General features: G+C 41.9%; 1 protein-coding gene and 1 long non-coding RNA gene across 4 annotated transcripts; one reads left to right on the top strand and one right to left on the bottom strand.

Moving 5' to 3' along the window:
• Positions 1–2,247: 2,247 nt before the first annotated feature.
• On the bottom strand, positions 2,248–89,152 carry LOC126175572 (fatty acid synthase). Of its 2 annotated transcripts, none has more exons than XM_049922429.1 (36): positions 89,039–89,152; positions 32,266–32,507; positions 32,000–32,152; positions 31,680–31,853; positions 31,270–31,470; positions 30,926–31,164; positions 29,967–30,197; positions 29,674–29,865; positions 29,440–29,568; positions 29,102–29,332; positions 27,673–27,862; positions 27,011–27,240; positions 25,856–26,160; positions 25,596–25,740; positions 25,373–25,489; positions 25,182–25,290; positions 24,713–24,973; positions 21,465–21,635; positions 20,862–21,025; positions 20,458–20,640; positions 20,050–20,358; positions 19,298–19,494; positions 18,736–18,990; positions 18,005–18,128; positions 17,743–17,919; positions 17,110–17,289; positions 16,605–16,803; positions 16,344–16,524; positions 16,087–16,232; positions 11,144–11,391; positions 7,598–8,084; positions 6,992–7,221; positions 4,772–5,002; positions 4,379–4,636; positions 3,562–3,801; positions 2,248–3,458 (listed from the first exon to the last, which is right to left on the bottom strand). In XM_049922429.1, the coding sequence occupies exons 2-36, from the start codon at positions 32,492–32,494 to the stop codon at positions 3,345–3,347; spliced, it is 7,230 nt and encodes a 2,409-aa protein (XP_049778386.1). In that variant the 5' UTR covers positions 32,495–32,507; positions 89,039–89,152; the 3' UTR covers positions 2,248–3,344. The 2 variants fall into 2 exon arrangements, with proteins under 2 accessions (XP_049778386.1, XP_049778385.1); XM_049922428.1 differs by having other exon boundaries at positions 21,459–21,635.
• A 264-nt stretch (positions 89,153–89,416) lies between these two features.
• On the top strand, positions 89,417–150,273 carry LOC126176886 (uncharacterized). Of its 2 annotated transcripts, none has more exons than XR_007535685.1 (3): positions 89,417–89,719; positions 149,656–149,753; positions 150,133–150,273. It is a non-coding gene; the product is annotated as an uncharacterized LOC126176886 (long non-coding RNA). The 2 variants fall into 2 exon arrangements; XR_007535686.1 differs by lacking the exon at positions 89,417–89,719 and adding an exon at positions 149,321–149,563.
• Positions 150,274–288,358: the final 138,085 nt, after the last annotated feature.

A 288,358-nucleotide genomic window follows, 5' to 3' on the forward strand; every position in this document is an offset into this window, starting at 1 on the left:
AGTATATGCCTCTATCAGCAGCAGTGCAAGAAGCGGTATACCTTCAAGGATTGCTTCGTGAATTGTGTGTTATGCACAGTGAAAAACCTGTAATTGTATGCTGTGATAATAGAGGTGCCATTGCAATGAGTTACAATGGTGTGCATCACGCTCGAGCAAAACACATTGATGTGAGGCACCTCTATACTCGTGATTTAATTAAAACAGGAAAATTCAGTCTGAAACCTGTAAGTACCGATAAGCAGCAAGCTGATTTTTTGACAAAGGCACTGCCTAAAGGTAAACATCAGTGGCGCTGTCAAGCTGTGGGACTTTCAGAGTTCACGAATTGACATCGAGAACTTGTGGGGGTATTGGGAACATTCATATTTTACTTTTTGATGTGTTATATGTGTGGTAGTTTATGTTTTCTCCTTGATCTTCGTTATGTACATCGTTGAATAAATGGTCTCTAAAAATGTGTGTTCCTGGCAATATGGTGTATTGCGTATTTAATTAAAAGGTCAACTTTATAATCTCACAGAGGACTAATTAGTCAATATCTAATAGAAACTACTGGCTCTATGCATAGGCCGTGGATTCCTGCCATACAGTCGCAACCTGGACACAATGGTACTGATAGACTATAATTGAAAGACATTATAGGAAGCATGACACCACCAAATACATGTTGGGCTAGATCTACAAAATTTTGCTTTTGCTTCTTTTTGCTCATTACTGCAGAAGACTAATATATGTACTGCAGTAAAGGAGGAAGTGACTGTGTCACTGATATTATTCTTAGGGATCAGACTTGCGTTAGTAATGTGTGAAGAAGCATATGTATACAATGGAGGTTTAGAAAGCAATTGATGGAGATGCTTTCTTAGTTAACAAGTCCTAATTTTGTAATGCTGTACATAGTTCGATAGTTTCATTGGGTATCATTAGTTTGCTATTCATTGCAGCAGTGAACATTCTTAACAAATATGTCAGTACATAGATAAGTTTTTGTTTAGACAACATGAAATATATATGCAATTTCTATCTGTGTGTGTTCCTTCAATTTTCGTAAGCACCCTTGCTGTGAGTCACAGGTATGGTACAGGGTGTTTCAAAAATGACCGGTATATTTGAAACGGCAATAAAAACTAAACGAGCAGCGATAGAAATACACCGTTTGTTGCAATATGCTTGGGACAACAGTACATTTTCAGGCGGACAAACTTTCGAAATTACAGTAGTTACAATTTTCAACAACAGATGGCGCTGCGGTCTGGGAAACTGTTCTAAAATTCCTTACATGAAAAGTAAGGACTAAGTATCATTGCCTGTTTTACACTAACAGTATGTCATACAGACGGTCCATTCACTGCTAGACTGTAGTCCTATCACACCACACCGTACAGATAGATCCATCAAGCTTAAGTTCCACTGGGAAAAAAATCTATGAACTCTCTGAAGTGGCACATTGGTACATAATCTGGTGGTGCCAATCTATTCCCCTTAACACTGTGCAGATATGAAGTGTGGGAAAGGAAGTCGACCTTACATTAAGACTAACAATAACTTAAGTTAATGGGAACTTAGGGCGTTAAACAGACCTCTCATCAAAAAGCAGAAGTCTCGAGTCGTCAACAGGCACACACAACCCACATCGTCTGCAGCATGCGCTATTCCACACTGGCTTCAATACCTACGCACCGCGTGTCTAGTCCATGCAGCTGCCACCCCACCCTCCAGCATTCATAGCCAGCAAGCTGCTAACGACCCACCCCCCTAACACCTCTTCCTGCCTCCCATCTGTCTCTCTCTCTCTCTCTCTCTCTCTCTCTCTCTCTCTCTCTTTCAGCCACATTACCCGACAAACCCCAACCCAACCTAATCCACCTGCTGAACTGCAGCACTAGCATTGGGCATACAGCTGGTGTCATTTAGGGGCATATGCAAGTCTATATGGGGATGTGTTTTCTGCGTGTATACCTACTATAGCTCGAGAAAGAGTTACTCTGAAAGATAGTAAGTTTTCTTTCCTTTTTGTGTGTGCTTGTCAGTGACTGAACGCTTCTGCTTTTTGGTAAGTGGTGTCCTCCATTACTCCCTAAGTATTTATATTCTGTCAGAGCTTTCCTACTGCAAGTTGATCAACGTATAGCATAGGACTCTTCGTATCAACAAACAAGAAACATTAAGTTCTCAAACACTACACCTGCTCATATTAATTCCATCAAAATTCACTGAGACTTTGGGAAGGTATAAAATATGGAATACTGATGTTGTTCTATTTTATTTAACTAAGATTATTTGTACACCAACAGTCATACAAACATTAAATCACATAAAAAAGAACAAATAATCTTTTATACAATCTCTTTAAATGCAGCGTGGGAGAAACTCAATCAGTTCTGGGTCAACTGAATGGGGGAAGTAAGGTCTAATAGACAACATTTTATTTACAATACATAATAAATTATCTGTTTTCAGTGTATACACACAAAAGGAACTTTACACATTTACTACTCTTACAAAGAAATATACTGTACAAATATAGGATTATCACATTTCAGAAATATGAAGATGCAAGCTAATTTTTAGGCTGCTCTATGCAGTCTACATATGATTAAATTTAAAAATGAACTACAAATTCTTATCTCTCATAGTTCTTGGCAATATTTTATTCTTTAGTAGAAAAAAAAAATCACATCAATTTTATATACAGATATCTGTTCACTACGAGAAATGCAAGAACAGGTGAAGTACTTGTGCAGTGGTTTATCAAAATTTGAATATTGTGCAAACATACAATTTACTTTTTATGTTCTATGTGCAGAACACTGTTTAAATGAATGACATGTAAATATGAAAGACTTAAGGGCAAGTCAGCTATTATAAAATGAAAGTTCTTTGTAGTTAAATTATTATTAAATAGATTATATTCACACTTAATTTCCACATTCTTCTCTTAAATGAAAAATATGATCCACATTATAAAAATAAATAAGGCAATACACAACATTTTTGAACACAGCAATTATCACAAACAAGCTATACAACAGACCTACAGAATAAACAGATTTTAAATCCTATTAGAGAGCACTTGTGAATATTCATTTCTTGTGGTGGAAGTACCAGTGTAAGCACAAGAAGAATGATCAGAAACCTCCTTTCTGACTACAAGTGTTCTAAAATGGATGGCAAATGTAGTACATCATCCTTCAGATCACGAAGAATGAAGTTTCTGTATCACTTTGTGATACATGTTCCACTGCCTTACATATGAATATTTACCAACTTGGTATTTATTCATATTCTTAGACAAAAGTTAATCATTTACAGGAAAACACTGTACTTTCCTATCAAACTGTCTACTGTGACGCACTTGAACATAAAATGTCAGCAACTTTCTTCGCTGAATCTCCAAACAAGATTTCTCGGTGATTTCCTTTAAGCGAATGGATCTTCACTGGTTTCTTACACACCTGAAAATATTTCACAATTAAAAAAAAAAGAAACAGTACCACAACTGACAGACATGGAGTAACAGAGATATGCTCTTTAGAACAAAACAGAAGTGCAGCATACCTTTGACAAGCCGTAGTCGTCGCCAAGCGATACATAATTGTCCTTCGCACGTACCAATGTGACACTTCCTGCATACTGAGCTGAGGGCTGATATTTATCAGCTGCCATCAGTTTATGATAAAATGATTCTGCAGCCTTTGCAAGCTGTTCTGCTGGATACCTAACATTACCTGCAAGGAGCTCTGTGCTCCTTTGCAGTCTTGCCTCCCATGTGGGCAGTGCCATTAGCTCCTGTCTCGTCTGCAACAAAACATTTTCTCCTTACGTTCTTAACATCTACAGAAATCGCTTTCACATTTTTCCAATGTTTCACAAATTGTAATAAATTGTATGTGTTAGTTACCAACTACATCTCAAATGCTTAAAGTTAATGACCATTGTTAAACAGCATTCGTACAGTTACCTTCTAGTGCAAAACTGAAATGTTACAATTTCACTTTCAAGCTCATTTCTTCCATATGTGCTATATGTATGTCTAGTGATACTGGTCACTGATTAGTTAGTTCATTTGTTGTCTACCATCTGTTATAGCATTCAGTCACTTCCTTTTCCTTTCATATCTCTCCCACTTCTACATAAAGATAGCTTAGTTCCCATAGCTCAACTTTTCTATATTGTCGCTGTTACTATACCTCTGTCTTTTTTGTTTAATTACCATGCAATGATTCAATAAGATCATAATATTGAGAAACAGCCAAATGAAGACTGCTTTTAGGACAAAAGAACACTATTTCTCTCGTAATGTATACTACACACTATTTTTATAACATACTATGAAATTATTGTAATTCTTGTTACTGTGAAATTCTGCACCTACCTTTTGGAAGTCAACATCAGCAAAACGTTGGACAAAGTACGTAAGTGCATCACATTCCTCTCCCTTTCGATCGAGTGATTTGCGTGCGCGGTAGTTGCCAGTATGTGCTGCTACATACGATGGTGAGCCATCAAGAAGGAATAGCGACACTGCTTCGCCAGCATTTTCCAGCTGAAGTGCCATCTCAAATGCAACACACGCACCAAAAGAATACCCACAAAGTGTGTATGGACCCTTTGACTGAATTTTCTTCACATGCTACAGAAACAAGAAGAGAAAAAGGAAAATGCTGAAATTAATATACCAATGTATTTTTCAGACCACAAAGAAAGTGCTGACTAACATAAGAAAATTAAAATCAATAAACCACTGAAAACATTTAACTTGTCATACCTCTAAGTAAAATTTGGCCAGTTCATGGATTGAGTCCAGTGGTGCTTCTGAAGTGCACTGGAGGCCCCAGACAGGTTGTGAAACCTCGGATGCTAGTTCACGAAGTGCAGTCACAACTCCTTCTATTGGATGAACAATAAATATAGCATTTTTCTTGCCATGTGTTCCTTTGGAAGGCATCTGAACCAGAACATCCTTTGGCATTAATTCCTCTAGATTTTCGAACTGTACCTGTGGAGAAACCATAAAGGTAAAATGTCAAATGATGGAAAATCCATGATAGAATAACAACAATATTATGAAAAGGATAGATTGCTACTCACCATGTAGAGGAGATTAAGAGTCGCAGACAGGCACAACAAAAGTGTTTTTTTTTTTTTGTTTTTTTGTTTTTTTTTTTTTTTTTTTGGGTGGGGGGTGGGGTAGAGGGCTGCTAGGAGGAATCGGGAGGTTTGAGGCAGGTTGGGGAAAACGGGCTCAGAAAAGAGAGAAGGGGGAAATACTGAGTGTGCATTGGTGGAATAAAAGGCTGTGTAGTGTAGAGTGGGGGCAGGCCCTGCTTGCACTCCAGCCCTACACTGCCTTCTATTCCACCAATGTACCCATTAGTCTTTTCCCCCTCCATTTCTCTCCTTTCATGGCCCCCCCCCCCCCTTTCAAACCACCCGACAGCACGTAGTACACCTACCCTGTCCCCACAACAACCCTTCATGCTCCGACAAGCAGCACTCACCCTCCCCCTCCCCACCCCGACCTCAACCCGCTACACACAGAATGCTTCTCTCATCAGGTGCAGTTCCTGTATGCAGTCTGATATCAGTGGTCAGAGACAGTGGTCATGTGTGCGAATTGTGCTTATGTGAATATGTGTGTTTTCTACTTTAGAACATGGCCTTCTAGCCGAAAGCTCAAATGTGTAGCAGTATTTTTGTTGTGCCTGTCTGCGACACAACATTTACTCTATATGGTGAGTAGCAATTCTATAACTTTCATAATATTTTTGTAAATGTAAACTATAACTGACATGCAATACAGTAACTAGATTTATTATACCAAATATCAAAACAAAAACTAAAATTTACATCAAGAAATAGTAAAATATAAATGTCCCAATAAGGAATAATCATTATTTGTTACCAAAGTATTATGTAACATGGATGATAATTTTGGAGACATGACAAACATTTCAGATTCAGTTCAATATGGCATCTGTCTACAGCTACATTAGTGAGTGACAAGTAATGTTTAACGCACTAAAGTAATTTAATTACTTGTGGATGTCCAGCCAAAACTAGTTGTCATGGAATGATAAGCCATTTACTTAAAATTGTCCAAAAGTCAAAAGCATATGTCAATTTTAAACTCACTTTTTCCAATTTGAGGTATTTAGTTTTGAACTGCAATAATAAGATTTTTTTTGAGAATATTACACAGACACCTTACTTGCAGGCCTGCCAACTGATGGCTATTTAGGATAATTGATACATAGCAGGAATTACTGTCCTTTCGTTGAAGATACAGGTAGACAAAGATGCTCCTGATGATAGACAAGCTACAACAAAGGTAGTGGGATACTCTGAAAGTTTCAATTTCTATGTAACACTGTTAACTTATTGCCTCAGTTTAATATGACTCAGATGATATTTGACCGCAATCTTTGCAAGAACATCATTGGAAATGACAATTAAAAAGGCTTGTGTGAAAATCAAAAGAGGCAATGTGAAAGTGTCAGAAAATAAGTAACAGCAAAATGTCTAGTTGGTCAGAACTAAAGTTAGATAGAGAATCGAAGGTTCTTGACTTACTTCCACCTACCTGTGTGTGTACGTCATTACTGAGGAAGACAAATGTGCAAGGACCTATCAGAAAAGGTTGCAAAGAGAATGGGGGTATGAAGGTCAGAGAGCATGCAATGGAAAGTAAGCAAAACACAGCTTTTTAGCTCTCTGCAATTATTATTCTCTCTCTCTCTCTCTCTGTCTCTCTCTCTCTCTCTACTCTTATTCTTTCCTAGAATTTAGTTTTACCTTCATCCTCTATAAATTGTGAAAGAGTGATTTTATGACTCCATTTGTCAGGTGTACATCATCAGTGTTAATAATAAGTACTACACTTAGAATGCACTGAAAGAGATGACCGTGCACCAAAAAAAGTAATAGATTATAGAAAACCTACCCATCTGCCTTATCATTTAAGAATGCCTGAATTTACAGAACATACCTGTGCCGAATCTACAGATGCTGCCCCATTTGCATCGGAAACACTGCCTTGTACACCGGAATTACTCAATTCAGAGAGTCTTTGGAATGTAAGGTTTCGAATATCTTGTGCACTTAATACTAAGTCGTAATTTCGTTCTAACGTTTGTTTGATCTCTGCACCCATCAAAGAATCCATTCCAAGATCTGCTAGTGATGTCTGTGCACTTACTGTAGTTACATCTTTGATGCCTGAAAAAGAAAAAACAAAAACAGGTTAACTTAATTGTTTCTGAAAGTAATATATTGACTATCTTGTATTGTTTTTATGCACTTAATTTCTTTGCTACACTAGAACAGTGAAATGAAATCTATTAATGTGAAACAGAAGTATTTAAGCTCAACTAGAGACAATAATGCATGTCATTTCGTATTTACGTATTTGTATATTATTTAACGAACTTCAGTAAAATAAAAAAGGTTTTAGTTAAAAAGTGTGTGACAGAAAATAAGTATATTTTTATCAATATATCACCACACACACACACACACACACACACACACACACACACACACACACACACAAAATTTCTGCTTTCGGACCACACATTATGATATCCCAACTCACCCAAAATGTTGGCAACAGCATCCAAAAGTGCGACAGTTGATCCTGCATCTGTTGAACGTCCTTTCTTCTCTGCCAATACCATTGATGCCAGAACTGGGTATGGCTGTTGCAAGAAGGTATCCATGGTTGCCAGACAAGATGACATACGTTGTGGCAGAGTTCCACCAACAACAGTGTCGTTATCACCCATTGTCTCCAATATTAGACCCACATCTCCAATTGCACCCCACTGTATGGCCAAACCAGGCAGTCCTGCAGCCTGACGAGTTTCACAAAGTCTCTCCATTGCTGAGTTGGCCAAACCATAATTAGCTTGACCAGCATTGCCTCGTCCACAAGATACACTTGAAAATGTCACAAAATAATCAAGCTCTGGGCATAGTTGCCGTGAAACTTTGTCTAGGTTCTTAGTTCCAGTTACTTTTGGCATACACACTGCTTCAAAATTTTCTGCGGATTGGTTTTCCATGAATGCATCTCTAAGTACCTGGGGGGGCGGAAAAAGCATAGTTTTATCTAAATGTCTGTTAATGATTTCAAGTAAGGTTTCTTAACTATTATCTGCTTACAAAAGACTCCTACTTAATGCATAATTTTGTATTATTTAACCATAGCAATACTGTGTATGTGTGTGTTTTATACTTTTACATTATACCTGTTTGTTGATGTTTTCGTTTAGTTTGATGTGGCTCCCCACACTACTCTATTCTGCGGAAGCATCTTGATCTCCAAATTACTGCACTCCACACCCATTTGAATATGCTTACAATACTACTCTTTTGGTCTCCCTCTGCAATTTTAACCTCCCCAAACCCTCTCCAATATTGTTCCAATACCAAACTGACAATTCCTTGATGTCTCAGAATATGCCCTATCAACCAGTCCCTTCTTCTAGTCATCTTACGCCACAATTTTGTTTTCTACCTCAATTCTATCCAGTGTCTACTCATTAGCTTTACGGTCTATCCACCCAATCTTTGGCATTCTTCTGTTATACCGCATGTCAAAAGCTTCTATTCTTTTCTTGTCTAAACTCTGTCATCCACTTCCATACAGGGCTAAAGTAAATGCAAATACTTTCAGAAAAGATTTCCTCACTTAAGTTTATATTCGATGATAGCTAATTTCTCTTTTTCAGAAACACTTTTCTTCCAATTACCATTCTACATTTTGTGCCCTTTCTACTTTGGCCAAATAGCAAAACTCATCTACTACTTTGAGTGTCACATTTCCTAATGTAACTCCCTACGCATAACCTGATTTAATTCAACTACATTCCATTATCCTTATGCTTTTATTGGTGTTCATTTTATATCTTCCTTTCAAGATGCTGTCCATTCCATTTAACTGCTCTTCAAAGTCCTTTGCTCTCTCTGACAGACTTACAATGTTGTTGGCAAACTGCAATTTTCTTATTTCTTCGCCCTGAACTTTAATTCCCTTTCCAAATTTCTTCTTGGTTTCCTTCACAACTTGCTCAGTGTACAGACTGAATAACATTGTAGATGGGCTACCCCTGTGCCTCACCCCTTCTAAACCACTGCTTCCCTTCCATGCCCTTTGTCTGTCTTTGATTCTGTACAAGTTGTATATAATATTTTGGTCCCTGGCACATTCAGAAATTTAAAGAGTGTATTCCAGTCAACATTGTCAAAAGCTTTCTGCAAATTTACAAATGCAATAAATGCAGGTTTCCTTTCCTTAATCAAACAGCTAAGATGAATGGTAGGATCAGTACTGTCTCATGTGTTTCAGTGTTTCTCTACAACCCAAAATTATCTTCCCTAGGTCAGAATGTACCAATTTTTGTGTTCTTCTGTAATTATTTGTGTCAATGTTTAGCAACAACGATTTATTAAGCTGATAGGTAGGTCATATTTACATCTGTTAGCACCTGCTTTCTTAGGGATCTGAATTATTACATTCTTCCTGAAGTCAGAGGGTATTTCTCCTGTCTCATACATCTTGCACACTAGGTGGAATAGTTTTGTCATGGCTGGCTCTCCCAAGGACATCAGCAATTCTGATGGAATGTCATCTACTCCAAGAGCCTTGTTTCCTTAGACCTTTCAGTGCTCTGCCAGATTCTTCTTGCAGTATCATATCTCCCATCTCACCATCATGTACTTCCTCTTCCCTTTCTGTAATATTGCCTTTAAGTTCATTTCTCTTCTATTGCTTCTCTATATATTCATTCTACCTTTCAGCTTTCCTTTCTTTGCTTGGTTCTGGTTTTCCATCTGAGCTCTTGATATTCATACACCTGTCTCTCTTTTCTCCAAAGACCTCTTTAATTTTCCTGTAGGTGTTATCTATCTTTCCCCTTGTTAAATATGCATCGATACAGTTACACTTGTCCTCTAGCCACTCCTGCGTAACCCTATTGCACTTCCTGTCAGTCTCAGTTTTTAGACATTTATATACCTCTTTGCCAACTTCATATGTTGCATTTTTATATTTTCTCCTTTCACCAATAAAATTCAATATCTCCTACGATATCCAGTGATTTTTTGTATCTTTTTTTACTTAACTGATCATCTTTTGCCTTCATTATTTCATTTCTTAAAGCTGCCCATTTCCCTTCTACTGTATTCCTTTCCCCTGTTTCAGTCAATCACTGCCTAATGCTCCCTCTGAAAGTCCCAAGAACCAGTTTTAATGTTAAGCTCACAACCAATAAATTATGGTCAGAATACACATCTCATCCTGGAAAAGCCTTCCAAATTTAGAATCTGGTACCAAAAATCTGTCTTACCTTTATGTGATCTGTCAAACATTCAAGTGCTTCCAAACCTCTTCCACATATACAGCTTTCATTCATGATTGTTATATTGAGGGTTTGTGATGATTAAATTATGTTCTGTGCAGAATTCGATCAGGCAGCCTCCTCTTTCATCCCCCCCCCCCCCCCCTTCCTCCCCAACCACCACAGTCGACTTCACTAAGCTTCTCATACAAGCCTTTTGTAAACATTTTAATCTAGTCATGTATAACATATTTTATAATTTTTAAAAAACATGTTTCTATTGAACTCTAGCAGATTCTGTAATAGTTTTAAATTTTTTCTTTCATTTTAATTTAATTAAAAAATTTAAGTAGTAGTAGATTGACTTTTCACAAAGAATGACTTACTCAATATTTCAAGTTTCTGGACCCTATTTACACATCAGTACCTCTTTAGAAAGTATGTTGTTAACAAAAGCAACAACAGTTAATAAACTATGTATTTTTTTCTTTTGTGAGGACAGTTAGAAGGTACGCCCCCCCCCCCTCCCCTGTTGAACATATACTGGTATTACTATGAGTTAAAATCATATGAGCATAGCATCACTTACAATAGAGATTATGTTCTGCAGTCCAAGGTATTGTTTACTATTACTTTTGGTTTTATTTCAGATTAATTACTAAATACCAATTTGTATCAAGAAGGAAATATAAACTGAAAGATACACAGTAATACTTTACTTTAAAAATCAGAACACTGCTGTTCAAAAACACCTAAAACAATTTTTATGACTTATTTGAAAACCATCTCTTAATACTTACTGCTGCAAGATTGAAGATTCCTCCAACGGGGCCAAGTTTTGTGGCTTCCTTGATGAGCTGTTCAGCACCTTTCTCCTTGCTGAAATCTGCTGTTGATATATGCACGACAATACCAGCTTCCCTCCAGCGTCTAATGCACAGTGACTGGTACCCTGTGCGAATGCCACTGCGTGACGTCAGGACTATATTAGTAGCACCACGACTGATCAGCCAATTTGTAAGCTCCAGTCCAAATCCTCCCAGACCACCTGTAGAAAAATAAAAAGTCATTTATAGCCTTACTCTGAAGTCTATATACACAGAAGACAACTAACAGACCTTCTAAGTTGCTTTTTTGGCAATAAAACAATGTAAGTTTAACATAGAGATTTACTGAAAGAGCCAACATCAGATTTATCAAGAAACACAAAATGAAGGACCCTGCACTCTCAGCTATGCAATGTGGCACAGGGCTAAGATACTGGACTAAAATTTGGGAGGACAGCAATTCACATCCCCATCTGGCAATCCAGGTTTACGAGGTGCATTCAAGTTCTAAGGCCTCCGATTTTTTTTCTAATTAACTACCAACACGAAATCGATGCAACTGGCGTTACTTCTCAATGTAATTGCCTGCAAACGTACACATTTTTCACAACGCTGAAGCCACGATTCCATGGCAGCAGCGAAGGCTTCTTTAGGAGTCTGTTTTGACCACTGGAAAATAGCTGAGGCAACAGCAGCACGGCTGGTGAATGTGCGGCCACGGAGAGTGTCTTTCACTGTTGGAAAAAGCCAAAAGTCACTAGGAACCAGGTCAGGTGAGTAGGGAGCATGAGGAATCACTTCAAAGTTGTTATCACGAAGAAACTGTTGTGTAACGTTAGCTCGATGTGTGAGTGCGTTGTCTTGGTGAAACAGCACACCGCAGCCCTTCCCGGACGTTTTTGTTGCAGTGCAGGAAGGAATTTGTTCTTCAAAACATTTTCGTAGGATGCACCTGTTACCGTAGTGCCCTTTGGAACGCAATGGGTAAGGATTACGTCCTCGCTGTCCCAGAACATGGACACCATCATTTTTTCAGCACTGGCGGTTACCCGAACTTTGTTTGGTGGCGGTGAATCTGTGTGCTTCCATTCAGCTGACTGGCGCTTTGTTTCTGGATTGAAAAATGGCATCCACGTCTCATCCATTGTCACAACCGACAAAAAGAAAGTCCCATTCATGCTGTCGTTGTGCGTCAACATTGATTGGCAACATGCCACACGGGCAGCCATGTGGTCGTCCGTCAGCATTCGTGGCACCCACCTGGATGACACTTTTCGCATTTTCAGGTCGTCATGCAGGATTGTGTGCACAGAACCCACAAAAATACCAACTCTGGAGGCGATCTGTTCAACAGTCATTCGGCGATCCCCCAAAACAATTCTCTCCACTTTCTCGATCATGTCATCAGATCGGCTTGTGCGAGCCCGAGGTTGTTTCGGTTTGTTGTCACACGATGTTCTGCCTTCAGTAAACTGTCGCACCCACAAACGCACTTTCGACACATTCATAACTCCATCACCACACGTCTCCTTCAACTGTCGATGAATTTCACACCACACAAATTCAGAAAACGAATGATTGCACGCTGTTCAAGTAAGGAAAACGTCGCCATTTTAAGTATTTAAAACAGTTGTCATTCTCGCCGCTGGCGGTAAAATTCCATCTGCCGTACGGTGCTGCCATCTCTGGGACGTATTGACAATGAACGCGGCCTCATTTTAAAACAATGCGCATGTTTCTATCTCTTTCCAGTCCGGAGAAAAAAAATCGGAGGCCTTAGAACTTGAATGCACCTCGTAGATTTCGTCACAAAAATGTATTAAAAAAATAACAAGACATTCTACATGACTTCTATCATGACTAACAACAACACCAAACCATTACAGCCCGCATCTCGTGGTCGTGCGGTTGCGATCTCGCTTCCCACGCCCGGGTTCGATTCCCGGCGGGGTCAGGGATTTTCTCTGCCTCGTGATGGCTGGGTGTTGTGTGCTGTCCTTAGGTTAGTTAGGTTTAAGTAGTTCTAAGTCCTAGGGGACTGATGACCATAGATGTTAAGTCCCATAGTGCTCAGAGCCATTTTTTGAAACCATTACAACAGGAAGTGCTGAAATAACTAACTCTTCTACTTTCCAAATTCTTTGAACTGCAAATCTACTCATCCTGAAGAAAAGCAGCTGAAGCAATCGTTGAAGAACACTTCTGCAGTGAAATGCAATTTATGGCTTAGGTGACCCTAACTAGAAGAACTCTTCCTGCATTTCACTGTATGGAAATTATTTCTCAAAAGGTTTACGTAGTGACTGGTAGTGACTATCAATCTGGTTCAAACAACAACAATAAAACATAGCTACCTTACCACCAATTTTTTAGACAGCAAATCATGTATTAAAATATTCATGCAGTAGTCTCTCTAAGGATTTATGCTTGATGGTTAAGACCTACATTTTATTAAGTTATCTTCACCTAATAACACTGTCAACTCTAAAATCTTTCACTGCATATTCTATTACATTCATTCTCCCTCACACATTTGGCTGTCAAGAGAGCAATGCATAATGTCTTCAGTGACTATCGTAGCAGAATATTGTCAAGTGGTTTTTCACAGAATGCAAAGAAATTTTGGTCACATGTAAAGGTTGTTGGTGGCACCGAAGTTAGTGTCCAATCCCTGGCAAAAGAGACAGGAACTGAAGTCGAGGGTAGCAAAGCAAATTTTCGAATGTTCCTTTACAAAGGAAAATCCAGGAGACCTGCCCAAATTTAATCCTCATACCACTGAAAAGAAGAATGAAAAATATTAGTTTCAGTGGTGTTGAGAAACAGCCTTTCTTTTTTTTTTTTTTTTTTTTTTTTTTTTTTTTTTTTTTTTTAAAAAAAAGAAAGGCTCCAGACCCCTATCAGATTCTATACTGAATTTGCAGTCGAGTTAGCCCATCTTCTAACTCTAATCCATTGAAGATCCCTCAAACAAAAAACGATGCCCAGTTCTTGGAAAAAAGCACAGGTCACACCCATCTACAAGAAGGGTAGTAGAAGTGATCCACAAAACTACTGACCAATATCCTTGATGTCAATTTGTTGTAGAATATTATAACATATTCTGATCTCAAACATAATGAGGTATTTTTAACAGAACAACCTCCTCAATGCCAACCAACATGGATTTCGGAAACATTGATGCTTTGAAACCCAACTCACACGTTTCTCACTTGACATACTGAAAGCTTTGGGTCAAGGTAATCAGGTAGATGCAGCATTTCTTGATTTTCAAAATGGATTTGACTCAGTGTCACACTCGTACTTATTGTTAAAAGTACAATCATATGGGGCATCAAGTGAAATTTGTGACTGGATTGAGGACTTTTTGGTAGGCAGGACATAGCATGTTATCTTGGATGGAGTGGGCCCCAGAGTGTGTGCGGGGGAAGTGTGTTGCATCCCTTGCTGTTCATGTCGGATATTAATGACCTTGCAGATAATATTAATAATAAAATCAGGCTTTTTGCATATGATGCCTTTATCTACTATGAGGTACTATCTGAAAGAAGCTGCATAAATATGGAGTAAGATCTAGAAGAAATTTCAACATGGTGCAGAGATTGGCAACTAGCTCCTAAGTTCAGAAATGTAAAACTATGCACTTCACAAAATAAAAAAATAAGTGTCCTATGACTATAATACCAATGAGTAACTGTTGGAATAAGCCAACTCATAAAAATACCGGGGTATAACACTTTGTAGGTCTATGAAATTGAATGATCACGTAGGTTCAGTCGCGGATAAAGCAGTTGGTAGACTTCGGTTTATTGGTAGAATACTGGGGAAGTGCAATCAGTCTACAAAGAACACTGCTTACAAATCACTCGGCGACGGGTTCTAGAATATTGCCGAAGTGTGAGGGACACATACCAGATAGGACTAACAGGGGATACTGAACAGATAGAGAAGAGCAACATGAATGGTCACAGGGATACTGTCACAGGGATACTGAAGGACCTGAACTGGAAGACTCTTGAGATAGACATAGAACTATCCCAAAAAATCTATTAACAAAGTTTCAAGAACTGGCTTTTTTACTCTAGGGAAATACTACAACCCCCTAAGTATCACTCACATAGGGATCATGAAGAAAAGATTAGAATAATTACTGTACGCACAGAGGCATACATACAAACAACCATTCTTCCCGCACTCCATATGTAAATGGAACAGGAAGAAAACCTAATAACTGGTACAATGAGACATACCTTCCGGCATGCACCTCACAGTTGTTGAAAAGTATGGATGTAGATGTAGATTTCAGATAGACTACAAATGGTTTCTTACGTTGTAAATGACAGCACTTGCTTTTCAGAGATTAAATGATGGGCAACTCCTCAGTTATTTCTGTTGATGCATAGGCAGTACAACTGTATGAATTCCTTGGCAACCATTCAACTAAGTCTCAGTAATTTTCGTACATTAGATTCCAATGTCACACACATTTCTGTACCCACTGTGTTGCCTCATGATTAAAAACTAATTACACTGACCTGATTTATATTTGTATTTATCATATATTCTAGTGACACCTATTTTATATACCTTTTCCTATACTGTGCAGACATACTGCACCTAGTTTAATCAGCTCATAGGGATGAGCAGACACGGTGAAGTAATATTATCAAGACTCAATATTTTTTAAAAAGAATGGCAGGTTCTCATTTTATCAATCAACAATCTTATTAAAAAATTTAGCCAATAAATTGCATTTTGATGAGGCTACACATTGCATTAGAATTGGTATTACCTCTACTTTTCTTCTAATAGTACAATTAACTGAACTTTTCTTACATAGGAACACAATCCTTATAATAGCAAAATGGATAAACAAATATTTCTGTAATGAAATACTCTGTAGTACATTTACTTACCAGCCAGAATGTATACTTTCTCAGGATTCATGTATGTGCGGGGGATGGCAGGCACCAACTTTGTAATAGGTTTGACATGCTTTTCTGCTTCTTCATTTCTGATTTTTAGAACAACTTTTCCAATATGTTTTCCAGAGCCAATAAATCTATAGAACATAAGAAATTAGTATGTTGCCTAACACAGTCGAGAAGATGAGAGTGACAGACAGCATCTGTACATCATTCTGATTTCCATAATAATTAACAACTGTTGATACCTGAATGCTTGCTCCACTTGATTTTCAGAGTACACAGTGGCAGGAAGAGGCCTCACAGCACCAGACTTAATACCCTCAGTGACTAGCCTAAAAACTTCTTTCTTTGCCACACTATCAGATTCAAAAAGAGCATCTAGGAGGATCCCATGGAATGTTGTATTCTTCAGGAAAAATGCCATTCCTGAAAATGGTCCAGTCTTTTAAATAGTGCAACATAGGTATTTAGAATGAAACCCATTATACACATTTCATAGTACATACCTAGAGGATTGTTGTTTGAGAGATCATACTTCCCAATTTCAAGGAATCTTCCATCTTTAGCTAGGCAACGAACAGATGCTTGGAGCTTCTCTTCAGCAAGAGAGTTTAGGACCAAATCAACACCTCTACCATCAGTTTCCTTAAGAACATGCTGTTCAAAACTTGTGTCTCGAGAATTTGCAATATTCTTGTCTGTTAGCTGCAAAGTATAAAAGAATTTCAAATTTGAAATAGTGGTAATAATGAACTCTTATACAAGAACTTACTTTTATTACTTCATTAATATAGATGCCAACAAATTGGTACAGCATACACATAACATCATTCCAAATTCCACATATTCGTTAAGTATTCTGTATTATATACATATCTACTTTGAAGGGTGTAAAATTCCAGTTTCTTTAATTTGTGAGTAATAATTCTCTTATCAGCTCGAGAATGCTTTTTGTTTTGAAACCTACTATTTTTTATATCGAACTGGGGAAAAAGTTTTTAAAATACTAACCTGAGGGAAACGCTGTTTGAGGAAAGCTCTCTTTTCTGCACTACCTACAGTAGTGAAAACAGTGCAACCCATATGCAGTACAATAGCAATAGCTGCTTGGCCAACTCCTCCGGTACCAGCATGAATCAGCACTGAATCACCAGGACGCATCTGACCTCTTACCACAAGGGCATAATAGCTCTGTAAACACCAACAATCCAATCTCATATTTATTCCACATTAAATATTTTCACATATATGGTTGAAAACAAGGTATTTTTGAAAGGAACAGAATAACAATAATAATTTATTTAAAAAATTGATGTGAAACACTGTTTTATAGGGTGACCTACAGGAAACTGATGGGTTTCAAATGAACAGTAAGATGTTCATTGTTAAGAAAGAAGGTAAAGCTTGTATTTATCCCAAATCAAAGGTTAACATCTTCTATTTGATTAAAGTCACAAAGTGACTGATGTATATACTGTCATCTCCTACTGCTGACAGTGGGGATCAGGCCAATCTAAAAATGTCTGCTTCCTGAAGATCACCCTGTAAATGGTGTGTTGTAAACACTGGGCTAAAAAAGTAAAGGTTATCATAAAGAAGTTAAATAACATGAAAATATGAATCCTTGTCAAAAACTCCACTAACCGTGGCATAGACGACAGGAACAGTGGCCGCTTCCTCCAGGGACCACTTATCGGGTACTTCCCACAAGAAACCAGGATCCGCCAGCACAGTTGTAGCCAGTCCCCTGGCTGCAACCATTCCCATCACTCTCTTGCCAGCAGAATTCCGACCAGAGAATTCCAATCCAAGAATGCAGTCCTGTGTGAGAGAAGGTAGTGACAACGAAGTGAAGTATGGACATTTGATATAATGAACTGAAGAAGGTAGCATATATTAAAGTTACCTGTCCTGCAAGATCACCAGGCAGAGCATCAGGAGGGAGTTTCCCTGTTGCCAACATAACGTCACGGAAATTCAAAGGTGCGTAATATACATGACACAGCTCCTTGCCTGGGAACCTTTCTGGCCTAGAAATGAAAAAAAAGCATAGGCTTATAAATGTTTAAGTAAACACAAATGTTGGCAGTAAACAATTAATTCTGGGCAAAATAATGTGATTGTTCTAAGTTCTAAATAAATTTGGAAATACAACAATGGGAATCCAGGATGGAATAACAACAATATGGAAAGGATAGGTTGCTACTCACAACACATGGATTTTGAGTTGCAGACAGGCACAATGATAAAGACTGCCAGAATATTTTAAGTTTTTGGACAAAGTCCTTGTTCTGAAGTAACACAAAGAGCCAATGTCTCGTTGCAGCTGGGCCTCAATGTCCAAAAACTTGAATATTTGGCAATCTTTATCACTGTGCCAGCTTGTAACTCAACACCTTCTCTAAGTGGTGAGTAGCAATATATTGTTTCCATATTGTTGTAAATTTAAAAATATATTCACAAAACAAAAATGGGTCTCTTAAAAACAAAACTGTTTCGTTATTTCATAATTCATATTTGTAATAAGGTAGAAAATCATGGTAATTCCTTCATGCATCTGGTGCACGGAAATTTCAGAACTGAAGAGCGATAAACAATTCAAATGAAATATTATTCAATACTTCTAATGTGGCTTACCTGTAATATGTAAGTGGTCCTTCAATCCACCGCAGACTAGCAAGATCTCCTCTTGTTAGTGCATTGATGTAAGCATGCTCAACTTGCAGAGCAGTGGCAGAGTCCTTGAGAACAGAATCAAGATGCATATGTCTGTAACTACCCCAAATACCATTCTTGAGGACATTCAACACCAGATTCTTTCTCAATTGTGCTGCATAGAATTCATGACTTTTTGAAAATGCTGGTGCCTTTTCATCTTGCACAAAAACACACCTGCAAGTTATTATCCATAAATAAATATTAAAATCATAACAACTATTCTTCTATCTATGACCCAGTATTTCTTTGATGCTGAATAATAAAATCACTTCTTGTTTGGTTTACATGTGTAAAAGTATGACAGTTATGTAGAGTAATACCAGGCTGTTTCTAAAATATGAGAAAAAAATTTTAGGGTTCTGTGGGGTTCCTATGAGAACTTAATGTTTGTAATCTTACAAAATATAGTGTCATCAAAACTTCTTTCATTATCTACAGAGTAAAACTTGCCAAAGAGGTGCAATGATTTAATGACACATACCGAACATTGTTACCACCAGGCTCCTGTTTGATGCAATTCATCATCCCAACTATTCCACATTGATTTTCTCCACAGCAGACAACAAGTATTTTAGTACCTTCAGTCTCACTTTGTTTCATTGCAGATTTCAGAGGTTCCACCCAATCAAAATTTTTCTCTGTAACTTGAATCTGAACTGCGTAATCTGAGACCACGGGCTGAAAAGTTAAGAATGTCTAATCACAAAAGTTACAGTTCACACACACTTTTTTTTTTACAACAAGGAACATAAAATGTACTGCAAATTTGGTATAATTTTAGATTTTCCCTGTTATTTTACCACACCATTTATAAGAAGTTTACGTCTACCACTAGAAAGATTAAAACATTTTTCTTCATGCTTTCCACACTTTTGCTAATGCATGATGACGTATTATTACTTGGACGCTATGAGCAACACAGTAAAGAAATTCAGTTTGTGTGCTGTAATATGCACCACAAGTTGCAATGCCAGTTACAATTTTTCACAAGTATACAATTTCATATTTTAGACTGAAGTTGGCTGGGGCACTAACATTTAACAACAAACTTGAAAAAAGTAAAAGGAAAGCACTGAGTACCATAAATACTGAAATTTACTGTTTTCTATATTATAATATTGGAAACTGATGTATTGTACCCTCCCACAAGCCTCACATGTATAAAAAACAATGGTGTGGACAGGTAATAGATACAACATATGCTAACCAAGTCCAATTTTCAGCATCACTCACCTTACGCAGGAGAACAAACGAATGTAAGCCTGTATCCTGTCTGGCAACAAGTTCCCAGTCATCTGGTAACCTACAGCTTTCAACAACTGATCGGCTTTCCTCCAGCAATATGAAACCACCTTCTTTTAGTGATGCAACCATGTTGCCCAGTACACCAGCAGGTCGCTGCAGTATTCCTGTTCCCACGACAATGTGGCAATTTTGATCCACTGGTTCAGAGCTTATATTTTTGGTAACCATTTTCACACCTAGTGGTTCAACTGTACTAGCAAACAAATCAGGATTTGCAGATGCCACAGTCATGTCAACCTGGTAAACAAAACATGTACTAACACTGTAGTGGAAACAACCCAAATGAAAAGTTACAAAATGAAGGAAGAAACAATAGTATATAAAAGTCAAACTTACAGTAAGGATTGGTTCAGATTCTAATATGTCAATTATCACAGGTGCAAGAAGAGTCTCTGGTTGCCTGTCATCTGCCACTTCAGCAACTTTCATTTTCAATGCTCCACCTGAGTTCTCCAGAGCAATCTGCAAGCACACAGTGAGTGCTTGTTGTCTTACTCTTGCACCATCTTCTATTGTGACCTGCAATTGAATCACCAATTACACAACTTTCTCAAATAATTATGAACATAATTCTGTAGGCTACAGACATATAGCACAATGATTTACTATTTATAATCTATAGCGACTGTAATCGAACAGTGTTGCAACGAAATACTGAGGAAAAAAGAAAACTTGTTATCAGTCTCATGAGATGATTTTATATTAAATGTATCAGTAGTGGCCTAAAGGCTGTCACTTACCTCCTTTTTGCTTACATTTGCATATGGTACAAAAGTATACTGCTCAAGCTTAGGAGGAGCCTGAGCTTGCTGTCGCCTTGGTGCTAAACTGGCTTTCAGACCTCTTAACTCAATTCCACCAGACTTCAGGATGTTAATATTGCGGTACATATGAACAGGAATTCCTGCATAGAACAAATATATATTCAGTGTAGAGTGAAGAAGTTATATTCACAGTACACTGATTTTGAATATAAAAATTAGTAAAACTAACTACGATAACCTCAGTTTGATAGATTAATATGACTTCAAATTAGACTCACATTACTGAATAGGAAACTGATAAAACAGAAATTTGCTTTCTTAGTATTATCCAAAAAAATCTAAATGATACCTGTGTTACAGAAAAAAAGTCACATGTTCAGGTAAGTACAGCAGATATAACACAATGAGTGAGAAAACTTTATGACATTAACAAAACCTGATAATGTGATATAAATCAATAATTTTAGCACTCCATGCTCTCCTTATTTTAAGAAAGGGAACACATGTGCTCATAATACAAACAAGAATTACAGAAATAAATAGTAACGACGTAATTCATTACGGTCAACTAACCATCACCTTCATTAAAGCTCTCCACTATTTGTTTATGCTTCTTAGGATTGATGACTGCTCTCTGTAGCCGAGTTGGTAAGTACAGTTCTCGAGTGTTTTGTCCCAGAATAGAGAACTGCAACATGGTGTCCATGAAACTAATCCAATTGTTAACCCAGTTCAACTTTCCATTCACACCTGTTAAGGTAAGAAAAATGGTTTTTAAATGGCATATTTGTACGATTTTCAAATTATTAAGCGAGATATTCAGTATGTATATCTATCAGATTCATATAGATAAATCTCAATTCTCTACAACTTAAGAAAAGTTAAATTACCAGGGTAGTTTGTAGTGTATATATATGTAACGTACTACAGTTACTACTTAATGTGGATTGTGAAAGAGAAACATATGAGATTTAACACCTCTAATAGACCATAAATGCCAATAAAGAGCTATTTCTAATTGTTCAGTTTCTCACAATGTGCTATGACAACTTCTGTAGGCAAGTAAGGAATGATGCTCTTGCAAATGGTACAAATAAGGGTGAAATCCGACTATAAGATGGGGGTAGGAACAGGAGATTAACAAGCAAATCCCAATCTATATTATTTAGGAGGTTATGAATAGACCATTACTTGATGACAATAAAGTATTTTATACTACATTATATTATATCCAGATATTTATAGTTAGTTCAGTCCTACACATTAACAGTGAAACAAATATTTTACAACGAAGGAATTGTTGGTTTTAATTGATCAACTGACAATGCTATACTTAAAGACTAATCTCAAGCTCAGATATAAACAACGTTGGGGCAAGAAATCAATCAGAAATAGAATTTTCAAAGGAACCATCCTTGCATTCACACTTAAGTGATTATGGAAACTCAAGTAGCTATATTCCTGAAAGTTTAAGCTGAATCACCATGATGAAGCAGAAAAAATGCACAAAAACAATGTCCAGAAACAACTAGAAATAGTCCAAGAAGGCCCACTACCTCTCTTGACTTCATACAACTGGGAAAATACACAGTTATTTTATTTTACTGGTATCTCTCCTTTGAAGCAGAAGTCATTATAGTAATAGTATGTGCCAACTGTGAAGCCATGGCTGCTGTAAGCAGACAGAGTTACCTTGTTGAGGAGCAATTAGCATCTTTTGAGTGTAAGCACCTCTGTTTGAATGGGAGAAACATGCTTTTGTTCTAGACAGCGTCAAAGAAGGGCAGTGTAGTGACACAAGAAAATGCTACAGGACAAGTGTGCCACTGTTGCAAGAGCAGGAATGGAACCTTACTACTGTTATGATATGAGCCAGGATGTCGTCACAATACATGCTAGGATTTGTTTTTAAGGAAATTCTTATTTGGACATGCTACAAATGTGCTTAATACCTCAGCCTGAATACAAGGGTATTACTGTTATGTGTTATTACAGCAGAATGGAGCTCCAGCATATTTTGCTATTTAAATGCACGAGTTCTTTGCTGAAAAATTTGAAGGTTGGACATGGTTAAGCAACTTATCCAGCCCCACAACACCCACACTTTACCACACCACAAACTCATTACCAGGAATAAATAAGTCATATGTGGCTCTATGTGTGTACAGGACTAATGAAGAATTGTGCAATAGCACTGAGGAAGCCTTTCGTAGAATAATGCCAGAGATGCTTCACGAGATATCATAAAGGTGAATACTCCTACAGACAATTTATTTTTTTCAAGAAGGGACACTGGATTTCTTGGACTAAATGTACATGACATAGCTTGAAAGGTATGAAGCCAGAAACATAGCTTTCATGTCACTTTGGGTTTGTCTTATGAGTGCTTCTAAACCACTGACAAACATGGTTTCAGACACCATGTGCCACAGCTAGTAATGATACAGCAAAATAATTCGTCACCTTCAGCACTGGTATGGATCAGGGAATTATATCCAGTGCCTTGCTATTTCATTTTCTGTTCTATTGTCCTTATTACTGCCCACCTCTGTAGCTGGTCGGTGTGTGTGTCTGGCTGCCATATGGAGGACCCAGAATATTTTCTTGGTGAGACAACTGGAATAAAGTGCACTCAAATGATGCCAACTGGGGTGCTAGTTGTATAAGAATTAGCAGCTTCAACATCTGGAAAGCTGACAGCAGAGCTTTGTGCTGACATCAGGCCCCTTCACACCTCATCCAATTGATGCCATATGGCAGAGGATGACACAACAGCCAGTTGGCATTGTGTGGTGCTCTGAGTCTGTTCATGGAGTTAGATACTTTTTATAATCAATATAACTTGCACAAATGAAGCACCTACTTTTCTCATGCTTAATACTAATAATTTTATGAAGACTTGTTTGGAAAATCTTTGGAAACTGGATTACACAGGTGTAGCGTTCATGAAATGTCTGTTGTCTGTAACCTCACCATTAATATTTTGCTGCCAACATTAGTCACCATCATGTACTAAATTATATATTCATTCCCAATGATGGGTCACAGATCAATTCTTATACCTCCAAACCTCACAAACCTGAGAAGTGCTGCTGCTGTTTATTTTATGTTACTTATTGTTAATAATGCTGTCTCTGAATCTAAGGCCAGCACTGAACTATCACCTCAGAATACAAAGTAACTTAATTATTTGTTCAACAGAACACATCAACTGTCCTGGTACACACCAACTCCCACACCATATAGTACCATAACACATCACTACAGAAGCCACAAAAAATTGCGTAGCCCGCTGATAAGAGAAGATGGGTTGCACTACTTTGTTTTGGCGTCTCCCGAGGCAAGCTGTGATCTAGTGATCTGGGGATTTCACTGTGTATCAAGAATGCTACAAAAAATAAATTACATAGTTATTTTTTGAAGGGATAATTACAACTTTATGCTACCCCACATGCATATGCTGATACCTGGGAGCACTGATAAAGTTTGCAATATTGTGTGGATTAACTTTTTTAAATACACAATAAACAAACCCTGTCTACAATGCTGTAATCTGAAACATAGTTTTATGGCATTTTGGAGAAAAGAATACTATTCTGTTGTGGCATTATGCCTCATGACACACTTCTGTAACTATACTAATGAAAGACTAACTGCATCCCTAAGGATGTACTTGCACACTCCGTATATTAGTTGCAATTGCGGACTTCCACTGCACTCTTAACTGAGCAAGATGACTTCAGCTACAAATTCTTTGTTATTATTACCATTTGTATCCAAAACTCTCCCTTTTGTACCTGAAATATTTTGTTAAATGTCATGCTTACCTCTATTATCAGATTCTGCAATTCCACGGAAGATGCCACCGTAATCGTAGCCTCTTAGTCTCAGTTCTTTGTAAACATCTGAAGTTGTTAATGGCAGCATTTCTTTGTTTTCTGACAACTTGGCAGGAGCAGGAAGATTTAGCATCTCATGGTCAGGGTCCTCTGGCACACATATTCGCCCAGAGACAACCACAGCTCCTCCTTCACATAGTTCAAAACTTCCTGAGCCATCAAAAATGTTCACCAAAAATTTTACAGAACCTGTAGAGATCAAAGTTTATTTACAGCAAAATTCTTCATCCACAGTAAAAGTTAATTTGTAGGTTGGATATTCTATGGTTCACTTTCATGCACTATTAACATTCTGTGCATACGTTTGGCTATAACCTTGTCAGAGTTGCACAAAATATATGCAGTTGATGATATATCTTCTTTCTTCTTATTAGAAGGGTTGTAAGAATTATCTTACCTTCTTTTGGCATTATGGTGGCTCGATGGAACTGTACATCTTCAAACACAACACTCAAGTCTTCAAAAGAAGTTCCCTGCAGTTTGGCGAATGTTTTCCATACAAGAGTCTACAACAAAAATTACACAAAAAATTTTAAACTGAAATAAAGGTAGAATTTAAGTAAAAAATATAAGAGACTGTTCACTTACCAGGTAGCCAGTTGCAGGGAAAAGTACTCTTCCATCAATCGCATGTCCTGATAGGAAACTGTCCTGCTCCTTACTAAGATCAATTTCAATAATGCATTCCCCAGAGCGAGATCCACCCTACGGACACAACATAGAGCTTGAAAACAAGCTAACACATGAACTGTTTCACAAACAAGATTAAAATAAGTAATGCAGGACAATAAAAAATAACATGTATCCTTGCCTTTCCACTAAAGCTAGCAACACTCCATTCTGAAGAGTGATCCCACTGGATCAATGGTGCAATCATTGGAGTGCCCCTTGCAACAGGATAGCTTATTTTGTTGTAGAACTGAGCTAATTTTGGCTGAAGTCCAGCATTGTACAACCTGGAACAAAAGAGCACATCAATGATCACCTTGTTCTCCTTTGCTCATCACTGCACAGTTACACTTAGAAAGTTTAAATTGGTATAAAATTAATAAAAATCATTTCAAAACTTACTTTCCAATATTTGAGAACAGGAATTCCTTATTATCTTTGTGGCCCCGTTTCATCAGTCCAACATTTGTGCATGTCGATGCAAGTGAACGCTTCAAGATAGCCTGGAGCAGACAATGTGGAGCTACCTCCACGACAATTGCATTTTCAGGAACAAATTTTAGCGCTTCATTGAAGAGGACAGGTGACAGCAAATTGTTAACATGATAGGCAGCTGATGACCACTGTGCAAGAGATGTCCCCCAAGCACTTTCCGGAATTGATGAGCTAATCCAGCGAGAGGTACGCTGTTTCGGATTTGGTATTATCTACAATTGGGAAACAAATATAATTATAATTGTGAAATGAGACAGCACAATTAAGTTAGTGACACTGTAAAATACTTCTGAAAACAGTCTCTTTCCAGAAATGGAAGAGAGAAGTGAAAGAGAATAAAACAGTAATGAAGATTACACAGAGTTTTGTATCACTGCCTCAGGTTATCGTGCATAAGAAACTAAAGACACCATAAATTTGCACTGTGTATGACCATTAACCCTTTCCCTCAGCAATGCAGATGCAGGGTGCCTCTATGTGCTCTTATTTAAATTGTCACTGTCTGGGCAACAAGCACACCACAGAGAACAGCGGAACTCTGTGTGGAAACAATGAATTATACATTAAAACAAAAAGTGTGTTTTCATTCAAGTATATTTACAGAAGCATTAAAATACAAAACTTCTCACTGTGAGAAATTTTTTGAAACTCTTCATGGTGAACTGTTTCCATAACCATTTCACTCTAACTGTTTACAAATGAATCACTGTCATTATCAAAATCATGCCACTCCTCTAAAAGCCCTACAATCTCTTCCTCAGAAGGGACTGTGCACGGAGAACTAACCATTTCACACATCATATCTTGAACATAATAATTAAAACTTCCCCCTTAAGGCAACTGCTACAGTTCAACACTGAGTTAACACAGGCTTACCTACATGGCAGCACTACGCAGCATTGATGCCTAGTATAGTCAGATTTGTGAATGGAGCAAGTAAGAACTATGAGTGCCACTCACAGTTGGGGTGGAAAGGGTTAAATGTACACCAATTAACACAAAAAGTATGCTCAAGACTATTAATTGTTATTGATAAGTATCTGAACTGTAAATAAAGCACACCTTTTCAAGGCATTTCCTCAGCTTTGGGCCAGCATCAGCAATGTAGCGACTGTGAAATGCCACACCAGAGCTATTGACTTCCTTTGCAAATATTCCCTCTGCCTGAAGGGTTTTCACAAACTTAGCAATGGCATCAGGAGGGCCAGAAACTGTCACACTATCAGCACTATTATGACAAGCAGGAACAAGTTCTGGTGGGCATCGAGCCTTAGCGTCCTCCCAAGTTAGACCTGTTCAATGAGAGAGAGAAAAAAAAGTTACTTTGATTAAGTTCAACTGCCTAAGAAATATAATCAAGGGTGGGTCTCTCTCTCTCTCTCTCTCTCTCTCTCTCTCTCTCTCTCTCTCACACACACACACACACACACACACACACACACACACAAAATGATTGATTCTAAAATCCGTTAAAGACATAAATACAAATACTCTTAAAACTTCTCATTCTTTAATCACTTCATTTCATAGTTCTTAAATGGAATGACAACATGATTTAGAGCAACAAGAATAGCATTAACACATGAATTCCAAAAAGATCTATTAAAATCACTCCCTTAAAGCCTACAAAAAATAAAGAATATTTAATCTACTGCTTCTAAGACATGCATCTAAAGCTATTCCCAAATGTGAGTTCTTAAAGCTAAATAGGCAAAATTGCTAACCAACAGCCGCCATGCTTCCACGAGGCAACTTAGACTCGAGAATACTGCGCCCTCGCCAGTATGCAGCAAGAACTGTCTGTTCTGCAGTGAATGTGCCATCAGCATATGCACATCCTAATTCCCCAACTGAATGTCCAACAATTCCATCAGGGTGTATGCCGAGTGAAGAGAGTACGTCCACCAATGCTACCTGAAATGTTTTGAAACACAAGTTCTGTTGTTACATAAATAAGCAAAAAGTATTAGCTAGTAGTAAATATGACAATTACAAAGCACAAGCCAGTACAAGGCTCTGTTTTTCTGAACTGTTTGTTTAATATCAGGAATAAATAGAGAGAAGAACAGAAACAGGATAAAGTGCACTTAAGGTGTTGGCAACTTTTCTAATGCTGGCAATTCGTTTCCATTTGTCGTGGCGCATCAGGTGATAGTGTACAGTTGCCAATGAGAATAGCTCCACCTAATGACTTATTTCAACAGAAGATACGAATTGATTTCTTTTGTTTTCAACGTGGATAGAGTGAGATTGACAATTACTGATATGGCTATATAAAGTTGGTAACTGCTTTCTGTATGTATTTCTTGTATTGTATATTTCTCAGAATATGACAGAATTTCTTGGGATATTGTTTCTTATTCCAACATTCGATGTGAGTTGGCGAAGTCAACAAATGTGAGTGCAAGAAAACTGGCTATGGTGATCCGTAGCTTAGCCAGAGGTCTATGTTAGGATACTCTGACTGAGTATTAGCAAATCCAATGAATGTTACTGGAGGAAAACTAGTTTTGGAGACAGACTGATTTGCAGTGCAGCCCACTGATCAACTGCAGTCACAAAGGAAACTAAGAGTATAGTTTAAATTTTACAGAATTTTTTGTTTTATATGACAACATTCCACACAATAAGTTGCATTTTAACTCCACATTATTTTATAGACTCCACATCACAACATTTATCGAACATTGCTTTCTCATTGGTTTCGTCATCTTGTCTAATCATCCTACTATATCTCTTCATGTTCCACTTACAATCATTCACTGTGTGAACTGTCACCAACTGTAGTTTGCAACAGAAAAGGTGCTTACACCATAAAGTGTACTTTTACCCAGAAATGTACACTTGAAGAGGGTACACATGTCACTGTCACTTGTAGCTGTAAGAAAAGAACTACAATCACAGTTTTGATTCCACTTGTGTCTATCATGCAAACTTTGAAAATCCCACAATACATCTTCACTGTTATTAAATATATTACATTTTGTTTATAACATTTTCCTTAGGTTCAGATAAAGGGACCCAGTTTTATGCATTTGAGATTTAGGCCTGCTCTCAATCATCCCACTTTTGATCACTGATGTCTACTCATGGTGAGGGATAATATTTTTCTCATGCAGCCAATATAAAGAATTTACACTTTAAAGTGCCCACCTGAATTGCTGCAACTGAAATGAAAGAATTCAGAACATTGTCAAATGTCGCTTCTGTTCCATTGACGATGGTGTCGTACAAGTTTACACCTTCTGGTTGTAGTGCTTCAGAACATTTTCTAATTGCCTTCTCAAAAACTTCAATCTGGAGAAGATCACTTCCCATTCCAGGCCATTGGGTGCCCATTCCAGAGAAGACAAACCATACAGGTCGCTTTTCTCCATCAAAATGCTGAAATAAGATTTCAGAGGGGAAAAAAATAAAAATTAGTTTTGTGTTTTAAGTATCCAACGAAAAACTGTAGCAATGAAGAAAGGCAGAAAGCAAACTTTACTTACAGAAATTTCTCTCAGAGTGGAACTTCCACCCAAGACCGTAAAGCCTCTGTAATTATGTCCTGTTATATTTGTAGCATGAATCTCATGAAGCAGGCTGATTAAGTCGTCATCTCTAGGAGAGTTTTCGATCTACAAAGTAAGATATGACAGTCATAATTAGGGATGTCAAGAGTAAAACAAGATAGCAAATATTCAATTCGGGACTACCATTTACAACATATAGCTCATACATACTTTTTCAAGAAATGCTGAAACTGCTTCATCTGTCCTTCCTGAAACTGTAACTAAACGGGGAACACCATCTTGAATTGCTGGTGTCTTTGGTTTTGGGTTTGAACGGAGAACAATATGTGCATTTGCTCCCCCAAAGCCAAAAGAATTTACAGCAGCTAGGCCACCATTCCATGGAATTGCTTTATCAACAACCTACCGAAACAAGAAAATATCAAGTACAAATTAAATACAACCAAGCACTAAGTGAGGAACTGTCAGAGACTGAAGTAAGATTTTCTGATTTCTTTTAGTACCTGAAGCCGGCCATCCAAGAGAGCAGGAATATCTGGATTTGGCTCTTTAAAGTGCAAATTTGCTGGCAAAAAGCCTGCTTCCATAGCTATAACAACTTTTGCTATGGAACATAGGCCAGATGCTGGCTCTGAGTGACCCATGTTGGACTTCACAGAACCTATCAACAACGGAGAGTTGCGATCCTTGCAGAATACGTCAGCAATAGCATTCACTTCCTGAGGGTCTCCCACCTGGCATTGAAAAAAAACCATTCAGTAATGGAGAACAGGATGGAAAACTGTAATATTGTTGAAAATATAAATCTACAATTCTATACTAGAACAATAACGAAAATCAATAATTAATTACTCCTTGAAACATGGCTACGTGCAGAGTCTCAGCTAGCTGACAAGGGCCATTCTCATGTTAGACCAACCTAGTCATTATGGGTCATCAGTCAACATAACAAGATGTGAAAATGTAGCAACTGAAGACAAAGACCATTACATTCCAAAACACTGTCATTATTTCTACAAACTGAAAGATAGTTCTAAGTACCTTATCTACTATCTAATCCACTGCGGTCAATTTGCCTTAGTCTGTGCAATAACCAAATAAAAAACATTTCTTTGAAAAAATGTACTGAGATGTCAGATTTCAGTTGGGCGTACAACACACTGAAACGCCAACTTTTATATTTCCATAACGACATACTGCCCCAGAACAGTGAGTCATGTAGATGTGGCTTGACAGAAAATTTTTTATTCTACAAGTCTAGTGAACATTTTACCAGTGTTTTGAAACATTAGGAAAGAACAAGTATAGGCCTACCCCATTTGACCTGGTATCTATGCTGTAGTTATTAATATGATATGAATAGTGTGATATACTGATGAACATGCATATTTACGATTTCTTATAACTGTCACTTCCAACCTTTTCAAATATATGCTTAGTAAATATTTTACAGCAAACTTACTTTAGTGCCTGTACCATGCGCCTCAACATAGGATACATCTGAAGGGTTGAGTCCCACTTCTGCGTAAACTTCTTTAACAAGTTTCTTCTGCATTTCTCCAGAAGGAAAAGTTATACCTTGAGTTTTATAACCATCAGTGTTGGTCTTTGCATTCACAATTGTTGCATAAACACGTTTGGCTTGTGAAGATTTCTGGAGATAAATTACAACTGCTGCTTCACTGCGTACATATCCATTGCCTATAGAGGAAAATATCAGATTAGTTTAGTGAGCATAATTAGCACACTCAGAGCCACAAAGAAATTAATTTCCAAAATTAGTAACTCAAATGTTATCAAACTTACCTGAGGCGTCAAATGCTTTACACATTCCCTGAGGACTGAGCATGCTTAACCGATGGAACTGAAGTGAACATGTGGGCTTTAACAACAGGTTAACACCACCTACTATAGCTGCATCACATTGTCCTGTGCGCATAGCATTCATAGCTTGCTGGAGAGCAAACATACTGGAGGAGCAAGCTGTATCAATGGCATAGCTGGGACCTAAAATAACATGAAAGGTAACATTCAGATTTCTTCCCAGTAGCAAGATGGCATAAATATTCATTATGATGTTTCATGCAAATACATGTCAAGTTACGGGATCAAATAAAATTCAGTGCCACACAATAATATTTGTAACAACAAAATTCGAACTCTGATTTTCGATCAGACACAGTTTCTTTAGCTCAGTAAAATACAGGCCTACATACCTGAGAAATCAAATGTGTACGAGATTCTGTTTGGGAACATTGCACGGCAGCAGCCTGTAAGACCATATCCATTGACTTTCTCTGGGTCAGCTGTCCAATACTCATCAGACTCGCTGTCAGATACTCCAATGAAAACTCCTGTTCTTGATCCTCTGACATCAACGGGGTTTACTCCTGAATTGCAACAACATATCACATATATACATACACACACGTTAGATCCGGCCAGAATGGATTCAAGAACGTTAAGAAAGTAAAACCGTGAATAAAAAACAAGCTGCATCATTATGAGCTAATTCATACATGTATATAAGACAAACCTGCATCAACTATAGCCTCATGGGTCAATTCAAGCAACATTCGCAACTGGGGATCCATAACATGGGCCTGCTTTGCATGTACTCCGAAGAATGTAGCATCAAAATGCGCCAGATCCTTCAGTTTTCCAGTTCGAGTGGGCAAGCCATACAGGCCTAGAAACACAGAAACAAAATGGTACTTTAACTAACCCACAATTTTTCACACTGAAGTAACAATTATTTAAACAATAATAATAACTCGCAACCAATACAGAATGAATGCTTACCAGATGGCCACCTTCTCTCATCATCTGTCACTAGATCAACACCTTCAAAGAGTTGTTGCTTAAATTCTTCTATGTTGGAACTTTCTGGTAACCTTCCTGAGATGCCAGTAATAACTATGTCATCATCCATGTTCCAGTGACCGTTGGGCACGGAATTTACTGTAGATGTGTCAACTGTTCTCACTCCTACCGGAGCATGCACTTCAACTTCTGGGAAACGGGCTGGCATGTTTTCTGTTTTCCTGCAAAATAAATAACATACCGCTGTTCACTTAATCACTTAATTACCAAGTGGACAACTCCTTAAACAAAAATCTGTTACGAAAGAAGTACACTTAAAACTTAATTAGCAGCTTAGTGAGAATAAAGGAATTGGTTTATTGACTTAGTTAAAGTTACAGCAAAGTGAACACTTACATCATAAAACATTTTTTTCTCAAATTAAGAACGGGTTCATGCCGATTTATTTTTCCAATGTTGTTATATGACATATACAGATAAACCTCGCCAAAAGAGCCTTTAAAACTTGTTGGCACTGTCACTTTTATTTTTATGCGTTTCTGGTTGTGTAGAAATACGGCACGCACAGGTACAACAATGGCATGATTGTTGTTTCAGCTAGGGTGTAAAGTGATATGACTCTCAAAATCTATTATACGACGGATTCCAACCATCTTAATTACAAACAACAACGTGTCGCAAAGATACCATAAACATGCCACAAAACAATGTTTTACTCTATGAATTTTTGGCACACACGCTACAGATTGTTCAGGATCTCTGACGACAAGTAAGGTTTACTGGTAGAATGTGAATGTTTGTATTTCCAGAACAAGTGCTGCGTGTAAACTGCCCCGATTCGACTGCCACCACTGGTAAGGCAGATCTGCAAATTCGATCACCCATATAGTTTTCAGACTGCGTCGATTGGCACTTCTTTCTTTACGAATAGCAGTAACATTCCGAGTAACTCATGAAATTGCCTTATGGGCAGACTTGGTTTTATGATATCCACCGCTGCCATTAAATTACTCCGTTCTTAACATTATGACTGGGTCTTTTAATACGAAAAATCCGAACAGAAACGGGGATGCTAATTTTCATTTTTCATTACGTCCAGATGTGCAGTGTATTGCCGCTGACGAGGTCCTACGAAACGATACAAATGAAAATATTAACAAGGTGAACGAATGATGTAAAGAAATCCTGTTTTGTTGAAATGGGTGGACTTTGTTAGAATATAAATGATAAGACTGCAGAGCTTTGCAAGGATTCTCGCGTAGTATTATTCTGATACGTTAACGAACAACTATACTTTTGTTACTTTTTTGTCCTGGTAAGGCTCTTTCAGATTTTTCTTTGGTGTAACTAATTATAAAATCACCATTTTCGTACGTAGAGCTGGAACATTTACTTGTTTTTCATATATTTTCAAGAGTGTACCCAAACGGACCATCAGGCCACACGGAAATAGCCTACATATCACAACGAAATTATTCTTTTAATTTTTGAATACATTGCAGATTTTACCAACTCTTTCCTCCGCTCGCGTTCTTAAAATCGTTTGTGCTGTTTGATTTAAAATTTGACAGATGTTCTCCATTATTGTGTGAGATTACATTTATTTGTTGCAAGGACTTCAACTAATCAACATAGGTTTTGTTCCAACGTTGCACGCATTTTAGGCGAGCCTTAAGATGGAAACAGTGGGTTTCGGGCTTCACATGCAACAACCTACGTGGATGGTGTTTTAACGCCAGCTTTATAATCACACAAACTGACCGCAGTAAAAGCAAATGATTTAAAGTATCTGAAATGAAAAAAAAGCATGCAAACTTAGTCTAGAGACGGGTAATAGTGTTTTTCCCAAGGTATGAGAGTTGAAAATTTATTAGAGGAGGAACGGTAACGATGAGAATTGTTTCGAGTAACTGATGATCCTATAATAATGATTATCTACTATTCGAGCACCAGAAAAACGTTTTCGGTTGCTCCAACACGCCGAGTGTCAACTTGCTTTACGCAAATGATACTGGTACCACTCATATACACGACTATTTATTCAGTACATCGACCAAATACCGTATCCGGTATTATTCGAGCACATAATGACACGATGAAAGAAAATATTTAACTCGTGACCTTCAAAGAAAGAAAACAATAAAACACTTAAAGAGGTCTATTTGCAGAGTGATTCTACTGACGTGTTTCTTTATTCTATTGATAAAATATTAGAGATGTAACTAATCATGTCAAAATTTTGGCATCCCACTCCATAATCGTTTCTGTAGGTAACGCTACGCGTATCACTTGTCAATACAATGGTACTGAAGCTTCATCGTTCATCGCCGAAAGCCTTCAGTTGCAACTGATACAGCGAATAAGTAGATCAAATGTTAAACACGGAAGATGACGACTAGCGGAGCACTAGCTCTGACAAGGATGGAGAAGGGAATCGGCTGTGTCCAATTCAGTGGCATTGGCCGGGAATTCAAATTAAAGATTTAGGGAAACAATAGAAAATCTACATTTGAACGTCCGAATGGGATTTTGAGCCCCGTTGCTTCCGGATACGAATGCAATGCCTCCAGCGCTGTCCAGCTTTCCCAATAGCCGGTAGTCACAGTAGAGTGAGTCTGTGCTACTCCACTTCCATACAGGGGATCGCTGGACTGTTACTAGGTTTCGTCCATATGTTCATAATGTAGATCTCTCTCAAGTCCTACCATGGTAGAACGATGTGCGGCCTGGTGGTCGCACGTTAGTTAAATTTGCAATCTCAGGAGACCTGCTTGCCAATGTAATATGTAATGCTACCGTATCCCTTACACACATTTATCCGACCAGCCGATCTTGTTGACAGCCTGTTAAATGAAGTGACATGCATGAATACGAGGAAAGAAACAAAAAGCACGTGATTAGAAAGAGGAAACTTCATTTTAGGTGAGATTGTGCAAAGATTCGCCGCTCGGAAGCAGACAGCGCAAGTTTATTATATCTGTACCAACATCCGTTAAAGAAGTCAAACTGCTTCAAGAAGTACTTCGTCTCATCTTGCCCTGAGCTCAAGAAACCTACGGCGTTATTGCACTGCGACTGTACTGGGCGTCAATGCCTTGCGGCTATAGCAAGATGTTACGAATTGTGGAGATTGATTATGTAAGTGGATAGTATTTTGAAATTTAGTATCAAACTTTTATGTCTACATTTGTCTGACGTGTAATATATTTTAATAGAGGGTGAGGTGTTCCGTTCGCCTCTAATACAAACACTTCGAATTGAGTCACACAGCACGTCGCTAGCGACGTCCGTACCTATTGGGCAGCGAAAATGGCATTCGCAAATAATTTTGTGCCGTTTATATGACTAAAACTGCCTTCCAATTTCAAGCTGCGAATTATATTGCAAAATAAGACTGATTAAAATGACAATACGGTAGATGGTACAGAACTGGAGAAACGTGCATAAGCTGACGACTCGAGTAGCTAACTCCGGCAAGTAGTTTAAGGGAAATGCTGAGCGATCAGGTTGAGAAAAGGTCAGACATTTAGACTAGTGTGGACGGTGTAACAAGGTCCTTCCTGTGTTGACAAGTACAAGTCGTGTGTGTGTGTGTGTGTGTGTGTGTGTGTGTGTGAGTGTGTGTGTGTGAGAGAGAGAGAGAGAGAGAGAGAGAGAGAGAGAGAGAGAGAGAGAGAGAGAGAATGAATTTTACCGCGCACACAAAATGCTCTCTCAAATTCAAGTTTTGCGTAATCCTTTCATGTAGTTGCCACCTTGTCTTGCTGTACTGGGTGTCCTCCGCCTGTGTTTTTTCCTACCCTGGAAAATCCAGTGTACGTTTTTCCCAAGTTATGATGCGATTGCTGTGCCAAAGCCGGTCCAGGAATGCAGGCTCCACCATTGCAGCCTAACGTTTAGTCCACAGCCGCATAACGCAACGTTGCTGTACAATGTTGGTCATTAGTCGACTCGCTAATCAAAACAATGACAAACTGTCCTGGCGATTTTCCCATCGCTCATTAATGAGGCATCTTGAGCATGTCATGGTGACGTTTGAGCTCCCACCGACCAGCTGATACCGAGTGACGTTATATCGAACGGAATAGTCCTGTTCAAACTTGTCAGGGGTTAGGACGAAAGTAGGCTCTATACTCTTTCTCTTCCTTCTAATGCAAAGCCTGTGGCTAATACAAACTTAAAGAAAAAGCATACTAATCTGTATGTTGGGAGATAGTTTTCATTCTTTTTTCTTAAAGTTTCTTTTGCAATGCCGTTAGCGAAATAAGAAGTTTAGAGTTATGAACGACATTGTGCTATCCACTCTTTGCTGTTCTCAATGTGTTTAGATAATCTCTGCTGCACACAAAAACGTTCGTCAGAAATTAATGCTTATCCGGAAGCTCGTGTCTTCAACAGTGCGTCGAAAACCGGACGTACTGTTCACTATCAGATAACAGCTGAACTGGTTTATAGAACACAGAACTATTTTTATTTTTGAATAATTGTTATTGTACATCATCATCAGTGTTCTGCCTAAAGGCAGGTTTTCACATGGTAGTTCTCCAGGCTGTCCGGTCTTCTGCCATCCTCTTCAGGTCTGCATAATTTCCTCTTTCCTTTATTTCGTCTATCATCTTGTATCTCCTTCTTCCTCTCAGTCTTCTCCCACAAACCAATTCTTCCAACGCATCTACTAGCAAGCACTCCCTTCTCAATGAATGTCCCAACCAGTACTTTTTACTTTCTCTTACAACCTTCAGCAGACATCTTCTCTCACCAGTCCTTTCCAATACTCTTTCATTACTCGCTCTTTCCATCCAGCGTATTCTCTCCATTCTCCTCCACATCCACAAGTGCTTCTAACCTTTTTTCATCCTTTCGTCTCAGTGTCCATGTTTCTGCCCCATATAGTACCACACTCCAGACAAAACATTTGCCAAGCCTTTTCCTTAGTCCTTTATCGAATTTGCCACATAAGAGTCTCCTCTTTCTGTTGAATGCCTCTTTCGCTATGGCAATTCGAATTTTCACGTCCTGGTGACATCTAAAGTCTTCAGTTATTGTGCTTCCGAGATATTTAAATTTACTTACTTGGCTAATGGTAGATTGTCCTATTTTAATATTGGACAGTCTACGTCTTGTACTGATGACCATACTCGGTGTTTTTGCTGTGTTTATTTGCATTCCATATTCCACTCAAGCTTCATTCAGATCTTTGAGCATGTTATTCACTGTCCGCTCACTTTCTGCCACTAATACCATGTCATCAGCAAATCTTATACATTCTATTCTCGTTCCATCAATACATATTACTCTTTTCACATCTAAATTTTTCGCAATAATCTCTTCAAGGTATATGTTAAACAACGGTGGGGAGATGCAACAACCTTGTCTAACACCTCGTCCAATGCTGCTTCCTTCTAACATTTCATTTCCAATCCTTATCCTTACTTTCTGGTGTAAATATAGATTCTGTATCAGTCGTCTTTCTTTCCAATCTACTCCTTTCCTCTTCAAGATATCCATCAACTTGTTCCACTGAACTCTGTCAAAAAGCCTTTTCTAAATCTATAAAAACAGCAAATATTTCTCTACCCTTTTCCATATATCTTTCCCCTGTGGTTCTTAGCAGGCCAATAGCGTCTCTTGTTCCTTTTCCTCTTCTAAATCCGAACTGCTCCTCTGCAATCCCTCTACCCAGCTTGCCATATAACCTTCTATTCAACACTCTCAGCAAGACTTTAGCTGCATGAGAAATTAGGCTGATGGTCCGGTGCTCTTCACATTTTTAGTGTTTCTCTTTTTCTCTGTTGGTATCATAACTGTTGCAGCGAAGTCCTCAGGCCATTCCCCTTTGTCATATATCTCGTTACAGAGGTAGACTATTTCTTTTCTTGCCTTGTTTCCCAGACTTTTCAACAGTTCTGCTAGCAAATCATCTATTCCACATGCCTTTCTATTCTTCATCTCCTTCATCGCCTTTTCTACTTCTGCTTCCAAGATGGTAAACCCCTTTCCATCTTTTGGCACATATTGCTCCTCTTCAACCTTAATCTCGCTTTGCATTTCATCCCCTTTATACAGACATTCAATATATTCTTGCCATCTGTTCAAAACCTCCTGTGGTTCTTCTGCTAGAGTACCATCCGCTCGTTCTATGATGATGATGATGATACTGTACAAATATATAAGACTGAGCGGTCCAGAGTCCGCAGCTCGTGGTCTCGCGGTAGCGTTCTCGCTTCCCGAGCACGGGGTCCCGGGTTCGATTCCCGGCGGGGTCAGGGATTTTCTCTACCTAGTGATGACTGGGACAGTGTGACGTCCTTAGGTTAGTTACGTTTAAGTAGTTCTAAGTTCTAGCGGACTGATGACCATAGATGTTAAGTCCCATAGTGCTCAGAGCCATTTGAACCATTTTTTGAGAGGCCCAGACAAAATAAAACGCCACAGGCAAAATTCCTTAGTTTCCACATTTATTACAGACCAAAGTAAAATATGACTGGTATGTAGATTATGGAGTTAGTTACTTCACACTTAATAGTGTCTTTTCACAGCTTTCTGCTGTCTCAACTGCAACGAAGCAAATCGTCGGCACCTAGAGGAGGAGAAATCTCACTTCAAAACAAATAGTCTTTTGACACTTTAGTACCTCCCGTCGTGATGAGGAAATAATTATGTGGCGTATGGTAGATAGAACCTCTGCGTCAATGGGCAGGAAATTTCTCGAACGGCACGTTGCTATAACTAGATACGCTGATTATTCAGCTGATGATGCCAATGTGATCGTCAGTCGAAATTATGTATTTATGGACACCGAAGAAGACGACTGACACTTTTAAAGGAAAAAAGGTTATATTTTTAATGTATTGTCAACAGCCGTCATCAGAGTTCATCCGAATAAGTGTGGTGAACGACGGCGGCCATAGTCATCTTGAAGAAAAGATTCTGGCATCCGCATTAGGAGTTTGGGAAACCGTGGAAACATAAAAGAGAATGGCGGTACGGGTATCTGAACTCTACTTTACATTACATCAATACCGCGTCGTAACAAATGCATCACACTTTTGAGATCTTATGGTGGACATCACCTACAAAAATTCGACAGCAGGGGAATGTTACGTCACGAAAAACCTTTCGGAGAAGACGCTACTGTAATTTGGTCATCTCATAAGAAAATTTATCGTGGAAATCATAGATTTTTGCCTGTGGGGGTTTTATTTCGATTGTGAGCAGTTATATTATTTTCTGGACCTCTCATTTGTATAGATTTGTACAAGAAGACATTTCCTAAAATAAAATATAGTAGATATAAGCCTGTTCAGCTACTATCTGATTGTGAGCAGTATTCATACTGCCTGGTATTGTGAATGCTCTGTTTTTCGCTATGAATGTCCGACGTGACGTCTGCTGCATTTCAGCTCTCTCTCGCTCTCTATCTAGATTTTTTTCTTCGCTCACACACTCTACTACATTCCTGTAATGTGCACCAAGTGTCAAACCATTGTGCCCATGGAGGGACTGCTCTTCCCCATTCGTGCCATCACTAATTTACTTCAGTTAGTGCGGACACGGGTGGGAAAAAAAACAGCATTTTCTCAATGGACACTATGGTTCGATGCGTGGTGCACATTACAGGAATGGAATACAACCGAGTGTGTCACGGGGAAAATTGAGATGGAGCTAGAGAGAGAAAGAGAGAGAGAGAGAGGAAGGTGGGGGGGGGGGGGGGGTCAGATGCTGCAGACGTTCGGTCGGACATCTGTACGCGAGAGATGGAGCATTTATAATACTAAACACTATGAATTTAGCGCGAACTCGATATTCTGATAATATGCAGTGGCCTGTTCAACGATCTTGCCGACTCAACTCGTTTGTCAGTGTTGTTGTGCTTGGTGTTAATAGACGAAAATGAAAGCAACAGATCCATAAACGAATCAAATATTATACCTGACGTATCTTTCGTTAGGCCTAACATATTACGTTTTAGGTTGCGCTGTGATGGGACAGCGCAAGAAATATTTCCCGTTGATTCAACATCTCTGAGAACTTTAGGATATTCCTCCATTTGTTGTTATTATTTATTTCTCCATCACTACAGTATACAGTTGTCTGTCTAGTTACATATGCACTCCCCTGTATCATGTGCAACATGCACACCGGACAGCAGCAGCATTTCTCTGTTATTACTGCATTATAGGTACAAGTCAAGAAAATTAAATGCTTTAGTTTCAGTCAGTTATTGATGTTAATAGCGCATGAACCATTCATAAGTGGTTTGTTAATGTTTTGCGCGGCTCGTCGCTTATGTTCGAATTTTACTCTCAAAATTGGGATTGTGTGTGTGTGTGTGTGTGTGTGTGTGTGTGTGTGTGTGTGTGTGTGAGAGAGAGAGAGAGAGAGAGAGAGAGAGAGAGAGAATGTAATGTGAGCGCGCGCTTTCGCAGCCACTATGTCCATGTAAAGTACTTGCTGTGGTACAAAGCTTTTCGTTGAACTGTTGAGACTCTAACCATATTCTCATCGCGCTAATCCTTAGGATTACACTGCCAGTTCCTGTACACAAGCGTGGGAGGTCATGTGCAACTCTGTAGTTACAGGAGACGAGGCTAACGTATACCGGTTTGCGGCCGGTGGTGTGAGCGTGACGTCACGACTTGACTCACCTGACGTATCACGTGACAGCACAGCTCTGCAATCTACGGTGCTCCACCGAGTGCCTATCCAAGAATTTCGCTGCAGCTATTTGCAGAAATTTCGCGGAGACGTTGTTGACAGTATAGCTGGGAGAGTTCTCAGTGAGAAATTGGCAGAAAGTATTGCGGTATGAACAATATGACTGACGAAATCATGGTTAGCGACCTTAGCTTATCATCGAATAACTTCATCGAGCCACTTAGCGGGACATTTCAGTTTGACGCTCCAGAATTACACCCAGCTGTTAGCGTCCTGTAATTGTGAACACTTTCTGTGTAGTCCTGTAATAGGTTTCACAATACCTTCCCGTGGGCCGGTCTGTCACTTCTTGTACACAATATATTTTTAAATAAATTTCCATAACATCACAAGCTTCGTACTAAGTGCACCTCCATCTCCGCGAGCTTAGGTAGCCCCCAGAAATAATTAAACAGGTTAGCTCGGCCATAGTTTTTTTTTTACAAGAGGGTTGAGGTAGGATGTGAAGGCTCAGTATCCGGAGGTAGATTGGCGGTTTTGTTTGGAGGCGCTGCTGCAGAAAGCGGGCAGGGCTATCTGCACACAATGGGCAAACGCAAGGCCTAGGCTCGTCGTCGCCGCATTAGACGCACTCCGCTAACTGTAGGAACGCTGAACATGCTGGCCAAGGTCATGACGCGCCAACGTTATTGTGGACTCCCGCGGAGGATTTCTGAGGGGGGGCGTCCCAGCATCTAAACGTGCGCTCATTAAAATTCATCGTAACTCCTGCAAGAGGATTGTCGATCTCGGCGCTTACCATATTGCAAGCGCCGAATGAGTAAATCCGAAATTTTTATTTGACGTGCGATTCCCAACGCCGTGACTGCACCGTTATGTTCCCTGCACCACTAGCTCAGGTTGTTTTCTAAGAACGTAAAATAAAAAGCGCTTGTAGTGTTCAAATACCACGATTTCCCGCGCATATCTGAAGCTAGCCATTTTGTAAGTTCTATGATAATCTTTTCGTTCTGCTTGTTTCCAAATTCCCATTGTAGCTTCGCATTTGGACGCTTGAGTGAAAAAGTGGCCCAAGTCCAATATCGCTATTTTTGAGTTAGCCATTGCTTGTTGTAGCCGAGACAATGATACCTCGGGGACCGACCGGTGTGGCCGAACGGTTCTAGGCGCTTCAGTCAAACCGCGCGACCACTACGGCGCAAGTTCGAATCCTGCCTCGGGCATGGATGTGTGTGATGTCCTTAGGTTAGTTAGGTTTAAGTAGTTCTAAGCACTAGGGGACTAATGACCTCAGATGTTAAGTCCCGCCGGCCGGGATGGCCGAGCGGTTCTAGGCGCTACAGTCTGGAGCCGCGCGACCGCTACGGTCGCAGGTTCGAATCCTGCCTCGGGCATGGATGTGTGTGATGTCCTTAGGTTATGTTTAAGTAGTTCTAAGTTCTAGGGGACTGATGACCTCAGAAGTTAAGTCCCATAGTGCTCAGAGCCATTTGAACCATTTTTTTTGTTAAGTCCCATAGTGCTCAGAGCCATATGAACCATTTGATACCTCAGGGAAAAACGCACCATATCCTGATGTGTGTATTTCCCCACCATCTGTTAACAGATTTGCGTACTTCTAATAAGCGAGATATCTGTTCGGTATGGGCCATGCCCATCGTGTGTTGAGTGTGACGGACTGTTATTTAGAATTTCACACCTACAGTAAGTTTGGAGACGGTATAAGTAAGTAGAAAGACACAGTGTGTTACATATTTGTATATTTCAAGCCTTGAGATAAAACTTGTTTGACACAGTTAACGAGATATGAGCGAAATTTCAGCATATTGCTTCATATTGAAGTTACCTGTATTTAGGAGTTTCGCTAGGTTCAAATGGTTCAAATGGCTCTGAGCACTATGGGACTCAACTGCTGAGGTCATTAGTCCCCTAGAACTTAGAACTAGTTAAACCTAACTAACCTAAGGACATCACAAACATCCATGCCCGAGGCAGGATTCGAACCTGCGACCGTAGCGGTCTTGCGGTTCCAGACTGCAGCGCCTTTAACCGCACGGCCACTTCGGCCGGCGTTTCGCTAGGAAAGAGAAGTGTACCCCATTAAGGAATGGGCCTAAAGACAACGTTTTAATGATTATTTTAATCTCTTTCCATACAAAAAAAGGCCACTTGTCCGGTTTGCGATACATTTAAAACTGGTAACCACACTGCAAATGAACGTCTAAGGGAAACATCGGAAAAAAAACGTTCATGAGACGCATATGTGGAAGGGAGAGGCAAAGCTCCGAACCCCAATGAAGTTCTTCCTGTGTACGACGCCTTCTACCCAGATCTAATATCAGAGAATGGAGTTAATACAGGTCAGAGAGACGCTACTGAAAATGAGCTGATCAGCAGCTCATGTGATTCGGTAAATGTTACGGTAAGTATTCTAAGTTTTTTTGCCTCTATCTACACTGTCAGGTTTGAAAACATGAGGTTTTCTGTAAAACATGCTAAGAGTTAGTGTGTTCCCTGCGATTTATCAATAGACACGGCACTACGACTGAAGAAAAATACAAAAGTCAGCTTTTTGGCAAATAAAACGATAAGTGCGCTCACTGGATGTGAAATACGGAAAGAGGGGGAGGGGGAGGGGGGGAGAGCTGGTTGGGAAGCTAGTAAAGTTCCAAATACTCCTATCGGCTATCAGTTTTCGCAAGATATCTTTCCCGTACCATGGCTGGCAGACAGAGCTTTTTTCTCATGTTACGCGCAGCTTTCATAAGCATAACGAACGATGTGCAGCTGGGACTTCGCTGTAAAAGAAATGTGGTCCTCACTATTCGGAAACATTCGTTCAATGCGGATTTCAATTTGTTTACTGCTCGGCCCGGAAAAGGAGATGAGGCTTATTGTTGTGGTCTGTCGGTATCCAGGCTAGCTCTCCACTTTAAACTGCCCAGTGCAAGCCGCCCGTCATCTCTCCTTAATACTGTGACCCACATCGAACCAGCCTTGCTCTCCCTTAGGATTGTCCTATCAAGCGATTCCTTCTATTACTGAAGTTGTTCCATAAACTTCTGTTTCCCCCCAAACCGATTCAGTACTTCCTCATTAGATATCCAGTCTAACCATTTAATCCTCAGCACTCTCCTGCAGCCGGCCAGTGTGGCCGAGCGGTTCTAGGCGCTTCAGTTTGGAACCGCGCGACGGCTACGGTCGCAGGTTCGAGTCAGGCCTCGGGCATGGATGTGTGTGATGTCCTTAGGTTAGTTTGGTTTAAGTAGTTCTAAGTTCTAGGACTGATGATCTCCGCTGTTAAGTCCCATAGTGGTCAGAGCCATTTGAACCAACTCTCCTGCAACATCACTTTTGAAAAGCTTTTATTCTGTTCTTGTCTGAACTGGTTATCGTTCACGTTTACTTCCGCGCAAGACTGCACTCCAGATAAATACCTTGAGACGATAATTCCTAAATATATATTCGATGTAAACAATTTTCTCTTCTACAGAAACGTTTTCTTACTACTGTCAATCATCGTTTTATATTTTCTCAACTTCGGCCACTCTCATTTTAATGCACAAATAGGAGAACTCATTAACTGCTTTTAGTTACCTATTTACTAATGTAATTCCCTCAGCATCGCCCGATTTAATTCGAATGCATTCTGTTACCCTTGTTTTACCTTTGTCGTCGTTCATCTCATTCGACTGAACTGCAGTTCCTATTCCTTTGTCGTCTCTGACAGGATTACACTATTTTCCGTAAACATTACAATTTTAATGTCTTCCTCCGGAACTTTAATTTCCTTTCCCAAATTTCTCTTGGTTTACTTCACAGTTTGCTCACTGTATAGACTGGATAGGATCGGGGTATTTATTTTCAACTTTTCGAGGCGTAATGTATACTCCATTAAATTTCGGGCTTGCAGCCGCGCAAATAAAGTTTTTTCTTTCGGCCGCGTATCGTCCGGCCATCCTCAGAGTAAGTTGCAAGAGTTAAAATGCAGTAAGTAATGAGATGCATCATGTAGTTAGTAATCCAACATTGACGACTTAGTCCGAGGATGGCCGCACGACACGCGGCCGAAATATCAGTGGAAGAAATTTATTTGCGCGGTTGGATGCCCGAAATTTAATGGAGGATCGGGGTAGTCTACAACCGTATCACAGACTCTTGTCAGTTACTGCCTCCCTACTGATTGTTTAAAATTAAAATATACTATTTTTCCGACTTGCTTGTCAGTTTCAAACTCCTTTATTCGCAATTAGTAGCCAAAGAGTGTTACAGCCAAACATTCCCAGGCGCCTTTCAGTCACGTGAAATAGGAATCCTCTGTCTTGAATGGGTCAATGCTGCCTCGGCGAGGACAATGCAGTCAGTAATGCGCTGCATATTATGTAGTTGGTAAGTAGTTGGTAATCAACATGGACGACCGTCTCTTCTACATTCTGCATCACAGCCCTATTAGTAAACACGCGTCAAAAACCTACATAGTGTTTTTTTGAAGTGGCAAACTTAAAGAAAGATGACTGCGTCTGGTCGGTATGGGATCGTGCTGCGACGACAAAGTGACATGTTCGAACACTGAAATCAGAACGAAGCGCGCCTCCCGTAGTGGCAGACGCAAGAGGCGATTCCTGTCACAGTGAGGGCAAGGCACTGGGTACGCACCATGCGCAGGAGACGTGTTCGAGACAACGTCGCTTCTCACGTATCGCAGTCGCCTATACAATTCTGCGCCGTCAGAGTGTGACGTGAAGAGCGTAGCAGCGTGGCGAACGTCTTCGATCCTCAATACTAGTGCTCGCCAATGTGCGTTTTCACGCTCGGATCTGTCACGAAAGTCCACGTCGTCGTACTGTCAATTCTGAAAACTTTTGGACACCCCCCAGAAGCTATTTGGGTATTTACTTTCAGTAGATAATCTTGGATACTACTAGGTGAAAGCAGTTTGCAATTTGACTCGTATGTAAATTCTGAGTATAGCGGGTGAAAAATGAGGGACTGCAGTTCCTTCGTCGTTTGGCAACTTTTATTTATTTTTCTTATCGTAAAATCATAAGCGACCAAACTACAAATAAATATTACCATTTATGCTAGACTGTTTTAATGTCTTTCAGTAGTCAATCGATGCTGTTCCTAGGACAATATGCCTAAAATTATATGATGAGAGCGATCACAGGATTCTGGATAAAAGAAGTTGCGGTGACAGGGTGATATACTGTGCGATTCTCACGCAAGATGATAAGTCAAGGCGCGGACTACGACGAAATTAGGGAAACGGTAAAACTGTTTCAAAATAAAGTTTTAATTGCACGTGCTCTTTCGTAAGCAACTCTTTAAGCCGTTTCGTCCATACCAAACGAATCTTCTTTCACTAGTTGTTATTCCTTTGGTATCTCAACGGTGGGAGTCACTCCCAGCATCCCTCAAATTCCACAATACTTTTTGGAAAAATTTATGGTAAGATCTTATAGGACCAAACTGCCGAGATCATCGGTCCCTAAGCTTACACACTACTTAATCTAACTGAAACTAACGGCTACTATGCGCGGCAAAATACTTTTTGTGGAACATTTTCCCCATGAGTCTTCTGCTTCTATCTCCGGTTTAAGGAAGATTAAACATTTTCGTTTAGGCAGTTCTTTAAGAAAATCCCGCAGCGTCTTATCAGCAAGTCACGTAGCTTGTTTACTTGATTGAAAACCTGTTATTGTCAACTTATAAGGAAGAGTTTTTCAAGAAATCATGCCCGAAATTGATCGCAAATTCAGAAATCATCCAGCCATTGATTTATCGAACTGGGAAACTTCTGGAGAACTATTTGTAGACATGTCGTCATCTCAATACGGATTAATTCATGCACAATCTGTTTTAACTTTAATAACGAAAAGTGACGATTATTCAGTCGCGTATTCATTCACTTTTTAATATCTTAAGCCATATTTTTGTAAAGAAAACTAAATTAATCAACGTCTTAGTCTTCCAGTAATTCCTTCGAATTGCATGTTTCCACGATTTCGAAATGCGATGCTTGCAATCGTGGCAGTAATGAAAAAAAAGACTTGTTCGGCCGTTAGGTATAAGGTTTGAAAAGTCAGTCTTCCTGTTCGCAGGACGATACTTCCTTACGGAGGTGTACGAACTTCTTTCTGCATTATAAAGCGTAGGGATTTGTTGCAAACTAGGGAAAGCGAGATACAGTCCATACACCCAGATAAGTCTCAGTTTTTTTTTCTTCTCACGCTGACATACGCAAATGATTGCTTGTTGACAATGCTCTTTTGGTTTAACGATGTTGACACAGATGTCACATATCAGTGATAAAATGTGTACCCCTCCATAATAATGATTTCGTTATGAATTGTTTTCTTCTGAATATTTTACTGTTTTCTGAGATGTACCTACCTATTTCGCACATTACACCGGATAATGACAAATATTCTCAACATTGTTTACACCTGTTACCGATATTACATCGTCAATGTCTGTGTGTCTTAAGGAGAATGCCTAAGAGTAAAAAAAAATGACTGTGAGCGCTATGGGACTTAACATCGGAGGTCATCAGTCCCCTAGAACTTAGAACTACTTAAACCTAACTAACCTAAGGACAGCACACACATCCATGTACGAGGCAGGATTCGAACCTGCGACCGTAGCAGCAACGCGGTTCCAGACTGAAGCGCCTAGAATCGCTCGGTCAACAGAGGCCGGCACCTAATAGTCCTAACTTAATAATAACGTTACGCTAATGTCATTCGTCAATGTATCACTTTGAAAGTTCGAAATAATTATTAACAAACAAAGTGGTTGGTATGTGTTAATTTGTCATTTCTGTTCTTAATTACCTGGTGGTACATTTTTCTTCGATTCCTTTCCTTAGTGGGAGTCTCAGGGAGTCAACAAGGAAGCTGTTCAGTTTCGTACTATACGTGGCAGAAGGGAATTATATAGAAAAATCACTAGACTGGCAGTACCACCATTACAGATTTTGTCCGGCCTCAGAACGTAAGTTAAAATGTCGATGGTAAGTGTTACCCTGCAATATTCAAGACTATTTGCTAGGCAGAACAGCAAGTTTCACACTTTTGTCACCAAAAATGTGAGGACAATAACAGAGTTTTCGATATCATTTTTCGGAAGTTTGCGCGTTGTATTTATATCTATGTTGGATTGCCAGTCGTCTGTGAGAATCACATGTCATGCTCAGGTGTTACGACTGATGCTTGACAACGCGGAGGAGTGATATAAAGCCAACAAGCGAAAGGCGGCACGTGGGCCGTTCAGCTTACCGTTTGAAGACCAGTTCAGTCCAGCCATTGTCAGCAGTGTTATTGCACCTTCAGACGAGAGCTAGCCTGCAAACTCAAGGTTCGCAGTTGCTCCGCAGTGCTCGTTGCATAAGGACGACGAAAATGCTGCATGTCATTAGGATTCGAACCTGTATATCTGGTCGTGAGTTGGCAACTTTGTCGCTAGCGCGATCACGAGTCACAGATCGAATTGCAACTGAGACGCAATTTTGTAACATTTAATCTCAGAATCCGAAAATAACTACCGGAAGATCACAGCGGGGGTATTATTAGCCGTAAATGTGACAAAAATTTAAAGGGAAGAGAGCACAGCAAAGAGAGTGAGAGAGGCAAGCTGCTACCTGTTGCGATCGTCGGTCCCTGGCTGCGACGCCGGCGCAGCGCTCGTAGCACTGTCCGTACTGGGCCCAGGGAGCGCGTCGCGCTTCGCAAAACACGACGGTGGAGGGAGGGCAGTGATGGGGAGGGGAGGGTGGGATCGCGCGCACTTCACGTCTCGGGCCGCCGTCTTCTGCCAGGCTCAGCCCGACTGGCTCACCAGCTCCGTGGTTTGTACAGGACACGTGCACTGCGAGGTAAGCACGTCCCAGACCTGCTTGGTTAGGGCTGCCAGGTCCAAAAGCAGAAAAGCCGGACTCCGCGCTATGTTTAGCCGGGCATTTTTCCCTAAAAGCTGGGCTACCAATTTTAAGCAGAAATAGTCATTTGGGTATATTCAATCTTTTATTAATAACGAATTGCAGTAAATTTTTTGCTCGAGGGAGTTGGTTTGGAAACAGTGCCCTAACTATAAGTTCATTGGGCCTATAAAGTTCGTACAAGAAAAATCGGTAAACGGACTTACAATTTGTCAGTTATGATAGCAAATAAGTTGTCTTCCTGAGATAATCTTACGCTGAAATGAACTAAAAATTCTTCATTAAACAAAAGAAATAATTTCCTTCTGGAACGGAAAATGAAAAGATATTCAGTAACTTCGGTCATTTCTCTTACGTCTATAAAGAAATAACAATAATCTGCAATTAAGTATCAACATTTCTCATCAGAAACAATTTTTATCAGGAACGTTATTTTTCTTGGGAATCATTTCGTGGAGCTCTTCACAGGGTAATCTAAAATCACGCAGCAGCACTTTACCGCAGTCCTTTATCCACGGACGTTTATGAAAGACGTCGACGTCGACGTAAATGGCCTGGCAGTGCAAATTAATACTCTGCCAATTTCAATAATACCGAATAAAATTCCTCTCATAATTGTGTAATTTCAAATAAGCTGCCCAATTTTCATGAACAAAAAGCTTTTTAATGGCAGTGTCGTCTGTTTTGTTTTCTTTTTCCATGAATTCGTGAAATTCTGCAACTGATCAAATAATTTACTGTGGTACAACTTCATAGTTATTCTAGAAAAAACAATGGATGGTATATCTATACATCCTGAAGGTTAACTCCTAATCCCTCTGCATATTTATTTCTCGTGCTTACGTCATTAGCTAGGAATAAGCCTTAATTGTGTATTCTCTACTCATCGCTAAAAAGCTTAAAAAAAGCCGGACAGGCCGGACTGGTATATAACTGGCCGGGAACGGGGGTAAAAAGCCAAACATGTCCGGCTAAACCCGTGCATCCGGTAACTATGCACTTATCAAGTGCGGTCACGAACATTCCGAAAAGATTGTTAGGGTCTTGTAGGGTAGGTTTTGCTGATAAATAATTGTTACGAAAAAAAATTCGATCCGTTGCGCCGTTTCCGAGTTAATTAGCATTGAAGTTAGCCAATCAATCCGTTACAGGCGCAAATTCAAGCGACCCGCTAGAGACTGTGCCTCCAAAGGTATTCTTCGTTTTGTTTCCTAAAACCGAACAAGAGAGCGATACAAAAATTGGACACGGGAGAGTAGTAAGGATCGAACACTGTCCAAAGGCTGAGCAGTCTCGCGCGCTGTCAACTACACTATTAGGGGCCGCGCGCGACGGCCTCATTGGTGAACTTCGCTGCTAATTCTCTCGGAAACGGTGCAATGTATCAATTTTTTTTCCTCAACAATTATTTCTCAGCACAAACTGCCCTGCAACACACTTAGCAGCTTTTCAGACTGTTTCTGACCACCCTTATACAGGTATGCCAAAACGATACTAATGCCTTGGGGTAAAATGTCTAATTTTCGGAGCTTGTTTTCTGACGTGACGTAACCCAATGGCTGCCGTCTTCTTTTCACCTTTTACCACAAGTGTCAGTTTGCGAAGCCGTCCCTACGCCTGTGATGTTTGTGGTGCCATATTGCTCTTCTTGCATCTCGAGGCTTACAAACTCTCAACGAAGGTACATTGTCGAAAGCTAAGCGCATGCATACAACTTCAGTCGAGTAACTGTTTTCTTGTGCGTTAGAAAAAGAATGATGGGACGTTGTGGTGGTGCGCATACAGCCGACACGATAGTTACTCGACGGATGCAAATACCATAAAAACCACATCGACCGTCTTTCGACTGGTCTACGATCGAAGAGTTGTAAAACTATCGGTCGAAAACGTAGATGACCGTGTAATGGCGAGCACGTACAATGTATCTGCGATCATTCAGATGCCTTTTTACAACCAGAACGTAACGTCACATTCTTTATTAAAGCTGTCAGAGCAGTGGCGCTTATCACCGACGATATTTTTTTTATTGAAAGTATTGAAAATAACCTATGTCATGATTTTCGATCCTTCACGAAAAGTGATAATATTTGGGGTAGATTTTTAATGTGTTGAGGTAACTAATTAAAGCACCTGATAATTATTGAAAATATTTTTATTTCCTTTAAAGTAACCCTGGTGATGCAGATCTGTAAGGCATAGCACATGAATTCATTTTAGGAAATATCTGTACAAGTTTGACTGAATGCACATCCTTCCAAGTAAACAGCTTGGTCGAGCTAACTCGCGGGGCTCATCGATTTCGACTCAGATGTTTAGTCGATAGAACAATCGAATGTACGCACCTGTGTTAAGCTGTTATTCATAATATCAATCAAAAATCTATAGCTTGGTCTAACAAATTTGAGCACCTGCCCATGAGAGCAGCATTGTGTGGTGTGCTGTGGCGTGAAAGACAGGGAATTTACTCGGGAATTCGGTGCAGTGAAAACAAACAGTCGGTATTTGCATCTTCGGGCAGAATGCACAAAGTAATTAATGATTTTCTTGCTCTTTGATTTTTTCGCTTCTTAACGACGCTTGCTAACGGCTCATGAGCTGTTCGGGGGAAAACTGACGCGGGAGACCTCATGTGAGCATTCTGTGAACAAATTGCCACGAAATAATCTGTTGCGATTAACGACGTTAAGTGTGAGAACACCTGGCAGCTCCTCTGCTCCTACATTTGCCACAGATTTTTAAACTCGCGATACCTTTTTAGAAAGCACAAGAAGCAACGATACAAAACTTTCCTCTCTGTAAGAAATCTCACTTTCCGTTGTTCAAGCCGTGCTCTGTTTGCGGTGTGCGGTGTTGAGACAAGTTATTTGTCATTCCTGATGCGACAAGTGCACCGTCTCGTAATCATTATCTGTCCATGCCTCCTAAGGACTTATCTACGAACAAAACATGTGGCTCGATTGATACCAAGTAATTTTGCTGTCGTTAGATACCAGTCCGTAGGAGGCACGACTTATGACACGAACTTCCACAGCTGTCTCAACACATGATTAAACTCCATTCTGATAGTGATAACCTCTCAGCTCGCCCTCTCTTATACAAATTGCGTAAGGGTTGCAAAAGCAACTACCACGTCAGCGATGTATCTCCAGAGCGACTTCAGGAGTTGCGTCTGACCTAATTGAGTGGGTTGGGGAAGATTGGAGAGGGGCAAAAAAAAAAAAATTGGATAGATGAAAGATACAAGTCGAGCTACCTGCAGTTACAGGAAGTGTAATGAATCAAATTAGGGACCTGTTTTGTATTACACTATCTATACGTGGCAGCGGATGAACTGCATCCATGCAAAAATCTTACCTATTGTAAGAACAGTTGTACCCTTTAACTGTTTAACTAATGTTATCAACTGTTATACACGTATAAAATTTTTTTAAAAAAAACGTTGGTGGCTGAATATTTTCCCAGGGACTTTATCAGAGTTCTGTTATGCTTATATTTGCCATCAAAATTTCAGTTAAGAAATATCTTAAAGAATAGCGAATGTTCGCAAGGTTGAACATTGTTTGTAGATTAGAACTAACTGAAATTATTTTATATAGTTTCAACCTGATACAACGTTAAGTCCCACGATTCAACAGACTCCGCACACGCAAGTCCCTAAAGTCATTATTTCCTAAGAGCCTTCTTTAGCTGAAGCAAAATCGACGTAAATGATGTTCATACATTGGAAGAAAAGTGTTTTTCCCGGCGAAAGATTTATGACCTGGATTACCTCGAACTGCTCCACAGAGGTCATTGTTCTGTATATACAGGGTGGCAGTAGCTGTTTTTGGAAATGTAAATTTGCAAATGGAATTAGCAGAATCTGGGATTCGACTCTCAAACTATCCTTGCGTGTAAGACTAAACGTCTAGATGGGGAGACGATGAGAACAGGCCTTCTGTTACCTCAGGCAAATCAGCGACAGTCATAGAACCATCTTTTTGCCCCCAAAAAAATGAACGTTAAACACGTTACTAACGTAAACCTGAAATATGCTACTTCAGAATCACATTGGAAGTGTGTGTGGATGAAAATGGAGCATACATGCGCTATAGATATTTTAGTTTCCGATTAATAACTATCAATGAGCATTATAATCAAGCTGTATGAACCTGTTGGAAATTGTGGCCTTTCCATTTGCGGAAAGCAGTCTCTATTTTTGGTTGAAGTCTGCATTATCGTTCAAAGGTATAATGCCCTGTCGTTAGCGAGGTATATCTGAAACACGATTTTAAAATAAAAAAAAAAAAACCCTCGCTCTTTTAACACTGAAACACCTGTATAGACATGATTTAAAGACAATTTTGGTGACTTACTTTCAAATAAGATTTTTCCCATAGGCGAAGAACTGCCTAAGATGTTAACAAACCTACACAAATAAATCCAGCTACATCACACTCTTATTAGCGCACAAAAGCTTATTCTCCTCACAAGAAGCTTTTAACCACGTACTGTGCTCGTTGTGTTAACGGTTTCAGAATTGTATGTACGATTACACAATACGTTTGCCTATAACCGACTTGTGTGCCCAGCAAGCTGAAAATGAACGATTGTGGACGCTACTTCACAGTACAAATCATCCGTTGAAAAACAAGTAAATTAAAAAACAAAAAAGCTAAAAAGAATAGGTCTTTGTTATCAGCCATAGCATCTCGGTCAGTGAGATAGGCTGTTGTTTTCTCGCTTTTGCATTGACGCCTGAAGCGATCCATACCCACGCCAAAACTCTGTTGTCATACGACGTCGTAAGAGATCTTCGTAAATAGAAGACACACCAAGCTCTTTCCTGCGTATCGCATCTGTGCAACCAACACAATAAAAAGACAGCTGCAAATGGATACTAGTACGTGCCTACAAGTTGCTCAAATGTTACAGCATAAACAGTTGAATCGACAAGAGCAGAATAACACAATGGATCCGATGAAAGTAGTTCGATACGCCATACCACCATGGTAAGAATCATTACTGAACTGCCCTCCGACGTTAGTTGGGTTTCCCTTCGGGACATATCGACCATTCCACGAAGACAGACTACTACTTCTTTGCTGTTCACATGTACAAGGCCCTTTTTCTCCTAAATTTTTATTCGCTCTCTCTGCCACCAGCGAGGTAAAGAGGAACTAAAGGAATGATTGCGTAGTTCAGTGAGATATTAATTTGAACAACAAAAAAGACGCTGAAAGTTAGAACTATTTTTTTCTCGTAATGGCTGAAAACTGTCCTGAAGGGGATGCAGTAGCTAATATGATGGCGACGAGTAGTTTCCTCAGATCTGTCTGAGGCTAATTCTTGAGTTTAGGGAAGTGATAGTTTGTTGAACGCTGAGTGAGTCAAGTTAGACACAATTGATTATATTATAAATGTTAACTTATTTTCGCAGAGTTATGTGAACACGGTATTGATGTGCCGAGCAAGATATTACAATAACATCACTGACAGGTCGAGAAAGAGCGATAACTTTCCGATAAATAGTATAGGCCACTTTTTTCCAGTAGCGCACACATATATTTGGAGTTTGCCTTTACTGAAATGAGTTTGCTTACTGGCAGGAGCACAAAGTCCGAAACCAGAACCTCTGAGGGACCTTTGTGTGCATCGAGAAAACCGCACGAGAGTTATGACGACCGAAAGTGCTGAAGTCTGCCATACAATCAGATATTAAGTGACTAATAATGTTTTTGCGTACTTTCTACACAGTGAATCCCACTTACGCAAGCCATATTCACTACAGACGTCTGGACGGCGGAATATACGCGCGGAAGTTAGAATTGTTTAAAGGAGTTAACATTACAGTCAGTCGATTGGTGGCAGGCGGAAGAAAACAGGAGAATGCGGTCTTTCCTGTATGCGAGGACGACTTGTTTCGGTGTCTCACGTAAGCACGCAACTAGTCAGCCCAGTTACAAAATCTGCTTCTGCAATCTTCTGACCAGTGTACTTGTACGGTAAGATGAAGAGGAGTGGGAGGTGATGTGCGTCTTACACACACACACACACACACACACACACACACACACAGACAGACAGACAGACAGAGAGAGAGAGAGAGAGAGAGAGAGAGAGATGGGGAGGGGGAGATGGGGAGGGGGAGGAGAAGGGAGTGGGTCGCATATTCTGGGAATTTGTGGCACTTCAGCGCTTATTCATTCACCTTTGTGTCTTTGTTACACTGTTCTACATTTGTTGTAATTTTCCACTTTTTTAACCTATTTTATTACTGTACTAATTTTCGGTGCTAAAAGCCTGTTGTTGAGACGACACTAGATAAATCAGTAATTGCGTAAATCTTTGCATGTCCACGATCGTAGTGTTGTACCCCGGAATACCTACACTGCATCTGTTGTAGTTTCTATAGCGTCTAATTCCATCCTGCGTCGACAAAAATATTAACTACTGCAGGTACCTAAGCTATTTGCAGATCTTAATGAGTCGTTAACCTCCGTGCTTACACGCTGTAAATAGAAAGATAACGTGAGCGCGTACGACATTAACAAGCGAAAATATATTTTGAATTAGACACGGCAGTTACAGGAATAGCCGATACAGTGCGCGCGCCACTGAAGCTGTCGCAAACTCGGATCTCGACCCACAACAGGAAACAAGGTTAGGCTGAGCGGCAGTTGCTATATAACTCCATATCCTTTAAAATATTGGCGTTCAATACATGCGAGATCGATTGCGGCCTACATCGACAGATATGTATGGACTGTTGGAAGCAAATGTACAAACCTTGAATACGTTGGCCAATCAATGTTAGTCACGAGAAACATGCATTTTTTTATACTGTGTATTATATTATTGAAAACATCGTTCACAAGTCGGCCACTGTGTTCTCCTAATATAGCACGCCTATCATGAAACTATCGAATTAAACAGCTCCGATGTGATTTCAAAAAGCGCTCAAGCCATTCCAAATAGACTTAATCGCAAAGGAACGTAACATCAGCCTTACCTCACGAAAGCGGTACAATCGCTATTCGGTAACCATAGCAGCTCTAGAACATTCGTGAACTACACTGTAGGAATATCTGACGGGCTCCTTTGCGAGGGATTCTAATGGCATTGTATCCCCTCTCTCAACAAATGCTATCTGTAAAGATTGTAGTCAGAAAATTAAGAGTAACAGTCGCTAACGAGCCAGAGTGGAACAACTGCATAAAACTAGTTGTAGGAAAAGCAGATGCCAGGCTCACCTTCACTGGAAGAAACCTGAGAAAATAACTCATTCGCGACAGAAATGGACCCACCCGGACAGACAAGCGCCTTGAAGTGTCGCTTTTGGGGCACGTAAAGGAGAGCCCGCCTCGGATAGAATCCGCCTCGCGGATTAACGACGAGGGCTGGTTTAGCCGGTCTGCCTGGCAGTGGTGTTTAGACCTCTTCTCACATTCCACCAGGTAAATACGGGTCTGGTTCCCAAGTCCGACCCCAGATAAACGCTACGCAAATATTTAGAAAACGTTCTCACTCTTGCACGTGGCATACTCTAGACACATTTGGAGTACACATATTCCGTCCTGAGGAGCGAGTAAGAAACTGCATGATAATCATCATGATGAAAGACTTGGCGTACTGAACACATCCTCGACCGATTCCCGAGTATTTCTCAACAGTTTGAAAGCCGAAGGTACAGCGAAGAGCGGCCCATTTCGTCGTGGGTCCATAAGCGCGATAGCGTTACGGAAACGCTCAACTTCAGTGGCAGACGCTTCAGGAGAGACGTTGTCTTTCACGGACGATTTATTGTTAAAATTCAATATATTAGTTCCACGAAGATCTCGCGTAAAGATGATGACGGGAACATCAGATAAATTAGAGCCCTTACGGAGGTTTACAGGCACTCGCTCTTACCACGCAGCATCTGCTAATGGAATAGGAAAGGAGGAAGGGGAATCAGATAGCGGTAGGAGAACTACTGCCCACACTGTAAGTAGGCTTGCGGAGTGTAGCTGTAGATGTACAGCGGTTTGGGCACAGACAAGTGTTATGTAAATTGGAAGTGGAGGGATGAGAACAAAAAGGAAAGGAAATGATACCAGGTCCATCGGGACTCTGTGCGGAATGAGCGGTGACGGGTGAAAATGTGCACCGGACCGGGACTCGAAGCCGGGATTTCCTGTTTATTATGCAGCTGCGCAGTCCGGACACAGTGTTCATCGCAAATGTGCAGATTACCTGAGCCGAGTCTCACTGTCACCTAGAGGCACCGCAGTTCCAGTTCATGTCCTCCATGATGGCTAATTTTAGATTCCACCTTGGAGGTTAAACGATATTGTGCATTAGCGCTGAAGATTGCAGATTGATTGTCCATGAGTACGTCGTGTCCGTTCTTCAGGACCACACATTCATGTATCAGACAAATGTGTTGACTATCTTCTAGTCCTTAAGTGGCACTCGTGTAGGTACGAGGAAGAACTTGTGTAGATGTCTGAGTTGGCAGTGGAGATATTTGCGATTCGCAGGTCCATTTTGCCGGGCAGAAGATGCCGGACCCATTTCGCCAGCAGTGCGGGGGTTCCCCTTTAAGGGCGGCGCGAGGCCCCGCCCTGGCGGGTGGCGTGATGCGCGATCGATAGCGAGCTCGCGCCGCCAGCGACCCCGCGCGCGTCCGTGGGGCAGGTCGCGTCCTTCCAGAAGCTGTGGCGCCTCCCACTCGCTAGCGGCGCAGGAACTCGTCCCGACAGCTGTACGCATGCCGCCAAGCAGGTTACTTCACCCGCGGCCTTCACTGGTGTAACAGTGCGTCAGCACATCACGCCACTCCAACTGGACGCTCACCAGGGCTCCTGTTCGTTACCTGGCGGTCCACGCATTTCAGTGCCATTGTTACACGGTCCAGCGACGAAGTTAGCTGTTCCATGCTAATCGTTGTGTCGAAGTGTCACATATTGGTACTCAGCAGCTAAAACTGAGATGGGCCATTTGTCGGCAAACTTACAAAGTAGTATCGTCTCAGTTGTGCGACTGGATTCGTGATTTGCTGCTAGAAAGGTCACAGTAGTAATCGAGGGAAAGTCATCGAGAAAACGAAAGTGATATCTGGCGTTCCCCAATAATGTGTTGTAGGCACCTGCTGTTCCTTATCTGTATAAACGATTTATGAGACAACCATCTCAGATTGTTTGAAGATGACTCTCTCATTTGGCCGGCCGGGGTGGCCGAGCGGTTCTAGGCGCTACAGTCTGGAACCGCGCGACCGCTACGGTCGCAGGTTCAAATCCAGCCTCGGGCATGGATGTGTGTGATGTCTTTAGGTTAGTTAGGTTTAAGTAGTTCTAAGTACTAGGGGGACTGATGATCTCCGCTGTTAAGTCCCATAGTGGTCAGAGCCATTTGAACCAACTCTCCTGCAACATCACTTTTGAAAAGCTTTTATTCTGTTCTTGTCTGAACTGGTTATCGTTCACGTTTACTTCCGCGCAAGACTGCGCTTAGACGATGTAACAGGCCTACTAAAGGGCAGGGTCGGTTCGAAAACATTTTTTCTAGACAAGCTACTTATCATTTGGCGCTCCCCCCCCCCCCCCCCCCCTCTCCCTCGTATACATTCACTCTCTTCATTTTTAGCTATTAATGTGATACGCACCGTGTACAAATTTTGGGCACCCCTGGAATACCTCTCAGTTCGGCGTCCCCAAGCGGCCGCTGACAACTGTGATACGTTCTGTTTAGAAATCTCATAGTTATGGCGCCTCTGGTGCTGCTTTCCACATGGCGCCCGAAGCATTGGGTTTGTGTCGCTTGGACCTCACCTCGGCCCTGCTAGAAGAGACGGCCTACATTGCGCTTGTCCGTCCTCTACAGTATTGTTGTGCTACAGGACTGACGGAGGAAATCGAAAAGTCCAAAGAAATGCAGGTCATTTTGTACTATCGCGGAATACACATGAAAGTGTCACGGATATGATACGTGAATCTGGGTGGCAATAATTAAAACAAAGGCATTTCTCGTTGTGGTGAGATATTTTCAAGAAATGTCAACCACCAACTTTCTCCTTTGAATGTGAAAATATTTTACTGACGCCAACCTAAACAGGAAGAAATGATCATCGTATAAAATAAGAGGAATCGAGGCTTGTACCGGAAGTTGAACGCCAGAGAAATTGTCTGAAGGCGGTTCGAGGAAGGCTCTGCCAGGCACTTAAGTATTACCTGCAGAATAGATTTAGACTCTCGATCGCCCGGTATGGCTCTGCGGAGGCGACGTTTCGCCCGCTCGTCAAACACTTGTGGTGGTTGTGTGTGGCAATTGTGTGGAAACATTGTTTCTGTGACACTTAGAAAATGGAACAGATCTACTAAAAAGGCTGCCTACACTACGTTTGTCTGTCTTCTTTGGAACACTGCTTCGCGGTCTGGGATCTACCAGATAGGATTAAAAGAGTACTTCGAGAAAGTTCAACGAAAAGCAGCACGATTTGTACCATCGCGAAATAGGGGAGTGTTACGGACATGATACAGGCTTTGGGATGGACACCATTAAAACAAAGACTTTTTCATTGCGGCGGCATTTTCTCAGGAAATTTCAATCACCAGCTTTCTCCTCCGAATGCGAAAATATGTTGTTAACGCCGACCTACATAGGAAGAAACGACCATCATATAAAAATAAGGGAAATTAGAAATCGCACGGAAAGATATAGATGTTCCTTTTTTCCGCGCGCTGTCCGAGAGTGGAATAACAGAATTATTGTGAAGGTGGTTCGATGAATCCTCTGCCATACAGTTACGTACGACTTGCAGTTTATACATGTAGATCTAGACTGAAGCAGCCAGTCCAAACACTATTGACCTCTGAGAGGTTCTGAATTAAGTGACGCTGCGATTGCAGTAACACGTTTTCAGACCAATTACGTTACTTTTGCCGTCCTTAAGCTGTATTATTACTTCGATATTTATTCATAATATAAAAGCAAACCGTTTTCTGAGTATCAACCTAAGAGGTTGGTCCGATGCAGTGCTCCGCTCTCGTCGCTTGCCAACTATTCTCTCCTCTTCCTTTAACAACCCGGATAGCTGAGCGCTTTAACGCGCCGCTTCCGGGACACGTGGAGGCAAGCCTGACTCAGATCGAATCCGTTTCGATCATTAAAGACAAGGACTGTGAGTCGGTCAGCTTGGATCTGGTTTTTAGGCGGTTTATCACATCCTACTAGGTAAATAAGGGGCTGGTACCCACGTCCTGCCTCAGATACACGATACGCAAACATTTGCAGAACGTTCTCACACTTGCACGTGAGACCTATTTTAGACGCAGACAGATGGGATAAACAGATTCCGTCCTGGGTGGTGAATAAGAGACTGATGACCATAGTATCTTTAAACTCACAATCCTCATCATCGTCTTCCCTTCGGCATAACTGCCGTACCTCACATATGACTTACACGGGTTGAACCTGAACACCACCGACAAAATTTCGGAAGTTGTTCAGAGATATTATCCGATTATTTTAGTATAAGGCGCCGATGGTACACGGTGGTTCGTTGCAGAGTAATATATGTTGTATTCGCTATGTTACCTCTATTACCTTTATTTATGAGAAAATACCTTTACAACATGAAAAAGCCTCCAGTATGCAATGACCTAAACGTAAAACACAGACAAATGTGGCAAGTCCCAGTTGCAAAAGTACTGCTTTTCGTTTGCCGTCGCCTTGGGAACAGCTCTGCATAGCGTCATTGTGGCACTTTTCCACTGCTGTGTTTCGCTGTTGACATACAGCTAGCACCGTCGACAGTTCACAGTTTTGCACGTCTTTTAGTACAGTACGGATACACGTATAAATGGGTACAAGACATTAAACGAAATGCAGTTACTGTGTAACGAACCACCGGAGATGATGCGTCCCTTGCACCAAAATAATTAGGAATATACCCCTGAACAACTTCCAAATTTTGCCGGTGGCGTTGTGGTTCGCTCTTGTGCACATGTCTAAAAGTAACTTTTTCAGCAACGACTCAAGTCGTAATACGTGCGCGACTTTTGTATCGCTTCATTATATTATTTATTAGGCATTTTCTTCGTTCATTTGTTGCAAGACGTCATTCCTTGATCGATCAATTCATCTTATTTTCAAGTGTTCTGTAACACCACATTTCAACTGCTTCAAACTTTAATTTCTGTCTTCCTCACTGGCCATGTTTTGCACCCAGACTGAATTGTATAGCTCTTTCTAGTCTCAAGGTTTATATTTTTGAATGTTAGTGGCGTTTTTTAAATGTAGAATGCCCTTTGCTTTGTCAATTCTTGTTAATACGTCTTTATTATACCCTCCTCTCTTATGTATTCTACATCCGAGCTTGTAAAATTCGTACAGCTGCTCAAGAGTTATTTTTGTTAGTTTAACATACACCCTTGCAAAGCACCTGCTACGCAGGGTGCGCATATTATAGCCATAATCCAGCACACACTCCCAGTTTATTAAGCACCCGACTGTTCATTTTCACTTTCGGCGACTGCTGCTATGTCATCTCCGAATTATAACATACGGATTCTCTGTCCGCGTCAAACAACTCAAGCGTGCTTGCGTAGCTTTTTTTTTTATAAAAAAATCTCATTTTGTTCGTTTTTCGTTCGTTTCATCTGCTCGGTGCGGACGTCGCAGGACACCCGTTTCAGTTCGTCGTTGATCCATTAACTCAGTTTTTTTTATTACAGAGGGCAAGCTAACCCTCTGACCGAACACGCTGAGTTACCGTGCTGGCAGTAGCTCAGATGATAGAGCACTTGCCCTCGAAAGGCAAAGGTCCCGAGTTCGAGTCTCGGTCCGGCACACAGTTTTAATCTGCCAGGAAGTTTCATATCAGCGCACACTCTGCTGCAGAGTGAAAAATCTCATTCTGAAGTCCTTTGCTTTCTGCACTGTCTCGTCTACATATATAAACAATTATTCTTAAGATCTATTTAATAAAGTAAGGCACAGTTCACAAATATTCTTAAGATCTATTTACAAATCTGATACTTGGTACAGGTGTGCCAGATAATCGCAATGATTAGAAATACGACAAATGTGGAGGCAGTTGCACGATATGGGCGCTGTTCCTCTGTTGCCATGAGGGAAGATCAACGTATGACGTCCTGTGACAGCGGGTTCACTAGAGACTACTAACAAGCTCGCGTGCACATAAATGGAGAAGGAAATTGGCTAAAGCCTTTTCAGTAAAGTCGATACGGGCCTCTGCCTAATATAATTTAGGGAAACAACAGAAAACAAAGCTAGACAGCCGAACAGCAGTTAAGCCGCTGGACACTGGAAATGATCTTCCAGAGTCTGAGAACCATAAGGGTGACTTTTCACTGGAATGCCCTGTCCTGATCTGATACATTAAGTGGTCTGTACACCACTCTACAAATTTTTGTACTCATCGGGTGCAACATCAAAGCCATCAGGTAGTGATAGCATGGCACTGATTGTACACCAAATACCAATAAATAAAATACAAGAACTACTTAGCCGACCGTTGGATTGTCATATTTAGAAAGCAAACATAATATGAAAACCATTTAGAATGCGGATTAGACGAATCCCACGTAAAGGCACTAATAGAATAGATTGTTCACGCACCGTCGTCGTTGACGGACGAGCTATGAACATCCGACGTATGATCAACTGTAGACGTGATTTATGAACACAGTTTTACAATTACGCAACTGCTATTTTTCTGCAGAAATTTATGACTTGTGTCAAAACGCCGAATTCTTGTTAACTAAGGAAAACATCACTGCCCGGTTAAATTCAATTCAGTGTACAGGTTAGGTCTGAATGCCTTCGCAATGACAACGGCGTCCAGTACAAAAAAGAGTAGAGATCATGATGGGAGAGTTGGAGAGAATTTGACAAGCGCAGCTACGGTACTCCATGCAAGCAGTAGTAGCCTAGTACTTAGGCAACACACTATCCAATAACGCGACATGGTTGCCTAACGGGCTCTCAGTCGTCTGCGTTAACAGTTCGCATAGCTTAAATTGGCTCGTGTTAGGCATGACTTGGTCACGCTTAAGCGTTACGTTATGATGCCAGTGGTACAATGTAACACTTGATAAAATATAAAACTGTTTTCTAAAGACCAACATTTACGTAACAAACTGCACGAATAGTTTGTCGATTACCTCGGTGTTTGCATGTGAACAAACAGCTGAAACAATCCTGAACTGTAAAGTGGGACCCAGTATAGAAAAGGGGAAAACGAGAAAGAAAATGAGGGCGCAAAATCTTAATAATAATATTGTGATCATGATAATCTGCGTATATTCCACTCTTCAATACACTGCCGCCTGCCTTGCAGAGACGGGCGAGGCCCTACAATCTAAACTTGAATGCCAAGTGCTGCACGCCTGCTAGTTTTTCCTTTCCTCTGTACTGTAACATGAAAACACCGTAAAAATGTCACTTCATGTATTTCTTGTAAGCTTTAATAATTTTTGTCTGAAAAGTTTCAGGTTTACTGTTCAATTTTTTTTTTTTTTTTTTCTCCAAAACAGGTCTAGAAGCACGAATTAAGTCGACAGCTCTTGACCTTATGCGATTCACTAACACTTTCTCTCACTCTTCGACAGACCGGTAGTCAAGTTGGTTACAAAGTGGTGCAACTTGCGTCAACTTCTGTACTGTACAGTTACTGTGTAGGTTCGGGAAGCAATGAAATCTTCCATGCGCTTTCTAAACTAAGAACTGTAGTTTTGCAATCGCTAAGACGTATTATTTTTATATCTTAATATATCGTCTCTTTACAAAGCATTTTTGAATTTTTTTTAACACCAGAGATTTCGTCATACCTGTTTCGTCAGTTTCTTACGCACTCACATGGGCTAAATGTAATGGCAGGAGATTATGAGACTTGTAACCTAACGGTTCTGGCAGTTAGCGAGGTCAAGTCACTAACAGTTATGTTAGCAAAACAGTCTTTCAATTTACTGTGGAGACAATTACTCTACGGCTTTGAAAACGTATTCCACGTTCCCAGGGTGATCGCTCGAGCGTTCATGGTAAGAAACTGTGCGCGTTTTCACTGCCGGAAGGACGAAGCTGCTCTGAAAATGTCCTACTGTCATTATTATCGTCGTCTACGTCCCATTTACAAGAACCTAGGTGGGCTTTAAGCATCAGAAGACAGCCAAGGTTACAGAGCGATAGTTGCAGTACCAAAGCACGAAAGTATATAACGCGTATACTACAATTAAATATGGCACATATTCGCGAATTGGCGATATCTAGCATTGAGAAATACCAATGCTATTACACTTGTTACAGATCTTAAGTAAGAGCTGTTCAGCGAGATAAGATCAATGCACGTGATATCACTTAGACAGCACATGGGACAGATAATTATCTACTATTGAGCCTCAAAAGCGTACCCGGTATCATGTAATTAAAGCTCACTTTAAAAAGAGTCACTGATGTCACTTCAGTCTCAAGCGAATCTCATTTATACGTCAGTTTGCCACGTGTCCGGCTAGATTCTCTAATTGTTTGCTAGGTAATACCACAGAACTAACCGCGAAAAATCGTGCTGTGCATTTCATAAAACAGAAGCCAACATCGTAACACTTCGAGTTTGAGAGACTAATAGGTGCTGCGCACAGCTAAATTAAATAACTTACCATTCTACTTCCTATTCGCTAACTAGTCAATTTTCTCGCAGAGATGTCGATCCTGTTAAACTTTGAAATCCACGGCCTTTTCTTTAAATGCGAAATTGATAGAAGTCAACACCAACAGAACGAAGAGCTTTAAGCCAAGAAAGTTTATTTTATAAAGGTGGTGCTCTCACAGTTCAATATTTGAAGAACGTCATGCTTTACCAGCAAGATCTGCGGATAAAATTTATTTATTGAAAAGTCAGTTTCGGTCCACGGTCTGTCGTCAGGTTCATAAAACATTTACATCAATAAAGTAATTAGCTGTGCAGTCGGCAGTATGCAGAAAACCTCCGTTTGTAGTCTTAATGCTGACTGAATGACATGAATGAGTACACTAACCGCCAAATTTTTATGATTGATTGACTATATAATTTATAGTATTGTTTGACAACAGTGACGAATTCATCCATTTTGTAATTTGACGCCAATGATTTTATCGCCTAGTATGGTGATGTCAGTGTTTTATGAACTTGATTATAGTCCGTAGAGCGAAATTGATTGTTGAATAAAGAAATTTTATCAGCAGCTCTTAGCTGTAAATTGTGACGGTCTTCAAGAAAATTTATGTTCGCTCTTGGCCACACAGCCGTTGGAAACTAGGAGACCACGAATGAGGAACAGAAATAATTATTTGGCAGGAATACGTACGGTCATGCACTATCCCCAGATTATTCCATGCTCTGATGTCTCGACAAGTGGAAATTCCAGGGAACAAGAAAACTGCTTAACCTCGCAAGTATTAATATTTTATTTAATACAGTCGACATTTCTTCCTCGTTCCGGTTATCAACGCTTCAACACTTGTGTAATATTTATAAATTATTTCAGCAACTACAGCATTTACTAATATAATGTTGTAACGAATTTTGGAAAATTTCTGGATAAATTTTTTCAGGACAGTACAATAAATAGTAATGTCACAGACAAAATACACAAGGTGCAATTATAGATGGCAGAAAATTCGTGTCTGCTGTCCTTAATGCACGCTAAAGTACATCATACGTCATTGGTTTTAATAGAATGATTCATCGTATGTACCATGTGCGCAGCTAACATCGAACTTAATTGAGACCAAGTTAGACATTCACAAAGGTCCCTTTAGCAATAATGTTTGGGTAGTGATGTTCTCTAACATTTACCGGGGTTTGCATGTAGAAATACAACTAAAAGTTCCCAATTGTAATAACCGCCCCAACAAAGCTACCTTTGCACTTTTCGTATGGAGCAGTAAAAAACAACTTTTCCTTCTGCGTAGAAAGTATTCGTGGGAGGCGCGTTTGACTTTCGTGTTCAGGAAAATTGGCTTTATAATGTATGGGAAAAGCATTACATGCTTCCTCTTACACAAGAGCTTCATGAGCTCTTCTCCGAAAGCCAGGGAACCAACAGCAGTCCCTGAAGGACAGTGCGGCTTATGCAATATCGTCTGTCCCCGTCGCGTAACCGCGATAACCAAGTGCTACTTCCCTGAGCCAACATCGTGCCACCTATTCGCAAAGTAGCGTGTAAGTAAAATTCTTGGTACAGTTTGTGTACCAATTTATACTTTTAACCTAGAAGTTCAGTGGAGTAGGGACATTTTCTTGTTAATAAGTATGTTTAACTTTATCTGAGACTATTGTTCATTCTGATTCAGAGATTTCAGGTATGTTTCTACGAATGGATGAGCCAGGTCACAGACGCGATCAACTGTTGCAATTTTCAAAGTTAATAGATATGAAGGCAAAGTCCACGGAAAGGGGGAAAAATGTAGGTTACAGATCGTAGCCACGTCCAGATAGAGGGTGATCGGGCCAAATTTTTTTTCAGAGAGCGACTAGGCATCGTCTTGAAAGAACCAGAATTGATTTGCCTTGAAATGATTTGCGAGTGGTCGCGATAAACATAGATCTTGATGATATGACCGAATATTATTTCGTGATTCGTCCCGAATGCCGATAAATGTACGGTATGTTTTAGAAAGAAGCATCCGATTTTACAAAACCATGTCTTTTAGATGCGTGAAGACAGAAACTAGAGGTACATTTTAGCTTACGCATTGAAATTAAATGATTATAATGATGTCAGCTGTAAGTCGCCAGTTCATGTGGCTGCCGATAGGGGTATGCCTGGTGCAGCTCGTTCATTACCCAATATGCGTCGAATAGCACAGCAACAAAAAGGTTTTTCTTTCACCGTCTGAACAGCTGCAATTCAGTTGCAATCGTTGAGCCTGATTTACGTCGAGAATACGGGACTGCATCTCCTGCAGATCGAAGTATTCGACAAAGGCACCAGCAGTTTGACTCCAGGGCCGTTTCTCTTGTGGGGGTTTGTGAAAGACTGTCTATGTGCCTCTTCTTCCAACACTTTGGGTGCAACGACAGTGAATGGACTAACTCCAGGCATACTCGAAAAATAATTTTTGATGTCACTGCGGAACGACAGCGATCCCTTTTAACAGTAGAAATAGTTCAGATTGCAAAAAAATATTTATTAATACTAATAACCAGTTTACGTTCAAGCGACCATCTTCAGACCAGACGCTCTAATATGTACAATAAATTGAGCCAAGTACGATTAAAGTATTCAGCCGAAAGACTAAGATACAAGTAACATAGTTACAAAGTAAACAGATGTGTTTACTCTCGATGAAGTGTGAAGCTGGTTCCACGGAGCTGCCGCGAGTAGCGAGCAGGCCAGATTATCGCTGGGATGGCAGTGCTACTGATCGTGCGTCCCCATAGCCGCCGCTGGCGTCCAGCACAGCGTAGTCTTCGCTTGACTGAATGCATCGTCTCTGCTAGATGCTGACAGCACGTACCCGATAAACTGGTTCCGTCTGTACACAACAGTGGGCAGTGTTTCATATTTCTGGCCCCCACTATAGGCCTTTTAAGATTTTTTAAAAGTGTTTTAAACGTTTTCGATGCATTTATGGACTCTAATCAACTTTTTATTACTTTTGCACGTAAGTTACAGTAAGTTTTCTTATTTGCAGGGGTATATTTGTGAATTTCAATTGTTTATGTTAAAGATCACGTGTGGGCGGAGCTCTCCCTCTATGGCGCCTAGCATTCACTAGATAATCAGCAGTTGTCGATTGCTATGGTTCAAATGTCTCTGAGCACTATGGGACTTAACTTCTGAGGTCATCAGTCCCCTAGAACTTAGAATTACTTAAACCTAACTAAACTAAGGACATCACACACATCCATGCCCGAGGCAGGATTCGAACCTGCGACCGTAGCAGTCTCTCGGTTCCGGACTGTAGCGCCTAGAACCGCTCGGCCACTCCGCCGGCGTCGATTGGTACTTTCTGATACTTACGGCCAATTCGCGAACCGGCTCACGTCACCAGGGGTATACACATCACTTTATTTTGTAACTATGATGCTTATATGTTAATTATTAGGTTGAGTAGTTTTGTGACACTTGAGCCATATTGTTATATATATTTAAGAGCTTCCGGCGTGAAGATGATACCTTTGCGCTAAACATATTATAGGAATTAATAAATCATTTTCACTACCTGGATAATTTTTTTATACTCGCGAAAGCATGTGACATGTTTGACTACCGTGTGGTTGTTCATCGTACGTTCGGTGCAGGGATACTGAACATTTGTGAAAGGTAAAGGTAAGTGTAAAAAGTATGCAACGTCTTATGTACAGTTACGTAAAAGATATACCCTTGTAAAATTGGCTGGTTTTTTGAAAATAAAGTCTTTGTAATATTGCGCGTAAGACGAAAGGTACCCTAAGTTTTGCTCTTCATTCATGTAGAAATTAGTCTTGTAAAAACGGGTATATGTCGGCACCAGCTTGTATCCTGATTGTTCATTTAATTTGTATGCTCGTCTTTACGCACATAACAGAAATATACAGGGTGATCAGAAAGTCAGTACAAATTTGAAAACTTAATAAACCACGGTATAATGTAGACAGAGAGGTAAAAATTGACACACATGCTTGGAATGACATGGGTTTTATTAGAAAAAAAAACCCACCCCATATTGCTAGACGCGTGAAAGATCTCTTGCGCGCGTCGTTGGATGATGATCGTGTGCTCAGCCGCCACTTTCGACATGCTTGGCCTCCCAGGTCTCCAGACCTCAGTCCGTGCGATTATTGGCTTTGGGGTTACCTGAAGTCGCAAGTGTATCGTGATCGACCGACATATCTAGGGATGCTGAAAGACAATGCCTCACCATCTCCGGACATGCTTTACAGTGCTGTTCACAACATTATTCCTGGATTGTTGAGGAATGATGGTGGAAATACTGAACATTTCCTGTAAAGAACACTATCTTTGCTTTGTCTTACTTTGTTATGCTAATTATTGCTATTCTGATCAGATGAAGCGCCATCTGTCGGACATTTTTTGAACTTTTGTATTTTTTTGGTTCTAATAAAACCCCATGTCATTCCAAGCATGTGTGTCAATTTGTACCTCTCTATCTACATTATTCCGTGATTTATTCAGTTATCAAATTTATACTGACTTTTTGATCACCCGGTACATCATTAACCGTCCTACTTGCTATAATACTTTCATACCCCCACCCCCAAATCAATTACATCGACGTCGCTATATTGCGAACAAAGGAGATTAAGATGCTGAATGTACAGCAGCTCTGCAGACGTAACCTGGGTGTCACAATCCCAGCGGTTGAAAAATATTTTTTAATCGAGTAGTGGCGAGTCGAACGTAATACTGCTACAGACGAACTGCGTTTCAGCTCTGTTGTGAGCTAGTACGGCAACGCGAAATGAAACCCCAAACAGAAAGTTTACCGGCACGGGTTGCTCATAATCAGGTGCGTGGGCGTTTGCTGGCGCGAAGGGCGAGTCCGCGCGCGAGAAGCCCGCGAGGTGGGGCGGTCAGATTGACCTTTTGTACTGTGGCCATTCAGGGCTGATTGGGCGACAACGCGCCGGACGGAAGCGCCAATCACCAGACGCGTCCTACGGCTTCGACGGACGTCACCACGCTGCAAAAACACCACGCCTCGCCGCTCCATCTCTGCCACCCGCCCTCCATTACTAGTTCCCAGCTCCCGGTCCAACCCTTCTCTCATTTCACACTACTTCTTGGGCACAAATCTTCGTCAGTTTATTTGGTCATTGTTATATAAAATGACTAATAGCCAAATTACGGGAGGCAAGGCGAGTAGTAGTATTAGCGTCCAGTCCCTAGGCGCCGAAGTCCAGGATTTAATTTCGTCAGAGCTTCATCGCTATCAAATCCCACAAAGAAGACCGGATAAATGTCGGAGCTTTTCTTTATTCGATTCCAACTTCAACACGGCGAACCATTCTGTGGCTAGTGTGGCGTAGTGTAGTTTGGTTCTTAGTGAGAATTGTAATTCGTCACAGAGATGTTCCTCAAGTGAGTGATGCGTGTGGTTTAAAGGGGCGTAACGAGGATTTCGTTTGTTACTCCGCAGATAAAGATGTAGATGTAACTGTAGCTGTAGGTATGTTCCTCTGGTGAGTGACGATGCGTGTGATTTAAAGGAACGTAACGAGAAGTTTATTAGTTGCTTCGCAGATAAAGTTGTCACCAAGGATTGGTTTGAACACTACAATGTTTTACTACATGTAGTCCTCTTGGTAATGGAATATCATTGCCTCCCTCCGACCTTTGAACTGATTTCAACAGCCGTCTATAAAGGAACCTATGACCATGGTCCAAATCGGCAGAGATGAAAGAAGTTTATTTATCCGGGTCGAAAGAACACTTGAATACAATATAATAAAAAAATAATATTAATTGCAGAGAATGTCGAGTGTTCAGCAACCAGAATGGCACAGTCATTCGCTGCAAACAAGTCTTCTCTGTCACAGGGTTCAAAAGTGTGTGAATTCCTAAGGGATCAAACTGCCAAGGTCACCGATCCCTAGACGTACACACTACTTAAACTAACTTATGCTAAGAACAACACAAACACCCATGCCCGAGGGAGGACTCGAACTTCCGGCGGGAGGAGCCGCGCAGTCCGTGACAAGGCGCCTCAAACCGCGCGGCTACAGGATTCGGTAAGGTTGTATGTTAACCGGGGACCTAGAAACGACGGAGAGGCTCCGTCCCCGCCGCAGCCGCAGTGGTCTACAACCCCACGACGACTACCGCAGTCCACTTCACCCCTCCACCGCCTTACACCGAACCCAGGGTTATTGTGCGGTTCGGCCCCCCGTGGACAACACCCCCCCCCCCCCCCCCCACCCAAGGGATCGTCTTACACCAAACGAGTGTAACCCCTATGTTTGCTGGTTGCGCGGTAGAGTAATTTGGTGGTGTACGCGTACGTTGAGAACTTTTTTGCCTAGCAATAGCCGGCATTGTGCAGCTGAGGCGGAATAAGGGGAAACAGCCCGCATTCGCCGAGGCAGATGGAAAACCGCATAAAAACCATCCACAGACTGGCCGGCTCACAGGACCTCGACAAGTCCGCCGGGCGGATTCGTGCCGGGGACCAGGCTTCCCGCTCCGGCAAGCCGTGCGTTAGATCGCTCGGCTAACCGGGCGGGCCGTTGGTAAGGTTACTGCAGCCCAACAAATGTTCAAAGTTCTGCCTCGTCCACATTCACAACATTCGTCGTCACTGATACCCCATTTGTTCAAATTACACTTGCACCTTGTTACCCCTGTTCTCAAGTGGCAAGTGACAGATAAAAATCATAGGACTGGCATAGTACTGAACCCCTCTTTGGAGCCGTAGTCTGGCACTTAATCACTACATAAACGAGCCACACCATGAAACAAATGTCTTAAGTAAGATAACAATGGGAGAGATCAAAATAAATTTGAGTAGTAATATACCATCATGAAGAAGGGCACGTTTCAGCCACTACGGGACAGTGGCGTGGAGCGAATACGCATCGTCGGCAATCTCCCTATATTGACTTAATTTCAATAGGCGTACAATAGAGAACGTCCAGAATGAGATTTTCACTTTGCAGCGGAGTGTGCGCTGATATGAAACTTCCTGGCAGACTAAAACTGTAAAATTTGGAAGGTAGGAGACGAGGTACTGGCAGAAGTAAAGCTGTGAGGACGGGACGTGAGTCGTGCTTGGGTAGCTCAATTGGTACAGCACTTGCAGGTACAAGGCAAAGGTCCCGAGTTCGAGTCTCGGTCCGGCACACAGTTTTAATCTGCCAGGAAGTTTAATAGAGAATGTCGTTTTACGTGTTAAACTGTAAAATGTTAAATGAATGTAATTTGAGTTGAGTCAGAGGCGATTGGAGAGCCTTCCGGGGACACACTCAGATGACTGTCGACACAGACCACTCCATTATTAATATTTACATCACGAAAACTGCAAGGGCCATACACAATATTAGTGGAAACTATGCACTTGACGAGCACCTCTTCTTGGCGTTTGACAGCTTCATACACTGTCATCTACCAGCTCTAACGCATATGGTTTGTTTGAAATGGTTCAAATGGCTCTGAGCACTATGGGACTTAACATCTGAGTTCATCAGTCCCCTAGAACTTAGAACTACTTAAACCTAACTAACCTAAGGACATCACATACAGCCATGCCCGAGGCATCATTCGAAACTGCAACCGTAGCGGTCGTGCGGTTCCAGACTGAAGGGCCTAGAACCGCTCTGCCACACCGGCCGGCCATGGTTTGTTTATCGATGTTACTGGCGAGAAAAAAAGAAGAAAAAATCTTTCACTAATTTATGTCGTCAGATTTGTAACAGTGGCGCAGCTGCCAGCCATGGTTAGCTCATAAAAGCAATCGCCCACAGAGTATTAATTCCTAAACCAGGTTTCACAGTTAGATAACGTTAAACATCTGATTACAGGGAATCCTCTACCACCTACTTGACGTCGATTCGCACAGTGGTGGCGGACGGTAATGGTTTGTTCGAGACGGACAAGGTAGGAGCAGTGGCAACTGAATGCGTGAGTTGAGCGTGGGCGCTGTCGTACTGTGCGAAAAACGGGCCCCGCACGTCCCGCGTGCTCAGGCGCGCCACGCACGATAACGCATCTGGCGGCTTACGCAACCACGCACCAAGGTCTCGGTCTGGGACGCTCTCGCTCTCTGTCTAGCTAGAGGCCGGCCGACGACCGCGAGCTCACACAATCGTTTTCGAGTGCAGACAGAAAGTCTGTTGGCTGCCGTAGTATAAGGGCCGTCTGCAGTTTAGAGGCATCCCACAAAATGAATATAAACAGAGCAAAATCTGTAATACTAACTGTAGTATTAGTAATTGGGTAAATTGTTAAGGGGCTTTATTCAAAGTAGTTTGTAGTGGTAGAAACTAATTTTAGCATTAGCATCTACTATTAGCACACATTTTTCTCTCCTTTCGTGTTTATAAGTATTCGAAAAAAGACTTGTTATGCATATTTAATATGAGCTACGTAAATTTGGGTTGTGTGTCCTATGTTAGCTTCCCAGATAATAGATTATACTAGGGCTGAATAAATAAATAAGTTGTTGATGGCGTGCTTCCATTTTACCAGTGATCGCGGGATCGCGACTGACGACACAGGCTCTTCTGTACAAGTCGACCCCGAAATCTATCGACAAGAATTCAGAGGAACCGGGCGACCTCTACGGTCGCAGGTTCGAATCCTGCCTCGGGTATGGATGTGTGTGATGTCCTTAGGTTGGTTAGGTTTGATTAGTTCTAAGTTCTAGGCGACTGATGACCTCAGAAGTTAAGTCGCATAGTGCTCAGAGCCATTTGAACCATTAAAATTCAGATGTGCTTGACAATTCTTTTCTTAGTATTTCGATATGCAGACACTGGCTCGTCACAGATTATTACCGTAACTGTGATTTATTCGGCTTGGTATTTCTGTTAGCTTTGTTTCTGTGAAAATATCTCTAGAACTGTGGAAAATCCTGTAACATGCAATAACCAAAACGCACAATATAAAACACAGAGTAATGCGCAAACCTTAGTTGAAGAATTACTGTGACGTGGTTGCTGCCGCTGCAGGAACAGCTCAGTATAAGCTTCGTCGTGCCGCTCTTCCATTGCACTCAGTGAACCCATACAAGAGCTGCATATCGGCCGACTACTCATCAGTAAACCTATCCATACTGCTGTGTATCACAGTTAACGCACAAGCAACACTGCCGTAAAACCAAACCAGAGAAAGAACCGAGCACTACGAAATGGAAGTTTGAGGGTAAAGAGTAAAGTCCACAATAGTAACTAGCGTCAGTGAAAGGAACAAATTTATTTCCTCTAAGTCCACCTTCACTCAAATGATTGTGGGACCTCGTCTCTCCAAAATAAGATGTCGATGAGAGTCCATTTTCAGCGCTACATTACTACCTCTTCAAGCCCCCCGACAGATGTGTAGAAAAAATCCCACCTCTGTTCCAGTCAAAAGAGGGATAACAATTACTGAATGACTGGACCAGAGGTTCTTCCTACGCGTCGGTCAGGGGCGTAATGAACCGCTGAAACTGGTTGATCAAGTAAAATAACTGGAAATTAGACGGCATGAAGTGTTTTGCATGAAGTGTTTTGATTCGACATTTCAAATTTGTTTCCAAACAAGAAATACGGAGCACACCGTTGAAATTTGCACAGTAGTACAAATATTTTCAGTGCAACACAAAGACAAATGGGGCATGAAATCGGAACGACATGCAGTTACTCCAACGATAAAACAGAGAATACGGGACCTTACACCAAAAATAATCAAAAAGTATCCCCAAAAAACGTCCCAATACTCTGAACAGTATTCGCAACTTGGGCAGTGCCATTGCTCTGATTTGCGAGCACACTCAGTGCCAGGCCGTCCATAGCACGGGCAACTAGTTTAACACATTTGAACCAGTGGTAATGCGTTTAGGTCGGCTAGTAGATCCTGAACCGTGAGAAACAAAAATAATTATATTTTATACTTCGTCATTTATTTGCAGTTTTCGCACTTTAACTATACGACAAACTAGGAAGAGAATCTTCATCTAGAATACGTAATATCGGTACATGAGATGTATGGGAGCAGATTGCTCTAAATGTAGAGAAACTTAAGTTAATGCGGATGAGCAGGAAAAACAATCTTGTAACGTTCGGCTACAGCATTAGTAGGGTGTCGCTTGCAAGTCAGGCGTAACGTTGCGAAGCGATATGAAATGGAATGAGCACGTCAGGCTGGTAGTAGGTTCAAATGGCTCTGAGCACTATGGGACTTAAAATCTGAGGTCATCAGTCCCCTAGAACTTAGACCTACTTAAACCTAACTAACCTAAGGACATCACACACATCCTTGCCCGAGGCAGGATTCGAACCTGCGACCGTAACAGTCCCGCGCTGGTAGTAGAGAAGGCGAATGCTCGACTTCGTTTTATTGAGAGAAGTTTGGGAAAGTGTAACTCATTTATAAAGCAGACGACGTATAGAACGCTAGTGCGACCCATTCTTGAGTAGTGTTCGAGTGCCGGCCGGAGTGGCCGAGCGGTTCTAGGCGCTTCAGTCTGGAACCGCGCGACCGCTACGGTCGCAGGTTCGAATCCTGCCTCGGGCATGGATGTGTGTGATGTCCTTAGGTTAGTTAGGTTTAAGTAGTTCTAAGTTCTAGGGGACTGATGACCTCAGATGTTAAGTCCCATAGCGCTCAGAGCCATTTGAACCATTTAGTGTTCGAGTGCTAGGGATCCGCACCAGGTCGAATTAAAGACTTCGAAGCAATTCAGAGGCGTCCTGCCACATTTGTTACCGCTAGGTTCGATCAGTATGCAAGTATTGCGGAGATGCTTCGTGGACTCACACAATCCTTGGGGGAGGGGGGAGGGCTACATTCTTTTCGAGGAACACTGCTGATTACTGATTAAATTTACAGAATCGGCATCTGAAGCTGACTGTAGAACGATTCTACTGCGAGCAACATACATTTCGCGTAGAGACCATACAGATACGAGAGAAATCGGGGCTTACACGGTGGTATATAGACATTAGTTTTTCCCACGTTCTATTTGAGATAGAACAGGAAAAGAAGCTTCCAGTGGTTTGCGAAATATGTATGCGGATGCTGAATATATTTTACAGCCCAGTTGTTCAAGTTTTAAAGCACTTACAGAATCTACAGCACTTAGCTGAAACTTATTGAAGCACATCAAGACAGCACTGAAAAGAGACTAAAATGGAAGAGTTAGTAGCTGAAAGGCAGTCGACACTGATACGTAAGGTTGCCGACGGAATTCCCGCAGCATATACAGCTATTTCATATTTAAGAATATGGCAAGTCCTGTCGCACTGGAATAATTGCCTGAATGTTTACGGCAAGTGGATAAATAAACAACATCGTCAACTGCACTATACGAGAAAGAGTGGACGAGTTTGCACCTAAATGTAAACTTGTAACTAAGCATACAGATTGGCTCCTGACTGCGTATTGTCTGGTTCGCACCCCAGGTACTCAGTAAAGACGTCAGATCACTATCACGCGCTCACGTGTCGCACATTAGTATGTTTTCGGCGTGGTTAAGAGTTTAATATCCATATCCATAACATCAGTGTACGATCCCTAGCCAGGCATTTCCCCTTACTTTATAACAACGCTAGAATTTCGGTGCTGGCATTCGCGATGGAACAACTGGAACAGTAACTGTGCCGTGCTGCCTTCCGGTCAGCAAGCGAGCCGCGGAAGTGTGGCCGCCATGGAACAGGGACGAGGCCACGTCACAGCGGAAAGTCACGTGGCTGCCAGCGCACATCTAGCCACGCGGATTTCTGCTCAATCGTAAACTGTAATTACAGTGTAGATGTGTAATGAATAATTATACACCGAAGCACTGCGCCGTTCTCCATGGAAAACAGACTATATATTTTTTTCCGCGTACCCATAGTCCTCACGAAGATTCATGTACAATAACAATTTTTTGGTAATCCGAGAAACAAGTTAAACTGATGTCCGTGGTACAGTTGGTTGACGGTACTGGAGCGGTGTGAAAGGATTTGAAGGAGCCCCGCGGTTAATAGTCGTGTTAGGAGGTTGCTATGGCCGGCCGCGGTGGCCGTGCGGTTCTAGGCGCTGCAGTCCGGAACCGCGGGACTGCTACGGTCGCAGGTTCGAATCCTGTCTCGGGCATTGATGTGTGTGATGTCCTTAGGTTAGTTAGGTTTAATTAGTTCTAAGTCTAGGGGACTGATGACCTCAGATATTAAGTTCCATAGTTCTTAGAGCCATTTGAATCTGGGAATTACTCTACTCTCCAAGCGCCAGGATAATTATGTGTGGTCTAGGTGCTGTAACAGGGCACTCATTCCGTCGGGACTAATTACTTAGAAAACAAGCTAACAAACAAAATTTGGTGCCAGCATTCTCTGCAAGTCGACTGTATCTTCGCGTATAATGTTTGTTTACGTAAGAACTGGTATCCCTTGTAGCCGCTAGTTAGTTACTTCCTGAAGATGGCCTTATAATCCGAAAACTAGTTAGAAACCAGCAAAAAAAAGCGTAGTAGAAAAACGGAGCACTTGTTATTCACGCCGGCCGGGGTGGCCGAGCGGTTCTAGGCGCTTGAGTCTGGAACCGCGCGATCGCTACGTCGCAGGTTCGAATCTTGCCTCGGGCATGGATGTGCGTGATGTCCTTAGGTTAGTTAGGTTCAAGTAGTTCTAAGTTCTAGGGGACTGATGACCTCAGAAGTTAAGTCCCATAGTGCTCAGAGCCATTTGAATTTGTTATTCACCTTAAAAGCCTAGAATGTTTGGTTTGTACAGCTGCTGCTTACGGATACCACCCCGCAATTTATTGATGTGTGTCGCTCCCTATTCTAGAAGGAATATAATTTTTTGACCAGAATTATTCTTATGTTAACGTGCAGGGAAATAGAAGAATATATGAAAATTGTGCCCAGTGAAATGTGCCCCCAATGTCCTTGTGAAGTACAAACTCAGTAAGTCAAGTCCTACGTGCACCCTGACAGTCCTCGTGCACCGGAAACGCTCCGTGTGGCCGCAGTCAGGTGCGGTGCAGCCTGTACGAGCCGCGTCGATACCGCAGTGCAAATGGCCTGGCCAATAGCGTAAACATCCTGCAGCCGGAAGGAGAGCGCCAACAATGGTCGACGTAACGTTCTACGTCAAGTGCCGTCTTACATACGCATATTGCACTGGTTCTAGTTGTTGTATCTTGAAATCATTCCTTTATGATGCATACTCTGCCCTTCGGAGAAGAAATAAAAACTTTGAGGTATGCCGATAATTCTGTCGGAGACAGCAGAGGACTGGGAAGAGCAGTTGAACGAATGACAAGTGTCTAGAAATGAGGATATAAGATGAACACCACCAAAAGGAAAACAAGGATAACGGACTGAAGTCAAATTACAGCAATTGATGCTGAGGGAAATAGATTAGGAAACGAGACACTCAAAGTAGAAGATGTATTTTGATAATTCCGCAGTAAGGTGATAATGGCCGAAGTAGACAGGATATAAAACGTAGATTGGCAATGGCAAGAAATGCGTTTTTGAAGAAGGTAAATTTGTTAACACAGAATATAGATTTAAGTGTTAGGAAGCCATTTCTGGACGTATTTATCTGGAGTGTGGCCATGTATGGAAGTGAAACATGGACGATAAACAGCTGAAACAAGAAGAGAATATAAGCTTTTGAAATGTGGCGCTATAGAAGAATGCTTAAGACTAGATGGGTAGATCACGTAACTGTAGAGGGGGGTACCGAACAGAACTAGGGAGAAAAGGAATTTGAGGCAGAAGTTGACTAGAAGAAGGGATCGGTTGATAGGACACTTTCTGAGACATCAAGGGATCGCCGATTTATTAGAGGGAAGTGAAGGGTGTATAAATTGTAGAGGGAGACCAAAAGATGACTACAGTAAGCAGATTGAGAAGGATGTAGGTTGCAAGAGTTATTCGGAGATGAAGAGGATTGCACGTGATGGAGTAGCATAGAGGGTTGCATCAAAACAGTCTTTGGAATGAAGATCACAACGACAACCTCTGTCCTTTTAATGAATATTTTAACTAATATGTCTGTCTCCGTATTTCGGTGGTCATCGTGTGTGGCTGCTGCATGGAGGAACGTGGTCCGATTCCCGGTCTTGCCGGGGATTTTTCCTTAGTGGGAGAAGTGGAAGGAAGCGCTCTCAGCCTCGTGATGCCGACTGAGAAGTAGCGGCTCCAGGGTCAGAATAGCGAACAGTGGTCGGGAGAGTGGTGTGCTGATCCCATGGCGCCTCACACCGCATCCAAATAACGCCATTTGCAGAGGATGACACGGCGGTCAGTCCGTCCCGAATGGCCCGTCTGCGCCACAAAGCGGCATTTTACTTCACTTTTTTTTTTGCTTTACTGAGTATACAGTCTTATAACGCTCGTACATCTTCCACATGGCAATACTTACAATGATATGCACAACTGGTGACGTAAAATACATTTGTTTTCTTGTTTCGAAGTCACTAATACAGGAGGCCCAGCAATAGCGGTAGGAATGGAAAAAGAACCTACGTATAGCTTTCCTCAGCAGTATACGCACGTATTCCTGGCCTTTTAATTAGTGTGACAACGCATCTTACGTACATTACCATATGGTGATCCACGGCTATAGGTCATTTTTATGGTATATTTATTGTAAATGCGCTTTTTGAAGCAGAACACATACCATTTTAAAATTCCGCGTTTGTTCTTTGGTTTTGTGTTTTCCGTAGCAGTTTCTGAAAACCTGGTACTAACATGTACGTGATTTCGTCCGGCAGAAAATAAAATAAATTACGATCACTTCCAATTGTAAAAATTGTGGCATTGCATTTCTTGTTCGATCATCTCCAGTCTTACTCATCAATAGTTGTTACGAAGTGAAACACCACGAAAGAGCCCTCGGCTCTCCTATCTACCTGGAAAGTTGCGGAGTGCAGACTGAAGGATTAGAGAACCCTCCCTCGCCCTTTTCTGAGAGCTAATTTCACTGGGCGCCGTTTACTGGACAGCAGAGTTGTAGAGTAATGTGCTCTAGGGACGGGCAAATTTTTAAAAGTACTGATACCTTTTTATCTATATTTATAAAAAGGATGTTGATATTGTCGAGACAAAAATATCGATATTACGAAATATTTATGTTTTTATCCCACCCCTTCGCATGAGAAGTCTCGTGAGTTATATGAGTTCTGCGTATTAAATATTGTATTCACAGTAAACATGTCACACAACAAGATTCCATTTTTTTATTAAATACCTGTGCAGCAATGGGCGTGACTTTTGTTCAGAGACTACGTTACTTTTACAGTGCGTCTATCTTTTCTTAATCCAGGCTCTCAAGGGGTAAGAGAACGTACAATCTGCGTCATAGATGGGAACAGGTAATGGCAATGTCCACCATTCTCATACCTTGCTGTCACCAACGTGTTCGTTTTGAATATCTTACTATTATTTGCAATAGTAGAAATGACACACGGAAGTAAACCTTTCATGAATATGCAGTACAGATACATTCATGTTTAAAGCTGGTACTCATTTGTAGTACTGAATATGAAATTATGTTAAACCCATTATAAGGCGTTTACTGTTAGGTTCTAAAGATCGGTAGTAGTGGAATGGGCAAGAGATCTGCCTTTGTTATGAGTCAAGAAAAGACCGAGAGTAAAAAATATCACTTTCGGTACTCAACATTTTATATCGATGAATCGATATATAGTAAATTGCGGCATCTATGACAAGTATCGATACTTCAAAGGAAACTTTCGATATTTTGATATATCGATATTTCCTGCCCAGCGCTGTTGCTCGGAGAGTTGTGCTCGCTAGACGTCCCTAATTACGCAACGAAGGGCAGTGGCTGAGAGAGAGACGCCCGCTCGAGGCGAGCGGCGCCTCGCACAACCGAGCAGCGGGGGCGCGAGGTCGGGAAAACTCCGGGCCCGACCAGCTCTGGCAGCGCCGCCGCGGCGTGGCTTGGCGATGGCACGCAGACCGCGGCCCACGTCAGCCAGCGTCGCATGACGTTTGCCCTCCTTACAGCGCTGCCCCGCTCAGCGCTCGCATTCCGGCGCTACAGCCACCTACATCGTCGCCTCAGTACACATACAGCTCAAAACTGTCGGCACAATTCCCGGGCAGCGTGTCAAGTTCGCGTACTAGCAGAGGCGAAATTACGTGTTAGTTGCGTGTTCCATAGATCATATGAACGATTCTTTTATAGAAATGATGTGGAACGACTTATTTTACCGGATATGTACAGATGATAAGTGTTAGCATTAACACATTTTTAATTCTATTCATGCAACTACACTTTTACCGGCTGCCAGTTTTTCAATAGGAATTCATCTATATAGTAGAAGGAGCTGTCCAGGAGAAATGACATCAAATTCGGTTTAAAACTTGCTTTTGCTTCGTTTAAAACTTGCTTTTGCTTCGTTTAAAACTTGCTTCGCTAGCCGTCTGACATTTTACGTTACTGAGCAAACGATCAAAAATTTTTGTTGCTGCATATTGAAATCTCGTCTGAGTCACTGACAGCTTTAACAATGGCTAATAAAAAGGTCATTTATCCCTTCTAGTGTTGTAGGTATGTACATCACTGTTCTTTCACTGTTCTTCTCAAACTCTGATGGATTATTAATGACGAATTTCAAAATTTCATTACCGAATATGTGTATGCGTTCTGACGGTGCAGTTACAATGTCCGGCTCCTTGAAGAGCTACCTACATGACGTCGGTCGGTGAACACCATACACTATTCTTACTGCTCGCTTTTGTGCAATCAATACTTTCATTCTAGGTGATAAGTTATCCCTAAAAATTATTCCGTAAGACATTACTGAGTGGAAATATGCAAAATATATCACGAGGTTGATATCTTTGTTTCCAAGATTAGAAATTATACGAAGAGCAAAGGTAGCTGATCTTAACTGTTTGAGAAGCTCAGTAATATGCGTCTTCCAGAAAACTTTGAGCACTCTAGCCTACTTACTGACTGCTGCTCATGTGCAACATCAGTTGTTGGTGTAACTATTTGCTGTACAGAACTGAATGTAGTGTGTTTTTCCAAAATTTAGAGTCCATTTTCAGAGGACTACCTAATATTTCTTTGAAAATATCATTTACCGGTTCTTCTGTACTTTCTCTGTACTGCTATTTATTATACACTGGGCGAAGGCCATTCACATCTTAAGGAATAGGAGTTAACTCATAAATCACATACAATAAATACAGCCCCATCTTTTCTACCAGGTGACACGGATAAGTCTACTTGTGCGTGAGCAATGGTCACTACGAACGAAAGGAAACTAATAAACCTATTTGCCTTGTGAAGAGACGCTTCAGAGACGACCGCTAATAAATGTTACGGACTGGATGAATTTTTTTTTTTTGCGAGCAGGTGTCTCATCGGTGCGCGTTCCGCGGCCAGCCAGACGCGAAACTGGCACGGAAAGCGTAGGGGTGCGAGGGCGCACTAGCTGCTGTCGGATAACAAGTTCCTGACGAATTCACCGGCTGTCGTCACTGCTACGGCAGAATGGAGGAAGTATCCGCGTGTCACTTAGCGTCACGGCGTCATACACATCGTCACGGCACTTTGAGAAACACGGCCCCTAATCTCCCCCTCATTAGGTACTCCGCTGTCACCGTCACTCGCAGCCGGAAGTGTATCCTGAAACATCTGTAAGCGACAGATTGACCGCGTTTCAGAAATCTAAAGTATTCGTAGTATACAGTTGCTGGGCAGCCCTAATATAGTAAGTGTCTGACGAACAATACCTGAGTCGCCCGCTGCTACGAAAGTGCCCATTCTATAGAAACACAATAGTACATATTTGAGGCATTCACATCAACGCAGAATGTTCACACGGGATTTTATCGAACAACTTGAGGTATTCTTATTATTTCTTTTCCGGTTTATAGCATACGACCACATACATCGTAATCTTAGTCTCAGAAATTTTGAGAACATAAATTAATAAGAACCCTAAAAATTGCATGATCTCTTTTTCTTGATAGCGAAAAAAATGACTTATTTGGGTGAAGCCGGGTTGAGATTCTACTTCAGCCGTTCTTAGGACATCTGTGATTTTCTCAGAGCTACTTCAGGGGTGCGTCCAGCGTGGTTTCTTCGATAGTGTTATGGTCACTTCATTCCTTCGTACCTCCTTGTCCACATAAGTTTAAGCACTGCGAATCACAGCTGGATTTTAAGTCACTAAAAATTGAAAAAAACAACGTAAATTATTTGACTCAGCTCTAATTATTGCTCCAAATGGCTCTGAGCACTATGGGACTTAACATATGAGGTCATTAGTCCCCTATAACTTACAACTACTTAAACCTAACTAACCTAAGGACACCACACACATTCATGCCCGAGGCAGGATTCGAACCTGCGACCGTAGCGGTCGCGCGGTTCCGGACTGAAGGGCCTAGAACCACTCGGCCACACCGGAGGGCGTTAATAGTACGTTTTACAGCTCAGCGCTATTCAGAGGTCCGGCGACCAAGCTCCGGGTGGGTTCTATGATATTCAGTGACACCTAACACTTTATATTCCTGGGAGAACACCGCGAACGTGAAAAACGACGAACCACACCGCTGTGCAGGTTTTCATACAAATGCAGCAGTCACCTGGTTCACAAGTCCGATGCAGAAGCGACATGCCAACTTTGAGATGGACATAAGTACCGTGGTGTTCAAATCACTCCCTGAATTGAAACTTCCTGGCGGATTAAAACTCTGTGCCGGACAGAGACTGGAACTCGGGACCTTTGCCTTTCGTGGGCAAGTGTTCTACGGACTTAGTTACCAAAGCACGTGCTTGGATAACTAAGTCGGTAGAGCACTTGCCTGCGAAAGGCACAGGTCCCGAGTTAGAGTCTCGTGCCGCACACAGTTCCAATCCGCCAAGAAGTTCCATATACGCGCACACTCTCTGCAGAGAGAAAATTTCATTCTGGTGACCCTGAATTGTTAACTGCTCTATGTTAGTGCCTGAAAAACGTAGCGCAGGATATTTTTCGGGTCAATTGCAACGAATCAAAGTGACCTGCAAAAGAAGAGGGCTGTCTAGAAACAGACATCGTGATGAATGATGCCACCGCACCGCTCTTCACGCGCGAAGCGGAAGCAGTGCGATTAGCGCGTTAACTGGCGGAACACGCGTCGTGGCTTACGTCACAGTGGCGTTAGTTTTCTTCCAGGTAGACCCGGGCGTATTTCGTCGCCAAATGAATCACACCCGAGATTAGATAAGATGCAACTTCACGGCCGCGTCTACGACATCACTTGGACTGCCAACGGATAAAACGAAGGAAATGGGGATGCTACAGTTTTCACGTAACTGTTACTATTCATTATTTACATTTTATGTGAAAAATCACAAACCAGTTTCTTTGCCACGTAATTTTAAGTGCCAAGTAATTGTTGAATGTGTGTCCGAGCTTGTCAACTCTTGTGAAAACTGTTACCGTGGCAAGATGTCTTGAACTTAACCTTACACACCTGTCCAAGTGAAAAAGTAAGAAGGTTTTGCCAACTTACTGTCTTCTTAAGGCGTTGAGCCGTAGAGATGTAGCTTTATTTTAATACAATCTCTTTTAGAAAGACCTGCAAACATCTGTTAAAACGTTATACTGCCTGTGGAACAGGGAATGTACAACTACAACAATTTGTATGGCAAAGTAAATCACAAACAGCGAGACAAAGGCTTAATGCTAGGTTTTTAGCTTATCTTGTAAGTATTTAGTGATTCTAAATGAGTTTCGCGACACAGCTCGTAGCCTACCTGTAATTATCTTGCTCCGAGATTTTAGATAATGTTAATTACTACTTATTCTATATTCATTTTACAATTGTCATTACAGCAGTAGAAATACCATTTGATAAAGGAATATTGTGAAGTTTAAAGTAGTTAATAAACAATTAACTATGTCTAGTCAGGTCTTTTTTTATGTCCTACTCGTTCCAGAATTAAAAATGCATTCTCAGAGACAGTCTTTTGGCGTTCACAAGTAAATTTTCTGTTTTTCACCCTTCTTAATTTACTGATATTTGTAGTGAGCATAATTGAATGACGCCTATTGAACATAAGTATTTTCACTCATTTTCAGTTTAAGAAAAATACTGGTGATAATGCACTGTTACATAGGACAGCTCTGAGTAACGTCAGGTGAAAAACGTAACGATTTAGAAATAGAACTGTTGGCCTAGAGAACGCAGTTTAACCTTGACACTCACTTGACATAAAAAAGACAGACGTAATGGGAGGGCAGTTTGTTATTAATTACTTAACCTTTAATAACATCCATGCTGCGTTCAAAGGGACAAAATTCCTACATATTAATAAACGCATGTCTTATAGCTCTCCTCTTACCCACGTCTTAGACAGGAATCGTCATCTGAAAGTCAATAAAATAAAGGACGCGTTTAAAGCAGCCAGTCATCAGTGGAGTATTCATTGATACGTCACCTTTTTGCAGGTTGAACCTGTATTTCGAATCGGACAGATGATAAGACGATGGCGGCCGAGGTAGCGCTTCGTATTCGTGCGTTATGCTCAGGCACACTTGGTGCTGTCAAATGTTATCAAACGATGTGTTTGGAATCTCACAAATGACGTCAAGGAAATACGAGGAAGGAAGGAAGATTAAGGTTTACCATTTCGTAGTTATAGACGCAGATTGGACAAGGACGGGACAGGAAATCGGCAGCGCCCGTTCTAAAGTAAGCGATCTACCATCCGGATGGCAGGAGGAGCGTTCAACCCTTGGTCCTCCCGAATGCGAATCCATTGTCTACCGGCGGAACTGTATGTATCCTTCGACACGTTCCAAATAAGTGATTACGAACCACACATGGAAGACGAATGAGATGACTATGTATGAAGTGGTTATGCTAGGCAATACACAAGAGGAGTTAAAAAGCGTACTGCATTAGAAGAGCCATTCTTAGAAGTCGGTGAATTACGCAGACCGTCTCGTCCCAGCAGTTTTATTGTCCAGAAGTGTCAGCTGCTAGCGCTTTAGTTTTTTGTTGCTCATAAACTTGTTAGGTGAAAATTTACGAGATGAAATGCGGTCAGGGCTAAACACCTCCGCAGGAGCCAATGAATGAACATGAAACTAACATGACAGGAAAAAGTGGTAAGTTTTTCGTTAATAAAACGAAGGTGTCTACTGATTTTGTACATACTCCTCTTCATCAAAGGGCTTTGAACTATTTTCACAGGATATTAATGTATAGGTCAAAAGTCATTGAAAGCGTAGAAGTTCTAAAATCGGAAATAATAACACGAAGCGGAAATATATCCCGCTGCTGATAAAGCAAAAGTGCCGAAATGTGTGTGGGTGGGGTTCAGAAAAGGTTTCTTTTTACAAAAACCAGTAGATCTCACACCTAAAATTGTTACTTTCTCCTAATGATATATCAGTCTTAGACGGCAAAGGACTTGTAAGATTAGTTCAACAGAATGGATGGTGTCTTGAAAAGATGTTCACAAGATGAACATAAATGTAAAACTATGGTAACAAGACTAACGGGTTATTTAAAAAAAGTTGTTTTTCTACTTATGGCTTAAGTAGATGTAAGCGTAAAATGACGTCCTTTACACAATTTATGCAAACTGTACGGCCATGTTACAGAAATAGTAATTAAGTTTAGTCGAATTAAGTCATTCTACGATGATGGAATTAAATGAAGAAGTGGTGCACTAGATATAGGAAGAAGAGTTTGCTATTTTGGCAGTAAAACAATGACGGCGGCGGAAGTAAACAGCATATAACATGTAGAATGTGAATAGCAAGAAAAGCTCTCCTGAAAAAGATCGATATTACCACATTACAGCATAAATTTAAGTTTTAAGAATTATCCTTTGAAAGTATTTGTATAGTAGGTAGTCTTATATAAAAGCGAAAACTTTTGAAACATGGTATTACATAGTAACTGTGAAGATGGCATGGGTAGGTAATGAAGTACGAGTTCAAATGGAAAAAAAATGGCACGACTTGACTAAAAATGGAATAGGTTGAGGAAACATTCTTAGCATCAAGTAATAATTTTGGTAATGGAGGGAACTGTAGGAGTTTAAAATTGTGGGAGAGAGAGAAAGAGAGAGAGAGAGAGAGACTATATATAATAAGCAGGTTTAAACAGTTCTGCAGTTGTTCCGAAAATATGAAGAGACTAGCGTTGAGAGGTGCATCAAACCAGTCTTCGGACTGAAGATTACAACAGTGATATCTCAGTTTTTATAATAGGACACATAATTGTTATAAGCATCGGCTGTTTTGATAACTACATGTAAACGCCCAATCCTTTAAAGAATCGAACTCATATGCAGAAAACGGCTTGAAAGTCTGATTATTTTCGCGCATCTCAATGTTTCTGACATATGTTTTACACTGCTATTATTTTGCTGGTACATTCAGCGATATACAGCAGCGCTCAAAAGCATTTTGTAGCTGCCTTTTATTTTGTCAGTACTGTTTGCTTGCAGTCAGAACAGGACAACCCGTATAACTGTGACCCCTCCACCGAGAGCTTCACGCCGCTGTGGTAATGTGTAGTAAACAAGCAAAGTCATAACAACAATGAATGTGTTTATTCCTTTAGCTTAAAAATATTTTTTAACCATAGTACTGTTATAATTCTACATAACAGATGTTGACAGGCGTTGAAAAGCAAAATATTTATCAACAGCTGGAGAATAATCAACTGGTGCAGAAGTCTGTCTGCAGCACTTTTCCGCGAGGCCAGTGCGCCCCTGGTCGTCGGCGTTGATTTGTAGGTCTGACCGGCAGTTTCCATCCTGCTCCGGAAGGTTCGCAACACAGCGGCGGAAGCAGCGCCTGGGCTACCGCTGTTGGCGAAATCGAGCCGGCAACGCGGCACAATTCCCCCCCAACTCCGTCTCACCTGCTGCTTCTGCGGTCTGCATGGCACCACTGAGGGAACAGTGACTCACTCTATCGGAACCTGCCAGGACGACACCGGAGCAGCCGTTGACAGCGGGACGCCGCACACACTGTGGGGCAGTGCTCTTACAAACTGGCCGCTTTTTCTCCAACAGAGGGAGTACGGGCTTAAGTGAACGATCAGTTAATGACAATGTGTGCTGCTTGGGACAATGGTCCGATGTAACTAGGCCAACTCGCGCCATTTATCTGCCGCAGGCGCGTTGGCGTTCTGCTGATTCGATAATTCGTGGAGACGAGATCCCGAGAAACCGCCGCATGCTGAGACTTTAGGCGATGGTAAATTCGACATATGTCTTCGGAGAAGTACGGCGCAAGAAGCAAGGCAGATGGCCCTGGTTTTCGTGCTGTTTTTGCAGTGACTCAGAAGCGTTAGTCCTAAAGGATTCAAGAGACTTAGGGCACATTATTTGCGACATGTTAATTTAGTTAACTGGTTAATTTAGTAAAAGGACATCCAAGGCAGTCAGTTGAGTTTCAGTGTTTCCGGCTGCACATCACTCAGCTCAGCCAATTCACTACCGCATGTATAAATTGGATATAGCAATCACCATTCGTAGATTTCACGTGAATTGTAAAATCTAAGCTCACTGAGCCTAGAGGAGAGACATCAACAATTCGCTGAAATGAACCCGCTACACAATTTGAAAATAGCTAATGTTGGCAGGGTATTATTTCTGTAATTTGGTATTATTCCGTAAGTTTTATTGAATAATAAGTAGATCTGAGAATAAGATGCACTTTTTATTATATACGAAAAGCCGAAACATTGCTTGGATGCTCCGTGCTGATGTGGACGCTTTACTGTGTAATTCAGACTAAATAGCATGTGCTCTTGTTTACCAAGGAACTCTAAAATACCTGTTACACTGAAGCTGGATGGGAGCAATTGCAGACCTTATCACATAGGCTTCGATTCATTGATAGGTTGCTGAGAAACTGCAAGTTTATAGTGAAATCCCTTAGGATATACGTGTATAGCCTGCACCGAAATCCTGCTCAAGTGTATAAAAAGCGTCTCGTATTGGATTAACTGCACAGTTCGAGAATACAAAAGAAGCAACACAAATGGTGACAGGTCTGTCTGACTCGCGGGAAAGTACTAAAGAACACCAGTTTCTGAAGTGGCAGGCAGTTTACAAAAGACGTAAATCATATCGCAAAAATTCACTACGGTGTTCTCGAATGCGGTATACGAATACTATCTATTCCCTTCATATTACTCTGGCGGAAACGGCGAAGGATATTGGAGTAATAACAGACTGCAAAGAGAGTCATAAGCAAATTCTCACCCTACATGCATGAAAAGAATAAGTAGAAACTGTAATATATATGGTATAGTGAAAAAATCTCCGATAAGCATATTGTGGTAATATTTCCGAGTATATAAGTAAGCAAAAAATAAACAGTAAACCTAATCAAAACACGCAAGGGCTCTGTATGAGCATAACTTTTCTTAATGCCTTCTAACCGGTACTGTAAAAGCTTGGAAGCATGATCAATAAAAGGCCACCGCAATTTTCATCGCCAGGTAACTGGCCGATAGCACACGCTGAGAATTAAGCCCTACCGGCTTTCGCAGTCGACTCACCTTAGTCAATCGCGAACGCTGTTTGTCTTGGTTAATTCGAGGAAGCTCCTTCCTTGTGTAGTTAAGCGATGGCAAGTCTTCCCCTGTGTAGCCACCGCACCAGTCACAGTCACTGTTAGGACTGCCGAGGGCGGCGGGCCGGTCGTTTTATGTCCGCGGAGATGGTCCGATGTCAGACTACCGGCCGCTAGCCAATCAGAAGGCGGCGCGACCACGCGCAGTTGGCTTGCGCATGCGGACCGCGCCCGCTCTCGCCACGCGGAATACGGCGGGCGCGTCAGGCGTCGGCTGCGTGGCGCCTCCGCTACCCTTAGATTATTTCTGCAGCTTATCTGGACCTGGAGCACGCTGCGGAAAGAAATTCCCGCGATGTGCACAAGCCGTGCCGGTTGCGTCAACCGCGGGTGACCGAGGCGTGCCGCATCTGCGGCGTGTTACCGTGCTTCGAGCGACCAGAGGTGTTCTATGACGCGGCTTGAGTGTGATCGGCGATTGTTCTCTTTGCGCGCCAGCGATCACTTCACGTTACACCTAGAAGCAATACTCCTCGGTTGCCTGAAACATGCTTGTTTTTGTACTCGGACAAGAGGGCCCCGCGGCAGCAGTGGATGATCGTGGCAAAACAATGCAAATGTACTAATCGCACATATTTGTGAGTGGGAGGCTGAAGGCTGGCCGAGAGTAAGCATGCAACGTTCGTTTGTTTCTGTGTGTGTGTGTGTGTTTTAAGGGTATTTTTTGGAAGAGAATGCCACAGCAACACGAAACAAAGTTAATTCTCGTCGGCATGTATAGTTCTCATGTTACGCACCTGCAGCGCTTCACGCAACCAGAGGTGTTTACGTCTCGTCTCGCATGTTACCAGCAGTTGTTCTTGTTGCCCGCCAGAGAGCTCCTTACCTGCTAACTACGAGCAGTGTTACTAGACTACCCAAAATGCATATTCTTGAACATTTGTGTGTTTTAAGTATTTGTTGGACACGAAAGAAATGTTGTTAGCGTCGTTATGTTGTTACTGTTTATTACATTTAATTTGTAAACTCATCTGTGGTGGTAGGCTCTCGTATTCACTTGTACAAAGAGGCAATGCTTCCGTTTTCGGTCTACTGCGACGTTATACCGCACGTACTTTATTGTCCTGTTAGTAGAATTTTCAGTGTGCCAAAGTTACAATTAAAGCTCGTAGCGAATTACTTTTTGTAATTTGCCGCAGCACTACATTTACGTTTAGGGGGGAAGCTGCAATGCATTTGTCTTCGAATATAAAACTGACTACGATGAAAGTGAAATACAGAACTAAGAAAATGACTAACTCTGAAGACAAAAGAAGTCTTAGGAAGTATGTATTACATTATAAAGGATTCAAACTTTGGTTTGCGTTTTGTTTCCTCTGCAAAAGCAGGCACAGCAGTTCACCAAATGACCTTGAAACAACTGAACTGAGCGCTTTCGCACTGTTTTTGTCATATCGGCGTCTGTGACAGTTACTGTTAGAAAATTACGCAGTTACAACACTATTAGTACAGTTTACACCAACGTTCGGTGTCCATATCATAAGCCAGTCTCTCGTGATCCTCTGTTATACACCTTTCTCTTGACAGGGAGGTCATTACGCTTGCGATTGGTGCGTGCGGTAGGCTTTCCGTCGCAATGTTTGTTCACGTCTCAAGAGAAACAATTTGCTCTGTGAGGCGTATGTAGACTTTAATGGTGCTGAAATAATAAAGAATAAGTAAATAACAGTGTGTGTAACAGTCCTGAAGTGACGTCACTGAAACCAGTAAACAACCGAAGTATAGAAACACTGTGTTTTATAGATAATACCTGAAGATAGTATGCTTAAACCAAAATATTTCACAGAAGAATACATCTGCCTGATTGCTGCTACTAGTTACTAATATAGCAGTATAAATGGCCACAGTGGTCTGAATTTGGAGATATAACTAGCTATCAAGGCATTGTTTTTATGTGGATAGGTGATCCAGCCACTACAAAGGTTTTGTGATATGTGCTACGTAATTGTTTCTCCCGTATGCCACCATTCGCTGTTTTTCTTTCCACTGTGGAAATTTATATAGTACGAACTAAATTGTAATTTTTGGTGGGTCTCCCGGTGTACTTTCATACATAGCCACATCATATAGCTGTCTCGATCTCTCTGTTTATCTTTGTACGTAGTTTCTGTATTAGAACAATTAATATAAAGTGCAAGTGTGTAAACAGCTTTAGCGATTTTTGTAACTTCTGCGGAAAATTGAGTTTATTACGAGAAAAGGAAAGACAACGTGGAGGTGCAACTGTACAGCAACTCTCAGAAGCCTCTGCAAATACTTTTGAAATTCATGAACACATCGAAATCTGTAGCAATGTGCAAGGCCTCAGGAAATCAGTGCATTTAAAATTCAATCCCAGCGGTCATAGTGCACTATAGTATGCTTTCTAATTAGGCCACAAAACTGTATTGTAGCATAATGCAGTATTTTGCACTCGATTTAAATGAAAATAAAAATGAGACTTTTGAAAATATGATAATCTGTCAGTTCAGGTTTTACAGCATTTCCGAGAAGCACTCCGTCGATCAAAAACCCGTGGCCATTCGTGCTATCATTTGTATACGTTCAATATCCCTTTTTAATCCTATCTGATATGGGTCACCCACAACTGAGCAATATTCTCGGATGGAACGCACGTGTGTTTTGTACTTGTGTCCTTTGTGGACTGACTGCATTACCCGGTATCTTATCAATCAACCGAAGTCGCTATCTGTTTTATCTCCGACTGATCTTATGTGATCATTCCATTTCATATCCTCATGAATGGTTAAGCAAAAGCGTTTATCCTGAAGATGATTTGCTCGAAGGATCTTTCCAAAACTGCAGCTGCACCTCAAGGAGTTCGCTATAGGGTAATGGATGACTGGCAATTAAAGGAGGGTGAAATAACTGACACTGACCAAAAGCAAATGCGAGAATGATTTTTTCGTCAATATTTGGACCGCTTGGAATAGAATCCAATAGATTTACTCTGAAGCGCCAAAGAAACTAGTATAGGCATGCGTATTCAAATACAGAGATATGTAAACAGGCAGAAAGCGGCGCTGCGGTCGGCAAGTGCCTTTCGACCGTCCCAGCCGACTGAAAGGACGTCATGAAGCCAGGTTCACACTCGCACACTCGGAGAAATAACTCTCCATCGAACAACATGGGCCCATCTGTCCCTGTCATGCAGCAGCAGTTGTTAAATAGGTTACTGCTGCTACGATGCCAGGTTATCAAGATTTAAGTGAGTTTGAACGTGGTGTTATAGTCGGCTCACGAGCGATGTGCCACAGCGTCTTCGAGGTAGCGATGGAGTGGGGGTTTTCTCGTACGATCATTTCACGAGTGTACCGTGAATATCAGGAATCTGGTAAAACATCAAATCTCCGACACGGCTGCGGCCGGAAAAAGATCCTGCAAGAACGTGACCAATGACGACTGAACAGAATCGTTTCAACGTGGCAGAAGTGCAATCCTTCCCGCTTTTGCTGCAGATTTCAGTGCTGGATCATTAACGAGTTTCAGCGCGCGAACCATTCAATGAAACATCATCGATATGGGCTTTCGGAGTCGAAGGCCCACTCGCGTGCCCTGATGACAGCACGAAACAAAGCTTTACACCTCATCTGGGGCCTTCAACACCGACACTGGACTTTTGATGACTGGAAACATGTTGCCTGGTCGGACGAGTCTCGTTTCAAATTGTATCGAGCGGATGGACCTATAAGGGTGTGGAGACAACTTCATGAATACATGAACCCTGCATGTCAGCAGGGGACTGTTCAAGCTGGTGGAGGTTCTGTAATGGTGTGAGGCGTGTGCAGTTAGAGTGATATGGTACCCCTGATAATTCTAGATACGACTCTGATAGGTGATACGTACTTAAGCACCCCGTCTAATCACCTGCATCCAATCATGTTCATTATGGATTCCGATGAACTTGGGCAATTCCAGCAGGACAATGCGACATCCCACACGTCCAGAGTTGCAACAGAGTGGCTCCAAGAACACCCTTCTGGGTTTAAACACTTCCGCTGACCACCAAACTCGCCAGAAACTTACGTTATTGAGCATATCTGGGATGCCTTGCAACGTGCTGTTCAGAAGAGATCTCCATCCCCTTGTACTCTTACAGATTTCTCGACAGATCTGCAGCATTTATGGTGTCAGTTCCCTCCAGCACTACTTCAGACATTAGTCGAGTCCATGCCACGTCGTGTTGCGGCACGTCAGCGTGCTCGCGGGGACCCTACACGATATTAGACAGGTGTACCAGTTTCTTTGGCTCTTCAGTGTAGTACGCCGTTGGTTACTAACAAGGGCACAGCATCTACTCGTCATCACCGATATCGTCCAGATTTATAGTATATGCAGGGTTTGTGCAGAAACAGAAGGGACTGAAGTGGCAGCTGCAGATGGCGAAGCGTTCATTTAAATAGCATTTTTGGCGCTGGTCGGGGGTGTCAGTTATTTTCGTTTGTATAGTTTACAGGCAGATGTTGGCGATGCGTAAAGAGCACAGAACGGTAATCCGAGAGCCGTGGAGTGGAGTCCCTCTGCGGAAACCTATTTTTATTTTCAATTTCTATGTTACTTACACGGGAAATAAACCGGAAATAGGAGTAATGTTCAGTACATTATATTCATTAATATTTTCATAAAAAGCACGAAAGAAAAGGCAAAGGAGAATTTGAGATTGGAAATAAATTTCCAGGAAGGGATTATAAGGCGTACGTGCACGAGAACGTAGTATATCAAATTATATACTTTTATTATTTTACAGTTCATGATTCTCACTTCATGGGGTGATATTGATGGTAAAAACAGAGTAAGCAGTAATTTTATCCGGATCTTGCGCTAGTTATAACCGCCGCATTTTTACAGTTACATGGATGTTTGAAAGTGCCACGGAAAAGCAAAATTGATTTGCATTCATAAAACGTTCTTTCTGGTTGCACAGCTTGGCAGCAAACCGAGCGTAGCAAATAATTGTACCAAATATTGGCGAGGATAGCTCGTGGTGTAGAGTGGAATGTATTTTGATGCAGTCTTCTTGGGATGTAACTTCCTTTTCACTCTCGATGAGATAAAGCAATTTTGAAGCTTCTTGGTCAAATTTTTTAACTGACAATAAAAACAGAATTAACACGGTTGCACTAGAGCAGTGGTCTCCAGCCTTTCTGAGATCATTATCCCTGAGTGCAATTATATATTAGCTGGTGCCGTCCCCCATCCCCCGTCGCTCCCCCGTACTCCCATCATCATCAACATTACCACCTAACTGAACTGTAGAACGAAAAATTGTTGTTTTAAATGACTAAAGATAAGTGATATTTTGATTTTGTAGGTGTTTATTAAAGTACGAACTAATGAGTCAGGGAGACAGTTGGTACTACTTACTTCTAACAACCTTTTCTTACGGGATGATGAAGCAGTTCTCAGTGCTGCCTACAACTCATCTCAGAAAGGAAAGCTAACTATACACAATGAGGGTAGGAACTTTTTATGAAACATACTTCCTCTGCACTACTCCTCGCCCTAACGACACTTCGTTCATCCACACCCTGCAGCACCATTTAAAATCAATCGAGTTAAAGTGTGTGCACTAAATCACTTGACTGTCGGACTCTTTACTTTTCAAATGGCAGAAATCGGAAAACTTCAGGCCGACAGTGCTTTGTGTCTGGCCACTGCCACTAACAACAATAATATGTCGGTCCTACAATAGTGTAGTAACCATTACATTGTTACTATTGTGATCTCGTGTTGTGCTGTCGATGAGTTCATTTATTGTTGCGAAGTGAATAAAGAAACAAGTTTGTGGTCTGTTGCATTTTCATAAGGTAATTAAGCATATATGACATATATGTCTCAGTTTTACTGTCATAGATGCATAGTACAAAGTATGTGTGCACTGGGTGGACTATATGAGGAAGACGTTCATGCATTCGTTTTACAAACTGTAACACCACATGTCATACGTTTACGCTCCTATTTGAAAAAAAAAAACATTATTATTATACACTCGAGATATGAATTAAATAACACCTTCAGTCACAATTTTTCGTGTTTTATTCAGTACCCGATGCATTTCGGACCCTGTGGGTCCATCTTCAGGTGTAATTCGTTTAATACATGATTTATTTGTTCTCTTGAATATGCATTTCATCTCATTCAAGAGAACAAATAAATAATGTATTAAACGAATTACACATGAAGATGGACCCACAGGGTCCGAAATGCATCGGGTACTGAATAAAACACGGAAAATTGTGACTGAAGGCGTTTTTTTAATTCGTATCTCAAGTGTATTGAGTACAATCACGTTTGAAGCTGCAAAATATGGATAAAATTAAAAAAAAAGTATTATATGTAATCAGTATTACAGTGTTACGAAGTGGTGATAATAGTAATGATGTTCTAAAAATGTTATAGTTTCGTGACCGAAACGTAACTGAACCCTTTTGTTTTACCCCGCAGAAAATTTAACTTTACCCATCGAGGAGTAATTATCCTGAGGTTGGGAACCACTACGCTAGAGGATGCATATGGTGGGAGGGAATCATTTTAATACTAAGCAGCCGGCCGCGGTGGCCGTGCGGTTCTGGCGCTGCAGTCCGGAACCGCGAGGCTGCTACGGTCGCAGGTTCGAATCCTGCCTCGGGCATGGTAGTGTCTGATGTCCTTAGGTTAGTTAGGTTTAAGTAGTTCTAAGTTCTAGGGGACTTATGACCTAAGATGTTGAGTCCCATAGTGCTCAGAGCCATTTGAACCAGTACTAAGCGATGGCAATCTTTCTTCGTCTTGAAAAATCTCTTCGTGTAGTTGTGGATATGTTTGTCAGTTAACAGAGGAAATTCGTTCTCCTGCACGTAGAGCTTCATCACATCAGCAAAAAAAGTTCGGGTGCCTGCGACTTTTTTTCGTGTTACTGTGCTCTTCAGTCCGAAGACTAGGCTGATGCAGCTCTCCGCCCTCGTCTCTCCGCGCATGTTTCTTCATCTCCGCCTAACTACTGCAACCTTTATCCATTTGATTCTGCTTACTATATTCATGCCTAGGTCTCTCTCTCAATTTTTTAACCTCACACTTCTCTACATTACCAAACTGCGTATTCCTTGATGCATAGGGATGTGTTATGTCAACCTACCCCCTTTTTTATCAATTTGTATCACAACTTCGTTTTTTTCCCGATTCCGTTCAGTATCTCCTCATTAGTTATCTGATCTACTCATCTAATCTTGAGCAACCTTCTATAGTATCACATTTTAAGAACTTCTGTTCTTGTGCAAAGCCGGCCGAAGTGGCCGAGCGGTTCTAGGCGCTACAGTCTGGAACCGCGCGACCGCTACGGTCGCAGGTTCGAATCCTGCCTCGGGCATGATGGGTGTGTGTGATGTACTCAGGTTAGTTAGGTATAAGTAGTTCTAAGTTCTAGGGGACTGATGACCTCAGAAGTTAAGTCCCATAGTGCTCAGAGCCATTTGAACCATTTTCTTGTCTGAACTCATTGTCGTTCACGTTCCACTTCCGTACAGTAAAGGCTACACTCCGGACAAAACCCACACAGATACTTCTCAACGCTTAAATTTATAATGAATGTTGACAGATTCGTCTTTTTCGGCAATACCTTTCTTGCTACGGCCAATCTGCATTTTATGCCCTCTACTTCAGCTATCGTCAGTAATTTTGCTGCCCAAATAGCAAAACTCATCTGCTACTTGTAAAGTGTCGTTTCATAATTCAATTCACTCAGCATTACCTGATTTAATTCGACTACATTCCAATCCTTGTTTACTTTTGTTGATATTCATCTTGTAATCTCTTTTCAAGACGTTATTCATTTCGTTCAACTCCACTACCAAGACGTTTTCCATCTCTGATAGAATTACAGTTTCACCGACAAATCACTAAGTTTTTATTTTTTTCTCCCTAAGCTTTGATTCCTTTTCCAAAATTCTCCTCAGTTTCCTTTACTACTTGCTCAGAATGCAGATTGAATAACGTCGACGATAGGCTATAACCTTGTCTACTTCCTTCTCAATTACGGCTGTGCTTTCATGTCTTTCGACTCTTACGATAACAATCTGTACAATTTATAAATGATCTATGTATTTTATACTGGCTACCTTTAAAATTTCGAAGATTTTTCTCCAAATCTCCAAATGCCACAAAAGTAGGTTTTCTTCAAGCTCTCTTCTGAGATAAGGAGTGGAGTCCGTGTTGCCTCGCTTGTTCCTGTGCTTCTCTCGGATCCAAACTGATCTTCCTCGATGTTGGCTTCTACCAGCTATTTTCGTTTTTCTGTAAATAATTCTTCTCAGTATTTTGCAAGCATGAATCGAGAGAGAGAGAGAGAGAGAGAGAGAGAGAGAGAGAGAGAGAGCTGTTTTCTTGTGAGTGCATTTAATTGTTTTTTTGTGTGTTTTTCTGATGTTCTGTTGATATTTCATTAGCTATCTGTTACGCTTTATCTGTCTTGTGCCATTGGAGTGTAGGATTCTTGAGGTAAGTAGCTGTCTGCAGTTGCAAACTGTATAGTTTTTTTTCGTTTAGTTTAAGTTTTGTTTTAGGACACTGATGCCTGATTTCAGTACTTAACCAAGATTTCTGTGCTCCAAACGTAGCATGATGTGCTACTTGAAAATCACTACTTAGCTTTACATTAATGCATTTTGAAATCAAATCATATTGGTTACAATTTTTGTTGAATTCTTCTTGCCTGTGGTGTTGGATGAAGATCTTGTAGGACTGCGACATAAATGCTTGACAGGTAGTAATAATATTATGAATACTCGCAGTTTTTCTTCATGAGTTGCTATTTTAGTTATTGTGTCATGTAGGTAAGAGCAAATGTTATCCGCCAGAGTGGAAAATTGCCTTAACTAGGCTAAAATCGAAATTAATAAAAAATCGATATTAGGCAAGCAATGATATCAATTATAATCTTCTAGTGCAGAACATAATGACTTAAAAACTTAAAAAAATCTCTGGCAGTTAAAGTTAGATTTTCTTACCACAAGTGGGACCAGGCCTAAAATCTAAACCAATTAAAAGCCATATTATGCAAACAACAATGTCAATAATATTTTTATAGTGCAGAGCATGATGAATTATCATCTCCTCCTCTAAAAAGGTGATTTGTGTAGTGAATCATACCTAAAAAGCTCATAAAAACGTCAATCACTAAAGTTATTTCTTGTACACACGATTCCTTGAACATTATTTGCAATAATAGATGCTGTCCCAACACCACAGATAGTGCTATCTGCAATTTAAACTGTGGAATGGTAAATTGTATCATCCGCGAACTCTAAGGCACCCCCATTGGAACTATGTCATTAACGACAATTAAGAACAACAGAGGCCGTATTACGGATCCCTGTGGCACACCGTGTTTTAACTTTACTTCGCCTGAGTTTGCTCCTTGTACTAGCACTGCCTGTCGTCTGTTATTTTAGTTAGGATTCGATACTTTGTAGAACATCTCCCCCAGTACCACATGATTTTAGCTTGTTGTGAAGAGCCTTATGTGAGATACAGTCGAATGCATTTTTACATTCACAGAGTACCAGTGCTATAGATTCCTTGTCTTCAGATGTAGTTGAAAAATGTGATTGCATAAACTGGTGGTTCAAATGGCTCTGAGCACTATGGGACTTAACATCTGTGGTCATCAGTCCCCTAGAACTTAGAACTACTAAACCTAACTAACCTAAGGACATCACACACATCCATGCCCGAGGCAGGATTCGAACCTGCGACCGTAGCGGCCACGCGGTTCCAGACTGAAGCGCCTAGAACCGCACGGCCACACCGGCCCGCTTGCATAAGCTGATATGGCAGTAAATACTCATCTGTCACTGGGCTAAATATGTGTGTTTACTGCAACTCAGTTGGCTTAGAAGCATTCCGATTGGACTTTTTCCAGGAAAATAGATAGAAAAATGGGGGGAAAACTGACGTGGGCAAGGGAAGATAGAGGGACGTGGTTTAGTAGGGGGGCATGCTGACATCATGAGTTTACCCTTGGATGTAGAAACGATCAAGGGCGAAACTGGGTAAAGAATTAATAAATACTTCTTTCCATGACGTCAAATCGGCATTGTTCTCAACCCATGTCCCCAAATCAGCACATACTTCCTATTTCAGGGATAGGCTACAACTGTATCTCACTCTGTTCCCAACGATTGCTTCCCTTTATTGTGTTTCGACTGTTATAACCACGGTCTGATTTCTGTACAAGTTGTATACTGGTGTGTAAAACTTAAGGACGAATGTAACTTTCACACAATGCATCACTGACATGTAACATTGCTCCATGTAACTTGGACCATACACAGATGGAATTGCTACAGTATAGTCAATAAAATTCTTCTGGGATGCTGACCGCATTATCAATATAAAAAATTATCCGAGGTTTCGGCCACTGTTGCAAGTGACCTTCCTCAGGGCTTTAGGTTGAGCTGACTACAGAATGAGACAGACTTTAGACATTGTACAAGGGTCACTCCAAAAGAAATGCACACTATTTTTTTAAATCCATCTTTTATTCTACATGTTTGAAAGTTTTACAGTGTGTAGATACATCTTTTTGGAACAATATTTTCATTTCTCTACATGATTTCCGTCCCTCTCAACTGCCTTACGCCATCTTGGAACCAGCACCTGTTTACCCGCATGGTAAAATTCTGGACCAACCTGTTGGAGCCACTGTTTGGCAGCATGCGCAAGGAAGTCATCATCTTCAAACCTTGTTCCACGAAGAGAGTCTTTCAGTTTCCCAAAGAGATGATAGTCACATGGAGCCAGGTCAGGACTGTAAGGCGAGTGTTTCAGTGTTGTCCATCCGAGTTTTGTGGTCGCTTCCATGGTTTTTGACTGACATGTGGCCGTGCATTGTCATGCAGCAGCAAAACATCCTGCTTTTGCCGATGTGGTCGGACACGACTCAGTCGAGCTTGAAGTTTCTTCAGTGTCGTCACATATGCATCAGAATTAAGGTGGTTCCACTTGGTATGATGTCCACAAGCAAGAGTCCTTCGGAATCGAAAAAACCGAAGCCATAACTTTTCCAGCAGAAGGTTTCGTTTTGAATTTTTTTTTTCCTTGGGTGAATTTGCATGATGCCACTCCATTGACTGCCTCTTCGTCTCTGGTGAAAAATGATGGAGCCATGTTTCATCACCTGTCACAATTCGTCCAAGAAATTCGTCTCCACCATTCTCGTACTGTTCCAGAAGTTCGCTGCATACCGTTTTCTTGTTTCTTTGTGAGCCACTGTCAACATCCTGGGAACCCACCTGGCACAAACCTTTTTTAACTCCAACGCATTCAGTATTCTGCAAACACTTCCTTTGCCCTATCCCCACGTAGCGTGACAATTCGTTTACTGTGATGCGTCTGTCAGCAGTCACCAATTCGTTAACTCTCTGCACATTGTCTGGAGTGTGTGCAGTACGAGGCCTGCCGCTGCGAGGACAATCCTCAATATTGCCGTGCCCCCTTTCATTGTGTAACCTGCTTGCCCACCGACTAACTGTACTGCGATCGACAGCAGCATCTCCATACTCCTTTTTGAACCTCTTGTGGATTTTTCCCACTGTCTCGTTTTCACAGCACAGGAATTCTATGACAGCACGTTGCTTCTGACGAACGTCAAGTGTAGCAGCCATCTTGAAGACATGCTGTGATGGCGCCACTCACGGGATCAGGCTGAACTAAGTTTGAAAACAAGTGGGAAGGATGTGTCTACACACAGTAAAACTTTCACACATGCAGAATGAAAACTGTATTTTTACAAAAATAGTGTGCATTTCTTTTGGGGTGAACCTCGTATAATAGCGGAGGAAGCTGTTTACGTAATTTGATAGGGTACTTGAGGACAGGAGGATGAGGGGTGATAGGCATTCTTTATTCGTCTATATATGCTCATTGTCATTAGTGGATAAAGAAGTGTTTGATTGGTGTTTTCATTATTTCTTGCCATTGGTGGAAACAGGCGAATTAAAAACTGGCGGTAGCTATGACGTAGCGCTGTTTACTTGTTGCCAGGTGCGGGCTGCGGCGTGCTTGTGTCCTGTGTACGTACAACCACCGCTGTCTTCCGCGCGCCTGTGTGAGTTGCTTTGCGCGCGCTGTCCTCTCGTAGCTTTGTCACTGCTGGCAGCCAGGACGCCGGAAGCCTATACCAGGCCTCTCCATTCATGTTGGCGGGTCGCTTTATATCGTCTCTCTAATCTTCCTCCTCAATGTAAATGGCTCTTTCGCCAGTATGCGGGCTTGGTGCCAATGGTTACGCCAAGGATGTGATAGATAAAACTAGGACGAAAAAAGATGAATGCAAAAGGGAAGCACAGAACATAGCCCTAATACCATACGTACAAGAGGTCACTGAAGGTGTGGGCAAAATTCTCCGCCTCGGCGGCATCGAGCCAGTCTTTCGGTGCAATAACAAACTAAAGATGTTCGAGGCTGAACGAAAAATGCGGTCGACAAGCTAAACACCGCAGGAGTCTACGAAATCGTTTGCGAACGTGAACTGGTGTGTGTAGGAGAGCAGGGGCGTGCGGCCGCTCAGCACACGAATTGCAAAGCATGTAAGATATGCCTGTTTGGGACAAAGCACAGGTCAGCGGTGGCGTAACACCAGGATGAACGCGATAAAGAGGCAACCCCGCATATTGGTGAAAGAGCCACTTACATTGCAGAGGAAGGTTAGTGAGGCGAAGCGACCCGCCAACATGAATGGAGGGGACGGGTTTTGCTTCCGGCATCCTGGCTGCCAGCAGTTGCGGGAAGACAGCGTGCGCAAAGCAACTCACGCGGGCGCGCGGGAGACCGCGGTAGCCGTACTTTACAGAGCGCAGGCACGCCGCAGTCCGCACATGGCAACAAGTAAACAGCGCCAAGTCAGAGCTACTGCCCGTTTCTAATTCGCCTGTTTCCATCAATGGCAAGAAATAATGCAAACACCAATTAAGCATGTCATTATCCACCAATGACAAGGTATAATATAAAGGCCAATAGAAAACGCCTAACGCCCATCCTTCTATCCTCAAGTACTCTACCAAATTATGCAAACAGCTTCCTTTGCTACTATATAAGATCTAAAGTCTCTCTCATTCCAAACCCCTTTCCTTACGTCTCCTCAATTTCTATCTCACTACCTACGGCCGTCCTATCAACCTCACCTCCATCCTTGACCGTCGCCACTCCTGGACCCCCCATGTCTGGACGATCCAAGCCAAGGCACGCTCCCGACTCGGCCTCATCAAGCTCCTTTCTGGCCGCACATGAGGTCTGGACCCCTCCACCGTCCTCCACACCTATGAATCCCTCATCCGCCCTATCCTCTGCTATACCCATCCGCCGACCGGTTTGGCCGAGCGGTTCTAGGCGCTACAGTCTGGAACCGCGCGACCGCTACTGTCGCAGGTTCGAATCCTGCCTCGGGCATGGTTGTGTGTGATGTCCTTAGGTTAGTTAGGTTTAAGTAGTTCTAAGTTCTAGGGGACTGATGACCTCAGAAGTTAAATCCCATAGTGCTCAGAGCCATTTGAACCATAACCCATCCCACCTGGTTCGCCGCCCCTCTTACCTTCTACAAATCCCTTCAAATCCTGGAACGCCATGCGCTCTGCCTCACCTATTGCATCCGCTTCCCCTCCCCCACGCAGACCCTCTACAACCTAATTCCGTTGCCACACCTTCTCCTTTTCCTCGAACGGATACGGATCCTTTACACCTGCCGCAAACTTGATCCCCCTCATCCGCCCGTCTCTCCCATCCTTTCGCCCCACCCCGCCCACTGCCGCGCCTGTACTCCCACATCCCACCTGCTCTCCATCTCTTCACACTCTATACCCTTGCCCAAGGTGGCTTCCTCCAACTCCCTGATGATGCCCTCATCCTCTCCATCTACCCCTTCTACCAACTTTGATCCTCCCCTTCCTCCCCCTTTTCCTCCAGGGCACCCCTTTTACCTTCTCTCCCTTCTCTCTTCCTCCCTCCCTGCCCTCTCCCCCCTCCCCCAGGCTTCCACACACCCCTCTCCCCTCCCCCTCTCTTTTCCTCTTCCACTGGCATCAACACCCTCCCCTTCTCCCTCCTACCCGCACCTCTTCCGTTTAGCAGGTCCCCAGCTTTGTGCGGAAACAGTGCTTTTTCGTGCACCGGAGATCGTCCCCGCAGTGCTCGTGTTAATCGTCCCGTCAGTGCATCAGTGTCTCTTCGTCCGAGCTCCTCCGTTCACGTGTGACATTCTGTCTTCTGTGTTGTGCGCAGTGTTGAATGTTTTTTTCTTTTCTTCCGAGCAGTGCGTCAGTGAACGCCTTCGTTTATTTTCTTGTTTGTCTCCCGTTTTTGCCCTCCATGTATGTTTGTTTTTCTGTATTCCTGTTGTACTGTATGTCTTTTCTATGGCCGAAGAGCGGCATAAATAGGCCGCTGCCGGCCTACCTTGTTTGTAAGGTATCAACATGACAATAAAGGAAAAAAAAATCTCATTCAGTCAGTGTTGCACAAAGCCTTGAGGAAGGCTACTTGCGACAGTGACCGACACGTCGGCCAATTTTATATACTGACAATGCAGTCAACAACCCACAAAATTTTATTGACAGTGACAACGGCAGCGGAAGACTACGCTTACATTTGCTACAGAATAGCGCAGAAGGAAACTGAAAGAAATGCGCAGTATGACGAACAGAAATGACACTTTCATTCGAAGACAATAATTACACTGAAATCATCGCAATTCGTGATGATCCCCTAGAGGACATTACAAACGGCTGGACATGGTTCCTAATAATCACGATGGACAGCAATGCATGCTTCGCAACCTGCTCCCACTCTGGCCACAAGTTTGATACGAAGCTCTTGCAGTAGGGCGTTCCATTCCTCAACCAGAGGTTGGAAACTTGTGGATGGTCGTTGGCGCATATGCACATGCTGCAATACGTCTCCCTAACGGACCCCACTCGCGCTCGATGGCATTTACAGTGAGTCGAAAAAGCATTCATCTAGTTGTAATTTTTTTTAAATAAACACAGTATTGGTGCGTGAAAGGAAGGGAACATAAAATGTGAACATCCACTCATATGCAACGAACCTTGGTAAGTCATTTTTACTGATGGACACGGAAATAAACACATCCATAGCGATAACAGATTTGACAAAATGGAGAATTTATCCAAGGGCTACTTCAAAAAAATATTGGTCCACACATTTTTTTTTTAAATTCACAATCTGAAAGTATGATTTCAATTACAAAAATTAATATTTAGTGGGGATTCCCTCTGCAGCTATTACTGCTTGTAGACTTCTGGGCATCGACTTGACCATGTTTGCCGTCAGAGAGGCTGGAAGTTTGTCCCATTCGTCTTGAAATGCTTCTTTTAGGTCTCTCTTGTTAGAAATGTGTCTTATCCTGATGCTATCTCCCAGTACTTTCCAAAGGTGTTCGATAGGGTTAATGTCTGGGCGCTGAGGAGGGGTGTTAAGTTGTTTTGGAGTATTGTACAGGAGCCACAACCTTGTGTTTAGAGCCGTATCTTGTTGAAAAATGTAATTTTCTTGCAGACCTAATTTTTCAGCGCTAGGATTCAGATGGTCCTTTAAAATGTTGATGTAAATATGGTGATCCATTGTACATTCTATGAAATGTAATTTTCCAACGCCTGTAGCACTCATACGACCCCACACCATCAGGGAGCCACCACTGTGTTTAACCGTTGGCACAAGATTGCGTGGCAACATCTCCACATTTTACTTACGCCACGCCATCCGACCCGAATACGTTGTATTTACTCTCATCAGAAAATATAACTCTATTCCAGAAGTCTTCCTTTTTGAATCTATGTTCCATCGCAAAATTAAGGCATTTCTTTGGATTCTGTTCACTGAGCAAAAGCCAGCCAGTGTGGCCGAGCGGTTGTACGCGCTTCAGTCTGGAACCGCGCGACTGCTACGATTGCAGGTTCGAATCCTGCCTCGGGCATGGATGTGTGTGATGTCCTTAGGTTAGTTAGGTTTAAGTAGTTCTAAGTTCTAGGGGACTGATGACCTCAGATGTTAAGTCCCATAGTGCTCAGAGCCATTTGAACCATCACTGAGCAAAAAATTTCTGCGCGCTACCTGGCCGTGATACCCGTACGTTTTGAAGGTATTTCTGATCGTGTTGGGACATACCTTCTTTCCCCAGCCAACTTAGGAGCGCTGATTTTAGGTTTCTTCTTCATTTCCCTCACGATAAATCTCACGTCTGCATCTGTCAAAAGTGTGAGGACGTTCGGTAAGTGCTTGGTTTCTTAGGGATTTTGTTGCTCAAAATCGATCTGTTATCGACTGAAGCGTCGCTCTGGGTCTGCCGACTACTTTAGCAATCTCGTAAGAAGATTTGCACTCATGTAAGCGCAGAATAAGTTTCCTTTCGATCAGCGTCGTCTCACTACCCTTACGGCCCATGGCGCTAATTGCATCGTATCGGCGCCGTTCAGAACCACAACAGGCGATAGAGTGGGGCCGCGCACTGGTGACTGTAGTGTGAGCCGTGGGTCAGCGTTATAGTTTAATCACAGCGCGCAGAATTTCGGCATGTTCAGATCGTGGACGAATACCTTATGAACTAGCTCTTGTATCACATTTTCTGTTTTGTTAACCTTGCTGTCGATTTGGATGCATTACTTTCCTTGTTTTTCAACATAAATGACTTACCGAGGTACTTCTTGCATGATTGGCTCTTCAGATTTTTTTATTAAATTTCTTTATTCACAAAACGTTTATAATTATACATTATTAACCCACTTCCTTATGTGATTAGTGGGTCCTAAAACTTTATACAAAACATTGATTGCAGCTAATTACAATTTTATTAAGTGGGCTACTGCTAGAACTAATTAACAATGGGCAACTTATTTACTATTAATATTCTCTTTAGAAAGCCTACCTGTAACTAGTCTCTACTGCCTGCAAGGGATACAAACGTCCACTGGCCTGCAATCTTTCCGGGTGTGACCATCTTCACCACACTTGGAGCACGCCGACCTCCTGGTGCATTGCCTCAGAATGTGATCCAAGTTACCACATTTCTGGCAACGAGGTACCACGAGATAATCCCTTGCGTTGACCGCATAAAAACCTACGTATAATCTGCCCGTTGTCATAACTTTTCTCCACATTGGTGTGGTAACCTCGGCAACGTGATGAACATAATCACGGCCCCGAGGCAACGTTTTGAATCTCAACTTGAAACAATTTTTAAACTCCTCATCATTCATGTCTTCTAAGTTCTGTCCCCTTATCGTTTCATATAGTTCCTCATTTGTCATTACCGTGGGAACATCATATAGAATGATTAGGGGGTTTCTTTTTCTAGGTGGTTCACACTTGACCACCGAATCCAACTTTTGATTGTTTAGCAATTTTTCCTTGCCTCCTCGGTGGCAATTTCTACATTCACCGAGTTTCTGCTAGGTTTAACCCTGTTGATTTTATCTTTTACAGGATCAATAGTGGTTGTCAGAAGTTCTTGAATCTTTTTAACGCTCGTATCTTGGCCAGGCAGGGTCCTTAGGAAGACCGCCGTGTCTGGCTGCTTGGTAGCATTTGCAATTGTATCTTTCGTGGTTTGTGGCTTGATTGGCACTTGCGCAGCCACTCCCGCCCAGGTCTTAGTTGGTTGCCTCCTCAATTCATCATTCTCTTTTTCCAATTCCTCGACGCGTCCTTCAAGTTTAGCATTGGCAATAGCCCATGCAGCCAACTCATTTTTAATGATAGACAAAGCCGCTTGACTTATCGTTTTTGATATTTTGCTCCAAGAGCATCGTAATAGATTTTGCATACATTTCTTTTCACGGTACACAGACTTTGTTTTCTAAAAGATATGCAGCTAGACGAATACTTTTTGGACTCACTGTAAGTCGCGGGAACTGGCAGGCGAGTCCATTCGCCGAATATTCTCTCGTTGCAAGAGCTTTCCCATCTGAGCGGTTCGATGCAACCGCGTATTGTTATTCATAAAAATAAAGTCAGGGCAGAGTGGCAGAATGGATCCCACAAGAGACACACGTACTGAAAGAGTAGATTCGCACCTCTCGCCTTAAGTAGGTGCGTAATATTTCCCTTTGATTTCAGATTTTCGGAGTATCAACATAACAAGCCCAAGGGCACGTTAGTCTGTCATACAAACTTTTGCCCCTGGTACTATTGACAAGATTGTTACTCACCTTCAGTTACCACAAGTTAGACGTCTCCAGAGACACTCCTCCGTCGTGGTTACGATGATGATGATAATGATAATATTTGGTTTGTGGGCCGCTCAACTACGCGGTCATCAGCGCCCGCACAAAAGTCCCAATTTTGACACAGTCCAATTTTTCGCAATCCAATCTAGCCACTGTGGCGAATGATGATGGTGAAACGATGAGGACAACACAGACACCCAGTCCCCGGGACTCGTCCGTCGTGATTGCATCTATGGTACGGATATCTGTGTCTTAGAATGAAACAAGTCAACTCACCTCAGGAAGATCCATGGTTCAAGGTGGCGTGGAGCAAATGTAGAGTACAAGAAGGTTATTACCAATTCTCATTAAATGTAGATGACTTTCGTGATGAAAATGATGTATTCATTTTCCAGTTAACAGTATTTTTGAGCTAAGTTTTTGTGGTCAATTTCTGTGCTGTAAGTGAATATTCAGTAATGTTAAAAACGATGATCATATAGTAATAAACTTGGTAACGAGAGGCAGAGTTGCAGCCAATTTCGTATTACGCTGGTTGACAATTTCACATGCAATTAGAGTTTCCAATCGGTACTTATCTCATTTACTGACTCCAATTTGCGTCTGAAATAGAGGTTGCTTCAAAAGATTCCTCCAAGTTCAAAAGACTTTATTTTCAAGACGGAAAAGGATAGAAATTTGGGGTGAATTTTATCCGACGTATCGCAACCAAACATTTACTTTAGCGCCAGCTGTAAGCTGCGTGTTCTTGTGGTTGGTAGTAGGTTCCTTCCTGGTACACTTATTTTCTAGCCAGTATGCGTCGAGTTAAGGTGGCGATAAGGCAGCAACAAAAGTAGTTTTGCGTTCTCCGTTTCAACTGGTGCAATTCAGCTACATCTATATGTACATACATATTCCGAAAACCGCCGTATGGTGCGTGGCAAAGGGTACCTTGTACTACTAGCAGCGACTTCCTTTCTTGCTCCATTCACAAACAGAGGCCTAATTCCCCCTATCTTATCTTCTCGATCCTTACGCACAATTTACGTTGGTGGCGGTAGACTCGTTCTGCGGTCAGCTTGAAATGCCGGTTCTCTGAATTTCCTTAGTAGTGTTCCTCGAAAAGAAGATCGCCTTCACTTCAGGTAAACCCATTACAGTATCCGAATCATCTCTGTAATGCTTGCGTGTTGATCGAACCTACCGGTAACAAACGTATCAGCCCGCCTCTGCGTTGCTTCTATGACTTCTTTTAATACGATCTGGCGCGGATCCCAAACACTTGAGCAATTCTCAAGAATGGGTGGTACTAGTGCTCTATATGTGGTCTTCCTTACAGATGAACCACACTTTCCTAATATTTTCCCAGTAAACCGAAGTCGACCATTTTTACACCTCGACACGGTAGACTATTCCTTCGTGGATGCCGCTCAACTGGGAAATCGCGCATTCCGATAGGTTGCAAGCTCCCTACCACAATCCTTACATCCTCGTTACATTTAGTATCGCTTTGCAACGTTACGCCAAGATATTTAAACGACTTGACTGTGCCCAGCAGGAAACTGCTAATGCTGTATTCAGACCTCAAGGGATTGTTTTTCCTATTCATATGCATTAACTTACATTTTTCTACATTTAGAGCTAGCTGCCATTCATCATACCAACTAAAAATTTTGTCTAAGTCATCTTGTATCTTCGTACAGTCAGTCAACAACGACACCTTCCAGTACACCACAGCATTATCAGCAAAGAAACGCAGATTGCTGCACACTCTATCCGTCAGCTTATTTATGTACGAGGGCTGTTCAGAAAGTAAGCTCCGATTGATCGCGAAATGGAAACGACTATGATAATCCGATAAAGCTTTGCACAGATGTGTTGGGCAGTGTCTCTAGTATGACCCTAGATAGCATCACGTCACTCCTCTCATTTCTGAGCTCACAGTGATCGCGTAAAGTTGTCTAGAGAATAGTGTCTCCCGCCAAGTACGAGGACCTGGTGAGAAATTTCGCCTGAAGCTATACAGCCAACATTACATAACTGTCGTGCAGTTTCTTCTACAAGGCAATATTCTCAGCCGCATTCTGAAGGGGCAATGAAGATGCTCCTGCATCGTTTTCAATTGGAAATGTTTGACTACCCACAATACAGCCCGTAATTGACTCCCCCTGCGTTTCATTTCTGCTCACATGAACCGCTGGCTATGAATACAACATTTTGGCACAGAAAACGAACTGTAGGCCAGCGTAGAGAATTGGCGGAAAGCACTGGCGGCTGTCTTTTATGATGAGGGTATTGGAAAGTTGGTACAACGCTACGACAAATGTCTTAGTCAGAACGGCAACTACGTAGAGAAGTAGCTGGATGGTGTAGCTAACTGTTAAAAATAAAACATTTCTAATTTTCACTGTGGTTCCCATTTCGCGATCAATCGGAGCTTACTTTCTGAACAGCCCTCGTATGTAGAAAATAAGAGCGGTCCTATCACACTTCCCTGGGGCGTTCCTGGTGATACTCTTACCACTGATGAACAAATGTGCGCGTAATTTTCTTCCAGAGTAAGGCACTGCACCTCTTACAGCGTGAGAGTGTTCATATCTCCCACTGAGGCTTCGTAGTGAAATCCTCCGTCAATGTGCCTCTCCTTTGCGTAAATGAGACGCCGCATGGCAACAGCGTTGAATGCAGAACTCCAGACATGCTGTCAAAAGTATGCGACGAGCTTGACTATCGTCTGGATGTTTGTTGGCCGTTCTGTTGACATTTGTGAAAGACAAATTAAAACTTTCATTCTAGTCGCAATTGTAAAACGTATCCCCAAAGTTGTAGGTGTATGCATATAAAAGATGTAACCTTATCAAATCGCATGCTTCTGTTGCGACTAAAAACAATGCAGTCGTACGTGTAAGTTACAACTCATACCAGGTTTTTATCTTCATTCCTATATAAAAGATACAGTGTTGTGAAATCAGATGGATCTTTTTGAAGCAGCCTGTCTTATTAAGTAAGTAATAAGTTGTTCTTACGATGGTATTGTATTGTATGTTAACCGGGGACTTAGAAACGACGGAGAGGCTCCGTCCCCACCGCAGCCGCAGTGGGCCACAACCCCACGACGACTACTGCAGTCAACTTCTCCCCTCTACCGCCCCACACCGAACCACTCTTCAGTGTTATTGTGCGGTTCGGCCCCTGGTGGACCCCCCCCCCTCCTCCTTCCACCCCCCCCCCCCCCCTCTGGAACCTCTCACACCAGACGACTGTAACCCCTATGTTTGCGTGGTAGAGTAATGGTGGTGTATGCGTACGTGGAGAACTTGTTTGCGCAGCAATCGCCGACATAGTGTAGCTGAGGCGGAATAAGGGGAACCAGCCCGCCTCGCTGAGGTAGATGGAAAACCGCCTAGAAACCTTCCACAGACCGGTCGCCTCACTGGACCTCGACATAAGTCCGTCGGGCGGGTTCGTGCCGGGTACCAGGCGCTCCTTCCCAATCCGGAAAGCCGTGCGTTAGACCGCACGGCTAACCGGACGGGATCTTACGTTGATATATTTATACACAATTACTGATACAAGTAAATTCCATCAACAGAGAATAACTGTGGTATAAAAGTCGGAGGTGAACCTAAGTTTAATTATAAAAGTGGTTGCTAGATGCTAATGGTCTTGGTGCTGCAGTGTCATCCGCTATTATAGAGGGCAATTCCAGCAGTTGGATGCCGAGAAGGGTTAGAGCGCCCCTTTTATGTCAGGCTGCCACAACTCAATGAACTGCAGACTCTGACGAGGCCTTAATAGAACCAGTGACTCAAGAAGCGCAGCGATGTGCAAGTAATACAGTACTGCAGCTCTGTTCTTGTCAAGGCATGCTTTTTAACAGGAGCATCGTAACTGTTACTGAAGAGATGGCGTTGTCTGTTTCTGTAGATACTACCATGGAATATCTCAGACCAGCCATTGCAAATCACTCCAGACATATTAAGTATGACCCTCAGTATACCAGGAGAAGCAATATCCAGTACAAAATATTTAAATAAAAAAATTTCTCTTGCTCATGGTAAAATATCGACAAAGTTGATGAAAGAGTGTTCTTCTGACTTTAGTAAGATATTTAGTTATTAGTGTAATTTGTCATTTACCACTGTAACATTTCCCAATTGGTTGAAATATACTGAAGTTAAACATCCGCATAAGAAAGGACAGAAAGAAACACAATCAGACTACCGTCCACTGCCACTTTCGTAAGTAATTACGAAAATTTTAGAAAAATAGGAATGTACAAGCGATGTTTATGCACCTTACTACAAACAGTATGTTGACAAAGTCACGGTCTGGATTTCTAAAAAAATGGTTCAAATGGCTCTGAGCACTATGGGACTGAACTGCTCTGGTCATAAGTCCCCTAGAACTTAGAACTACTTAAACTTAACTAACCTAAAGACATCACACACATCCTTGCCCGAGGCAGGATTCGAACCTGCGACCGTAGCGGTCGCGCGGTTCCAGACTGTAGCGCCCAGAACCGCTCGGCCACTGCAGCCGGCGGATTTCTAAAGGGTTTAGTATTGAGAAGGCTGTCCACAGACAAAAGGAAAATGTAATCTGCTTCTCGTAGCTGGGCTTTACAGTCATGTAATTTTTTTTAAAAAAAAGTCACGGTCTCCTTTGACTGTAAAATTAGTTAACCTTAAAAGCCACTACTACAGTTTTGGCAATGTGGCAATTATCAAATGGAGTACTGGAAATTCGTAAAAACAGAGCATTTATATAGAACAGCTCTTAAATCATACTATGTAGCTTATATAGCACACATACAATACAGTAAAATAAAATGTGTGTGTGTGTGATGTTGACGACTGCTGTATGTGCGTTCATGTAGTGTACACTTCAGTGGTAAGCAAGTCTACATAATACCTCTCCTCTCCTCTCTCTATCGGCGAAAAAAATCTTCCTCCACTAGGACCCAAACCCGTTACGTTCGGACCGAGCGCCACCCCCATGGTGTGTGTATGTGTGTGTGTGTGTGTGTGTGTGTGTGTGTGTGTGCGCGCGCGCGCGACTTCTGCTACAGATGCGATGTACTGATGATCGCTTATGATATGTTCATTCAACTACTAAGCGGATTTTTTAAAATCCTATATAACATGAACGCTATAGTAACAGATCTGAAGTAGTAACAAACTCACATAATTCTTTATCAAATACTACTAGACAGCACCGCGTGTTTGTAGTCTATTCTGTCTCTAAAATGCTATGTTAAGCGTCTCCGTCTCCACAGCCTTCTTACAAGAACTGTCGCAGATGGCACAGGGGACTACGTACAGATTTAAATTTGGTTCAGCGACGTCTAGGCAAACGTAATACAGAAAAGCGCTAATCATTACAATGTGAGATTACTATCCAGTCCTACATTTTTTTCTTGTTCCAGAAACTTTAAAACTGGTGAAGTAATGAGACTAGACGTGATGCTCTTTTCGCGGTAAATGCTTTATTCCGCAGAAGCTTGTAACCTTCCGGGATGCGCGATTTTCCAAGTGAAAGGCATCCACGAAGGAAATTCTGGGGTGTCGAGGTGGGAAAATTGTTACAGGATTCAGCTTCCGTACTATGAATTTTGTTTTACCACTGCCTTAGAAAATGCAATAGCGGAGGTGAGGAGGGCAGTCCTCAGTTCAAAGTTTTTTGACTGGTAGATTGCCGTCCTCTGTTTATTCCCACACTGCGCCAGTATCTTCGTGTCCCTGTAAGTTATCTGCCGTTCCCAGCATTCCCGGTGAATCATGCTACCCATTTCGTTCTCCGTCTTGCATTGCAGATGTCCTTGTCTGTGAGTATTGTTTTGCCTACTGCTAAACTATTTAGTTCCGGATGCCTTAGCGCAAGTCTCGCTAACTTGTTCCTCCTCCCAGTAATGCTGTTCAATAGACACAGACCTTTTTCTACTCTGTCTAATATTTCTTCATTTCATATTTTATTCTTCCAGTGGTTTTTTTTTTAACTGTCACCTAAAACTTCAAATTTCAGTATCCGCGTTCTTATCTTTAAAGTTTTCCCACTGTTAACGTTCCACTTCGATGCAACGCTGTACTCAATACCTGCAATTGAGACAAGAGGAGCTGGGACAGTGTTTTAGACTGCTAGGCATTTTTAGCTGAGGGATGCTTTCATCAAATACAACATTCCGGATGATCCAGAGTCATTCGTTGTCACTCTTGCCTTTTGTTTCTTTTCCTACATACTTATTTATGGCAAGGTCTGTTTCCTTCCTTATCCAACCCCAGTATGAGGTCGTGCTCCGTCATTAGTGAAATCGTTCTTTTTCCTTTGTTCACCGTTTTACTGCCTGTTACAAATGTTCACCTTGTATTGTGGCTCTGACATTCAGAGCCGAGCAGTGTTTTCCTTAGATATGTTTCGTCATCTTCAATGTTTTAAGTTTTTGAAAGTTTCTTATTTATTTTTTTCCCATAACGGGCAGGCAATGGCCAGGATGCCACTCTTCAGTCGTTGATTTATAAATTAAAATGTGTACAAAAATGAATTTTAAGATGTTGGAACAGTGACAATAGAAATGGCGTACCCTTTTGTCAGTGACGATGATGATGGCGGTGGGGGCTTCCGGCAATTTATTTTTATATAGAAGGTGTTGCAGGGAATGTTACATTACAGACAGTGTAGGCTTTATACCGGGGAGGAAACTATTTGTAGGGATTCAGGATCAGATGTGAAGGATTTCAGTTAGGCAGGAAGAGAGTAAGTGGGAACCTTAATTTGGTGTGGAACTGGTAGAATAAGTTACAGTTAGGAGGACGGGATAATATTAAGAATCATCTCGTGGTCTGTGATAAGGAAGCGGCTAAAATTCTTATATTTTCAACTTCTAGCGTGGAATTATAAACTTTTAGTATGCTGATCGGTATTATTTTGATTTGAATTTCCAGATGAATAACGTCGTTACTGTTTGGCTTGCAGCAATTCAGTATATGCCCTACTGTCATCCCCATAACGATTCCTGTTTTTCTTTGCTGAAGTTTAGCTAGTAATAGAAACAAGCGCAAAGCGTGCGGTTCTCTCTCGCCACTGCATGCGCCGATTAAATATCCAAAATCTGTAGCACGTCCTAGAAAATTGAAGGAGAAGACAATGTGGAGGTAATTCAGCCATAGAATGGAAATGTAAAGAGTTGCTGTTCCTTTTTCCTTTTAGAAGGAAGGAAGGTCGCGAGAGACACAGTAAAAGCTTTGCTGGAAAGTCGCAAATTAGGATAGGCGACGGGAATTATTTCACTTTTTTTGGAGAGTAAACGTCATGTTTTTCAAAGAGATTCACCCGATTTCACAATACTATATTCACTGCAAGAATGAAAATAGAAACTCGGAACAAAAATTTAACTTACGCTCTGATATTAAATATTACATTGGCGCCAGTTGTAAGCTGCCGGTTCATGTGGTTTCCAGTAGGGGTCCCTTTGGTGCAAAGAGCTAGCTCGTTAGTTGATTACCCAGTTGCGTCAGTGCGGCGCGATTTTCTTCGCGGGTGCAGCACTGTTCCATCTACGTCTCAGAGCATTCGACGATGGCACCACCAGTTTAAAGACATTCGTTGTTCATATAAGGGGAAATAAACAGGTTGCCTCCGAGTGTTCGCTCAAGACATAGAGCACTTTCTATAGAGTTTTGCGTGAAATCGACTGAAGTCTACTCGTCATACCAGCCGAAGATGAAGCTCGGTATACACGTGAGAGTTTTTCACACTCACAGAGCTTTTGCAAGTGATATGTATAGTGTAAACAGCGCCTAGAGTCAGCTCTCCAGCAGTGACAGAGAGTGGACAAGGTCTCAGACAGCTGCGTTCTGCGAGTTTAGACCTTCCGTGTAGACAGCAACCTCCATCACTCGACAGCTGCGCGCCGTAGCTGTCAGACAAGAAAAAACTACTTCAGCATTGTCGGTGGAGCTCAGAGTATTCGGAGAGTGCTGTTCAATTATGACAAGTATTTCTTCCATCTTCATCGCTGTATTCACGTAAAATTTCTATATTGTTGTCGATTTTCCATCACAAGCTCTACAATGAGATTCTTGTATGCCCCAGAATCATCCTGCCGCCTAATCCGCTCTGTTATCCGATTCAGAGACGGTGGTCTACGTTTATTCTTAGCCACAAAAAGTATTAGAGCTGCAGCTGCAGCCCGACGGTCTTCCATCGCAACTTCTTTCTTCGCGTACAGAATTCGACAGAAAGATTTCGCTGAGAGTGATCTCTCAGCTCTCACAGACACGCTTGCGACATCTGCTCTCGCAGCACTGTCAAACACAGAAAGTACTCGCAAGGGTCTATCAGACAGTAACTAACAGCGAAGATTCGCCCCTAGTGTAAACAATTCTGAGAGTACCAAACTACCTGACAGCAAAAAACTCTCACGTGTACCCCTGCACCTAGAGCAGTTACTATCAGTGAGCCGCCTCAACGACGGATCGGCCGTTACAGGCGTACGAATCTCACATCACGACGGTCGCCTTCAAGGTCACCTGATGTCCCTGTACGTGATGGTTTTGTGGGGGTTTGTGAAAGACCCTGTCAGTGTGTCTCCTCTTCCAACAAGTTGGGGTGAACTACGACACTGCATAGCAACAGCAGTGAAAGCGGTTTTACAAACTACAGTAGTTTGGTGTTTCATTTAGTCTACCGAGTCTGTAGAAAGTCTATAATACTTAAAAACTTTATTTCACGTTTCTGGCTGTAGGTTTCTTGCACTGAGGTGACAAATTCGTGGGACAGCGATATGCACATACGCAGATGGCGTTAGTGTCGCTTACACAGGGTATAAATTGGCGGTGCATTGGCGAAGCTATCGTTTGTACTCAGGCGATTCATGTGAAAAGGTTTCCGACGTGATTTTGACCTCACGACGGAAATTAACATGCTTTTAGCGGAATGGTATTTGGAGCTAGACGCATGGGACATTGCATTTCGGAAATCGTTAGGGAATTCGATATTCCGAGATCCACAGTGTCAAGAGTGTGCCGAGAATACCAAATTTCAGGCATTACCTCTCACCATGGACAACGCAGTTATGGGCGGTCTTCACTTAACAACTGAGAGTAGCGGCGTTTGCGTAGAGCTGTCAGTGCTAACAGACACGCAACAATGCATGAAATAAACGCAGAAATCGGTATGGGACCTTGACGAACGTACGGCGAAATTTGGCGTTAATGGACTATGGCAGCAGACGACTGAAGGGAGTGCCTTTGATAACAGCACATCGCCTCTAGCGCCTCTCCTGGGCTTTGTGACCATATGGCTTGTACCTAGAAGACTGGAAAATCATGACCTTGTCAGCTGACTCCCGGTATCAGTTGGTGAGAGCTGGTGGTACGAATCGAGTATGGGCACAGACCCAACGAATCCATGGACACCAGTTGTGAACAAGGCACTTTGCAGGCTTCTGGTAGCTCGGTAGTGGTATGGACTGTGTTTACATGGGTTCGCGATTGGTTTGAAGAACATTCTGGACAATTCGAGCAAATGATTTTCGACTCAGATCGCCGAACATGAATCCCATAGAAAATTATAGGACATAATCGAGAGGTCAGTTCGTGCTCAAAATCCTGCACCGGCAACATTTTCGTAATTATGCGTGGCTATGTTAGGCGGCATGGCTCAATATTTCTGCGCGGAACTTCCAAAGAGTTGTTGAGTCCACGCCACGTAGAGCCGGAGAAAAGAATGTTCGACACGATATTAGGAAGAATCCCATGATTTTTGTCACCTCAGTGTGTGTCGAAAAGTCCCGAATTCCGTGTTCTACAATCTCCCAATTTTTTGAAACGTCATTCTGTTACACCCTGAATAAGAAAGAACTGCCTACTGATTATGATATTTATTTAATTTTAGAACCAGAGACTGATATTTTGGAGAGAGAAGTGAAATGGGCTCTAGAAAATACACTCCTGGAAATGGAAAAAAGAACACATTGACACCAGTGTGTCAGACCCACCATACTTGCTCCGGACACTGCGAGAGGGCTGTACAAGCAATGATCACACGCACGGCACAGCGGACACACAAAGGAACCGCGGTGTTGGCCGTCGAATGGCGCTAGCTGCGCAGCATTTGTGCACCGCCGCCGTCAGTGTCAGCCAGTTTGCCGTGGCATACGGAGCTCCATCGCAGTCTTTAACACTGGTAGCATGCCGCGACAGCGTGGACGTGAACCGTATGTGCAGTTGACGGACTTTGAGCGAGGGCGTATAGTGGGCATGCGGGAGGCCGGGTGGACGTACCGCCGAATTGCTCAACACGTGGGGCGTGAGGTCTCCACAGTACATCGATGTTGTCGCCAGTGGTCGGCGAAAGGTGCACGTGCCCGTCGACCTGGGACCGGACCGCAGCGACGCACGGATGCACGCCAAGACCGTAGGATCCTACGCAGTGCCGTAGGGGACCGCACCGCCACTTCCCAGCAAATTAGGGACACTGTTGCTCCTGGGGTATCAGCGAGGACCATTCGCAACCGTCTCCATGAAGCTGGGCTACGGTCCCGCACACCGTTAGGCCGTCTTCCGCTCACGCCCCAACATCGTGCAGCCCGCCTCCAGTGGTGGCGCGACAGGCGTGAATGGAGGGACGAATGGAGACGTGTCGTCTTCAGCTATAAGAGTCGCTTCTGCCTTGGTGCCAATGATGGTCGTATGCGTGTTTGGCGCCGTGCAGGTGAGCGCCACAATCAGGACTGCATACGACCGAGGCACACAGGGGCAACACCCGGCATCATGGTGTGGGGAGCGATCTCCTACACTGGCCGTACACCACTGGTGATCGTCGAGGGGACACTGAATAGTGCACGGTACATCCAAACCGTCATCGAACCCATCGTTCTACCATTCCTAGACCGGCAAGGCAACTTGCTGTTCCAACAGGACAATGCACGTCCGCATGTATCCCGTGCCACCCAACGTGCTCTAGAAGGTGTAAGTCAACTACCCTGGCCAGCAAGATCTCCGGATCTGTCCCCCATTGAGCATGTTTGGGACTGGATGAAGCGTCGTCTCACGCGGTCTGCACGTCCAGCACGAACGCTGGTCCAACTGAGGCGCCAGGTGGAAATGGCATGGCAAGCCGTTCCACAGGACTACATCCAGCATCTCTACGATCGTCTCCATGGGAGAATAGCAGCCTGCATTGCTGCGAAAGGTGAATATACACTGTACTAGTGCCGACATTGTGCATGCTCTGTTGCCTGTGTCTATGTGCCTGTGGTTCTGTCAGTGTGATCATGTGATGTATCTGACCCCAGGAATGTGTCAATAAAGTTTCCCCTTCCTGGGACAATGAATTCACGGTGTTCTTATTTCAATTTCCAGGAGTGTATTACTAAAGACGAGGCTAGTGGACATGATGGATTGAATTCCAGCAGAATTGTTCAAAGTCACTGGAAAGAGTGAAGTGAGAGTGTTGCATTCAATATATCAGAACGTCGAGAACCCAGCAGCACCCAAAGACCGGAAAAGCTCAGTATTCGTCCTTATCCACAGAAAGAAATTCCTTTCATCGAACAGTTGCACCTGTCTCACAGGCTAGGGAAGTTGATACGTCCATATCGATTCTGCTCTAATCACCATCGCTGCCTCAGAGACGTTTGGTGCTGCACGGTGGGCGCGCGCAGTCTCTGACTTGAAGACTGTTCAAATAGCGGCGCGCGAGGTGGGAATGGACGGCCGGGTCTGAGCTTTAGCGCGGAAGGGCCGATAGTGGGTGATAGGAGTGGCGGTTCCTGGCGTGATTGTGTACCGGTGTTGTGGGCTGGAGTTGGGCAAAGCTCCGTGGTACGACAGTTACCGATCCTGTGGCATGCGTATGGGGGGTTTGCCTATTTGCTTCTCTGGAACTGTACACTGTACAGCCATATCATACGCTACGTTTGGCCAGACTTTCCTACTGACAGACTTTTGGTGAGCTGATTTAATGTTAATAGAAACGAGCGGTTAAGTTTACTCCTGCTGGTTGTTCAAGTGTCGATTTCGGCCCTGATAGTGCGAATATCATTCTCGAGATTGCAAATGTGTTTACTGACACACGCTTCTAAATTAAAGTGCGGCTGTGGCGCGTTAGGCAGTTTGAAGGTTTTTAAATATTTTTGGATTAATGGGATTATGAGACAACTGTGCCCGGGTGCATGCTGCTAAGCGATTTGTTAAATAATATTGCATATGGTAATACCATGTGATTCTTTTTCTATTGTCGAACTTTGTCATCTGTAATTCAGATATAGTGTGTCCAGGTATGCGTAAGGCGTCGCCATTTTATAGTACATGACAGTGAGTACTATCAGCTTTGACGAACCGAAACAAGCGCCCAGGTCGTACGCGTAAACAGGTGTTCCATTAATAGTGTTTTCCTGTTTAAATTCACTTACTGTGGTGCACAGCAGTGTAAACCGCAAGACTCTGATTGCTTTGAATGTGCATAGCAGTCATCTACACCGCGTTGTGAATAATTTAAGTTAACTGTCTTTTCGTGCTTACCTTTATCTCACAGTTAAAATTTCAAATTTTGTGAACTTCTCTTTAATTCGAATAGAATCTGTGTGCAGACAGCTGCCTCAGCTTTTTCTTTCAGGCCTTAACGCTAAAAGTTGTTGATTCTATAGTCAGCTGCTGTTAATATCACTGAGTATTTCATTCAGCTTGTTGCATTTGCCTATGTGTAACAGCTGACGTTTCCGTAAATTGCTTTGTTCAAATTCTAGTTCTGTAGCACGGACAGCTAAATTTGCGTGTATGTCTTTTAATATATTTGCTGTTTAATCAAGTGCAATAATATTTTCCTTCTTTGAATTTTTTTTAAATAATTATTTCCAGCGCTATTCTGAATATAAAGAGCTGTGGTTTTTCTTGATAGTTTATAATAATAATAATAATAATAATAATAGTAATTTTTAAATGTTATTCAACTGCTCGCCGGCCGGAGTGGCCGTGCGGTTCTGGGCGCTACAGTCTGGAGCCGAGCGACCGCTACGGTCGCAGGTTCGAATCCTGCCTCGGGCATGGATGTGTGTGATGTCTTTAGGTTAGTTAGGTTTAATTAGTTCTAAGTTCTAGGCGACTAATGACCTCAGAAGTTGAGTCGCATAGTGCTCAGAGCTATTTTTCAACTGCTCGTGTGAGGATTTATTAATAACTAAAGGATATTTACCGAAGTTGTAGTGGGATTGCCGAGCGGTTCTAGGCGCTACAGTCAGGAACTGCGCCACCGCTACGGTCGCAGGTTCGAATCCTGTCTCCGGCATGGATGTGTGTGATATCCTTAGGTTAGTTAGGTTTAAGTAGTTCTAAGTGTAGGGGGATGATGACCTCAGATGTTAAGTCCCATAGTGCTCAGAGCCATTTGAACCATTTTTTGTAGTAAGATTAGTTGTGCCCGTCAGTGGGTGCCAGATGGGCATAATTCTTTATACACGGCCTGCGTGCTTGGATTGTTTATGGTCTGTTTGAACAAGCCAATAATTATTCGTTTAACTGTGGTCTGCTTGTTGTATCTTGTAGTGTATCATGTGGCAGGTTCTTGTAAAATAGTGTACAAGTAAGAATGTTGAAATTATCTTTGTTGTTATGCCATAGATTCTTAAATAAATTGTTTAATACGTGTTCAGTGGCCTAAGTCCAACTTGCTCCCAACCCCTACCCGCAAATTCCGTACCAAAAGTCGTGCTTAAATCTTATAAAATAGGCTTCGCCAGTATATAGACCGAGAGCTACCTAAATAGCATGCTGGAATTCGTAAAGTAAGAGCAACCAGAGATCAAATTTCCGACATCCGGGGGATTATGGAGAAGGCAAGAGAGTTCTAGAAATATGTGTTATCTCTTGTTTTATTGATTATACTAAAGCCTTTGACTGTGTCGACTACAACTAAATTATGGGAAGCATTAAAAATACGGGACTACTAGATAACCTCACTTATCCCATGCAGAATTTATACTCTGACCAAGAATTCACGTGAGGACCTTATACGTATCATCTAAATGATTCAAGATTGAGAAAGGAATACTGCAAGGCTCCTTATTCTCACCTTATTTATTCAGGGTGCAAACAGAGCTCATTATAAGTAATGATCGGTCGCCTGAAGAAGAACGGATTAAAAAGAACTGGGATAAATACATATAAACATAGATATACAGCTGATACGATAGTGATGGTAGAAAGCGTAGAAGAGTTAAAGATCTTCTTACTGAAGGCGAAATAAGAAAGTGCAAAGTCTGGTCTAATGTGTAATGTCATAAAATGAAAATTATTGCGGCTACTCGTATCAATTCATAGCCTATAGAAGGAGAAACAGTGGGGGTAGTTTCTATGTTCAGTTATTTCGGCTCCTAGATTTCTGCTGGTGATGACTGCAGCCATGAAATCAAGAGACGCTTGTCACTGGCAGCAATGTTTTGCTCAGTCCTGGCAATGTTTTAAGGAGTAGCGACATAACTTTAACAACAAAGATGCGGATAGTAAAGACTACAATCGTCCATTTGCGATGTACAGATGTGTAACCTGGACCTTGGACCGTAAAAAAAGGCAGCACGACGTAGAATAGACGTCTTTGAATTGTGGTGTTCGAGGAAACTCCTTAGTGTTCCATGGACCTCAAAGAGAACGAATAGGTCAGCATTAAAACTAATAAAACCAGGTTGCTCCTTGGAAGGCCTGACATTGAAACGAAACTGACCTACTTTGGGCATATTATGAGAAGTCATAATTCGCTGGAAAAGACTTTAATGCTGAGGAAGGTTGTAGGCACAAGGAGAAGACGGAAGCAAAGGATGAGATGGATCTATGGCATCATGGAAGTAATGGATCACATCCTGAAAAGTCTGTAGGAGAAAGTGCATGACAGAAGCAGTTGGCGCGCTCCAGTTCATGGGGTCACGGAGAAAATTTCTATCTTCATTCTTCTTGTGAATTCGGACGAATTTTTTTGAGACACCCAGCATAGGTACTATATTGTACCTCGTCTATTTCTTTCATTTTTTAAGCTGATTTGTATCCGCATAACAGAATTGTTACACTGAGATGCACTCATTAATGATCTAAAGGCACATCGAGTAGACGAAACGGGACGCCTTTGACACTAGGACATCTCTTGAAGTGTCGAAGGTGATTTTCTATCACTGCCTTAGCAATTACTGGGAATACTAGTTTCTGTTCATTACAAGTTCTGTTCTCTTTATAATAAGGGTAACATTTGCGAGTATTTATACAGAACTACTCTATCTCCACTGTTATCTGTTACAGTGTCTCTCTACTGAGAGTGACAGACGCTTATCGAATCCACATGCCGGCTTAGAAGATTGGTCTCTGGTACGCTGGCTAGAAGAAAGGAAATTAGATTTTAACGTGTCGTTGGCAACAAGGTCATTAGAAATTGAGTAGAAGCTAGAACCAGAGAAGGGTAGAAAATCGACGTTGATATTTTAAAGGGAACCTCTTCGACAGTGACGTTCATAAGCATAAGGATATGAGAGCAAATGGGTCACAATCGGTGTGAAGGAACGTCACTGCAACATATGGAGCGATGTAGGACAACCTAATTCAGAAATTCCAGGCATACATCTGAACTCTGTTTCTCTGTATTAGAGTCCAGTGCTCCAACCACTCCTCTGACTCGATCTGTAGCAATAAAAATATTTTGTAGTTCCAGTCCATGAATGATGCTTTCGTTGGCTACTGTTACTGCTTTGTTCTAATGATACCTAGCCAACCGTTGCATGAGGAAAGGACAACTTGTACATACTGGGACAAAAGCGGGAAAGCTGTCACGGTAAAGGATCAGCTGCAGTTGTTGGAACACGATGTGCCTTTCTTTGTAGCTGAGGACGTGGTGGCAATGGTTCTCCGAACCGAGTGAGACATTGCAGGCTACACACCTGACGTCTCTGTGGCTGTGCGAGGAACTGGTTTGCAGGAAAATCCTGTTACACAACTCTGCGTCAAAATGCACAGCGGAGACAAAAGCCGCCGTCCAGAATTGTTGCTGCTATTTAGGACGGAGGAAATTGGCTACTGAAAGCCGTTAGCAGCTGACATCGGCAGTGATGTCTTTTTTTATGAGTCGTATCTATGTTGCACGATTTAGATTGTATCCGTAAATTAGGGACGAGAAAACGCCACCTCGCTCATTTAGAAATTGTTGACAGAATTTCTACAAATTAGCAAAATAACGAACATTTAATCGTCCTGGCCATATCTATCTGCATTTGTTATGCCTCCAGTCCGGCAACTACTCTCTGTCGCGTTTACCCACTAATCAATTCCTCGAAGCTGTTTGTGCAAATTTTCTGTTAGCTGTCACGTCTCATTCTCACTGCAATCTTGATATGTGAATAGACGACGCAAGTTGATGGCAGCATGAATAGTTTTCGTGGGATGGTTCTGTGAGTAATATTGTGGAAATAAAGCAATCCATATTCGCGTCAGTTGCTCTAAGTTTTACTGAGTTATTGATATTCTTCTAATAGTGGCAATCCAGCAGGGAAAGCAGGTGAACTTCCGTGAAATCTTGAACGTAAGAGAGAGGGACTGGCAGAGTTCAAACGTTTACGATAGGTCATTTCTGGATGGCCCAATCGGTACGATCATTGGCTGCAATATACAAATTCGCCTCCTGGTATGGGTCGTGGTTTTAATCGCCCAGGAAGTTTCGGCAATTTGTTTTGAAAATATCTGGTTTTATGCGTCTCCTTGTTGTATGCTGTGAAGATGCAACAAATTTTCTAATGACACTACCTGCAGTCCACTTGTCCATCTTCTCAACTAAAGTATAGAAGTAGGGCAAAGCCTGTTTTGGTGCATTTTGTTTTGCGAGTTACATACATTCTGGGGCAAGCACACCTTCAGGGGCAAACCTATTGTTGTATTAGTTGATATATGACGCTAGTGGTTGATTTATGACCCTCTGAACATAATCTGCCCTTCTGAGAAACCCTCCACCCTCCACCTCCCTCACTCCTCTGGGAATGACTAAGTAATTAGATTGATGAATTAATTACACCTCCCTCTCCTAGGAAATCCACCAGCTCTCACCTCCCATCCTTCCACTACCCCTCCCTTCACAGAAACAAATTAGCAGGAAAAATCTCTCGGTCTGTGCGGCGTTGTTGGTATAGAATGTGTCAGTACCACTCTGTCCAGCAACTACATGTCATAATTAGGTAATTATACTGTTGCAGATTGGAGGTATTGTCTTGCTGGAAAATTTTCGCATATGTGCTCACCTTGACATGCAGGGGTCGACTGAAGAAGTGCACAATGATACAATCAGAAGACATCCCACCAAACACCCTCTCTCTCTCCCCACCCCACTCAGAAAAAATTGGTGGGAAAAATCGCTGAGCTAGTGGACTGGAAGGATCCCACAACAGGAAATTCAACTACATTGCGGGGAGTATAATAATGTATTGTTTATTTATAAAATTCGATTTTGCACGGGTTTGGATCTGTCTCTTATTTGGTAGCAAAAGCTCATCATTCTCTGCTGTTTTGGAAGATGCAGTTCTTGTAAAATACTCAAAAAAGTAATTAAATTTGTAAATAGATCGATTTTTTCAGATTGTGCAAGGAATACCATCATGAAATCGTCGTTGGCATAACTCACCACACGTAATTACATTGTTACAGATCGCTCTAAATATATCTGGCGGAAAAACAACTTTCTGATTCCACACAATTGCTTCTATGCACATGCTATATGCAGACTACTGGGCCACACACGCATTGAACAGTGGGTAGTGACTGCAGGTGTGTTGGGCCAATGTTGGTAGCAGCCACTGGTCACTTGCTTCTTAATACCCAAAAAAAGCATCATGTGCTGGCGTCCCTTTGATACAAGAATCACTTCTTGTTTCGCTCCTAAATACACACCTTCCATACCAACTCAGTGGAAGCAGCTGCTCTATGTGCTCGCCCTGCTGTGCAGGTGTTGACTGATTTAGTTTGTATTACCACTGGCGGAAGATGCTGGGAGAGGCAACCTACCCACACTTCCTCCATCCAATTCCCTCCTTCCCTCCCCTCGCCCCTGTTCTTACTTCCTGTCAAACAACACATTGGGTATTGGCAACTCTTTGACAGTGATACCTGAGAAATTCCTGTCGAAACACATGTGCTATCCCTCTCTCTCCCTCTATCTCTCTCTCTCTCTCTCTCTCTCTCTCTCTCTCTCTCTCTCTCTCTCTCTCTCTCACACACACACACACACACACACACTCCCCTCTCCTTCTCTCTATCCTGACTTCCTGTCCAGCGAGCATCTGTCATATACAACACTAACCCCTCTTCTTTTGTACTGAACAAAGTAGTGGGTACCTGTAAATCCCCAAAATGCTGGGCTATGGATGCCACGGAAACACTGCATTTGCACTACCGTCGTTCTATGAAATTGATTGAGTAATTAATTAAATTGATACCCTCTGTGTGGGACAGTTTTTCCTTGGATACTAGGACTGGAATATTTGGTGGGAAATGCTGGGTTCAGTCCTGCAGCTACCTGGTTTGCAGACCCTACTCTCCCTCTGATGATGATGATGATTGGTTTGTGGGGCGCTCAACTGCGTGGTTATCAGCGCCCATACAATGTCCAAACCTTTGCTCAGTCCAATTTCGCCACTTTCCTGGATGATGATAAATGATGAGGACAACACAAACACCCAGTCATCTCGAGGCAGGTGAAAATCCCTGACCCCGCCGGGAATCGAACCCGGGACCCCGTGCTCGGGAAGCGAGAACGCTACCGCGAGACCACGAGCGGCGGACGTTACTCTCCCTCTTTCAGATTTTTTCCTTGAATCCGGTTGGTGGATGTTGGCACTAGGTACGTCGTTTGGCAGGAAGTCTGTTATGTTGAGGATAACTGAAAGTTTCAAATTTCAGCTCAGATGCACCTAGTCCGTAAACAATCTTCAGGAGATGGGAGCAGAGGTTGACTGGAGTGTGTCCCCGCAATACCACTATCAGAAACAATAAATTGATCAGTTGGGAGTTTGACATTGCTGTTCATTTTTCAAGCACTCTCTAATCCCTAAATTTGTTCTGCCAGCTACACCAGGACAAGAATGAGGAGGAGGTGGAGGACGAGGACGAGGATGAGGAAGGGTCTACCACGTGATAGAATAGCAACAACAATGAATACCACTCACACCTCTCCTCTGCAAGTCACAGTCCTCTGGACTGTATTGAGAAGCAGTAAACACGACCACTTAAACCACATTCCGAGCCACAGTTGTATTTGTTACTGTTAGATCTCAAAAATCGCTGAAACACTCATTCATACCATGCCCTCAGGTTCAGTTGTCCACATGAAGCAGTGCCCCACCTCAGAGAGTCTCACAGTGCTAGTTGCTGCATGGACATAGATCTCACTGATCGAGTCAGGTCTGCAGCCGGGCCGCGCGGGATTAGCCGAGCGGTCTTAGGCGCTGCAGTCATAGACTGTGCGGCTGGTTCTAGCGGAGGTTCGAGTCCTCCCTCGGGCATGGGTTAAGTAGCGTGTAAGCTTAGGGACTGATGACCTTAGCAGTTAAGCCCCATAAGATTTCACACACATTTGAACATTTTTTTCTGCAGCCGGACTGGGCCTCCCGGAGAGGACTGCTCAGCCGTTGAGGGTGTCCAGGATGAGCAGTAGAAATTTAGATGTTATCAATACGTCCAGCGCCACCACTTGACAGTGATCAATACCGAATCTTCTCAAAAAGCCACGTAAACTCAGACAATACTGGCAACACACATGATAACGAAGGCTGCTCAATACATATTGAGTATTAGTTCACTATTCACCTGTCCATAGGTCGACACAGTTGTACCTCATCAGACCAGTTCGGAGGTTCAGTGGCAGCTGAGGCATTAAGCCAGAAATGTCCATATCTTGTGGTCACTGGCTATGTCTGCCATGCTCCCAGATGTCAGGCAGAGTCGTGTTAGGAAGCCATCCATATATTTATCAGTGTAATTATAACTAAATGTTACGATTGCAGCCCCAGTCTGGTGACATTCCTCAATGAGTGAAGTACTGGAAATACCTCCTCCTGACCTGTGGCTCTGGAAGTATCAATTGCCCTCTTTATGACTGGACATAATTTTCCACATAATATCTTGCATCCCTCTTATGGTTACCAATGCATTGAAATCGCAATTTCCACCTCAAATCTATACTTATTTCACAACTGGACATAGTCATTTTCTTTGCACATGTCAGATCACTGACCACAGTAATTCTACACTCTAACACATACACATTTTTGATTATGGTTTATATGTGTAAAGCATTTGAAGAAAATGTATGTCGCATTGACTAGACGCCTCGGTGTTCCTTAGTTGTAGGAAATTATTTGATATTTAAGTCTTCCAGTCAATCTGATTCGAAAACAGAGTGCAGATATTTTTAGGTGCTGCATCCCACCAGGTCTCTCTCAAACAAGATGTTCTAAAGCACAGGCGTTCGGCACTATGCGATAATCAACAGTGCTCATGTGGACGAAAGGGTTGGAAAGACATCACTGTGATGTACTGTAATAAACATTACAGTCGATATTGCAACAAAGCATATGTGAGGATCTGCTTAGGGGAACTGATGAGAGGACCTTTTGTGCATCCATTTTGTTACAGCCATATTGCCCATCCTGTTTGTACACTATAGCAGATCCAGTTGACCCTTGCACTGCTATATTGTGCAGCTGTTTACGGAATGAATCTATCATTCCTTACAGTTGGATATACTCCTCATGTGCTGAAATCACAGTTACCCAAGTCAAATTTATCCTCTCCTTAAATAAGTAATTTTTTTGAATGAATGATAGTCTGATTACTTCCTACAAACGTCTGGTAATACATCGGAACATAAGCCACCGTAACGTTTCGTTGAAGCAGCTTAACATTTCTAAGTATCATTTATAGCTGTATAACGTCCGAAAAATTGTATTATGTCCACACTCGCATCAGCTGGGTGTTGTTTCGCACAGCCCAGTGGCAGAACCCCACTGCTATATCGTTTTTATCACATATTTGTCGAGGAATAAAGGGTGTAATTAGTATTAAAAACCTTTGCGTCTTTTACTGTTGTACAATCTTTCACGACAGTCAGCATTTTCCAGAACAGGAAGAACAGATACCCGAAGCCAAGTCACAGACTCCTGCTAATTCTCTCGGAATCCCATCACGTTCTGACAGTACTGTTGCATTAGTTACAAGGCTGACAAGTAGAGAGCTGTTACATCGAGAAAAGCTGCACACTAACTTACAGGAGCAAATTCACAACCATGCCGAGTATACGCGGACTGCACAAAGAGATTGAGAAGCATAATGATGCAATTCTTCGATAACGAATGACAGTCCATAAATATCCCCCCGTATATGTCCTATTCTCCTTTATCGTATTCCTATGACTCCCACTCTAGAAATACCACAGTGTAATGTTGTCAGTCTTCGTTGACAGCACAGTCTCTCTCTCTCTCTCTCTCTCTCTCTCTCTCTCTCTCTCTCTCTCTCCATCTCCCTTTCTCTCCCTTTCTCTCTCTCCCCTCGTTGTTTTTGTAACATCCAGTGGAGTAAAACTATGAACTATAAAAATTCTGCTAACGTTGCCTGGTAGAGAACGCAGTAAGATTTTACCATGTCTGCCTCTTGCGATATATCGGAAATAAATGCAATCTGTGTGTTGATATCGACCAAATGTGGTGGTCCCATTAAATATAAGTGTAATGGTTCATTGGAGCAGGTGGCTAGTGGTCAAAGTCGCTTCCATGGACCTGTGAAAAGTTTTGTCACCTGTACTGGTGAAAGACAATATCCCACAGAATATCAGACGCAAGGAGAGAATTCTTGTGTTGTTGTTTGATAACCAGTTTGATACAGTGTATTTTGCTGTAACACATCGAAGCAGTATATGACTACAGCTGTGTGCACAGCCATACATTTTGTTTTTCTACCATGAGTTCAAGGTCAGTGTCAGGTGCTAAACAGACATTAACGTATTTCGGTCCATTGGTTCTCACAGAAAGCTGAACATCCCATAGTGTAAATTATTCTAGCCCCACAACACACAGGATGGTTGAAATAAAAGACAGAGGTGGTGTTTCATATTGACAAAAATGTGGAGGACATCGCAACATATGGAAACTGGAAGAGTTTGTGACATTTTGGAGCATTTCCAAACAACTGTCCAAAGTGATGGCCTCCACATTTAGTGTCATCTTCCAAGTGACGGGGTAGCAGACGTCTCATTGTTCCGTTTTTCGAAGAGACGCGAAGCATTGATTCCTCGTATTGGTGGTGTATATTGCACCCAGGTATGTGATCGCTGTTTCAGTGCCTTAGGTGGCAGTCATCCTGACCTTCAAATCTTTGAACACTGCGTCTTTCATTTTTATGATTTACAGTCCATAACCACATGTGGAACAAGGGGGTACTTAAACCCGCAGAGCACACATAGTATGTACCATTAGTTGTCAGTCCCACCGGTGGAGGAATGGAATGATTTTTTACAGCCAGGAGAGCATGTAAGTACCCTCATCCCTGTGCGTTTTTTGTCGTATTTTCATCAATTTTAGGAATTTTCCATCAAATTGCGCAATTTATCAGGTTTTCCGTAATATCAACGCATTTTCCTCAATTATTTGAGTTCCAAGCCAACACGCTTGACGGGTTATCACGTCAACAAAACGTCTCACCGCGTCGATCTCCTGATGCTATCAGCCGACATTGCAGCATGGTTCTCAGTTTCTGTATCATTGTTAAACCACCACATCCGTTACTTTGCGAGGGTCATATACATGTGGACATATCGTGAACCGTGTCACACAGCCTACCTCACGTGACACAAATACTGTTTTTTAGTGCAGGAAAAAGCGTTCGACAATATAAAATGGTGCAAGCTGTTCGAGATTCTGAAAAAAGTAGGGGTAAGCTATAGGTAGAGACGGGTCATATACAATATGTACAACAACCAAGGGGGAATAATAAGAGTGGACGATCAAGAACGAAGTGCTCGTATTAAGTAGGGTGTAAGACAAGGCTGTAGCCTTTCGCCCCTACTCTTCAATCTGTACATCGAGGAAGCAGTGATGGAAATAAAAGAAAGGTTCAGGAGTGGAATTAAAATACAAGGTGAAAGGATATCAATGATACGATTCGCTGATGACATTGCTATCCTGAGTGAAAGTGAAGAAGAATTAAATGATCTGCTGAACGGAATGAACAGTCTAATAAGTACACAGTATGGTTTGAGAGTAAATCGGAGAAAGACGAAGGTAATGAGAAGTAGTAGAAATGAGAACAGCGAGAAGCTTAACATCGGGATTGATGGTCACGAAGTCAATGAAGTTAAGGAATTCTGCTACCTAGGCAGTAAAATAACCAATGACGGACGGAGCAAGGAGGACATCAAAAGCAGACTCGCTATGGCAAAAAAGGCATTTCTGGCCAAGAGAAGTCTACTAATATCAAATACCGGCCTTAATTTGAGGAAGAAATATCTGAGGATGTACGTCTGGAGTACAGCATTGTATGGTAGTGAAACATGGACTGTGGGAAAACCGGAACAGAAGAGAATCGAAGCATTTGAGATGTGGTGCTATAGACGAATGTTAAAAATTAGGTGGACTGATAAGGTAAGGAATGAGGAGGTTCTACGCAGAATCGGAGAGGAAAGGAATATGTGGAAAACACTGATAAGGAGAAGGGACAGGATGATAGGACATCTGCTAAGACATGAGGGAATGACTTCCATGGTACTAGAGGGAGCTGTAGAGGGCAAAAACTGTAGAGGAAGACAGAGATTGGAATACGTCAAGCAAATAATTGAGGACGTAGGTTGCAAGTGCTACTCTGAGATGAAGAGGTTAGCACAGGAAAGGAATTCGTGGCGGGCCGCATCAAACCAGTTAGTAGACTGATGACAAAAAAAAAAAAAAGAAAAGAAAAGAAAGAAAGTGCAGGAAATAACCATCACCAGAGAGGAGGCGCAAAAACTACTTTCCTTAGCTGAAACACTTTATAAATTCAGTAAGATTTTATTACAATTTGCCATCTCCCCCTATATGACTCCATCACAAAGTATTCTCGCAATCGTGTGATAAAGTCGGAGATTCAAAGATCTAGCACTCAGCCCTCTATTTGGAAATGTGCTACCCCTTCATTGAATCTGTAGGCTAAGGAGCTTGAGAAACACTCTGTATGGCACAATTTAATTTGAAACTGACCACGTAGGAGGGTACTATACCCGCTAAATTCGACATCTCATGAAGGAACAGAACGAGCTGACTTCCACATAATCAATACTCCTCAATATTTTGCTTTCGCAAAGAGTGTAACTCCTGTTCAAACTTGTACCGACCGGCCCTAGTGAGATAGACCTGTATTCTCATTCCAGTACTGTAACTGCCATTCACCAGAGACTGTTCTGTACCAGTATTACTTACACCATCTGTGCAGTTATACATGACCCCTCTAGATGCTTGCATGATGAGGAGTTTAGCACTCCTTATCGGTGTTAATAGATACGAGTCTGTTACATTTGAGAATATTGTTGTGATACAACAGAAGATTAAGAAGAAGAAGAAACGTATGATTTACGCATAATGGAATTCCTGGCAGAAGGAGTTTGAAACATTTTGTGTAAATCTCTTGTGTTATCGATTCTGTAGAATTGTTGTAGTGTTTGGATTCCATGCCTAGGAGGAACTGGGAGGAAAGAAATTATTGTAAAATATAAACACACACTCCTAAGGCTACACGGTTCTGCGCTTAAGCATGCTGTAAAGTTAAAGCAAAGTGGTTTCTGATATGTTAGTTATGTGGAATGAAACGCTGTTAACACTCCAGTGCAGGAAGTACAGTTCCAACACATGCCATATGTTCACCCTGCAAAGTGGTTTCTGATATGTTAGTTATGTGGAATGAAACGCTGTTAACACTCCAGTGCAGGAAGTACAGTTCCAACACATGCCATATGTTCACCCTGCAAGTTTTTTGTCCCAATCACTAGGATGAGATACCTTCAGCTGATAAAACTATTAATTTCTACACAAGAAAAGAAACATAGCTTTCTAGAGGTATATGGCACCCCCTGGTCACATCCAATTAAGGTTCGGAAATTATGCTATGCTTGCATCAGTTGTATAAAATGATCACAGCAATGGGAAATAAATTTAACTATGACATCTTATGAGGAAATACATAAACCTATAGCAATGGTGTTTGATGTATGTAATTACATGCCATGTTGTTCTAATTCTGTGAACACAACACAGTCTCTTCCACACACACAACATCTGCCAAGAAAATATATGCACAGAGTTTGCAGTACCTCACAAACACGTGTCATTCTGGACGTGTCACTAACTTTGAATCACTGCAATTATGAAACTAAAGACTCGATTTATGTCCAAGATGTGGCAGGCAAATGGGGTACTTCACATACATCTTCGTTCATCTAGAGGAGGGTACCAATATAGGTTTTCCACAGGCTTGGTGGACATGATTCATTAAACATGCCTTGGAAGTCCAGCGGTATGGAGAGGTTTGCTGTTAACGATCACAGATAGTGCTCTGAGCCACACACAAAACATGCAGTTGTGTACAAGTCGAACACAGATTATATGACACAAATGATACACCCCGAGAGAACAACAAAGAAATGGTTAAATGTGTGATAAATGATATGCTGAAACATCTCCCTCTCTCTAGAATGCATCATACCCCATTACAACCGTTTTCAACCGATTACTCCATGTGCTTTCTGTCTTCTTTTAATGCAGATCCATGTCAATTGAGAGACAGATAGTTTCTTTTCCAGGAAAACAACAAAAACAGCAGTCAACTTGTATGTATCCGTATTCCTTCAATAGATGTGCAGCAGAATGGTATTAAAAACCATGCAGTAACTCTCCTGTAAGGTATTTGTCAGCTGACACTGCGTGGTTATGATTGGTAGAGTATAGGGAAGCAAGTTGTAAGTACTGCTTTTTAGAGTTTGAAGCAGGTAAACAGTCTTGCACAGGGTCAAACATATGATCCATTCTATAGTGGTACATTGCAGCCTCCACCCTGGTAATACGATGCCTTTTATAAAAATCACTTTATAGTGGTCGGTTACCCGACATGTGCAAAGAAAATGACTATGTCCAATTGTGAGATAGGTATAGGTTTGATGCGGAAATTGTGATTTCAGTGTGTTGGTAGCCATAAGTGGGATGAAAGATTTTATGTGGAAAATTATGTTCAGTCGGAAGAACGATCTAGATTTACATGGGCAGTTGATATTTCCAGAGCCACAATTGTCAGGAGGAGGTATTTCGAATGAAATGAAAGGAAATGATCGTATGGCATTGTTGGCCGGGAGGCCCCACTCGGGGAAGTTTGGCTGCCAAGTGCAAGTCTTATTTCAGTCGACACCACATTGGGCGACTTGCATGCTGGTGGTGAGGTTGATGATGAGAACAACACAACACCCAGTACCCAGTTAACGGATGGAGAAAAATCTCTAACCCGGCTGGAAATCGAACCCAGGCCCACTGCATGCGAAGCAAATGCTTTATCACTCAGCTAAGCAGGTGGACAGTATTTCCAGTACTTCACTCACTGTCAAATGTCACTAGATTTGGGCTGTAATCGTAATATTTAATTGTAATTACTCTGGCTGGTTTCCTAGAACGACTCTGTCTGCCATCTAGGTGCATGGCAGGAGGCAGTCAGTGACCACAAAACATGGACATATCTAGCTTTAGGCCTCAGCTGCCACTGAGCCTCCCGAACCGGTCTAGTGGGCACAACTGTGTCGCTCTCTGGGCAGGTGAATAGTTAACTAATTCTCAGTATGTGTTGGGCAACTTTCGTTATCGTGTGTGTTGGCAGTATTCTCTGATTTTTACGTGAATTTTTGAGAAGATTCAGTATTGATCGCTGACAAATGTTGGTGTGGATGTATTGATAACATCTGAATTCCTACCAATCATCCTGGTCACCCTCCACGGATGAGCAGTCCTCCCTGATGGGCCAAGTACAGCTGCAGACCTGACTTGATCACTGAGACCTGTGTCCAAGCAGCAGCTAGCACTGCATGCCTCTCTGGGCCAGGGGCACTGCTTCATGTTGCCACCTGAACTAGCACATGGTATGTACGAGTGTTTCAGTGATTTTTGTCATCCAACCATGGCAAGTACAACTGTGGCTTGGAAAGTGGTTTAAGTGGTGGCGTTTACTGCTTCTCAATATAGTGCAGTAGACTGTTTCTTGCAACAGAAAGGTGGAAGTGGTATTCGTTGCTGTTACTATGCTATCATGTGGTAGACCCTTCCTCATCCTTATCCTTGTCCTCCACCTCCTCCTCCTCCTCATTCTTTGTCCTGGTGTAGCTGGCAGAACCAACTTAGCGATTAGAGAGTGCTTTAAAAACGAATAACAATGTCAAATTCGCATTTTGATCAGTTTATTGTTTCCAATAGCGGTGTTGCAAGCACTCGTTCCAGTAAAACCTCTGCCTGCATCTCCTGAAGATTGTTTAAGGACATAGTGCAACTGAACTGAAATTTGAAACTCTCAGCTACCTCCAACGTAATAGACTTCTTGCCAAACGACATACCTAGTGCCAACATCCACCAACAGGATGCAAGGGAAAAATCTGAAAGCAGGAAGAGTAGTGTTTGGAAACCAGGCAGTTGCTGGATCGAATTGCAGAATTTCCTGCCAAATATTCCAGTCCTAATATCCAAGTACCCATTTGATAGGTGGGGGTAGTGGAAATGGACTTTTTCCAGGATATCTGCAGGCCAGCATTTTGGGAATTTACAAGGTTCAAAATGGCTCTGAGCACTATGGGACTTACCAGCTGTGGTCATCAGTCCCCTAGAACTTAGAACTACTTAAACCTAACTAACCTAAGGACATCACACCCATCTATGCCCGAGGCAGGATTCGAACCTGCGACCGTAGCAGTCGCGCGGTTCCGGACTGCGCGCCTAGAACCGCGAGACCACCACGGCCAGCGGAATTTACAAGGTATCCACTACTTTTTTCAGGACAAAATACATGTTAGTTAAGTACACAGCAGATGATTTCTGGGTTGAAGTAGCCACTTGAGAGACAGAGAAGAGGGCGAGAAAGAGAAAGAGAGAGAGAGAGAGAGAGAGAGAGAGCATGTGTTCGAATTTTCGACAGGAATATCTCGGACATCAATATGAAAAAGTTGTCCCCACCTGATGCCTTGTGTGACAGGAAGTAACCAGAGAGTTGAGGGGGTGGGGAGGATAGGAATGAAGGGGGAAAGGGTGGGAAGGTTGCTTCTCCCAGTGTCCTCTGCTAATTCAGTCAGTATCGGCACAGCAGGATGAGCACACAGAGCAGCTGCTACCACTGATGTGGTATGTGTATTTTGGAGCGAAACAAGAAGTTAGTCTTGTATAAAAGGAATGCCAGCACTTGATGCTTTGTTTGGGCATTAATTAGCAGATGACCAGTGGCTGTTACCAACAGTGGTCTGGTACTCCCACAACCACTGTCTGCTGTTCAAAGTGTATGTGACTGTGACCCTATCATCACCTGGTAGTCTGCATATGGCATGCTTGAAGAAGCAAGTGAGTGCATTCAGAAAGTTGTTTTTATGCCTGATATGTGTAGCACGATTTATAACAATGTAATTATGTGCAGTGAGTTATGTTGACGTCACTTTCATAATGGTATTCCTTGTGTGATCAGAAAAAGTAATGTATTTTTGTATTTAATTATTTTTTGATGTATTTTATAAGACCTGCATCTTCCATAACAGCAGAGAATGATGATGTTTTCCTGCCAATAAAAGACAGTCCACCAGCTCAGAGATTTTTCCCACAAATTTTTCGTGGGAAGTGTGGGGAGAGGTGGGCGATGGGTGGGACATCTTCTGGTGGTAATATTGTGCACTAGCTCCGCCAGTGCCTGCATGTGAAGATGAGCATACATGTGACGATTTTCCAACAAGACAACACCTCCAATCTGAAGCAGTGGAATTATGTAATTAGGAAATATAGTTGCTGGACAGGATAATAGTTGCACCCTCCACACCAATAGCTCTGCATAGACGGTGCGATTTTCCTGCCAATTTTTTTCTGGGTGGGGAGGGAGGAAGTGGGGGAGGGAAGGGGAGGGCTGGGGATTTATCAGAAAGACAAATTATCCCCAAGGGGTCATAAATCGACCCACAGGGGATCATAAATAAATTTGCCTAACAATAGGTTTGCCCCGAATATATGCTTGCCCCTGAATGTATGCAGCCCACAAGAACAAAATACATCAGAACTGGTTCTGCCCTACTACTCAGTATCGCTGTGCATTATAGGATCCTTAGCAGATAGGACTGATGGATGATATCGAAGAATTTCAAAGATGTGCAGCTCATTTATATTACCATGAAATAGGGGAAAATGTGTCACAGACATGATCTGCAAATTGGGGGGGGGGTAGTCACTAACACAAAGACAGCTGTCATTGTGGTGAGTCTTTTCAGGAAATTTGGGGCACCAGTGTTTCTCCCCGAAAGCGTTAATATTGTATTGACACCCACCAAAAGATGAAGGAATGAACATGCTAATAAAATAATAGAAACTGGGGCTCGCACGGAAAATTTTAACAGTTTGTTTTTCCTGCATCTTCTTTGAGAGTGGAGCAGTAGATACATAGGCTAAAGGTGATTCAATGAACACTCTGTTAAGCACTTATTTGTGAAGTTCAGAGTAGGCATATAGATTTAGAAGTACTTGGTCTCTAGATGTTTCTTAAATTTCGTGTGCCATGCTCCTGGTTTCGAGCTCTGAACATAAGGTGATTGCATCGTAGGTACTTAACTAGTGCCAAAGTGTAATGCAGCTCATCACTTTAGATTCACTGTCTTCAAGCTTTTAGCATCCAATAGCAGGTCTACAGTGCCCTTGTTCATCACTCTGCTCCATTTCAGCCAATTAGCAGAGGTTTGAGATGCGCCTTCTGGTACCCCATAACAAGGAGAAAGTGCTGTGTGAGAGTCGTATTGTTGTTCAGAAATGAAAAAAATTTGGAAATTTGCGGTAAGTTCCTATGGGACCAAACTGCTAAGGTTATCGGTCCCTAGGCTTACACACTACTTAATCTAACTTAAACTAACTTACGCTTAAGACAACACACATACACACACACACACACACACACACACACACACACACACACACACACACACACACACACATGCCTGAGGGAGGACTCGAACATCCAATGGTCAGAAATGAAATGGCAAATGTTTTTTCTTGCATTGGTACCCATTTATCCAATGTTACGATCGTGTCCTACTGATACTAATGTTGTCGATCATGATGGGGTACCGTGGTAGAGAACTTTCATTGAAATTGTGTGTGGTTCTGGAGACAGTATTGCTGTTGTCTCAAAGTAACGTGAGGGAACTACACTCCTGGAAATTGAAATAAGAACACCGTGAATTCATCGTCCCAGGAAGGGGAAACTTTATTGACACATTCCTGGGGTCAGATACATCACATGATCACACTGACAGAACCACAGGCACATAGACACAGGCAACAGAGCATGCACAATGTCGGCACTAGTACAGTGTATATCCACCTTTCGCAGCAATGCAGGCAGCTATTCTCCCATGGAGACGATCGTAGAGATGCTGGATGTAGTCCTGTGGAACGGCTTGCCATGCCATTTCCACCTGGCGCCTCAGTTGGATCAGCATTCGTGCTGGACGTGCAGACCGCGTGAGACGACGCTTCATCCAGTCCCAAACATGCTCAATGGGGGACAGATCCGGAGATCTTGCTGGCCAGGGTAGTTGACTTACACCTTCTAGAGCACGTTGGGTGGCACGGGATACATGCGGACGTGCATTGTCCTGTTGGAACAGCAAGTTGCCTTGCCGGTCTAGGAATGGTAGAACGATGGGTTCGATGACGGTTTGGATGTACCGTGCACTATTCAGTGTCCCCTCGACGATCACCAGTGGTGTACGGCCAGTGTAGGAGATCGCTCCCCACACCATGATGCCGGGTGTTGGCCCTGTGTGCCTCGGTCGTATGCAGTCCTGATTGTGGCGCTCACCTGCACGGCGCCAAACACGCATACGACCATCATTGGCACCAAGGCAGAAGCGACTCTCATCGCTGAAGACGACACGTCTCCATTCGTCCCTCCATTCACGCCTGTCGCGACACCACTGGAGGCGGGCTGCACGATGTTGGGGCGTGAGCGGAAGACGGCCTAACGGTGTGCGGGACCGTAGCCCAGCTTCATGGTCCTCGCCGATACCCCAGGAGCAACAGTGTCCCTAATTTGCTGGGAAGTGGCGGTGCGGTCCCCTATGGCACTGCGTAGGATCCTACGGTCTTGGCGTGCATCCGTGCGTAGGATCCACCCGGCCTCCCGCATGCCCACTACACGCCCTCGCTCAAAGTCCGTCAACTGCACATACGGTTCACGTCCACGCTGTCGCGGCATGCTACCAGTGTTAAAGACTGCGATGGAGCTCCGTATGCCACGGCAAACTGGCTGACACAGACGGCGGCGGTGCACAAATGCTGTGCAGCTAGCGCCATTCGACGGCCAACACCGCGGTTCCTGGTGTGTCCGCTGTGCCGTGCGTGTGATCATTGCTTGTACAGCCCTCTCGCAGTGTCCGGAGCAAGTATGGTGGGTCTGACACACCGGTGTCAATGTGTTCTTTTTTCCATTTCCAGGAGTGTAGATTGGCCCTTGTCATGTCAGACTGTTCGATGTAACTAGGCTACGCGAGTACTTTCTCTGGACTCCGCTGTTATTCAACTGTTCAACAGCAGATATAGGTGATGCAGTCTGTGTTGTTGGAAAATATTTGTAACGGGATGTTAAATATGCGGAACTAGCTTTCTAACTGCAAACATGTATGGGTTTAGATTCAAGGGGGAGCAGGAAATGAAGGAATAAGTCTTATGAAATTAAATAAAATACACTCTGGGAAAAAAAGAAAACAAGAAGTAAACGACGCACCACGAAGAGATTGCGCAAATTGGACGGAAATCGGTAGGTGTGGTGTACATCTACAGACAAACAAATGATTACAAAAAATGGTTCAAATGGCTCTGAGCACTATGGGACTTAACTTCTGAGGTCATCAGGCCCCTAGAACTTAGAACTACTTAAACCTAACTAACCTAAGGACATCACACACATCCATGCCCAAAGCAGGATTCGAAACTGCGATCGTAGCGGTCGCGCGGTTCCAGACTGTAGCGCCTATAACCGCTCGGTCACTCAGGCCGGCTAAATGATTACAAATTCAGAAAAAATAGAAATTTTAATCAAGTGAGAAAGCTTCGCAAACTGAGCAAGTCAGTGCCAAAATCTGCATAATTGGCGTGCATTAGATCATTAAAACGCTGAGCTGGATGGAGGACGCTGCCCGTAATGCACCAAATGCTTTAAATTTGGGAGAAATGTGGCGACATTAGTGGCTAAGATAGGGTTTGACAAACATCAAGACAAGCAGTAGAAACTCTGGCTGTGTGCAGGTGGGCATTATCATGCTCAAACCTAAGCCCGGGATGGCTTGCCATGAAGGGCTACAAAATGGAGCACAGAATATCATCAACATAGCGCTGTGCTGTAAGGGTGCCACAGATGACAACTGCAAACTAGCAATCCTGGTTTTCAGGCCATATGCGGGGTGACAGTCAGGCATCTCCAGAGATCCCTTCATTGGTCATTGAAGTGGGACTCAGCACACAGAAGACAATTCTACTCCAATCAAGATTCCAGGCCAAAGACTTGTCTGGAGATGCCCGGGACAGCGATTTGGGGGGGGGGGGGGGGGGGAGGGCACCAACTGACTGTTGCCCCCATACACTCAGAGAACCAGGAGTGATGGTCTGGGGTGCCATTTCTTGTCATAGCAGAACCCCTTTTGTCGTCATCTACAGCACCAGTATAGCATAGCAGTACATCGACGATAGTCTACGCCCAATTTTGTTGCCCCTCATGGCAACCATCCTGGGCTTACATGGGCAAGATGATGCCTGACTACACACAACGCGAGTCTACTGCTTGTCTTCATGCATGACTAACACTACTTTGGATAGCAAGTCGACCAGATCTCTTCCAAATTAAGAACGTCTGGAGCATTAGGGGTAGGGCACTACAACCATTTGGCGATTTTGACGATTTAATGCGCCACTTCGACAGAATGTGACATAATATCCCTCACAAGGACATCCAAGAACTTCATCAATCAGTGCCAAGTGGAATAACTGCTTGCATAAAGGCCAGATGTGGACCAATAAGTTAAAGCAGTATTCACTTTGTAAAGCTCTTTAACTTGAGTAAATCAGCCAATTTTTTTTGAAATCGGCATTATCTGTTTGTCTGTACTTGTACATCATATCTAGCGATTTCCATCCCATACGAATAATTCTTTCGTGCATGTAGATTTTTGTCTTAAAAGTGTATTTCAAAGTGAAACAAAAACAAAACAGTATGGAAATTTCGCAGGTGTTTGAACAGTTGCTGAAGAGAGGGATGGATCACTGCCTTGACAACCTTCAAAATATGCTAGGATCCTTATTGGCATGCCTGTTCAGAAAGCGACCGAGAAGTTTATGCTCAGTTTGTCGCACTCTTCGATGGTGGCCTTCTGAGGCCATCCAGTGCATGAGGGGAGTCCCAGTAATGACACATTGCATTTTTCAACTGGTTCCAAGTATGTGCAGTTGATTTTATGTCAGCAGATACCACAGATCATTATATTCAGTCGATTCGTTTCTCATGGAGGTACATATTCATGCATTATCGTCTTGAGAGATCAACCCGTTTGTTGATTGTAGCTGGTCGTTGTGACCGAGCGGCTCTAGCCGCTTCAGTCTGGAACCGCGCTGCTGCTAAGGTTGCTATTTCGAATCCTGCCTCGGGCATGGATGTATGTGATTTCCTTAGGTTAGTTAGGTTTAAGTAGTTCTACGTCTAGGGGACTGATAACCTCAGATGTTAAGTCCCATAGTGCTAAGAGCCATCTGAACCATCTTCATTGTTGACTGCAAGCAAGGCCCTGACATTCAGCATAAAAAGCTGAAATTTCTACTTCTGCAGTACATGTACTACGACAACCCCAACGAAATAATAGAATGACTACAACCGTTTCCAGAATCAGCTGCTGCAGGGTACACAGTTCACGTGGATACAATAGTGTAAATCATTTCAGTGCTTTTAGAATGACGCATTACTGAATAATAATTCTTATTGAGATAGTGGTCCGAGAACTCCATAAACTGGCGCGCAAAACATCGCCGCATAGATGCATATAATATAAGGGTTGGACGATTTGTGGAGGATCTCGTAGATATGAGACAATATTTATGGGCGAATAAAGGATTCAAATATATTTCAGTAGCTGTATATAGGTATTCCAAATTTGTCTAGGTCCTACCTGTGAGAGCAAGACTGGGAAGGATATTGAGCAGATGTTTGAACAGTTGCTGCAGAGAGGGATGAATCAGTGCCTTGACAACCTTCAAAACTACCATGATGGCGAATTTTAGAACAGGCATTTCAGGACAGTAATCTAGTGGAATGGCTTGTTGTTGTTGTTATGGTCTTCAGTCCAGGGACTGGTTTGATGCAGCTCTCCATGCTGCTCTATCCTGTGCAAGATTCTTCATCTACAAGTAACTACTGCAACCTAAATCCTTCTGAATCTGCTTAGTGTATTCATCTTTTGGTCTTCCACTACGATTTTTAGTCTCCACAATGCCCTCCAATACTAAATTGCTGATCCCTTGATGCCTCAGAACATGTCCTATAAACCGATGCCTTCTTGTAGTCAAGTTATGCCACAAATTCCTCTTCTCCCCAATTGTGGTCAGCACCTCCTCATTAGTTACATGATCTACCCATCTGATCTCCAGCATTCTTCTGTAGCACCACATTTCGAAAGCTTCTATTCTCTTCTTGTCTAAATCATTTATCATCCATGTTTCACTTCCATACACTCCATACAAATACTTCCAGGAAAGACTTCCTAACACTTAAATCAATACTCAATGTTAACAAATTTCTTTTCTTCAGAAAAGCTTTCCTTACCATTGCCAGTATACACTTTATATCCTCTCTTCTTCGACCATCTTCAGTTATTTTGCTCCCCAAACAGAAAAACGCATTTACTAATTTAAGTGTCTCATTTCCTAATCTAATTCCCTCAGCATCGCCTGATTTAATTTGACTACATTCCATTATCCTCGTTTTGATTTTGTTGATGGTAATTTATATCCTCCTTTCAAGATATTGTTCATTCTGTTCAACTGCTCTTCCAGGTCCTTGGCTGTCTCCGACAGAATTACAGTGTTATTGGCAGACCTCAATGTTTTTATTTCTTCTCCATGGATTTTAATTCCTACTCCAACTTTTTAGTCCAGGTCCTTGGCTGTCTCCGACAGAATTACAATGTTATTGGCAGACCTCAATGTTTTTATTTCTTCTCCATTGATTTTAATTCCTACTCCAACCTTTTCTTTTGTTTGCTTTACTGCTTGCTCAATATACAGATTGAATAACATTGGGAATAGGCTACAACCCTGTTTCACTCCCTTCTCAACCAGTGTTTCCTTTTTGTGTCCCTCAACTGTCGTAACTGCCATCTGGTTTCTGTACAAATTGTAAATGGCCTTCTGTTCCCTGTATTTTACCCCTGCCACCTTTAGAATTTTAAAGAGAGTATTCCAGTCAACATTGCAAAATAGCTTTCTCTAAGTCTGCAAATGCTAGAAATGTCTGTTTGACTTTCCTTAATATATCTTCTAATATAATTCGTAGGGTCAGTAGTGCCTTGTGTGTTGCAACATTTCTACCGATCCAAACTGTTCTACCCTTAGGTCGGCATCTACCAGTTTTTCCATTCGTTTGTAAAGAATTTGTGTTAGTATTCTGCAGCTGTGACGTATTAAACTGATAGTTTGGTAATTTTCATACCTGTTAACACCTGCTTTCTTTGGGATTGGAATTATTATATTATTCTTGATGTCTGAGGGTATTTCACCTGTCTCATGCACCTTGCTCACCGGATGGTAGAATTTTGCCAGGACTGGCTCTCCCAAGGCTATTAGTAGGTCTAATGGAATGTTGTCTACTCCTGGGGCCTTGCTTTGACTTAGGTCTTCACGCAATGTCATATTTCCCATTTCATCTTCATCTACGTCCTCTTCCATTTCCATAATATTGTCCTCAAGAACATCGCCCCTGTATAGACCCTCTATATACTCCTTCCACCTTTCTGCTTTCCCTTCTTTACTTAGAACTGGGTTTCCATCTGAGATCTTGATATTTTTACAAGTGGTTCTCTTTTCTCCAAAGGTCTCTTTAATTTTCCTGTAGTCAGTATCTATCTAAACCCTCGTGAGATAAGCCTCTACATCCTTACATTTGTCCTCTAGCCATCCCTGCTTAGCCATTTTGCACTTCCTGTCGATCTCATTTTTGAGACGTTTGCATTCCTTTTTGCCTGCTTCATTTACTGCATTTTTATATTTTCTTCTTTCATCAATTAAATTCAATATCTCTTCTTTTCCCAAGGATTTCTACTATCCCTCGTCTTTTTACCTACTTGATCCTCTGCTGCCTTCACTACTTCATCCCTCATTCTACCCATTCTTCTTCTACTGTATTTCTTTCCCCCATTCCTGTCAATTGTTCCCTTATGCTCTCCCCGAAACTCTGTACAACCTCTGGTTCTTTCAGTTTATCCAGGTCCCATCTCCTTAAATTCCCACCTTTTTGCAGTTTCTTCAGTTTTAATCTACAGTTTATAACCAATAGATTGTGGTCAGAGTCCACATCTGCTCATGGAAAAGTCTTACAATTTAAAACCTCGTTCTTAAATCTCTGTCTTACCAATTATATAATCTATCTGAAACCTTCCAGTGTCTTCAGGCCTCTTCCACGTACATAACCTTCTTTCATGTTTCTTAAAGCAAGTGTTAGCTATGATTAAGTTATTATCTATGCAGAATTCTACCAGGTGGCTTCCTCTTTCATTCATTTCCGCATTCCATATTCACCTACTACTTTTCTTTCTATTCCTTTTCCTACTATCGAATTCCAGTTGGAATGGAATAAAACACTATTCGACATTCTACCACATGAAGGTGAGTATTCTTGAGAGTTTGAACAGAAAGATAATGAACGACATGTACAACATTTAATCTTCATGGTTCATACAAATATCTAGGTACTCTCCACAAATCACTGGACACTATAGGCGAACCAAACATCACTGATTAAAATGAAGCCAATTGATGTTCATGCTAATAAGGTTCTAAATGCAGTAGACAGTCATATTAAAATGGTGGATCCATGCAAGCAGAATTCAAGGTAGGTGATTTGGTGTATATTTAAAACCACAAGAGTGCACTTGAGAAATATTCCATGTTGAACTGGTCAAAAGAGGTATTTACATTACCCAAACTGCAATGTACAAATCCAAAAGAAGAGTAAAAGGTGAAGAAATTGCTGAGAATTTTTACACAGTAGATCTACAGAACATCTATGAGCTGAGCATATATCTCATAGAGCATGTCATAATGCATCAATGGAACAACGCTTTCCAGCATCACACATCAGTTTGTTGAATGATCACAATTTTGTATATAACAGAGTGCGCAAACTACAAACAGTGCAGTAGCTTAACATGACTGCTGGGAAGTGCATCAGAGCTGGTTGCAGAGGTTAAGTTATGAGTTGAATTGCACATTCCTCTAAACAGTTAAAATAAACGTAGAATGAGGCTGAAAAAATGTCTCCTTGTGTGAGGGATTAATCTACTAGACAAGGCCTGCAAGTAACGTGATTTAGCAATAGCTTCAAATCAAGGTTTGGCAGAATGCACCAAATCCAAACGAATTTTAGCTGAAAAGGCTAATAAGTAAATGCGTCAAAGGAGAGACAGAGACGTAGGACTTCGTATTGCAGCAAGCTTGCCAAACTTAAATTGAGTGCTGGGATAAATTTCTGACAAGTTATGGGCGCAGCTTGTTGTACACTAAAGAACAGGAGAAAAACCTGTGGGATGTTTAAAAAAATGCATCCTGTCAGCGGTGGCGGTAGGTAAAAGTGCCTTGAAGCAGAAAGGAGTAAGAAGAAGACGTTTTAAAATGCCTAGGATTCTACCAATCCCTAAGACATCTGGTGGAATTGTCCTATTCCCAGTTCCAGCACTTGCAGGTCTATCTGCTATTGATTCCTTTATCAGGAGCGGTGGTGGCCATATCCCAAACAGTCAAGAACTCACAAAATGCAGAGCAGCAACAACAAGAGGGAAAAAGGCATTACAGAATAATGGAGTCTGACGCAGTTGGAAAACTACTGTATTTAAAACTATACAAGAAAGTACATGGCCTGTTTATGAAAAAAGTCCCCTAGCTATACAACTGGACAGGTCACTTAAAAATACAGGTCTGTTTAAATTTGTAAAAAAACTCAAATTCCCAAGAGTTCATGGAGTGTTTATGTGTAATATGTTGCCATAGATGATGTGGATCCAAAGAGTGTAGGATTATAAATTTAGATGTTGCAGAAAGGTCTGGAACCAGCCGAGTTGCGTGTGTTTAAAAAAAAAGAGAGGGAGTGAGAGATAACCTGTATCACTTTGGCTGATATGCGGATTTACAGCCGCCCAAAGAACTGGACAACTTCTTTGCTAACATGTGTGTACTGCAATTTTCGACGCTACCCAGACTTATATTCATACATCTGGGAACATTTCTGCCTAATGTTCCTCTTGAAAATCTCATAACAAAAAGCATCATGCATCTCATTGCAACAGTTGAGTTTCACATGGGCTGTCATACACTCTAACGTTAAAAGATAGATCATTAGTATTAAGTGTGAATTACTTTTCACCAATAGAGCTGAGCAACGAAGAGTGGAGTTTTGAATAGATCAGTCTCGAATCATTCAACAACATACTTAATATCGCTGAAGTGAACAGACTACATTTAAGAAGTGGTAAAGCTGCGGAACCCCCACCCCCCTCCCCCCAGCACGTACGATACTGATGATCCAAATGCAGTTATAAAACGGTCTGTAAAAGGGTTTGACTTAGGTGTGTACATTAACGTATTTAAAACAGAGATGAAAACGACAAAACAGACAATAGACTAGCTGAGAAGGTTCAATAGGACCACTACTGGCCTTCTCAAGGACTTATGTTCTGGAGAACAATCCTGATAAAATGTTTGAGTTGGATGAAGCAGTGAACATTCTACGAGTTAGCACGATCGGTGTCGAGTGTAATATCACAACAAATTCGTGTCCCAATGACCGATTAATACAAACAGTCTACAGATTCCTTGACACTGTAGTATCCAGGAATTCAATATACCTCCTATTAACTGTTCAGACATTAGACTACTCGAGTTGAATATAATGGATACAGTCTATTTTGGAGGAGAGGAAATTGCAGTATGTGTTCACCTGAAGCAGTAACAGCATGGGTATGAAGTATGAAACCGATGCACACACCCCCGTCAGTACACCTGTTCACGGCAAGACAACGTGATAACGCAGGAGAGTTATGAGTTTCTGAAATCGACATGATTGAACATTCACAATGACACTACCTGATACAATGGCCCCAATTCAATATGATGAGTGGATTACTTACCAGGAGTATTTCTCTCATCAACCTTTTGCTTCAGTAAAATTTAATAATAATTTTGAGATAAGGATTTGTATTCAACACCAAGATGATTTAACAATTCTGAGCGACAATTTCGTAAATATGGAAGGAACATTTATGAAAAAGGTTGAAAGCTCTCCAGCAACAGCATCATAATATACATGTAATGCATTTGCCTTCCTGTTTCAAGAAATAAGATACTAACTTAGTAGTGTCGAAGTCGACTGCACAAGGAATGTTGGAATCACATCGACTCTACAAAAAAATGTTTCTGCCTCAACTTTGGACTTGAATGGTCTACAAAATGCAGGATGGATCACATTAGTGTATGTATCCTGCACAAAATGATTATGGTTTTCTTTGAGTATATGGTTTTCTTTGAGTATAATTGACATATCATCTTGAATGCTAAACAAGAACTGATTCTAGTTTGAAGTACTACAGATAATAACGCATAGATTCAGGGAGTGTAAGAATTGAATAAAATTATGTTTGATGCTTTGGTATGGAAGATGCCCCATCTTCCTGTAACAGACGAGGAGCGTCTGAAAATTCTCTGTGCATGGAGTTCAGGTGTCAAATTTCCATTAAATTTCTGTCCATGTTAGCTGTACAAATATCCAGTTCTATTGAAGACGTCCACGCAAACATGAACAATTAAAACAACAGTTCTGCTAGCGATACACAGATATATTATTCTGGCTCTGCAAACAGATAGAAGCAGAAATGAAAAAACGGATTCTAGCGTATTCAACAACCGTATTCTAACCAATACTAGAATATACTTGAATTGTGTATTCTATCCTTATGATAATCTACAGTGTGACTGGGGTAATAACAATATAAGTCTATTGTGTGACATGTACAAGAGGCTTTGCTCTTCTTACTATGACAGCAATGAACTTGGATACATTCTCAACTCTCAGCAGTTCAAAGAATTAGCAACCATTGTCATGATTGACTGCTCAAAGCAAAACGAAAGCGTGAAGCTGGTACTGATAGACATCTGTATCGAATTTGGATCATCAACTAATTTCGCCTCAAACACAGTAGCATATGCATTACTACTGCACAATTGTGTGATAAATTATTCCCCACGGATTATAAAGTGATTACCATGAGTGTAGAGCTGCTGCTTCAAATCTGTGACATTTCATGATGACACCTCAAAGTGTAAACGTCACAAGGGACACACAAGGCATTTATGAGGAGTGTGGACAACTTGTGTTTAAGGATGCAGCGTTTGTCACATTCACCAACAATGGATGTGTATTAATAACATTTTCCACAATCGTTGACTTATCTCAACTGGTTATAACAGTGATGTGCACCATAATACTGTGGCATGGTTAATGCGCTTACACCATTAAAATGATAGAATGTTGATGAGATGGCATACGAAAATATGGTGACATTGATTTAAAAAACTTTGATCGCACAGCCAGCATCGTTTATGTCAAGGGCTGTGAGAAGATGTCATGGATTCGTGAAATGATCAAGAACATAGGACATGGTTGTTTGGAACCCTGAAATGTATGGATGTCCATCTACTCAAAGAGTCAATGTAAAGTATGCTGAAGAGGGCAGAAATGGTTTTTTGTGTACTTCAGATGGTGTACAAATGCATTTAAGTTGCAGTACCAATAAACTTTTTATATATTCAGTTCCTCCACGACATACAGTTTCAGATAAGTATTCATCACATAATGCCAGTGCAAATTGTCAAGGATGGGAGATATAATTTTAGATGTCTCTTATTATATGATGCTGGAACCAACGATAGTCGACTGTAGAAAAATTCCGATCATTTGATATGAAAACCAAGATACATACTTCATATGGGAAATGTTCAGTCTTAAAAACTGTATTTCTATACTTAAGGAGGCACAACTGCACAGAGCAGGTCGGTTGTGACCGCAGCATGCTGTTCAACCTCCACAGAACAGGCTGGCTGCTCTTAGCTGTGGTGGGGGCCATGAGTTGTGTGCCAGTTGACACAAACAGGGCACATGGCATGACATCATTATCTGGTTCACAACAAACACAGCGGTATGACAGCCTTGAGTTTGGTCCTCATACTGACACAGTGAGTGGTAGTCATCACCCCATATGTGGGAGGTGGAATATGATAAGACAGCGATATGCTGTCAGACCCACCAACACTAATATACTTTTATTTGATCACTGCCACTGCCAGCAAGATAACAGAGTTGATCAATGCTCTGCAATCTCACCAGTGACTGCATGTGTTACTCTTATCTCTATAGGTTCCGACTTGCAACTATGGAGATGGGATCCAACTGCCTATAAAAAAAGAGGCACTTTGTTTCAAGACATTACTTGAGTGCCATTCTGTAACGAAATAACATCTGAAAAGATGAAAAGCAGTGCCATGGATGATGATACCACAGTAGGAACTGGAAAGCATCTCTGATATTAAGTAAATGGGAACACAACTCAGTCGTAATGGAAAACAGTGAATTAGAACATCTAGTGGACCTGACTGGTAATGGGTGCTTCAGAGGATGGCGGTTGGCTTCCAATACCTTTAACAGGCGAATACTGTGAATATTGCATAGACCTCTCTCTCTCTCTTTCTGTTTGTGTGAATAATAATCTGGTTATTGAACATCATGTTTTTTTCTCTCTCTCTTAGAGAATTTTTCAATGAGATTGAAGTGATCAGAGCAGAAGATATGCAGTCTGTCACTATCGCAGAGCCTTCTCCAACTGGAACAGCAGTGACATATTAAGGTGAGTACGAATAGAAATACTTATGAACCCTCTTTATGTGTGCACGTTATTTATACAACGTCTTTTTTATAGAAATACGTAGCTTGATCACATCCCTAATGTGATAGGATGTGACAGAGGCCTAAATATGTGCATTATATTTCACATAAGAGTGCTATACATGTGCATGTGGTGCTCATGAAATATTATTAGTTTTCATTCTGGGAGATTTGCTACAATTATAGAGATGCACCATAGGATAGAATGAACAAAACTCCACACAAGGAGGCACTCCTATTACTAAGGACTGCATTCTTATGTAGCAGTCGTAACTGATGTTTATTAATATTAATTCATACATCTGTGCATTACTTATAAGATGTTGTTGTTTCTGTTCTAGGTGCTGTCGATGGCAGTGTTGTGAGGTCTGCATGGGTTGATGCCACACCTGCTCACTTTTAGACTGATGCTTATGCTGAGTTGGATAAAATATTAAAAACCATTAATCTGAATGTGAGATATGAATGGCTGTTTTATTGATGCTGAGATGAATAAAATATTGAAATCCATCATTCTGACTATGCCACACCTAATTACACTGAGATGGATGTTGCTCCAAAGCTGAATAAAATATTAGAATCCAATATTCTGATAAATGGTGTAATGATGTATGGTTGAAGGCCTTATGTGGCTATAACAATGCCAATGATTTTCCACATAAGTACTGGGAATTATTATTACTATTATTTCTATTTTTCTCAGACCTTAGGTCTGGTTAAAAATGGAAAGTGACGCGGACCTTCATCAAGTGTTACTTCCTTTTTAACTGTACAGTATATGTTACATTGTATTTAGGAACTTTCGGGTTATTGAACATGTATCAATAATTACGGATTTCTGTGGTTGTATATATAAGTTTGGATGTAGCTGTATTGCATTGATGTACTGGTGGATATTGTGTGGTATGACTCCTGTAGTTGATAGTATAATCGGTATAATGTCAACTTTATCCTGATGCCACATGTCCTTGACTTCCTCAGCCAGTTGGATGTAGTTTTCAATTTTTTCTCCTGTTTTCTTCTGTATATTTGTTGTATTGGGTATGGATATTTCGATTACTTGTGTTAATTTCTTCTTTTTATTGGTGAGTATGATGTCAGGTTTGTTATGTGGTGTTGTTTTATCTGTTATAATGGTTCTGTTCCAGTATAATTTGTATTCATCATTCTCCAGTACATTTTGTGGTGCATACTTGTATGTGGGAACGTGTTGTTTTATTATTTTATGTTTTATGGCAAGTTGTTGATGTATAATTTTTGCTACATTGTCATGTCTTCTGGGGTATTCTGTGTTTGCTAGTATTGTACATCCACTTGTGATGTGATCTACTGTTTCTATTTGTTGTTTGCAAAGTCTGCATTTATCTGTTGTGGTATTGGGATCTTTAATAATATGCTTGCTGTAATATCTGGTGTTTATTGTTTGATCCTGTATTGCAATCATGAATCCTTCCGTCTCACTGTATATATTGCCTTTTCTTAGCCATGCGTTGGATGCGTCTTGATCGATGTGTGGCTGTGTTAGATGATACGGGTGCTTGCCATGTAGTGTTTTCTTTTTCCAATTTAATTTCTTCGTATCTGTGATCTAAAGGATTCTAGAAGTGGTTATGAAATTGCAGTGGTGTAGCCGATGTATTTATATGAGTGATTGCTTTGTGTATTTTGCTAGTTTCTGCTCGTTCTAGAAAGAATTTTCTTAAATTGTCTACCTGTCCATAATGTAGGTTTTTTATGTCGATGAATCCCCTTCCTCCTTCCTTTCTGCTTAATGTGAATCTTTCTGTTGCTGAATGTATGTGATGTATTCTATATTTGTGGCATTGTGAACGTGTAAGTGTATTGAGTGCTTCTAGGTCTGTGTTACTCCATTTCACTACTCCAAATGAGTAGGTCAATATTGGTATAGCATAAGTATTTATAGCTTTTGTCTTGTTTCTTGCTGTCAATTCTGTTTTCAGTATTTTTGTTAGTCTTTGTCTATATTTTTCTTTTAGTTCTTCTTTAATATTTGTATTATCTATTCCTATTTTTTGTCTGTATCCTAGATATTTATAGGCATCTGTTTTTTCCATCGCTTCTATGGAGTAACTGTGGTTATTCAATATGTAATCTTCTTGTTTAGTGTGTTTTCCCTTGACTATGCTATTTTTCTTACATTTGTCTGTTCCAAAAGCCATATTTATATCATTGCTGAATACTTCTGTTATCTTTAGTAATTGGTTGAGTTGTTTATTGGTTGCTGCCAGTAGTTTTAGATCATCCACGTATAGGAAATGTATGATTTTGTGTGGGTTTGTTCCAGTAATATTATATCCGTAATTTGTATTATTTAGCATGTTGGATAGTGGGTTCAGAGCGAGACAGAACCAGAAAGGACTTAATAAGTCTCCTTGGTATATTCCACACTTAATCTGTATTGGCTGTGATGTGATATTATCTGAATTTGTTTGGATATTAAGTGTGGTTTTCCAGTTTCTCGTTACTATGTTTAGGAACTGTATCAATTTAGGATCTACTTTGTATATTTCCAATATCTGTAGTAACCATGAGTGGGGTACACTATCAAAAACTTTTTGGTAATCAATGTATGTTTAGATTTAGCTTGATATGTCACCTCTGTATCTATTATCAGTTGCTCTTTACATCCTCGTGCTCCTTTGCCACAGGCTTTTTGTTCTTCATTTATAATTTTGTTCTGTGTTGTATGCGTCATTAATTTCTGTGTAATGACTGAAGTTAATATTTTGTAGATCGTTGATAGGCATGTTATGGGGCGATATTTTGTTAGGTTTGCTGTGTCTGCTTGATCTTTAGGTTTCAGATAGGTTATTCCATGTGTAAGTGTATCAGGGAATGTGTATGGGTCTGCAATGTAACTGTTAAATAATTTAGTTAGATGTGAATGTGTTGAGGTGAACTTCTTTAGCCAGAAATTTGCTATTTTATTATTTCCAGGGGTTTTCCAATTGTGCATAGAATTAATTGCTCGGGTGACTTCATGTTGCAAAATTATCACTTCAGGCATTTGTGGTATCATCTTGTATGAGTCTGTTTCCGCTTGTATCCACCGTGCATGCCTGTTATGTTGTACCGGGTTTGACCAAATGTTGCTCCAGAAGTGTTCCATGTCTGTTATGTTTGGTGGATTGTCTATTTTAATGTGTGTGTTATCTATTGTTTGGTAAAATTTCTTTTGGTTTGTGTTGAATGTTTGATTTTGTTTCCTTCTATTTTCACTTTTTTTGTATCTTCTAAGTTGTTTGGCCAATGCTTGTAATTTCTGCTTCTTTTCATCTAATTGCTCTATTGCTTCTTGGTGTGAGATTTTACCTAACCTTTTTCGTTTTTTGTCTGATATTTCATTTCTTATAAATTGTGTTAGCTGTCCGATGTCTTTTCTCAGTTTTTCTATTCTGATCTGTAGCCTGTGTTGCCATGCTGGTTTTGTGGGTTTCTTCTGTGTGTTGGTTGGTTCTGATCTCTGCCTAGTGTGTATATTTAGTGTAGTGAGTGCTCCTACATAAACCAGTAGTTGTAACTCTTCCATAGTTGTATTTTCATTTATTTTGTTGTGTATGATTGTGTTGATAGTTGTTATTGTTGTTTAGACTTGTGGGTTATTTGGTGGTCTATGCAAGAATGGTCTAATGTCTGTATTTGTGTCTTTGTATTCTATATATGTCAACTTAAATTTTTCTTCTATATATTATTATTATTATTATTATTATTATTATTAGCATCTGCATATGTCTCTTATACACATGATACTTAACAGTCTCCTTTTTTTTCTTTTGCATGAGTGATGAAAGTGCCCAAGGCGAGCTTTGTACTGACAACAATAACACTGTCAATGCTGCTGTGCTGACAATATTGCCATATGCATACTGCTGTCTGGGCCATTGCTTCCACAAGTCCCATACCATGGACAATCTTGCCATCATTCTGGACCTAGCAGCACAGCATCACGCTGCCCCCCCCCCTCACCATTAACGATCATCAGGTGAATCACATGACTAAATTTTTAGTTGCTGGCGCATTTGGGTATCCGATTTCACAAGTTCTGATAGGTAACTGTAATGCAAGCTACTGAATCCCGATCACATTCCTTAATGCATGCCTGCACATCTTGGTAAGCGAGATTCCGACTGTGACCCATGCATCCTACCATTAACTGCAATGCAGTTCTATGCTGCGACTCCCCATGAACGATGGACCTTGCCGTTGGTGGGGAGGCTTGCGTACCTCAGCGATACAGATAGCTGTACCGTAGGTGCAACCACAATGGAGGGGTATCTATTGAGAGGCCAGACAAACGTGTGGTTCCTGAAGAGGGGAAGCAGCCTTTTCAGTAGTTGCAGGGGCAACAGTCTGGATGATGGACTGATCTGGCCTTGTAAAACTAACCAAAACGGCCTTGCTGTGCTGGTACTGCGAATGGCTGAAAGCAAGGGGAAACTACAGCCATAATTTTTCCCGAGGGCATGCATCTTTACCGAATGGTTCAATGATGATGGCGTCCTCTTGGATAAAATATTCTGTAGGTAAAATAGTCCCCATTCGGATCTCCGGTTGGGGACTACTCAGGCAGACGTTGATATCAGGAGAAAGAAAACTGACGTTCTATGGGTCAGAGCGTGGAATGCCAGATCCCTTAATCGGGCAGGTAAGTTAGAAAATTTAAAAAGGAAAATGGATAGGTTAAAGTTAGATATAGTGGGAATTAGTGAATTTCGATGGCAGGAGGAGCAAGACTTCTGGTCAGGTGAATACAGGGCTATAAATACAAAATCAAATAGGGGCAATGCAGGAGTAGGTTTAATAATGAATAAAAAATAGGAATGCAGGTAAGCTACTACAAACAGCATAGTGAACGTATTATTGTGGCCAAGATAGATACGAAGCCCACGTCTACCACAGTAGTACAAGTTTATATGCCAACTAGCTCCGCAGATGACGAAGAGATTGATGAAATGTATGATGAGATATAAGAAATTATTCAGATAGTGAAGGGAGACGAAAATTTAATAGTCATGGCTGAGTGCAATACGATAGTAGGAAAAGGAAGGAAACGTAGTAGGTGAATATGGATTGGGGGTAAGAAATGAAAGAGGAAGTTGCCTGGTAGAATTTTGCACAGAGAATAACATAATCATAGCTAACACTTGCTTTAAGAAGCACAAAAGGAGGTTGTATACGAAGGCTTCAGATATATTATATAATTGGTAAGACAGAGATTTAGGAACCAGGTTTTTAAATTGTAAGACATTTCCTGGGACAGATGTGGACTTTGACCACAATTTATTGGTTATGAACTGTAGATTAAAACTGAAGAAACTGCAAAAAGGTGGGAAATTAAGGAGATGGGGCCTGGATGAACTGACAGAACCAGAGGTTGTAGAGCGTTTCAGGGAGAGCATTAGGGAACGATTGACAAGAATTGGGGAAAGAAATGCTGTAAAAGAATAATGGGTAGCTTTGAGAGATGAAATAGTGAAGGCAGCAGTGGATCAAGTAGGTAAAAAGACGAGGGCTAATAGAAATCCTTGGGTAACAGAAGAGATATTGAATTTAATTGATGAAAGGAGAAAATACAAAAATGCAGTAAATGAAGCAGGCAAAAAGGAATACAAACGTCTCAAAAATGAGATCGACAGGAAATGCAAAATGGCAAAGCAGGGATGGCTAGAGGACAAATGTAACGATGTAGAGGCGTATATCACTAGGGGTGAGATAGATACTGCCTACAGGAAAATTAAAGAGACCTTTGGAAAAAAGAGAACCACTTGTATGAATATCAAGAGCTCAGATGAAAACCCAGTTCTAAGCAAAGAAGGGAAAGCAGAAAGGTGAAAGTAGTGTATAGAGGGTCTATACAAGGGCGATGTTCTTGAGGACAATATTATGGAAATGGAAGAGGATGTAGATGAAGATGAAATGGGAGACGGGATACTGCGTGAAGAGTTTGACAGAGCACTGAAAGACCTAAGTCGAAACAAGGCCCTGGGAGTAGACAACATTCCATTACAACTACTGATAGCCTTTGGAGAGCCAGCCCTGACAAAACTCTACCATCTGGTGAGCAAGATGTATGAGACAGGCGATATACCCTCAGACTTCAGGAATAATATAATAATCCCAATCCCAAAGAAAACAGGTGTTGACAGATGTGAAAATTACCGAACTATCAGTTTAATAAGCCACGGCTGCAAAATAATAACACGAATTCTTTACAGACGAATGGAGAAACTGGTGGAAGCCGACCTCGGGGAAGTTCAGTTTGGATTCCGTAGAAATGATGGAACACGTGAGGCAATACTGACACTATGACTTATTTTAGAAAATAGATTAAGGAAAGGCAAACCTACGTTTCTAGCATTTGTAGACTTTGAGAAAGCTTTCGACAATGGGTTGACTGGAATACTCTCTTTCAAATTCTGAAGGTGGTTGGGGTAAAATATAGGGAGCGAAAAGCTATTCACCATTTTTACAGAAACCAGATGGCAGTTATAAGAGTCGAGGGGCATGAAAGGGAAGCAGTTGTTGGGAAGGGAGTGAGACAGGGTTGTAGCCTATCCCCGATGTTATTCAATCTGTATATTGAGCAAGCAGTAAAGAAAACAAAAGAAAAATTAGGAGTAGGAATTAAAATCCATGGAGAAGACATAAAAACTTTGAGGTCCGCCGATGACGTTGTAATTCTGTCAGAGACAGCAAAGGACCTGAAAAAGCAGCTGAACGGAATGGAGAGTGTCTTGAAAGGAGGATATAAGATGAACATCAACAAAAGCAAAACGAGGATAATGGAATGTAGCCGAATTAAATCGGGTGATGCTGAGGGAATTACATTAGGAAATGGGACGCTTAAAGTAGTAAAGGAGTTTTGCTATTTGGGGAGGAAAATAACTGATGATGGTCGAAGTAGTGAGGATATAAAGTTGAGACTGGCAATGGCAAGAAAAGCGTTTCTGAAGAAGAGAAATTTGTTAACGTCGGGTATAGATTTAATTATCAGGAAGTCGTTTTTGAAAGTCTTTGTATGGAGTGTGGCCATGTATGGAAGTGAAACGTGGACGATAAATAGTTTAGACAAGAAGAGAATAGAAGCTTTCGAAATGTGGTGCTACAGAAGAATGCTGAAGATTAGATGAGTAGATCACATAACTAATGAGGAGGTATTGAATAGAATTGGGGAGAAGAGAAATTCATTGCACAACTTGACTTGAAAAAGGGATGTTTGATAGGACATATTCTGAGGCATCAAGGGATCACCAATTTAGTATTGGAGGGCAGTGTGGAGGGTAAAAATCGTAGAGGGAGACCAAGAGATAAATACACTAAACAGATTCAGAAGGATGTAGGTTGCAGAAGGTACTGGGAGATGAAGAAGCTTGCACAGGATAGAGCAGCATGGAGAGCTGCATCAAACCAGTCCCTGGACTGAAGACCACAATAACGACAACTATCTCCTGTCAAGGATCAGTTGCTATGAAGGTGACAAAGGTTTCAGGAGAGTTTAGGAAATCTGCCTATTTGAATATGTGTGTATTGGACCTTTCCAAACTTCATATATAGCACTTCCACTATGAGTTTGTGAAACTAGACTTCGGTGATCCAAAGTTATTTTGTATGGATAAGGACAATTTCATCTACTGGGTGAGGGGCTGTGATCCATATGGTGTAATAAGGTACCATCCCAATGCAACTGACATATCTAGATATGCTGTTGATATTATAATCCCTAAAATATTACAGCTCGAAACAAGAAAGCTATCGGTCTGATGCAAAACGTACTGATTGGTTGCAGATTGTGGAGTTTGTGAGGGTCAGATAGAAAATATAAGCATTACCGAAAGCCATGATAAGGGTTGGCATTGTGTAGTATAATAGCTCTAACAATTGAAGAATACAAGGAGTGTCTGCTTGATTACGCAGGTGGCGCCACACCTGGCATCTGCATTTGGTGTGACAAGTAACCTTTTGATCGTCAGATCTCATAGTACATACTGTACTGCAATTGAAAGTCAGTATCTCACTCCAACACAACAAATGGTACAACTGTGAGACCAGGATCAGCGCCCTCCTGTTCTCACACTATTCGCTTGGGAGCTAGTGAGAGAATGTATGGGTATGTAATTAGGGTATGTGTGTGAAATAGTAGTATGTGTATGTGTGCATGTCTATGTGGCCAGTTTTTTTCTTAACCTGCTGCTAGTTGTACCAATTAATCTTGTTTCCAATTTATTCTATATACTGTGTATAGGAAAGCAGTTTTGTTATATAGAATAGCATGTAAATAACCAGTGTGGAATAGTAGTATGTGTATGCATGCATGTCTATCTGGCCAGTCTTTTCTTAACCTGCTGCTAGTCATACCAATTAGTGTTGTTTCCCATTTATTCTGTATACTGTGTATAGGAAGGAAGTTGTGTTGTATAGAATAGCATGTAAATAACAAATGGGAAACATAGTATTATCTGTGTGATGTATCTCTATTTGTGTGTATGTGTGTAAACTATTTCTTTTTAAGTTACAAAAATTGTATAATAACTATGAAAAAAGTATTCTAAAAACATAATTGTTAATAAACCAGACTTTTAGTATACATGTCTTATTATTTGTGATGGAAGACACTGATCCTTTTATTATGGAGTACAGAACTTGAATGACAAATTCACAGAATTTGATTTATATTAAGGAGAGAGGAGGGGAGGGAGAACTTCATTCATTTTGGCCCCGGGGGTTGTAATGTCATTATCTGTCTCAGAACTCTCACCGGGAGGCAATGTTCTCGCGAAGCCAAGGGGAGGGAAGGAGAACATGGGCCCCTTTGTTCCAGTTCCCTCTTTGATACACCACTATACATTACCATGAATTTTAAGTACTTGGTGAAAATGAATGAAAGTGCAGGAGAAAGTTGCTAGAGGCCTTCCAGTCATGCACTGAAAGCTGGACGTCACATGGCGTGAGGTCAACTTGACCATAGTACCAAACGGAGCTGGGCCCGCAACATAAGACAGTTGGAGAAACGAGAGAAGACACTCTGTGTCAATTAGCGAGAACTTTGGTTGTGTTCTTCACTGCAACATGGCCAGGAGACAACATCTGGATGACTTCACATGAGGAAGAATCATCAGGAAACTGGAAGAAGGACGAATTGTGGCGAGTGTAGCACAGGAGTTTGGTATTGCTCACAGCAATTTTTCATGTGCATCAGGAGCGTTCTGAATCACAGACACTGCTGCCTGAAGCAGATGAAGTGGTCGATCGTAGTCAACTACAGCTACAGATGACTGAGGCATTGTGAAACAGGTGTCTGCGATTACAGCTACAGTTAACAAGACTGCACGGCAAGCAATCGCACTCTCCACAGTGACATGGTGACTGCGTGGGGGCAGTCTACTTGCCTGATGACCATTATGTTAAGTAACGTTGAAATCCCACATCTGTGGCACTGTTTGCAATGTTGCCAAGAACATAAAGACTGGACCAACAAGCAGTGTCGTCATGTGCAGAACTCAGAAGAGAACAGACTGTCTGAGTAGTGATTCTCGATGTGCCCTTATATGGCTAGAGGTGGGAACAAGTAATGCTCCCAGGAACAATGTCGAACTTTATCTTTTTTGTGACCCAGGTGTTATGGTCGCTGAGAGGCATAATGTTGCGGGGGCATACTGATCGCTAAATCCTTGAACATGGTTCACTCACCAGTCAAGGTTATTGTGACACTGTATCCTTCCCCATCAGTACCTTTTCAGGGGTGCGTTTGGTCCACCTTCATTTTTGTTGATGGACACCAACCTTGCTACCAGCATGAGAGAACGTTGCAGAGTATGTATTGCTGTTCATGGTGATCAGACTCCCTATTAAGAACCATACTCCGCCTTTTTGTAATGCCCAGAGGGCCATCATAAATTGCAGGGACCTTAAAGTAATTACTGTTTTCGAATAAAAGGGTCATTTTCATTCGACTCATTGCATATTTCTTTTAGTTACCTATTATACTAAACCGTAGCAGTTACTGTGTATAGTCTTTGTATGAATGTATAGTCTAAGTTTCAACGAGCTATGTTACTTGGCGATACATCAATGGTTACTTTTGACCCTCAGTTTTGCACACCAGTGCATGTCATACATAATTAAAGTCGCAAACATGCAATAATAGGTAAATTACTTAATTTCATCAATAAACTTATGTGTTATTTTACAATCAAAAGTTGCATTCCTCGTGGGGAACTAATACTTCCTAGTTGGTGGAAGTTGGACCACACTCTCCAGTGATTTGTGTTTGACAATACTGCCCACGATTACAGAGCTGAATAAAGAGTGTTTCCAATCCAACACAGTCACTAACATCGTAAAAAGATTCATGGAGATTATCACGAACCATATGGAGGGAATACTGACCCCAACGAGGGTGGCATTCAAACGCCTAAAGCGCCATTCTTGTACCACACGATCGTTGTTGGATAGTTTTGCGAGAAACAGGAGTGTATCCAGAAACTAGTAAAGTTCGAGAATGTTGGGTGCAGAAGTAGCAGCATTATTAATTCCTCCAGCTATTCTTTATGCACTTCTACTCTTCCAGCTTTCTTGTTTCGCGAATTAATACTTATTCACTGTAAGGTGAAATGTCTCACTGCGAATGGTTTCTTCCGCCTGTGAGAAGCTAATATTTGCGCGTCCCAAAAATAGATTGCAGAAAATTTTCTGTGTATTCGCGATAGTGGTGTAGTGTGTACTAATGGAACAGACTGCTCTTAATGCTCAGAACCAGCCTGTTCATGTAAACAGGTCGCTACGTTACAGCAACAGATAAGGCGCCCTCGTTGTTCCCTACCAGTTCACAACAGTGAATTAGATGTGCTTGGTGGGACATGTACTTCTACATCTATATTCTGCAAACTGCTGTGAAGAGCATGGCAGAGGATACTTCCAATCGTTCCGTATACTAAGGTTTCTCCGCGTTTCAGTCGCCTACGGAGAGTGGCTAAAATAAGAGCTGAAGTGCCGTCCACACTGTTATTAGTCTAACCTTGCATTCGCGGGCCCTATCGGAGTTGTATACGGGGGATTATAGGGAGCTGCGTCTTGAAACTACGTAAATAGGCTTTCGCAGGATGTACGACGTCTGTCTCCAAGTGTTTGCCAATTTAGGTTTTTTGTCATTCTAGTGGCTCCCATGGATCAAACAAACTTGTGACCATTGGTTCTGTCATTCTTTGTTTACATTCAATAATGCCTGTTAGTATTATTTGGAAGGCATTCCACGTACTTGAACAGAAGTCTAGCCCTACATTGCATAATGTAAAATTTTTGATGCATGTAAGTTATTTGCTTGTCAATCTGTAGAATTCCAACAGATGGCAGCTGTGCTTGTGTCAGAGTGTATCTTTGACTTCTGTGAGCTTGTGTGTAACATTGTTGTTTCTTAAATCTCTGTTGTATTGTTTGCTGTATCTTTGACAAACGTGTTCTGTGATCTGTAATGGCGGCTGTTACTGATATTGAATTACTGTGTGCATTTACGAAGCAAATACGGAATTTTGATGTCTTCAAAAATTATTTTTCTACAGAAAGGGTATGGAATTATAGATATCAATGTTGAATTTGTGTTTTATTTTGGTTCTAGTGAGGAAAACATGTCAAAATATAAGGGCAGCGTTTTTGCTACAACATGTAACAAAGATATTTTTTACTGTGTACAGTAATTGGTAAATTCATTTATTTGTAGTTGTTTCTTGCATAGGACATCGGTATTTGAATCTAAATAAAAGTTTTCGTTGCTAATGGAAGTAGTAATGGATGTAAATGATGTTTATTCTAGAGGTATGGACGTACAATTCACTGACGACAAAGATCGGAAAAGAAAGTTAGAGGAGGATGATATTCTTGCCATCCTTGAGATGCCTTCTGGAAGTGAAGATGATTTCTCATCTGATGACTCAAGTGCTGACCCAAATGTAAACATAGACACAATAGTTGACAATATTGAGGAGTATTGTCCAACAGACTCTGAATCTGATGACTGTAATAATGAAACTTCACATGTGTCCATAGTTCCAGCACCAGATTTCTGGCTTCATACACCTAATATGAATGATAAATCTGAGTCTTCAAGGAAAAAGTTGAGAAGAGATCATGTAACATGGAAGCTGCGTAGTTTTGATTTTCCTGTTGATAAAAAATATTAAAGAGGAACCTTCATCTACCAGATGAATTTTGTACTGTGGAAACACCATTTCAGTTCTTCAAATATAATTTTACAGATGGGTTACTGAATCACATTGCAGAACAAACAATATTATACAGTGTTCAAAAAGATCTAACAAATCTCTATAATACGAACTCTGAAGATCTTTTAAAATTCAGAGGAATTTGTATCATATCATCACTCAAAGCTGAAAGAAACACTAGGCTGTATTGGAACCCACCATGGGGGTTATCTGTGATACGTGAAACAATGTCAGTGAATAAATTTGAGAAATTGAGGCAGTTTTTGCATTTCAGTGACAAAACCAAGGAAATTCCTCACGATCAGCCAAATTGTAATAAGCTGCATAAAATTCGTCCAGTCACAGAGTCACTAAAGAAGAAGTTTTTCACAATACCACTTGAAGAGAATCTTGTAGTAGATGAGCAGATGTATGCAACAAAATCAAGGTATCATCTAAAGCAAAAGACGCCTGATAAGCCACACAAATGGGACTACAAAATTTTCATGTTGTGCGGTGTATCTGGCTTCACTTATGATTTTGAAAATTATACTGGACAGGAAAATCTTCCACCACACCGCTTGCAACATGAACCGGACTTGGGTGCCAGTAGCAATGTGGTTGTCGGATCTGTTCCAAAGCATGTGTGTCATAAGTTGTACTTTGACAACTACTACACATTCTTACCTCTAATAACATACTTGGCTTCTCAAGGAATTTTGTCTCTGGGAACTGTTAGCAGAAACAGAATTCGAGACTGTAAACTTACAACGGATGATGATTTGGGAAAGCAATCGAGGGAAACATCTGTGGAGTATGTGACAATCATAAGTGGAATAGATGTATTCTCTGTAGTGTGAAAAGACAATAAATGTGTCACATTACTGTCAACGTACACAGGGGAAGTACCGAGGTGTGCAGCCGAAGGGTACAGTTGCAAGAAGAAACAGAGGGAAGTGATGAGTCTTCCTTATGTGATACAGGATTATAACAAACGTATGGGGTGCGTGGCCCTTCACGACAGTCTGCTTGGACAATAAAAAATTCTAATAAGAAGCAATAAATGGTGCTTTAGACTAATTTATCATCTAATAGATGTTGCAGCCATCAATGCCTGGATTTTCTACAAGCGTGTTGCAAAGCAAAACACAGGTTTAAAAACCCTGACATTGTCTGAATTTCGGATGGACGTTGTGAGAAGTCTCTGCAAAGTAGAAGGAACACAAGGAAAGCGAGGTAGTCCAACATCCAGTCCTCAGAATCAAGTGAAAAGTCTCCTGTTGCAGCTCAGCCAACAATTTATGTACAAAGACACAGTGTTGGTCATTGGCCAAAAGTGATGGAAAAGTGTCTACAGTGTAAGTGTGCCAGCTGCAAGGCGTTTATGGTAGTCCAGTGTGCAAAGTGTAGAGTAGCTCTGTGTTTGAAGAAGAACATTGATTGCTTCAAAATTCATCACATTGAATAAGGGTCATTTTTTACAGTGTCATGTTGTTTACGAATATTTCATGGTGTCAGACAGTTTTGCAAAAATATGATTATTTGTCTATATTGTGCTGAATTATGTCTTAGAAGCTATGAAATATCGATCGCACAGTTTGTTAAATGGTGCTAATCTAACCTATTTCATGTCACATTGTATGATGTAGCATTTTTGCACAATATCAAATATTAGTCTCACTGCATGATGTAGCGTTTCCTCACTTTTTTCGTTTGTACCCATAACGCAATAATAAATGAAAATTTAAGGAATCTTAAAACTTATATTTAATTTTTTCTACTCAAAATTACTTAAATAATTTTTTTATCACGATTTAATAACTAAATATAAATTCATGCAGTTTAGGGCTAGGATGGGTCACACACATTGTTTGTAAGCCATCTCCATTGTAAACCCATTGCATTTTCCCAGTATCCCAACAATGAACCGAGGTTTACCAGTTGCTTCATCTACAATTTGGGGCTATGTGATCATTCGGTCCCACGTATTTGTATGAGTTAATTGATTCCAGTTGTGACAGACTGACATTGTTGTCATAGAATACTATGTTTTGGCATTTTGTGAAATGGAACATATTACGTTTCTGAATATTTGAAGTAAGTTGTCAATCTTTCTATCGCTTAGAAATCTTATCGAGATCTGACTGGATATTTGTTGCAACTTTATTCAGAAAATACTCCTACTTCATTATAGATAACTATATCACTTGCAAAAAGTGTAAGGTTATTGTTTATATTCTCTATCAATTTACCTTGGCCATGCCTGATTTTACTACTTCATCTGCCTGCGACCCTCCACTAGGATGACATGCTGCGTCCTCCCTACCAAGAAATGCTCCATCCAGTCGCAAATTTCGATTGATGCCCCATATGATTCCTCCTCTTAAGTTGCCAATCCTAAGATTGATTTGCAGCAGCTCTCCATTCAGTGCGATTGTCGGCCAGCCTCTTCAATTCCGTGAAACTTCCGCATCCTAGGTCCTGCATTATCTGGCTTATGTACTTTCTTCTAGGTCTGCCTCTTGCCCTTTTGCCCTCCACAAGGCCTTCCGTTATAGTGTGGAGAAGACTTTCATGTCTCAGGATGTGTCCCATCCATATATCTCTCCTCTTCTTGACCGTCTTCCAAAGAACTGGAACTTCCTCCGCTCTCTGCAGGACTTCTTCATTTGTCATCCTGGCTGTCCATGGAATTTTTAACATCCTTCGCAGACACCACATTTCGAATCCTTCAATCCTTCTTCTTTCGTCCTCTCCAAGTGTCCAGGTTTTGCTGCCGTAGAGAAGCACACTCCCAACAAAGGTCTTTATTAACCGCTTCCTTAACGACAGACTTATCATATTTGATGTGAGGAGTCCTTTCCTTTTATAGAATGCAATCTTTGCCTGATTTATTCTACTTATTACATCTTTCCTACTACGACCATCTGATGTTATTCTGCTTCCCAAGTAGACAAAGTCTTGTATTTCTTTCAGCTTCTCTCCATTCAGCCTTATATTCGTAATTGCTTGATTATTTTGTTTGCTTGCAACTAAGATTTTTGTTTTTGACTTATTAATTTTCATGTTGTACCGTGTAGCAAGAGTGTTTTCCATTTCCTCCAACACTACTTGTAATTCTTCCTCATTTTCCGCTAGGACAGCAATGTCATCCACAAAACGCAGCATATCAACTATTTTTCCCTGGATCCTGATTCCATTAGCTTGTCCTAACTTTTCTCTGACCTCGTCCATTGCTTTCTGTATGTACATATTAAAGAGGACAGGGGAGAGTGCACATCCCTGTCTCACACCCTATTTAATTTTTGCTTGTTGTTGATGTTCCCCACATCTCACTATTGCCACCTCTTCTTTGTATATGTTCCATATCGTTCTCCTGTCCTTATACTTAGCTCCAGTTCCCCTCAATATCTGGAATAGCTTTTTCCATTCAACCTTATCAAAGGCTTTTTCGAGGTCAACAAATGCTATGTAGGTGTCCTTTCCTTTTTTCATTCTTTTTTCTATTATGAGCCTTAAGGCCATAATGGCTTCTCGCGTACCTCTCCCTCTTCTAAAGCCAAACTGGTCTTCTGTGAGCATGCATTCCACGTTCCCTTCAATTCTTCTGAGGAGGATGGTCGTCAAAATTTTGGATGCATGTGATGTTAGGCTCAGGGTTCTGTATTGTGCACACGATTTTGCTGGCATTTTCTTTGGTAATGGAACAATAATACACTTTTTGAAGTCCTCAGGCAGCTCTCCTGTATCATATATTTGGCAGATTAATTTATACAATTTATCTTTTATTTCTGTTCCAGCTGCTTTGATGATTTCTGCAGGCAATGAGTCAATTCCTGGTGCTTTTCCGTGCTTAAGTGCCTGTAGTGCCTGATCAAATTCAGACCTTAGTATGCTGTCTCCTAGTTCATCTTTATCTACTTCGTCCTCACTTTCAATCATGTCATCTTGTACGTTGCCTCCATATAATTTCTCTAGGTATTCCTTCCAAGTAAGTGCTATATCTTCATGATTATACACCATCTTATTATCCTCTCTTATTAGGGCATTACATCTAATCCTTTGTCCTCCTGAGAAGAAGCGTTTCACTGTTTTGTATGCTAATTCAAGGTTCCCTTTCTTCAGAAGGTCTTCAACTTCTTTGCATCTGTCTTCAAGGAATCTTTCTTTTACTTGCTTCAACTTCCTGTTGATTTTGTTCCTAAGCACTCGGTATGCCGTTTTCCCTTCTTCCGTTTCATTATTTTTGAGCTTCCTTCTTTCCTCAAACATAAGTATTATTTCATCAGTTATCCACTCCTTCCTCTTTTCAGGTTTTTGTTTTCCAATTATCTCTTCAGCTGCTTTTATTAGACCATCTATCATATTTTCCCAATGTTGTTCTACATTCTCTATAGGATGCTGTTGAATTAGATCCTTAGCCCTTTCTTGGAACTCCTTCTGCGTCTCACGGTTTCCAAGCTTCCCTATATCCAGTTTTCCATTTCCTATTTTCTTCCTTATGCATTTGAACTTGAGTCGGCATTCCGCAACAACCATGTTGTGATCACTCACAATATCTGGGCTTGCGTATGCTCTAGAGTCTTTTAGTTGATTTCTAAATCTATTTTTGACTAGAATGTAATCAATTTGGTATCGTTCTCCATCCCCTGGTGACTTCCAGGTGTATCTTCTACGGGGGTGATGTTGAAACCACGTGTTCGATATTATCAGTTGATTCCTGTTACAAAATTCTATAAGTCGGTCTCCTCTATCATTCCTTTTACCAAGGCCATAGCGTCCAACAGCTGGCTGTACCTCTTTATCTCCTACTATTGCGTTCCAGTCTCCCATAATTATTAAATTTGTTTCTCCTTTGATTCCTCTCATGGCTCCATTTAACTCTTCATATACAGCTTCAACTTCCTCATCCTCCTGGTTTGTGGTAGGCATATAGACCTGTATCACAACCGTCTCTGTAGGTTTGGTATCCAGACTGACAAGTATTATCCTTCCTCCATATTGTATATATCCCTTCACTCTCTGCCCCAATTTTCGACTCATAACTACTCCAACCCCACCTGCTCCAGGTCTATCTTCTATCGTTCCTGTGTGAATTATCCTGTACTCATCACTCCAGAAATCTCCGCAGTTAGGCCATCTCATTTCAGACACTCCTAGTATATCCATCTTCATTTTCTTCATTTCTTGCTTAAGGTTTTCGAGCTTCCCCATCTGCAGTAAGGTGCGGACGTTCCACGTTCCAATTCTACTGTAGCTCTTTTTATTTCCTTTCTTCCTATGAACTGTTGAAACGAGATCTCTGGTAGTCCCCTCCTGGAGATCCGAATGAGGGGCTATTACTCCGGATTGCATTTTTACTAGAGCTTGTTTCATATTCATATTATGGCTGCTGATACTTGAGAAATCTAATTAGATCTTTAATGAAGTGGTTTCTCCTTGCCTTCTTCATTCTATGCCGTTGGCCATCATGTGGCTCTTCCGCCTTTAGGGACAGTTTCCCATCCCAAGGACAAGAGAGTGCCCTGCCTCTACCTGCTCATCCGCCCTCCTAGGAGGCCGTTTCGCTTGGTAGAGGGTGTCTCCTTATTCCAGGAGATACTCGGTCGCCATATCCTTGTTAGTGGTAACAGAAAGTAATCAGGTTTGTTAAAAGCAATATTTTCTACCTACCTCACTCTTCAAATATAAAATAATCAATAAATTAATATCTTTACCCTGTTTGTTTTTTGTCTCATAATGTGGAGCCCTGGATACTTTTCCTACAGGCAATGCCTACCTTTTCTTCTTCCTTTTACTAAAAGTAATCCCAGGTCTGCTGCTCTCAATTTTGTACCATCCAGTAAATACACCATTTAAATTTATTTATAATACCCCCTTTTTAAATAAATGCTCAAGCCCATAGATTTAAGATTTTAATGGTTTAATTTACACCTAATATGTTCTAAATGGTTTTTTAAATGATTTGGTGGTAAAATCATATTCAAATTATAGATTTAATTAATAATATTTATCTTGTGGTTATGCACGAAGAACTTTTATTGGTGGTTGTTTCTGCAAAAGATTTTGCAATATATTTAAATGCAAAAATAAACTTAGTTTACAAATTAAGTTAAAGTATCTTCAGTACTAGTTTCCCTTCAATAAACACTGTATCACATCTCTACCATGAGGCCTGTTATGAAGAACTAAGCATTTATTTTACAACTGATTTTTACAAATGAATAACAAGATAATATTTTTGTGGAGTTTATAGGCAAAGGTCTAAGAAAAGTTGGTTTCCCTGCCAGGGAATGATATGCCATGACCAGCCAAAATATATCTGACTTTCTGTAGTAAACTGAACTTAAAAAATGGAGCTAGTTCAGTTTTGAGTTTTTATTTACTGTGGCATCTTTACGTAGTGGATCATCTTCAGAAGATACAAAAGGACTGCACTCCATTACAACAAAGTTTAATACACACTAGTACTGCAATCAGAACTGAAGCTTCCTTGAAAGGCAGTGCATTTCTTTTTATGCTGGATGGGTGGTCGAGGGTCAGTAAAAACAATGATGACAGTGATTTCTCTACCTTATAAAATCATTTTAATGGAATGATTACTTCTGGATTCAGTGGCTTAATCAAGTAAGTAGCAAGAAAAAAGAAGATTCATGGTAGAGGACAGGAAGTCATTTGACCTAACAAGGGGCATGGGTAGGTAGCTGCTGCCCTTTCAAAATGTACTTGTATCCTGCTCTGCTAAATAGGCAGTGTCAGTTTGAAGAAAGCAAAATCGTGTGGTGGATATTAGTAAGTAACAAGTGTATGCAGATCCATTAATAGTGAAACCTCAAAAGTAATTTCTCATTCACCATGAACCAAATATCTCTCGTCTCAGTCCTTGGTATCCTCTTAGAAGTTACTAAAATAATGGGTGTGCAAAAAGACGTTCTTGTATTTTAAACACTTGAAACTGGCATTTGAAACTGAGAGCTGAAGCTACAAACTGATTGTAATTAAGAGACTGTTGTATATGAGAGTACCACATACAAGACTATTCATGTTTTATATGTATGCCAGTAAATCATTCTATCACAAACACAGAACACACAATTACTTACAACTGAGAATGTAAAGTGTTGATCTAAGTAGTCACATAAGTAAAACCTGTTCCGTATGTGTCACTATGACTATTTATCCATATACACAATAAATAAATTCTCCTAAAATAAAATGCAATAAGACAATATAAAAAGCAGTAATTTGAGGTACAAATCTCATTATCTGCAGCTGTACCCCACAACCAATTACTAATAATCACTCAGCATCACATCATATGATTGTAGTTCCATTAATAAGCGTTGGTGTGGAACTGAGCCAAATGTCTCTTGGAAGTGAAGAAATGCTTCATACACCTAACAGCCATGACCTATGCCTCTCATAGATATTCACCAACATGGAGATACATTTGTTAAGCAAATACAGATTTGAAAGACGTGTAGAAGCCAAAATATATAAATGACAACCAAAAAGTTTCTGTTAGAAGACTGCACAGTCCAGAATCTATACGCCAATCAGGCAAAATCGCATAGAGGAAATGGACGACCCTTCAAGGGTTCTTTTTAAGGGATGGAAGGCGTGATAATTGCATGAGGAGAGATCAGGACTATAGAGTAGGTGCTCGAGTGTGTTCCACTTGAGCTGCGTCATGAAATTTGCGATAAGGGGACGTGCGTTATTATGAAGCAGCGGCACTCCTTGCTGCACCATTCCACAACAATGGTTTCCTACTTACATGCCAATCAAATCAAAGTCACAAGGACTTAAGTCCGGGGAGTATGGTGGATGATGATGATGATGTTTGGTTTGTGGGGCGCTCAACAGCGTGGTTATCAGCGCCCGTACAATTACCCAATCTTTGCTCAGTCCAATTGCGCCACTTTCCTGGATGATGATGAAATGATGAGGACAACACAAACACCCAGTCATCTCGAGACAGGTGAAAATCCCTGACCCCGCCGGGAATCGAACCCGGGACCCCGTGCTCGGGAAGCGAGAACGCTACCGCGAGACCACGAGCGGCGGACAGTATGGTGGATGGCACAGTACTTCCCAGTCCCATCGATCAGCCAGGGCCACAGCTTGCGCTGATGCGCCCGCGCATTGTCGTGCAAATTGATGGGTGGGTTGCGCAGAAAGTGTCGCCGCTTCTTTCCCAAAGCTGGTCGCAGGTGATGCTCCAAAAACGAACAGTAGTGCTGTGCATTTGTTTCCCAAGATGAAGGGACCACGTGACATTCGCTTCAGAACTGTTCCAGAGATCGACAGGCAGTAGACCGCTCCATTCGCACCACCAACAGGCTCTGCTAACGGTATACTACTCCTTCCTCATCACTGGCAACGGGTTCTACACAACGCTGGTGACTACTTTGAAGGACAGTAACAGGTACAAACATGTAACTCTTTTGTATCGGTTGTGAATAAATAGTTGCCATATTTAAGTTCCAAACCTCGTGTAATGTAAGGCAGCGAAACACTGGCAGCAATAGGAAACCAAAATAGACTTTCAGGCAGTAACGATAAGGGAAAACGGACGAATATGAGAAGTTTTGAGACTTAAATTAGGTAATAGTATTTACAAAATATACTAGTAAGTATTTACAATTTAGTTCTTATTACTATAGCTTACTTAAGTCATCTAAACTGAAAGTAATGTGAAACGATGAAACGGGGTGAGAGACGTTCCATAATTAATGCAGGCATGAGTGTTTCGGACCACACTGTTCAACTTACATTGTTGAACAATGGACTCCGCAGACCACGATCCCTGCGTGTTCAGCGTCATCGTCAATGACGTATGCAGTGGGCAAGGGATCATTAAGTTGGACCGTAAAGCAATGGCAACGCGTTGTCTAGTCGGATGAGTTATGTTTTTTGTTACACCAGGTCGACCGTCAAGTTCAGATACGCCGTCATCCAGACCAGTGACTTCTGGAAATATTCACCGCGCCATGGACGCAGACCGATAGGGGCAGTATTATGATGTGTGGGGGATTCAACTGGGAGACCGTTGGACGTGTGGTAATAATCGAAGGCAGCATCTCAGCCATGGACTATATGAACATTATTACGAAGTACCTGCATCGTTTTGTGCTTGATGTTTTCCCCGACAGTGATGGAATCTTCCGTCAGGATAAATGTCCGTTTCACAAGGCCAGAATCATGCTACAGTGATTTGAGGAACACGATAATGAACTAACGTTACTGTCATGGCCACCAAATTCGCTTGATCTGAAACTGATGGGAAACATTTGAGATGCTCTTGAGAACCAGCTACGCCCCTGCAAATCACCGAATTACGGGAAGTACGTGACTGTCACATAGACATCTGGAGCCACATACTTGCAGAAAGCTATTAAGAAATTGTTGATCCCATACCACGCAGAATCGCTCTTGGTATTGCGTCCCAAAGGTGGATAAACATTCTATTAAGCAGGTTGTAAGAGGTCCACGACTAGGGAATTTATTGCTAGCGCACTCGAGCAGATGCAACTTCGATGAATTGCTCACGCGCTGCCTGCGATATGTAAGCTACAATAGAATCGCAGACCAGAGAGCAGCGTCGGCAGCAGTAGTAGTAGTGGCTCGCAGTCGGGCGGTTGGGTCGGGTCGCTCGTAGAGAGCGGTTGTCGAGTTGTATAGCTCGCAGAGAGCGCTTGTGTCCTGCAGTTGGGACAGTGCAATCCAGTAGTGGTGTTTTGTAGCTCGAGAAGAGCAGTAAAGTTATGGAATTACCAAGGCCGGTCCTAGAGAACGATGGCGGTGCCTGAGCGATGTAGCATAAGATAAAAGCTAAAATTATTGTCTGTTATTGCCGCGCACATATGTTAATTGCTACAACTGATTTTTGTACTATTGTTATATCAAAGTCCTATGTAAATGTTTTCAAAAATCTTTCAATAATAATCTTTCTTATAAAGATAAATTTTGAGAGTCATTCATCTGAATTTAAAGTTTTTACTAATTTCTCCTATCCATAGTCATGCCGATTATCGTAAAGAAAATAAGTTGTTTTTCATAGATAACAAAATCTAGCGGCCAGCATTGCACTGGGCTGTGCCAAAAAAATTTCTTATAGGAGCAGATATATACGCGTTATTCGGCGCCATCATTGAGGTAAGAATTTTCAGTTTATTGAGAATGATTTTTCAGGGCGATGATACAGCACTGCTGACGTCCAGATTTACCAGTTTAGATTCACAGTCAGTTAATTATTGAAAGGTTACATTACGAGATTTCTTTTGAAAGGTTATATACGAGTCTCATTTTTATTGGCAGGTTACGGAATTTATCTGTTGGGAGGTTACAAGGTGAACACAGTGTTTTGGCTCATCAGTGTGAGTCTTTGGATAACTGGTGACTTACGTTACACAGAAAATATTTTGATAACAGCAACTGACAAGAAATGCCCAGTATTAAGCAAAAAAGTCTACGAAAGCTTGGAATCAGATCGCACGTAGATTAGCAAAGAAGACAATAAAATTAAAACATAACTTACGGTAAAGGAAATGTACTTTAAAAGTTAAAAATAAAGTAAAGTTATCATCAGCCAACAAGTAATATTTTTTTACCAATTTCTTTTTAAACCAGAGGATGGGTTTGAACACCGCAGTGCTTTACAAGAAGAGAAGGTTCAAATGGATCTGAGCACTATGGGACTTAACTGCTGAGGTCATCAGTCCCCTAGAACTTAGAACTACTTCAACCTAACTAACCTAAAGACATCACACACATCCATGCCCGAGGCAGAAGAGAAGGTAGATTTGGTGGTGGTATTTCCTTCTCTTCCAAAGACCTTAAATCGGTTTACTCAGTCAGTTATAAGGGAACTAATAGGTTAACGTGAATCAAGAACCACAGTAAATGTTATTCGGTTCAGAAATTTATCTAAGAAATTACGCTGCAGTTCGTATTGTGGGTGAGACGTGCTAAGTTTTTCTTAACGTCAAAAGTAACTCGTAGTATACGTACTACACTACAAGGACTGAAGTCCCTTACGTCTGATTCTCAGACCTCCCAAGGTGTACCGCGAAATATCACTCGCGGATGCGGCAAGAGTCCCGATGTGCTGCCGGCAGCTGTGGCCGAGCGATTCTAGGCGCTTCAGTCCAGAAACGCGCTGCTGCTACGGTCACAGGTTCGAATCCTGCCTCGGGCATGGATGTGTGTGATGTCCTTAGGTTAAATTAGGTGTAAGTAGTTCTAAGTCTAGGGGACTGATGACCTCAGATGTTAAGTCCCATAGTGCTTAGAGCCATCTGAACCATTCTTGAATACGATGTGCTGCAGCGTGCGAGACAGATTACTAGGGGACGTTTATTAGCGAACCTCGATCCCATTCCCTGTTTTGCTACCCTAATGAAGCTAATTTAAATCAGCTCCGCCAACCTCTTATTGGGTTGCTCCAAAGCAACAATTAATGACCTGCAGTTATCCGACTGCAATCAGATTCCGTGCCCACTGAACTGTAAAATGTACGCTGCTAGTAGTACATTGCCGGGTCCAGAGAGGCTGTCCCTGACTGTTGCTTTTATAAGATACCACCACCATCTAGCTAGTGGTCCCATCCTGTGCTAAGACCTATCCTTACAGAGCACGTGCGCATTCACGGAACTGCAACGCTCACCAGCAAGACTGGAAAGTTACTGAGCAGAATTTCACACCTGCACACTGTGATGGAAGTTTGAATTCTTGTTGGTTATCGGCGCAGATACGACGTTGTGCTGGAAAGTATCAAAGAAGTCATCTTTCAAGAGCCGTTTCGAAATACAAGTAAATACTGGCGAATAGTCATGTGTCACTCATACTATGAAACTGTTCTTCGAACGGGCTACGGAAGAATCCACTAGCGTAGAGATCAATCATATGACGGACCATTGAAAATATGCTCTCTACGAGGCCAGTCATATGATATACCAATGAAAGCGTACCGTCACTGTGATGCCCGTTATATACCATACCAATGACAGCGTGCCCTCACTGCAAAGCGAAACAAAAGTTTTTACCTGTTAACTATTATCGTCGTAGAGTTCGAGAATGTAATCCACTCTATCAAACTTTCAATTCATTCTTTTATGTCTTCGTTTTCTGCCATGCTTTTCGAATGAAGTGATAGACACACATACTTCGAAATGATCAGTCCCAGTCATATTGCTGTTAATTTAGCTTGTGTTTCTAGGTTGTCGATTGACAACAAAATGAAGTAATAAAATTATACCTAGAGCAGATCGTACAATAGCGTGACGAAATATTTACAAAATAAAATTAATGCAATAATAATCCAGGAAAAATACTGACTCAAACACCCGTCGCATAATATCGGAAAGCATTTTTTGTTGTTAGACTGCACGTTTCTCCTAAGCACAGAAATGTAGTAACAAGTGCACTCCTTCGTTACGTAAAGCTAATTCTGTATTTCACGTGAAAAATAATAATATGCTATAATCCAAAAGTTAAAACATATCACTTAACAGAAATACATAGGTGTAACTTAGCCACTACTGTACAGATGTCCGTATCCAAAAGAAGGACGGGAAATATGTGCATTATTTCGTCTCGTATCATATGTCCGACTTCTGACACACTATTTCCGTGTGCAGTGGAGCTCGCTCATCCTGACCATTCCGTACCAAGTGATGCCACACTGCGCGGCTATTGCCGAAGTTAAAGGGGGAAGTCTGCATTATCTTACGTACTTTTTACTGTGTTCGTCACGTAAATGGCATTAGGTAGATTTTGAGATGTGATTCATAGTTATAGAAATCTCTTTATATTATACTGTAAATATGAGTCTTGGAATAATAAAACGAGTCAAGTCATAAAGGATTAGTAAAACTGTTAATTTATAAAAAAGTATCTAACGTCTTCGCTGTCGAAAAGAGCCTTAGACATAGAGCACATGCTCGACTGAAACATGATAATGATGATAGGTTTCGGCGCTCGACAGTTCGGTCTTTAAACGCCAGTACTAAAAACTGTTATAAGTACACACACACACACACACACACATACACACACACACACACACACACAGACACACACACACACACACAAGCACACACCAAAATGAAATTTATGATTAGTTTTAGAACTTTCGACAAAAAAGATAAATGCAGTGTCATTGTGCTGGCTGATCAGCGGAATGAAGGAGAGTGACTCAGGTATTGTGATTCACATGTACACCTACAATCTAAAAGCTTAGACTGGAGTTCAGACGTAACACCAAGCTCTAAAAGTTTTACCGCACTTGTCGTCACCCGAAACGAAGGACAGGTTCCCACTTTTTCTTCTGTCCTCTCGTCAAAATACAAAACGCAGTCATTTAAAATATGACATACAGTGCTTTGTTCGCCTGAGACGAGCAAGTGTCGGGACATCTGCTGCTGCATTTTCAAAGTCATAATCTAACTTACGACGATATCCACCATCGGATGTCGAATTAAGAGGTATTGTAGGATCCCAAAAGGTTCTAGAGTTACGTAAATTCACCCACTATTTTGACCAGATATCGAAATAGAAGACAACAAACCGGAAGTCCTGATCTTAAGTTACGAGGTATATACTCTAAAACGGCCACTTTAACGAATGCGTTTGGCCATGTTGCGCTCAAAGAATCAAAGAATGCTCTAACCAGGGACGAGAGAGAGTTCTTCCGGGAGTCTAGTTCGCCTCGGGTGCTCCCGCACACTTATTTTGTGGATGCACGGAGAGGCAGCTTGAAAGCAACCTGGGTGGCTCACGACCTTGCCGATCACGTGGCGGCGACGTGCTGGGTACCGAATGGCGTCATTTTAGTGGCACGAACTGGCGAGTCTGCAGTCGCCAATAGGACCTTATGCACGAGACGATTTTTCAGCCGGTATGTCGGCGAGATAAATCTCACAGAACCTTCAGCGATATTTAGTGAAAATAAATCTAGAAGTCTTATCTTTGCAAATCTATAAACGAAGCCTTGTGTGAGTTGTAATTTATTTTACGATTTTGGTCGTTAGGTGACTTCTCTGCTCATAATGTACTTATGATCACAGATAAATATTTGAATTCGAACGATAGATCGCTCGCCTCTGGTTCAAAAAATGGTTCAAATGGCTCTGAGCACTATGGGACTTAACTTCTGAGGTCATCAGTCCCCTAGAACTTAGAACTACTTAAACCTAACTAACCTAAGGACATCACACACATCCATGCCCGTGGCAGGATTGGAATATGCGACCGTAGCGGTCGCGAGGTTCCAGACTGTAGCGCCTAGAACCGCTCGGCCACCCCGGCCGGCTCGCCTCTGGTCGATTGACTTTACTATCCAACATGAACGATTTGAATGAAACTACAGGAAGTAGAGTGCAATGAACAATGAACTAGTAGCTGCCGCTATGGCTTTAATAACAGCAAACTCTTCTGGATAGAAGAAAACGAACCAAAAATACCCATGCGCTCCAAAATTGGTAGGAGAACTATGTCTTTGACAAAAATAAGCAAGTTTTAGTACTATAGTTCTGTTTTGTAATTGTTATGAGAACTACTTCCACTTATTTTCGCCTCTTCAATCTTCTTCAATTCTTTACGGAAACTGGTGTTAAGATTTTGGACCTTTGCTTTATACCTGGTGAATCTACGCGTTTCAGGATTTTATTTCGGTAGTCCTGGAAAAGATCTATTCAGTGCGGTTACTCCATTTATAAATTCCTGCCTGATAGGCCGGCCGGTGTGGCCGAGCGGTTCTAGGCGCTTCAGTCTGGAACCGCGCGACCGCTACGATCGCAGGTTCGAATCCTGCCTTGGGCATGGATGTGTGTGATGTCCTTAGGTTAGTTAGGTTTAAATAGTTCTAAGTTCTAGGTGACTGATGACTTCAGACGTTAAGTCACATAGCGCTCAGAGCCATTTAAACCATTTCAACCTGCCTGATACATCCTGGCTGAAGCTGGAACACAGCGCACAATTTATCCACACCAGCTACACGGGGCAGATGTCGTCAGAATTTGTAGTGCCCGTGTACTAGTGCCCGTGTACTAGTACGGAAGCCATCGCTCACGACAGATCACAAACACAGATATTAGTATGGATGAAGGGCCACTTCTTTTGGACTCTTTAAGCATGGAAAAATGTCGTATGGAATGACTCATTGGGGTAAATGTTGGTAAAGTCTGTTGGTAAAGTCGAAGTGCATGATGTGCAAAGGCGTGCATTATCACAGCATTTGATGGCTATCAAATGGTGAGAGGCCAACATGTGGGACACTCCATCTTCAGTGTCTTGCAGACGCTGGGATTCTCAGGTATTACTATATCGATAGCGCATTGTGAAAGCTTCCCGTTCATGGAAATCTGCAGACTAAACTTCCAATGGCAACAATGTGTTGATCGTCCACTAACTTCGATTTTCATAATAAATGTCCGGGCAGAGTGCAGCAGATTCATTAATGGACGATAACAGCAACAACAACAATAACAACCACAGAGCAGCCATTCATAATGGAACTATGTCCTCTCTTTCCAGTACGGAAGCCATCGCTCACGACATATCACAAACACAGAGATCAGTATGGATGAAGGACCACTTCTTTTGGACTCTTTAAGCATGGAAAAATGTCGTATGGAGTGATTCATTGGGATAAATGTTGTTAAAGTCTGTTGGTAAAGTCGAAGTCAGGATTTTAGCATGTTGAAAACCACATGAGATACGAGACCTCGCTTGCCAACAGGTGGTACCATTCAGTGGATAATGTAAATACTCTTGTGAGAGGGATACTTACATGGTATTAAATGGGATCCTTAATACGTCTGCACGAACACAATATTCACCTCCACCTTCACATTTGTCCCCTGCTGCACATCGTACACACTCTCAACACTACATAAAGCATGTAAAAAACATGAGCAGGGTGTAGCAAAACTTTAAGATCACCATTGGACTCCTAACTTAACATAAAGAGCGGTGACTCAGTTGAACATTGTCTACCTAAAGTACATTTCCCTGAATGACTTCAGTTAAGCATTATTCTTTTTGTATCCCAATATTATTCAGGGTGAGGCAGCTACGTCATAACACCCCTTGTATCTCCCCAACCGTAATAGATACAAAGATGCCGTTCGGACAGTGATTTGCAGGGACAGGGGCTACTTGAATACATAACATTTCATGTTTGTGCCGCTTCGAAGGACGAACACGATACGAGAACATATCTGTGTCTCAAAAACTATTCGCCTAAATATTATGATATACACATATTTGAAACCGCCTTTTTAAGCTCATCATATTACGCTAAAATTTAACAAAGGGTTCCATTTAAAAAACCAAAGATGGCCTCATATCTCTGTAATAAAAAATAGCACAAACATGAAATGTGATGCATTCAAGTAGCTCCTGTCCCTGAAAATTCACTGTCCAAACGGCCCCTTTGTATCTATTAAGGTTGGGGAAGTAGAAGGGGTGTTATGACTTAGCTGGCTCACCATGTATACACTGCAATGTACGAACTGTTTACTACTTTTTAAAGGACATCACGGTCCTCTTTGACTGTCAAAGTGTGTATTCATAAAATCCACTATTTTAATTTCGGCTCTATGGCCATTATCAAGTGGATTACTTAGAAACTGCAAACCAATGCTGAATCTGTCTGCAACAGGACTTATGGAAACAGTGTCATCTTTTGACCAGCACACAGATTAAATGTTATGCCAGCCACCAGGGGTCAGTACCTCCCAGCAGGTTATTTTGCTTTCAAGATACTGTATAATCTACTGCAGCCTTTGAAGAACAATCAACATTACCAGATGATTTGGATGGAGACAGAGTCTCTTTGCTTTGACCTGAAGCGATACTACTTTTTTTGAAGTCATACACAAGTTAAATGCAGGGATGTGAGACGTGGGCTGGGTGTTTTGTGGGAGCAGGTGTTCTTTAAGTGTGTGTGGCTGCAGAACCATTGGCTACCTTCCCTAAGGCGAGTAATATTTCTTCTTGGCGTCTCGGAGGATCTGTAACAACTTGTACATTCCACTCGGTTATGTCACACAGAGAGACTCTAGCCTCCAATCTCTGCTGCTTTGTACTGCCTCTCCTGTAGTGGCACGACCAGAGCAGCGCAACGCGGCGAGCAGATCATCGTTGGTGAAACACACCAGTACTGCTCAATGCGTGTCATTATAGTGGCGCTGCCAAGCGGAGCGACGCGGACCAGAGCGGCACAGAGCAACGCTGAGAGAATCAAACAGGTTTGTTTCTGAGAGCGGAAACCAGAGCGGTCGACTCGATCCGGCTCCGTTCGGGCAACGCCGGCAGCATTGGGCTGTTGCTGCGGGCAGCAGAGTCACTACTGTTGCTAGCGCTTGTGTTCCTTTTGTTGTAGTGTTGAGAAAATGGCGTCAGCAGAAGCCTCCATAGCAGCTGTTTTTACTCGGCTTCTTTTACGGAAGCAATGAAATAAGTATCATCACAAGTGATTCATTTTGGACAGGTTGCGAGGTGCCAGGGTGGAGAAGTGTTTGTACCTCTTTAATTCAGACGGATTTTGCATGAGAACGAGACATGCACTCGACACCCTCCTTATCTTCCACCTAATTAATTATGCACACAACGGCAATGGAAGTAAGTGATGGTGGCCCCTGCTAGTTGGTAAAATAAGGAGTGCACATTCACAGTAATTTAATAAAAATCATAATCTACTAAGAAAAAAAAGAACTTTATCGTAATAAACAACAGGAAATTGGATTCTGCATATATCTACGAAATGATATGCGGATTAAATATTACAATGATATTTATTATACATCAGAACATAAATGTACATGATTATCGACACAAACAGTAGGTTAAAGCATAGGGTATACTGAAATATTATGAGAATAAGAGTTGGCTCGAGAACAAGAGGCTCCTACTCTCTGTGATGCAATAGATTGACGATCATGACTGGAGGTCCTAATGAATCAAATATTAATCTCCCGACTATATAGCAGTAACGCAATTAATAGTGAGAGCTCAAATGGGATCACATGGAGAAACAAGCAAGGTGGACTTGTAGCAAAGCGAGTGCGCGTGTTGCTGAGAGATTCAGTATAAAACTGATAAGGTCCTACAATGCCAGAGCCGCAAAATACTGTACCAGTATTGAAATCTGCAGGCGCCGATATCTGCCGTGCAGCAACTCTTTGCCAACCTCTGGGCCGCGAAAGCTGTCCGAGAATTCTAAGTTCTTCCGAAAACGAGCGACCAAGTCGCAAGACCGTCCGACTCCGAGGAAGATCAGATCCCGAATACCACTGCCCGCGCAACGCAAGAGCGAAGCAAACATTGCTCTGCACCCTACTCTCCTCGAAAACTGTGCATCAGCATTCAGTCCTGATTCCAAAATTCCCCCACACTGTCTCAGAGCATCATTCGCGCCAATAGTGACCGTTCCCTCCAATTTCGAGCAGGGCTTTATGACGTCAACTAGCCTCAGTTTAAGTTGGCCAGTCATGCCTCTGCTATTCAGCTGAGGGCACTGAACTTGCCGTTTGACCGGCTACGAACACAACCTGCCTAGATCACCGGCCATCCGACGCCAGTCAGTCACACGCAACAGGGCACAGTCCACAAGTATTCTCAGAATCAAGAGGACAATGCAGTCAGTTGGTGCCAGGAATCTTCTTTCCGGACGCACCGGGACGGTAAACGAACGGTAAGCACATAAACTGCGGCGACACTCAGACGTCCCGCAGGTCGTTTCGCCCTGCGTATAGTAGGCGAAACTCGACCGATGCCAGTCGTTCCGCCAGGCGCTTAAGCCTATTGTATGAAACCCTCAGAATTCAGGGAAGTGCAGCCCCCAACCGGAAACGCAGTGTGCCGCATCCTCCGATGCTTACCTCGCACAGGCCACCCAGGGAAGTTTTAGGAGTCAAGTGAAAAGTATTTTTTGAGCTGTCAGTACGAATACTCTCATTACAATAACCTTATTCGGTCTGTTACTACTGTGCAATGACATAGAACATTAATAAAATTGATGAAAATGAGAGGAGACATGCAAAAGAGGGCATGGAACCTCTCAAGTTTATCTGATGAGGTGGTAGCAGTATTACAAACGAAAAGTGCAGAATACATTTCCTTAATCTGTTATTTTTGTCATTGTCTGAAAATGATAGGCAATAGTAAAGTCAGTGTAACATAGTAGACAAAAACATGATAATCGTGTTTTATTATGTGATAAAAGTTTTCAAAACCATCTCATTTGGCAAGCATCATCTGAAGATCTGTTGAAGTTCATCTTTCTGCTAAGCGCCTTGTATAGAACGCTTGATTTCTGCTGCATGTTGCTTAACGATGCTCAGGGATACTGCTAAGTCAATGACAGTGTTGTGGAGAACTTGTACATTTCACAATTTCGTCAGCGAATTCTGGTGAAGTCTGTATTGGCTTCCAAAATATTCTCCACTCAGCGCTCATTATTCTTAAAGCACATTCAATTAATCGCCGCCGTCGAAATATTCTTTTTTCTACATCTAAAACCCATTGATTGTAAGGGTCGGTAAAATGCCTCAACAATGGATATGCCTCATCTCCAATGAACACAAATGTCTCTGGTAGCGGAGAGGCTGGAAGTATATTAAGCGAAGAATGAAATCTATCTCCTTCTCTTTCGTTCCCATATCACTCAACTTCGATTATAATGAATGTCCTGTGAGGATCTGCGACAGCTTGTAGGACGATTGAATGAAAATATTTTATAGTTATAAACATGCCGGAATTTTGTGAGCGTTTTAGACGAATGTCTTTTCTGTCAACATCACCGAATGCATTTGGAAAGTTCTGTATGTTAGGTGAAAGATTTACAGTATTTACAAAATCATCTTCAGAAGGCACTCGTGTTGTGCTTGGAGGCAATCCCACAACACTATGGTAGTTGACTCCACAATCCTCACAGTGGTTTTTATTGTTAATGTCAGAGCCACGTCTCGAAAACTTCTTCTGGTTTCTAGGAACTTGTAAAATTCTTGTATCACCAGCTGTCGATGACCCTAAAAAATGACATTATTTCATTGAAAAAAATCCATAGTTACTTGTATGTCGCGCTAAATAAAGAAGTTACACACAGTAACCATACGGGAACCTATTCTCCTCTTTGCGTGCTGTTTATTTGCCAAAATCTTTTTTCGATACCCCAAACCGTTTACAAGATACAAGGGTGTTATGAATATTTCACTCTCGCTTTATCATATGGGTCTGTGAGTGGAACGGAGTGCGCTATATACGATACATTTTCTCGAGACTGGAGTAATAGATACCACTGCACGTTTAAAGTATAAATCAATATGTTAACTATATTTCGTGTGCAGCAAGACATCACCTAGTGTGCACCAAACGCAAATTCATAGCGATCTCTATTTTTCGTTGCAATAGCTCACTTAATTCTTAACGTCACAATAACTATGATGGTTAACGAAATGACAAACAGTTCAGTTTGAAGCTGATGAATAAAGCTATATGATGCATGAGAATCTAATTTTTTATCCAGTAGTTTTTTTCTAAATCATTTGAGAAAGATGGCAGATTGGCCAGCTTGTGTATTTGCCGTTGACACAGTCGAGAAGCCAGTCTGCTGCTGCACAACGACCTGCGCCACTGCATCTGGGCATGAAGCAGGACTCTGGTAGCTGCCTGTAGCAAGACTGCGGCCGCGCCGTTCCCTGTCCGACTACTGTATATCTGGGCACAAAGCAGTACCGCGGCAGCTGACTGCAACGCAGCTTAGCTGTGCTGTGTTGCGCTCCTCCACTAAAATTTGTGACTAAGACAAAAGAATAAAAACTACGCTCATGCTCATAAATTAAGGATAATGCTGATACATGGCGAAACAACGCTCTGGTGGGCGGTTTGCGGGTTTAAATCACCTCGGGGTATGACCATGCGGTGCATTTGACCTGCGGTCGTCGCACGGTAGCGCAGGCAGCAGACCACATACGCAGAGGTGTGTTGGTGCATCTCAGAGTACGGTGCAGCGAGTGAGTGTGCAGACGTTTTCAGACGTGCTAATGGTGACTGTGTGTTGAAAATGGCTCAAAGAACACATATTGATGACGTTATGAGGGGTAAAATACTAGGGCGACTGGAGGCTGGTCAAACACAGCAGGTCGTAGTACGTGTGCCACAAAGTGTGATCTCAAGATTATGGCACTGATTCCAGCAGACAGGAAACATGTCCAGGCGCTACAGTACGGGACGTCTACAGTGTACAACACCACAAGAAGACCGATATCTCACCATCAGTACCCACAGACGGCCATGGAGTACTGCAAGTAGCCTTGCTCGGGACCTTACCATAGCCACTGGAACAATTGTCTCCAGACACACAGTCTACAGACGACTGAACAGACATGGTTTATTCGCCCGGAGACCTGCAAGGTGCATTCCGCTGACGCCTGGTCACAGGAGAGCCCGTAAAGCCTGGTGTCAAGAACACAGTACATGGTCATTGCAACAGTTGTCCCAGGTTATGTTCACGGACGAGTCCAGGTGTAGTCTGAACAGTAATTCTCGCCGTGTTTTCATCTAGCGTGAACCGGGAGCCAGATACCAACCCCTTAATGCCCTTGAAAGGGACCTACATGGAGGTCGTGGTTTGACGGTGTGGGGTGGGTTTATGATTAGTGTACGTACACCCCTGCATGTCTTTGACAGAGGAACTGTAACAGATCAGGTGTATCGGGACGTCATTTTGCACCAGTATGTCCGCCTCTTCAGGGTTGCAGTGTGTCCCACCTTCCTCCTGATGGATGATAACACAGGGCCCCAACGAGGTGCCATCGTGGAGGAGTACCTTGAAACAGAAGATATCAGGTGATTGGAGTGACCTGCCTGTTCTCCAGACCCAAACTCCATCAAGCCGTCTGGGATACTCTCGGTCGACGAATCGCTGCACGTCTTCAAACCCCTAGGACACTTCAGGAACTCCGACAGGCTCTGGTGCAAGAATGGGAGGCTATACCCCAGCAGCTGCTTGACGACCTGATCCAGAGTATGCCAACCCGTTGTGCGGCCTGTGTACGTGTGCGTGGTGATCATATCCCATATTGATGTCGGGGTACATGTGCAGGAAACATTGGTGTTCTGTAGCACATGTGTTTCAGGACAATTTTCTCAACTTATCACCAATACCGTTGACTTACAGATGTATGTTGTGTGTGTTCCCTATGTGCCTATGCTATTAGCGCCAGTTTTGTGTAGTGCCACATTGTGTGGCACCACATTCTACAATTATCCTTAATTTTTGGGCATGAGTGTATTACAAGTGGTTAAAACCACGCACAAAGGATTGCAGTCAATTTACTATAATACGACTGCGAGTGGTAGACACTCTGAGAAAGAATAATATAATTACACCTTGCAAAACTATTCTTTACAAAAATATAATTATGTTACTCTCTCTCATGCTTTTCTTAGTAGATGATGTCATGTAACTTTGCTGTTGGAGGCATTAACCGTTAAAGGCCGCCATATTGAGAATACTGATGAATAAGTAAAATAAGTCCGTACTGTGGACAGGGTGTTCATGATTTACAAGAGTAAAACTGGGGGTTATGTTCATACTATGTGGAAATATAGATCAAATTTAATTAAGGTACATGATACACAGCATTTATGAATTGTACTAATCATCATGAACCATAGGCTTACTTTGGGGTCGCAAGGATCAGAGAATGATCGATGTGTAGGTAGGAACTGCAGTCTCTAAATAGCCCTATTTGGAGAAAACTTCTTTCATGCGATATTTTTATTTTAATTACAATACAGCAACAACAGCTACCGTCCATCATTTCTTGAGCATACTATACAGCATCCTATAGCTTCCTTGCCATCCATGAATGAGTACAACAGTGCTTTACGAATTTTGCATGGTCACAATTAATAATTATGTATTTTGAAGCGCTTCTAGAAAGTCTAGCAGACTAATTCAGACAATACAAGTGGGAACATTTGACTATCCCAGAATGCTATCATCTAACTTATGAGAGGGTATCATTGAGAACAATAACAATTCGGTGCACACATAATTTCAAGTGTTGTGTAGCCATCATAACTACTGCCAAAGACAATTTAAATATTATATTGAAACTATTGTACTATACAGTAGAGGGAGTATACACGTAGAGTACACTAAAGCTTGGCTAAAACTTTTAGTTCCTAAATAAGCATTAACACCATTTTTGAGAACAACCAAACCACCCGACATTGAAATCTATTTTCTCTGTTGTTCCGTTCCAATACACCAGAGCACCATCTCATGGCTGCTGAATAGCATTAGAGCAATCTAAGGAACAGTACACGGGTAGAACTGTGCAAGGTGTCAAACAAATAACACACCTTACACTGAATTACTGAAACAATTCTGGTTAAATTGATATGTCAGGCAACATAGTTTCATTAAAGTGTACGAGTTTTATTGGTATGCAGTTTGAACAAGCAAACCAACATCTCTTGAATATAAACCACTACCACTCACACTAGTAATTGCATGCACGCTATTTCCCAGACCTGAGCTACGGGGCGCAGTTCTGAGGGAAGGAGAATTTTACAATGGCATGGCCATCCTGTGTTCGGCAGAAACCTCACAGTAGAACACCTAGCAGAAACAATGAGACACCGGAGCCACTGCATAGTCTGTCGGCAAAAGCTGCCCGTAGTCCCTGCTTCTAATAACGAGCCTTCGGAAAGCCTTTCTACAGGACCATGGCCAGAGATGGAAGATAAACGTCTGGAGAAACCCAGCTCAAAAAATTGGTGACTCACTGTAGCAACCTGTGTTAAAACTCGCCGAAAGAAAAAGCTGTTAGTATACGTCATAGAAGTTAAACTCTACCCTACGAAATAAATGACGCCTGTGATTGGCTACAAAAACACTGGTGGGTGGAGTTATAACAAGCACAAACGCTTTGATAGGTCAGAAAGAAAAAGCGTGGCCACCAGCTTTGATATAGGCAAATTGCAGACAGAGAAATTCGCTTCTGCTCTTGCAGCAGATCGTCGAGTGTTTGAGCACAGCGACTCACGCCGCACTGAGACGATTGTGAGAGTCATTATGTGAACACTTGTTCACATGCTCGTCTTAACTCGTAAGGAGTTAAACTGCGAAGTCTCCTAGTGCGGAGAATCGCACCAAGCACTTACAACTCTTGCGAGCGAGCCGGCCGAGGTGGCCGAGCGGCTCTAGGCGCTAGAGTCTGGAAATGCGCGACCGCTACGGTCGCAAGTTCGAATCCTGCCTCGGGCATGGATGTGTGTGATGTCCTCAGGTTCGTTAGGTTTAAGCGGTTCTAAGTTCTAGGGGACTGGTGACCTCTGTTACCCATAGTGCTCAGAGCCATTTCAACCATTTGTACCATACATGGCTATTCTCCATACTTTCAGAAAAGACTTCTTGACACTTAAATCTATACTCGATGTTAACAAATCTCTCTTCTTTAGAAACACTTTTCTTGCCATTGCCAGTCTAAATTTTATAGCCTCCCTACTTCGACCATCATCTGTTATTTTGCTTCCCAAATAGCAAAACTCATTTACTACTTTAAGTGTCTCATTTCCTAATCTGATTTCCTCAGCAGCGCCTGATTTAATTCGACTACATTCCACTATCCTCGTTTTGCTTTTGTTGATGTTCATCTTATATCCTCCTTTCAAGATACTATCCATTCCGTTTAACTGCTCTTCCAGGTCCTTTGGTGTCTCAGATAGAATTGCAATGTCATCGGCAGATCTTAAAGTTTTTATTTCTTCTCCATGGACTTGAATTCCCACTCCAAATTCTTCTTTTGTTTTCTTTCAAATGGTTCAAATGGCTCTGAGCACTATGGGACTCAACTGCTGTGGTCATCAGTCCCCTAGAACTTAGAACTAATTAAACCTAACTAACCTAAGGACATCACACACAACCATGCCCGAGGCAGGATTCGAACCTGCGACCGTAGCAGCAGCGCGGCTCCGGACTGGAGCGCCTAGAACCGCACGACCACCGCGGTCGGCTTGTTTTCTTTACTGCTTACCTGTTGGGCATACCTGTCAAAGCATCAACAAGTGAATGTAGCAGTACCAGCACCTTGTGGCTGCCAGAACACATGGAAGTGGCTATTTAGTTATGTTCCACTGTATAACCGAATTTTGCTATCGTTATTTTGCATGATAGTTATTGAACGATCAGTTCCTCTATTACAATAGTAAATATTTCGAAATTTATTATTTTCGTCCATAAAAAGAAGCTAAGTGTACAAAGTATATTTTGAATAGAGCTACAAGTGTGAGTATAAATCTTGCATTCTAAAATCATTAAAAAATCACCAAAGATCATTAGAGCACAAAGAAAAATTTTCCTTCATCCAGAAAAGAATCAGATCTGAAAGGGTTAAAGTCAAGCATGTTAGCGAACTCTTGATCCTCGAATATCCACTTGAATGACAATCGGAAAATGACAATACAGTTCGACAAAATTATTAGCCTTCAAATATAAACTTAAAGAAGTGACATAAAGCACCCAACATTTAGGAACTATTTATGCCAACTGACGACAATCCTTACCATTTTCAAGATTTGCAGTTTTGACTTGACTTGTAAAGTACAAGGCAACATAAATAACGTGTAAGATGAAATTGAAATGAAAAACTGCCGACATAGATCAGTTGGGGTGTACATGATACCCATAGTTCCTCAGATCATGCACTTGCAATTTAATCAACATTACAAAAATCAATTAAATTCATCGTAATTAATCATGACAAAATTCAAATACAAAACATTTCCATCAATAGAACCCAATTTAAGTAACAAAATCCGTGAAACACTGATAACAGAATCAGACGTGGGGAGGGCGAAGTATTTCGTAAAAAATTAATAAAAGAATCACGTGATATTCGCCCAAAACAGCTTCTAGTCAACCATAACCTTACAAATGGCAGTTGGTCTGGCTGGATGGCAATTAGTCAAATTAGAATGAGAAATTAAAATTTTGAATTAAAAAAAAATTGTGTTGTTGTTTTTGTGACGAGGTTATCCAAAGTATGTAAATGTATAGTGGTCAGAATACAGTAAATGTGTGATCCAAAGTGTAGAAAAGTTATATTAATAAATAAGGTGATATATGTGTTTGTGGAAAAGTAGCTTGTGCATGACCTTGTTGGCGCCCGCGAAGTTCTTCACGGCGTTGTTGAGTAGGGTTGAAATTCTGCAAACAGTGAACAGCGTTGATAATGATGTGTACATAGTCTAAGAAACTGTCTATGATATTTTGGAAACGTGTAAGTTCATATAACTTGATGTTGACGAGAGCGCAAGCTCGCGCAATTCGAGACAGACAGAGGCTAGTTAGACGGTCGGAGATGGCGGAAGAACGGAAATTATTGCAGATAGGGCAAACTGAAGATCTCGAAAAGATAGAGATTGATGTACAACAAAAAGTATCAAGTGCGAGTCACGGAACGGAATGTAGTGAGGGTGCAGTTGGAATGGTGGTAGTTTCGCGATTGGCATCACAGTCTGATCTTTCACAAAAACAAACAAATGACGGAACTAGTGACTCAGAAGTAGAATCAGACGACGAACAACTTCAGTACGTTGAACCAAATAATGTGATTCAAAATCATACGGGACAGTTTCCAACAGAAGGAATGTGTGTAAGTGCGTCCGCACTATGTACGGAAGTCGGTGAGACGCTGCGTGAAAGACGCGAACGGCAAAATTTCCATCAAATAGTAACAGGTGACGATGGCGAAGAGTCAGATAGTGTGTTTGCAATGTTGAAGCAACTCACTATGGTCGTAAAGCAAACAAGTGAAACAACAAATGCAAAGTTAGGAGACTTGAAACAAGTGCAGGGTTAGCAGATTTGAAAACAGAGACAAATAGTGGCTTAAATAGTCTCAAATTTGAAATCTATGCTGGGTTCGAAAAGGTCCGCGAAGATCAGCAAAAACTACGAACACAAGTCAGTGAACAGTTTACTGAAATCCGGAGAGAGGCGAGAGACTCGCGCGAGCTTATACGATCGTTAATGGCTGAAGAGAAGCGTTCTGGCGTTGACCAGGTGCAAGATGCATAGTCTTACGTTAATCAAAGAGTGGTTAAGTTAGCACGTAAGACGTCTAATAAAGCGCAATAAGTCGTGGAAGAGCTCAATGTCAGAAAACGTGTCACGCGAGCTGCATTAAAGAGATTCGACACAGGCATTGATAAAATAGTCTCGAAAAATCAGAAACAGTGTGAACAGCTTCGTACAGAACAGAAACAGTGTATCGAGAGCCGTGCAGAATGTAGCAGAGAGGCAACGGAATCGGTAGTATAATCCGACATAGTGATGGTCAGAAATCCAGAAGTAAACAAATCAGTTGTGCGATCTGCCGTAGCAGTAGCGGAAACACAAAAACGTCATGAAATTCCAGTCGTACATCCACAAGAGGCTGCGTCAATAATTACCGAAACGAAACAAAAGCAAGTAGGACAAGAACAGTTAACATAGGTGCCGGCCGCGGTGGCCGTGCGGTTCTGGCGCTGCAGTCTGGAACCGCGGGACTGCTACGGTCGCAGGTTCGAATCCTGCCTCGGGCATGGGTGAGTGTGATGTCCTTAGGTTAGTTAGGTTTAAGGAGTTCTAAGTTCTAGGCGACTTATGACCTAAGATGTTGAGTCCCATAGTGCTCAGAGCCATTTGAACCATTTGAAGTTAACATAGGTGAGCGAAGCAGGTAATGTGCGATCACCGCTGGCAGTGGAGTGGGGAACGGTAAACGCGCGCATGCCTACAGAGCGGCAGCCGACCCTCCGAAAGTACGCGAGTGACGCGAGAACAGAGCAAGTTACGGCGACACATGTACCAATTCCGCAATTTCCAAGTTGCAGTACAACAGGTTATAGACCGCAAGTCAATATGAATCAAATAGGAAGGCAAAACACTGATCCAGTAACGGGAACTTTAAACGATCCTTTCAGTCCGTTCCACGAGGAACGGTACGGTTTAGATAACTGCCACCACTGCATAGATACGATGCGTGATGGGACGTAAATATGTCATCTCAAGACCCAAATATGGTAGAACGAATACAAGAAAACATGACACAGTTGAAGGGAACGGGTAATGTTGAGAAAATGTATGGTGGATTAGAAAAATTCGTCAACGATAACTTTTTTTGACAATCAGAAAATTCCAACATTACAAAGAAAGCGGGAACGGCTTACACCCACGCACGTTTGTAAATCAATTCCAGATCGGTTTACCAGAACACTGGCCACTTAGACGTAAACTTGACTTCATTTGTGGGCATATGAACGGCGCAATAGCAATAGCAGAAATCATGCAAAGAGTAGCTGCAAACTGTCAATCATATGAGCAATTTAAATCCGTATTCTTGGAGCGATACTCGTCCACGGAAACCCAGAATAGAATAAAGTATGAGTTGTTACAGAAAGAGTTATTCGAAAATTCAGGAGAAAAGAAACCGGTTAGATTTTTCGAAGAAATGACAAAAAAGAATCAGTGTTTAGATAATCCATACAGCGATGGGGAACTGATACGTCTGTGCATAGTGAAGTTACCGTTACGTTATCAGCAGTCATTGGTTGGTAGGACAGGAGATAATATACAACCATTTAAAGGAATGTTAAGAGAACATGAATTCATTTTCAGTGAAGATGACGCGAAGAAACAACGTGCAGTCAGAGAAAACAATGGTAGGGGAAATAACAGCAACCGATCAGGCTTTAATAATAATTACAATGGCAATACTAACGGAGGAAGAGGTATTTGTTTTGGAAAGAATGGTAATCGCCCATGGGATAACAATAATAACTATGGTTTTGGAAACGCGCAGAGGACGAACAATAATTATGGTTTTGGTGGGCAGCGGAATTACAACAGAGGATTTGGAAACGCGCAGAGGACGAACAATAATTATGGTTTTGGTGGGTTGCGGAATTACAATAGTGGATTTGGCCCTAGAAATTACGGTGGTAACTATGATCCGAGATATAATCACCGCGCAAACGAAGCCGGAAGGTTTAGAGGTTTTCAACAACAAACTCCAGGATACTTGGAAAATAAAGCTTCAGCAGGGATGAACCGGTACAGGACGTCGAGTTGAGGCCACCAAACCCAGGTAGAGGCCGGAATTGACGACATGAACGGTACGAAGACCAGTCACAAGAGATCCAATCGATTAACGAAGCTAATTAAATAATTAAACATGTAAATAGATCTAGTTTTAATCAGCAAGATTCAGAAGTAGGTTTAGGGAGATATCGGATACAAACACCAGGATGCTGGGATTCAATTGGCTGGGAATCGACCGATGAGGAGGACCAAATTGTAAAAGATGTAGCTCATTTATATGAAACGGGGAGAGAAATAGTATGCCGAGAGGTCATTTAAAATTGTATAAAGGCTAGACAGATGAAAAAAGAGTAACTTCACACGAGAATTTAGTTGAATTAAACGTCCAGAAATTAAAGAAAGATAACAAAATGCACACAGATATAACTTTTAACTTGTAATTATCTCAGTTAACTACATAATATTAATTTGATAGGAAGGTAAAAGGAGAATGATGAAGAAATGACTGGAAAGTAAGAACTAAAGCAACTCTCCTGCAAACGAAATGTATTCTTGGAGAAAAGTAGAAAACAAAAAGGAAGATAGAGATAAGCATGTGGACAGTTTCACGAAATAGTAGTATATTCTCTCTTAAAGATGTTGTGTGAAGGAGGCGGAAGTAAATTTTTGTGAACGAAAGGAAGGAAGCGAATGGATAATTAGGTAAGAAGGAGATAGGCATTTCTGATTTGTTCCGTCGAGGACGGTGAACAAATAATTGAGGAGATATTTTGGGGGAACATGTGAAGCACAGATGATTTGTGGACGGTACCACAAACTGATATTGAAATAAAGATATGAGGGAAATAAATATAAGAAGTTGTTAGGAGGTAATAATTAGGAAAGAGAATTGAATTATTAAGCTAAGCAAGAAACATGTTATTTCGTGGAAGGAGGTAAACAGTAGGAAGTAAGATTGACCCAGAAAATATTTCAATAAGAAAGAATATGATGAGGGAAGAAAGGAATATAAAAGTTTACTATTGAGAAAAAGGAGAAAGGGATAAGTACAACTAAGAAAAGAAATTTTTAAACTTTAAACCAACGCAATAGAACAATAGAAAAAAGAAAGAAGATAAACTGTGTTTTTGAAGTTCTGTTACAGCTAACGTCAAAAAGAAAAATTTGCTGAGAAAAAGACGCTGGAGTCGGAGTCAAGGTACGAAGTTTTCAAAATAACATAATCTATTGATAGTTAGAAAAATAATAAGCGGTAATGGGAAAAATTCACTAACTTACTAACTGTCATCACCATCAACTTCACTCTTACTATCCATCGTGATGACGATAAGGAAACCATGGAAGGAAGAATTAAACAAAATGGGGAGAAAAAAGATAAATAAGTAAAAATAGTGATAAGAAAAACAATTTTTGGATAGAATTAATGATACTTTTTGTAAAAAAAAATGTTCCTAAAGTTTGTAACGTAACTTAGGGAGTAAGGGCTGTAATAATATAAATATTAATATCAGAGGAGAAAGATAATAGGTGTGGATGTAAAGAAAGTAAGAAAATGTAGTCGGAAACAAGCACTGTATTAGATATGAAGTTAGCAGATAAGATGCAGCATCATAGCGGCCAGATCGACGACAGGACTGAAGAGAGCGGTTAGGCGTGAGAGGAGAGGACTCTGAGCGTGAGTGCCTGGTACGTCACGTTACGAGATGACGCAAGAAGAGGCCTTGGTGAAAGCAACGTTCCTAGAGGATAACACGTCTATGGAAACGTTTGGAGAGCTACAATGCATCCTGGATACAATCAACATGTACCCTCACTTGAGCTTCATTCATACGAAAGCCACATACAAGCGTTATAACAGTGGTTTTGCGAAAGTATTAGATACTTGACACTTCTATCGCGAACTGTTCAAAGCAGAATGTGGAGAGATGAGAGATGTCCACCAGACCGGAACGGAGGGGGACATAGTACAGCGAAGAAGAGCTGGTGTTTAAATCCACCACGGGAAGAAGAAGAGACGCGTTTCTGTAACGCAACTTGCAGACTCGCTGAAACGGTTATCAGACCATACGGGATGCAACAACTGCGAAACAATCCCTGAATACTCGGGGGACGAAGCAAGAAAACGATGGAAGGCTGTCCAATCTGTCTAGATGAACAACCGAATACAAAAAAAGAATACGTACACAACAGTTTCAAATAAGACGCAATAAGAACGAATTAAACGATAACGAGGTTCAGCGCATCTTCAATCTCAATTGCCGGTCCAGAGAAGAACGAAGACACAAGTGGGAAGACAGCAAGATGCACCAAGAACCGAAGATGCAAGGCAGAAGATTTGGAAAAAAGAAGAGACTGGGCCAGAAGAGATCAAGAAACCTTTTCGAATCCCTTCCCATACAAGACCATTATTCCATGCTCAGCGGAGACGCGGCGAGACCCACGGCCGATTGTCATCCCATGTTCGACGGAGGCATGTCGAAACATACGAAAAACAAAGTGACAATTTCAATAAACCATGTTAAAGAGGTAGGAGAAAGAACTGTCTGTGACAGATTACTATCCGAACAAAGGGAAATAATAAAAGAAATTGGGATTGTGTTTAAAAATATTTGCATTTGAAGACTTTTATGTGTTAGCAACACGTCCTTATTGGCGATGCGTTTGATAATACGACGATAATATTTCCAATTATCTCATATTTTTCAACATGTTTTGATTAAGAAAACCTGATGTTAACATTTTTGGAAAGGTTTAGATTCGAGTGTGTGGTAGGTTTTCCAGAAAGAAAGGATAGGTAAATATAAATAGGTTGAGGTATTCCATGATGTCTGTTTAAGTTTTGTAAAGTAATTAATAGGATTAGAAATTTAATACGTTTGTAAATGTCAAATTTGAAAAATTGTGTAAAGTTATAATGCCTGGATTTAAGATTTTGGGGAATGTAAACATGTTCATGAATAGAATTATACCTGTAAAGTCATGGGAATCGTTTGGTTGAGTTTAAAATAAGTCATACAGCTTTATTATAAGATATACAAGTTTCTTAGATTGTGATTGATATGAAAGCTGGGGATACTGAAAAAGGGGAGGATAATGTTAAATGACGGTTTCCCCAACTTCAGTACATATCCATCATCAATTAACATAAATTAGATAATCAAAAAATAGATCAGTCTCAAAACTAGAATTTTCATAGATAATACAAATTTAATGATAAGCTCCAATTGTTTGTATTTTAAATTGAAATTAAGATGTAGACGATTATATTGAAAGAAAAGTAGCTTAGACAAGTTAAATAGAATTGTATAAAAATCAGAAAATTAGAAAGAATTTTAAATTTTGAAAAAAAGAAACATAAATTAACTTCTCAAATCTGTAGACATGAAATCAAGTACAATGTGAAATAGTACAATAAGGAGACTAGATCGAAACACTGTCTAAGGTATACGAAATATTAAAATAAGAAGTTGGTCAGTAAATATGTCAATTGCTACAGTCAGCAGTTGCAAACAATTTTGCACTGACTTCAATCAATTTATCAACCATTGATTGACCCAGCGCAAATTGAACACAGGAGGAGGATATGGAAGGTGTCAGAATAAATGAAGATCAATTTCGCATCTTATATAAGAGTTCATCCATCATAACGGGAAGGTGAATATGACACCTAACTTATTTCGGCGGTAATGAGCAGATTTGCCTGTAAGTATGTAATGCAAAGGGGTGACACTCGATCTACGGTATTAACACACCCCTCCTATATAATGCATGCCAGTGAGCAGAAGGTGAGACAAGCAGTGAGATTAAACTTTTGTGTGGAACCCAGCGTGGGCAGACACAGAGGCTGCACCCCGGGAGGCACTACAGAAAGCTCTTAAGCGGCCGCATCCCGCGGCGGGTCAGCGACTGGACAGGTGACGCATACTGCAGGGCGAGTAACAGACCGCCAGAAGCAGGACAGAAAGAAGCTTTAGAAAACTGCGTTTCGGAAGGCCAACGGGATATGAACAAAATCAGTGACGCATTCGATCACGTGAACTGCAAGTGGTACACATGTGATAGACACATGTAACTTTTTAGGCGTCTGGAGCAGGCACAAAACGTTCGATTGGCGGAAACGCATTGGGAAGAAGTAAAGTGCCGAGATTTCGACGCATTTGAACGGTAGTACCCTTGCGATTGATAGAGAGAGTTTCCTCAAAATTAGATGAACGCTCCTGCCCGCATCTCGTGGTCGTGCGGTAGCGTTCTCGCTTCCCACGCCCGGGTTCCCGGGTTCGATTCCCGTCGGGGTCAGGGATTTTCTCTGCCTCGTGATGGCTGGGTGTTGTGTGCTGTCCTTAGGTTAGTTAGGTTTAAGTAGTTCTAAGTTCTAGGGGACTGATGACCGTAGCAGTTAAGTCAAAAATGGCTCTGAGCACTTTGGGACGCAACTGCTGTGGTCATAAGTCCCCTAGAACTTAGAACGACTTAAACCCAACTAACCTAAGGACATCACACACATCCATGCCCAAGGCAGGATTCGAACCTGCGACCGTAGTGGTCGCGCGGTTCCAGACTGTAGCGCCTTTAACCGCTCGGCCACTCTGGCCGGCAGCAATTAAGTCCCATAGTGCTCAGAGCCATGAACGCTCCTACTGGACGAAAAAGCCATGATGTGGAGAACGAAAGAAGCCAGGTCTGGAGAGAGTTCAGCTACGAGAAAGACGCGAGCGAAGTTTTTGGGGACTCCTCTCTGAACTGACGTCAAGTGCAGAGTGGAGTGCATAACGCTCTGTGTGACTCAGGGGAGAAATTTGTGTGAACACTGCGTTCACAGCAGCTGATCTCCAGCTAGAAATTAGCTGTAGCATCGTTGAGCTCCAACTGTGGAGAAACGAACCAGCCAGTTAATTGTACTTGCGAGAACTGAGAGGGCATTGGTTCAAATGACTCTGAGCACTATGGGACTTAACATCTATGGTCATCAATCTCCTAGAACTTAGAACTACTTAAACCTAACTAACCTAAGACATCATACAACACCCAGTCATCACGAGGCAGAGAAAATCCCTGACTCCGCCGGGAATCGAACCCGGGAACCCGGGCGTGGGAAGCGAGAATGCTACCGCACGACCACGAGCTGCGGACCTGAGAGGGCATTAGAATATGCATGCTGCGCATGTATATCGCCATACTCTGAGACTAGGGATGAGTTCATGTTTTCTCACATATCAAGAAACATAGGGAGGGTTTCTGCTGGAAAATTCAGCTAACGTCTAATAAGATTTTATAGGAATTTGAGTGGGCGAGAGCAGCCATGCGGACAACTCAACGCAGCTAAGGTAAATATGATGTGCAGAGTAGAGATGGGCAAAACTGTTCTTTTCAGAGATTGGATCAGAACTGTTCACTCCCTGAAATGAATTAGCTCCTTTTCATGACTCACCACTCATTTACAATAGAAAATAAATGGAAGGCACATTGCCCTTTAAACTTGGTTTATTCCAGTACTATACCTGTATTTTGATCTTATTTGATCCTATTTTGAAGTAACACAGATAATGAGTAAGAATTTTGTATTGTTTATTGAAATTTCCATGATATGACAAAGTTTTGGATTATTGATTTATTTTGCACTATCGTGGTTTTTTGGGTGATCGGAAAATGTTGTAACTTGAGATTTACATTAATAATATATTTGGCTATAATGTATTAAAATTTCATTAACCTCATACAAATACATCGCAAGCCATATATTTTTAAAGTGAACGTTTCCTTCTGAAGACGCCTAAAATCGCAAAATCCGTACCAGAATAAGAAAAAAAAATATAAATTTGACTGTAAAACGAAAGTGCTGCATATAGCCTTACGCAGAATAAAACAAGGAAAATATTGGTGTATCACATTTTGCGATACGTTTATCGGTTCGCTCGTAATTAAAGCGTAAATTCGAGTGTCCATAATAAAAATCCTATAGTAAGAGGAGTCGTCAGGAACCTAATCTAATCAGTTTAAACAAAGAAAAATAAAATTAAAAACAATTGATGTATACATAACATAATAATGTAATATACATAGCGGTATTACTACGAAGAACAATATCCAGTAGAGACGAACTCCGATGCAGAGGCGCTGAGTCGAGCAGGTCGAGCCGCGAGCTGTATTACTGCGTGAGCTGAGACCGCAGAGACCAGAGTGACACCTGAGTCGCTTTTCTCAACGCTCTGGCTAGAGTCGAGACGGTGGGGCGAGCGTTGAGCGGGCGAGTTCCGTGGGTGGGGGGGAGCGGTGAACTCACCCGCTCCGAGACAAATCGTCCGTTCCCTTGCGAGCAGGTTGTTGCAAGTAGTTCCTATGTTATCCGCTAGGTGGCTCTCTGTCCTGTTGCTCGCATCAACTGCCCAGAGGGCAGGACGTGCGACTGAAACGATCGCCGACAGAGTGCGATGCGAAGTTACGCTGCGCCAGACACTGCAGGCGGCAGACGATGCACAGAGACGGCACGGCATATGTGAAACACAAAATCCAATGGGGCACTGCACAATGCAGGCGGCCAAGGTAGAAGCAGGGCAGAGGCCGGCGCTGGCTGTGTTGTGTGGCGTGCACTGTGCTCTGACCAGCAGAGGCGCTGCTGATATGCTCCGTCTCTCTCTCTCTCTCTCTCTCTCTCTCTCTCTCTCTCTGCTGTGGGAAACGTTTGGAGCTACCGTTCTTTTTTTCTGAATCACTGATTGTTCACTCCTTTGAAAGATGCAACTCTATGCATTAGTTCAAGAGCGGATCCCCCATCTCTAGTGCAGAGGCGTAAACTTGTTGGTGCACCAGCTTGCGTCCACTGTAAACTCGAGCGACCTTGGGTAATCTTTTGCTCGACTTGTCACAAAACTAACCATCCTCCGTAGATTTGATTGTCATCCTAAAACTAGTACTGAACTTTGAACTGGAATCAGATGATTTATCGTAGTACTGCCCAACATCATCATGCAATCGTAAGAAGAATTTTATAAAGAAACTTCTAGATAAAACTTAATATTGTTGTGTTTAGGATTATTTGATTTTTCTGAGAGTTACAATTTAATATTGTTGTGTTTAGAATTAGTTCACTATCAGAGGCCGAGATGCATCATTTTGACAACTGTCTTAACATTGTCACATTGTAAACTGCGTAAAAACGTGTATTTCCGTGACAAAATTGCAATATTAAACAATGTCATTATAGCCTACACAGTTGTGTTCAGTCATAGAATCAGAAACCACCTAACCATAACCTTACATGGGCTATGGCAGCAGACGATCGATGCAAGCGCAAGTGTTAATAGCACGACATCGCCTGCAGCGCCACTCCTGGGCTCGTGACCTCATCGGTTGGACCGTAGACGACTAGAAAATCGTGGCCTGTTCAGATGAGTCTCGATTTCAGCTGGTAAGAGCTGATGGTAGGGTTCGAGTGTGGCACAGGCCCCACGAATTAATGGATCCAAGTTGTCAACAGGTCACTGCGAAAGCTGCTGTTGGCACAGTAATGCTGCAGGCTGTGTTAACATGGAATGAACTGCGGCCTCTTGTCCAAATGAACAGATCATTAGCCATTTCCAACCATTCATGGAATTCGTGTTCCCAAACAATAATGGTATTTCCATGGATGACAATGCGCCATGTCACAAGACCACAAGTTTAGTTTTGGACCACCGTTTCTCTATGGTGTATTTTATAGACCTTTCTCTACATCCCTGCTTTTAGCTGTCTTCTCTCACGTCGAGTGGGACTGACGTGTAGTCGTTTTTTAACTCCTCTCTGTCTTCGTGTTCTACAGTTTTGACTTGGGCGCGTATAACACCAGTTGTTTTTGCCCACTGAAACAAAACAATCCAACCAGGCAACTATTGTCTGTAGTTGGTTTCAAGAACATTCTCTACAATTCGAGTGAATGATTTAGCCACTCAGATCGCGCAACATGAATCCCATCAAACATTTATGTACATAATGGAGAGGTCAGTTTGTGCCCAAAAACCTGTACCGGTAACAATTTCGCAGTTATGGACGGTTCTGGAGGCAACATGGCTCAGTCTTTCTCCAGGGACTTCCAACGACTTGTTGACTTCATGCTACGTCGAGTTGCTGCACTACAACAAGCAAAAGGAAGTAGCACACGACTTTTGTCACCTCAGTGTTTCCAATCACTTTATAAAAGCTAATCAGTTCGCATATATTGCATGCATCCTATCTCCACCTACATACACACCCCTCAATCTGGCATATGGTGCATGGCGGGAAGTACCTTCTACCACTACTAGTCATTTCCTTTCCTGTTCAACCTGTAAACAGAGCGAGGGAGAAACAAGTTTCTGTATGCCTACAAATGGCTCTGAGCACTATGGGACTCAACTGCTGTGGTCATAAGTCCCCTAGAACTTAGAACTACTTAAACCTAACTAACCTAAGGACAGCACACAACACCCAGCCATCACGAGGCAGAGAAAATCCCTGACCCCGCCGGGAATCGAACCCGGGAACCCGGGCGTGGTAAGCGAGAACGCCACGAGATGCGGGCCTGTATGCCTAAAAATAAGCCCTAATTTCTCTTATCTTACCTTCATTATCATTATGCAAAATTCACGTTGGCTGGAGTAGAATCGTTCTGTATTCAGTTTCAAATGCTGGGTGTCTAAATTTTCTCAATAATGTACCGTGAAAAGAAAATCGTCTTCCATCCAGGGATTCCCATTTCAGTTCACTAAGCACCTCTATATCAATCGCATGATGATCACATCATCTGGTAACAAATCCAGCAGAAAGCGTCTGAATTGCTTCGATGTCTTTCTTTAATTCCAGCTGGAGCCTTATTCTGTACCATTCATACCGATCTTTACAGTAGGTTAGCTTTGGTAGTGACGTCATTTTCAGTTCATTAGCCGAGGCTGCTATTCTGTAAGCTTCTGAGGCCTGGTGCCAATCGGTCCGCCCGCCGATTTTTCGACAACTGTACTGAGAGGTAGTTTGGTTTGGACGTGGCCTCTCGTTCAGTTTGGTGTGATTTGTTTACAGCTAGAATCTGTTATTTTAGAAATATGGAGTGGTTTTAGTTTCAGATTTAGGGATTATGTTTTACTGAAGAATCACCAGGACGCATCTGAGTGGAAAGTGAATTCTGATATAATGTTTTCCTTTGTTAGAAATGTTGTTTGTATTGTTGATACTGTAAATGAGTATAACATCAAAAAGACATTTTCGGTCAAACTTCATACAAAATACGTGTTATTTTTATGTAATTAAGAGTCTAAGATATCAGCTCTGCCCACTTATATTACATGAGTGTTAGCTGAAATTACTAGTGAGTTAGCGTACTTTTCCTGCGAATTGATTGGTTATTAATTATCTAGACGCGTTTGCAACTTTTAAGTAACAATGGAAAGGAATTTCGTAAAGCCCGGTAACGGAAACCTTCCAAAATGTCATGCATTTACGGCTTGTGCCCGCATCGTTCCGCAACGAAGTTAGCCTGCGTCCCTGCCCATTAAACTGAACAGAAATAGAACGCTTCCTACGCATTGGTTGTTGTGGCCGAAGTCTGTATTGTCCTGGCCGGGGGAGCTCGTGGAAGAGGAACTGTTCACACGGCGGACACTTGCGCGTGTTTTCGTCTGAATAGATCGCTATGGCAGAATAAGACTACGATCCAGTTTACGTTTGACAGCGAATATGCCAGACCCAAGGCTTTTGATATAGAGCGTTTTTAGAGGCAAGAGGTTCGTTTACCTGCAACAGACCTAGTTGCGATACAAATATCCATTGTAAACAGCACAATGTTCGTCAAGATGAGAGATGAAACTGCACATGACAGAAATATCGACCCTGCTCAAAGGGGATTTCAGTTTCGACACTCTGATGGCCATGTCAGCGATTAACAGTAGCTCCTTCAGGCTTGGGAGTGATGGTCGATCGGATCTTTGAACTGCTGTTTGAAGTACCAGAATCGATGGATATTGAATCGCTGCCACCATATGCAACGGTACTCAGTCATACATCTGAACGCTGGGCGAGTTTTGGCATCTACCCCGTGCTAAACAGTGTCCGACAATTGCACATCGTTCTTAACAAACATATCACTTCATATTTATATATTACACGTCGAGCTATTGTGGTTTACGATGGCTAGCCACGGACAAGTTCTGGCAATAGTGAAGAAAGACAATATCCGCTCGGAGTGCATACAACGTCTCATCATGCAGCTGCCACATGGAGAAGAGTCACAGCAAGAAGTTCACATGCAACTGCCGATGACGTACGTGTCGGTGGGTCATCGGATGGTGTTACCGAGTTCGGAGCGTTACACGAACGCGTTGGTGCAAGAGCGTACATGGGGAATGCCGCTACACCCACCTCACGGCAGGTGAGGGAGGGGGCCGGCCACTGTGGCCGAGCGGTTCTAGGCGCTTAAGTCCGGAACCACGCGGCTGCTACGGTCGCAGGTTCGAATCCTGCCTCGGGCATGGATGTGTGTGATGTCCTTAGGCTTAAGTAGTTCTAAGTCTAGGGGACTGATGACTTCAGATGTTAAGTCCGTAGTGCTTAGAGCCATTTGAACCATTTAGGTGAGGGAGGGACCTTCTGCACCTTCACTAGTAACATGCAGCGTGGAAGTGGAGGTCGAGACTGTGCTGGTAGCAACGGACCAACGAGCGCCCAATAAACAATATGAGGCATCGCCTACAGCGACAGGGTGCAGGGCGCGCAAACAACGATCACCGAAGCGTCGCAAAAAGCGTCGCCGTAGTTCGGGTGACACGTGTTCCCCTAGCCTAGGGGACACGGAAGCTCTTCGAGCGGAAGAGACGTCTGACATGGAACACGTGCCTTTAAGGAACGTTGAAAGGATTCCTTCAGATGGTGACCAGATGTCCTGCCTTCCAGACGGTCCCTCTTCATTGACACTGGCTGACCCGGTACAACCGACGGAGCACATCGAAATGCAACAGAGGGAGTTTGTGGGATTGGTGACTAGTGTGACAGGGCAGAACAAGTCGAAGACATATCGGAATTGGCATCCCCACTTGATGACGGCTCACTTATAGGCGCACGCCACACAGCGAAAACAATCGAGGGAAGCCCGCTAGCGGGCAACCGTCTGAACACGAGTAGTGGACTAAAGCCTTTGGAGTTTGCAATGACATGACAGGAGCATGACGACAACGAACCAAGCATATACGGTGGGGACAATGAACATTAACACCGTACGATTGCTTGCAAAGTTGCAACTTTTCTGGGACATGATTTACGCCACAGACGTGAATATTCTGCTGGTGCAGGAAACCAGTAATGCTGCCTTTCCAGATGTGCGTGCTTACAACACTTTCTTGCGCCAACTCCAGACGTAGGACTTGGCACAGCGATATTAGTCCAGGTAGGAATTCCAGTGTGTGACCTCGATTATCTCACTTCAGACCGGGGTGTGGTGATGACTGAACGGATCGACGGTCGAGTGTGCAGTTCTACTCGGAGGAGATTGCGCCCCTACTCCGTGGCAGATATGATCACACCTTGGTAGGAGAGGATTTTAGTTGTGTTCTCACGCCGAAGAATCAAACCCTGAATGTTAACTCCTGCTCGATCTGCCGAGATATGACACTAATGGACATCTGGGAAAAGATCCATGGGCAGCCTGAGGGCTCCACGTTTTTTCCTAGCCACTCGGCGAGCAGACTGTGTAAGTGGGCTACTTCTGTGTTGGCAGCGCTGTGTAGCGCTTTGCAGTGGATCTCTGACTGCGCTTCTTTGTAAGAGACTCTGTGGCTGGTCGAACTCGTTGTTGCGAGTTAATCGCCAGTATTGTTGGGCAGTTGGAAGTTAGGTGTCAGCTGTGATGGAAGTACTGTTGGGCAGTTGGAGGTGAACAGCTACCAGTGATGGATGCTAGATGTGAGAAGTTAGCATTGATGGAGGGTAGACGTATGAAGTGTTTGTGTAGGCTAACGATGAGTACATGTTCTACTTCGAGACTGAATATTATTCATGATTATATACCTTTGTACTAGACATCAATGAGGATTTATATTCGTGTTTGAACTGGATGTCACATTATTAAGATAAAAAATACATTATTTGGTTTGCAACAAAATCTTTCCTTTGCTAACCACATGCCTATTAGTAGTTAGTGGCTTTATTAGTTAGAATCTTTTATTTAGCTGGCAGTATTGACGCTTGTTGTATTGCAGTAGTTCGCGTAATGAAGATTTTTGTGAGGTACATGTTTAATGAAATGTATAGGTTATTGTTAACATTTCTTTTTAGTCAGGACAATTCTCTGGAATTAATTATTTGAAATCAGGTTGTAATTTTGTTGAGCAGTCAGATTGCGTTGCGCTAGAATATTGTGGGTCGATGTTGACATGATAAGAAAAAGTAAAGAGAAAGTAGGCTCAGTACGTTCAGTTTTACTCAGCTGTTTCAGAACCAAATAACGTAGATGTTTCATCTTCTCAGTCATTTTGCAATTTAGTTACAGACACATTCATTTAAATAAATAAGCTTCAATTGGATCGGATTTATATTTCTGACGGATTATGAGATCACGTGTTGGCTGCTGAACGTTGGCCCACAGCTTTGCAGATCACCTTGCATATTCATGTATGTTAATCCTCCGACGGCAGCGGGTCTGGCAGAGCCGCAGTTCGTGGAAACTTAATTCATGCTTATTGGTGGATCCTGAATGTTACCAGCGGATCGAAGAAGCGTGACAGATACGCAATCGCTATCCCGAGCGTCAAGCGAAAGTCCGTCACATTCAGGCGTGCATTTTACCGACCACGAGACGTCAATTGGAGGGACTTCCGATCCGTGCTCGGTGCTTGACAACGTCGATGGAGAACGTATCTCTACGCATCATGTGTCCAGGGGACATGCACATAATCGCCAATCCTTGATCGCAGTGTTCCATGACGGGGATGACCGGACATTGCTGCTGGGTTTCTGGAGCATTGCCTCCTGCTTCTCAACAGGACGCCGACGGACGATCGGATACGAGAAGACATGCAAACGGGGGTGGATGGAACGTGTGCAGCGGCGGTATTGGTACCCCTAACGGAAGATGACATACAGATGCCACTCACGCAGTGTGCGGCGCATAAATCCCCTGGACCAGATGGGTTGAACTCGAACTTTATCACAAACTTGGAGATCTAATGATGCCCCAATAGGTGTTGATGTTTAACGAGTTATTACACGGACGTCCAGTCTCAACTCATGGCGGGAGTGCTTATACCAATACCGAAATCGGCAGGGGGTGTCAGCGCCAATCAATTTCAACAGCTCATCATACTCAGTACTGACTACAAGATCTCTGCGCGAATGTTGGCGGCAAGGCTCAAGACCATAATATCCAAGACATTACCACCAGACGAGGCTTGTGTAGGGATTCGGAGTAACATCCATTCTATGCTAGGTGGATATCGTGAAATCATTGCCCTGATGGAAGCATATCGCATGCGAGCTACGTTCATATCAGTGGATTTTGATTGAGTCTTTGACAGTATGAAACCTCCCCTTAGAAAAATTATGAATTACTGTGCTGGAAAACCTCTAACGTTATTTTATTTTCAAACAGCTGAGCAGAACTGAACGGACTCAGACATTTCTCTCTTTACTTATTCTGATCAACACTAAACTGACATTCAATATTTTTAGCACAACGCAATCTGACTTTCAATAATCCCTACAAAAGAATGGCCCTGACTGCCAATAACCTATACCTTTCATGAATCACTTACCTCACAAAAACCTTCGTTACTCGAACTACTGCAATACAGCGAGCACCAATACTGCCAGCTAAATAAAAGATTCTAACTACTGAAGGCACTAGCTACTGATAGGGATAGTTAGCAAATGAAAGATTTTGATAGAGAACAAACATCATATATATATCAGTTCATGATATCCAGTATTACAAATTTACTCTTTCTGATGGACACACGTCCAGATGGTCCGCTCTCAAAATTTTGCCATCTCTCTCCCCACATCCACCACTGCTGGTGGTTCACCTCCAACTGCACAACGCTACGCGCTGTTCACATCCAACAGCCCAACACTACAATAGCAAATATTCCAACAATGCAAACCGGCCACAGACTGTACACAGCACAGTCAGTGATTTTCATACAGAGCGCTACGTGGCGTTACCAATATAAAAACCTAAACAGCCTACTTACAACAGGATCATCCATGATTTCCGTGACTTGGCCGTCGACGGATGGCGATACCCTAGGATTTAATTATCGTCGTCATGCGCCTCTTTCGCGGCGTTCCTCGACGGTGAGAGTCAGTGGCAGGGAGGCAGAGAATATTCCTCTTTACACCTCGCTTAGGCAAGGATGCCCTTTGTCGATGGTGCTGTTCACAATACTGCTCGAACCATTGATGCAGACTCTTCGACGGACTCTTACAGGCGTCCGACTCCGTGCGAGTTCCTTCACGTGTCGCGCAAATGCCGACGACTTGATGATAACAGTCCGATCGGAGAACGAAGTACGTAAGCTGGTTGCCCTTCTTAGTAATACGGCGTGGCGGCGGGTAGCAGGATAGACGTGAATAAAACCAAGATTACGCACATCGGACGGGGGCTGGACGCTGTGAGCAGTCCGTTTACGACGGTGGACATCATGCAATGTTTAGGAGTTTTGTTCACCTGATCATTACAGCAATCAGCGGCGGCGAGCTACCGGCGAATGCTCCAGCACGTTCGACTGCACATACGCAACAGTTCACTCCGAATCCACGACCTGCTCCAAAGGGTGAAATATATCTCGCCTCACGACCGACGTACCTGGCACAGGTACTGCCAGTACCACATGGCATAGCTAAATGGTTAATGGCGGCCTTTGGATACTACGGCAGCCAAGGGATGCTGTTTAGGGTCAAATACGAGACTTTAACTCTCCCACACCATTGTGGAGTACTCAGTGTCACGAATGCGTGGAACAAGGCTCTAGCTCTATATCTGCGAGCGACGGTACCGATCTGGAACCAACGGCAACACACCATCACGTCAGCGATCCTGGACGTTATTCTTCTCCCGTCCTTTCAACCGCATCTCTTTTTCTCACATCGCACGATTGTCTGTCGATTTTAGTTATATTCAGTGACAAATACCTTCTACAAGAATCTCCATAACCCGTGAGATATATCGATACTTGAGATATATCGATACTTGAGGCTTCATCAAGGCAGCAATGTTGTCGAGCTTAAACACATAACGAGGAATTGGCGACAGATCTGGCGAGCTTTCCATACGCCTCTCCTCGCCACGGCATCGAGATCGCCTTGGTCCACATTTATCAACAACAAGGCAGTGACACTCCTACGATCGTACGACATTCACATGGTAATTCCCCACTCTGCCCTATACGTGGCATGCAGGACACCGACGAACACTGACTAAGGATGTCAGATGGACTAAGGATGTTTGGCGGCTGACGCAGTGCGTCATGGCAATCCTCTAACGCACCGACAACTCCGCGATTACGACGGACGCTTATTTTTTCCCGGGCGCTGTCTTTTTCCCCTCACAGAAAATGTCGTCAATCCGCTGGACTGGAGGACACACATCGCACTACTGGCTCTCGCGGATCGTGATATCGGCCATGGACTATTGGCTCTATCTACTAGAGCAACATGAGATCATCCGACGTCACTCTAAATACAAAACGCACTTTGCGAACTTTCTAGACAGCTTATTTCATTACCTTCCCAGAGCGGTGGGGAGAACCAGGTTAACGTAATTTCAAGAGCTAGGATTTTCTTCCCACTGATGTCACGAGGATGTCACTTCGGCCCTATATTTATTTCTTTTTTTTCATATGTGATTGTTTTTTTCCTGTGATATTAAAATCAAAATAAATAAAGTAAGAATTTAAATAAAGGTAAAATGTTTCCTTTCTCCTGCCTCTCCCTTATCCTGTCAGGGACGCCGTGGCTATGCCTCCAAGCACGATCCCTGCCCGCTCTGCCCCCTGGCGTATACCTAAAACCAAAAAAGGAAAAAAAACAAGAAATAAAAAGTGGTAAACGTCGTGGCGCAATGCAGCAATGAAGTCGCTCGATCGAATCCACTCCATTCCATTTTTTTAAAATCGCCGTTCGGTAAAAAATGAACAAAAAAGTGGTAAAGGCAAAGGACTGTAGTGCTGAGGGTCATAGGTTTTTTCTGCAATAATCGTTATTATTTACGTGTACGAGCGTGCTTTTTCAGTTATGAGTATCTCGATTACGTTACATCAGTATGTTTAAGCAACGAGAGATGAAATTGCTACTAATGAAATTGCTGCGCGTGAAACAACTGACAGTGACATTTATATTTTTTCTTGCCACAAATAATTCACCATTTTTTTCTCCAAACACGTAGCGATTTCCGAGAGTGTGGTTAGATAGGACGCTGAGAGCACAACTGAAATTACTGCAAATGAAACTAGCAGCAATCATCTTTACACTCTTGCTTGTCATAAGTATTTATCTACGATCGAATCCTTAACGACAGTAGACAGAGATGAAAGATCCCTGCCATAACATTTTAGACCATACTATCACATACGAAATATTCAGATTCATCAGATGTATGGTATGAACTTCGACGAACTTGCATTCCTACACGCTCTGGAGATGTTTGTTAAATTTCGTTTTTAAGACGCAATCATTGATGTATTATATAGAGAAGTAGGCTACTTCTTCATTTGAATCTCCGGAAGCGAATTAAAACCATGTTCTACGCATATTATTATTCTTTGACATTCTCTGAAACAATTTATGGGCATTTTTGTGAATGTATTTCTAGAATGTGGTACTACACATAATTCCTAACTCATTTTCCGAAACAAGAATAAAATGACGTAATAAGGCATTTACGACAATTTCCAGAACACAGTCAAATACCCTATCGTTATTATGCATGTATGGAAACACGTGATCAGGGAAATTTGACCAGTACTGCGTACTGAGAAGAACAGTGTGCCTGTGTCAGCTGCTGGTCACTTCGAGTTTGTGGCGCTGTGCTTACTGCAGTGGGCACACGCGGATCTGCGGCCATTTGCTTTTGATTGGCTGTCTCGAGAAGAACCGATAACAGCACCGTGCGGCATCGCTTCCAAAATGCTTAGAGAATAACAGGGGGACTCTCCTTCGATAACCAGTCCGCTCGGTGTGCTCGTCTACAGAACCGATCGGCATAGCGGCCGAAAGATACAGAATAGAGACGCTGGCAGGGATATCGGGCGTTTCTCAAGAATGGGTCGCACTAGTGTTCTATACACTGGTATCCTGCCTCCACTTTCCCAAAATTCGACCAATAAACCGAAACCGACCATTCGCCTTCCCTCCTACCATCCTTACGTGTTCATTTCATACAAGTTTGTAAAAGCTCATCTTCACACATACACCTATATTCTTCTATATAAATTATGATAAACGGTTCATATGATTCAACAAACATGCACTCAAACACAAAAAATAAATACATCCACTCTCTCTCTCTCATTCAAGTGCATAGTGGATGTACAACTGGAATAGTGAATATACAGCAGGGATCCGATCCTGTCCTCACAAATGACCACTTATCATCATTACACGACAGACCAATTTTCCGTTCATTGAAAATTAACCTATAGTACCATATGTGGCACATCACTTGCGTCATCATACGAGCACTTCAAGGAATTATTAATTGTAAGACTGCATGGTTAAACGACTCACACCCTTAGCCCATTGTAGGATAAGATCTGATTGTGTATGGTACGTGTACATTTTGCATTGGAAAACCATGAACTGCACAAACTGCGATTTATTCATCTTGTCTTTCATCAAGTCAATAACGTTATTGGTTGTCTGACTTAAGTCAAATGGATTATCAACTGCATATCCAATCATGTCGAATGTATTAGGGTGGCACTTTATCACTTCATATGGAGCACAACATTTCATCCAATAAATGAAGCTGCCCAAATCCATCCAAAGTAAAGAGTGTGTCTTTCAAATAAGTTTTAGGAAACTTATAACGAAAATGGTACATACGGACTTATGACAAGTCCAATATATACATACTAACATAAATAGTTTTCGTAGACAATATCTAACCTTCATCATCTCTAGAGTTGGAAATTCATTGTTGACATTAGTTAGTTGCCTATTTAAAGTTTGGCATAGCAATGTAATATCTAACGCCAAAACATCCATCCCTACCATTTATTGAATAAATATTGCAGTGTTTTCTAATATTCTGCATTATTTTACCAGGAACAGAGCTGTACATTAATTCGTAAATATCTTTTTTAAAACTACAAGGCGTGGGAGCCCTCTTTTGGGTAGGCCTATGAGATAATCCAGATTATCTCATACCATTCAGCGAGCAGGGTGCGTCGCAATGTCACATCAAATTGTCCCTGCAAATGGACGTGGAGGTCAGTAACATCACCGTCTCCGTTTACTGCTCTAAATTCACAGCAAAGGGAAGAATGAAAATGGTGGAATATCTTGGACCATTGATGATTTTGGAAATCTCATACTCCCAATAACATGCATTTAAGAACATTAGTTGATCTGTATAGACATCTGTGGATGGCTGACTGAGTAGAATTACAAACTAATCTGACTCTGGTGATGCTGGCAGTTGGTAATAGTGTCGACCAGAATAAGCAGGTGGAATATCTTGGATCATTGATGATTTTGGAAATCTCATACTCCCAATAACATGCATTTAAGAACATTAGTGGATCTTTATACCCATCTGTGGATGGCTGACTGAATAGAATTACACACTAATCTGACTCTGGTGATGCTGGCAGTTGGTAGTAGTGTCGACCAGAATAAGCAGGTGGGTGTCATACTGGTTCCCTATAATCGCTGCAGTTTCTTTAGCAGCTGTCATATTGATCAGAATGAAGAGCCTGATGCCATACTATCTACCCATACTAACTGTGACATCTCTGGAAAAAAGAATATGATAGTATCATAGAAATAAAGTCAACAATAGTCATGACTTGTATGTTATACACATATAGGGTGACACTTAGGTGCTGTGCATGAGGAGCACTCTCCTGCCAGTACCAAGCTGATAAATGGTGCCAGCACATCATCCTGCAATGCAGTAGCAGGTCGCTCCTGCTGTAGCATTATGTATTGCTCAGTTCTGGCAGCTACGTCCCGATCCTCAGTGTTCACTTGAACAGTGACATCTACAACAACAGAGTATTATTACACAGTCATGCTCATAAATGAAGGATAATTGCAGAATTTGGTGCCACACAAAGTGGCACCACACGAAACCGGCGCTAATAGCATAGGCACATAGAGAACACACACGACACAGATCTGTAAGTCCACGGTATTGGTGATAAGTTGAGAAAACCGTCCCGGAACACATGTGCTACAAAGCGCCACTGTTTCCTTCGCATGTACCCCGACATCAATATGGGATATGATCACGTTGCACACGTACGCATGCCGTACAACAGGTTGGCATACTCTGGATCAGGTGGTCGAGCAGCTGCTGGCGTATAGCCTTCCATTCTTGCACCAGTGCCTGTAGGAGCTCCTGAAGTGTCCTAGGGGTTTGAAGACGTGAAGCGATACGTCGACCGAGAGCATCCCAGACGTGCTCGATGGGGTTTAGGTCTGGAGAACAGGCAGGCCACTCCATTCGCCAGATATCTTCTGTTTCAAGGTACTCCTCCACGATGGCAGCTCACTGGGGCCGTGCATTATCATCCATCAGGAGGAAGGTGGGACCCACTGCAGCCCTGAAAAGGCGGACATACTGGTGCAAAATGACGTCCCGATACACCTGGCCTGTTACAGTTCCTTTGTCAAAGACATGCAGGGGTGTACGTGCACCAATCATAATCCCACCCCACACCATCAAATCACGTCCTCCATACAGGTGCTTTTCAAGGACGTTAAGTGGTTGGTATCTGGTTCCTGGTTCACGCCAGATGAAAACCCGGCGAGAATAACTGTTCAGACTATGCCTGGACTCGTCCGTGAACATAACCTGGGACCACTGTTCCAATGCCCATGTACTGTGTTCTTGACACCAGGCTTTACGGGCTCTCCTGTGACCAGGGGTCAGTGGAATGCATCTTGCAGGTTTCCGGACGAATAAACCACGTCTGTCCAGTCATCTGTAGACTGTGTGTCTGGAGACAACTGTTCCAGTGGCTGCAGTAAGGTCCCGAGAAAGGCTACCTGCAGTTCTCCGTGGCAGTGTGCGGGCACTGATGGTGAGATATCGGTCTTCTTGTGGTGTTGTACACTGTGGACGTCACGTACTGTAACGCCTGGACACATTTCCTGTCTGCTGGAATCGTTGCCATAATCTTGAGATCACACTTTGTGGCACACGGAGGGCCCGTGCTACGACCTGCTGTGTTTGACCAGCCTCCAGTCGCCCTAGTATTCTACCCCTCATAACGTCATCAATATGTGTTCTTTGAGCCATTTTCAACACACGGTCACCATTAGGACGTCTGAAAACGTCTGCACACTTACTCGCTGCACCGTACTCTGAGATGCACCAACACACCTCTGCATATGTGGACTGCTGCCAGCGCCACCGTCCGACGACCGCAGGTCAAATGCACCGCATGGTTACACCCCGAGGTGATTTAAACCGGCAAACCGCCCACCAGAGCGTTGCTTCACCATGTATCACCATGACCCTTAATTTATGAGCATGAGTGTATATATATTGGAATATATATTTTACACACATGTATTGGAAATCAAAATCTTTGAATCAAAGATAGGAGGAGTGTGGGTGTAGTGAATAAGAATCAAACTGTAGCGTTTTAATTTTTTTTTAAATATACAAAGTATTTATGTACCTTCTTTGACAGGGTGAGAGCCTGCCTTTACAGTACTGGCTATAACAGCGTTTCATGAAAATAAAAACAACCCTTACATTGTGTGTTACACTTACAGGTACAAGCGCACTTTTCATGTCCTTGAAACAACTCATTGACATTTTTCGTTGTAACCAGAGAGTTATTTATCGTTGTTAGTCTGCGCTTGACCGCGCGAGAGTTCAGTTGCTAGTTGCACTCAGTTCGGTCGCGAGTAGTTGTAGCGAGTGGACGGTTGTACTGGGCGGGCGTCGACATGGATCGGCGGCGTGCTCTCCCTCCATCTCTGGTCACGATTCAGGATGAGGCCGTTTCAGCCCGATGGATGTAAGAGAGATATAGTTTACTGCGCTAACACACCATGTTTCTGATCTGAAATACTACTCACATGTTTTTGTATAAAGGTTGTGTACCGTATTACTCTCCAGCCACAAGATGGCTGTACCGATCTGCAATATTGTACTCAAGATTGTCCAAAGTCTGACCAATTACTGGGAGGCACATTACATTTTCTGGAACTTCAAGAATGTCATATCCAGAACCCACTGCAGGAAGTAATGTAAACTGTATGAACGACTTTATCACGGAGATACAGATTCGTTGCAATATTGCACTCAGCACGAATTGTATTAATTGGTACTATATCTACTGGCTTATATGACTCGTAAAAAAAAGTCTGTAGGCCGTAGAGCAGCGTACTAAGCTGCTGCCAGCCCGCCCCCTTCGGGGGGAATTGAAAATCAATAAAGAAAAAAAAACTCGTAAAATTTATAACTTGGTGTTAAATGTCTTCCCTTTGAAAAGTCTAAAACATGTTTCCGTTTTAAGCGTTTAAGCATTTTAATACCAGAGCATACAATATTGCACACGCCTGTCTTTCAGCTGAATAATAGTTGTGTGGTACTCTCTGATTTATATGTAATTCTTCTTCGTTGTTGCAGTTCTCAGGAGAAACATTGGGCATAAATGCCCGCAGTATACATATCAAACTTTTATAGCTCCGAAAATTATATTGGGTTGGTACAAGTTCGTAGCGTTTTTTCATAAATTCGATAAACACAACAGACACACAAAGCAGAGACTTTAGTCATCAATAATATATTCTCCCTTACCCCTTACAACATTCTGTCAATGTGTAACCTCCCAAGTAATGATATTTTGTTAAATGAAAAATAATGAAAAATGGAAATTGTGCTAAGTGTAACCTCCCAGCAAAAATATTAAAGTCACTAATATTGAAAGTATAACCTCGTACCAAGATTATGAAAGTCAATGTTAAGTACAATGCAAACGAGCCAGAATGTTAGCTCCCCACATTAATAAAAGTCAATGATAATAAAAAATGTGCAAAAATGTTAAGTCCCCACAAAATTAACGCTAAAAATGAACCTGATAAATTTTATAAGGGCAGCTGCGCTGACCCTCGGCCCTGTGCAATAATTAAATCTGAACACAAAAACCAAAATTCTTACATTAGTAAACTCCCTCAATATCTGCTCGTAAGTTTCGGCACAGCTCAGTGCAATGCTGGCGTATATTTAATTTCTGATTGTTGGAGGAAATGCAAAGGAAAAATTCTTTAGATTGAAATGATTACTTTTGTTTGCTTTATAAAAACTTATTATTGGGGCAATTCTTGAACAAATTAATTACAATTAACATATGTTATTAGCTGAACGCAATGCCGCTTCATTACCTTCTAAAACAATATACCTCATCCTGAATCGTGACCAGAGATGGAAGGAGAGCACGCCGCCGATCCATGTCGACGCCCGCTCAGTACAACCGTCCACTCGCTACAACTACTCGCGACCGAACTGAGTGCAACTAGCAACTGAACTCTCGCGCGGTCAAGCGCAGACTAGCAACGATAAATAACTCTCTGGTCAGAGATTCTCTCATGGCTCGCCATCGCTGGTACTGAATACATATGAAACGTACGCGTTTCAAATGATGGGGTAACTTTCCGATTCCGCGAGTGTAGAAATAATGTGGTTTTGAGGCGAAGAACTCGTCGAAACATCTTCGGAGCGCATTTCCATTCGGAAAGGAAGTTCCTTGAAGATTGTTTCATCGAGAGCGGAAAAGGTGAAAATCGGAGCCGCCCGGTGTGGCCGCGTGGTTCTAGGCGCTTCAGTCTGGAACCGCGCGACCGCTACGGTCGCAGGTTCGAATCCTGCCTCGGGCGTTGATGTGCGTGATGTCCTTAGGTTAGTTAGGTTTAAGTAGTTCTAAATTATAGGGGACTGATGACCTCAGATGTTAAGTCCCATAGTGCTCAGAGCCATTTTTTTTCTTTTTTTTTTTTTTTGAAAATCGGAGTGTGGGTGTGTGCGGAATGACTTCCCAATCCAACTCCTGTGTAGCGTTTTTTGTCAGTCTAGCAGAATGCAAGCCGGCTTTGTCGTGGAGCAGTACCACTTGACGCAGTCTTCCTGGTCGTTATTCTTGGACTGCGTCTGCAAGACATCTCAGTTATCGACGATAAACGTCAGTGATGATGGTTTCACCTCAGGGAAGTAATTAGTAGTAAACCACACTGAAGGAGAGCTTCTGTAAAGTTTGGAAGGTAGGAGACAAGGTACTGGCGGAATTAAAGCTGTGAGGACGGGCCGTGAGTCGTGCTTGGGTAGCTCAGCCGGTAGAGCACTTGCCCGCGAAAGGCAAAGGTCCCGAGTTCGAGTCTCGGTCGGGCACACAGTTTTAATCTGCCAGGATGTTTCATATCAGCGCACACTTCGCTGTAGAGTGAAAATTTCATTCTAGAAACAACCCCCAGGCTGTGGCTAAGCCATGTCTCCGCAATATCCTTTCTTTCAGGAGTGCTAGTTCTGCAAGGTTCGCAGGAGAGCTTCTGTAAAGTTTGGAAGGTAGGAGACGAGGTACTGGCAGAAGTAAAGCTGCGAGGACGGGGCGTGAGTCATGCTTGGGTGGACAGATGGTAGAGCACTTGCCCGCGAAAGGCATAGGTCCCGTGTTCCAGTCTCGGTCGGGCACACAGTTTTAATCTGCCAGGAAGTTCCATATCAGCGCACACTCCGCTGCAGAGTGAAAATCTCATTCCAGTAAACCACACTGTCGCTGGTTCATTAGATGCATAACATTATCTTTTGTGGATCGTGCAGGTGTTTGTACGGGGAGTTGCCACACTGTTTGGTTTCAACCATTCCTTTCTTTTCCTTATGTTAGCATAAAGACACCATTTCTCGTTACCAGTACCGACGCAGGATACGAATGCTCAGTAGTGTTCACGAGCCAGTTGATGACGAGCAACCAGAGATGTACATATGGCCACCAGCTCTTTTTTTTGGCTTAGAACATGCAGTACTCTTACGCTTGATTTTTGAACTTCCCAACTGCTGGTAAATGTCGCACGATGGTTCATCACATTTGCCAATTTTCGAGGACAATGACGTGTATCATTGTGGGTTAATGCATTTAAATAATCTTCATCAGACCCCCAAGGTCCTCCTTAGTCGAGAGTCACTAATATCAAAACGATCCTCCTTCAATCAAGAAATCCATTTTATTGTCTTGCTCTGTCCAATGGCATTATCCCCAAACATAGGGCAATGGTTCTGGCTTCCTCCGCTGCTCTCATCCCTCTAATGAACTGAAACATAAGACTATGTCGGAAATATTCCAGTTTTTCCATTTGTCACTCCATTTTTTAGCTTTCACAGCTCCTTCACTAATACCCAAATGACAAAAAATTACTCCGGACTTTATAGTTGACTGATTTATCGTGTAATCGAAGTTTAACGGATTCCTTTTAGCACTCATGTGGATGACCTCACACTTTTCGTTATTTAGGGTCAACTGCCAGTTTTTGCCCCATTCAGATATCTTTTCTAGATCGTTTTGCAGTTAATTTTGATCTTCTGAAGTTAATTCAAATAGCAATAGCGAATTACAAATAACAAATGATAATCGATAAGTAAACCAATAGCAACCCCCGGAATAGCAACATGCAAAACAAACACGCTACGAACTTATCCACCGACCTGATGTAATAGGTGGCTGTCGTTGGCGTAGTAGTAACTTAAGTCGTAACTCTCCAAACGAATCAAAGAAATAGATGTTATTTTGATTTTTCTTAACATGTGCCACCTAAAAAGTCCCACAACCCCCCTCAACATTAAATTGACAATTCCATATTCTTTCATTTCCCACAGAGTTCTAGGCAATGTATTGCACATAAACTCTCCACAAAATCCTGCAGTGTGTAATTCCTTGACGTATTTAATCAGATCTGTATTCAGAAGAGGTCTGTGTGGAAAGATAGCTAAGAGCTTTTTCTATTTACGAACAATCCTTGTCCATGTTGGTATGCTTTTAAATATAGTCCTTTCCCGAGAGCTACAACTGTTAGCACTCAATTATGTCTTTAGCAGTTGTCAAGCTGTTTTTGCATGCTTTTGGCGTTTTTTATTGTGTGGGTCATTGGTGAGGCTCCCCCCGCAAGGAAATCTATAGCTGAAAGACCTGCTAACGCTGGTGTTAAGAATTGGAGAAATCCTCCTGATGTTGCAGGTATTATCTGTTTTGATTTTCGTTTGGCATATTTCTTTGGCGTTATTGGCTAAAATTTGCTCCCCATTCCACTTCGCACCAATCATTTCTGTAAGCTTTATTCCTGGCCTGCAATAGTTGTATGTTGGATTATGTAGTTCAACTGCTACGAGTAGTTTGTCGAAAAAATTTCCACGTCATTTAACTCATGCCAAACAATTGCGCCGTTTACTGTTTTACGTGCCTTGTGAGGGGGCACGGTAGTTAGCACACGGTATTCACATTCAGAAGGACAGTAGTTCAAATCCAGCTCCAGCCGTCCAGATGTGGGTTTTCCGTTACTTCCCTAATTCACTCCAGGTTCCTTTGGAAGGGCACAGCCCCTTTCCTCCCCCGTCCTACGTTGTTATTGATAGGACATTAGACCATAATCTTCCTGCCTTCCTTGTAACATTCTCGACATCAATTCAGCTAGTACGTAATGATGGAAACCCAAGGCATTTAGCCAATACCATCTTCCTTGACGCCTAATGATGCGCTCTACAAGAAACACCTCTGGTTCACTAGCTTTCAGTAGTTCATTTGTGTAGAAACTGCGTACTATTTCACGTCCTTTGCTGTCTTTCAAGATGTACACTTGTTCATTGCGTCTTGCAAACCGCACATATCTCCGGTGACCAGTTTGGCAAATTTGATTACTTGAATGCAATCTCGTATTTTAAAGTACGAGATACTAATGAAACCGCCAACATTAATTTTCTGTTTGTGTGGAACTATCATTTTAATATGGTTATATACCGGATTTAGGCGTTATGGTAACAGAGAATCCGTAAGACAAAGGCGCAGATTCTTGCATAATCAAAGTGGATCTCACCTACACAGACCTGAAACAGGGGAATGTGGATTACTGCGCTCACTGGACTTGCCCACTTATTCGCCGAAGGCCAACGTCTCTGTTACAGGAACTCTTGGTTACTTACTTGTCAGTCTGCTTTGCCTAAGTCACGTGTGGCCTTTTATTTACTTTCCAATGGGCTTTTGCTGAAAAACAATACAGCCTGATACAAGTGCAAATAAATATTCGCGTTACAATATTACATGAGCATTCATATTTAAAAACCGACATATGCAACTCATTTTATGTATGTAAGTTGTAAAAGAACATATAAAAACTAGAGACAGGTAACACATTATTAAAATGGTAGGGAACATAAGCGCTTGTCATATTTGAACGCAGTCGTCACTGATCTAAATCTAAAAGTAAAATACAGGGTGCGTCAAAAAAATGTATACACACTTTGAACTGCCGTAGACAATTTATTTCCCGTTCTACAAGGTTAAATATCTGTGGGAAAGTAATGTTATGTTTCTTCAACAGGTGGCAGCAGTGGCAAGGAAGTAACTGCAACATGATGGACGTGCGTTGGAGCTTTGAAGCGCGGACGCAGATAATTAAGTGGTACTGGAAATTTGAGAATGTAGCTGCGGTTCGAAGACAGTGGAGAAGTGAGTATGGTACAGAACCACCTTCAAGGTTAAAAATTACACGTCTACGAGGCAAATTCGAAATTCATGGAACAGTGTATGATGTGCATAAAGGTCGATCAGGGCGATCTCGTACAGCTACAACTGATGAATCCACAACTGCGGTCTTGGAACTCTTTCAGCGTTCGCCTCAAAAATCTTCAAGGCAAGCAGCACGTGAGAGTAATGTAAGTGCTAGTAGTGTGCACATCCCAACGCTGGTGCAACAGCTAAGTGACGACGATCCAGATCGAAGGTTAGAATTTTGTGAATGGGTTCAGGAGATGGTGAGACGTGAACCGGGATTTATGGTTGGCATAATTTGGTCGGATGAAGCTCAATTCAAACTCAATGGAACTGTCAGTAGGCACAATTGTGTGTACTGGGCTGAAGATAATCCTCACATTACAGTTGAAAAGGCTGTGAATTTCCCTGGTGTAAATGTGTGGTATGGTTTGTCTGCAAGGGGACTCATAGGGCCTTTCTGCTTTGAAGGTACTGTTACTGGAGAAACGTACCTAACAATGCTTGCTGAATCCATATTCCCTACCATTCGTGCATTATGCGGTAATAATGATTTTTATTTGCAACAAGATGGCGCCACGCCGCACTATCATAGGGACGTACGGGCATACCTGGATCACAATGTGCCAGGCCAGTGGATAGGACGCAGGGACCAATCGAGTTTCCTGCACGCTCTCCAGACCTCACGCCGCTGGATTTCTTCTTATGGGGCACAGTAAAAGATGAGGTGTGCAAACGTAAACCATGTAACCTGGACAAACTCAGGAATGAGATTCAGGTGGTGTGCGCAGAAATCTAATTGGACACTTTGGTACGATGTACGGAATCAGTGGTGACTCATACTCAGAAATGTATTGATGCTGAAGGCCACCAATTTGAACATTAATCACATTTGCAAAGTACATTTATTTTTCCAATTGGACTTTAAGCTTTCCATTTCGAGAAATTTAACATTGTAGAACGAGAAATAGATTTTCTATGACGCTTCAAAGTGTGTATACATTTTTTGACGCACCCTGTATATACATGACTGAATTTACGATGTACGGTATTAGATGCGTCAGAGATTTATGCCGGCTTCTTGTTACTGGACTATTACATAATTCATTTCGATATTGTTCGGACCCATTTGGGTTTGGTGCTTGTTAGCATAGCAACCTCCATTTTTACTGGGATTCCTTATGGTTTATTGCGATCCAGGGCGTGTTTATTACATCCCTGTACAACGTGGTTCAAATCCGCATCACCCTCTGTTGATTTCATCTGAGATAGTCTACCACTGCGTTTCTGTATAGGTGCACAGGATAACGCGTTGATTATTACCATTACAGAAAAATTAACGGAAATTGTTGTCTTCAGCTTTCTGCAAAATGTACGAGGTGCATTCAAGTTCTAAGGTCTCCGATTTTTTTCCTCCGGACTGGAAAGAGATAGAAACATGCGCGTTGTTTTAAAATAAGGCCGCGTTCATTGTCAATACGTCCCAGAGATGGCAGCACCGTACGGCAGATGGAATTTTACCGCCAGCGGCGAGAATGAGAACTCTTCTAAATACTTAAAATGGCGACGTTTTCCTTACTTGAACAGCGTGCAATCATTCGATTTCTGAATTTTGTGGTGTGAAACCAATTGAAACTCATCGACAGTTGAAGGAGACATGTGGTGATGGAGTTATGGATGTGTCGAAAGTGCGTTTGTGGATGTGACAGTTTAATGAAGGCAGAACATCGTGTGACAACAAACCGAAACAACCTCGGGCTCGCACAAGCCGGTCTGACGATATGATCGAGAAAGTGGAGAGAATTGTTTTGGGGGATCGCCGAATGACTGTTGAACAGATCGCCTCCAGAGTTGGCATTTCTGTGGGTTCTGTGTATACAATCCTGCATGACGACCTGAAAATGCGAAAAGTGTCATCCAGGTGGGTGCCACGAATGCTGACGGACGACCACATGGCTGCCCGTGTAGCATGTTGCCAAGCAATGTTGACGCGCAACAACAGCATAAATGGGATTTTCTTTTCGTCGGTTGTGACGATGGATGAGACGTGGATGCCATTTTTCAATCCAGAAACAAAGCGCCAGTCAGCTCAATGGAAGCACACAGATTCACCGCCACCAAAAAAATTTCGGGTAACCGCCAGTGCTGAAAAAATGATGGTGTCCATGTTCTGGGACAGCGAGGGCGTAATCCTTACCCATTGCGTTCGAAAGGGCACTACGGTAACAGGTGCATCCTACGAAAATATTTTGAAGAACAAATTCCTTCCTGCACTGCAACAAAAACGTCCGGGAAGGGCTGCGCGTGTGCTGTTTCACCAAGACAACGCACCCACACATCGAGCTAACGTTACGCAACAGTTTTTTCGTGATTACAACTTTGAAGTGATTCCTCAGGCTCCCTACTCACCTGACCTGGCTCCTAGTGACTTTTAGCTTTTTCCAACAATGAAAGACACTCTCCGTGGCCGCACATTCACCAGCCGTGCTGCTATTGCCTCAGCGATTTTCCAGTGGTCAAAACGGACTCCTAAAGAAGCCTTCGCCGCTGCCATGGAATCATGGCGTCAGCGTCGTGAAAAATGTGTACGTCTGCAGCGCGATTACGTCGAGAAGTAACGCCAGTTTCATCGGTTTTGGGTGAGTAGTTAATTAGAAAAAAAATCGGAGGCCTTAGAACTTGAATGCACCTCGTAAGGGGCAGTCAAATGAAAATGCGGTAGATGGAAAAAAAGTACGTAACCTGTTTATTATTTCAATAGTACTCGCCAAAACAGTTAAAACATTTATCCCATTTCGAGACAAGATGGTCAATGCCCCCACAGAAAATGTTTGCGGCTGTCTACGGAACCATAATATTCTGGAGGGAGATCGCGACTGCATGAAAGATGTGTAAGGACTTGCCAACCAAACTTCTGCAGCACAGTGGAAGCAACCTTGGCAACAAGTGGGCGGGCATTACCTGCAACAGAATGGTGCCGTCTGTCAACATTCCTAGTCGTTTGGACTAGATGGCGTGCATTAAATTTCGCAAAGTATCCACGAACCTCTGTGCGATAATTGTGACGCTGTGTCCCACAAAGTCAATGAGCAGAGCCGGCCGCTGCATTAAGAGAAAAAGGTCATCATGACTTTCCCGGAGCTGGTGTGCCTATTGTTTCGATTACGTTGCAGAAGTTTCGCTGGGAAGCCGTTACACTTCTCCAGACAGTCTCGATCACTCCCCATACTCCAAGTGTGCCTCCGCCGTCGTATCTTAATGTAGATGTAACCGAGGCCGTGTTCCTATTATAAGCCATGAGCCCTGAAGAAAGATATTCGTGGCCGTCGATTTGCTTCGAACGGGAGGTGCACTCTAGGATATTTCATATTTCCATAGCCAACAGCAAATATTTTTTATGAAGGCATTGACCGCCTTTTCTCACAGTGGGATAAATTGTTTACAGTTATGGTGATTACTGTTGAAAAATAGTTTACTTACTTTTTCCGTCTTTCGCATTTTCATTTGGCTGCTTCTTTTAGCTTCTCCTTAATTACATTTCGTGAGCAAACTGACCTGCCCTCTGTAGAAAACGCATCTCATTTCTAAGTAATGTTTGAAAATAGCTGTCGAAGACCATGAATTCCAAAATGTGTTGCAGGAGTGCTGTGTTTGATTCTAACATCGGAAAATACGTAAGTGGTTGGTGCTCCACGTTACATAAGAATCTTTCACACATCCAGTACTCTGCTTGGTATAGTAAAAGGAGGCAGATAAGATGGAAGGAAAAGTCCTTATGTGTACAAAATTGAGTTCGTGATTATCATATCGCTGATGAAAAACGAAAGCTGTCACATAACTGAAGTTGTCTCGAGTACATCAGTACTTTAATAGGCATGGTCTTGCAACACATACCAAATCCTTTCCTTTCTGCAAACTGAGGACTGGTTTTGTACGACTACTTAGAGCGCCTCATCCACTGAAGAGCCAAAGAAACTGGTAGACCTGCCTAATATCGTGTAGGGCCCCGCGAGCACGCAGAACTGCTGCGACACGATATGGTACGGACTCGCCTAATGTCTGAAGTAGTGCTGGAAGGAATTGACACGATGACTCCTGCAGGACTGTCCATATATCCATAAGAGTACGAGGAGGTGGAGATCTCTTCTGAACAGCACGTTACAAGGCATCCCAGATATGCTCAATAATGTTCATGTCTGGGGAGTTTGGTGGCCAGCGGAAGTGTTTAAACTCAGAAGAGTGTTTCTGGAGTCACTTTCTAGCAATTCTGGACGTGTGGGGTATCGCATTGTCCTGCTGAAATTGCCCAAGTTTGTCGGAGTGCACAATGCACATGAATGGATGCAGGTGATCAGACAGGATGCTTACGTACGTGTCAGCTGTCAGGGTCGTACCTTCACGTATCAAGGGTCTCATATCACTCTAACTGCACACGCCCCACACCATTACAGAATCTCTAACGTCTTGATCAGTCCATGGATTCATGAGGTTGTCTCCATACCCGTACACGTCCGACTAGGTAACATGTTTTCAGTCACCAACAGTCTAATGTCGGTGTTGACGGGCCCAGGCGAGGCGTAAAGTTTTGTGTCGTACAGTCATCAAGGATACATGAGCAGGCCTTCGGGGATGTTTCGTTGAGTGGTGCGCACTCTGACACTTGTTGATGCTCTAGCATTGAAACCTGCAGCAATTTGCAGAAGGGTTGCACTTCTGTCACGTTGACTGATTCTCTTCAATCGTCGTTGGTCCCGTTCATGCAGGATGTTTTCCGGCTGCAGCGATGTCGGAGATTTGATGTTTTACCGGATTCCTGATACTCAGGATACACTCGTGAAATGGTCATACGGGAAAATTCCCACTTCATCGCTACCTCGGAGATGCTGTGCCCCATCGCCCGTGCGCCGATTATAACACCACGTTCAAACTCACTTAAATCTTGATAACCTGCCATTGTAGCAGCAGTAACAGATCTAACAACAACGCCAACACTCGCTGCAGTCTGGAACCGCAAGACCGCTACGGTCGCAGGTTCGAATCCTGCCTCGGGCATGGATGTTTGTGATGTCCTTAGGTTAGTTAGGTTTAACTAGTTTTAAGTTCTAGGGGACTAATGACCTCAGAAGTTGAGTCCCACAGTGCTCAGAGCCATTTGAACCATTTTTTGAACGCCAACACTTGTTGTCTTATATAGGCGTTGACGACCGCAACGCCGTATTATGCCTGTTTAAGTATTTATTTGAATACACATGCCTATACCAGTTATTTGGCTCTTCAGTGCAGTTTGAGTAAATCATAATGCAGTTAGGAATTTTTCACATCCGTCCATCACCCTTTCATTCGAAAATCAAGTGAAGTGCCAGGAAAAAAATTAAACGGGAGACTGGTCGTGAATCGAGCCTCTACTCTTCATAATTGCAATCTGCTGACCCACCAGAGGCATAACTTCCAGGTAGTCTACACATATCTTAAAACAGAGATGTCGTTACGGGCCGTTAGTATGCTACCGTAGTTAAATCTAATTTTTTTTTCTTTGAATGTTAAGTGCGTGGAGAGACACAGTGTACTGATGACTTTTCTTATTGGCCGTATCCTTTTCTCGATGTTCTCATATAAGTGATATTTCACAGTGGATCCATCACAATGTATTTCTACCACCACCTGCCACTTCGCCTCTTAATCTCGATATAACCGAGGCTGTGTTGATTTTATAAGATATAATTTCTGTTGTATTAGACTCTTAGTACAGACATAGTACGCCCCCGGTAGCTCAGTTGTCAGCGCGACAGAATGTCAACCCTAAAGGACCGGGATCGATTCCTGGCTCGGTCGGAGATTTTCTGCGCTCAGGGACTGGCTGTTTGCACCCGGCGACGGCCTACCCGACGGGAGGCCCTATCACACGACATTTACATTTAGTACAGACGTATCTTTTTGAAAGCGCCGCAGACAGAATAATAGGTACATTACAGTTGAAAGTACCGAAGTTGATCTGATAAAGCTGTTACTAATTTTGCGTTAGCAGTATGACGATCTTCTTTTAAAAAAAACGTGCTCTGGTGTGCAGCAGTGCATTTTTTAAAAAAAGTTTGAATCGTACCCTGAATTTTACATCAGTATTTCAGTGAAACGATTTGGTCGCTATGGTGCTGTAGTTACAAGATTCATTCTGCAAAAGACGCTGCACAGATCCTGTTGTTGCCCGTATGACAGTATTTAAGTTAAGAGAAAAAAATCACACATTGGGGACACTCTTTTGTTGCTCTTTAATTACACATTTTGGTGTACTTAAGCAAACACAGACATAGCGTAGATGAAAAAAGGTAATGACAGTGGCGAAAAATGGATGGCTCGCTTTCATCTACACACATCGAAAAAAAGTTTAGCATCACCTCGGTTCCGAGAGTTCCGGAACCTGTACAGAAAATTGCAATAGAGATCAACATAATCATCATTTACGCCCTTTTTATTGCTCATGAAAACAACACACTGGTTCTTGTATCGCCATACAGCGAGACCTTCAGAGTTGCTGGTCCAGGTTGCTGTACACACCGGTACCTCTAATGCCCAGCAGCACGTCCTCTTGCATTGATGCATGCCTGTATTCGTCGTGGCATACTATCCACAAGTTCGTCAAGGTACTGTTAGTCCAGATTGTCCCATGCCTCAACGGCGATTCGGCGCAGATCCCTCAGAGTGGTTGGTGGGTCATGTCATCCATAAACAGCCAAATGGTTCAAATGACTCTAAGCACTCTGGGGCTTAACATCTGAGGTCATCAGTCTCCTAGACCACAGCTAACTAACCTAAGGACATCGCACACATCCATGCCCGAGGCAGGATTCGAACCTGAGACTGTAGCAGCAGCGCGGTTCTGGACTGAGCGCCTAGAACCGCTCGGCCACAATGGCCGGCTCATAAACAGCCATTTTCAATACATCCCAGGCATGTTTGATAGGGTTCATGTCTGGAGAACATGCTGGCCACTCTAGTTGAGCGATGTCGCTATCCTGAAGGAAGTCATTCACAAGATGTGCACAATGGGGGTGCGAATTGTCGTCCATGACCACGATTGCCTCGCCAACATGCTGCTGATATGGTTGCACTAGAGGTCGGAGGATGGCATTCACGTATCGTACAGCCGTCACGGTGCCTTCCATGACCACCAGCGGCGTACGTCGGCCCCACATAATGACACCACAAAAAAGCAGGGAACCTCCACCTTGCTGCACACGCTGAACAGTGTGTCTAAGGCTTTTAGCCTGAGCGGGCTGCCTTCAAACATGTCTCCGACGATTGTCTGGTTGAAGGCACTCCATATGTGACACTCATCGCTGAAGAGAACGTGATACCAGACCTGAGCAGTCCGTTCGGCATGTTGTAGGGCCCATCTGTACCGCACTGCATGGTGTCGTGGTGGCAAAGATGGACCTCACCATGGACGTGGGGAGTGAAGTTGCGCATCATGCAGCCTGTTGGATACAGTTTGAGTCGTAATACGACGTCCTGTGGCTGCTCGAAAAGCATTATTCAACATGGTGTCGTTGCTGTCAGGGTTCCTCCGAGCCATAAACCGTAGGTAACGGTCATCCTCTGCAATAATAGCCCTTGGGCGGCCTAAGCGAGGCATATCATCGACAGTTCTTGTGTCTCTGTATCTCCTCCATGTCCGAACAACATAGCTTTGCACGCCTGGACACTTCCGTTGTCGAGAGTCCTTCCTGGCACAAAGTAACAATGCAGACGCGATCGAACCGCGGTATATGACCGTCTAGGCTTTGTGAACTACAGACAACACGAGCCGTGTATCTCTTTCAAGGTGGAATGACTGGAACTGATCGGCTGTCGGACCCCCTCCGTCTAATAGGCGCTGCTCATGCGTGGTTGTTTACGTCTCTGAACAGTCAAAGGGACTGTGATGCAAAACTTTTTTTGATTGCTATAGTCGATAGCTGACGTTTTATCTTCGCAAATTAATAAAGACTGTTTTTTATGTGTTTTCCTCACATTAGTTACTATTGTCCTTTCCAACAGCAAAACTATAAACCCTAAGGCGCGATGCACATTACTGGTTGAAATACATGAAAGCATAAAGTAAGTTCCTTATTTTGGTCACAAAATGAAAAACTAGTGATTCTCGCATCGAAAAGTTTCTTGAAGCAAGTGTAAAATTGCAAAAGCTAAACGTTTCACTACTAAAGTCTGCTGCTTGCTTTACAGTTACCAGATCTCTCGTCAGCAGACCACAGTCCTTTAAATGTTTCAATCAGTTTGTTCAGCAACGAAACAGATCTGAAAACACATCTGAATGTTTATTTAGATCAAATATGGAACTTTCGGAAAAAATTACTGTATTGCTTTAACATCTGAGTAGGACGTGCAAGAAGTGTTGTCAGTGTTGATATCGGTTTTACTGTTTCGGCAACAAATTACATTTTTATGTGTAACCACTCAGTAGTTCCGACGGGAAGTACGGGAACGATAAGAGTTACTATTTTAAATATCAGGTAGATTTTGATGTGTCGATACCTCGGCAGCTGTACAGCGGGCAACTGTGCTGCCTTGAACGTGGAGGTCACAGTCGGTTGTCCTTAGAGTGGTTGACGGAAGGTTCCTCAGAATTAACATTTTCCCTGGATTTACCAGATATTCCAGTTGCGAATCACTTCCATACCACTGCAGCCTTCGGGTTACAATCTACTCCTCAGCTGCTTTCGTAACGGAGACAGCCAGCAGTGATGTAGTGAATAAAATAGCACTTGATTTACTGCTGCACATCTCTGAGATCTTTTGTTTCGTTCCACAGCGAGGCAGAGAGCTGAATACCCGCCTTCGTGTACGAGGACAATAACGCACGCAAGTGCGGTGTTGTGCCCGACCCAAAACTATCGAGTTTGAATTCTGGTGTTGGAAGAGGTGTTCGTCAGTAGTATTAGGGCGCGAGATATGGTCTACAGTTACTGATCGATCGCGACTAGAGTTGCGTTGTACCAAAACTGCTGTTCGACTATATAAATAACGGAGTGAATGATTAGATTACCAGTAGTATTGGTAGAATTAGTGGGTAGAGAAACATAAATGAATGTGTAAGACATAAAACTGGAGCCGATGACATCTCTTTTTTGTTGTTGTTTGGTTGTTTGTTTTACACATAATTAGAATTGTATATCATTAAATGAAAGTCCATTGTGTAGTTCTTGTCCTTACAGAAAATAAGTTGCATTTTATGAGTAATAAAAAATAGTTAATTGCGTAACTTCTGCTTTTTTATGTAATGAATGCAATTAATTTTGAGGCAAGTACAGTTTACATCCACAAATATAAAAAAATATATAATTATTGTTATTTTATACTCAACAGAACGTTCTTCATCATGATAAAAGGCAAAAGTTTGCCGGCCGCTGCGACCGAGCATTTCTAGGCGCTTCAGTCCGGAACCGCGCTGCTGCTGCGGTCGCAGGTTCGAACCCTGCCTCGGGCATGGATGTGTGTGATGTTCTTAGGTTAGTTAGGTTTAAGTAGTTCTAAGTCTAGGGGACTGATGACCTCAGATGTTAAGTCCCATAGTGCTTAGAGCCATTTAAAAGGCGAAAGTTTCCCGTTGTTACTGATAAATACGAAAGTTGTTTATGAATAACAGAAACGTGTTTTATGTAAGTTTAAAGAAGTATTAAAGCGATGTTTGATATATTTTTGTTTTGTGATTTTTTTTATTTTACCCTTCTGTTGAGGAAATTGCGTTTTCTAGTGCTGTATGATAAACCTGTAATGTTTTCTTTATATATGCCACAAAATCCCTCTGTTTCACGTTACAAGTCAACAATTTTCTAATAAGACCTGAATTAAAAATTGAAAATTTCTGTTTTGCAATCAGTACGGTTTATTATTAAGTAACAGACAAGAGGATAACTACGAAGAACAAAAGTGTTCCACACGGTATCTAGCCCTATATATATATATATATATATACTCCTGGAAATTGAAATAAGAACACCGTGAATTCATTGTCCCAGGAAGGGGAAACTTTATTGACACATTCCTGGGGTCAGATACATCACATGATCATACTGACAGAACCACAGGCACATAGACACACGCAACAGAGCATGCACAATGTCGGCACTAGTACAGTGTATATCCACCTTTCGCAGCAATGCAGGCTGCTATTCTCCCATGGAGACGATCGTAGAGATGCTGGATGTAGTCCTGTGGAACGGCTTGCCATGGCATTTCCACCTGGCGCCTCAGTTGGACCAGCGTTCGTGCTGGACGTGCAGACCGCGTGAGACGACGCTTCATCCAGTCCCAAACATGCTCAATGGGGGACAGATCCGGAGATTTTGCTGGCCAGGGTAGTTGACTTACACCTTCTAGAGCACGTTGGGTGGCACGGGATACATGCGGACGTGCATTGTCCTGTTGGAACAGCAAGTTCCCTTGCCGGTCTAGGAATGGTAGAACGATGGGTTCGATGACGGTTTGGATGTACCGTGCACTATTCAGTGCCCCCTCGACGATCACCAGTGGTGTACGGCCAGTGTAGGAGATCGCTCCCCACACCATGATGCCGGGTGTTGGCCCTGTGTGCCTCGGTCGTATGCAGTCCTGATTGTGGCGCTCACCTGCACGGCGCCAAACACGCATACGACCATCATTGGCACCAAGGCAGAAGCGACTCTCATCGCTGAAGACGACACGTCTCCATTCGTCCCTCCATTCACGCCTGTCGCGACACCACTGGAGGCGGGCTGCACGATGTTGGGGCGTGAGCGGAAGACGGCCTAACGGTGTGCGGGACCGTAGCCCAGCTTCATGGAGACGGTTGCGAATGGTCCTCGCCGATACCCCAGGAGCAACAGTGTCCCTAATTTGCTGGGAAGTGGCGGTGCGGTCCCCTACGGCACTGCGTAGGATCCTACGGTCTTGGCGTGCATCCGTGCGTCGCTGCGGTCCGGTCCCAGGTCGACGGGCACGTGCACCTTCCGCCGACCACTGGCGACAACATCGGTGTACTGTGGAGACCTCACGCCCCACGTGTTGAGCAATTCGGCGGTACGTCCACCCGGCCTCCCGCATGCCCACTATACGCCCTCGCTCAAAGTCCGTCAACTGCACATACGGTTCACGTCCACGCTGTCGCGGCATGCTACCAGTGTTAAAGACTGCGATGGAGCTCCGTATGCCACGGCAAACTGGCTGACTGACGGCGGCGGTGCACAAATGCTGCGCAGCTAGCGCCATTCGACGGCCAACACCGCGGTTCCTGGTGTGTCCGCTGTGCCGTGCGTGTGATCATTGCTTGTACAGCCCTCTCGCAGTGTCCGGAGCAAGTATGGTGGGTCTGACACACCGGTGTCAATGTGTTCTTTTTTCCATTTCCAGGAGTGTATATATGCAGGGTGAGTCACCTAACATTACCGCTGGATATATTTCGTAAACCACATCAGATACTGACGAATCGATTCCACAGACCGAACGTGAGGCGAGGGGCTAGTGTAATTGGTTAATACAAACCATAAAAAAATGCACGGAAGTATGTTTTTTAACACAAACCTACGTTTTTTTAAATGGAACCCCGTTAGTTTTGTTAGCACATCTGAACATATAAACAAATACGTAATCAGTGCCGTTTGTTGCATTGTAAAATGTTAATTACATCCGGAGATATTGTAACCTTAAGTTGACGCTTGAGTACCACTCCTCCGCTGTTCGATCGTGTGTATCGGAGAGCACCGAATTACATAGGGATCCAAAGAGAACGGTGATGGACCTTAGGTACAGAAGAGACTGGAACAGCACATTGCGTCCACGTGCTAACACCTTTTTATTGGTCTTTTTCACTGACGCACATGTACATTACCATGAGGGGTGAGGTACACGTACACACGTGGTTTCCGTTTTCAATTACGGAGTGGAATAGAGTGTGTCCCGACATGTCAGGCCAATAGATGTTCAATGTGGTGGCCATCATTTGCTGCACACAATTGCAATCTCTGGCGTAATGAATGTCGTACACGCCGCAGTACATCTGGTGTAATGTCGCCGCAGGCTGCCACAATACGTTGTTTCATATCCTCTGGGGTTGTAGGCACATCACGGTACACATTCTCCTTTAACGTACCCCACAGAAAGAAGTCCAGAGGTGTAAGATTAGGAGAACGGGCTGGCCAATTTATGCGTCCTCCACGTCCTATGAAACGCCCGTCGAACATCCTGTCAAGGGTCAGCCTAGTGTTAATTGCGGAATGTGCAGGTGCACCATCATGCTGATACCACATACGTCGACGCGTTTCCAGTGGGACATTTTCGAGCAACGTTAGGAGATGATTCTGTAGAAACGCGATGTATGTTGCAGCTGTTTGGGCCCCTGCAATGAAGTGAGGACCAATGAGGTGGTCGTCAATGATTCCGCACCATGCATTTACAGTCCACGGTCGCTGTCGCTCTACCTGTCTGAGCCAGCGAGGGTTGTCCACGGGCCAGTAATGCATGTTCCGTAGATTCACTGCCCCGTGGTTTGTGAAACCCGCTTCATCGGTAAACAGGTAGAACTGCAACGCATTCTCTGTTAATGCCCATGTAATTGCTGATGTAGCGACGCATGAAACGGGTGAAAGCGGTGACGATGCAGTATGCGCATGACACTACTTTGACGCAGTCCACCGGCTCTCGCAATGTCCCGTGTACTCATGTGTGGGTTCATGGCAACAGCAGCTAACACACCAACTGCACCTGCTTCTCCTGTGACGCGCCTGTTACGGACCCGTTTGCGTGCTACGATCATACCTCGCCGACCGTGGCCCGTGTTTGTTACAACACGCAACTGGACGTCGGAGGTTTCAAGCGTCAACTTTAGCTTACAATATCTCCGGATGTAATTAACATTTTACAATGCAACAAACGGCACTGATTACGTATTTGTTTATATGTTCAGTTGTGCTAACAAAACTAACGTGGTACCATTTAAAAAAACGTAGGTTTGTGTTAAAAAACTTACTTTCGTGCATTTTTGTATGGTTTGTATTAAACAATTACACTAGTCCCTCTCCTCACGTTCGGTCTGTGGAATCGGTTCATTAGTATTTGATGTGGTTTACGAAATATATCCAGCGGTAACGCTAGGTGACTCACCCTATATATATATATCCTCACTCAGTTTCTAGATGGTTCACCCTTCCGGGTTTTAAGGGAATCTAGTAAGACGCTGATCGCATACGTAAAGAAAGCGATCGATATGAGGTAACGCTTGGTGGGTACGGAAGTGAACAAAACTACTAGAATTACTTTAGTCTATGCTTACTTATGATAGTCTACGGTAACCTGCGATAGTTTGACAACTATAGTCACGAGTATGTGTGTTAATGTCTTCTGTTAGACCCACACCTTCATGCAGTGTCTTCGATTATTGGGATGTGAAAGAGTAGTCGATGATGCGTCCACTAAATGGGAGATTAAATTCGGCAGCTCCTTTGGTACTGTTCCAGGATAATACGCCATTTTTCGCAGTAGTTTTCTCCTTTTACTTTCATTTCCTTAGTTATCCATTAAAGCACAGTCGTGCAAACTTCAGAGCTACACATTTGACTCACTGTGACGTGAAAAAAGTGCACTATTTCAGTACTTCAATGTGCCCGACGAAGAAACACTGAACGATCACCATTCACAGTGATTACGATCCGCTTCTCATTACTTAAGAGAAGTAATAAGAAATGGCATCCTTTGAATGAATCCCAGTCTCACAATGCACTCGAAGATGTACAAGAAGAACCCAAGCTCCGCTGACAAAATGTCGGAAGTTTTTCAGTGATATCTTCTAAATATTTTGGCAAGAAAAAAGGTTCAAATGGCTCTAAGAACTATGGGACTTAATATCTGAGTCCCCTAGACTTAGAACTACTTAAACCTAACTAACCTAAGGACATCATACACATCCATGCCCCCGAGGCAGGATTCGAACCTGCGACCGTAGCAGCAGCGCCGTTCCAGACTGAAGCTCCTAGAACCGCTCGGTCACAGCGGCCGCCTATTTTGGTATAAAAAACCCATATTCTCAGGTGGCTTGTTATAGAATAACTGTGTTTCTTAGCCCCATTCATCTTTGTATTTTTGTTACACTGTAATTGTTCGCACAACTGCACAAATGTCGGCGGCATGCGCTGCGTATCTAATGGGGAAAGAATTGATTCACGGTACCTACTGTCGACAACGGTGTGCCCACTTTATCATTGCTCCCAAGATTGCATGCTGGGTTCTGTCTCTTGATTGTTTTTCCTGCCATGTTAACAGTACGTTAACAGAGATATACAGCTATACGGATAGGTTCGCTGATTAAGCGTTGCCCTCCTGTGTGTGTTCACGAAGTGCAATGGAAGTGCGGCACAGCGACGGTACGCTAAGCTGCGCACGCAGCGGTTGCAACCAAACCGCGCCGGAATACTCGGTCTGGAAGAGAATGTGTTAGACCCACACGCGACTGGCGACAATCGTGTCACCAGTAGCAGGAGTCTTCAACGACACAAGCCATACAACTCTTTCGACAGTCTTCAATAAAAACAAGAGCTTTTTTACAGCTGTAAAGATATTTTCACGGAAACAAAAGTAACTGATGTGAGCAAACTGGATAAGTTATATTATTACCCTGTAACGAGTCCTGAGACATCAGGTCCATCATACAAAAATACTCAGAAAATAACCACGTATTCTGAGACACAGACTGACAGTGAATTGTTGTCATTTATCGATATTGTACGCTAATCAGCCGACATTCATCTTTGTTATGGCCTCCATCCTCCCAGTCAGACGATGCCACTCGAAGTCTTTTTATCTTTTGTTACGGTACATTGTAAGTGTTAGACTACAAATTTATGTTCAGTACTTAGCAGATCCTATGTTTGTTTCTGCCATTTATTGGATTTTTCACCTACCACAATGAGCTGAAAATATAAAAAAATGCTGCGTTACGCCGCAGTTAAAACTGTTCGTGCCATCATAAGTGACTTAAGTTCAGTTGTCGAAAGAGGGCAAGGCATACCGTGTCCAATACAACCCTGCCTAGTAATACACTGTGAAGCTCAAACCAATTTTCATACAGCTTTGCGTTATCAGGGAAATGACAAGTGCTTCTTCGTATACAGCAGCACTGAAGCTAGACACTGACATGGTATGACATTTATAGTTGTTTTTTTCATTTTCCAATTTGTTGTATTAGGCCGTTTATGGTCTGTTACGTTTCCCCATCCTTCATTTATTTTGCAACCTCTCCTTCCTTTCTGGCTTGAAAACTTTTAAATTTATTGACAGTCCCTGTGGACCGATTCTCAGGAAGATTTTGTTCAATCTTAGTTTGTTTAATTCTAAATTTTTTGTGCACTGATTATCTGAAGTTATTTCCTCATAACTTCGTTTTGGTGCATCAGTCCTTCAACAACCTTTCGTAGCTCTTTAAAAAATTCTTTTTACAGTGTGAATATATCTTCATCGCTTCTTCTTTTAAGCCTAAGTTTTTTAACGTTTTTTACTTTTGGCAGGATATTCGTATAGGGTGTCAAGTAATCTTAAGTGCAGTATACAGTATTATAGAGGCACTGACACTTAAAATACAAGAGATATGATCAAATGAAAAAATATATGAATGGTCTATCTCACCCAAAGATGTATGGGTGAGATGGACCAGTGTACTGGGTGAGTCAAACCTCATAAAAATGGCTATACGTGAAGAGAAGAGTTAATTAAAATTACATATACACACACTTGGTTGAAGTAACATTTCTGGAACCTCTGATTGCTTAAACACTGCCCTCTGCTGCAGTCCGGTTTCATCCATGTTGTAAATGTGCCCTGGTTTCCAAAAAAGGTGTTTTCATGCATCACAGTTTCAAGAAGTTTGAAACACTCTTTTACAGTGGCTTCATTCATACCTTTAGCTCGAGCGACTGATACACCTTCTGTTCTGTCTTGTAACGATATTCTGATTACGTCTAACAAAGGAGTTAAGCCAGTTGTACCCGACTTTTTTTGACTGATTGTTGAAAGTATGTGATATATTTAGCCTTTCTGCTAATTCAAGTGCCATATACCTTACTGAATCTGTACATGGTGCGAAACCTTGCTCTTGCAGTTTCTTAATATGATCAATGAGCTTCCGTTCATTCTCAATCCCCAGCAAAGGGTGACGTCCCATATTACCCTTAGAACAGATTTTTTTAAAGTGACTTCTATTTAGCGTGGTTTTAGGTACACAGAAAGCTGTAGCTGCAGCATTGACACCCATGAAATCATCCCAGACAGCATGCATGGTCTTCATCAACCCATCATTAGTCCATTCGCCTTGCCCTCTGGACCCAGTCATTTCGTAATTAGCTGGCATTTTTTTTTAAACAGAAAAATGTCAGCTATGATAAAACGAATGTTACTCAGTCCTTTTCCAGGAAATAATTAAATTTTCGTGATCACCTAAGCTAAATTTAATTGTGGTGCACCTCTCCCACATTAAAACATGTGGTCCATCACTCCTGACTGTCTGGGAGAGATGGACCACATCGACTTCTGTCTGCTGGTAGCGAACTCCGTGGCCATTTCAGGTTAGTTTCATGGCTAAATGTTTGTTAAGCTCGCAGTAAGAAAACGGCATCAATATAGTAAAAACTAAGTCTTAATACTAAAATTTAAGTAACTACACGGTAAAACTTTTCGGATTACCTGATCAGAGAATGAAATTTTTTCTCCAGTACTAACACGAACATAACAGCGTTCGTCAATAAAAGAGCTTGCTCACAAATAGTGAGGGCTCCTCTCATTTCTGAAATACGCCAATGGTTCGTCTCTCGCAGTGGACCAACTCTCCTGGACTTACTCTAGCAACAGACAGCAACCATCTTATAAAATATTTCTGCATTTCTTTTCATGTTTTAGTTTTTATATTCTTCTTGATTCTTATAAATATCATGCTGAATATATATCTATTTTATTTTCCAAATCGTTATCTTAGTCGTAAGACAAGTCAGAACTGCTATTGTGGTCTTCATTGCAAAATCTGGTTTAACCCAGCTCTCCAAGCTAGTACATTCTGTGCAAGCCTTACCTTGTCTGCATAACTGTTGCATTGCGGTCTACATCCACTTGAACCTGCTTACTATATTCATTCCCTGGTCTCCCTCTGCAGTTTTTACCTACCTCTCCCTAGCTCATCCTTCCATTACCACACTACCAAACTAACGGTTCCTTGACCCCTCAGCTAGTGTCCTATCAAGCTATCCCTTATTTGGTCAAGTTGTGTCATAAATTTGTTTCCTCCCCAGATTCAGTACCTCTTCATCTATCTTCTCCCCTCCGATCTAACGATCGGGAACTATATTTCAAAAGTTTGTATTCTCTTCCTGTCTGAATTGTTTATCGTGCACGTTCCACTTCCGTACAAGGACAAATACCTTCAGAAAAGAATTCCTAACATTTAAATGTATATTTGGTGTTATCAAATTTCTCTTTTTCAGAAATGCCTTTTCTCTATTGCCAGTCTGCTATTTACATCCTACCTACTTCGGGCAGTGTTAATCATTATGCTGTCCAAATAGCAAAAAATATTATTAATTTTAGTGTTTCACGTCCTAATCTAATTTCCTCAGCAACGCCTTATTTATTCTTCTGTACACTTTTACTTTAGTTTTAACTTTGTTGACGTTCATTATGTAGCTAATATTCCTGGTTTCGTAACCCAGCTGATACTTCAGTCTCGTATCAGACATGACCATTATCACAGTTCCAGATATCGTCTCATAAAAGGTAGACTGTAACAGGAGTTTAATTTTCTCTAAAAAATGAGTCTCATGGTTCACTAATCCAAAACCAACCAAGAATGCCACGTGTCTAAAGTTACCCAAAAGACCCCACTGGAAGTACTGGAGTGCTTGTTTGCGACAGGACTGTACCGATGAGATGATGTGACACAAAGACTACTCAGAGATTTGGGATGACGTCTTGTATCATCTTGTTATGCGACTATAAGTAGAAAAATCTGTACTCTGAGCAAGCAGTAAAGGAAAGAAAAGAAAAATGTGGAGTCGAGTTAAAATCCATGGAGAAGAAATAAAAACTTTGAGGTTTGCTGATGACATTTTAAATCTGTCAGAGACAGTAAAGGACCTGGAAGAAAAGTTCAATGGAATGAACAGTGTCTTGAAAGGAGGATTTAAGATGAACATCAATAAAAGCAAAACGAGGATAATGGAATGTAGTCGAATTAAATCAGGTGACGCTGAGGGAATTAGGTTAGGAAATGAGACACTTAAGGTAGTAGATGAGTTTTGCACTCTGGGGAGCAAAATAACTGATGATGGTCGAAGTAGAGAGGATATAAAATGTAGACTGGCTCTGGGGAGGAAAGCGTTTCTGAAGAAGAGAAATTTGTTAAAATCGAGTATAGATTTAGGTGTCAGGAAGTCTTTTCTGAAAGTATTTGTATGAAGTGTGCCATGTATGGAAGCGAAACATGAACGATAAATAGCTTAGACAAGGAGAGAATAGAAGCTTTCGAAATATGGTGCTACAGAAGTATGCTGAATATTAGATGGGTATATCATGTAACTAATGAGGAGGGGCTGAACAGAATGGGAGAGAAGAGGACTTTTGTTCAAATGGTTCAAATGCCTCTGAGCACTATGGGACTTGACTGCTGTGGTCATCAATCCCCTAGAACTTAAAACTACTTAAACCTAACTAACTTAAGGACATCACACACATTCATGCCGGAGGCAGGATTCGAATCTACGACCGTAGCGGCCACGTGGCTGCAGACTGTAGCGCCTAGAACCGCACGGCCACTCCGGCCGGCGGGAAATTTGTGGTACAACCTGACTAAAAGGAGGGATCGGTTGGTAGGACGCGTTCTGAGGCATCAAGGTACCACCAATTTAGTATTGGAGGGAAGAGCGGAGGGTAAAAATTGTAGAGGGAGACCATGGATGAATACACTAAGCAGATTCAGAAGGATGTAGGTTGCAGTGTTTACTAGGATATGAAGAAGCTTGCACAGGATAGAGTAGTATGGAGAGCTGCATCAAACCAGTCTGGACTGAAGACCACAACAATAAGAACAAACAACAACAGTAGAAGAAGGAAAAAAATGATAATTTCCGTCCAACAGAGCATTTTTAGGTGGCTAGTATTTGGCAAAGCACCGTGTTTGAGAATAAAATTGCTGACAACACTTGCAGAACTTAACCGCATAGTGTAAATATTCGAGGTTTAGAACTGAACTTTGCTGGCACTGTGGCCAGTCCACGACTCCTACAAGAACTGCAGAGTGCTCTTCGACGACCGGAATTGAGTTGGTCCAGTTTCCTATGAAAATCATGTTCATTGTCAACATGTGTTGCTGCTTCAAGGTAGTCATAGTCGCTGTTGTGCTTTCATAACAGCAACTCGATTACTTTTTGTTTATTTATCCTTCATGATGGGATATGTAGAAGTGACGGATAATGGTACTACACACGAAGTATTGCTACTCGAGTAAGTCCAGATCCATCTCATAAATATTATTATACAGTGGGATAATGAGTATGCGCAACCTGAGAAGTGGGACATACGAGGGTTATTCCGAAAGTAAGGTATGGTCGGTCACGAAACAGAAAATACAGTGAAAATCTGATGAAGCTTCGGACAGATGTGTTGGGTACTATGTGTAGTATGCTCGTCGATCGCATCATGTCACTCTTTTCAGTTCTGAGCTCGCAGCGAGAACGTAAAGATGGCTAGACATTAGCGTCTCCTGCCAGGTACGAGGGCCTGGCGAAAGATTTCGCCTGAAGCTATGCAATCTACATAACATAACTGTCGTGCAGTTCATTCTACATGACAATTCTCAGCCGCACTCTGGAGGGGCAATGAAGATGCTTCTGCAGCGTTTTCGTTGGGAAGTGTCTGGTCACTCACAATACAGCCCTTAATCGGCTACCCCTGAGGTTCATCTGTGCTCCAATGAACCGCTGGCTGTGAAGACAATATTTTGACACAGACAACGAGCTGCAGTCCAGAGAAGAAAATTGTCGAAAAACACTGGCGGCTGTCTTCTATAAAGAGGGAATTGAAAAGCTGGTTCAACACTACAACAGATATCAAAGTCTGAGCGGCGACTGTGTAGTGAAGTATCTGGAAGGTGTAGCTAACCGTTGCAAATAAAACAGTTTTGATTTTCACTGTGGTTTCCATTTAGCGATCTATCGTTCCTTACTTTCCGAATAGCCCTCGTATTTCTTTCCAATCGCCATTAAAAATGTAATACCACACTTTGGCCAGCCTATCGGTGCGTTTCTGACCTACGCTAGTATTTATATCCTACTCAGAGGTATCAATAAAAAAACTCGTTCAGTCACAACTTTTAGTGTTTCATTAAGTACATGATGCATTTCGGACCCTGTGGGTCCATCATCAGGTGAAATTTGTCTTAGTATATGCTTTATTTTTTCTCTTGATTGAAGTGAAATGCATATTCCTGTCACGAAAACGTTTGATGTTAGGTTATGAATTTCGTAAGTCTAACGCGGAAAATACATGCGAAATAGTGGAAAAGGTGCGCAGTGTAAATTTACCACATAATCCAAAAAGGTGTTTTTAACGTTTTAGCACCAGCATACATTCTTTTATCCATCGTTTACGTACATATAACTTCATTCACGAGGCACATTTGCATACACATGTTTGTAAACACTTCACAGATGTTTCTGTACCTGGTCTGATCAAAGATGAATTTCTTCGCAGTGCTAGAGATAAAATGATTGATCAGTTGACATATTCAGGAAAATTTTTTAGAATAGGTCTTTAAAATTACTGAAATAACTGTATTTTGGGTAATCTGTTTGTTCCTTTAACATAGATACTAGTTTTTTTTTTTTATTTTGTGGAGGTATATCTCCTGTTGTTCTAACAGATTTAGGATCTTACCATTGACTTCATTATGTAGTACTACCAAATTGTTTTCTAGACTGTTGATGACATGTTTCGTTTCCAACATACGCCGTGCAATGACCGATTTTTCGAAGGCAGACACTTCAAAACCCATTTTCAAGAACACGTAAATGCTTTCAGGCTCAACCACTTCGAAAAATCAGGCATAATTAAATGTTCATGAACACCTAAGCTAATTGTAATTGTAGTCTACCTCTCCCACATTAAAACACGTGGTCCCTCACTCCCGACTGTCTGGGAGAGATGGATCACCCCGACTTCTATCTGCAGGTAACAGCACTTGTGCAATGCCTGCAATGCGTTGCAATTGTCAGTCGTGGTCGGAGCAGTGTTTGTACAGTTTTGAGTGCATTATATCTGAACTAAGTGACTTGGAACGTGAGCAAATTGTTGTACATTGACTGTTTCCGTAATCAAGGGAGCTGAAGTATTTTGTGTTTCAAGAGGCACCGTATCGATGATTTATAACGCATGTAGGGAAAGTGGGAAAACGTCATACAGTCAGTTACAAAGCGGATGAATGCGTGTGTTGAATGATCATGACAGATGGTCATTGAAGAGGATTGTGACGAAAAATAAGACGAAGCCGCAAGTCACTTCAGAACGCAATGTGGTACCCTGTCAGCATTAAAATAACGCGAAGGGAGCTTCATAAGCAGGAATTGTAATTCCAAAATCAATGAGTGTCAGAAATGACCGTAACAGCAAAACGTACTATGTAGCAATGGAAGCATGTCATTTAGTCGAATGAGTGAAATATGGCGGGGTTTTGATGATGATTTGGGTAGCCATACCATGGTAATTCATGGGCCCCATGGGTAATCTGTAAGGTAGCATTACAGCAGAGGATCCTGTGTCCGTTTCGGCTGATCAAATCCATCCCACGGTACAAAGTTTGTTTCCCAATAGTGACTGCATTCCAAGACGACCCCTCTACACACAGCTCGCATAGTTCAGGAGTAGTTTCGGGAGCACGAGGGTGAAGTTTAGTATCTCCCCAAGTCAACACAGTCACCATATATTAATATTATTGAGACATTTGGTCTACTTTTGAAAGAAGGGTGCATAATCGCTACCAGTCTCCATCATTGGTACTTCAACTTGCCAATATTTTGCAGCAAGAGTGGTATAAAATTCCCTCGAAAACCTCACAGGACCTGTGTTTATTCATTCCGGTGCAACTGGAAGCTGTTTTGAATGGCAAGGGATTTTCTACTTTGTATTAGGCATGGTAATGTGTTCTGTTTTTTTGTGTTTGCATATTTTTGTGCATCCACTGTACAGTATATGGCGTACTTGACACTTATTTCTCAACAACATTACTTTTTCGAAGACTGAAGAATACGGAAGATTGTGTGGTACAATGAGGAAAAGAGGCTATCCACAACGCATAATAAACGTTTTAAAAAGTCTGTATAAATACACGACTATTATTTTAGATATAAATGGTACTCTAGCCTATAGCCGTAAACAAAAGAGTTAGACAAGGCTGCAGCATTTCACCCACACTTTTTAACAAGTATTTAGGTCACTCAGTTCGGAAATGGAGGAGATTTTTAACGGGGGAATTAAGATTAACAGAAATTCCCGCTTGAATTTTCTTTGACGGCCATACTGCTAGCGGAGAATGATGACCTACAAAGCGGAATACATTTATTATGTAAGATTTGTGAAGAGCATCATTTGACGGCTTCAGAAGTGAAGACAAAAACCATGCCTTTTAAATGAGAAAAATCTTTCAAGAAAAAAGATTGTGATTAACAACAGAATAAAAGGACATGACGAACATTTTAAATGTTTAGGATGTGACCGCACATATGAGCACGACGAGGACTTAGAGAACAAATTAGCAAAGTTTGGGAATGTATGTGGAACGCTATACAGATGTCTAAAAAACAAATTGAGGAAAAAACAAGACGAAATTTAATAAGACAATGGCAGTTCCAGTGGTAGTTTACGGAAGAGAATCGTTATTTATAAATGACTGTATGTAAAAAAGATAACACAGTGCGGCAATGTAATTTGCTGCAGAACAAAAGTTTGTGATTGTTATGTTGTTCAGTGCCCTGATGACAATGGTGGAAACCATTGTTCGCTGTCACCTGAACTTTCTTGTGGAAACACGTATCACATTCTGTTATTTTAGCAATATTATTGCCTTGTGATGAAAGTAGAGAGGGGAGGGGGGATAGTTACTTGGGGTAGGTAAAGGGAAGTTGCAGCTGCATCATTCAATCGACTGACGACCATCGACTATCTCACTATGAAATCACACAGTATCAATTCTTGATGTGTGTACATCCGCTAACGTGAAGGATAATGTTTGTGCGTGGTCGTGTGTTTCTTACACTCAGCGATGTCTAGGAAGTGTATGAATTCACCAGATATTTTATGTTATGCGTGTGGTGAGTGTTCGACAAGTCTCAAAGACATCCCACTTCACAGATCGTCAAAAAGGTGTACTAGTTGTATTTTGAATGAAAGGCAGGTTAGGGTACCACAGAACTGTTGCTCACGTTGCTCCCGCTACTTAAGAGGCTAGTTGAGGGAACCCACCCATCTATGCCGTTTGCCATGCCACAGTTGTGGAGGGAACCTAGAGACCTCATTGCATATTGCTACTTTTGTTTAACAAATGTAAAATGAATCTCACGTAAATCAAAACACATAGTTTCTTATCCAAGTTTGGAATCTGCAATTCATCCAGTTCCGCGTTCTGATTCTCTTCCAGTTCCAAAACCACCAACGGATTGGATACTGGAACATGAAACAAACGATGGTAGTGACAAACCAACAGATCATGACGATCTTGAGCACACGCCATGTGCAGCACGGTTACTGCCACAGCCATTGTGAAAGTTGAACGATCTCGTAAGATATCCAAATCTTTCAAAGAAGCAAGCAGAATTACTTGGCTTTGGTCTTCAAGAAAAGAACCTGTTACAACCAAAAATTAGTTGCACATTCCACTTCTTTGTCAATGACAGAGAATTTGGTATATTCTAATGACATAAATGGGCTGCTTACAAAATTTGGGATGGTTCACAATCCGGAAGAATGGCACCTGTTTATAGGTTCCTTAAAGAGTAGTCTCAAAGCTGTTCTCTTACAAAATGGAAACGACAAAAACCTTCGATACCAGCGGCCCATTCCGTTCAGTTTAAAGAATCCTACCAGGACATCAGCCTACTCATGAAGTGTAGTGATTATTCGAATCACAAATGGAAGATTTGTGGTGGTATCAAAGTTCTATCATTTCTTCTGGGAATGCAGACTGACTGCACAAAATACTGCTATTTCTTACGTCACTGGGATAGTGGGGAAAGGAAAGACCATTATGTAGTCAAAGAGTGGCCTTGGAGAAAAAATTTCAAGTCTGGTAAAAAAAATGTGCCACGTGAACCCCTTGTTGACAAAGACAGTGTGCTGTTACCACTACTCGATATGAAATTTGGCTTCATGAAGAAGTTCGAGAAAGCAATGGACCAAGATGACCAGGGTTTCCAATTTTTACTATATAGATTTCTGGCAATCAATACTGCAAAACTTAAAGAAGGAATTTTCATTGGGCCTATATCCGTGACTTGATGAAAGATATTACCTTTGAATAGTTGCTGACAGGTACTGAGAAGTCATCTTGGCTTGTTTTAAAAGATAAATGCTGCAACATGTCTCTGCAATTACATTTCCTTCGTTCCCATTTGGATTTCTTCCCACCTAATCTTCAAGAAGTGAGTGACGAACATGATGAGCGATTTCAGCAAGATATCGCCTCCATGAAAAGACGATATAAGGGAGGAAGATCACAACTCTTTCTGCGGATTACTGCTGGATACTCCTACAAGAAGTTTCTCCATCCAGCCACAAACGGAAATTTCCAGGAAAAGTTTCTAACTTGTAAGTACATTTCAAGTTTTATTCAGCTTTTCTTACTAGTTTCATTTTATTTTATATTTTTGTAAGACCTCACATCTGGGACTCCTTACATGGCTTACACTGTGCAATAATTGTATCTACATATGTAATTATTTAATATTTGACAATGACAAATTGTATCAAAATGACGCGCTTTTAGTAGATTATCATTGTGCCATAGCATTCAGACGGTATACTTCCGTAGCACACGAGTTATAACACTGAAAACATCAACTGCAGAATGCCTTTACCTACTGGTATTGTAAGACGTTGTGGTCTCCTGACCTTCATTGCTTACATATTCCGGCCTCACAATCATATTCCGCACATCAAGACGCTTCATTCGAACCCAAACTCGATAAGATAAAGTCAATGTTGTATGAATTCATGTAAACGATATGCAATTAACAAGTAAGCGCACCGTGGTTGAAATACTCGAGGCTGGTGTACACACATACATTCCAGACACGACGGTCACAGAAGCTTTTAGTTCAGGAGAGAAACCGCACAACGAGACGCCGGTACCTTCAGAGGACGACCCAGCTTATGTCGGCCAGTGACCGCCCGTGTAGCAGACAGCGTGGGCCCGAGGGAAAGGGTGGAACAACCCCGTGTTCGGCTTAAAAGCAAATTCCGCTACATTGTGTGGGAGTGGCCAGCCTACGCATTCTTTACACATAGCACGCAGTTTCAGAGATTTTCACAAGGAGACAGCAAATGCCAAATGCCAATGCTACAGGTTTCCGGATTGGTGCCTTAAACGAAACGTCATTCTCCCATTTTAGAAGAGCAATGCTGATTGGCAGACGATATTTCTGACGCCTTGAGCTGAAGGAATAATGGAAGAGACCGAAAGATATACCCCTTCACGTCTGGCGTGGAGAGGCGCCATTCCGTTGTCGCTCTTGGAGCGAGGAACAAGTCTCTCCTCAGTACTTCATTGGGATAGCGCCTCTGTCGAGAGCGAATCGAAGTGCTACTCTATATTGAGTCCTTGCGATTAAGCGTTGTTCACTGTGTTGGCCGACACACTTATTGTGTGGTGTGAAAGGACAGAGTTATAGTTAAACGCCTGTGAGCGAATTTTGAGTGGCATCACGGCGGACTGGTTATCTGACCAGTGTACCACGCCAATAGTTAGACTAGGGGCGAATAGGAATCCTTGACTTCATCAAGGCACAGGGAGAGTTTGATTGGCGAAGGTCAATCTAGATAGAACGAGAGTTATCTTATTTGTCAGCAGCGAGCGGCGCAGACAGCAGTCATCGCAGCGTACGGTATTGTGCGCTACAGCTATTGCGAGCCCCTATTTCCTCCACAACAGTACACTTCACTGCATTTCACATGCGACAGCCTCGACCGTACCTAGCAACATTCTAAAGGATAATTATTCAAGTTGAGTAGGCGCGCCTCTCAGCCATTCTGCCAAGTCAACAACCATCTTAAACTTTGTATAGAAATTTCATTAGCGAATCCTATCCTTGAGAGGTAGCTTCACATTCCGAAAAGAACCAGGATATAACTCGTTCAATTCATAACTAAAAGCGCCATTGTGATTTCTCAGAATTTTTGCAAAATAAATAATAACTTTCGTTTGTTTCATGTTTTTCTTACACTAACTAGCACTACTCCAGTACCCATGTATCCCACTAGTTACGTAAGAAATTTTGTGAATTTTTGTGTCATTTCCTTACAGCGGACGACTCCAGAAGATATTTATTGCTGAAAGTTTTTCAGGCATTTCTCTTTAGAACGTTAGGAGCGTCTGTCTGACTTCTGTAGTAGTGTGAGGGTGGAAATTGCATCTTGCAGGAGCCACAGTGTAAAGGGTACATCTCAGAGTAATCCGTTGCGCCGAATAACAGAATAACAGATCAACCCCACACCTCAGATTTTGCACTACAAACATATCCCTTTGTTACATGATCTGTATATTAATCAACTAGATCTTCCTCCTGTATTATTACTGAGTCGTTTCTTGAAAGTGGTTTATGTGGAGCATATTTTCCAGAACAACTGGTACGTGATGGATGATTTCTGATTTCATTTTCGCAATCAGCGTATGTGATTTAGTAAAGAACACATACTTTCATCTTGCGACGAGATACAAAATTCAAATTTGTTGCAAAGTGAAATCGGAAGCTGCATTACTGATGTCTTTAGTCCAGTTGTTTGCAATATGTTTCAAAAATAGAACAATATACTGAAAATTTGTGGATAAAGCGTGGCGGAGGTGTAAGAGGATGAGTTGGTTGCGATTTGTGACGTGACGTCATGGATCGAGCAGGTTACTGGCGCGTCGATGTTCCAACGACTTGTGTAAGAATCCCATAAATGGTGAATATGTGACGTGTAATTTATCTTCCCTCACTTGTAATTAATCCATTCTGCTTGCAAATGAAACGAATACTTATTAGGTAAATGGGTAAGACTCAAAAGTGTAAAACCGGAGAGAAAATTGTTATTTTCGTCATTTATTAATAGCAGGAAATATTACAGTTTATTTCGTTACACTAGATCACTATATTTTATTTCATTTATTGTAATCCATTGAGCTTCAACGTTAGCAAAATTAGTGAAATCAAGGTTTTAAAAACATTTATTTGTCAATTATGATACAGATAAAAAAGCATGAATTAATTACAGTGATACGTTATAAAGCAAAAATACGATTATATTAAGCCTGTAAATTACAATAATTACTACTATATTAAGTCATTTTCTTGTGCTAGTTTAAAATCAACTACAAGAATACTGCACTCACATGAAGATAAATTTGTACCATCTTCTCTTTCCTAAGGCATTTTAATGCGGAGTAACATATGCATGTGTTGGAAGGAAGACGAAATTACAAGTTCTATTGCGATCTTCGTATCCAGTACATTATACAACGCCATCAGGTACTCGAATATATTTTATTCGTTATTATTGGCAAATTTTGGCGACACAGTCATTATCGAGTGTCCTAGTAAATATAAAAATGGACATATATGAGAACATGAAAAAGGAGAAATAAGCACATAAAAAGCGATAACCAACCAAAAAGTTCACAGTACTTTACCTGGCTGTACCTAACTTTACATAGTGTGATCCTGCGGGTACAGGATGCCTCAGGCTCGTTTGAGCAACACTCCACGGAAATGTAGGTACTTGTATGCAACCCACTCTTCGCTCCTGGCATATCTTACTTTATATTAATTCCACAGATGACGACAACACGGGATGTTCTATAACTCTGTTTCCCAGAAGCTTCATTCAGTGGAAGAGGAGTCAAAATAATCGAACACTGGTCTCGGGTTATCCGCAGGTACTCCACCGTTTCTGAGAAAACGGTGGTCGAAGTTTCCGACGTAGTTTAAACGTCGTTTAGCGCGGGATAATATCAGTCGAAATGGTGGCGCAGTGGCTAGCATCCCGGCCTGTCACTTTTGCAGCCTGTATTCGAAACGCGATTATTGATTTTATTTATTTTAATTTATTATGTTTTCATTTATCGATCCAAGTCCGTGGAAGGTTATTTCACGAATGTTTCTCATCAAGTCAGGGGATACAAGGGAGCTGTATTAATTGTAAAGCTACAACTGTGTTCCACAAAAAGTGCTATACATTTCTTACGTGTTATTTGCGTACATGGTATTTTCAGAGGTTACGATCTTTTTAAATTCTCATATTCCTGTATTTCATTCTTTCACCAATTTTTATGTTAATTCTCATATTTTATTGTTATGTTTCTTCGTCAGGAAATTTTGGTGCATTCCCTAGGGTGAGAGACACCCATGGTGGAAAAATTCGAAACAGCGAGATTCGGGTCACGCGAGCATCGCGAGAAGCCACGTTAGCCACAGTGACGTTTCTTCGTATAAATCTCACTCGACAAATAAATGTCTTCATCACTGCTAAAGACTCCACGCGTTGGCAATAATTACGTGGCAAACCACGCATGACCGATCACTTTATCCAAAACTGATTCTTGCAATTGATTATGAATTAAGACACACTACAGGAATTTCGACCAAAAATTTTTCTCCTTTATTTACGTATTTTTTAAATTCATTCGCCAGACATACAATTAGGAAACGAATAAGGACAACGTTAGGTCAATATACATCGAAACATTCGTGTAGTAAAATATAAATAATAATCGGGTTTCGAACGCTGGGCGCGAAACTGTGAAACCGCGACGCTAACCACAGTGCTACCGTTTCAGTTGATCTGTTTACTCTCTAAAAGCCACATAAAATACCTTGGAAACTTTGTCCGTCGTTTTTTTTTTCAGAAATGGTCGAGTAACTACGGATAAGCTGAGACTCAGGTTCGCTTATTTTTACTCCACTTCTAGTTAGCGAAGTTTCTGGGAAATTGAGTTATGGCACTTGTCGCTTTCCCCAACTGAGCACATTTGGACCACAGTCAGTGAGATAAGGGCCATGGACTCAGCTGAAAACAATCTTCGAGAGTTGCGGGCTGCGATTGAGTAGTTATGCATCAGCTGGGATTTACGGCGTGTGTTGCCAAACCATAGCGGCACACTGTACGCTACAAGTGAGGTGGTTCCAATTCAAAGACATGCTCACAAGTAAATGAGAGAATGAAATTTCTTAAGTAACTCATCTTTTGTTAAGTAACTCTCTGTTTAAACTTTATTCACTTAGACACAAGAATTTGGCCGACAGTTTGATTAAATTAACTGTAGTTTTTTCTGGATACTATTTGAGAGAATGGATCAGCAACAAACATGCAGATCCTGCTCATTTATTTATGTTTCACGTTCTACAGCCATAGCTAATTGGTTATGTAATGACTTAGTACATAGTTTACTAAATGCTGATTAAAAATGTATAAACAGAAGAAGTAAGGAAAAATAAAAAACGAAAAAAATGAGAAAGGAGAGAAATAAATAATGCTTTATACAAAAAAGTTATCAATTACTGCGAAGATATCATATATAGAATAGGAGTGTGCCACAAGGAAACCTTCGACTCGGAATTAATTACATGGAGTTTATCACGAAATTTTTTTCACTACCACAGGAAGCCTATTGATAATGAAACCTGCTGAGTAGTCCACAGCTTTCCTCACAGTGCTTAAGGAAGTGTTAACCAAGTGGAAATCGTTTTTCTGACTATTGTTCACTGAATGATTGCTGCAGTTTCTTTTGAAGGAGTCAATATAATCAGCAATGAATCACATAATGGAATACATGTACATGGATGGCAGAGTTGGAATCCCAAGACACCTGCATGAAGTCCGCGCACTGACGACGCATATGTATGACCGCCAATATCAGGTCTAAGAATATTCTTGGTGAGTGCATAGAGGTGCTCCAGAATATAACACCATACTAGATAACAGACTAAAAGTAAGCAGAGGAAACAAACCTTCAAGTCTCAATTCGAAGACAATGCAGGTTATTCTTAAAGCGAAGACTGCAGCATGCAGTTTCAACACAAGGTACAGGACATGTTACTTCCAAGAAAACTTTATATCTACTCTCAATACTGAGAATATAAAATAGTCGCCTTCAATGACTGTTTTGCCACCTCAGGACAATAAAAGTTCGCTTTTACAGAAGTTCCGTATAAGGAACTGTATGCATTGCATTTTGTTGCATTTAACTGTTAATCTATTCTCTGAAAGCTATGTGCTGAAATCACCGATTGCCATATTACCTACATCATTTATATTATGTTCCACATCTTTGAGAACGACACTTGTGTCATCAGCAAAGAGAAAAATTTGGGGTTCTAACATTCTGCGTGGTGTCTGTTTGTTCTAAGTCGTGTCTCCCTACCACTTTCGCGCAACGACGCTCTGAGCGTGTTTTTTAGGGAATTGACTAGTTTGAACCTGGGACCTGTTGCTGGTAAGGAGACGCCAGACCACACATGACATGAAGAGTTCAGAAGAGTTGAGTGAGACTAGCGATGATATAACCAAATACTTAATGATTTCAGCGTCAGATCCACTGCACTCCCTGTAAAAGAATCTTAATACTAACTAAATTTAGTGGAGGGTGTTCAAGGCTTTCCTATTTTTAGTTAGCCGGTAAAATGTCGAAAAACAGGTAAGTTTACCATTGGAAATTTTATTATACTCACAAAACATTGTTTATAAATTGCACTATTGATAAAAGAAAATATTTTAATACAGGATCATAAAAACCAACTGTGTTCAACAAAAATGTGAACGAATATTCCCTGAGTGGGTTCCCAAATTCTACAATGGATTGAAGGATGACCTATGCCGTATCACATCTATAATCAAGGTATAAATTAAGTTTCACAAAAGAGAAAACTATCAAAATGGTCTACAGTGACCCTCAATTATCTTTAATTACTTATCTAACTTGTCGTAAATTACAGTGGGTGATGTGGCTTCTCAATAATTATATAACAGAAAAATCATCACGTTTCAGATTTTAACTTACATAGCAAATGTGAATACCATGAGCTTCAGTTGACGATTGACACTAGTATTACGTAAAAAGGGGATGTAACAGATGAGACTTCTGCAGTTCTGAGTGAAGCCTTATGCGCTCAAAAATGCGGCATCGCGTTCGTTCAGTACCTTGTCGGTGTTCGTCAAGGGGCGGCGGGCGTCACAGCTCCACACACCTCGCCATCGCGGAGGCATCTCTCTCCTAACTTCTCCTTACTACAATTTACCGAAGTTGGTTTTAAAAAAAAACTATCTGGCTGTGTTTTCATCTGACCAATCAGGGTGTCAATGTTAGCCTTAAGCTCTGCCTACAAAAATTCTGTCTATCCAATGAAAAACGTTATACTTTTCGTGGTGGGGCAATGTTTTTAATGTTTGCAACGTAACAGAGACGCGAAAAAGTCTCACGCTAAAACTTGCAGCTTGTGTGGCCCTTTTAGTGTTATCATAAGATCTATACTGTTCTTCTGGAGGGCTCTATCTTTTAACATGGGCTGGGGGGTGGTCCTGGTGGTTGGCTGGCGACGTGGGTGTCCGTTCCTTATCGTGGGGCCTTCTAGCTTAACACGGTTCTGCTCTCGGCTTCTGTTCTCGTTTCTTCCCTCGGTACTGCGTCTGTTTCACGGTGGGAGGGTATGACATGCATTTAGGCGTTCTTATGTTAGTCTGTGGTATTCCATTTGCTCACTCGTTGATCGTATTACTTTGGTTAATTTAATGTCAGGATTTATTCGGAACTATGTGACATACTGCCGGATTTGCTTATGATGTCAGGGTTTTCATGGAAGGTGTTGGTTTTGTCTTACACCTTACATATCACCACCCTTCGAACTTCATTTTTGCACTGAAGTTAGGCAATGATTGAATCGTTGTCTAAGTCAGTCAAAAAATATTCCTTTATCTAAATTTTGTTGCCTACTGCTCAGCCACGTTACCCTGCTTCTACACTAGATTGTATTACTAATTTATATATTTATATTCTTCCACATTATTCTCAAAAATATGTTTATATTGACAAGAGAAGAATATTTTTATGCTATTATAATTATTATTTTTTAATTATTTTCTTTCTTTATTTAAGTGTGAAGTTTGTTTTTTTTAAGAAGTTTGTTATCGAAAGTGAGGAGTCTTTCACATCGTTTTTCTCAGAAATAGTATTTTTTAACAAAGAAATATACATACACAAGTATTGAGATATTATCCTAACAAATGGTACCAATATTAAAAAAAAGGGAAAACATCCAACAAGATAATTTTTTATTGTTTGTTTTTATAAGGAGACAATAAGTAAAATATAGTTATTCATTTATTTTTATGAGGAGAAAATAAGTGGCATATAGTTTTAGTGTTTATTATGCCTTGCTTTTGTTCTTTATATACTGTCCATTTCAGAACTAATAACTTATTTGTATCGATAGTCTATTTTTTACTTAAGTCCATAGTCAGTGACTGTTATTTTGTAGTTTATAGCTGTCTGGTGTGCTTAACTTATTTAGTTTTCCACATGTTTCTTTTGCACAATTCCTACATCACATAATTTGATTTCACACATTCACACAATCCTATGAATGTTTAAGCATGAGGTGGGCGAATGTTTTTGCACGAAGGTGATGGACTTGAGCGAGATGGATGTGGGCAAGTATTTGATGTACAGCTTCGTTCGTCATTCCTTGTTGGCTTTGCAAGTGTGTGTTACTGTTGTGGAGGTCCCATAATGGGACGGAGCTGTGAGTGTAGAATCTCGTGGTTTACTGGCTTTGTATGCGTGAAAGTCACCGTTATGTGTCACTGAAAGCAGTCGTGTTTCATTGTAATACTTCGCAGATGACTAGTTTACAATAGGATAGGGATTTGGGAAGGCATGTCGTCTATTCTTCACCCATCTTCTTTCTTGGTCTCAATCTGGCGTATCTTCAACTTCTGTTCTTCCTGCTTTTTCTCTGCTTCTTACTTGATTCTTGGTTCTTCTCTGGGCAGGATATGGAAATATTTATTGTTAACTAGTCACTTTGAAGTTCTCCTCTTAGTAACAGTTTGATAAATTGTTTGGATGTGTCATTTTTACTTTGTGGAAGTTTTCTTCAGTTTCATGCATCAGCGTGCTGTTTAATAGCAGTAGTGTGACTTTTACACATTTTTTTTTTTTTTTTGCCAGTGGTGGCTTGCCCAAGCGGTCTTCTTGTTGGGCCATTTTTTGCTCGTGCCGCTGAGTGGGGGCGTCCCGGGGTTTATGAGCGGTGAAAGTCCAGTGTTTACTTGTCTGTCCCTGCACCGGTCGCTGTCCTTTCCCTTCTCTTGATGCTTCTGCCTTGTAGGAATCGTGTATTGCTAATTATGTCCTTTTCTTTCTTGATACTTCTCATGTTGCAACTTGTGGGTCATTGCATCTGGTCCTTGCTGGAGTTTTTACAATGGTTCTTACAAAAAGTTTTACTTATATTCATCTAACATATGTCTAGTACCTACATTGTTTTATGCCTTTTTAAAAAGCTTTACAAATTTTGGCGCCATTTCCATGTTACAATTGTAAGATATTTTGAGTCTTAACTTCTACAAGAAACCTCAAATTCGTTTTTTATTTTTGTGTAGTGTCGTGGTGTATAGCATTTTAGTATTTCATGCTGTTAGACTATCTACGCTTTATCCCTTCACCTTAATCTATGCTACTATTGGTGTTATTTTTGGTTTTGTTTTTATTGAAACTACTTTCTTTTTTCCACCTTCCTCTCTCTTCATTCTTCTTTCTCCTGACGATCTTATTTGCAACATAAACTTGAAATATTGTGCTAATTATTTACCAGTAATAAAATTAATCTTCAAACTTTTTGATATGGCTCACATGGTGAAGTCCTAAGGTTTTGCCTGTTTTTGGGATCATTAGTTCCATAGCATTATCATGAGCAATTCGGCTAATTATGACAGGTCCTTTGTATGCAGTGTAAAACTTGTGTATTTTGTGTTTCTGTTTGCTGGAGAGATGGTGTGTTTTTACAAATACTTTCTGGCCTACTGAGAATGTTCTTTTAATTGCTGTTCTCCTTTTTCTTTTCTTTTAATGGCTGCCTTTCTGATGTTGGAGAGTGCTGTTGCTGTGACTTGTTTGTGCTGTCTACGTGGTTCAATAGGAAATCTAACATTTTCTCTGGTTATGTTTGGGGGTTCAATATTTTTAAGTACAGTAACTGGAGGTAGTAGTGTAGTGCTATGTGGTATTTCATGTATTACTTCTTGAAAATCTTTAAGGAATATACCCAAGTGTTGTGTCTGTTGCCTGCATATAATCGGCATAAAGTGCCTATGTCCTTCATAGCTCGTTCTGCTGGATTTACGCTAGGTTTGTACTTAGATATGTAGATGGGTTTTATTTTGTGTTGTTTTAACATGTTCTGCCATTGCACTGGTTTGTATTGTGGGCCATTATCCGAAAATATTCGTTCCACTCGACCTACTTGTCTGAGAAAATCTTGTCTAAATGCTTTACTTATAGTAAGACCTGTTGCCCGTTTTAATGGTGTCAAGGTAACATATTTAGAAGCAAGTTCCAAAACGACAAATATGAAAATATATCCATTTTTTGTGCGTGGGAGGGCCCCCATCAAATCTGTTGCAGCTATTTGTTTTAATCTTTTAGGGATTATTGGAAACATAGGTGGTTTGGTTTGGAAAGTGACGTGTTTAGCCCTCATACATTTTTTGCATTTGACTAATACTGTTCTAATTTGTCTTTCCATACTAGGAAAATGGCTTGTTTGTTTTATTTTTAAAAAGCATTTCTTTGGTCCAAAGTGGCCATTACTTAAATGTGTATTCCATATGTACTTATTAATTAGTTCATCTGGGATATAAATTAACCAGTCATTCGTTGCAACATTTCGTCTAAAAAATAAAACATTGTTTTTTACGAGATAGTGCTGTTGAATGTCTGGAAAATCCTTACTTCTCCACTTGTGTTTGATTCCTAGTATTTCGGGATCCTTGTCCTGTTCTTTGCCTATGTTTTTCAATGCTGTCATAATGTAGTTTTCGAAAGGTACTTGTTTCATATAGTACATTGTAAACTGGTCTTCTGCTGCTTCCAAACCTATGTTATTGGATGCACCCTGTGGACATCGTGATAAAGCATCTGCTAATACATTCGCTGGTCCTGGTGTGTGTGTAATAGTGAAGTCAAATTCTTGTAGTATTAACATCCATCTCGCTAACCTCACTTGAGTTAGTCTGGCGGATAACAGAAATTCTAATGCTTTGTGGTCAGTGTATACTTTTGTTTTTCTTCCGAATAGGAAGTATCGAAAACGTTGGAAGCCCCATACAATGGCCAATGCTTCCAGCTCCGTGACTGAATAGTTTTTCTCGCTTTTTGTGAGTACACGACTGGCAAATGCAATTGTTCTATATGATCTTAGCCCTGCCTGTTCGTATTCTTGGAATAAAACAATTCCTAAACCTGTTTTCGCGCTATCAGTGGCCATACAAAAATTTTGTGTTAGATCAGGATGTGCTAAAATCGGTGCTGTTGTTAGTGCGTTTTTCACTTTTAAAAATTATTCATTGGCTTGTTGATTCCATACCCATGGCGCGTTTTTTCCAGTCAATGTACATAGGCGTGGTGTTGCGAGAGAGTCGATCCAAATAAATTTTTTATAGAATCCGGTGAGACCTAGAAATCCTCTGAGAGTTTTCTTATTATATGGATTACAGAATTCTTTGATTGCCATTAGTTTTTCTGGGTCGGGCATTACCCCTTTCTCTGAAATTATGTGTTCTAGAAATTTGACCTCTCGCCTTCCAAATTTGGATTTTGTTATATTTACTGTGACCCCATGCTCTTTCATGATCTGTAAAAACTGATTTAATGTGTCGTTGTGATGTTCCCAAGAGGGTTCTGCTATAATCACGTCATCAACATAACAAGTAATTTTTTGTAAAATTTCAGGACTGACTACAGTATTAAATCCCCTAATAAACGCTGATGATGATATGTTTAAACCAAATGGCAATCGTTTAAACTGGTAACATCTACCGAATACGATAAATGCTGTAAATTTTCTACATTCTGGGGCCAATTCTATTTGCCAGAAACTACTCCATAAATCAATTTATGAGAATATCTTAGCACCGTGGAAGTTTTGTATCAATTCCTCTAATTTTTCTGGGCGATCTGTCTCAGTGATTATGATTGTGTTGATCTGTCTGGAATCAAGCACTAACCTGATGCTCCCATCTCGTTTTTGTACAATATGGAGCGGGCTGTTATATGTGGAGGTGGCTGGTTCAATAATATCATCATCTAACATTTTAGACATCTCCTGGAATACTTTATTCCTATAGCTTAATCGGATTGTATAGGGTGGCACTCTAAATGGTTTGTGCTGTTTTACTTCAAACTTGTACTGAAAGTGTTTAATACTGCCAGTCTTAGGTAAAAATACCTCTGCTTTATTTCGTAAAATACCCTCCAATTCTCTTTTACTGTGTTCCGAAATACCTTGAACTTCTTGCAATTTTTCGTCGATTTCTTTATGGACTTCTAACATGAGTTGAGGCGATACCCCCTTTTGTGCATACCATTCTAATTCTTCATCCTCTTTATCTCGCGTCATTCTTAATTGTTTGTTTATAACTGGTATTTCTTCTAATTTTAGCTTTTGCTCAAAGAGAAGTGTGACATTCCCGAATGTTACGCTACCTTTCCCCATATCTATTATCGCTCGTCTCTCATTTAAAAAATCTGCACATATAATCAAATCTACAGTTAGTTTAGGTATAATCACGAAGTTGGCTTCGATCTTTTGACCTTGACACGAAAGACTGAACCTTGTTTGTCTCGTAACTTCCGCAGCATTGTGTCTAATCTTACGTGTTTTCGGAACTGGCAATTCCTCATTGGCATTACACTGCATGAATAAATTTTCTGAGGACGCAGTCAGTTAACTTCCGCTATCAATTACAATATTGACTGGGATATGCATTACCATGGCCTTCACAATTGGCTGAATTTGAAAGGGTTGGTTCTGTTCTTCTTCTTCTTGCATCAACGAATCCTCCACTGAATCATACATGAGTCTTTTTAGGAATTTCCCTTGTGAATTCGAACTTTCTGTAGGATAAGCTTCGACTGCTACTTCTCTCTTTTTTATTTCCTCTTCTCTATTTCTTTTTTCATTTACGCTTTCTTCAACATCCTCTACTTTTTCCTCATCCTCGTCCATCTTCTCCTTCTTCGTCGCTACTTCCACATAATCGCATCTAAATGCTCTAATTATCGCTTCATAACTTCCTTCATTATACACGTTGGGTTGTGTGCCCACTAGTAACTTATTTTCAACTTCTGTCGACTGCGCATTATCCTCATTGAATTCGCTTTCCCTGGTTTCCATCTCAAATAGCTCTGCAATACTCATTACTTCGTCCTTTCCTCCTACATTCGTTGTGCATGCCTCTGGTAATTCATCTTCCTCGTCAGTATTCTCCCAATTAATTTCGTCCCAACACGATATTGTTATTTTCCTGTCTTCGTTTTCATCTGGCCCCTGCGGATTTGTTTCTTCCTTCTTCTCTTCTCGTGATATGGTATTTATTTCTCTGTTCAAGGTGCTGCAATTGTCCTGGGTCGGTGCGTCATTCTCTTTGGCATGGGCGCTTAGCTGTCAATTCCAACGTTTATCGGGGTTTGGTGGTCTTACCTCCACCTCTTCTATCTGTATTCTCTTTTCTTGTTCAGCTTGTTGATATTGGTTTCTTTGTTGATAATTTGTCGGTCTATTGGTTCTCCAATACCCGTTCCGGTTGTCGTTATTCCCTCTGTAATAGTTGTTGCCGTTCCTGGGTGAATTATAGTTATTGCCATATTCTCTTCTAAATCCATAACCGGTTCTTTGTTGAAATCTATTGTAGTTTCTTGGTGCGAAGTTATCACGTGGTTCGTAATTATTGTTTCTTCGTACTGTGTCTTGTGGATTCCACTGCTTTTTGCTTTCGTTTTCACGTGCGCTTCGTCTTTTTCTTGCGTCATCTTCCGAAAATATGAACTCTAGTTCCCTTAGAATACCTTTAAATGCTTCGACGTCATTGCCTCCGCGACCTACTAATGATTGCTGGTATTTCAATGGTAACTTCATCGCGCATAATTTAATCAACTCTCCGTCACTGTATGGTACATCTAAGCATTGATTTTTCTTTGCCATTAATTCCAAAAATTTCACGGGACTCTTCTCTCCTGAATTTTCAAAATATGGGTTCTGTAATAATTCGTACTTCACTCTGTTCTGTGCTTCGCTGGACCAATATCGTGAGAGAAACTTCTCTCTGAAATCTTCGTACGATCGGCATGTCGCTGCAACATTCTGCATGGTTTCTGCGACTGTTCCTGACATGTGTGCACATCAGTGTGCGATTTGCAGGGGGGGATGGGGGGGATTTCCCCCCCCCTCCCCTCTGCATCAGACCATCCCCTCCTCTGGTTTTAGTTTATGCATCCCAACCTGGGATGTTTATTTCCCACGCACTGAGTAAAACTTTACATATAATTTAAATTTGCGGAGCCGAACACTGAAAGTTTTTAATACAGTCTTACTATTAATATGTTTGGTTATTAATTTCGAAGAAGTGTTATGTAGTAGGTAAGCATTTCAAAATATTTAGAACTAAATGACAAGACGACGCACGCCACATTTCCGTAGCATGCCACAATGTTGCAAGACGTCTCTCCAGCGTAAACGAGGCTTTAGAGCCAGGTCTGTATTGTATGGTGGATGTGATGTGTTGCGTACGAAACTGAAACCTGCAATCAGATCCAAACGTCGTGGAAAACTGCGAAGAGGTGTCATCCTGCAGCAAGATAACGCTCGCCCACATTCTGCCAAACGGACAGCCGACGCAATAAAGGAGTCGAGATTCGAAGTGCTGGAACATCCACCATACATTCCAGACCTGGCTCCAAGCGATTTTCACATGTTTGGACCCTTAACGGAAGCACTACAGGGAAGAAGATTTGAAAGTGATGAAGACGTCATTGCTGCGGTGAAAAATTGGTTACAGATGCAACCGATAAACGTATTTTCTAATGAAATTAAAAAAAAAAGAAACTCGTAAATCGTCGGTAAAACTGCATTGAAGTCGAGGGATGTTACGCAGAAAAATAACGCATGTTTCAGTTTTCTATCATCAGAATAAGTACAACTTTTCACAAATGTACCTTTACTTTTTGAATTCCCCTCGTATACCTGTATGTAGATGATTTTGTAAATAAGCTTTACCTATAATGTACTTTTAAAGATATAACAAGGGACGGCTTTTCTGATAGTGCATACGCATGAATAGTGAGTTTCGGCATTAACATCTATTTATAAATAACTGTTTAACCTTGGGTAACGCCACGGTCCAAGCTAGTAACATATATAATTATACTAAACCCCTAGGACATCCCCCGCACTGGTAAAAGCACAAATCGCACACTGGTGCACGTATAAAGTCTAATTTGTGCGCTAGCGTCCAGTGTTCTGGTAATCCTACTCGGAATTGATCAATAAAAGTTCGTGGATGTAATGAGTTTCCTTCTCGAAAGTGTTGAAATTTTCTGACTATGAGGAAATGAACGTTGTCGTACTTCATCATAGTTCCATATGAAATTCGCGATCCTTCGCCACTTTTGTTTCTGATCATTTCTCCCGTCGTTCTTTTCGGTTGTGGTAGATCCATTGGATATTGTCCACTGTAACTTTCGCCTACCCTTGCGTAGTATCGTTGGAGTGTTACGCAATAATTTTCTTCCGTCGGTTGTGAACGTGTAGCTGAATGCATTGCACTGTACACTTCGCGACCTGGCTTTCCATTGTCACGTATTGGTTCGGTATCTTGTCTGGCTAACCTTGCTGCTTCATTGCACGATCCAAACTGTCTTGAAACATACATTTGTGGTTCCGCATGTGATTGTAGTGCCGTTTGTTCATCAAGAATTTCGAAACGTGTTTGTTGCTGTGCAGGCTGTCTGATTTCACGTATGTTACTTTCCGCCTGTGATTGGAATCGCAAATGCGTAAAATCTTCGTTAATTGCTTGTTTTTTCGGTGCTGTTACGGATACGGATGTGGTTGCAGACTCTGTGCTTGTTCGATCCTGTTCACTACGCTCTTCAATAGTTTGCAACAACTCTGTTCGCAATTTCTGAAACTATTGCTTCGTTTGCGCTTCTATTTTGGCTATGCGGTTATCATATCTTTTCAGCGCTGCTTTTGTGATACGTTTGCGTAACACACTGTTTTCAACAATTTCACGCGCTGTACCTGCTGCTTGTCTAGTAATTACGTTTATCTGTTTCTCTAGTTTCTTGACTTCTCCCTGGGTGTTGTTACGTAATGTTTTGATTTCACCCTGAGTGTCATTATGCAATGTTTGTACGTCCGCTTGTACCTTGTCAATGTCTGTTCTCAATTGATTGTGACCTGTTACTAAATTTCCTATCACTTCTCGAGATTCTTTTGCCTCGTCTTCAATATGACTTAGGTGTAAGTGAATTTTTTTGTTTTGTTCTTCGATCTCACGCATTTGTCTCGTGGTTTCTGCATTCTGAATTTGAATTTGGTTCGCTATTTCTTTATTTTGCCTTGTCATGGTTTCCGTAATTTGATGTAATAATTCTGCCAGATTGGTGGGTCCTATTGCGTTTTCTTCCGACGTCCTACGCTCTGTGTTTTCGCCCAAGTGTTGGTTCGCAACCGATTGCATTGAACTGTGCGGTGAAACGTTTCTGCTTGCATTCCTTGTACTCTGTGTTGAGGGAGCTCTGATTACTTGTACTATGGGTTCTACGTATTCAAGACGCAACTTAGAATCCTCATCGACTGTCTCTCTACTTTCCTGCTCCTCTGTCGTATGCTGACTTATGTTTTCTATGCCTTGACGTACATTATCCTCGTTATGGTGCGTTATATATCCTATTTCTCGCGATACTGCATCGTCTGTTGTACTGTCCTCTATTCTCTGTCCATTTTCATGCTGGGTCTCTACTTCAATTCGGTCAAGGTCTCGATCTGTCATTGCTAATCTTTCCGAATCCCTTATTTTCTGTTTTAAAAACAATTCACGCGCACTACTTCGAGTCAACATGCGCTTATACGATCTCACGCGTTTCATAAACTTTTTGTTCACACGACTTGACACTTATTCTACCCAAGACTGACAATCCATTCACTTACTTGTTGGGTCAGAACCAACTTGTCAACGATGTATCCGCCACCTGTGCGCTTGCATTGAGAAGAAAACTTAATTCTAACAAATTTTAAAATTCATAACTTAATTATGCTATTGTCTCTGCTAGAATGTCTCACTATCTATCGCTGCAGCTACTGTTTTCAACTATTTATGCCTTAAAAAAAATTTTTATTACGAAAATTTTTTAACAGGATATTTTTCTGACCTAGTTAGGCATGTGGTCGACCTTCAATCATGGTATTTTACCATCCTGACAGGGTCGCCACTCTCTAACATTCTGCGTGGTATCTGTTTGTTCTAAGTCGTGTCTCCCTACCACTTTCGCACAACAACGCTCTGAGCGTGTTTTTTAGGGAATTGACTAGTTTGAACCTGGAACCTGTTGCTGGTAAGGAGACGCCAGACCACACATGACATGTAGAGTTCAGAAGAGTTGAGTGAGACTAGCGATGATATAACCAAATACTTAATGATTTCAGCGTCAGATCCACTGCACTTCCTGTAAAAGAATCTTAATACTAAATTTAGTGGAAGGGGTACAAGGCTTTCCTATTTTTAGTTAGCTGGTAAAATAACGTCGAAAAAACAGGTAAGTTTACCACTGGAAATTTCATTCTACTCACAAAACATTGTTTATAAATTGCACTATTGATAAAAGGAAATATTTTAATACAGGATGATAAAAACCAACTGCGTTCAACAAAAGTGTGAACGAATATTCCCTGAGTGGGTTTCCAAGTTCTACAATGGATCGAAGGATGACCTATGCCGTATCACATCTATAATCTAGATTTAAATTAAGTTTCACAAAAGAGAAAACTATCAAAATGGTCTACAGTGACCCTCAATTATCTTTATTTACTTATCTAACTTGTCGTAAATTACAGTGGCTGATGTGGCTTCTCAATAATTATGTAACAGAAAAATCATCACGTTTCTGATTTTAACTTACATAGCAAATGTGAATACCATGAGCTTCAATTGACGATTGACACTAGTATTACGTAAAAAGGGGATGTAACAGATGAGACTTCTGCAGTTCTGAGTGAAGCCTTACGCGCTCAAAAATGCGGAATCGCGTTCGTTCAGTACCTTGTCGGTGTTCGTCAGAAGGCGGCCGGCGTCACAGCTCCACACACCTCGCCATCGCGGAAGCATCTCTCTCCTAACTTCTCCTTACTACAATTTACCGAAGTTGGTTAAAAAATCTATCTGGCTGTGTTTTCATCTGACCAATCAGGGTCTCAATGTTAACCTTAAGCTCCGCCTACAAAAATTCTGTCTATCCAATGAGAAACGTTATACTTTTCGTGGTAGGGCAATGTTTTTAACGTTTGCAACGTAACAGAGACGCGAAAAAGTCTCACGCTAAAACTTGCAGCTTGTGTGGCCCTTTTAGTGTTATCATAAGATCTATACTGTTCTTCTGGAGGGCTCTATCTTTTAACATGGGCTGGGGGGTGGTCCTGGTGGTTGGCTGGCGACTTGGGTGTCCGTTCCTTATCGTAGGGCCTTCTAGCTTAACACGGTTCTGCTCTCGGCTTCTGTTCTCGTTTCTTCCCTCGGTACTGCGTCTGTTTCACGGTGGGAGGGTATGACATGCATTTAGGCGTTCTTGTGTTAGTCTGTGGTATTCCATTTGCTCACTCGTTGATCGTATTACTTTGGTTATTTTAATGTCAGGATTTATTCGGAGCTATGTGACATACTGCCGGATTTGCTTATGATGTCAGAGTTTTCGTGGAAGGTGTTGGATTTGCCTGACACCTTACAGAGTCAACTGTCATGTTTGGTGGTAGATCACTGACGCATATCAAGAAAAGCAACGATTCAGAATGGAACTATGGGCAGGCCCCACTTTTCGTGATCCCACGCAGATTCAAACATCTTCACTGATTGTTGATGTTGGAGGACCAGCTCCTACTTCTTACTTTACAGATAAGAAGTGAACTATTGTTAAGCTTTTGCCCACACCCCACAATGTTCCAAATTTTGCAGAGCTATTGCATGGCCCACACAGTCAAATACTTTCGTTAAATCAAAGAAAATACCTACTGTCATCGAACCATCGTTTAGCCTTAATAGTGCCTCACACACAAAAGGATAAACTGCATTTTCTGTGCATTCCTATTTCCCAAGTAGCAACTGCAAGCCTGACAGAAAATTATGTATACTGAGATGTGCCACCACTCTCCCATATATTGCTTTCTCATAAATTTTTGAAACTTTCACTGCGGAGGAATGACTAGTAATTCACTTCATCACTTCTTTCAACTTTTTCATAAAGCGGCTTCACTAACGAGCGCATATTTCAATCTGTCAGGAAACTAAGCATCCCTGAACAACACCTTGCCTAAGTGACTAACCACAGAACTACTAATGTGGTGCACTGATCTTGCTATAAATATGCTTCCATTTTGCTATAATCTACATTATTTCTGCCACACTTTTTTTTTCAAAAACGCTTCTAACTTCAACAATGAATCGCTCACGCTATGGATCAGTGGTTGTCAACCTTTCCAGCTCAAGTGCCAGTACCGACATTGCGGGGCAACGTCTCCAGCCGCGTATGTACCGAATCTTATTTATAACAGGGAATTACGTAATACACGTTCATGGATAATTTAGTAAGTTATGAGTCTTCAGTAGTCTGCCTATAGTAAGGGCACGAAAAGATGGCCGACGGCCCGATAGTACTGCTCTTTGCATATCTGCATCATTCACAGTGCTTCTAGACAACTGTGGTCTGTTTCAGATTGCAACCAACATCAGTTATCCAACGGAAGTAACGCTACAGTTGCGTAGTGAAGAGTTGTTGGTTTTACTACGTGTGCGACTGACTTTGATTAATAATAATATTTGTAATTACATTTAAAGGCACTACTGAATATGAGACACCAACAAAAAAGTGCGATAAATTAGTTACATTCCAATTTTGTTCTGTACACAGCGTTTTACTACAACAGTTTTAATTAATTTAGTGTTTGTTGCTACAAATAAGTACCCAATTTGAAGATGACCGTTCCTATAATTCACTTCCGCTAACCTACGTTACTTCGATGTCAAAATTTATACGATAGTAGCTGATAGGTACCAGTCGCAGAAGCCCGTGAATTGTCAGTTTGTAAGTAGGCTGTTTATGTGTTTGTATGTTGGCAGCACTATGTAGCGCTCTGCATAACTAACTCTGACAGCTCTGTGTGCACTCTGTAAGAGACTCTGTAGCTAGTCGGACTAGCACTTACAGGCGAACAGCCAGCAGTGATGGAGGTTAGAGTTTAATTATTAGCAGTGTTGGAAGTTAGCAGTATTAGCGCGAGTAGGCGGTCTGAATGTGTATCCGTCATGGAGATTTATTACTGATGATGATGTAATTTTTTGAACTGGTTGTCACTTAATTAAGGTAAAATCTGGTTAATACATTGTTTGCTCTGCAACAAAATCTTTCCTTTGCTAACCACGTGCGTATTAGTAGTTAGAGCCTTCAGTAGTTAGTATCTTTTATTTAGCTGGCAGTATTGGTGCTTCCAGCATTGCTGTAGTTCGTGTAATGAAGAGATTCTGTGATGTAAGTGACTTATGAAATGTATGGGTTATTGTTAGGATTTCTTCTAACTCAGGGCCATTCTTTTATATTAATTATTTGAAGTAAAGTCATCATTTTTTTGAGCAGTCAGATTGCGTTGTGCTAGGATATTGTGGGCCAGTTTTGAAATTATAAAATAGCAAAGAGACAGTATGGTCAGTTAGCTGTTTACGTAAAAATATTAATAAAGAGGCCGACCAGAGTGGTCGTGCGGTTCTAGGCGCTGCAGTCTGGAGCCGAGCGACCGCTACGGTCGCAGGTTCGAATCCTGCCTCGGGCATGGATGTGTGTGATGTCCTTAGGTTAGTTAGGTTTAATTAGTTCTAAGTTCTAGGCGACTGATGACCTCAGAAGTTATGTCGCATAGTGCTCAGAGCCATTTGAACCATTTTTTAATAAAGAAGTTTCAAGTTATGGAAGATAGACAGGAAAACATTCCCACTGTACACCCTCTAATGCCACAGTGCTTGCGCTGCTTATATACGTCTCTGCCCCCGAGGTTGGAGTCCAACTTAGCTCATGGCCGAATTCACCAATGTCAATTAAAATTAAGCATGTCGTGTAATATTACTGGAAATCTTTTTGTTTGTTACTGAGCGGGTAAACCACACTCCTAAGCAACTCTTAACCTTAGTTGACGTTTTTGGATCCGGCTATTAGTTGCTAGATGCATATTATTACGAAATACGGCTGAGAACCGCGGGACGCACGAACACTTTATTCGGGCCGCAGTGTGACGTCTGCTGCTACATAGTAATCTATGTTGTAATGAGAGTTCTGCACCGAGCAGGAAGACGAATGCGGAATTCACCCATAAGTGGACAATCGTGTCACTTGAAAACTGAAATGAATTTAAGAATTGAATTTTTGTTGACGCGGAAATCTTTGCAGATGGAACAGTAGGTGAAATTAGAAAGGACTTAATCTGTCAAGGAACAGTACCTGCATTCGCCTGCAGTAATGTGTCATGCCAGATGGCACTCTCGAGCACATGAAGTGGACCGAGTCAAAGATCAACATACCAACAGCCCACTCCTACCCCTCCTAATTTCGCAAACCCTGTACTTTGTATACGTCTTTTATCAAGCAGTGTTTCAAAAGAATCCTTACATTGTTTGGGAGGAGAAGAGGAAGTGACAGGTTGGAGCTTTGAAAAGAAAGTGAAGATTAGAATTTGATTTCCCCTCCGGCGACGAGGTCATTAATGTGGAGCGCAGGCTCGGATTGGACGAGGAAAGAAGAGGAAGTTTGCAAATGAACCATCTCAACAGCCTTGATCGTTTCCAAAAAATTGCAAAATCTAAGGCTTTGTGGTCGTTTGGGACTTTGCCCAGCGATTCTCATAAGTGAATGTCCAGTGCTCAAGGTTTTAGCATGTCCAGACGGTTCATTGCAGCACATACTCTACTGTAAACCTAGTCAAAAATCCTGCTCATTATTTCCGATGTTCTTTTTTTGCTGAGACGGATTGAAAAAAAAAAAAACATTTTACTTGCTGAGTTTTATTTTTAACGTTCTCACGGAACCGGCACTGTTTCAGTACATTTTATATTTTTCGCATAGATGTGGTTGTTATTCTTATTGTCAATACATTTCGAAACACTTTCGTGACTTGCTGCCACTATACGTGTATTAATTTCACTAGCTGACAACGTCTTGTTTTCTTAAAACCTCATCCCTGTTTGTGACATGCTGTGGCAGAACAATGTTCTCGCAGCGAAGAGAAAAAGCTAACCTAAAACCGTCCATATTTAGCCATTCCTTGACTTACCTAATCGCTTTAAGTGTATCCCAGTATGGATCCTTTGAAAAACCCATATCTGGGATCGTCTTTGTCCTTCAGTTGAAGTAATGGTTCGTCTATATTGACGTCGACAATGACGGGGCATTGAAACCCAACCTTCCTGAGACTTTTTGTTGATGGGTCACTAAACACTCTTCTTCCGTCTTACTTTCACAGTCATCTGGATGCTAGTCCACGTTATTTAACAAGCCTTTCTATATTTAGTTTTCATTGGTAATACTACGGGTAGGAAATTAAGAATCTGAGTAATGAACAGAGATATTCGAAATGAAGAGCATTTTCTTTTCATGCGTGAATGAAAGATTGGTGCTAAAGATTCTGAAATAAGGCCCTCATCAGTACCATCGTTCCTTAAGTCGATAATAAAAGCCATAGCACTAGTTGTATGAAAACGTGAAATAAATTGTATGTTTTGGCCAGCACCACTACGAAAGGCTAATGATGGAGACCATTCGTGGAAAGGGATTATCGGCTCCAGAAATTAAGATCGTCACCTAAAAACAGACAACACTGTACCTGTTCCATAATGTTCGGACAGCCTTTCTCTGGACTGGACGCCTGAACAAGCTTACACCCTGGTGACGAACTTCGATGAAAGATCCTTCAGCAGCTCACTAAAAATTTACAAGCAATGACGGGATAGCCGAAGGCGACTAGTGCTTCGTGAGTGTAGTTCGGCTAAGGTTAATGTTCCTAGCAACAACGGCGTCATTAGAAACACAGAACTCTGCATCATCAAAAAATGGTAACATCTATGCACTTAGACCTCACTTTGAGATAACCTGTAATGGTCTAATGAAGTGGTGGCAGAGCTAACATCCGGATGCCTGTCCATCGTCCGAAACAGCACCCATCCGAGAGCAAGCCCAATTCTTTCTTCATTAGAAGCACACAACTTTGCATCCTCAAAAAATGGCTACATGTATGCACTTAGATCTCACTTTGAAATCACCTTCAATGGTTGAATGAAGTGACAGAGCTAACATCCGTATACCTATCGACCGTCCGAAATAGCATGTGTCCGAAAGCATGCCCAGTTCTTGAATTGACGCCCGCAGCGGCAGTTTACTGTGTAAGCAATATTACTGTTAAAAATTTCCGATGTTTATCTCGATTAGAGTCAAAATTATCCTCAAATACGTATGAATAATTGAAAGAAACATTAACCGTTCGTTCCATAGTAGCTGACAATCACGAGACTGCGTTCTTATCGCAATATGCGGTTATCTGAAGATACAGGTCAACAAGCGGAAAATTGTGTTAGATTCTAGATAAGATATGCACAGGAAGTGCGTGGGGTTATAATGAATGGAGTGCTCGAGACGATTTGCGCTAAAAATACTTCGACAGAATTTCTGATCCAATTTAGTTAATTCCGAGCTTTTGCATCTGTAATGACCTCATCGTCGACGGCACGTTATACCCGAAACATCCGGTCGTTCTCAGTTTCTAGCGGAGAAGGCAAAGCTTCTCAGTGGTTCGCTTTAAGACATTGCAGGAAGCTTCCAAGACTGTCATATAAGGACGGCACAGTCTACAACTGTAAAAAAACTATTATTTTTACTAACGATGTTGTAACGTCGAAACTCTACTGCAAGAAAGAGAAATTAACGTCAAAGGAAACAACTTCTCTACAAGTAATCGTTCTGTTATTATTTCTGTAAATACAAATTCAAACTTTGTAGTGATGTAGTTTTGGACGGTTGTGCTTCACAGCTGTAATGTGTTTAATGAAAGCCATATTTATACACATCACCAGTACTGTATAAACGATGTTGGCGGTGCATATAAATATGTCAATCATTAAGCAAAGTAGGTATGTTCTTAGACCAGTGTACGAGAAATAAATTATTTAAGATTGGAGAGAAGGCGTTCATTAAGTCTCAGCAATACCAACTTTTCGGCGCGCTACATATATGATCTGTCAAATACAATGGGCAGCAAGTTGAAGCTACACTGAGGGGAAGAAATCTCAACACCAAAAAATAATTAATGTAGAGTAATGAAATTTCGGGAGTACATTTGTCTAGATAATGTATTTCAGTGATTAACATTGCGCGATCACAGGTAAATTCAAGTGCAAGGTAAACCACTGCACATATGAAATGCTCGTACATCAACAATCGCTGTAAACGTCAGACAGCTGAATGCAAACATGCAAACGTGCATACATTGTGTTGTGCAAGTGTTGGGTGTCAGTTTGTGGGATGGAGTTCCAAGCCTGTTGCACTTGGTCGGTCAATACGGGGACGGTTTATGCTGTTTGTGTATGACGCTGGAGTTGTCGTCCAATGATGTCCCATGTGTGCTCCATTGGAGACAGATCTGGTGATCGAGCAGGCCAAGGCAACAAGCTCAGCATTCTGTAGAGCATGTTGGGCTAAAACAGTGGTATGTGGACGAGCGTTATCCTGTTGAAAACTCCTCATGGAATGCTATTCACGAATCGCAGGACTGCAGGCCGAATCACCAGATTGATGTACAAATTTGCAGTCAGGTTGCGTAGTATAACCACGAGAGTGCTTCTGCTGTCATACGAAATCGCATCCTAGACCATAACTGCAGGTGTAGGTCGAGTGTGTCTAACACACAGACCGAGTGGGTGCAGGTCCTCAACTGGGCTCCTTCTAAGCAACACACTATCATCACTGGTACGAGGCAGAACCAGCTGTCCTCAGAAAACAAAAAACACAAAAGGCATCCACCCTGCCCTTCGATGAACTCTCGCTTGACGCCACTGAAGTCGCAGATGGTGGTGGTCTGGGTTCAATGGAATGTACGCTGCACGGCGCCTGGCTCGGTGCTGTCCTTGAAGTAACCGATTTGTAACAGTTCCTCGTATCACTGTGGTGCCAAATGCTGCTTGAATTGCTGCTGCAGATGCAGCACGATGCGCCAGAGCCACACGCCGGACACGATGGTCTTCCCTCTCAGTAGTGCCACGTGGCCGTCCGGAGCCCGGTCTTGTGACCGTGCATTCTCGTGATAACCGCTGCCAGCAATCATGAACAGTGGCTACATTCCTGCCAAGTCTTTCTGCAGTATCGCTGAAGGAACATCCAGCTTCTCGTGGTCCTATTGCAAAACCTCAGTGGGGCGTTGATAATGGCGTCTTCATCGCCTGAAAGACATTCTTAATTAATATCAACTCACTACGTCCAATTTCAAAGGTAACTAGTACTCACGACAATTACAGCTTGTATTTAAATAAAACCTAATCTGCATCCTTAAAGTGGCACTACTGTCTCCACTCTTATGCGACTGGCACATCATTCAGATGTAGAAACACGCCCAGCAACTTTCGTTTATGTCGCACAACTCCTTCTTGGTGTTGTAATTTTTTTCCTTGTTTGCTGCTAACACTATTGTGTATGAGAAGATGTTGAGTGACTGTAGGAACGCAGGATGTCTAGGGCAGACTTTACGTTAGGTGCGTTCAGTGGCAACGTGCTTTAAATGTGGACAGATGTAAGTTAATGCAGACGGGTAAGAGAAACATTTCTATAACGTTCGATTACGGAATGAACGGTATGCATCTTGACTGAGTCACCTCGATTAGATATCTAGGCATAACGTAGAGAAGCGACGAGGATGCCACTAACAAATAAGGTCAGTTGTAGGGAAGGCGAACTGGCAACTATTGGTTATTGGGCGGGTCCTGGGAAAGTGTGACACACCTAAACGAGAGACCGAGTAGAGAACGCTTGTCCGGCCCATTCTTGAGTACTGCTCGAGTGTTACAAAATCCCGCCAGATCTGATTAGAGGAAGACATTCCAGCATTTCTGAGACGTTCTGCTAGATTTGTTAAAGGTCGGTTCGATCAGAACGATAGTGTTATGGAAATAGTACGTGAGCTTAGATGGGAAGCCTTGGAGGGAGGCAGACCGTCTTTTCGCGAACAGCATTTACGACAGACTGCAGAATGAATCTACCTCCTCCAATGTTCGTCTCATGTAAAGGCAGCAAGCAGAAAATAAGGGATATTAAGACCCATACAGAGACCTATAGGCAGTAGTTTTTGCTTCCTACATTTGCGATTGAAACAGTACAGGCAAGAGGTATCGGTGACACAAAGTACGGTCCTCCACGCAGTGTACAGTGGTCTGCGAGAAATGGAAGTTGTACGTGCGTGCCCGTGTGTTTGCTCAAAAACTTTGTTCTTTTGCGATTGCTCGTTGACATACACATGTTCTCCATAGACAGTTTTAATTTGTGAAAATCGAATGATTTTAGTAGACAAGCGCTGTGTGTTCATTACTGTTCTTGTGCTAGTCTAGGCAGATGTCTAGTTGGCTGCTCACTTCTTTTCGGGGGCTACAGTTCTATGTACGTTTGCAGTAAGATACACCAACACAGTTCAGTTGAATTTGTGGTGTCACCGCCAGACACCACACTTGCTAGCTGGTAGCCTTTAAATCGGCCGCGGTCCGTTAGTATACGTCGGACCCGCGTGTCGCCACTATCAGTGATTGCAGACCGAGCACCGCCACACGGCAGGTCTAGAGAGACTTCCTAGCACTCGCCAGTTGTACAAGCGACTTTGCTAGCGATGGTTCACTGACAAAATACGCTCTCATTTGCCGAGACGATAGTTAGCATAGCCTTCAGCTACGTCATTTGCTACGACCTAGCAAGGCGCCATTACCAGTTACTATTGATGCTGTAAAACATGTACCGTCAACAGCGACGTTCACCATTTATGGATTAAAGTTAAGTATTCCACCAGTTACGTCAGTTTTTTCTACAGTCTAATTTCCTTGTCCTGTTCCAGAACTCACGCCAACCTGCGTGAGCTAAAACGCGTGCCTTTCGGCTTCCTCTCATAACCTGTGTTGGCTCTCCTGCCAACCCACAACAGAATTCTTTTAATCATGCCACTTTTGTATTGAATTCGGATTTCAATTACATTTCGGTCCCAGCTGCACATCGTAGTCGTAAAATATAAAAGGAAAAATATATGTCTTCAATCAGTAATCGTACTTCTGAGAGTGATATGTATCGTGTTCTGAATGCCCGTGACTGATCATCTTCATGTGTTTAACGTCATTATTTGTACATAAATGTTCTGAATGGTCCTAACGGGCCAATACAGTTTAGTTTAATGATGAAATAATTATAAATAAAATAAACATTTACATAAAAATTATTTACTTGTTCTTTTACCAGTTGCAGAGACTCTTAAGTTCGGATAACTTACATTCTAAAACAGATTTTCCACATTATGACTGAGGGCGACTATTTTTCCTTTCATATTTTACGAAAGTAACTCAATTACGACTCTAGTTGGAACCAGAATGCATAAAATAACTTTTTTACAGTTATCTCTAGCAACGGTCGTAGCATATCATGACTAGCTTCCCATACAACTTTGTGATCCCGAAGTGATTCTACTAATGCCTGCTCTTTCCAAATTTTTGAGCTACAGACAGACATTAAATGGTATCCTTCTGTAAGAAAATAGCTGTCTGACTAGTTAGTCTTAGCAGTAGTCCACTGAAGAATAGGTGAGCGTTAAGAAAAGTGCAGGTGTTAGCCCCGTGAGCATCATCATTCCTGCACACCAGTGATGCTGGCCGTAACAATGTATTTGCCACTGCAGGCACTGTCGACTTACAAAAGCACTTTATTGAAATTATCTCGAATATATCCTAATAACTATTTGCCTTCCACTTTCACTTCAGTGTCTTTTTACCCAGACGAACAAGGGAAGGGAAATGTTGCAGACTAGAAATGAGAGCTTTGGAGTATTCGGGCGGATACTCCTTGTCAGTGCACATCTGATCAGAAGAACTTCTCTGAAAACCTCTTCTGTTCATTTTCTATATTTCTGCAGGTACATAAGCCGGTGATTCATTAACTCCACTAGGAGACTCTTGCTCTTGCCTTTCTGGGGTGAGCAAAAACTCCACTTCAAATTAAATCTCATTATCGACACTTTAAACTCATTTTAAATGAAAGAAACAAAGACAAATTTTATACGTGCCATTTACACTTGACCTGAATTGATTACGAAATAAGAAGCGGTACGTAGGATTTAAAATGCCACTGATATTTAGAATACTCAGCTGTATCCAGATTTCAACGAGAACAAAAATAAAGATGTTGATGTCAGATACTCATTTACTACTTGACGAATACATTTAACGATTGTAGAGGCGAAGCACTTCATACAGAATAAAGCGATCACCTGTCAGCTGTTCTCCTGAGATGACTGCGATAAGATAGGAGACAATTGAAACGCATGCAACGTAATCTGCGGCGCAGACCGTCACCCGAATGAGTTCCACCTGGAGACTTAATCCACGTTTCAGAAAAACATCGACACTACATGCAGGAGGTGAAATTCACTGATTAAGGTACCTGAATTAGCCAACAACCTGTCACTTATTCTCCTATTCGTTACACCGGGCAACTGTAGCTGAAACTTACTGTTGTGTGTTGGCAGGAGAGCCAACACCGGTATGAGAGGAAGCAGAAAGGCACGCGTTTTAGATCACCCAGGCTGGCGTGAGGTCTGGAACAAGACAAGGAAATTAGACTGTAGAAAAAACTGACGTAGCTGGTGGAATACTTAACTTTAATCCATAAATGGTGAACGTCGCTCTTGACGGTACATGTTTTACAGCATCAATAGTAACTGGTAATGGCGCCTTGCTAGGTCGTAGCAAATGACGTAGCCGAAGGCTATGCTAACTACACTCCTGGAAATTGAAATAAGAACACCGTGAATTCATTGTCCCAGGAAGGGGAAACTTTATTGACACATTCCTGGGGTCAGATACATCACATGATCACACTGACAGAACCACAGGCACATAGACACAGGCAACAGAGCATGCACAATGTCGGCACTAGTACAGTGTATATCCACCTTTCGCAGCAATGCAGGCTGCTATTCTCCCATGGAGACGATCGTAGAGATGCTGGATGTAGTCCTGTGGAACGGCTTGCCATGCCATTTCCACCTGGCGCCTCAGTTGGACCAGCGTTCGTGCTGGACGTGCAGACCGCGTGAGATGACGCTTCATCCAGTCCCAAACATGCTCAATGGGGGACAGATCCGGAGATCTTGCTGGCCAGGGTAGTTGACTTACACCTTCTAGAGCACGTTGGGTGGCACGGGATACATGCGGACGTGCATTGTCCTGTTGGAACAGCAAGTTCCCTTGCCGGTCTAGGAATGGTAGAACGATGGATTCGATGACGGTTTGGATGTACCGTGCACTATTCAGTGTCCCCTCGACGATCACCAGTGGTGTACGGCCAGTGTAGGAGATCGCTCCCCACACCATGATGCCGGGTGTTGGCCCTGTGTGCCTCGGTCGTATGCAGTCCTGATTGTGGCGCTCACCTGCACGGCGCCAAACACGCATACGACCATCATTGGCACCAAGGCAGAAGCGACTCTCATCGCTGAAGACGACACGTCTCCATTCGTCCCTCCATTCACGCCTGTCGCGACACCACTGGAGGCGGGCTGCACGATGTTGGGGCGTGAGCGGAAGACGGCCTAACGGTGTGCGGGACCGTAGCCCAGCTTCATGGAGACGGTTGCGAATGGTCCTCGCCGATACCCCAGGAGCAACAGTGTCCCTAATTTGCTGGGAAGTGGCGGTGCGGTCCCCTACGGCACTGCGTAGGATCCTACGGTCTTGGCGTGCATCCGTGCGTCGCTGCGGTCCGGTCCCAAGTCGACGGGCACGTGCACCTTCCGCCGACCACTGGCGACAACATCGATGTACTGTGGAGACCTCACGCCACACGTGTTGAGCAATTCGGCGGTACGTCCACCCGGCCTCCCGCATGCCCACTATACGCCCTCGCTCAAAGTCCGTCAACTGCACATACGGTTCATGTCCACGCTGTCGCGGCATGCTACTATTGTTAAAGACTGCGATGGAGCTCCGTATGCCACGGCAAACTGGCTGACACTGACGGCGGCGGTGCACAAATGCTGCGCAGCTAGCGCCATTCGACGGCCAACACCGCGGTTCCTGGTGTGTCCGCTGTGCCGTGCGTGTGATCATTGCTTGTACAGCCCTCTCGCTGTGTCCGGAGCAAGTATGGTGGGTCTGACACACCGGTGTCAATGTATTCTTTTTTCCATTTCCAGGAGTGTATGTAGCTTGGTGGGGGGAAATGAATCAGAGGTATTCATTTATACACCACTGCAACGGCCTAAAAAAGGGTTTTCTTTAGAAGTGTTTGTAGGCGGAAGGAAAGATCATGGACAAATAATACTTGGGGCTACCTACTGAGCATATATTTAAGTATATTATAAATTTTTTGTCGGAAAATATTTCGAAATGGCGATACTGCAGCAATTCTGCCGAGGCATGAGGCGATCTACAGTACGCACTGTAAATACTGCCACTTTGAATCCGGCAAAAGAAAGAAAGTCTATGTAATCCATAAGAGTGTAGCTAGTGAACCACGTAGGGGATCTAAACATATTGATTATTGTGTACTTGACGAGTGTCTGACTAAAGTTCGATTTTCACAAAAAAAGGACAGTCACTTATAATAATAAATATTGTTTAAATTAACTAAACGAAAATCCCGTACGTGGTTCACTTTGAAACGTTATTTCAAAGTAGTTGTTAAATTTTCAAATATAGAAAGATTGAAAATGAAGTTATGCTGCAATGTTGAAGTATTGTAATCCGAAAGACCCCTTTGAAGCTTTGAAACGTGTTATAGACAATAACAAATGGAAAAATTCTATTTTTAGAAAACTCTTACCGTTAATCCGCTATCCCAGGACTAGCCTTTTGTACTGTTGCCGTTACGATCGAAATCACAGAACGATTGGAATATCGGTCGCGGCAATTCCATGAACGCACAGAACCTAAGAGCTCCATTTAGCCCTGCTCCAAGCAGGCGTATTGCTAAAACGATTCGGCGGTTGATTTCATCCGCGTTCCGTATGAACTTACTGCTTGGTATAACGGTTTCTGGGCGGTTTGGAAAAGCAGTAATTATTGTGCAACCTAAGCCTCGAGGACTTCGTTCTTCCCACGTGATGTCTGCATTGCTCTTTTTACATTTCACGTTTTGAGAAATAATAGAGAAAACGGCGAGAAAATTTATAATGCTATAGCTCAATCCGTAGTTCACATCAGAATGCTGATCACTGTCTTTCAATTTGTTAGCAGAGGCACTGACTCCTTCTGATTTGCTCTCAGCCTCATACCTAATATTTTGACGCGTTGGCTTCGATGTTTTCGCCTTTAGCGGCCGAGTACACTTTGTTAGCACTCATTCTTACTTGAAGGGCAAAAGTGTATACTGTTGTTGCTGTTGTTGTTGTTGTTGTGGTCTGCAGTCCAGAGACTGGTGTGATGCAGCTCTCCATGCTACTCTATCCTGTGCAAGCTTCTTCATCTCCCAGTACCTACTGCAACCTACATCCTTCTGAATCTGCTTAGTGTATTCATCTCTTGGGCTCCCTCTACGAGTTTTACCCTCCGCGCTTCCCTCCAGCACTAAATTGGTGATCCCTTGATGCCTCAGAATGTGTGCCGGCCGGAGTGGCCGAGCGGTTAAAGGCGCTACAGTCTGGAACCGCGCGACCGTTACGGTCGCAGGTTCGAATCCTGCCTCGGGCATGGAAGTGTGTGATGTCCTTAGGTTAGTTAGGGGACTTATGACCACAGCAGTTCAGTCCCATAGTGCTCAGAGCCATCAGAATGTGTCCTACCAACCGATTCCTTCTTATAGTCAGGTTGTACCACAAATTTCTCTTCTCTCCTATTCTATTCTGTTCCTCCTCATTAGTACGTGATCTACCCATCTAATCTTCAGCATTTTTCTGTAGCACCACATTTCAAAAGCTTCTGTTCTCTTCTTGTCTAAACTGTTTATTGTCCACGCTTCGCTTTCATACATGGCTACGCTCCATGCAAATACTTTCAGAAAGGAGTTCATTACACTTACATCTATACCCGATGTTAACAAATTTCTCCTCTTCGGAAATGCTTTTCTTGCCATTGCCAGTTTACAGTTTATAGGACTCGCATTCGGGAGGACGACGGTTCAATCCCGTCTCCGGCCATCCTGATTTAGGTTTTCCGTGATTTCCCTAAATCGCTTCAGGCAAATGCCGGGATGGTTCCTGTGAAAGGACACGGCCGATTTCCTTCCCCATCCCTTCCTCACCCGAGCTTGCGCTCCGTCTCTAATGACCTCGTTGTCGACGGGACGTTAAACACTACTCTCTCCCCCCCACAGTTTATATCCAGAGAGGATATAAAATGTAGACTTCGACTTCGACCATCACCAGTTATTTTGCTTCCCAAATAGCAAAACTCATTTACTACTTTAAGTGTCTTATTTCCTAATCTAATTCCCTCAGCATCGCCTGATTTAACTCGACTGCATTCCATTATACTAGGTTTGTTTTTGTTAGTGTTCATCTTCTATCTTCCTTTCAAGATACTGTCTATTCCGCTTCAACTGCTCTTCCGGTCCTTTGCTGTCCCTGACTATATACTATAAGATCACAAATAGGCTAACAAAAGTGAATATTGCCCACAAAAATCAAGATTCGAAACGAAAGAATTGTCTTTTTCGTACATTTACTGACTTTTGCTGACGCCAAGCTAACGTATTATTGTTTTGTTCAAAAAATGTTCAAATGTGTGTGAAATCGTATGGGACTTAACTGCTAAGGTCATCAGTCCCTAAGCTTACACAGTACTTAACCTAAATTATCCTAAGGACAAACACACACATTCATGCCCGAGGGAGGACTCGAACCTCCGCGGGGACCAGACGCACAGTCCATGAATGCAGCGCCTTCTACCGCTAGGCTAATCCCATGCGGCTTATTGTTTTGAAATACTGCTAACTATACCCAGACACTACAGGGGGATTTGGCGCAGGTAGGCCGTTCGGGGCACCCGAGGGTCTAGAGGTGGAGCTCGGAATTTCATAGGACAAATTTTTTTCAGGGATTAGACTTCTTGCCTCAAATTTAGGAGGTTCAAGGCATCTTTTAAGCCAGTAAAAATAAACGATTTTTTGAAAATTTTGAAGTGGTATTATCCCACCTCTAGGTGGTGGTGGTCGGGCAGGGTCGTGCGCCGTGACGGAGGCTTCCTCTCAGGCTGACAGACCACATCGTTCTCAACACTACTATCGCTTGGAGCGCTTCTCATGACGTCACACGGCCCCCGAATAGACCGTTAGAGAGAGGCTACTTTCACTTGATAAAGGTACGCCTATCTGACCGGCACCAGGTCATACAGTTAGGAATGAAGACAGATGCTCACCAACAGTTCCGACGTCCAGCTGGAGAAATCCAAGCTTCATGACTGTCAGGAGCCACAGCCTACCACCGCTACCTTCAGTGCTCTGCGCTTTCATCTCTACTCTGTTGCTGGCAGGCTTGTATCGTTGTTTGTAATGTATTTAACCTTGCAACTTCTCTTACATCTCACCAGGCGCTCTTCATATTTTGCGTAACATTCCTTATGAAAATCTAGTTATAAAATACATCTCTACAAGAGTCAGCCAGAAAGTAATGTCCCCTATTGTTTTTCTTCGGCAATTATTTATTCCACACAAGGAAAACGACATACATAGGAGAAGGATGTTTGATCTACTCACTCTATTTTTACAAGTAATCTCCTTCCCGTTCTAGATTTTCTTCCAGCGAGATACAAGGGCGTGTAAGCACTGTCGGTGAGAATTCTCACGCTGGTCATGAACCCATTTCTTCACCGCGCGAATCACCACCTCATCATCCACATGGATGTTACGTTTTAATGGCCCAGACAAGTAGAAGACAGAGGGATCTAGGACAGGACTGTAGGTCTGATGGGGTAACACAGCCAAAACCTGTTTCGCGATATGTTCAGAAGTCCTCAAACTTGAATGAGGTCAACCGTTATCGCCTTGAACCGAAACATCCCTGGAAATGTGCACATATCCTTCTGAATTTATGTTACTATCTCTTGGAATCATATCTGTGAGAATCACACCCTCAGACAATGGAATATCCAGGATGGAGTAACGGCAGTATTATGAAAAGGATAGATTGATACTCACCACACAGCGCAGATGATGAGTTGCAAATAGGCACACACACATGACCACTTTCTCTGGCTCTGTGTGTGTATGTTTGTGTGTGTGTTGCGTAATTCCAGTGAAGGACATTTTTGCCGAAAGCTTATGTGTTTGACAGTCTTCTTGTTGTGCCTATCTGCAACTCATCGTCACCGCTAATGGTGAGTAGCAATTTATTCTTTTCATAAAATGGTTCAAATGGCTCTGAGCACTATGGGACTTAACATCTCAGGTCATCAGTCCCCTAGAACTTAGAACTACTTAAACCTAACTAACCTACGGACATCACACACACCCATGCCCGAGGCAGGATTCGAACTGCGCGTGATAGTCACATAACCTGACAGCCACAACCAACCCATCTGGGCATATGAAGCGATGTAGTGTTCAAATAGATGGATACTGCAGATACACTGACGGTCAGAAAAATCACAGCACCAAGAAGGGGTTGTGCGACATAGCGCTAGTAGTGCCACAATGAGGATGCAAATCAGGTTTGCTTTAAATACACGCTGTTACGCTCGTTACCTTCGAGATTACGTGGTGAGAAGATTTTAGCCAAGGATGCCTTAAAGGCGATAAAAGCGCCATTATCAACACCTCACTGAGTTTGAAAGAGGTCGTGGTAGTGCTACGAGAAGCTGGATGTTCCTTCTGCGATGTTACAGAAAGGCTTGGCAGGAACATAGCCACTGTACATGATTACTGGCAGCGGTGGTCAAGAGAATGTACGCTCGCAAGAAGACCGGACTCCGGACGACCACGTGGCCCTACCGAGAGGGAAGACCATCGTGTTCGGTATATGGATCTGGGCATCGTACTGCGTCTGCAGCAGCATTTTTAGCAGCGGTTGGCACCACAGTGACACAACGAACTGTTAAAAATCGGTTACTTCTAGGACAGCTCTGCACCAGACGCCTTGTAGCATGCATTCCATTGACCCCAGACCACCACCGTTTCCGACTTCAGTGGTGTCAAGCGAGACCTCATCGGAGGGCAGGGTGGATGCCTATCGTGTTTTCTGATGAAAGCTGTTTCTGCCTCGGTGCCAGTGATGGGTGTGGGTTGGTTAGAAGGGGCCAGTCGAGGACCTGCAACCAACCTGTCTGCTTGCTAGACACACTGGATCTACACCTGGAGTTATGGTCTGGGATGCGATTTCGAATGACAGCAGGAGCACTCTGATGATTATACCACGCACTGTGAACAAAAATCTGTACGTCTATCTGGTGATTCGACCTGCGAACAGGATTCCAGAGGGTGTTTTCAACGGGATAACGCTCGTCCCTATACCACTGTTGTAACGCAGCACGCTCTAGAGAGTGTCGACATGTTTACTTGGGCTGCTGGACACCAGATCTGTCTCCAGTGAAACACATATAGAGCACTATCGAACGACAGCTCCACCGTTATTCATAACCAGCATTAAGCGTCCTTGTATTCACCTACCAAGTGAAACAGGCATGTAACCCCATCCCGCAGACTGACATCCGGAACCAGTACAATATAATGCATGTAAATTTGCATTCAACATTCTGGCGGTTACACCGGTCATTAATGTACCAGCATTTCACATTTGCAATGTCTTATCTCGTGCTTACATTAAAAGGTGATCTAGTGATGTTAAGCACTTAAATATGTTGCCCAGACAAATGTATTCCAAAAATTTCATTACTCTGCATTAATTATATTTTGGTGTTGCAGTTTTTCCCGTCAATGTACGTTCCGACGTTTTTTGATGGCACCGAGGCAAGTGGCAGTCTTCCTGCACGTTGTAACATTATTTTCTGCTCAGTAGAGGTTTTCAACCGCAGTTTCACCCACGTTGTTTACTGTTTTCTGGTATGGTACTGGGATACCGCCGAGAAGAATAGGAGACAGTTGTTCGCAGGATTCAGAACTTATTAATTTCTGATACTAGGTTGACCACTTAAACCAGTGCCGGTTCTTTGACCTCGCCAATCAGCCTCCTCCATCCTCTTCGGTCCATATATTCTTCTCCAGCGTGTCCCGCCGCACTCATATCCTCTCTGATCCTGTCATTCCATCTCACCTGTGGTCTTCCCACTGATCTGTTGCCTCTGATGTCTTCTTCCACCATTTGCCTGATGATCTGGCCTGCTCGACGCATTACGTCCCCTCCCTTTAATTCCTTCCACAATGTCGAACTATTTGGACAACTCCTGTAGTTAGCGGTTTTACCTTTTTCTGTAGTCGTCTCTATCCTTCACTGTTGCAAAAATCTGTCCTAGAACAGCATTCCTTCGTGTTAGGAGTTTTCTTTCTATATTTTGGGTCAGAGTCCAGGTCTCTGCTTCGTGTAAGCGTACTGGTTGTATTTCAGACCCGTAGATACTTATCTTTGTTGATATCAATAGAAACTGGGACTTGTGCAGGTTTCCGAGGGTCAACTTTGACCTAATTCCTGCTTAATTAATTTCTACTGGGAGACTAGAATTACAGATGGACGCTAGGAGAGTACCTTGATCATGTAAAGACGGTCGCTCACTATCTTGCCACAACCTTTCCATTTGCTTTCGAGAAGGCAACGTGCAGTTCTGTTGCATTCTCCTTGGTATACCTACCAGCCATAAGTTTTAAGTAACGGACAACGGCTAGTGTTTGGATTGCGAGCGACCTCTATGAGGCAGATCTTTTATGTCTTACGATGGCGCGTAGATATTCAAATGACTTCGTTGTGATACAGCGGACAACTATCCGTGCTGAGAACCCGTCTTGGCATAAACTGACTATGTGATTAAGACGTCCTCTCACGAGACGTGGAAAAGGAAGTGGACCAGAAGTAGGTGACGTCACACCGCGGTATTCCACATTTCACTACCCTTTCGAGTGAAATAAAGAATCTGGCATGTGATATTTTTGCCTCGTGGAAAGGAACATGGCCAGTGAGGTGCGACATCGTTTTACGTTACAAGCAGAATGCAGGAGCCTCTATATTGTATGGCGTTAAACATCGTATTCGGTGGATTTTCTTTCTCACCGAGAACGAAGTATGAATATAAGCTGTCTCAGAGCATCAGCAAATTGAGGAGCTCTCGAAAACGCGTTTTTTCAGCTACGATTTGTTGTAACAAAATGACGAGAAGCTATATATCGGCAGGTAAAGGCATTCTGTAGTTGATGTTTTGAGTGTTATAACTCGTGTGCTACGAAAGTATACCGTCTGAATGCTACGGCACAATGATAATCTACTAAAAGCGCGTCGTTTTGATACAATTTGTCATTGCTAAATATTAAATAATGACATATGTACAGTCATTGCATAGGAGTCCCAGATGCGAGGCCGAAGCTATGTCCTAGAAACGCTGCAGCATAGGTTTACTTGTTGTGGTCACCTAGCAAATTGGTCTTGGCTACTACGGTAAAGTGACTGGTTGGTTTTTACATTTTGTCGTTGCTGTTGATGGTGGTGATGCCCATTTGGCTTTTCGCCAGTTTATGTCTACGGCGTACTGGTCCTGCTTGCAACTACGCAAATTTCAAGAACTCTTTGACAACAAGCTGAATCTTACCTTTCAAAGACAGGGCTTTGGATAATTCCAGCAGCAACTGCTGCCCTCATTCTGTTTTTGTTTTCTTGTCTTTCTTTTTCCTCTGCGTTCCTTTTTGCGCTATTGATATTCTTTTTGGAAACTTAAAACACAAAAAAATGAAGCTCTGTAAGGGAGCAGCTCAACGACAGAAGGGAGGGCGGGGAGCGGCATTCTGGCTACACATCGGTATTCGACCCCTGCTGATCCTGTCTCCACCAGCCTGAAGCTGACTGTGACCATTATTGTTAGCGTTTTGGAAAATGTTTTTTCTGTTTGCACGAACAGACAGATACTTCTGTTGAGAATTTTCTAACTAATTCTAATTTCCTCATGTAAACTGTGTCATACTCATGTTTATGATCTTTATTTCAATGTAAGTTAACTGTACATGTCGACTACACAACAAATTACTGTTAAAAATGCTGTGACGTGGATACTGTGAAAAGTAGCAGGTTCACATCGACCTGCTTCCAATTTATTTTTGTCGTCTTTAGTTTTCTGAAAGATTCTGGGTCTCCCTTATTCATTTTATAGAATTATTATCTCAAAAGTCGATGTTATTTATTATAAATATTTGCTGCAATTCTTGTTGCGACGGCCAACGTCTAGAATTTTTCCCTATGGCCGGAAATCATAACGTGACTGCCACTCTACGACTGAAAGTAAACACAAGTTACTTATTGCAAGTTTCTGCTATTATGTAACTTTCTGTAAAATATATACAGGGTAAAGTGGGGTAAATCCGACCGGGTGGGTAAACTCGACAGCCCTCTATTTGTGAGAAACGGCAAAGCGGAGCGATTTCGCATTAGTGTTACCATATAGCGCATTCGAAATAACGTAAATGTCACCTTGACAGCTTTGGCGCATTTTGACATTTAGACACTCAAAAGACAACAAGTGTGTTTTCGCTTGTTTCAATTTAATTTTTGTGCAAATTGCATCACTAAATTTACCTTATTAAATGAAACGATCGCAAAACAAACGGTAAGTGATTTTGTAGTGCATTTAGTGACCTATCCAGGGTATTATCTTTTTTGTTGGAAATTTCGTGTAAATTGTTTTTATGTGTGTTAAATGAAAAATAGCATGGTGGGATAAATCCGACCGCTAAATGGTTGGGTAAATCTGACCGCACATTTTTTATCATTTATGTGTATGGAATTATTTATTTATGGAAACAAAGCGAATTTTTGTTTATTTTTCGGAAAATGGTACGAAATTACAAACGAAAAACGACAAAACGCAATCAAAACGATATTCGCCGAGCAGTTGCTGCAATGCAAATGGCAATGTCTTTACGAACTGTCGCTCGTGATTTTAACATTCCGAGATCGACATTGCTGTTGCACCGCCGTACAATGAAATCATCTTTTCTCAATTAAAATTTACATTCATTTAACTTTCAGTACATTTAGTACTCTAAACATTGTTAATTTTTATATATACTTTGTTCATTTATCTAAAAAACATATTGGTTATAATTAATTCCCAAAAAACATTCATTTAGAACTATTTCTATGCCAAACAAATAGGGGGTCGGATTTACCCCACCATTTTTGGAAATGGCAAAAATAGACGTTTCTTAAAATATGGATATCTCAAAAACTATTGATGGTATAACAAAAATATTTTACAAACAGTTGCTCCTTTATATTACCTGTAATTTAACGTATATAACGTTAAGATCCGACCTCGGATAAGCGTTTTGTAGCCACAAGAAATTACTAGGTCGGGTTTACCCCACCTTACCCTACCTATCTGTATACTGTCTGGCTCACGTTTGTATCTTGCCGGAAAATATCTTAGAAAAATCTTAGCTTGGATTAAAATCGCCTCTTCGATTCGAATGAAATTACGAATTCTCGTTCCTGCAAACTACGTGCTGAAGTAAGTTATTTCAGAGTGTTGGTAGTCAATGCAGTGTCGAGAACATGGATATTACGCATGCGCATACTGACATTAGACACTATAGTTTGACTGTATTCAAATTAAAACCGAAAACGGGATTAAAATTCCACCGAGGTAACGAATTACTTCTATTGGTATAGTAGAAGTCTATATCTCAGACCGCTGTACAACATTATGTAGTGTTCCTCGAGCAGCAGTTCACTATTCAAGCCGTGACGAGTCCAAATTCTTCTTCACTGTTTTCTCCGCTCTTCTTCGGCAATCGCTAAATGAATTAACGCAGCTGTTTTACGCGTATCCAATTTCGGAAAGAAACTGTGTGGTTTGCGACCCAATTAAGGCCGAAAACTGCCGCTGGAGAGCGCTGAGAGCGCAGATCACGTTAACCAGCTTGTGCCGTGTACCGACGGCGCTCTCTCCTGTGAGGTCGGACGTCCCGTCCGCGTTCACCTCAACGTTAAATGCCTCGTCCCGTGTGAGGACGGCTTTTCGCTCTTATTGTAAGCTTGAAATGACCCTGCAAAACAAGCTGACAAAATGAACAGACTACACACGTCACAAAATCTCGTTCACTATTAGAGACACAGCTCGCTCTACTGAATTACATTAACAGTTCAGTTTCACATTTACCCCCATTGCACTACTTGCTGTGACTTCCAGTGGTCTAAAGAGTGTTTAAAAGAGGTTCACGATCGAAAGAGCAATTAATGTCGGTCACGCAAACCTTTTTCTATAGGGTTTATTTCACACCAGTTGGATATTTGTCATCTCGGCAAGTCTCAAAAGTCATTATGTCTTTTTTTTTTAAGTTTCCATAGTGTACGCCTTCTGGTCGTATTGGTCGTATGTCCGTTTCTCCTCATAATTCTTAACTAGAAGTATGGAGTTTTATGCGTGTGCCTGCATGTGTGCTTACGCGTACAGAAAATGAAAAATATTAGGTCATATGTAAATTTTAGTAATGTACAGTGCGTCTACATCGAAATGCCCTATTTTCAGTGTGCTGCCCGCACAAAGTTAAATGAACTAAATTTATTCCATCGCAGGTTAAATTTCCACAAAAAACTTACGTTATCAAATCAAAACACTTTCACTTGACCCCAGCGGTGACGCGAAGAATGCTTAGTCCGTATTCAGTTTCCTCCCAGGTCCGATGCAACTTGTCCGGAGGGATTGTAACGATGGCTTCCACATTCCGAGTACGGACGTTTTGGAGGTCCCGCACTACGGTGGCGAACACATAGCCCCAGAGGAAAAAATACAATGGCGTGAGGTCAGGAGAACGTGGAGGCCAATTCACGGGTCCATCTTGCCCATTCCTGAGTCCTGAGCATGATCGATTCACAGCAGTCCGAACATCCAACGACCAGTGAGATGGAGCACCATCTTGTTGAAACCAAAAGCTTGGTTGCAGGTCTTCAACCTCGGGAAAACCAAACATCTCCCACACGTCTAAATACGTAGCCCTGTGACAGTCTTCTCAGCTATTATCCTGTCGTTCACTTTCGGTCCATCTCGCATCCTTTCCCTTATATTGTGTGGATTCTGTGATCCCAAATTTACAGATCCAGAGAGATGGAATGTGGCCTCACTACAAAACATTGCACTTGACGAAAAAGGAGGATTTCGGTCGATTTGGGTTAAGCATTTCACATTCAAATCCATATCGCCATTGATTGTTGTCGGGCTTTATGGCCTGTAGAAAATGTTTCTTATATGATTATAGACTCAAGCCAGTTCTTGAGAACCTTATGAATAGTTGCTCGTGGCATCTGAAGTTCCTGTGAATTGATGGGACTGGACTTCGTTGGGACGCTTGGCTGACATTTGTTCTTCAGAGACACGCGGACGCTCTGCGTCCAGAAACTGCCTGTATCATAATTTTATGCTCTTAGCGTCTGGTGCCATTTTATTTTTCTGCCTTTGTACCATAACAGTGGATTTAAACTATATGAACCAAAGCACCGCTTGTGCCTTCTCCTGAACTGACGCCTTTTCCGCTCGGCGGATAACATTGAAAAAAGGATAACTCGCCAAACGTTGACAAAAATTAGACATCAGCCTTAGGTTCTTCTACACCCAATTTCCTGAAACAGAGAAAGATTTATTACGTTTAAATCGCCCCAAAAATAGCGCATTTCGGTGTGGATACCCTGTATGTTACTGTTCTACACTGAGTTGACAAAAGTTGTGGGATAGTGATATGCATACATACACTTGGTGGTAGTATCGCGTACACAAGGTATAAAAGGACAGTGCATTGGCGGAACCGTCATTTATACACAGGTGATTCATGTGAAAAGGTTTCCGATGTGAATACGGCGGGCCGGCCGGAGTGGCCGAGCGGTTAAGGCGCTACAGTCTGGAACCGCACGACCGCTACGGTCGCAGGTTCGAATCCTGCCTCGGGCATGGATGCGTGTGATGTCCTTAGGTTAGTTAGGTTTAAGTAGTTCTAAGTTCTAGGGGACTTATGACCACAGCAGTTGAGTCCTATAGTGCTCAGAGCTATTTGAACCATTTTTTTTAATACGGCGGCACGACAGTAAATAAAGACTTAGAAACGCGGAATGGTAGTTGAAGCTAGGCACATGGGACGTACCGTTTGGGAAATCGTTAAGGAATTCAGTATTCCGAAATCCACGGTGTCACGAGTGCGCCGAGAATAGCAAATGCCAGGTGTTACCTCTGATCACGGACAACGCAGGGGCCGACGGTCTTCATTTAACGACCGAGAGCAGCGGCGTTTGCAAAGAATTGTCAGTTCTAACCAACAACCAACACTGCGTGAAATAACTGCAGAAATAAATATGGGACGCACTACGAATCCGTCAGGACAGTGCGGCAAAATTTGGCGATAACGGTTGATGCAGCACATGGCCGACTCGAGTGGTTTTCCTAACAGCACGACATCGCCTGCAGTGCCCCTCCTGGGCTCGTGACCACATCAGTTGGACCCTAAACGACTGTAAAACCCTACGTTGGTAAGAACTGATGATAGGGTTCAAACGTGGCGCAGATCCCACGAAGCCATGGACAGGAGTTGTCAATAAGGCACTTTGCAAGTTGGTGTTGGCTGTGTTTACATGGAATGGATTGGGTCCTCTGGTCAAACTGAACCGATCATTGGCTGGAATGGTTATGTTCGGCTTCGTGGAAACCACTTGCAGCCATTCGTGGAATTCATACTCCTAAACAACGATAGAATTTTTATAGATGACGATGCGCCATTTCACCGGGCCACAATTGTTCGCGACTGGTTTGAGGAACATTCGGAACAGTTCGAGCAAATAATTTGGCCACCCAGATCGCTCTACATGAATCCCATCGAAGCTTTATGGGACATAATCGAAACGTCATTCATGCACAGAATCTTTCACCGGAAAAACTTTCGCAATTGAGGACGCCTGTGGAAGCAGCATGGCTCAGTATTTCTGCTGGGCACTTCCAACGACTTGAGTGCACGATATCTCGAACTGCTGCATTGCGTCGTGCTAAAGGAGGTCCGATATGGTATTAGGAGGCATCCCATTACTTTTGTCATCTCAGTGGTCAAAATAAGCGTTTCACATCACAACTGAAGTACTGAGTACGATGTACTGAATTAACTAACTAATATAAAAAATATACTGGGCTGTCGGAGTGAAAAATCGACATTAAGTGTCGCGTAGTAAGGATTTGGCGTTTGAACTTTGTTGCATGGTCATGTCCTGGTGCTTCATGCAGCACGTAGTAAACATTGCAGATGGGAGCTACTTGTTGACAACATGATGTGCTAAGTTCGCGCACTGAGGTGCGAAGCAAAAAGAATGAAACACTCAGAAATGCTAAGCAAATATGAGGCGCTGTTCACCGTAGTGAAGTCTTACTCATCAGGAACGGCACGTCAAACACACTTCTCATTACACCTCGCCATTACGTTAACGATGCAGAAATCAACAACGCGTGATTTGTTTAACTGCCTTAAGATACGAAAGGATCACGTTTGAAAAATATCTTTTATATACGAAAGTGCTTGCTACGAGAGCTCTTCTGCGAGCGTTATAGGATGCTAGCGTAGTGCATAAATACATTGTACCGCGAAAAACAGTGCTTATAATAAGAGAGCAGAGAGAATTTTACATTTGTACTAATTACGACAACATTTCGTACTGAAGTTATTGGCGGCTTGTAATCACACATTCCCAATTATCTCGCAAATGGAAGGCTTTTGCCTCTGTTATCGTATACTTTCACCTGTGTCAGTCTTCACTATTAGTTATGGCATACACTGTTTGTGTACAGTATATTAAATTTTCTTGACATCTATGGACCTGTTGCTCCATCATCATGTGCACATTTTCCCCAGTTACATTTAAGTGTGGCGTACCTGGCTACATACAATATACGGTGTCTCTAAAGTCACTAATCGTTTACGTGAAAACGCTAATTGTTTTTTCTTGTCTCTTCAGATACTGGTACCTTAGTGTGCGTGCTTCTAATGTCACTATACATTTCCATGAAAACGGTAATTTTTTTTTCTGTTCTCTGCAGATACTGCTATATTCCGTGCAAGATGTTTTGCACAGAAGAACGGGTTGCTATTGTTTGTGCACGGGTGCACGGATTGTCATACGAAGACGCCGGAGCGGAATTTACCCGAAAATTCCACAATTCCACAAACCAGTCCCATCAAGGCCACACACTCGTCTGCTTGTGAATAAATCTAGGCGTGCCGGCAGTGTGTGTGTGATTCACGTCATGGACGACCATGCGTATCGGCAGAAAGAGTGCAGCAGGCTCAAATTGCCAATCGTACGAGTCCGAAGGTATCAACTCGACGCCTCAGCAGGGAACTGAATGCCCTTCGCAATACAGTGTGGAAAATCCTACGTTTCACTCTACGATAACGTGCTTATCTCATTCAGGTTCTGCACCACCTTGAGGAAGAGTATTTCGCTTGTCGTCGGGCAATGTATTACGACCTCCTGGAATCTGTAGAGAACGAAAATTTAATCATTTAACGAACATTTTATTCTTCGATGAAACCAGACCCCACGTTTGTGAGAAAGCGCACAGTGACAACAGCCGAATATGGGAATGTGAAGAACCACATGAGGTATCGGAGTGCGAATGTGATACACCGAAGGCCAATATTTGGTTGGGTATGGCAAAAGCAAAACCGTATGGTCGATTTTTCTTTGTCTAAAGGTCAATAACAGATAACAGCTACCTCGACATGTTACAACTGTTCCTTGAGCCGCAGCTTCAGGATGTTGGCATGTGGGATACAGTTGTGTTTCAACAAGATGGTGCGCTTCCACATTTTGCGCACACTGTCCGTAATTACGTGAACGGTACCTTCCCAGGGAGGCGGATAAGCAGAGGATCACTTCGGCAGTGGACCTACCGTTCACAAGACCTTACGCCTTTAAATTTTTTTGCATGGGGGTACATCAAGCCCAAAGTGTACACTACAAAGCGAATAGTCTGAGTCATCTATGGAATCGTATCAGGGAAGCAGCAGGCCACATTACGGGTAAAACGTTAAGGTCTACACTTCGTTACATTACTGAAAGGTGGAGTATGTGTTTTGACCTAGATGGCGATCATGCAGAAGGGCAGTAGAATATGTGTAAAACTTCACAATAAAATTGATTTTTGAATCACTGCCGGCCGCGGTGGCCGTGCGGTTCTAGGCGCTTCAGTCCGGAACCGCGTGACTGCTACGGTCGCAGGTTCGAATCCTGCCTCGGGCATGGATGTGTGTGGTGTCCTTAGGTTAGTTAGGTTTAAGTAGTTCTAAGTTCTAGGGGACTGATGACCTCAGATGTTGAGTCCCATAGTGCTCAGAGCGATTTGAACCATTTTTTTTTAATCACTGTCTTCCTTCTTTGCAATG

Source organism: Schistocerca cancellata, chromosome 3 (genome assembly GCF_023864275.1).
Source record: "Schistocerca cancellata isolate TAMUIC-IGC-003103 chromosome 3, iqSchCanc2.1, whole genome shotgun sequence".
NCBI classification, from domain to species: Eukaryota; Metazoa; Arthropoda; class Insecta; order Orthoptera; family Acrididae; genus Schistocerca; species Schistocerca cancellata.

Bases quoted from the DNA above. Each gene is read 5' to 3' on its own strand.
- LOC126175572 (XM_049922428.1), bottom strand. From the start codon at position 32,494: ATGCCAGCCCGTTTCCCAGAAGTTGAAGTGCATGCTCCGGTAGGAGTG. The intron at 25,741-25,855 runs GTAAGTTTTGAA...CTTTTGTTCCAG, and splicing joins CTGTTCTCAAATATTGGAAA to GTTGTACAATGCTGGACTTC. The intron at 16,233-16,343 runs GTATCAACAGTT...TATGTTCTATAG, and splicing joins CAAGTGGAGCAAGCATTCAG to ATTTATTGGCTCTGGAAAAC.